General features: G+C 42.0%; 2 protein-coding genes across 12 annotated transcripts; both read right to left on the bottom strand.

Moving 5' to 3' along the window:
- Positions 1-52,768: 52,768 nt before the first annotated feature.
- Positions 52,769-76,679, bottom strand: LOC133377300 (serine/arginine-rich splicing factor 5-like). Of its 6 annotated transcripts, XM_061611119.1 has the most exons (10): positions 76,542-76,651; positions 76,147-76,202; positions 75,393-75,529; positions 70,442-70,512; positions 69,462-69,554; positions 66,546-66,618; positions 60,368-60,441; positions 59,627-59,737; positions 54,103-54,353; positions 52,769-53,878 (listed from the first exon to the last, which is right to left on the bottom strand). In XM_061611119.1, exons 3-9 carry the CDS (start codon positions 75,516-75,518, stop codon positions 54,104-54,106), a joined length of 798 nt encoding a protein of 265 aa, XP_061467103.1. In that variant the 5' UTR covers positions 75,519-75,529; positions 76,147-76,202; positions 76,542-76,651; the 3' UTR covers positions 52,769-53,878; position 54,103. The 6 variants fall into 6 exon arrangements, with proteins under 6 accessions (XP_061467103.1, XP_061467104.1, XP_061467106.1 ...); XM_061611120.1 differs by having other exon boundaries at positions 52,769-54,353; positions 76,600-76,679; XM_061611122.1 differs by having other exon boundaries at positions 52,769-54,350.
- Positions 76,680-101,453: 24,774 nt separating this feature from the next.
- Positions 101,454-223,917, bottom strand: ACTN1 (actinin alpha 1). 6 transcript variants are annotated; one of them, XM_061611127.1, is made up of 22 exons: positions 223,648-223,917; positions 156,804-156,918; positions 153,781-153,900; positions 146,622-146,708; positions 145,758-145,845; positions 143,369-143,447; positions 140,225-140,306; positions 136,312-136,397; positions 126,179-126,271; positions 124,948-125,178; positions 123,721-123,868; positions 121,574-121,724; positions 120,430-120,538; positions 117,449-117,589; positions 115,018-115,200; positions 114,223-114,357; positions 111,102-111,281; positions 109,351-109,497; positions 107,807-107,887; positions 107,200-107,265; positions 104,018-104,176; positions 101,454-103,020 (listed from the first exon to the last, which is right to left on the bottom strand). In XM_061611127.1, exons 1-22 carry the CDS (start codon positions 223,750-223,752, stop codon positions 102,862-102,864), a joined length of 2,745 nt encoding a protein of 914 aa, XP_061467111.1. In that variant the 5' UTR covers positions 223,753-223,917; the 3' UTR covers positions 101,454-102,861. The 6 variants fall into 6 exon arrangements, with proteins under 6 accessions (XP_061467111.1, XP_061467114.1, XP_061467113.1 ...); XM_061611130.1 differs by lacking the exons at positions 107,807-107,887; positions 136,312-136,397 and adding an exon at positions 133,599-133,684; XM_061611129.1 differs by lacking the exons at positions 107,200-107,265; positions 136,312-136,397 and adding an exon at positions 133,599-133,684.
- Between the last annotated feature and the right edge of the window lie 42,354 nt (positions 223,918-266,271).

The following is a 266,271-nucleotide window of genomic DNA, read 5'->3' on the forward strand; positions in this document are numbered from 1 at the left end:
GACTACAATCAGAGCCCAAGCCAAAGGGACAATGGATCCAATAACATCTCCAATATCCCTTCAGTCTGGGGCTCAAGAAAATATTATCCATAGACAGCCCGCTGACTCCCGGCCTACTGGTCAACTAATGAATAGTGTCGACAAGTTACGATCCTTATCCCATAAATGGCATATAACACTTGCTCGTAAGAAGCTTGTTATAACGAATTATTCCAAACCAACTGGATACGCCACATGACGGGAGCGTAAAATTCACTTGCTGAACTTGCTCAACAACGTCTTGCCTGGCCAGTTCTTTTTAGTAAATATATTCTCGGTGGAATATTACACCACAAAGCCACAATGGCGAGCTCGATAGTGACTTTTGATACACAGGAGAAGGCAGATATACTACTTCAAAATAAAAGGATACTGTCTCGACACGGTATCGAAGTTAAGAGATTATTTGTAAATGAAGCACCGCCACAACCCCTTTGCTTCCAATTGCCAACAAAAATCCAACAGAAGATGGCAATCCGCCCCATCCAATAAAACCAATAAATCTAATCCAGAGGCTAGATACCCAAAAAACAAAAGCAACAAATTCAAATCGGGGATTAGATACCACCTCGTATACGTGCCAGCAAGATCCTCCCAATCACAAAGCAAAAGAGCTCCCAGGAATTGGAATGAATCATGGGCTGGATATCGAGAGAGGATCCGACATGTGTATCGATGAAGAAGTAAGACTTTTAGAAGCCTATATTGACCTCTCAAGTGTTGCACAAATCGATATAGTGCAAAGATTACAGAATCTAACATCGCTTCTATTAAGTAAATCTGCAGGGAATGCACTTACTAGCTGCCCCCCAGAAGCAAGCTCCCCTCCAAGAATTCTCACACCAACAACAGCTAGAAGTTTGGATTTATCTGTTAGTAACAATATAGACAAGTCCCTTGAGAAATTTAAAGAAAGCACAGTGCAAAAGGCATACGACTACAAAGAACACACGATAAAGTACAACCAATTATGCCCATCAAATGTTGCTCCACTGCATCAAGATCGGGAATTGTTAATAACCCCTAGATCAGTTTTACCCCTAGGCAGCAGTCTCCTGCAACAACAGAACAAAAAGAGTTAGCAATCAAATCAGACACCACGGTTTAATAAACGTTGACTGAAGCACCTGACCTCTAAGTTTTTTCTACTTTCCTGGAATATTGCAGGGGTGAAAACTAAATTAGCAGATCCATCCCTATTGACATACCTCAAAAAATTTGACGTGATCTTTCTACAAGAGACATGGGCTACAGATCAATTCGACTTGGATGGTTTCACGACCCACTCCCTGGCGGCCATACACAGTGATAAAGGAGGACGCCCTAAAGGAGGCTTGAGCATACTGGTCGCTACCAACCTAAAAGCATCTTTAATTGTTTTACCTTGCTTACCAGGCTTGGCTATGGCACTTCTCCTTAAATTGAAAGCCTCACATCTGCTGCTAATCAATGTTTATCTTCCACCTGCACGACGTAAGCAGCTGGTCCAAACTACCTATCATTCCTTGGAGAAATATATAGCCAGACTATCGGCACGCTACCCAGAGGCCATGACAATAACGGCCGGTGACTTTAACGCTAGAACTGGCCCTAGCGATGAGACCTTATATGCGCATTATAGACAAATCCCCCCTATTACATCTGAGGATCTCAATGTACCATCCCGTTCTTCTAAAGATAATGGGGTCAACTTTGCAGGTCTATGCTTTGTCCAAATGATTGTAAATTAAATTTTGTTTTGGCAAATGGGACAGCCGAGGGAGACTCCCCAGGTGAATACACCTACCTCTCGAGTGTCGGGGCATCCACCATTGACTATATTATAGTACCTAGAGATCTGTTTGCCTCGGTGCTTACCTGCATTGTAGACATCCGAACTGAGAGCGACCACTTACCACTCGCATTGACATTGCTATGGGGCAGCCAAGAATCCCGTGCCCCTTTGCCCCCCACTTTAAACTTAGAACTGGCGCCAACAATGTTCCGACTACGTTGGTCTCTGAAGTTAGAGAAGAACTTAAGGGAGATAATAAACTCACCCACCTGCACTCGACTTCGTGAAAAATTATTAACAGCATCACACGGAGAATCCATGATCTCGGTCTATCAGTCCATAGTTACTGAGATTCAAACTAGTTTGACTGCTAACTCCTGTTTAAGGGAGAATAGAGCCTCCAAACTGAATAAAAGGTGGTTTGACCATGAATGCCAGGCTCAAAAAAATTTGCTGTTGTGTAAATATAGGGAATACAGGGCTGTGAACCTGCCAGAGATACCCCCCGAATATAAGAGCTTAAAACAGAATTATAAAAACCTGATTAAACGAAAAAAGATGGAGGCCCAATCTCAATACTGGCAGCATCTGATTATGGCGGCTAGGAGTAAGAACACTTCTCTTTTTTGGAAGTTAGTTGCCAGAGGGTGGCCCAACTCTCAAAATATTCTAGATTTTCACATACCGGTGAATGTGTGGGAATCCCATTTTTATAAAATCTACTCTAGCGGACAAAATAAATCAAATTACCCTGAGATCCCCCTAAGAGATCTCCCAAGCTGGCCACCAGTCACTGAGAGAGAAGTGACCTCTTTAATGGTCAGCATGAGGACAGGCAAGGCTCTGGGATCTGATAACATCATGGCCGAAATGTTTAAAGTTGATCCAAAATGGTGGGCCCCCATATTGGCAACACTTTTTACAAGTATCGATCAGACAGCCATTATTCCAGAGGACTGGGGCTTGGCCATCATTGTCCCTATATTTAAGAAAGGAAATAGAGCCAATCCAGCAAATTATAGACCTATAAGCCTATTAAGTGTAGTCAGTAAACTATATGCGAAGCACTTGCTCGAGAAACTTCAATCTTGGCTTGAACAGAATAACATTCTCGAGGATGAGCAAGCTGGCTTTAGAGCAAATCGCTCTACTACAGATCACCTTCTAGTTGTAAACCATCTTATAGATAAATATTTAAAGAACCCTGGGGGTGCTTTATTTGCGGCATTTATAGATTTCAAGTCTGCATTCGACCTCATTCCCAGGGACAAACTGTGGGCAAAACTAGAAAGTACAAACATTGATCGGAGACTCTTAGTCCTGATACGACGGCTTTACCAAAAAACTCAGATTCGTGTTAGATGCAACAGGGCAGGAAACTTAACAGGACCAATATCCTCAGAAAACGGTGTCAAACAAGGCTGCATATTAGCCCCTACGTTATTTAATTTTTATGTGAATTCCCTAATTAGGAAATTAGCCGAAATACCATCGCACCATCCTACATTGTCAAACAGACCAATAACATCACTGATGTATGCAGATGATGCCGTATTAATCTCTCTCTCCCGTGTCGGGCTCAAACGTCTTCTTGTAGCCCTGGATAATTATTGTAAGAACGAATCCCTGGTTCTCAATTATGAAAAAACCAAGGTGTTAGTTTTTACAAGAAAGCGGAGGAAATATAATTTGTGCCTTGATGGCAATGTAATAGAACAAGTATCTTCTTATAGATACTTAGGCATCACACTGCATTCTATGGGCAAGTGGCATAACCAGATGAAAAATGCACAAATTAAAGCCCAAAGATGTGTAAAAGCCCTTCTCTCTTTCTATTATAACAAGGGAGGGCAGCATATATCGTCAATCATAAAGGTATTCACAGCCAAAATCGTTTCTCAAATACTCTATGGAGCCCAGGCTGGCACGTACTCAAATTTTACTTTACTGGAAACCGTGCAAACTAAATTTCTTAGAACTATCCTGGGCGTTCCCCCATGTCTTTCAAACAACATTTTGCGCCTGGAAGCTGGACTTCCCAAAATCGAAACCCGTGTTTGGATTTTGAAACTTAAATACTGGCTAAGGTTAGTATTTCTTCCGATTGGATTGGCTCCTCTTGTTCTCACCGATTCCTTTCAATCTGATTGGAAGAAATCTATAGAGACAAAAATTACTTCCCTGGGTTTATCCCCATCTGTTCTGCTCTCAGTAGGATATTATCAAGCCAGCCTATTAATCACACAAAGAAATCTAGACATGGATGTTCAAACCCAGCGGGCTAATGCAAATTTAAATGTGGATTCATATGTTATACCCTATATGCTAGCTAACCATCTGAAGAGCTTAGAAAATCCCAGAACCAGAAAAGCTTTTACGCTGGCTAAATATAATATGCTACCTTCAGCCATATTAGAAGGTAGATATAAGAAAATTCCATTATTGGAACGTGTGTGCCTTTGTGACTCTGGAGCCTTAGAAAACGTTGGCCACGTTTTATTGGAATGTGAATTTTACAATGAGATGAGACAGCGCCTTATCTTACCCCTTATCCAGAAATTTCCCGGTTGGGACTCTGCGTTTTTAACAAAATACCTTTTAGCAGATGTGGATCCCAGGGTTACGCTTGCGGCTGCGAGATTTTGCGCTGCAGCTATAAAACAGCATGCCTGGGTGCTTGCACAAGGTTAGAATCATAGAATCATAGAATCGTAGAGTTGGAAGGGGCCTTGTAAGGCATCGAGTCCAACCCCCTGCTCACAGCAGGAAATCCACAGCTAGAGCATCTACCGCAGATAGCTGTCCAGCCTCTGCTTGAAGACATCCAGCGAAGGGGATCCCACCACCTCCCTAGGCAGTCGGTTCCATTGCCGAACCACCCTTACTGTCAAGAAGTTCCTTCTAATATCCAATCTGAATCTATGCTCCTGCAACTTAAAACCATTAGACCTAGTCCTACCCTCTGGGGCAGCAGAGAACAAATCTGTACCCTCCTCTATGTGACAGCCCTTCAGGTACTTAAAGAGTGCAATCATATCACCCCTCAGCCTTCTCTTCACCAGACTGAACATGCCAAGTTCCTTCAACCTTTCCTCATAAGACTTGTTCTCCATACCGGCTATCATCCTCGTCGCCCTCTTCTGAACCCGCTCTAACTTGTCTATATCTTTCTTAAAATGAGGCGCCCAGAACTGAACGCAGTATTCCAGATGAGGCCTGACCAATGCAGAATATAGAGGGACTATTACTTCCCTCGACCTGGAAACTATAGCTCTGTTTATGCATCCCAAAACTGTGTTTGCCTTTTTTCCCGCAGCATCACACTGCTGGGTCATGTTCAACTTGCGATCCACTACAATTCCAAGGTCCTTCTCACACGCACTACTGCTAAGCCGGGTATTTCCCATCCTGTACCCGTGCATTTTGTTTTTGTGGCCTAAATGCAGAATCCTGCATTTGTCTTTATTGAATGTCATTTTATTAATTTCAGCCCAATTTTCTAGTCTATCCAGGTCCCTTTGGATTTTATTCCTGTCTTCCATTGTGTTAGCTATCCCTCCCAGTTTTGTATCATCTGCAAACTTCATAAGGCTTCCCTCCACACCATCATCTAAGTCATTGATAAAAATGTTGAAGAGTATCGGCCCCAGGACAGAACCCTGTGGCACTCCACTCGAGACCTCCTTCCAGTCCGAAGCAGAGCCACCGACGACCACTCTTTGAGTACGGTTTTCCAACCAGTTGTGAATCCACCTGACAGTATTTCCATGTAGTCCGCATTTGACTAGTTTGCTAATCAAAAGGTCATGGGGGACTTTGTCAAACGCCTTGCTGAAATCTAGATAGATGACATCTACAGCATTTCCACCATCTACTAAGCTAGTGACCCGATCAAAAAAAGAGATGAGATTAGTTTGACAGGATTTTTTCTTGACAAACCCATGCTGGCTCCTTCTAATCACAGCATTGTCATCCAGATAGTTGCCAATGGACTCTTTTATTATCCGTTCTAATATCTTTCCCGGTATTGAAGTCAGACTGACCGGCCTGTAATTCCCCGGATCTTCTTTTTTACCCTTTTTAAAGAGCAGGACGACGTTTGCCCGTCTCCAATCCTCTGGCACCTCTCCCGTTCTCCAGGATTTCTCACAGATGATGGCAAGAGGTTCCGAGAGTACATCCGCAAGTACCTTCAATACTCTGGGATGCAGTTCATCAGGCCCTGGAGATTTGAACTCATTTAGGTTAACTAGGTATTTCCTGACTATCTCCTTATCAATCTCGAACTGCAGTCCCGACCCCTTACTGAGATTGCTACCGATGCAAGGTTGCACACTGTTCCCTTTTTGGGAGAAAACGGAGGCAAAATAGTCGTTGAGCAGTTCTGCCTTTTCCTTGTTATCTGTCAACATTTTGCCATCCTCATTGAGCAGCAGTCCCACCGTTTGCTTGGTCTTTCTCTTGCTTCGAACATATCTGAAAACCCCCTTTTTGTTGTTCCTCGCTTCCCTCGCCAGCCTCAGCTCATTCTGGGTTTTAGCTTTCCTTACGCTATTCCTGCAAGCCCGAGCCGCTCATCAGTACTCTTCCTTGGTGATGCGTCCTTCTTTCCATTCTTTATACATGCTCTTTTTTACTTTTACCTCCTCCACCAGTCTTCCGTGTAGCCACATTGGCTTTTTCCGATGTCTTCCATTTTTCTTCCTCTTTGGAATTGTTTGCGATTGCGCTTTTTGTAATACGTTCTTCATGAACTCCCACGCTTCTTGGGCTCCTTTTTTCTTTAGTCTATCTAGCCACAGGATCCTACCCATCATTTCCCTGAGCTTGCTAAAATCGGCTTTCCTGAAATCCAAGGTCCATGTTTGACTATATTCTTCTTTGGCTTTCCCAGAATCCCGAATTCCAGCATTACGTGGTCACTTTCCCCCAAGGTACCGACCACTTTAATTCCCATGACCAATTTGTCTGTGTTAGTTAAGATCAGGTCCAGGATTGCCAATCCCCTTGTTCCTTCTTCTACTTTTTGAAAGAGGAAATTATCAGCGAGGCCCATCAGGAATTTGTTGGAGGCTTTGTGCTTCGCAGAGTTTGTCTCCCAGCAGATATCCGGGTAGTTGAAGTCCCCCATCACTACTACTTCTTGCCTCCTTGAGATTTCTGAGATTTCTTTGAGAAGGGCCTCGTCTACCACTTCTTCTTGGCCAGGGGGTCTGTAGTAGACACCTACTACCATGTCGGTTTTATTTGTTTCTCCATTTATTTTTACCCAAATGGTCTCTATCGGACCACTTTGTTCACTCTCTTGGATTTCCATAGAGGTGTATTTTTCTTTGACGTATAACGCTACTCCCCCTCCTTTTCTGTTGCTTCTATTCTTTCTGTAGAGTTTATATCCTTGAATGGCTATATTCCAATCATGGGAGTCATCCCACCAAGTTTCTGGTATCCCTATGAAGTCATATTTGCCTTGATGCACTAAGACTTCAAGCTCCCCTTGCTTGTTTCCCAAGCTCCGCGCGTTGGTATATAGACAGCAGAAGTCTCTTTTGTCCCGATTGGATTCCTCTGTTAATATACCGTGAGCTTTGCCGTGCATCCCTTTCTCTCTCCCAGTGTCTCCTGTACCCTTCAAATCGCTGCATTTACAACCCGCTGTTTTTGGATCGGTCTTTAAGCTATCATCTCCATCCCCCAGAGGCTTTAGTTTAAAGCCCTCTTGATGAGTTTTGCCATACTTCTATCAAAGAGATTCTTCCCAGTCCTCGTGAGGTGCAGCCCATCTCTTGCCAACAGTCCCCCCTCCAAGAAGCTTAGACCATGGTCCCAGAATCCAAACCTCTCCCATCGACACCATCTGCGTAACCAGTCGTTGACCTGCAGTATCTTCCTTTCCCTTTGTAGTCCTCTATCCTTCACGGGAAGAATTGACGAGAAGACCACCTGTGCCCCCAAATGCTTGACCTTCCTACCCAGAGCCTCATAGTCTGAGGTGATCTGTTCCAAGGTGTTTCTGGCCGTGTCGTTCGTGCCCACATGGATGAGGAGAAAGGGGTACCTATCTTGTTTCCCAATGAGCCTCGGCAGGTTGTCAGCGACGTCCCGGATGTGCGCCCCAGAGAGACAACAGACTTCTCGATTCATTTTGTCCGGCTGGCATACCGGTGCCTCTACCCCCCTGAGCAACAAGTCTCCAACCACCAGCACCCTCCTCTTTTTGCCGCGAGCAGTGGTTGCATCAGCTTCCTTCTTCCGAGGTGTGGAGTCTTCCTTTGCAGTCAGTGTCTCTTGATGCAGGTGAGTTTGTTGAGGCTCTTCAGAGGTGCTGTCTGCCGAGAGACACTGAAAGCGATTTGTTAGTTGCATCAGTTCTGAATCCCTCCTGTTTTTCCTTGCCCTTACAGTGACAGTCCTCCACGGGGATTTGTAGCTGTTGCAGTCCTGTTCTTCCTTGTCACTTTCTTCCTGTACTTTGTGTCGCTCCCTTAATTCCTCTTGTGTTCTATCGAGGAAGTCCTCATCTTCTCTGATAAGTCGCAGGGTGTCTATGCGTTGCTGCAGCCCCCTGACCTTTTCTTCTAGGAGCGCCACCAATCTGCACTTGCTGCAAGTGTAATCGCGTCTGGTTTCCGTTAAGAAGATGAACATAGCGCACACGTTGCAGGTGACAACATCTGCTTGATCCCCCTCCATTTTATGTTTGTTGTTTCCTATTTCGGTTGTCAGTGGCAGTCTTGATGTTTCTCTTGTGAGTGCCAGGAGTTAGTTGAATGGATTTTGGTTTGGTTTTTTGGTTTTTTTTGGTTTTTTGGTTTTTTTCTTTTTAAATATTTTAACTTTCATATCAAACAATACTGTATTCCTTTTAAATTTGAGTCATTGTACTGTTTTGTATCACATTGTATTGTATGATATTGCTTTGGTGGTCTTGGACCGTTACAATAAATTCTATTCTATTCTATTCTTTCTCCCATGTTTTTGCAGTCCTAGGTAAGCAGCAACAACTCAATGTTTATCAAACGCATACATGGTGGGTGGGCTGCATTTGGTTTTGTGCATCAGAAATTGTACGAGCTCATGTTGTAGCCCTAAATGCAACTGCAATTGGTTATCTGAGTGTTGTGAAAATAAACACAGATAAGGAAACATTTAAATTGTATTAATTTTTTGTTTAGTTATTATTAAAAGCATTTGTATCCTGCTCTTCATTGAGAACAATTTCAGAGCAGATTCCAAATTACAAACATAATACATCCACTTAAAGAAACAATATAAAATTAAGAGGCAAATAAAATACAACCAATATAACAAAGAATAACCTAAGAGTAAATCAGGGCTTTAACTAGTAGCAGAAGCTCAAAAGGATTGGTACTGATAGAATCTGAGAGGAAGCTGTTGCAGACCTGGGTGCCATGACCAATAAGGCTCTGTCCAACATCACACAAAACAAAGCTCTGTAAAGGTGGTATCACCAGGAGAGCCTTCCCAGACCTCTGGTCTATAGGAAAGCAGGTTTTCTCACAGGTATGTGAAATTCAGAGATATATTTTGAAGCATCTCTCTCCTAGTTCCAAATTACTGGTTTTGAAGGTGAGGTTTTTATTGCCATTACTGTGGGAATTTTATGCCTCCTGTGAATTACAGCATGCTGGCCATTCTCCACTGGAGAGAGAGATCTATATATACATTAGGGTTGCCAGGTTCAGGGTCTGAGACTGGTCCTGTATCTTTAGGAGAAGAGAAAAGGTCTTCTGTATCTTTAAAAGTTGTGCAGGGGGAAGGGAGAATTCCACCTTGTAGTTTTTCCCATTACGATGTTGCAAGAACACCTGCACTTGGCTGACTTTCTCTTCTCCTAAAGATACAGGACCAGTCTCAGGCCCTGAGCCTGGCAACCCTAATGTGTGTTCTTTTGTCAAAAGAGTGGCCCCCACTATTGAAAAAGCCCACATACAGAACTGAGGCATGTGCCCAACAAAGCACATCTGGGGCTAATTGGGGTGCCCATGAATAGTGATTCCTACAAGTTTGTTAAGGAGTCCTTATAAGGAAAATAGAAATTGCCACTGGAAAAAAATTGTGGCTCTCTTAAGAGCAAGTAGTGTTTCACATAAAGACCTTATTTATTTTAGGTGCTGTAGTAATGGGAAAAATTGAGGTGTATCCGGGGAGAGGAGCAAATGAGGTCTTCTTACTTAAGAACTGTAGAATTTCTCCAGCTACAGCTTTCCCCATCATAGTGCTGCAGTGTTTGGAGAAGCTGCATTTACGGAAATGTATTCTTTCTGTGCAGCTCTTAAGGGCAACATAGGGCTCATCCAGACGATGACATGATCGCTTTGTGTTTTCATTATTTTTCTGTCGTCCATATGATGCCACACACTTTTGCGCATTTTCACGCGGTTAAATCCGCACCTGCAACACCGCAAATCATGCGATTTGCTTTTTTAAACCGGGAATCATCCGCTGTACCTTCAGGTGCTTGAATGCAATACCGTGGACTTTACAGCTGTGGGCGTTTGATGGGCGGTTCTTGGGTGGTTCCCCATATCCCTTCCCTCATTTTCAGCCAATCACGTATTTCCACTGTTGCACATGTGTGCGAATGTCCGGGGAAAGCCCGGGAAAAAGGAACCTATCAGAGCAATGGTGTGGTGTTGGGGCCCCCCCTGCAACTTCTACTGCGCAGATGCAAAAAAGCACATTTGCGCAGAAGCAGCAACAGCGGTTAATTTTTAGCCAGCCTGCAAACTGGGCAGCCGCTCAGGGTGAGATCTGCAATTGTGGTTGTTTGTAAACCTTTTCAAGGGAGAAAATATTTATCTTTGCCTAACCTCCACCTCCCACCCCTCACCCCCGCATCAAATGCCCTTCTAGAATGTATTGGTCTTTGCTTCCAGGCATCCAGAGTCGAGGGAGAGGGGGGGGAGAAGAGAAATAGAGGTTTTCCTCTTGGATTACAGACACTCAGGGACCCTTAGTCAATTTCGTTTTCCTGCCTGCAAGGCTACTCTCTTTGAGTCTTGTCAATTTCAACCACAGCCTGCAGGTTTTCCCAGCCCAGCTGAACTGAAAAGCATACAGTCGCTTTTGCAAAATATCCCAAAAACAAGCAAAAAACCCACAGGAATTATTGGCATATAAATGGTTTGCTAGAGTGACTCAGCCACCCGCAACCATAGAGACTGGTGGTCTACCTTCCTAGACATGACACATCGTTACTTGCTGTTCTGGAGAAATAAGTGGAATTGCAGTCATGTGTATCTCCAGAAACGTTAAAGGTAGAAAAGCATACAGTTGGTTTTGCGAAATATCGCAAATACAAACAAACAAAAATACAGGAATTATAGGCATATAAGTGGTTTGCATGTTTCTTTTATCAGAGGGAACATCGTAAAGCCTGTGCTGGTCGCTTCAGCGGAGATTGACACAGCAGCACGCAGGGCTGTTTGCCCACATTCCCTGCCCGAGCCAAGAGCAGCCACCCATGGGGGGGCTGTTTGCTTCCCTCAGGGGCAGCATTCCTGCCGCCGAGCCACATAACGGTCCGGGGCTCAACCCTGCAGTGAATAAGCCCAAGGGCTAAGGGGGAATTCACCCGGCGATTACAAGCGCTGATCCCTTGCACTGCCCACAATCCCCCTGGATGGTCAGGTGCACCTGGAGACACACATCCCGGCTGGCACTGCTCCAGAGTGATGAGCGACAAGGAACTCCATTACAGCCACTACTACCAAACCATCAGGAAATTCAAACTTTCGCGCTCGTACGTTCAAGTGCATGCGCCTTGTTGTGCTTTGTTGCAAAGGGGGAGAGGAGCATACGTCATATTTTTGCGGATCAATTGGCTGATGGGGGGAGTGTTATGGGCGGAGCTGGGAAAAAGCAAGAAGAAGTACGGGTCCTCTCGCTGCGTGTGTGGGGGCAAAAAAAGGGGGGTTTTATTGAGAAAGAGCGAACAAACAGGCAAAGTGAGGACTGTCAAATGACGAACCGGATATGGAAAACGTGGATTATCCCGCTCTGTTTGGATAAGCCCATAGTCCTCCCAGAGTCTGGCTAAAGAGCAGGTGAGTTTGTTTAAAGTGATTCACCTTTCCTGTGGTGTAACTTTCAAGGGTCACTTAAGAGAAGATGGGAGATGAAATCTTCATGAGACTGACAGGAGATTCTTGATCTGCTTGACACTGGAAAGAATCTGAGGCAGTGTCGAGAGGCAGAGCTGGGGTCCCGGGGGTCCCGGGGAGTTGGGAGAAGAGGATTCAGATGGATGGCAGAGGGAAGGGGGAGGAACTTCCCCCCTTTGGAGTGAAGACGAAACAGAGGAAATGCCAGTGATAGGGTCGCCTAGCAACGGGGAGCCTGAGAGCTCTGGAGTTTCAGAATCCTCCCTGGACATTCCCACGCCCCCCCTTCTCCGCAGCTCAGAGCAAGAGGGAGGGCTGCCCACAGCAGAAAAGCGGCGAGACAGTTTACCAGGCAGTTTACCATCAGCTCCTCCCCTATCCCCCATAGTGGAATCGGAAACTTCAGAAGAGGAGGGGGTGATGCTTCCCCCCTCACCGCACACACGCAGACAGCTGAAAAGGCAGGAGAGAAGGGGGGGAAGGCGGGCAGTACCTGAGGGGCAGTTAAGGAGGAGTGAAAGGTTGCGCGCCCGTTTGGCCCCTTCTTAAAGAACAGGCGGGAAGCAGCCCCTTGCTCTGTCAACTTTCTCCCAATGCCGCAGGACCTGTATCCCTGTATTGCTTCATGAGAAGACGCAGTCTTTGCTTGGACATTACCCTAATAAAACACGAATTACTTACAACCTCTGGTCTGGTTCCTGAGTCTCACCCTGGGCCTGTCAGCTTGACAGAGCCACCTAAATCACCCTCAACGCTCTCTTCACTTGACTGGGACAAGATGTCAAAGGGAGCAGCGGAGGGAACGAACCCCACTTCTGAGACGGAAGAAGTGAAACTCTTGAGGACTAAGGTAGCTGATTTGCAGACGGATGTTTAAGCCCTGCTAGCAGCAGTCAAGGCGCTGAAGACGGATAATCAAACCTTGAAGGCCATGATAGACCAGATGCGAACAGCCCCTCCAGCTGCTGCAGTAAAGGTCCCCATTGGACTGCCCCCAAAATACGCGGGACAAAGTGATCAGTTGGCAACTTTCGTGGCTCAATGTGAGTTATATCTGGATGTCAGGCACACGGAATTTCCAGACGATGGGGCTAAAGTAGCCTTCGTGATTAGCCTCCTGGAGGGGGAAGCTGCAAAATGGGTGACTCCGTATCTCGTGAGAAAGGATACTGTCTTAAGAAGGTACAGAGGATTTATACAGGAGATGACCGAGATGTTCCAAGACCCGCAAAGAGCTGAAACAGTAGCGCGGCAGCTAGGCGCTCTGAAGCAAGCTAAAGGGACTGTTTCCGAGTACACTAACGCTTTTAAAATTCTGTCCCAGGAAACTGGTTACAATGACGCCGCCCTGATGTTTATGTACCGGAGTGGATTAAATGCTGAAATCCTGGATGAGCTGGCCAGGACCTCCCCCCCCCCCGCTGACCTACCAGGGCTCATCCGGCTATGCCTACAGATAGATCACCGGATGGAAGGAAGGCGCCTGGAAAGGAAGCAGGAGGTCCCGAGATACTCAGCCTTGACATCCCGCAGCAAGACCCTTCCCACTGCAGGGATGGCAGGTAATGCAACTGAGGGACAGGGAGGGGCTAGGCCAAGACTGTCGGAAGAAGAAAAGGAAAGACGACGCCGGGAACGTTTATGCTTTTATTGTTCAAAGCCGGGCCATGTGGCCAGAGACTGTGGACTGAAAGGGGGGAAAGCCGAGCCATCAGGAAACTAGAACACCCAGTCCCGGTGGACTGGGGGCAGCGTTGTATAAAGGCCCTCCAACGATCCAACCCCCCTCAAAAGGGGTGTTGGTCTTGCCTATTCGGATTACAACTTCCAGAGGAGTGGTGTTTAATTCCACGGCCTTAATTGACAGTGGAGCCTCCACAAATTTTATTGATGCAAAACTAGTCAAGCGTCATGGAATTTCCCGGTGGAAACTGGACGCTCCCCTAATCATGGAGACCATCGATGGGAGACCCCTGAAGTCAGGAGGGGTGACACAAGCCACGGAGGAAGTGAAACTTCAAATCCCTGGGCATGAAGAGTTCATTTCGCTATACGTGTCAGATCTCTCGAACTTCGAGGTGATTCTGGGAATGCCCTGGCTAGCAAAGCATGAACCCAAAATAAGTTGGAAGGAGGCGGTGGTGTGGTTCACCTTACAGTATTGCCAGGAGAACTGTCAACCTGAAGGAATCAAGAACACCTTAGCGGGGGCAGTGCAAGAGATCGAGCAAGTGACCCTGCCGCCAAAGTATGAAGAATTCAAAGATGTATTTGATGAAAAAGAGGCAGAGACTCTACCCCCCCACCGCCCTTACGACTGTGCGATTGATCTCATGCCAGGAGCCAGCATCCCATCGGGGAGAATCTACTCTTTCAGAGATTGAGAGGGAGGCCCTGAAGGAATTCCTGGATAAAAACCTGAGGCGAGGATTCATACGACCCCCACAGTCCCCTGCTGGAGCGCCGCTATTGTTTGTGAAGAAGAAGGGAGGGGAACTCAGACCTTGTAACGACTATCGCGCATTGAACCAGATCACCATCCCTAACAGCTACCCGCTGCCCCTGATCTCAGAGTTGCTGGATCGACTGCGCTCCGCAAAAATCTTCACGAAGCTGGATTTGAGGGAAGCGTACAATCTGATCAGAATAAAGGAGGGAGATGAATGGAAAACGGGATTCTTGACCGCTTATGGTCAATTTGAGTACCTGGTCATGCCGTTCGGACTTTGTGGAAGGCCAGGAGTTTTTCAAAAGTTCATGAACGACGTGTTTAGAGACCTGTTGGACACGTATGTAATCTGTTACTTAGATGATATCCTGGTGTTCTCAAAGAACCAGGAAGATCATGATCAGCATGTGAAAACAGTGCTGAAGAGACTGAGAGAGAATCACTTGTATGTCAAGTTAGAGAAATGTGGATTTGACCTCCAGTCTTTGGACTTCCTTGGGTACCGAATCTCTGCGGAAGGAGTGGAGATGGACCCAGGGAAAGTAAGTTGTATATTGGACTGGGGCCTGCCTAATACCAAAAAGGATGTACAACGGTTCCTAGGGTTTGCCAACTATTACAGAAAGTTCATTCCGGGGTTTTCCAAATTAACAGCTCCTCTGACTGACTGCTTAAGGGGAAAGAAGAAGTTTCAATGGACAGAGAATGCCACCAAGGCCTTTGAGGAGTTGAAGAGAAGGTTCGCTTCCGAGCCCATTCTGCGCTTTGCTGACCCGACCCGCCCTTTCGTCGTGGAAGCAGATGCTTCTGATTTTGCCATCGGGGGGGTCCTTCTGCAATTAGACCAAGTAGGGAAGGAGCTGCACCCCTGCGCGTACTTCTCTCGGAAGTTAAAGCCTGCAGAGAAGAACTACACGGTATGCGAGAAGGAGCTGCTGGCCATCAAGGATTCTTTTGAAAACTGGAGACAATATCTAGAGGGGGCCTCTCATCAGATTGAAGTGCGTTCCAACCACAAGAATCTTGAAAGCCTCCAAACAGCCAGAAAGCTGAACCAGAGACAGATAAGATGGTCCCAGTTCTTCACTAGGTTTAACTTCCAGATTACTTACCATGCCCAAGCCAAAAACCAGAGAGCGGATGCCTTATCCAGACAGCCACAATACAAAGAAAGTGAACCCGAGGACCAGCCTCAGTACGTGATCCCGCCAGAGAAATTAATGTTGGGAGCATGCCAGCCTTCATGGGAAGAGGAACTCAAAAAGGCACAACAAGAAGATGCAGACATGCTAAAATATCAGCAGGAGACGGGACAAGGTCAAGACTCAGAAGTAACCTTTCACTGGAGAAATGGACTATTATGGTTCAAAACAGCTAGATATGTGCCAGAAGGGGAATTAAGGCTCAGAATCCTACGCCAGTGCCATGATTCCATCACAGCGGGACACTTTGGGATTTACAAGACCATTCAGAACATGGCCAAGGACTTCTGGTGGCCTAAAATGCGTCGGGATATTGAGAGTTATGTAAAGTCCTGCTCTGTCTGTCTGCGGACAAAAACACAAACAGGAAAACCAGCAGGACTGTTACAACCGTTACCTGTCCCACATGAACCCTGGAAGGACCTATCCATGGATTTTATAACTGATCTACCCAAGCCCCAAGAAATGACAGCCATCTTAGTAGTGGTAGATCTGCTTACCAAAATGGCGCATTTTCTTCCTTGTGCAGGGGCCTTAGAGGCTAAAGAAACGGCCAAGTTATTCATCAAAGAAGTCTACCGGCTGCATGGATTGCCAAACAGCGTAGTCTCAGACCGAGGAACTCAGTTCACAGCCAAATTTTGGAGAGCAATGTGGAAACAGTTGCAGACGGAATTAAAACTCTCCTCCGCCCATCACCCCCAGACAGATGGGCAGACGGAACGCTTGAACGCCGTTTTGGAAAGATATTTACGAAGTTATGTGTCCTACCAACAGACTGACTGGGTATCATATTTGCATTTTGCAGAGTTCGCCTACAACAATTCTCTGCACTCCAGCACTCAACAAACCCCGTTCTTCGCTAATTATGGATTCCATCCTAAAGTCTTTCCAAGCAGCTCAGAAGGAATGCTGGTACCGGCAGCTGAGAACTTCCTTAAAGAATTGCAAGCGGCGCAACAGACACTGAAACAGCAGTTAAACGAAGCCAAAACGGAGTACAAGCGAGTTGCTGACCTGCACAGGAAGGAGGGCCCCCCCCTTCAACCGGGAGACCAGGTATGGCTGTCCACCCGCTTCCTCCAGATGCCAGGCAAATGTAGAAAATTACAAGACAAGAGGGTGGGTCCTTTCGAAATAGAAACTCAAATTAATCCTGTGGCGTACCGACTGAAGCTACCTGACACGTTTAAAATACATCCTGTGTTTCATCGATCCCTCTTGACGAAAGCTGCCCCTCCCAGTGAGTTGCGGCCGGAGGAGCCTCCCGGAGCTCCACTCCTGATAAATGAGCAGCTTGAGTTTGAAGTTGAAGAAATCCTAGATTCCAGGATCAGACGCCACAAGCTGCAGTACTTGATTCACTGGAAAGGCTATGGAGTGGCTGACAGATCATGGGAAGATGCAGCTGATGTGCACGCTCCAGATTTGGTGAAACTTTTCCATCAACGTTTTCCCCACCGCCCCAAGCCAGACAGGGGGAGGGGGGCACAGCTTGGGAGGGGGGATGGTGTCGAGAGGCAGAGCTGGGGTCCCGGGGGTCCCGGAGAGTTGGGAGAAGAGGATTCAGATGGATGGCAGAGGGAAGGGGGAGGAACTTCCCCCCTTTGGAGTGAAGACGAAACAGAGGAAATGCCAGTGATAGGGTCGCCTAGCAACGGGGAGCCTGAGAGCTCTGGAGTTTCAGAATCCTCCCTGGACATTCCCACGCCCCCCCTTCTCCGCAGCTCAGAGCAAGAGGGAGGGCTGCCCACAGCAGAAAAGCGGCGAGACAGTTTACCAGGCAGTTTACCATCAGCTCCTCCCCTATCCCCCATAGTGGAATCGGAAACTTCAGAAGAGGAGGGGGTGATGCTTCCCCCCTCACTGTGCACACACAGACAGCTGAAAAGGCAGGAGAGAAGGGGGGGAAGGCGGGCAGTACCTGAGGGGCAGTTAAGGAGGAGCAAAAGGTTGCGCGCCCGTTTGGCCCCTTCTTAAAGAACAGGCGGGAAGCAGCCCCTTGCTCTGTCAACTTTCTCCCAATGCCGCAGGACCTGTATCCCTGTATTGCTTCATGAGAAGATGCAGTCTTTGCTTGGACATTACCCTAATAAAACACGAATTACTTACAACCTCTGGTCTGGTTCCTGAGTCTCACCCTGGGCCTGACAGGCAGCAGGTGAGGACGCAGCTGTGGTGCTGCCCACTCTATTATTCTGCTGGGAACTTCCGGTGGAGCTCTGCTTCCAGTAAGACGTTCTCGCTTCATCTCCTATAACGAGAAACTTAAAGCTACCACTAAAGGATTGTTATGAGTAGATAATGCTTAAGATATAAGAAGTAGGGAAGGGAGAGATTGCGGGGCGTATTTTGGCACAATTCCGCATTCCATCCTCTTTAACTTCAGACAGCTGCAAGCTGATATGCTTGTCCACGGACGCTCAAGCATAGGAGGATCCGCCATTAATCCGCCATTAATCTTATGGGGATCTGCCTGCCGTCTCTGCCGTCTGCCAGAGGACTTAGAAACTTGAGACCAAAACTTATGAAGGCTGCCGAAATAAATGCCTAGTCGATTACAGCAGCTAAATTAAACTCTAGTGTCGGCCCTCACTGATTTATTCTGCTTACGGGGCAAGGGCCACGAAGCCAAGATGGTAATGACCAGAAGCAATTACCAGGAGCTGGGTCTAACTGTGGAAGAAACTGCTGCGTCAAACAATGTTCAGAATAAGATCACGGAATACTTTTTCCCCATTAATGACCCACCCCCTTCGACCTCACAGAAACCCTTATCCAACTCCATGAACATATGGTTGGAAAATGAATGGACTGTAGCACATCCCCTCTCTGCTAAACTCCATATGACCTTTCCAGCTGCCAAAAGCCTCGCAGAGGAACTGCAGGATGCAGGCTTAAATTTTTCCTCAAGCGTAATAAACGATAAGCCACCCTCAGAAATCCTTACCATTGACTCTTACTGCCCTCTCATGGGACAATCAATAACCCCAGTTGAGAGTGAAAGGGAAAAGGATGGATTCCCTTCTTCAGACTCTGCCCAAGACTGGCAGCCCCTTCTGCTTGAGGAAATGAAGCTAGTCAAGGCATATATTTCAGAAACAAACAATCTACTTACTACGTTGGTGGAAGTATTAGTGCCCCCGAGCGGTGGAAGAACAGCTGCAGAAAATTCTACCAATAGATCTGAACTGCCCTATAGCGCGGCTCCAGACACGGGCAAAAACAGAGGCAGAAAGAGGAAGAAAAAATCCACTCCTGCTTTAAACACCAACCAATCAAAAAAATTGAAAAACATTAAGAACAGCAAGCCCAATAACTCTAATAAGATTAATTTTAAGCCTTTGTTCAAACAATTGGATGCTCCAATGAAGAAAGATTCATCAAATGCCCACTGCCAGGCTTTCCGGAGAAAATCTTCGCTGCCGCTGATGGAGTCTCCGCCAGATTCTCAGAGCTTTACCTCTGTCAAGGACATGGCAGAAGCTGAGTCTACTCTGAGGGACCACTTGGAGCAAAGGTCTGAGTTAATTGAAAGATACTCAACAAGGTGGAACCTGACATTGCAACCAGACAAGTTGGTCATCTGTTACAAACATAACGCCAGGGGACGGCGCCCCCTTTTTGCGAGTATTCCGTTCTTGGATAACTGTTTCCGTCAGGTGACGCGTGCCCCATGGCGAACAAACTTCATCAGATCAATGAACAACCTCTCCAACAATGTGTGGGATTGGCGCCTGATTATTACTTGTCACTCCAGTAAGGAAGCCAACCAAATTCTTAGCGCAAGGGGCGGCCTAAAAGGAAAGGGTATATTCGTACAAAGATACTATACTAACGCTGCACCTCCAATGCCGTTAGACAGATCTCATCCGCGAAGCTTGCTCGGCAGCACGGCCGTTTCCGAAGATCCCCCAAGGACCAACAACTACATGCACACTGCCCAGCAGGCCCTTGACCCTTTGAAGCCACAATACCCTTCTGCAGTCGTGCCATTATTGATGCCTGCTCTCCTACAGGAACTAGAACCAGAGGAGCTTCAACTCACGGAGCTCTACATCCAGCTCCCAGCTTCTGAGAGATCGGCGTCGGTCTCCAAGCTGCATCTTCTGATCCAACGACTCCGAGCTGTAGACTGTAGTGAGTCACTGATATCCCCACCCGCTCCTTCAAACGATGCTATAGGAGCTTTTTCCATCACCAAATTTGTGGAGGAAACGAGAACTCCTATCAGGCCAAGATCGACCTCATTAGAAGCAACGGTTCCTAGATCTATTAATCCCAGCCGCCATAAAAACGGAGCAGTTTTTCGGGATGACATGGGAGCCCTAAACAGAATCTTAGACCCTAATTGACATTCACCCTCCGCTGTCTTGCATTTCCTCTCCTGGAACATAGCTGGCTGGAATAGTAAACAAAGTGACCCAGAGTTGACCTCTTACCTTAACAACTTTGATGTAATATTTCTCCAAGAGACCTGGGCAACCTGTAAACCCTTCCTGGATGGCTTTTCCTCCAGACACCTGCCAGCTACGTTTGCAGCAGACAGGAGAGGTAGACCAGCAGGGGGTTTGGCAATTTTGATTTCCACTGAACTGGCCATCCAAGTTAGAGATCTTCAGCCCTTGAATTCAACGGCCATGGCAGTGTGCCTAGAATTTAATGCCCTGTCGGTCCTGTGTATTAATGTCTATCTGTGTATTAATGCCTCCCAATTATACGCGTTCCAATATGGACCTGATTTGGGAGGAGCTTGATAATTATTTGCTAGATTTGGAGGTGAAGTACCCCAGAGCACATCTGCTCATCATGGGGGACTTTAACGCGAGGATTGGTCCAAATAATAATGCTCTTTTTTCATCAAGGTTATGGGGGGGTGAAAATTGTGACCACCTTATCCCTAATTCTAACCGGCACTCGAAGGACACCAAAATTAATTATGGGGGAATATGCCTAGCTCGCTTGGTTGGTAATCATAATCTGACCATATTAAATAGCCTCGAACAACTAGGCGCCAGTGCGGAATACACCTATATTTCCTCCTGCGGAAGCAGTGTTATCGATTATGCAATGATCGCCCCTCAACTATTTAACTTGATCTCTGCTTTCAAAGTAGGAAATAGACAAAACAGTGACCACCTTCCACTCAACATTGAGTGCGTTTGCCCCAAGAACTCCAGGCTAGCTAATTACCATAACCCTACTCTTAGCGGCAAGCATTTTAAGGGCAGAAGGACCAGATGGTCGACACAGCTGGCCCTTAGGTCTGAAAATTTCCTTTTTTCCCCTCCGGCCATGGCCATTTGGGAAAATTTAAGGAAAGCCAATAATTCCCAGTCAGCTCTAGATGAGTACTCATCCTTAATCTCCAATTAAAACATCACCCTTTTTCCTAGACAGCTCGCTTCCAAAAAAACCTTTAACTGTAATGCGAAATGGTTCGATGGGGAATGTTTGGCCTTAAAATTACAGCTGAGGAACGTATACAAGCATTACCATCAGCAAAATCTTACCCAGTTTCCCTCTGAATATTATGACATCAAAAGGAAATACAAATCCCTGCTGACTACTAAGAAAAGGCTATCTGTACAGCAGGACTGGGAGACCTTAATTCGGGTATCGAGATCTAAAGACTCCAAAAGCTTCTGGGCCATCATCTCTAACGCTTCCCGCACCAAATTCATAGCACCCTGTAATATCCCCCCCCCCCAGATTTGGGAATGGTACTTCACTGAAATGTTCGCGGAAGTCCGACACGTGGACCAAAGTCCCTTTGTCCCCCCCGATCCCTTGGCTCTCCCGCCATGGCTTCCTGTTACACAGGAAGAAGTAAAAGCCCTGATTGTTGCTCTGAAGGCGGACAAGGCGCCCGGCCCTGACAATATCCCGTCAGAAATGTTGATAAAATTTCCAGACTGGTGGGCGCCAATTTTAGCCAATCTATTTACTAAAATCAACAATACCGGCCACGTTCCGGAATCTTGGAGCGAAGCAATAGTTGTGCCTATATTTAAGAAGTGAGATAGAGAGGACCCTTCTAATTACAGGCCAATCAGCTTATTATCGGTCATTGGCAAATTATACGCTGCATACCTGAAAGAAAAGTTTGATGCCTGGATGGAGGAATATGACATATTAGGCAAAGAGCAGGCTGGGTTTAGGAAAGGCTGCTCGGTTCTCGATCATTGCCTTGTACTGAGTCACCTAGCAGAAAAATACAGTAAGTTAAGAGGCAACGGTCTATACGTGGCCTTTGTGGATCTCAGATCTCAAAGCTGCTTTTGATTCAATCCCACGAAACAATCTATGGCTCAAACTAGCAAACACTAACATCAACAAAAGGCTACTAACCCTGATCTACAACTTATATCAGCGCACCTCTCTACGTGTACACTGCGGCCGAGAGGGAGGTTTAACTGACCCCATCCTCTCTAACAAGGGGGTGAGACAGGGGTGCATACTAGCTCCCCTGCTATTCAATCTTTATTTAAATGACCTGAGATCATTTTGTCTCTCTCAGGATTTTCATTCCCCCAAAATCGCAGATGTAAGATGCCCTCTGCTTCTGTACGCAGATGATGTGGCTCTTCTTTCCCTTTCCAAAGTGGGTCTCAAGTGAATGCTGCGAGCCTTCATGCTTTATTGTAGTGACAATCGATTGACTATCAACTACTCTAAAACCAAAATCCTGGTATTTTCTAACCGTAAAACAATCTCCCCCTGGTCAATTAATGGTCACCAAATTGAACAGGTCTCCCACTTCAGGTACTTAGGAATCATATTCCACGTTGAAATGGACTACTCATATTAGAGTGGCAATCAAGAATGCTCGTAATACAGTCAAGGGTGTACTACATTTCTTTTTCACCAAAGGGGGGCAGTATGTGCCAGCCGCTATCCAGGTTTTCAAAGCTAAAATCATCCCTCAGATTCTTTACGGGGCCCCTATATGGATACATTCATTTAACTCCTCAGTGGAAGCAGTCCTTTCCCTCTTCCTATGCAGGGTGCTCGGTGTACCGAGATGCGTCGCTTCTGCAGCTCTTAGGTTAGAGTGTGGTCTTGCATCTCTGGAATGCACGGCATGGCTGATGGCTGTAAATTTTTGGGCCGTCCGTGCCTATAATCCACAGCCAGGCTACATATCCGCCCTCTGGAACGACGATTTCACATCCAACTGGAGCAAAAAAAGTTTTGCGAAATTTTTGCAATTAGGTTTCTCTGGGGAATTCCTAGCATCTCAACCACTCACCCTGGCAAAAGCCCAAATTCGGTCTCGGCTTAGAGACTCCGATCTGCAATCTTTGTTTGATAGAGTCTCTAAAGTATGCTCTCCCCTCTTTTTGAAGCTAAAAATGGACCCCGGAAACTTTGCCCCCTATCTAGATTTCTTTACAGTACCCAAATTCAGACTAGCTTTTACCAAGGCCAGATTCAATTCCCTACACTCTGCATTGCTGAGCGGGAGGTTCTCTGGTCTTTCCGTTGAACAATGCCTCTGTCCCTGTGGTATGGGTCCCATTGAAACCCTTCAGCATTCGTTTTTAAACTGCCCCCTATACTCCCCGTTAAGGGAAAAATTCCTCTCCCCTCTTCTGGCAAGGTACCCATATAAGCCTCCAGAATCCATATTATCTTACCTGTTGGCTGGTTCTGATAGGGAAATCTCCCTGCAAGTTGCCAAGTTTATCCATGCCTTCCAACAAATACGGATATCCTTGCCCTATTGATTGTAAGTTCTTGTATTGATGCAATTTTACCTTGTTTCTGTTTTAATGTTTTATTGTCTTTTCATTTTATTTCTCCTTTTATATGCTGTTCTTTGTATATACTGTGGGTCTTTGACCGCAATAAACTTGAGTATATTATTCCACTGGTCCTCCTTTCCCTGCAGTGAGATAAAACCTTGCTCTAGCTATGAGTAGGTGGGTATGCAATAGCACTGAGGGAGGAGAAGCCACAGCTGCAGCTTCTTGTTGTGGCAGTCAGGTTGTTGTAACCTGGTAAGCTGCAGGCAGGAAGACCAAGCAATGATCTGGCAACTTGCAGCTTCACCTTTGTGTACAGCGCAGTCCATTGACAGTACAGTGGGTGGTTCAACCATTTGAGGAAGCAGGAGTGTGCATAGCTGGGTGTTAAGAGGGCTCAGCATTTTCTAAACAAGCTAATTAAAACTTGTCAGGTGTACTTTGATCCACAGAGAAGCATTAGCCAGGAAAGGCATATTTTCTTCACTGGAAAGCAGTTGCTAGGTGAGACCTTTGATATAATGCATCTTGCAGACCTACGTTAAGAAAGCTGAATCAAGTCAATTAAACAGAGGCTGAACTCCTTGTGGTATAACTGATAACCAGGACAAAATGAGGTCATGTTCAGTGAGAGCAGAGAAAATGGTGGTTTGTACAGCTCACCCCCTCCTCACCTTCCCCTTCTTGCTTTTTATTGGATGTTAAAGTCTTTTGAAGCAAGCTAATAATATTTACAAGAATGACTCACAAACCACAAAGATAGGCCAGGTTGGACCTGCTTAGTCTCTCTCTCTCTTTTTATGTGACATCTTGAAAACGAGTGACAACAAGAGTTCTCTCTCAGAGCATGAAAAGACATTGAATGAGTTCAGATTCACAGAGTTCATTTCAAATACTCCACCTGCACAATGGGCAATTGTTTGCGGTACTGTTTTTGGCTTAGACTTCCTCCTGCAGTCACTGTTTGGGTACATATTTCCTTTCCCATTTGCACAGAAATAAACTCAAATCCCCTGTGAATTCTCGTACTTTTTAAGCTAAGTTTCCATGTGAGGCAAAGACTTTCTCTTTTTGAAACTCCAGCATGTGTTTATTTGAAGAGATCAGAGGCCATCAAGCTCTTGAATGAAAGGGGACTGGATGAAACTGGTGCAAGTTCCTGATAAAGGCCTGAGCAAAATGGCGAGCAGTTCATTCATCTCTTGATTTTTCTAAGAATTGTTCTGCTCCTGATTTTTTCAGATGTTAGGAAGCATAGGGTGAAGAGGGTGAAAAGCGCTGGCAGCCATGGCTAATATTCATTGTTTCATGAGCTCACTTATCTTTCCTTTCCTCACTCTTGCAGCTCTGCCCCCCCCATCTGCTCTAACCCTTGACCAGCTTTTGTAAGTGTGGAGGAGCTGCAGGGGGGAGGAGAAGAAAGGAAAGCGTCATGGCATGAGCAGAAGGTCCATTCTGCTGGGGCAGGTGGACACAGTTGAATCTCACTCATGTAAATAGTGCTGACCTGAAATTAGGATTGCTTTCTTTTTCTAATAGAGAGTTCTATGCTTTTTATGGTTTCATGATGGGCAGAAATTGAGTTGGGGATTGCTGTTTTCATCATTGCACATCAGGTGTGTTACTTAAGTTGCAACCCAACAAACACCTACCTGGGATTAAGTCCCATTGAACCCAGAATGGTTGGTCTGGAAACTGCAGCTGGTGCAAAATGCAGTGGCAAGACTGCTCACTGGGGCAGGGTATCGCCAACATGTCACCCCGCTGCTGAAAGAATTGCACTGGCTGCCCATTTGCTGCTTGGCTAAGTTCAAGGTTCTAGTTTTGGTGTGCAAAGCCCTATACAGCTCAGGACCAGGATACCCAAAATACCATCTTATCCCTTATATACCCAGTTGACCACTGTGCTCTGCAGGTGAGGGCCTCCTGCAGATACCATCTTATCAGGAGGTCTGTTCTGCACAACATAGGAAACGGACCTTTAGTGTGGCAGCACCTACCCTGTGGAATTCCCTCCCCTTAAATATTAGACAGGCGCCATCTCTGTTATCTTTTTGGCGCCTACTGAAGACCTTCCTCTTTCAACAAGCCTTTTAAATTGAGACCTTATCCCAGTCTGCGTCTGTGTTGGGATTGCTTTTTAATAAGTTTTTAAACCCTTTTTTAAAAACGCACACAATGTTTTTAACCTTTTTTTAAAGATGTCCTGAAAGCTTTTTAAAAAAAATGTTTTTAAAGATGTTTTGTTTTAATGTATTTTAAAGTCTGTTCTTATGATGTTTTAGAGTGTTTTTAGTGCTTTTGTTTGCTGCCCTGGGCTCCTGCTGGGAGGAAGGTCGGGATATAAATATAATAATAAGTAAATAAAACCAAATGGGTCTTACTTCTGAGTAGACGTGTATTGGATTGTACTGTGACTTACATCATTGCACATGAGGTGTGTCTGTCTACATGTGTCTCACTTTCAGCTAGAGGAGGAGGACATACATTGCTTAAGGCTCCTTCTGGAAGGAAGGAAGGGATATAAATTTAATAAAATAATAATAATCAATAAAGCATCAATTGAGGACTGGTTCTTCCTGTGACATCAGGGTTTTGGTTCAAAGAAGGCTGCATTTCAGTAAAGAAATGGTTAAGATTGTTATTAATTACATATTTATCTCACCCAGATTGCTCAAGGTATTTGTGGTTCTTCCCCCTTTTTTCTAACAACTATTATCCTAGGTAGCTTAGTCTAAGGGAAAGTAACTAGCCTGAAGTCACACAGGAAGTTCAGGAAGTTTTATGTCTGAGCAAGAATTTGAACGCAGTTCTTTCTGGTCTAATCATGAGCTATCTTTGAGCTTAGAAGTGACAAATAGTTTTATGGGCCGCCTGACATGAGCAACCTGTATTGCCCCTTTATTGTCAGCAAAGAAGACAGCATTGTATATTGAAAAGCAAAAAATCCTGAAGTGTAAATCTGATGGCAGTGTTTGCACCAAAAAAATTAAAAACTATAACAACAACACCACAAAATCAGGGTAAGGTTGCCAACCTTTCTATGTGTCTTTAATAGCTACGTGAGCAGCAGACCTTTGGCAGATGAATGCAGATATAGTGATGGGGAAAAGCTTCACCAGTTTGATCTTTCTTGTCATATGCAAAAGTTCAGGGTACAGATGGCTTCGTAGACAAAATATTAGTAATCCGAAACCAGAGCTCCCTCAAGACTTGGCACTATGCCATTGCTTGCTCTGTCTGTCTCCCTGTTCCAGTTCTCTGGTTCCTATTCCAGCAGCTGCTGGTGGTAAAATGCAAGGTCCAGGAGCAAAGGTGCTCTTTCTCTTCTCAGCCCCGGGAGAATTACTACATTGGAAGTCTGTTGGGAACAATATCAGGAGGTCTGCAGTTTTTGAATGACACCATGGAAGGCTCATGGTGTGCCATTTTTCTCTGAATACCCAAGCTCTAGTTACCTTTCTTTGTACTACTTCCTGTGAGAAGTGTCAAACTGTCTAATGGAATTGGGTTCACACAGATGGCACCCAACTCGTATCTCTCTGTTTCATCTAAATCGGGAAAGGCAGTTGAGGTGCTGGATTGATGCTGGGAGGCAGTGATGGGCTGGATGAGAGCAAATAAATTGAGGCTAAATCCTGAAAAGACAGAGGTGTTGTGTGTCCAGAGTTCTCATGTCTGGAGGTGGGGAGACAGCCTGTTCTGGATGGGGTTGCACTCCCCTTGCAGGAGCAAGTCTGCAGCTTGGGGGTACTCCTGGATCCATCATTGTCACTGGAAGCTCAGCTGGCCTCAGTGGCTAGGAGTGCCTTTATCCAGCTCTGGCTGGTTTGCAAGCGTTGCTCCCTTTTAGACAGAGATGACTTGGACATAGTCCTCCATGCTCTGGTAACTTTCAGAATGGAGTATTGTGATGTGTTGTACGTGGGGCTGCCCTTGAAGATGACTCGAGAACTTCAACTGGTCCAAAATGCAGCAACCAGACTACTGGCTGGGGTTACCCTTAGATCTAATATAACCCGTTTAAAACAGCTGCGTTGATTGCCAGTTCATTTCCATGCCTAATTCAAGGTGCTCATGCTAGTGTTTAAAGCCTTAAATGACATAGGCCTCAAATATCTCAAAGAGTGCTTCTTCCCTACAGACCGTTTTGGGTGTTGAGATCAGCAGAGGGGCCCCTTTCGGTAGTTTTGCCACCCTTGGGTGGGCCGGGAGAGGGCATTCTCTGTGGTGGCCCCTAAATTGTGGAACTCCATCCCCACAGAGGTGCATCTGGCAACTTCATTGTACAGCTTTAGGCAAATGTTGAAGACACACCTCTTTACCCTGGCCTGTGACACCTGAGACATATATTTTTAGGACCCACCCTATTTTGTGATTTTACATTGCTTTTCATTGTTTTTAATGCTGTGTTTTAAAATTGTTATAACTACCCTAGGACCTTTGGGTGAAGGGTGGGAAATAAATGTTGTTGTTGATGATGATATATTAACACTGCCGGATTCAGAACAGAATATATACTTAGAAACTGCATTCCAGAAAGTGGCCCTTTAAATTAAATGTTAGAGAGCTGGTATCTCATCTAAGTTTGCCACATGTCATAAGTTTCAGAATTTCTTGAAACCTGAAATGGAGTGATCTTTTGTAAGATCTCAGTAATGGGTATTCATTATTTTTTAAAACTTTTTTTGTTTTTATACCTACGTGTGATTCTGTGTCATAAAACTCTGTACATTCTTGAAGCTCGTATTTATTATTGGCTGCATCTATAATGACATGTCCTTTTTGTATTATGGGCTCCACAGTGTGCTAATGTGACATATGATGTATGTGACAAGAACAACTGACCATGTGTAAAAACCTATTACTTTTTTGTTTAAAACATTGTGACTTTGGATAAGAAGAGCAATAGGAAAGGATGGAGGAGAAAGGATGTCAATTATTAATGTTGCAAAGCTAATAGTTTTTTAAGTCAGTAGAAGGTTAATTGTAGAGGGACTTTCACCAGTTATAAATGACATCACCAGTCAGGATGTGGCTAGCAACTCTGCTCATCCCATTATAAACTTGCATTTTATTCAAATGTGTTCACTTCTCTGTTTGGCTTCTCTTTTAGGAAGTGAAACATGAGCTTATGGTGCCATGTTTAACTTCTATGGTCAGAGTTCATTAAATAACATTTTTTGTTTTCTGTATGGAGAATGCTATTATAATCTATCCTTATAATAGATTATAATATAGGTAATATCTATTCTTGCTCTCAAAAAGTGTAACTTTCCCCCCCTGTAATCCCCTCCCCCATAGTTCCAGGATGACTCACTTAGGATGCCATTAAAATGCCTAACTCCTAGAACCAAATATGTTTCACTTGGGGCTTGTATCTGCAATCTGTTCAGTATGTGGTGATTTGGCAAAGTGGGTTGATTTTCCAAATATTGATTGTGCTTTTGGGATATGTTGCCACAGCCGTGATGAGATGTCTGCATATGGTCCAAAAATGTGCCCCCTTTCAGTCAGTGTCACTGATGTACGTCTTTGTGAAGGGTGAGTATGCGGGTAGGGAAGGGGGGGAAATAGCATAGAAAACGCATTATATAATAGAAAATGTCTTTGCAAAAATGAGTATATTAAGTAAAATTGCATACAAAGGTATGTATATTAGGAGAAATTCACACTAAAATGATGCTGAATTTTCATGAGGGCTTGTTTTTTAACAGTTGGAAAACTGGAAAAATGCGACGCTGAAATGAACAAATTTGCCCATCCCTATTTGTGGGAGAGTTAACTTGAATTGCTACTGGATGCCAACGAGATAAGAGTGGAAAAGAGGCAACTCTAGCCTGGAGTTTCCATAGTCTCCTACCTACATTATTATATTTGAACCTGTGTGGAGGGCTGTGATGTCCTTCCCTGGCACCACCTATATCGCTCTCACTCGTGGCTACCAGCAGTCAGGATCGTCGTGTTTATTTTTACCTCTCTCCGCTCTAGCACAGATCTCAAAAGATCCCCCTGCTAGGCCACACTACCCAACACTCTGTGTATCCAATATAACCTCTAGACTGTGCCTTAGTCTCTTCCTGGTTATTTTGATACCTTGTGTCTGTGTGTATAGGTAATTCCCAAGCCCCCTGAAGCCTCTTGCCTATGAAGCTCACAGCTCTGGGTTGCTCTGTGGTACTGGATGTTGATACAATATCTTTTCCTTCACCGCTGCCACCATTCGATACTATTTCTTCTTCAGCCTTGGTTACTCTGCCTCCCCCCTGGTCTGTGCCCCCCAGCTGAGGAATCAGGCTTTAAGTAAACCAAGAAAATATTTATTGATAACACTAAGAATAACAAGATTACTTATCGATTTCATTGACAAGCATATGGTTTCATATATGTTTTTCTTATGTTCCTAATTCCTACTATTTGCCTCAGAACTCCCAATCCAATATCTCAACAGCCACCTCTTACTCTCCACATCAACCTCCCTGTCCACAACCTCCCTGTCCACAACCACCCTGTCCAACCCCCAACCCGACTCAACTATCATCCTCTCATTTATACCTTCAGCCATTCAAACACACAGCCAATCATCATCCAGCATTCTACAGCCCATGTACTCCCCCTTCTCACTCACTCCACTTACCATATTTATATTACATTCACATACAGGAACATCACAAGGGCTCATATAACCAAAGCAGCACATATACAAACTGGATTGACTTTGCTACACAAACCTAATTTCTACAAGACTAGGCAGAATAATGAATTCTTTGTCTGTTAGAGTCAACACATGGTTGCTTCTGTACTTACTGGGTGATTATCACCTTGTGCTGAAGTGGCCCTCTGCTTCAACACTAGATTATTATTTTTTTAAATTACATTTAAATAATTGTAGTAGATACAAAAGGGGTGATAAGAGAATGTAAACTTTTATCTTGCACAGAATGCCTTAGGCAGAATTAGAAAGTTGCTGGCACCCAGTTCTTAAGATATTTTTACATGAAAATAAATCATATTGATGTTACTAGAACTTGTTGGAAGCAAACACTGTGTACAGATATAAATAAGCAGGTGAGGTAGCCCTACGAAGAGTTCTGGATAACTTAAAAGTTTAGATGAACAGTAGTGGGATCTGCAAATTTTTGCCTTACGCATTTTGGATATCTTGACAACACAGGAGCCATCTCACTTCTTGTTTTGATCTGGGTTGTTTTTTTTTAAGTTTTACACACAAAGTTCTTTTCTTTAATTATTCCAATAACTTTTTTTGAACATCATCTTCACTTTCCACATTTGTGTGTGTTTTCCCATTTTGAGTCACAGTTTGCATAAGTGAAACGATTAGACAGTCCCATTTTAAGAGGCTGCTCTCTTTCATTGTTAGGTTCTCATGCCTGTGCTATTGGAGCCAGATTTTGGACACAAGGGAGAAGGTTTAAATACCTCTGCACGTTATAATTGTTTCATTTCAGATGTGAAGTCCATGTGTTTCTGTACTCTTATGCAAATACGTGTATGTATCTGCAGCTGGTCTGGTTGACTTATTCAGGCCAGAAACAAAACTCCTCATATCAGGATGATAATCTATTTCAATTATTGAGCAATGGTGTTGTGCACCATTAGAGAGTGTCAACTGGGAAGTCCCCAGACCAAATCTCACTTCAGTCATAAAGACACTGGGCAGCTTTGGCCAAGCCACTATTCTCAGCAGATATGAGGACAAACTGGCACCAGTGGGGCCTTTCCACCCAATACAAATAGCAGGGTGAGGAGGGGATTTTTGTTGGGATTGTGGTGGGGGGAAGGAACTCCTCCTGCTCACTGTGGTCCTAATCATGCATGCCTCCTGGTTGGTATTCCTGTTTAAAACACACCTGCCCCTTCAATGGTTTTGCATTTTACAGTCATGATTTTACTTATTACTGATGCTTTTATTTTGATTTGGAATTATATGTTAAATATCTTTAAACATATATTTTACTGTTTTGTAAACCACCATGAAAAGGTTTTTACCTTTTAAAGGTGGTGTTAAAATATTTTTAAAAAATAACATACAGTAACTTATTTAATGTTTCATCTGGTTTCGCCTAGTCATGATTATTGAGACTATGAGTGTGTACACACCATATATTGAAAGCACATTGCTTCTCCCAAAGAATCATGGGAACTGTAGTTTACCCCTCACAGAACTACAATTCCCAGCACCCATAACAAACTACAGTTCCCAGAATTCTTTGGGGAAGTCATGTGTTTTAAATGTATGGGGGGTGTGCTGTTAAATAAGTAAATAAACAAACATACTATAACTGTGTGTTGAGGAAAACGTGAAGTGACAAGGTTTCAGTACTTGTCATTTGATCCACCATGACAACTGCAACATCCATATGTTTAAACTGCTATTGTGAGTTTTTTCTCATTGTTTTGAAAAAAGTCTTGTAACTTCTTAAGGACTAACACATTTATTGTGGCATAAGCTTTCGTAGGCTGGAATCTACCTTGCCACATGCATTAATTGGTCATCCTTCCCAGAACACTTGATGCATCTGTAAAAAGACTCCAGCCTATGAAAGATAATGCTACAGTAAATTAATTATCAATGTAGGTGCTACAGGAACATGTGTCTTGTTTACTACAGTAAACATAAAGCAGTTGCCCATCCAAAATCTCAGTTTGCCCCACAGTGAAGGCAGCCCTCAAGGGTTCAGAAGAAATATGAATGACGATTCTATTTCTTCTCTTACAGCTTCTTCACAGGCAGTACAAAGTGCATCAGTCACATGTGCTCTCAGGCTTCCTAGCAAACACCGCCATGTTTCAAGGGGATATGTGTATCTGGGCATATCATGAACATGGATTTGGTAACACAAGGCTTAGTGTTCACCACAGGGACATGCAGTTGCAGAATGCCTGCCGTGTCTTTTTTGGATTTAGATCATTCTAGGGCAGGCATAGCCAATGTGGTGTCCTCCAGACGATGTTGGGCTGCAACTCCTGCCATCCCTGACCATTGGCCCTGCTGGCTTGGGCTGATGGGATATGGAGTCCTACAACATGTGGAAGGCCCTATGTGGACTACCCCTGTGTTAGGTAACCACACACGTTCCTTTCTAGCGGCTTCTTGTTTTGGTGGGACCTATGGGACCTGGGGTTGAATCAGTAGAGGGAAAGATGAGGGGTAAGAATGCCAGGACCCACAAATAGTGTGCAGTGTCTCCAACTGAACCCCCAATGTTTCCTGAAAGGAGGAAAGAGGAAATCAAACAAGCAGAACAGAAAAAAGAACTAGGGGTGTTTTAAAAACCAGGAGGAGAAAAGAGGGGGGAAAGTTGCTTCTCTTTCTTAAGATGGGTGTCTTAAAGGAGGAGACGACAGAGTCTGATTATTGAGTGATCTGCAGATGAGTGATTTACAGTACAATCCTTTATATTTCTGCTCAAAACTAACTCAAGTCTACTTTAATGGGGCTTATTCCTAGGAAAGTGGATGTAGGATAGCAGCCTTAATTTCTTAAACCTGTCTCTAGCTTCACAGTCCTGCCTGGGCTAGGATGCTGGTGTAGGTCCCAGTCTCTTTCACATCCTTGGCTGCAGAGCTGCTGCATACGTGGGTGGGAGTCTGAAGGAATTTTTCCAGGGGTATGCGCAAAGTAAAACAATTAAAGAGTGGGGGGAAGAGGCTAGTTTCTCACAAAAAATGAATGGAATAGTGTTTGTATATTTTTTGTTGTTGTTATGTGCCTTCACATCATTATAACTTATGGCGACCCTATGAATCGGTGACCTCCAAGAGCATCTGTCGTGAACCATCCTGTTCAGATCTTGAAAGTTCAGGTCTGTGGCTTCCTTTATGGAATCACTGTATATTTTAGGTTGTGCAAATGCTTGAAACATACTTAAAAAAAAAAAAGTCAGTCACTTTACACAAAAGAAAAAAGTCTCAATGTGACTTAACAAGATAAAATATAATAAATAAAAGCAATTTAAAACCAGGAAAAACATTAAACAATGAACAAGACAAAAAAAATAAAATGTTTATCCAATATCATATTAATGACAAGTCCCAAATGAAAGATGGAAATCTGGGGATTATGGTTCATTGGTGGAGTGGGCATTGTCACCTTGTTCCCTCTGTGGATGCCCATGACCTCAGGATGGTTGCTATGGGAGGACAAAAGGATGCTGCTCTCTCTTCCTCTGATGTTATTTTTTATTTCTCAGTCTGTCTTTTGGCAAAGCTGATGCTCCTTGAGGTACTGTGGGCTCTGAAGCAGATACTCTGGTCTAGAGCTTGGAAAAGTTACTTTTTTGAACTACAACTCCCATCAGCCCCAGTCAGCGTGGCCACTGGATTGGGCTGATGGGAGTTGTTGTTCAAAAAAGTAACTTTTCCAAGTTCTGCTCTGGTCAGCAATTTTGAGCCAAAGAAACAAAGGAGTATTTGTTGCTCAACTAAAGTAATGCTCAGTCTCCTAGTTAAAGAGTTACTGGATTTTACCCGCTCTTATCCTCTTGCAGTGCAAGGGGCAAGGGGTTTAATAGGTTACCTGGCTTTTGGCAGATTACAATTAAAGGGGCATACTTGAGAAGCATAAACAACATACTTTTTCTTTTCGATCTCCTTCCAAAGTCCATATCGCTCTCTTAACTCTGGCAGGATGCTTCAGTGCTCTTTTAATTAAAATAGAAAACAAACCATAAATCATTCACAGCGAAACATATCACAGTTACTGCATTTAGCTCTGGATATACACATTACTCTGAATTACAAATGGCTGGGATGTCATTCATGAACAGCCTCTGCTGTAAAAAAAAAGCCATTCAAAGACAGCCCACAGCCATTTCCACTGAAACAAAATAAAATATTCAAGGCCAAACACAAAACATGGCCTGGGGTGGGGGGCAGGATATATGTGGAGAAGTACAGTCAAGTCCAACACTCTAAAAAATGGAGATACAACAGCTAGTTAGGAAATTAGAAAAAAAATAAGCAAAATGGTGTGTGTGTGTGAGAGAGAGAGAGGCTCCACCAGTTCAAGATCTAGTTTTTTAAAAAATTCTGAGTTTCTACTCAGATTCTGTTAGTCGATCTTCCTTCAGGGCTGACTGAAGTTGACAGCCAAACACTGTTTCCAACCCTTAAAAAAACACTGGCAGGGTGATCCTATACATGGGGATCCTATACTCATTCCTTGACACCTTTACTCCTGAATCCAAACTTCTGTTTTAAACATGTCAATTCCTTCACTTTGATTGCGATAGGGAAAGGCCTATTTAAAAAACGCTCAGAGGTCTTGGGGGCTGGATATATACAGTATGTTAAGTCCCTTTTCCTTCTCGTTACATGCTGGTTCAATGTATTGGGCAACTTCCTGTGTTCCACTGGCATGCTCCAGACTAGGGATGGGACTGGTCCCCCTGCCACCAATCTGCTCATCCCTAGAATGGTAAAGAGAAGAGTGGCAGCCACGGCAAAATCTTCCCCACCACAGCCAGACTGTGGCGGAGGAAGAACAGGAAGAGGAGGCACCACACCGTGGAGCAGTGGGCTGCAACGGGCGACTACCCGCTTAATTCTGACTCCCCCGTCATTGGAATTAAGTGGATTTTTCACCCACCCTAGCCTGCAGCCTGTCACTTGCCCCATGCTGTGTTGCCTCTTCTTCCTCTTCCTCTTCTGTGGCCTGGCCCTTCTTCCAGAGGCTTTTGCTGCTGCAGCCACTCTATCCTTTCACCTGGAGAGGGCAGGGTGGATTGGAATGGTGGGGTTGAATCCAATCCCTAAAGGTAAAGGTAAAGGTGTCCCCGCACTTGTAGTGCGAGTCGTTTCCGACTCTTAGGGTGACGTCTTGTGACGTTTACTAGGCAGACCATATATATGGGGTGGGATTGCCAGTTCCTTCCCCGGCCTTTCTTTACCCCCCAGCATATGCCGGGTACTCATTTTACCGACCATGGATGGATGGAAGGCTGAGTGGACCTCGACCGCTTTTTACCGGAGATTCGACTTCCTCCTTTCGTTGGAATCGAACTCTGGCTGTGAGCAGAGCTTCGGCTGCGTTACCACCGCTTACCACTCTGTGCCACGGAGGATCTAAAAATCCACATTCTCCTTATTGGAATTGTTTGCTGGTGTTCTTTCTTTGCGCTTGAATCAAACTTTTTCCTCATCCATACTTGTAGACTTGCCCTTTTTTTGTTTACAAACTCCTCCTCCCACCTTCTCATCCTTTTTGTGTAGCTGATTGGCTCAGATCAGAAGGGAGAAGGGTGAGGGAGCCAATGGGAACCCAACAGAAGCAATAAGCAGGGAAGGAGGTGGAGTTAGAACCACCCACATAACAAACTGGGATTCCTTCCCTCCTCAGCAGCTGATGTAATCGCTGTTCCATTCCTTTTCAGTGTATACAGTAGGGCCCCGCTCATACGGCAGGTTCCATTCCAGACTGCCGCCGTAAAGCGAAATTCACCATAAAGCAGAACGCATTGACTAACATTGTCTAAAATGGTGCCTGATGCCCGAAAAACGCCACAAAAGTGGAACAAGTGCAGTAGGAGCGGGGCCTTTCTACAATTGACAGCTGCTGTATTGGTGGAACGCTGCAAAGCGGAGCGCCGCAAAGCGGGGCCCTGCTGTACTTGTTATTGGAAACTCTGGATCAAGAGAGGGGAAAGTGTGGGAAAGCAGTGATTGAAAGAGAACATCATATGGATGAGGGCAAATTAATCAAGGCACAAGGGGCTTACATTATAGTTTATGCAGATGTATGGATGAGCCCTCAGTTGCAGTGTACTGCCATTGTTGGTATTTCCTATCCTCCAAGTGTTAGGCCTTGGATGCAATTCCTGCCTCCAGCCCCCTCCCCCGCCAATGGAAACCACACAACACACACTTGTATGCAATGTGGGGTTCTCCAACTCAGCAAAAAGATATTAACTAATTTCTGAAATACAGCGCTGAATATTTTAAATGTTGAGATTATTTTATGAAGCCTCACTGCTGATCATTATAGCAGATATTTCTAGCTAATTTACTCATCGTATCTTCCTAAACAGCAAGTAGGATGCCAACTGAACTAAACACATATTCCTTTCTTGCTACCCTCCTCCTGTCTTTCTCTCCTCCCTTGGGTCTTCTCCTATATGAAATATTAAGATTGTAGCATCCTTAGGGCACAAGAGCAGGATCTGTCCTTGTAGGGAAGAAGCATGCACATTGTTGGCACCAAAATCATCTCCATCATCATCTTCATCTACCTTTATGTTCTGTAATAAAACCTGCATCCTCTGCAGGCATCTGTTTTGGAATACTGGCCTAGGGTGTTTTTGTTTTTGGGGGGGAAGTATTATTTCTAACTCCTGAGCTTTTGACAGGTCTTTCCTTAAGCAGCATATCCCTGCCTGGCTTGTACAAATCTTTGAAAATGCTGGGCTGTGTTTTGCATCTTGGACAGCTTCTTTATAGTTCGGACTAAAACCCAGAACAGATTCCACTTCCCCACTGACATGGAGCCACCAGCCACCACTACTGTCACTCTCTGTGCAAGCTGTAACTCTGGAATCTGTAGTTGATGGTCAGCTCTGGCCCTCACCCTACCCAATGTCTCCAGTCCACCCACCCTCCACTAGAGGAAGCACTCTCAATGTCAGGCGAGGGCAGAAGTGACTCTCATAATGATTATAAGAGTTTATAATTCCTCCTCATAGAAGGAAGGGTGGGATAGAAATCTAATAAATAAATAAATATGTCCCAGAAACAAAACTGACGGTTTTCTCTTTTCTGCTGGTACTGTCTTGCATCTGTTAGACTTACCTTCAGGTAAAGTTTGAAGCACAGTGGCCATGGATATTCGTGACTTTTACCATAACAAGCGGGGAGATCTAAATAAGATCTTAAAGGAAGGGGCCTGCTTCTCAGATTGCTGTGCTGTGGGGTGAGAAGAAGCATTGTTCCACACCTCACTACTGCTTGCCTGCCTAAGGGAGCAATTCATGCAGTGCCTCGCCATCCACCCCCCCCCCCCGAGGTCCTGGTAACATTCAGGCCTCTTAGACTGAGATGGTGACTTTCCCAAAATCCCTAGTGATTTCATGTTTGAGTAAAGATCTGAACTTCAATCTCTGAGTTCAATGCTAAATACTTTAGCCACTAAGCTATGTTGGCAGTAATAATTCTTTCTACCAATCTCTAAAGGGTGCTTTTCTTTTCTCATGCATTTCAGCTAGTTCTTGAGGATCTTACTGCTTATAGTTCCAGGATCTGCTGCTTCAGCTCTCCCAACACGTCATTTGATCAGGACATCCAGTGACCTGGTTAATCTCTCGCTCTTTGCTTCTGACTTCTTGTAAATGATTTATCAACTGGCGTGGATCCCTGTTTGTTTAAGGAGGCGTGTAGTGACCTCTGGCATGCCCTGTGTACATAGATGCAAACAGCATCTTTGATTATGATCTTTGGTGAAACAAGCAAGAGGCCGCCTCATGGTAAGTACTAGAAGTGAAAGTGGACCTCTAAGGTTCTGTGGGCATTGACTGCATGGACCCACAAGCGGTGGTGGCATTATGAACAGGCTGGAAGAAGTTGCTGTATAGCAGAAGCACTGGTCTTTGGTAGGAGTGGTCCAGTGATGATTGACAACATCTTAAATGGATGCATAAAGAAAGAAATAACTGGGGATGCTGTGTGTGACAGTATTTGAAAAAAAGTGACCTGGGCATGTATGAGATATTTAACTGTCATCTGCACCAAGTCAGATTTTGGTAATGTTGAACACAAAGTGGCAGAATTTAACAACTGGCTCTAGATGAAGGTGGACAGCAAGAGACACAAATGACCCACGATTGGAATGGGGTGGGGGGGGAGAGAGAATAAACATAAATTCATCACTGGACTGAGAAGGAGATGCTTTGGGTGAGAAGATTTGAAGTGGTATTCAATGCTAGTCTTACTCAGAGTAAACCCACTGAGGTTAACAAACATGACTGATTTAGGCTTGTTGATTTTAATGGGTCTACTCTGAGTAGGACTGAGTTGAATATGACCCTTGGATATTTGTCATCACAATGTTTAGGATGAGGCAGAGAGATGGTCAGAACAATAGTGCAGGGAATCAAATTTAAAATAATGTATTCAAAGCATATGTAATAAATTAAAGAGCAATACAATGATACAAATAAAAACACTAAAATGGAGAATAAAACCACGGAAGCAGCAATAATTAAAACCACCAAACGAAACCAAGATCAGCTAAGCTGAAGTTAAAAAAAAGTTTTTAACCTGGTACCCAAATAAAATCACAGTGCCTACTGGATCTGCTTAGGAAGGGAGTTCTCAATGTGAGGCACAACCCCACATACATACAAAGGCACCTGAAACAGGGCCTCTGATTATTAGCTCGAGGGCTGGCTCATATATGGGAGTTCCTGATAACATGCTAATCATGCCCCTTGTGACCATTTGAGCCAATAAAACTATTACTGTAAGAGAGGAGCTCTGGTGTAGACAGTTCCTAGATGAAAGACAGATCTGGAAGTATCCTATAAAGTAGGACAGAGAGATAAGAGAATTTAACAAGACCAGTTGTTAGCTAGAGAGAGGACTATAGCATTGCCTCAAGGAGTATAAGATAATCAAATCCAATTATTGGTTTGATTTATTGAAAGAGGAATTAATTTAGCAATACAGCATTCAATATTGTGGTAATTTTCTCCTAGTGACTGAAAGAACATAGACTCTCCAAACTTTCAATTGGCTGTGAAAAGTCCTTTGAATGTTCATAGTAATCAACTTAATTTTTAAGAAAATTAAAAGCCATTAATTTTTTTGAATGCCATTAATTATAGTTGTGTCTCAGTGTTACTTATGTATATATTATAATAGGCAGAGCCAGATCAGCAGCTCAATTAATTCTTAGCTATGTCATTATGGGGATAAAGAGCACATAAACCCAAACAATGCTATTTCTCCAGACATAATTTATAAGCTGTGGTTCTTATTGGGTGGAACCAGACAGATGTGTCAAGTTCCCAAAGGCAGATTACTTACCCAATCATCTTCATTTCATACATTATACAGCCACGAGAGTGGCTGTATACTATAGCCAGCATGGATTTTTCTAATTCTGCAATGTTAAATTGAAAATACCCCCCATGCCATTCTGCAGCTTCCCATAAGCTCACTTCAAAACAAAATCTTACAATATTTATAGTCCTGAACTCAGAAATGCTTGCTTAACAGCCCTCCAAGTCTTCATGGTGATACACAAAACACTCAGAGAGAATCAAGAGTTCAAAATGTAAATCAAGAGAAAAAAATCCAGGCCCCTATTGGACTTTTTTCTGTCAGTGGTCTCATAATTTGTTGAAATTAATTAAAAATCAGCCATGTTCACAGAGTACCTGTAATCCTATTGCTGATCTTGCCCCATACTCTGACCTTCATCTTCTGCAGTTAAAAGTAAAAAAGCATGGCTGATTTTTAATTAATTTAAGAACTTTAACATTGGAGTCTATGATAGCACAGGCATGCTCAGTAAGAACCAACTGTCAGTGTTCTAAAAGCCAGACTCACAGCTGTTTGGTGAGCTAAACAGGGGGTGCAACCCTTGCCAGACATTTTTCCACTTTAAACAGTCATGGCTTCCAAAGAATCCGGGGAAGTGTAGTTTGTGAAGGGTACTGAGAGTTGATAGACTCCTATGCTCCTGACAGAGCTCCAGTGGCCAGACTGGTTTAACAGTCAGCTGCTCTGATTGAAGCTCTGTGAGGGGAACAGGGCATCTCCTAGCAACTCTCAGCACCCTTCACTAACTACACTTCCCAGGATTCTTTGGGAGAAGCCATGACTGTCTAAAGTGGAATAAAGGTCTGGTGTGGATGTGGCCAGTGAGAGCTTTGGTTTAAATATGGATGGGAGGCTACATGTGCCTGCTGTAGAATAAAAAGGTGGGGGAAACCCTGAAAAACAATGACACTGTTCACAATGTTTTCCTTTTGGAAAGGAAAGGGGCTTCCTCTCTGCCCAGTGCCCACCCACCCAATGCCTCCCCCTCCTCTCCCTCCTCCTCCCTTCCCCCTTCCTGTCCTCCCCTCCCTGCCCCTCCTCCAAGTCAGTTTCCCCATGCTAAGCTTGATTGCACCCCATTAAACTCAAAAAGCATGCAAATGATCAAACCTGCCCTCCCCTCCTCCTCCTCCCTCCTATCCCCTCCCTCTTGGCCCTTCTCCCCCTTCCTTCACCCCTCCCTTCCACTCCACATCCCCTTCCAATCCCTTCGCCTCCTCCCCCCCCATTGTCAGTTTTACCTATCCTAAGCATGATTGCACAGGAATAAACCCCACTGAACTCAATAAGCATAAAAATGATCAAACCTGGCCTCCCCTCCTCCTCCCTCCCATCACCTCCCTTTTGCCCCTTCTTTCACCCCTCACCCCATTCCAATCCCGTCCTTCCCCACGTTACCAAATTCTTCGAAGCTACACAGGAAGTGGATTGGACTGTGAAAGACCAACCCAAATTGTCTTTGCATTTTTACAAATTTGTAGGGTAGTACAATATCTCAGCGAGGAGGTCAGGTCTCCTGCTCCCCTGGTGTATTCACTATAGTTGCCCAATTTCCCTGCCATTTAAAGTTTGATATAAATATCTGTTGGCCATAGGTACTTTCTTAAACTTTTGCCTATTACTGAATCTACATTGTAATTTGGCATTAGTTTTTAGAAGCCTTGAGTGCTATTATGATTTTGAGGCGGCACTGTAATGGAAAAACAATAATGTCTTAGACAAGGGCCCTTAAGATCTTATCAGCAATGGGGCAGAATGCTGAGGCAGAAGTTTAAGCCAGGACTAGCAACGATAGTGCCCTCCACATATTGTTGGACTACATTTCCTATTATCCTTGGCAATCGGCCATCTGACTTGGGGCTGATGAGAATTGGAGTCCAACAACATCCAGAGGGCACCTTGGCTACCCCTAGCTTAAACTGTGAACTTGGTTTTTTTGTTTTCTACGCCCAGCTTTGCTCAATTCATCCTTGGCTATCTAAATGTCATTCTAAGAGCCAACTGACACATTTTGAAATGATAATATCAAGTAAGCTTATCAGTTTCACATGGTAAATTCTTTCTTCCCTTGATTTCAACATCAGAGAGAGATTGAGGCCTGAGAACTAAGAAGCTTACCTGGTGTGGCATACACCAGCTGTCACCACATGAGGGCATATCGAAAAGAAATATCACATTAAAATGATGAGGTAAAGCAGCCTTTCCCAACCTGTTGCCCTCCAGATGTTTTGGTCTACACTCCCATCAGCCCCTTGGCCATGCTGGTGGGGGCTAATGGGAACTGTAGTCCAAAATATATATTGTTTAATCTGTACTGCTGTGCTTTTGTTTGGAACTGTTTTACTTGTTTTTATCATTATATGATTATACTAGGGCAGCCTTTCCCAACTAGCGGGCCACCAGGTGTTGTTGGACCACAACTCCCATCAGCCTCAGCCAGCATTGCCAATGGTCAGGAAAGATGGGAATTGTGGTCCAACAACATCTGGTGGCCCACTAGTTGGGAAAGGCTGTACTAGGGTTTTTGCCGCTGTAACCTTTGTGTGCCACCCCCCTACACACCCAGGGACTCCCAAATACACACACCCTGACTCCCCCCCCCCAGGGACTCCCAGATACATACACACAGAAAGGGACTCTGAACCCTCCACCAAGGACTCAAAACACACACCCACACATATCCTGGACTCCCAAAGAGGTCACCCTTCCCCCCAACGAGTCACCAAGCTTCCTGTTCTCTTCCCCCCCATGGGTCACCAAGCGTCCTCCTTTCCTCCCCACAAATGGGCTGCCAAGCATTGTCTTCTCCCCTTTAAACCTCCTGCAAGGAGGAGGGAGGTGGCCAGCTGAAGTGAGTGACAGTGGGGTGTGGCCAGGGCAGCGCCTCAGAAACCATCCTGTTCTCCTGTCACTTCCGTCCTCCATGCCTTCTGCTTCTGAGATTGTTGGTGAGGTTGGGGGTGGCAGAAACAGCAGAACAAAATAGGTGATGAGGAGCTGCCCCAGGCTGCCCTTACTGCTCCTCTGTGGCTTGTCTGGGCCGCCTTGCTCTCCTGCCTTTCTTGCTCACTCGCCTCGTGCCTGCCATGCCTTCCCCTCACATAGAATGCTGCCATCATACTGTGTGATGGCTTATGACAATATCATACATAGAGAATTGTTGTAACCCTGGGACCTTATTTATTTCATTCATATTACTATTCTTTACTTTTGGCACAAATCACTGCTTTTATGAAAGAGCAAGATTGTCATGATACTGTTGTTGACATTGTATCTTAGCAGATTTGGTTTCCAGTCCCTAACTATTACATTAATATATGCAAATATGAATCATGGCAGCAAGAGCATACAAACCAGAGATTCATATAAACAAATAACTTTATTCCACATTGAGGAAAGGCAAGCCACTCTTGTAAAGTATAAATGAACAGCTTTCACACTTGGACAGGTAAGATGTTGTCCAAGTGTGAAAGTCTCTGGTTGGCCACAGAGAACAGCATGTTGGACTAGATGGGCCACTGGTCTCATCCACCAGGCTCTTCTCATGTTATAAAATAGTTTGCTACCTCACTCTAAGAAGCAAGCATATTTACCTGTTGTCATGGATTTTGTTGCAAAGCTTCAACAGCAGGCTTAAAGGTGAGACTAGTTCTTCTAAAAGCAAGGATAAATATAAAGCTAAATGCTTTAACAAGGCAGTTTGAAGGACTCAGGACTGGGTAGACATGCAAGATTACATCCAGGACAGATTCAAATAATTCAAGACATGGCTTGCAGGATAAGGACAAGGTGAGGCAAGAACTGTGTTATAAGAAGTCAGCCACAGCAGGAGGAGAGGGATTGCTCCTGGGAAGTTATCAAAGTTATTCCCCCAGTGAGGGGCTTATACATAGAGAACCGTCGTGGTGGTGGTGGTGGTGGGGAACCTCATAAGGAAAAAACCAAGTTCTTTGTATTTAAGCTAAGATTTAAAACAAAGAGTGGAAACTGAGGCTGTGGCTTGAAATTAACAGTTGGATATGAATCAACCTATTTACCAATGTAAGGAAGGGCTAATCCTGCCCGTTCTCTCCTGTGATCTCATACCCTCGATTTTACTTTGTAGAATGGCTGGAATGGGATAGGTGGTTGTTGTTGTTTTTGCTGTATTTTGCACGTGAATGCCTCTTTGGGTTCTGGAGAAATTTTTCTTCAAATTTATTAACTGAGCATTCAAACACCACAAGATCCAACTGTGTGTAATCTTGGCATGATGTCCATGCAGAGTTATTAAATGTGATACAATGCATCAGTGTAATACGATGTATCTAGGAAAATTGCAGGGTCTTTTGGGTAGGGTACAGGTTCTTAGATGTCTATGTTGGTGTTTGCTGTGGCAGACATACACTGGCGTACCCGACCGTAGTCAGACCCTTGCTTTGCACCTTGCCAAGAATAACGCAACGCACGTGTAGAAATATACAGTCTTTTATCAGCAGAATAACATAAAGCAGTTCCAGCATCGAATACACAAGTTACACAGTCCGTCTTTCTCCTCTTTACTTCCCCCCACACACACATCCTTTTCTTTTCCTGTCTTTATAGCCCATCACGGTCATTTAGTCATTAGGTGATTTAGGGTCTGCACCTGTATCGCCTGAGGGTTTTGATTTACTCTTTACTGTCAGTTAACCCTTTCATGGCTGGTTTTCCTTTGTGAAATGTACATGCTAACAGCCCCTCCTCATTTCACACAGAATGAATACATGCACGTCTTATATCATACATTATACATGCCTAATAGTTGTACAAGTCTGTCATGTTTGTCAGCACACAGTGGTTTTGTCAGGACATCTGCTGCCATTTTACCCGTTTCACAATATCGGATATCAGCATGGCCTTGTTGTACATAGTCTTTTAGGTGGTGGTATCTAACACTCACATGTTTCGTTTTTCTGGTGCCACCTTCTGCCAACGCCAATCGTATACAGGCTTGATTGTCCTCATATATAACAAATGGTTTCTGTACATTTAGACAGGCATCTTGAAGCAACTGTTCATACCACAATAGTTCATTGCAGGCTGTTGATAGACTTATGTATTCCGCTTCTGTACTTGATATAGCAACAACATTCTGCTTTACGCTACACCAGTCTATCAACGACCCTTGAAACATTATTGCTACTCCTGATGTCGATTTTCTACAAGTCTCATCAGACGCATGATCTGCATCGGTATAACATACTATGCCATCCCTTTTGCTGGCGGATAAAAGTAGACACTTGGTGGCGGTGCCCTTTAGATATCTCAGTATTCTTTTTATGCCTTCCCAGTCATGCTGGGTTGGGTGTTCTACCTTTCTGCTGAGGATACTGACCGCGTTACATATATCTGGTCTCGTCACTTTTGCTATGTACAGTAACCTTCCAATAATGCTTCTATACAGTTTTGGTTCTTTACATGCCTTGCTTTCATGCTCTCTCTGGAAATCCACTAGCATTGGCGTTCTCACTGGTTTACAGTCTGCCATGCCACAGTCTTGTAGGAGCTGTTTTATTTTGTTTGCTTGGTGGAGCATAAAACTGCCGTCATCTTTCCTCACTATCTCTGTGCCTAAATAGTGGGTTACTGGCCCAAGGCATGTTAAGTCAACATGTCGCTTTAATTGATCATACAATTCCTCTTGCTCTCTGTCTGTATAACAAAAGTACAGGATATCATCTACGAATACAAGACAGTATACAGTTTCAGTTTGCTGTTGTACATACAAACAAGGATCAGCAACACTCTTTTTGAATCCCATTGACTCCAATACCTTATTAAGTTTGGTGTGCCAACACCTGGCACTTTGCTTGAGACCATATATTGACTTATGCAGTTTACATACTAGTGCAGGATTCTGCACAAAACCAGGGGGTTGCTCCATAAATAAAGATTCTTCTAACTCACCATAAAGAAACGCAGTTTTAATGTCATAGTGGTATACCTGCATGTTCTGTGTTGCAGCAACTTTCAACATTAGTCTTATGGTCTCATGTCTGACTACGGGCACAAATACAGCGTCAAAATCCTCTCCATACTTTTGATTGAATCCCTTAGCCACCAACCGTGCTCTGTATCTTTCCACCTCCCCCTTTACTGTTTTCTTAATTTTATATATCCATCTGCAACCAATGGCTTTCCTATTTGGAGGTAGCTGTGCTAAAGTCCACATCGCGTTTTTGTTCATGGCGCTTATCTCTTCCTCCATGGCTATTTGCCACTTTTGGGCTTCCTTGGGGGACAGTTTGCTTACATCAGCATAAGAAGAGGGATTTACCTGAGTACACAACGCTTTTGTCACACCTATTTTAAATCTGTCAAGTGGTTTGCCAAGATTAGCCCTTTCTGACCTCCTCAGCTCTGGTTCTGGGTGAACCTTTTCGTCTGTACCCTCTTGTTCAGACACATCAGCTTCCCCTTCTTCTTCTTCCTGCTTAATGTCAAAACCTTGGTCAGAACCTTTCCCTTGTGGGATTTTATCCACTGTTTCTTGCATTTTGTCACTAGGGGTACTGAGGTTTACTTCTACAAAACGTCCTACGTTCTGCCAATCTTGCTCATGTGTTTTGACACTTCTGCTCACTACCACCCTTCTTTCAGTTGGCAACCACACCCTATAGTAAGCCTTTTTGAATCCTAACAAAATACCCTTTTTGCTCTGGGTGCTTGCTTTCCTTTTCTTTGTGCTTTTGGCACGTGTACCCAGCACTCGGACCCGAACGCTTTTATGTGCTCTAACCTTGGTTTTACTCTATGGAATCTTTCGAATGGAGTAGACAGCACAGCACTAGAAAACAACCTGTTTTGTATATAATTCGCATAAACAATGCATTCACTCCAAAAAGCCGGAGATAATGGTGAATCATTTAGCATAGCTCTCACCATGTCCTGAATATATCTGTGCCTTCTCTCTGCGGTTCCGTTTTGATGTGGGGAAAATGGTGCAGTTAACGCATGCTTTATCCCTTTTGTGGTTAGATAGGTTTCAAACGTATGCGAGGTAAACTCGCCTCCTCTATCAGTTAACACCTCGGCTATGTTCGTGTGATATTTGGCCTCAGCCCACCTTACAAAATGCCTGAACTTCTTTTCTGCCTCCCCTTTGTGTTTCAACAAGTACACAAAACAAAAATGGGAATAGTCATCCATGAGCAACATATAAAATCTGGCGCCACCTAGTGTTTTTCGGAATGGACCGGTGAGATCCATATGTACCAGCTCTAAAACTCTTTTAGTGCTGCGTTCACATTTTATGTTGATAGGTGCGGCTACTGATTTATGTTCGTGGCATATATCGCAGTCTACAAATGTAGCACAGGGTTTAATCCTTAAATCAGCACTGTATCTCGGCATTTTGCTTATGGTGCTGAAACCTGCATGCCCAAGCCTCCTATGGTATAGATGTATGCATTTATCATGGGGGGGGGTTGTTCTCTATAGTGCTTACCACAGCTTCTGAGGTTTGTTTTATAACATATAAAGCATCTTCTAATACGCTTACTGCATATACCTTATCTGCCTTTGTTATTTCACATGTGCCTTTTCTGAACAGGACTGCAAATTCCATTGCATTTAATGTGGACACAGACATGAGGTTATTCTCTAATTGGGGCACAAAGAGAACGTTCGTAACAGTTGTTTTTAGGCATTTTACAAATACAGTCCCCTTCCCTTTCACCTCCCTATGGGTTCCATCAGCAAGTACGACATGTCCACATGTAGGGGACAGTGATTGAAACAACTTCTTGTCTTTTGCTAGAAAATGGGTAGCCCAAGTCAACCACCCAGGAAGTTCCAGTTTTCTCCTCTGGTTTCTTAACGCTGGCTTTGACCACGTGAACAGAGAACGGCTCCTTTCGCTGCCGACCTCTTCCTGCCACATTAAGAGTCCCTCTCATCACCGTGTTTTTCGGACCCACAACGAAAACACCATCGCGCACCGTATAATCTTGACTCGCCTTCCCTCTGCTTTTCTGACGTTTCTCCGCTGCGCTGCTTGCTTACTGCGGAACAATTCTGCTCTTGTCTTCTATCCCATTCTTGTAAGAGCTTTCCCGTCACATAGTCCAGGGTTAATTCAGTTTCAGTCATGGCTTCCATTGCGCACACAATAGTGTCCCACGAAGCATCCAAAGAAGACAATATAATATATACCTGCTGCTGGGGCGTATGCTCCACATTTCTTTCCTGCAGTTCCGCGAAAAGCCCTTTCATTGTCTGCAGATGTGCAGGCATAGTTACCCCTTCGCTTAAACGTGTTTGATACAGCCGTCTCGCCAAATAAACTCTACTGCCAGCAGTTTTTCTCACGTAAACATTCTTTAGAGCAGACCAGACTTCTTTTGCTGTAACCAGCCCTCTTATCAACAGCAGCTGGTTATTCTCCAAACCCAAAATGATGGTCGCTCTCGCTTTTTCATCTTTGCGAAGCCATTCCAGAGAAGGGGGGTCAGTGGGGGGGGGATCACTTTCGACGGACACCCACAACTCTTCCCGGCATAATAACATCTCCATCTTTACCTTCCAACTCGTATAGTTCGTGTCATTCAGCCTTTCCAGCGGCATTGCTGAACTCAGGGATACAGCCATCACGTTCCGGCATTTACCAAACACGCTGTCCACTTGTGCTTGCCTTGGTCAGGATTCCTCTCTGCACCTCAGTTACTTGCAGTCTGGGCCCATAACCCTTGTTGGTGTTTGCTCTGGCAGACATACACTGGCATACCCGACCGTAGTCAGACCCTTGCTTTGCACCTTGCCAAGAATAACGCAACGCATGTGTAGAAATATACAGTCTTTTATCAGCAGAATAACAAAGCAGTTCCAGCATCAAATACACAAGTTACACAGTCCGTCTTTCTCCTCTTTACTTCCCCCCACACACACATCCTTTTCTTTTCCTGTCTTTATAGCCCATCACGGTCATTTAGTCATTAGGTGATTTAGGGTCTGCACCTGTATCGCCTGAGGGTTTTGATTTACTCTTTACTGTCAGTTAACCCTTTCATGGCTGGTTTTCCTTCTTTGTGAAATGTACATGCTAACAGTCTATGTTCTTCAAAATTCTCCAATGAAATGGCAAAAATCCATCAGCTATAAAGAGATTGTTGCTGCGTCTCAAGTCATCTGATGGTGGGACAATAGTTGCTCTTCTACATTTGCCTACCACTCATTTGAGAGGATAGAAACAACAGTGAAAGCTGAGTTGCAGTTGTAATGGATTGGGGCTCTGCCTTTTGCCTTTCCAACATCTGTATAACAAGAACACACCAACAATAATATAAAAAATTCCACTCTTGCTGTATGGCAAAGATTGTTTCATCCCCTAATTGGTGTTCATTGTATGTTAACTGTAAGGACTCCATGGCACAGGCATTCTGCCTGCACAACCATGCCTTGCCTTCCTGGGATTTCTTTAAAAAGCCAAAAACCTCCACTGAGCTCAGCAATTTTCAGATAAGTTTGGTGCAGCTGTAAGTGTACTGAAAATCTCAGCTTTATAGCAATTGTTCTAAATGGTGATAAGGTGAGCAAAGGAGGATTTTCAGGAACAAACTTCTCACTGTCCAATAAATATGTATTTGAAATACATGAGAAGCAGGAAAACGGCTAGGGAGCTGATAAAGTCTTCAGACAACAAAGGTGTGAAAAGGGTACTGAAGGAAAGGCGAAATAAATGAGTTATAAGTAATGGTCATGTCTCCCTTCCCCTAACCGATTACATTTGGACGGTGCAAGTGTGCTTGGGTTCTGGTCTTCCCTTGGATGCCCAGCTTGGGGCTGTAACATGTTATCAGCTTCAGCTGACTTACCAGCTCCTTCCATGCAGAGAGAGTATAGCGAGCCAAGAGAGGCTTTTCAGTGGAGTAGCCACCCACTCCAGCCGTTTTTGAAGATTTCCCCTTCCACCAGTGCCACCTGCTATGTTGTTCCAGAAGTGCCTCCAAAGAGTGGGCTACAGGGGGGAGGAGAAATCAGCAAAATTCTCCAGTGCTAGTGAAACACAGCTGAGTGCAAGTCTGAGCCTACCCCAGCATGTTCAGTGGTAAATAGTAGGACTTGTTTCTAAGTAAGTTTGTACAGGATTGCAGCCTTAGGTACTGGGCTAGAAGCCTATGCACCCTTACTTAGAATCAAGTCCCACTGAATTCAGTTGCTACTGAGCTTCTGAGTAAACATAGATAGGATCAGGCTGTATGTATACATGTACAAAGATATGGTACCCCTAAAGAGAAGCATGTGGTTAATTCTCCTGTTATCATTAATGGGACTTGACTTTGGCTCTTTCTTGCATATGCTGTTGTATAAATAGCCTCAGTATACATACTCTGCTTGGCTGCTTTGTTTGAACTCAAACTTATCTTATTGGGAAATATTGTTCTTTGTGGAACCCTACATTTGGTTTAGTACAAATATCTGGTTTGATGCTTAGACCTTACATCTGCCCTGCATTATTCCATATTTGCACAATCCACAACCAGTTAAAATCCTGTCTTTTTGTTTCATGTGGAACCTCCCAACATTTTGTGATGGGCCATTCCCCTCACTGCAGTCATATTGTGACTGGTCTTGCCCGAACAGCAGCCATTTTGTGGAAGGGCTATAGCTCAGTGGAAGAGTGCATGCAGAAGGTCCCAGGTTCGATCCCCAGCATGTCCAGATAGGTTGGGGGAATCTTCTCCGAAATATTGGATAGTCACCGCCGGTCAGTGTAGACTGTACTGAGCTAGATGGACCAATGGTCTGATGCAGTATAGAGTAGCTTCCTGTGAGATAATTGGATAAAAACATTTGAAACTTTCTCAAAATTCCAAATGTGCCCAAAAAGGTTAGGAACCCGGGCTCTTCAAAGTCAACTAACCATAATCAGACAGATGCCCTAGCATTATATCCAGACCAACTCCAGCAATGCTACACTAAAATTCTAAGTTGATTCAAAAATCTTCCCTGGACTACCAGTGTTACACACCACACTGACTGTTATGACACCTGCCCCAATTAAGATACAGACAGAGCCTTAGCTTTATTTAACTGTTAATATGATTAACATTAAGCAGATGTGTGTTTGTACGCTAAGAAGCTATTGCCTAGAGAACACCAGCACACCTTTCCCATGCCCCAACTCTGTCCTGTCTTGAGCATGCATAAGAACAATTATTCATAGACGTGTCCATAGCCAAAATAAAAATAAGAGCCTTTCCTACTCCTAAACCTCAGAGTAGGATGCTGGAAAAAAAGTCTTTTTCATTATGACTGCTCTTAGCTGAACTGGTGAACTTTACAGCCTGTGTTCTATTTTTAAAAGGGTTTCTCATGGCAATAATGTTTGTGGTCAGCTGCAACATGAGTGCCATCTAGTGAATGAAACATACCTTTCATTTTCCCATACAAAATCTCACTCAGGCCTTTTGTATTAATGTGGCTTCTCCTCCACTTACTTCCAAGAGCAGCTTTCAAGAAATATAATCCACAATGATTCTTGCATCCTTTTTTTTCCTCCTCACCAATTTTAATACATACATACATATGAGATGCTAAAGGTCCAGGTGCATGATATACCTGAAGTCTAAACCCGACTCTGATTGTTGTACCTAAATCTGAGCCAAAACTCTGGATTGTCCAGAAAAGATCAAGGGCATCCTCTAGTGGTGTAATTTGTTCAGCAGTTCTCCTTGGTGCAAAAAAATCTGGGAAGCCAGCCTTTGTGCTGTTTTTTTTTTTAAATTAAGCTGTAGTCATTAAAATCAATATGCTAGGTAAAAAAAAAGTTTGTTTTATTTAAGAGAAATACAAAGCGTACACAGATTACCAAAACAGTATTAGAATGAAAAGATTGTAGAGGTTTTGTGAAATTGTGCGTGGGCAGAGGTCACAGGTATTACGTCTAATTCAGAGAATTTATTCAAAGAGAATTAATGTTCTTTCATGTGGACAGTGTTAATGCTCAATATCCTGGTTATATTTGCATGATCAGAAGAAAGCTACTAATTTGTAATTCTGCAATATAGCAGGTTCTAGAAAAGCATTTGGGTAACTATGACCAAACAATTAGCAAAAGGGGCTGAAGTGAGACATGATAAAATTTGCCACCCTGTTAGATATATCTACCTTTTTAATGCTTCTCTGGAGAGGGAGATCTTTTGCAGATTCAGACCTTCTCTCTGCCAACATATTAGTAGTGACATCATCCCATAGATGGAAGTCCTACATCCCCGTTCATTCCTGCTTATTGGCCACACTGGCTGATACCGATGGAAGTTTCAGTCCAACAACATGGGGAGGCCCATGTTAGCCACTTTGGAAAGAATTTTATTTTTGAAAGGCAAGATATAAGTTTCTTAAACAAATAAGCCACCCCTGGTCTAGACCCTGTGATCTGTTAATTTTTAATCTGTAAATCCTAGAATTTCATCTGTTCCCCCTTTTTGACTCAGCTGTTCAGCTTCCACCCCTGCAAAGGTCAGTTCAGTTGGCTATGACATAGAACAGGCAATTTGTGCAGGCTGACTTGCAGGGATTAGGTGTGCGGAAAAATCCTCTTCATGCAGATACTAAATGTGTGGTGGGCCTAGGTCGTACTTATGGCCACATATTGAGTGGAACACATGAAAAAAAGGAGCGCAGAGTTATATGAGTGTAGGTGCTCTGTACGATTTGGACAGCTATATGTGTGCCTTTCCCGTGCCCTATTCACCACACGAAGGGGGAAGTACATGTGTGGTAAGGATTAGAATGTTCCATCTTTCTGAATTATGAGCCCACTGGGAATGAGTGATCCCTAAAGGAATCAAGACATAATGAGCAGCTACCTCATCTCCCTGTGGGATCAGCTTTGCAGTTGGTGAGAGGATTACCTCCTCCCCCAAGCTGCTCTTAGGCCCAGTGGAGAAAAGAAACAGGTTCCCACACTGTACAGATTTTTTCCCTCTTCTGTTAAATATCAGCAGCGTGCATATGAATTTCCATTAGGGAAATGACACAAATGAAAAGAGTTAACCTACACTGCAAGTGCTTGTAACAGATGCACTCATATACCTCTTGTGTTACATGTAGAAGTCAGTGCGCCTATAGATACTATTAGGATCACTGTCATGAACTGAGATACTGGTTGAAGGTGTGTTTCTGGTATTGAATTTAACAAATTGACCTTATTTTTTAAGTTAATCCTGGAGCATTGCGTGTTTTAAGCTTGGGACTAGAACTAGATTCTTATTAGTTAACATTTTTTCTTACCCCCCCCCCAATCTTTCAGAATTATTTGGTTCAAGATGACAACAAAACAAACAAAAAACCACTGGGGACCAGCAACTCTTCTATTTGTAATGCGCTGTTCAATGATCAACAAACTAGGGTTTCATTATGTATCAATTTTATTGAAAATAAAACTGTTGCTAACAAAGAAGAAAGTTTACAAACTTAGCTTTAATGAGCAACACAAGAAGGCCGCTGAAGCTGCAGTAAGCAGGGGAGAAACATTTATTGTATTTACTGTACCACATCAATACATTTAAACATTTTAGGGTTCAGTTTACAAATATTTCAAGCAGATTCCCTCATTAAGTTATGTGGAAGCCAGATAGTTTAGTGATCACAAAGTTGTTAAAGATTAACAGAGTACTATTTACTAACAAAATCAAAATCATGTTTTGTAAACCTAAGGAAAATGCCCTTTTACACTTTAGCATTAATAAATTCACATCACATTAAAGCTTTACTGGAAATTGTCTTGACAGTTTGAAAACAATCCTCCCCTATTTAATTTGACAATTTACTGCTTCTGATACCACATGTACCTGCAGTATTTAGTGTCGCACTCTGGCAGCCATATAGAAACAATGTTCTCTGCAATATTAAAATAAAAAACTTGAAATTTCAGTAAAACTGGTGTATTTTTAATTTCTAAAGGACTTCCCTGTAAAATGAGGCCCTCAAGACAGCAGGCTAAATATTCTAAGCTGCTGTATTGAAGTCTCTGTTCTGTCTGAATCATTTCTTTATATCATGAAGTGAGTTGTGAAACTTTGCACCCTATCCAGATGGAACTTGATGCAGAAGATGCACTTATTGACCAGGGTTTATTCTAAAGTAGCATTTAAAAATTTGCAGCAGAATCTGCTTAACCAGATAACATATTAAACACATTCCCCACTTTGCTACTCTTCATGTAAATACTAGTTAAGAATAAACAAAATTATTCATTCACAATCCAGATACCCTTTAGTAGTGCACAGGAGAGTAACTGTACATTGACAAGGTACATGGGGCTTCTCAAAACTGCATGGTAATAGCTGAACTGTCCATGGTGGTTTACTTGATGCTAACTAGAAGATAATCTATGTGCAAACAAGAAGCACAGCCAAAGGACTCTGAAAAGTGGCACCACAGTCCATGTCTTAAGTTCATCACATTCAACAACAAGGACAAAACTCCAATCTGCGCTGCTTTAGTCAGTAAGGCTTCACCTACAGAAGTACATAGTACATGTGGGTAATTATAATTTGACGATTTAAATTTTTTTATTATTGGTTACAATTTACCTAACTCTATTAAGAGGGCAAGTTTACATCCACTCTTCAGAGGTCTATGCTCACCTGATGAATTATCCCGCCCCACCCTATTTGCATCTTATTCAGGCTTGTAGAAAATTTTACTTAGAAATGAAATATTTATACACCTCCCAAAATACCTTAACTGCGGCTTTCAGCAGAGCTTGATCTAGACCGAGACCTCTTCTTGGCTGGGGGAGGAGACGGAGAGGAATTCTGTGGGCCAGAGTGGTGGTTTTTCTCAGAGCCCTTCCTTTCAGGTGTACGGCTTCGAGAGCCCCTCTTTTCAGGTGTGCGGCTTCGAGAACGAGACTTGCTGGTCGACTTGGAAGATCTTGCAGATCTAGACTTGCTGCGAGATCGTGAGTAACTTCGTGAACGGGACCTGCTTCTAATAAAGATTGAATAGTTATTAAACATTTTAAAGGCCAATGTGATAATCTATAATATCCACTATTCCTATTCATCAGATGTTTTGTTTGTATCGAGTCTTGCCTATTTCCATTACACAACTGTGGAGCCTTTCAAAATCCTTAATGCCATCTGTGGTGGTACTTCTCTAAAATTAGCCAAACAGAGAATTTTACCAACTGACTTCTGAAATTTAATAATTAAGATACTGATTTCAGCCTAATTATATTTATTGCTTGCTGGATGCAGAGAAGCAGACAAACATACAGATTCCTCAAACTGTACTCTACTTTCTCTCTGCTGGTCTATTCCACAACAAAAGTTACAGTTCAGATCCAGCATATTCTTTTGGTGCATGCATTCAAGGACTTCCCTGCTTCCTTCTGCTGACTTGCAGCTTTTCACTTCATATCAGGGGCTATTTTGTTCTCCTGAGCATTTGGAGGGAGTTGTAGGAATGTTTATAGAGCAATGAAATTGGAAAAGGACACTCCACAGCCCTGCTACATGTGCATTAGCTGTCTTCATAGCCATCTGAAATCTTGAACGGACAGCACTAAGGGCATTAATTAGTTTTAATCTGGATCTTCTATAATATTATGCAGGATGCTGCCATTAGCTGCTTGGCTACTTAGTCTGAACCCCTGACATCTATTACACCAGAGAAACCCAAACCCAAATCTGAAGTAAACTATTGCTGCTCCTATTGTCAATACAGCATTTTTGACTTTCTTCCCTTCAGCTACTCCTAAAATGGTTTTCACCTGACTTGCTTTATGAAGCAGCCAGCCTGGTCCCATCTACAGCAATCTGCACTTATGCACGTAATTCCTATGTACAATGCATGCTATAGCAATCTCTCAAACAACAAAGGTGTCTTCAGTCATTTTCAATGCTGTGGTATAGAAGTAGTATTATGTCTACCAGTATCTGGCAAAACAGAATTAACCTACTACTATTACTACTGTGTTCTGTAAATTGCTTTGAACAGGACTGCATAAAACCGTAAGTCCACTTGTCTTCTTGCCCCTGCTCTCACTAGCAACTGCCTATGCCTTCCCTCCACAGATCCACCTAAAAGATCCTCTTCACTTTTGCTCGTGCCTTGTACATAAGCCCAACCTGAGGGACAGAAATCACTCTTTTCCTTCATGAATAGTTTCGGAGAAGTAGAGGAATAATGATTTATCTTCCTTAGGCTGAGGCAAAAAGATGGAACCAGCAGCAGGTTCAAGTCCTTTCACTCCATTGTGTGCATGTTGCTGGTTGTCCTCCACTGTCCCTTGAGCAACGTGGGCCCCAAGACAGGGGACTCTCTGCACAACACTGCCATTCCCTTTCTTGTGTTAGCACTGCTATGGGGGCAAACTGCACAGGAAAGCAGAACCTCTAGAGGGAAGGTGCAAAGTGCAGCTGGCAGCCAGTCTGTGAATGCTGGTTTCACTTTCAGCAAATCAGCAGATTCACAACTGATAAAACTTGAAGGGAGGGTTCCTTCCAAGATTGATGGATATGCTTGATACTTAAGAGCCCTAATCTCCCCCCAAATCTATCCCAGATGTATATGCTAGAGCAGTGGTTCCCAAAATTCTTTTCCATGAACCACTTGAAAACTGTTCATTGTCTCTGCAGACCACTTAATGACTTTTCTGCATGTTGTAGCAATTGTAACGCGCTGTGCTAGACACTGTATGATTTTTAATTGTATTTTAAAAACATTAAAATGTAGTTAATATCTACTGCAGGAAATGGGAGTTTTAGACCCTTCGGAAGCCCACTGTGAACTATCTGCAAGGCATTTTGAAAGTAAAGTTGCTTGCCCCAAAGCAAATTTGACACCCCATCCACATTTATTTAGTGCAACATCTGCTGCAACTTCTTGGGAACGGTTTCCATTGATGCAGCCCGATGACGCAGACAAGGTGCTTGCAATGATGTGGCCAGCAACGTGTCCTCTCGACCCTTGCCCTTCTTGGCTTATCGAAGGGGTCTGACTGAGTGGATCCAGGGTGTGGTCAATGCATCATTGCGGGAGGGAGTGGTTCCAGGCGTCTTGAAAGGGGCGGTGATCCAACCACTCCTGAAAAAGCCCACCCTGGACCCACTGGTTTGTGTCAACTACTGCCTGGTCACAAATAGCCCCTTTTTAGGGAAGGTGATTGAGAGGGTTGTGGTGCAGCAATTGCAAGTACTCTTGGATTAAACAGATTATCTTGACCCATTCTAATCAGGGCGAGGACCTCCTGCAGGTATCATTTCATCAGGAGGTTCGTTCCGCACAACACAGGAAGCGAACCTTTAGTGTTGTGGCACCTAACCTAGTCTTTGGAATTCACTCCCCTTAAATATTCAACAGGCATAGTCTATTGTCTTTTAGGGGCCTACTGAAGACCTTCCTCTTTCATAGAATCATACAATAGTAGAGTTGGAAGGGGCCTATAAGGCCATCATGTCCAACCCCCTGTTCAATGCAGGAATCCAAATCAAAGCATTCCCGACAGATGGCTGTCCACTACCTCTCTAGGCAATTGGTTCCATTGTCATATGGCTCTAACAGTTAGGAAGTTTTTCCTGATGTTCAGTTGAAATCTGGCTTCCTGCAATTTGAGCCCATTATTCTGTGTCCTGCACTTTGGGATGATCGAGAAGAGATCCTGGCCCCCCTCTGTGTGACAACCTTTCATGTACTTGAAGAGTGCTATCATATATCCCCTCAGTCTTCTCTTCTCCAGGTTAAACACGCCCAGTTCTTTCAATCTCTCCTCATAGGGCTTTGTTTCCAGTCCCCCAATCATCCTTGTTGCCCTCCTCTGAACCCGTTCCAGTTTGTCTGCATCCTTCTTGAAGTGCGGAGACCGGAACTGGATGCAGTACTCAAGATGAGGCCTAACCAGTGCTGAATAGAGGGGAACTAATACTTTGCACAATTTGGAAGCTACACTTCTGTTAATGCAGCCTAATACAGTAGGGCCCTGCTTCTCGGCACCTTGCTTTTTGGCATTCTGCTAATACGGCACCAGCAGGGTGATCAGCTGGAGGGGGGGGGGCTGGAGCTCCCTGTGCTCCAGCTGATCGTGCCGGAGGAGGGAAAGATCAGCTGTAGAGTGCTACAGCTGATCTCCTCTTCGGGCGCCATCAGACTCCCACACTCAAGATGATCATGCCGGAGGAGGGGAAGATCTTCTTGTCCTCTGGCATGATCAGTGGGTTAGGTTCCAGACCCCCTGCACGCTACAGCTGATCCACTTTTCGGCAGGGGTCTGGAACCTAACCTGCCGTATGAGTGGCGCCCTACTGTATAGCATTTGCCTTTTTTGCAGCCACATTGCACTGTTGACTCATGTTCAGCTTGTGATCAATGACAATTCCAAGACCCTTCTCACATGTCGTATCGCTGAGCCAAGTATCCCCCCCATCTCATAACTGTGCATTTGGTTTCTTTTTCCTAAGTGTAGAATTTTGCATTTATCCCTGTTGAATTTCATTCTGTTGTTTTCAGCCCAATGCTCCAGCCTATCGAGGTCCCTTTGAATTTTGTTTCTGTCTTCCACGGTATTAGCTGTGCCCCCAAATTTTGTATCATCTTTCCCCAAGCCTTTTAAGTAGAGACTGTATCCCAGTCTGCATTTGTGTTGGAATTGTTTTGAAGATGTTTTAAAAGATTTTTTAAAAAGATGTTTAAGATGTTTTGTTCAAGATTTTTTAAGATGCTTTTAAAAAAGATTTTTTAAAGATGCTTTTTAAAAAGTTGTTTGTAGATGTTTTTAGTGTTTTATAGCTTGTGTGCTGCTGGTCCTTCTGAGAGGAAAGGTGGGACGTACATTTAATAAATAATTTTATTGCTTTTTTATTTCTTGTATTGTATTTTATTGTACTACAATTTGCATTCCACGGCATTCAAATTGTAAGACAATATAATACAAGACATAAAAAACAAAAATACAATTAAAAATCAATGAGTATTTAACACAGACACGACAGACCACCAGAATGAAGCTCATAGACCACAAACTGTGAATCCTCTGCTAGACAGAGAACACAAAAGCAAAGTGAGTGGGTAACATGCCTTCATAGGAAGCCACACAACACAGCAACAAGAGTTTTCTTGAGCAGTTGACTGCTGAGTTGTTTGCCCTTTGAATAGCTGCCTTCAAACACTGATGACAAAGTGTAATATTTCTAATTTAAAATATTTATATGCAGACTGTAAGAGTTGAAGCTTTCTCAAGGTGGCTGTCTTAAGGCTGATAACACACAATACAATAACAAAAGAAATTAAATCCTCTCCCCTTCACTGTACTCATGATTTTGGAGGGGTTATGTGAACACTATCTGGGTTGATGCAAAGAGCCCAATTTCTCATGCAGCCAAGTATGCTTATTTTGATTAGCAGCTGTCTCTCAAGACTCTGTATATGATGCAAACTCTTGGCCTTCCCCACCCTCTGTGGACATGGGAGCAAGCAGCATCAAGGAAGCTGTTGAATGGACTCATGATGCACCAACTTGATAGCTTTATTCAATCACATTCAGTTACCTTGGAGCAAGTGCCACTAAACTCTGTGGGATTTGCTTCCAAGTAGACATGTTTTAAATAGATCATGCTTTAACCACCACCTGCCATAACTAAATACACTATAGTGAAAGAGGTGGAGAAAACTGCATGGAAAATAATCTAATTGCTTTTTGGTTTATGAAAGCTGCTGAATGGGATTTACAAGGAGAAACGATGAACTGCCTATATTATGATGAAGCTATAAACTTTAGAAATCGTTCATTTATGCCAAGTGTGGCTACAGTGCCTTTTTGTCACTACTTGCAACCTCATATGCATTCTCCTCTCCCCTAAATATTCCATTGGCATGAATATATGCCAGATGTAGAGTATATAATAACAGCAGCAACTCCCCTTCACACTAAGGCCCCAGGGTGGGTTTACAACAGTTTAAAATGTATCATTAAAAACAATTAAAACCAACTTAAAATCACAACATCAGAAAAATATAAGGATTGGACTTCACAACTGGCTACTAGGAAAGTATCACTGGCTACAAAATCCAGGCAACTTGTCAAACCCAGTTTTGAATATCCTGTTTAGAAAAGTAGATGTAGACTGTCTAATACTTAGCCAGAAGTATACTTTGATTAGAAGATTTTGGGCTACAACATTTCCCCAACATCCAAAAGGTGTTGCTTCTGCCCCCAAGTGATGTTTCCTGCCTAGTCCCTCAGATGTTCTTGCATGGCAACATACCTGCGCCTTTTGCGATCTTCAATTAGTTTAATTCTGCGTCCATTCAACTCACTGCCATCCAACTTGTCCAATGCACTCTTCATGTCACTAGATGATGCAAACTCCACCACACTGTACAGCCATTAGCAAAAATGCCATTTAAGTTGGTGAAATAAATATTTTGCATTTATTATACTATCAAACATTATCAATAACTTGTTTTTCTACTTGGATTACTGAAGAACAATCATCCTGTCCTCCTCTGATGCCTATGTTAAAGTTAACAATGTTACAATACATATTGGGGTCAATTCCCAAACCCTAAATTCCAGGCTTTTAAAGAACATGCTTCTCATAGCTTCCCTAGAACTACCACACGATTACTCTTATTTCTAGTCAAATAAAGTTTGACATGGTTGCCCAGGCAACCAGTCTGGAAAAAGAGATGCACTTGAGTAGAGAGCTTCCTTTTCTTTTACTGATCCCCTCTTCAACAGCATTTACATCCTTATCATGGTATTTGGAAGCAAAAGCTTGGGTGACAACATTACCCAATAGCTGGAATTCAAAGAATGATGCAAGGAGTTCTACCAAAGGAGTTTTTGGAATTCTGATTTTGAATATCAGCCCTTTATGCTACATGGTAAATGAAATTGAGCAGATTTTCAACGGTGGCTAGGTTATATAGCAACAGGTCTTATCTAGAACTGCTCATTGGATCTTGGCTATTAAATTACATTGTATACAAAGTTCAAATCTTACCCTTCATTTGGATTGTTTCTGTGAGCATCTACAAAAGTAACTTCTCCAGCCTTTCTCATGAAGTCTTTCAAATCCTGCAGTAAAAGTCACAGTTCAGCTTAGAAAATGATGCATAGAATGCAAGAAATCGTGTTAAACAAGTCTCCTTGTTATGGCTAACAATTATAATAAAATCCCATATATTACTGCTATAATGAACAAAATTAAGCTAATCACAACGTTCAGATATGGCCATATAACACATACCATTTAAAGGATTATCACATATATTTTAACTATGGTACATACAGTGTTATTAAATGCAAGCATTTGATCATAACTGAAGTCTCAGTCCACTTGTATATTAAAGGTTTGCCTGCAAACATTCTTCCTCTTGTCTACACAAATTAAACACAAATGTCTTTATTAAGTTAATGCTAAGATTCTGTCACAAGCTGTCAAAAGGCAGAAGCACAACTTTTCTGGCTTTTGTCAGTCCATGTCACAACCTCAGTGTTATTTTAACAGAGACTTGCATTTAATGTAATTGAGACTGAGTCTATGTTGCAACACTACACAACTAAGTGATAAAGATGTCTTAAAATAAGTTGATTATGAATTATTTCTTAACCTTTACAAAGTGCCCCAAAGAATAGCTGACATTTTATAGCCACAGGCTACTTACCACAACATACCACAAGTGGTCAGATGATATAAGCAGGTACCTTAAGCAAAGAGTCGCTTGTCCAATAATTGCCTAGCAGACCAAGAGGAACTCCCTTACATGGGAGGGACAGAGGAATGGATCATAGCAATGTGCTTCAGGGAGATGTACCAGAGACCCTGAAAGCACTGGACACAGTCTCCGGAAGCGGCTCTAGAACCTGAGGTTGACCTGTGCTAGCCAATCGAGCTGTGGGCCAACCAAGATCTACATCGCCAAGATAGGTGTGTCATGGGTACCAAAGGGAAAACTCAGAACAGGCCAAGCCCTAGAAATTCAGCCACTAGGAACCCCAACCTCTTGGGTTCTTTCTCCTCCACACAAGAGAAACGAGGGCTAACCCAAAGCAAGGCTGTTAAAAGAGGTTCAAAATGAACTTGGTTAGATATATATTTGTGAAAAAAAATACAAACAAAAAGCCTAAACTGAGATACAGATTACAGGATGCCTCAATTAATTTAGTGTTTAATAAAGTTCAGTTTTACAAGCTAGCATGTGAATCAAACAGTCTGAAAACCTGAGCTTTCATCCTAACATGAAACAAGTTTAACAGCAGACATTTCATGGCAGGGTTCAATTCTACAACATACTGAGCACTCCAGCCCAAATTCTGCATGACATTCATGCATGCGCATCCTCTAATGTGTAACAAGACCTAGTGGAGGTAAGTTTCTAATCACACTTAAACAACGAGCACATGAGTTTTGCACAGTCAAGATCAGAGTACTCAGCATCTGCAGGACTGAACTCCCTCCCCAATACAAAGTTCACAACATATACACAAAATGTTCACAATACTTCAAATTGATTATATCCACAGTAAACAAATCCAAAAATTGTTTTCATCAAGCCTTATGCAATTTGCTTAGCTTTGATGTATAGATGAATGAGCCTACAAAGGTGTATATATATCTAGATTTAAGAATATAACAAATTTAACTTCCTGTCTATCATAAAATTACTTCAGTTAAATGTTAAATTCGCGCTATAAACATCAAGAAGGAAAATGTGTCTGTACAGAAGTTCACAGCTTAAAATATTTTTCTTTAGAACTTAGTCTTTTCTCTAAAACTTAAGTCAAAAGAACCTTAGAAAACTGAAGTATAGCAACACCTGTACATAGAAAGCCAAGTTGACTAGCTTTCCTGCCTTAGACATTTCGAGAACTTGCAAAGGGTAGGGGAAATCAGCAGTAACAAGTATGCACTATTAGAGGACACTGGGATTCTAGATTAAAAGTCATAATCAATGATTAGGAGATTGTGACATTTTTAAACACCAGAATGTGCTGGGATTTGGAAGACAGATATATGCACTCTCACCTTAAAGCTTGCTTAGCTGCATGCCAGGTACATGAGATGCGAGTTAGTAAGTTTTGAACATAAGGGCACAATCCAGAAAGTGTGTGAGCTTAACTTCAGCCTTGTCTGTGCTGCTACTCCTCCAGCTATACATTGTTTGCCACTCTCCTGTCTAATTTTAAAGGATGAGTGAATGGACACAGGGCAGGCACTTCCTTGAAGGCAACTGCTATTCATATCAAGCTAGCAGATTAATTTTATAGTTTTTCAAATTCCCACTAAGGTAAACTGATTGCAAAATGATTGACAATGATTAGCTTTTCACATATTGCACCCTTGGATCTGTTATGTAAGCTCAGTCAGAAGGGAAAGGATGCATTATAGAAAACTGTGTTTCCTGTTAAACCTCCTTCTATTTCAAAGCTTATGGAAATGCTGAAGCCAGGCATGTATGATGCACTAGTTAGTGAAGACAAAGCAATTGGTCATGGATGCAGTATGGCAAAAACGTTTTGCTTCTGCTTGCAACATTTGCCAGGATCTCCTCAGGTTAGTCATGAAGCATGATGTCTCTGTAAGCAGAGTAACCTCTGAGATAAACTAATGCCTGCAATAATTTAGTGTTTCTCATACAAGTGGTAATCTCACCTATTCCAAAAGCATATAGTACTTTCCCATAAACCAGCTAGTAGTTTGTATCATGGCAGCAAAACAGATTTGAACAGAAAATATTTTGATTTAAAACCCTCAAGAAAAAGGTAACTACTTTTGTGTTGTTCAAAACAGAAGCATGCCCTGTGTACTCTCCTTAATTTGCTCCAAAGCCTGATTTGTTCATTCAAGTACTGCACAGATGCTTAAAATAAAACTGCACCGAGGTTGCTCTACTCAGCAAGCTGCTGTGTGAAGTAGCTTACTCAACAGTTCTGGCTGTTTTTAAATTCAACTCCGCAGAGCCAGGCAAGGTTTTAAATGCCCCAGTGAAAACTTTCCATGCAAACAACTTTATACAAGCAGCTTTTCATGCACAGCAGCCTCCAAGTAGCTACTGCAGTGCTGCCATATGGGTGAAGTGACAGTGCCATACCATTATTATACAGTAAATCAGGCATCAGTGTAGTTGATTTAGATATAGTCCGCCAAAACACACAAACGTTATTCTCAAATGAACAAGTGAGTTTTCCCATTGGCTGCTTCTGATTATGTGTTTTCCTTAAATTTTAAAAAATGCCTGTAGAGAAGGAAACAGGAAGAGGTGCCTTCTCTAGTGTCACTCCAGAAAGTGTGCTGGGACATTTTGTGGAACACAGGTCTCAGATCAGGTGTCAGAAGAGTGACATGCAAGTATCTGCCACCCTGGGCTCCTGCTGGGAGGAAGGGCGGGATATAAATTAAATAATAGAAATGAAGTATAACCACTGGCCACTACATATGGCAGTTGCTAAAAGGGGAGGGAGAAAGGGCTAAGTTCCCTCCACCAACTTGACTGGGACCAAGCTAATGGAAGAATATCCACAGTAGCTAGATGGAACCTCCACGTTAAGAAGTAGCATACTTCTGATGGTGGGAATAAAAGGAGCTGGTGCCTCTCAGAAAGGTACAAGAAGAGCATGTGGCAGGCTGCTGTTGGAAGACAGTTGCTGGACTTGATGGTCTCTAGATCCAACCGAGCAGTTCTTAAAAAGAACAGTCACCGGACTTCTCATTCCCAGGAGACTTTTATTAATGGCCATTCCACTTAGCCATTTGTAAAATGAACACTACATATCCGGGCCCAAGTGTGGTTCTCCCTCCCTCTCTCTCTCTCTCTTTTCAGTTTTTTCTTCCTGTGTCATATCTATTAGATCATAAGTTATTTTGGCAAGGACATGCCCATTCTGTTCTTTCTACAACACTTAATTCAATGTTAAGCACTTAAATAATAATGGGCATTACTAGACATAGGCATTGCTTTCCCCGCAGCAATTTAATACTATGAGTTTTCAAAAATGCCAAGACAGATGCTGAACTATAGGAGAAGTTTGGTACAGATAACAAAAGGGAGAAAATTTAAGTGGCTGAAAAACTGGCACCCTTTCCTTTCAAAATTTTTACTGGGCTGTAGGCTGCTTTGAGCAACTTATTGGAAAGGCAGCAAATCGAATCCTGTTAAATTACACTAGCATTTCTAAATTCAATATATGTATTTTGTTCTAAAGCAGGCTCAATTGTTGAATTACATATTTTCTCACAAAGAGGAACCCAGATATATTTGCCAAGCTTCTGTTTATCATCTATCTGAACTTCTTGTTCTACAATAAGCTCATCATCCTTCTCACAATTCCATACATCAGCTAACAAAGGCTGACTTGCTTCAGGTTTCTTGTCTTCATAATAACAGGTCCAGTCTCTTTACATCCAGCTAAAATTACTCTGCAATATGCTAAATAGGCTGCTGCAATTATTCTTTTGACAGCTCTCTTGTTCCTGAACTGTGCAATAACTCCCAACCTGTTCCTGAACTGTGCAATTACTCCCAACCTGTTCCTACCCTGTTTCTTCCTCCCTTCAGGTGCCAAGGACAGCTCTGTTTGAAGAGCAGATGTTTATAGCACTGTTAAAAAGCAAGGCATTTTCCATTTTGTAATTTACATGGATTAGAAGACAAAAATGAGGTTGGCGAAAAGGACAAATCATGCACCAATGACAGTATTGTTGATTAAGATTAAGGTAATAATTGGTCCTCATTTAAAGCATATAGCAACTAGCTGAAAGGCTAGAGTTGCAGAAGTAAGATGCTACATATACAGAATCAGTTAAAAAAAGGTTTAAGTCTTCACTGTGAATGAAACCATTACACCCATAAGTTAATAGATAAAATATTCAGCAGCAGGGCTAATATGTTAGCATGTTCTGAGTCCATACTACAAGCCAAAGATCAAAAGTAAAGCTAAGTTTGCAGATTCCTCCTCTGTAAAAAGTGCTATACAAAGGTATTGTTAAAAACAAAGGCTATCATAACTTCATAATCAGCTTCAAGCTAGGTTGACAATATGCCAGCTTCTTAAACCTAATATAAATAAATCCTACATTTAACGTTACTTTACTGACTCAATGAAATCTCAATGAAATCTTTTTGTTTCCAGCCAAAATATTTAAAATGAAAGGCATATGAAACAACTGAATATTGACTTGCTAACAATCACAGAAGCTGGTATATTTGAAGGCCTGCTACCCTGCTGAAGAGTAGGAGCAAAATGAACTTCAGATAAACGATATGTTACTCATCTAACAGGGGTTATAAGATACAGCAAGCCTGCCAGACCAAGGGCCACCTAGCACATGATGGTAACTTTTTCCAATTATGTTCTTGGTAAAATATGTGTGTAATCTTCACACACAAGGGTGTACAGAGGTTTCTCCTTACCCAAGCATATCTACGCTTGCATAGAAAATATGATGCCAGAAATCGCTCTCAGGAGCCTGAAATATTGCAACTGAGGACTCATTTACCTGATATCAGCCTAACTATTTTGAACCTGCACATGAAACTGCTGTTCTAAGAGAACAAGGGTCCTGTGGGAACCTTAAAGGCAAACAAATGTATGGCATGAAATGTTCATGTGTACATTACTCATTTATCTCTTACAGTTAAGGAAAAGCACAAAACTATGTCTTTGCAAGGAAATCAAATCGTTTCAGTGCAAATACTTAAACCTGAAGATATGCATATTTTGGATGTTATTTAAAATGCATATAAGCTATGCAGTGTAAGTCACAAACCTTTTTCAAAATTAGGTAATACACAAAATTTCCACATTATGAACACACACAGTGTTAACTCTGTGACCGTTCTGTTCATTCTATTGAAGCCAGATACAAACTGCAGATCTTACCACTGAGTGAGACCTGCCTTTTAATTATGAAGATTATGTTTTAAAATGGATTTTTACAATTCTTATTAGATGAGGATTATAGTTGTCCAAGAAACACTAATCAATTCTTCAGTTTTAAAAATATAAACAGGATGCTTAAATGCTTATTTTTGGTATGCAAATCAAAGAACTTTAAGCCTTGATTTTAATAAAAATATTCTGACTTACTTTAGCTATAAACTTAAATTTTATGGTGTCTCATTCAGGGGGAAAAATTGTTTTTGAGTAGAAAGAATTATTTAAGGTCAAGTCCAACTCACCTGCCAGCTAACGCGTGAAGAAAGATTTTCAACTATAAGCCTGTGTTCAGTACGAAGAGGCGGACCATACTGGCTATAAGAGAAACACACGTTTTCCCGTTATTTATTCATTTATACCTCATGCAGAAAATTAAATGCATTGTGCTGTGACAGATTGCTGACACTGCTCAGTAAATCAGAAAAAGGTTTTAGAAATCTAACTGCTCTCATTTAAATAGGGGCAAGGCTAGCAGGCAGTTGACTGCTGTTCATATTAGGAAAGACAATTGGAAAATACACAAAAATGACACAACACATGCTGAAGGACTATGGAGCAGTTCACACAGGTGTGTTGATCAGTTGTGACCTCCATGTGTGCCACAGCCAGCACAGAGCGTTCATAGATCAAGCTACCACCTAACATGACATTTTTCAATGGAGTTCATACAGTCAGTGGACACACGTCAACTGTGGAACTATATGTATCAATCAGCCCTAGGAAGATGAGGCTGTGAAGGGAGTGCATGCTTACTGAACAGTACTGTGGCATTTCAATAAGCTGTAGTGAGCTGAAGCACTAACATAAGCTGATGGACTATCTAGCCAATTTTGTATTAATAGAAGATCTGGCTTACTGGCATCAAACCCCCAAATGATAAAGCACTAGTATGAACAACTAGAGTACTGTACATTAGTTTGGTTCAGGCTAGCTACTCAAATCCCCTCCAAATGGTGGTTCTTTCATATCATATAAAATACAACTAACACATGTGCCTTTTGGAAACCGAAGCAGAGGGATTTCATTTGCACACCTCTATGTGCCCCATATTTTCAGAATATTCAGATCTTTAGAGCATTTAAACAGAAGTTCCAGAATTCCCCAACTGGCAAACCAGGTCCCACTTTTCACTACTGTAAATAGTAATCTCTTCTTGCCTGGCACCATGTGCCTGATGTTATGAACCTAACTGCCACGCAAGATGCCCATGAACATCAGTCACATATCCTACTTTAGTAAAGTTCACTTTTAGGTCACCTTGGATCAATCTTATTGCAGCAACATCACTGCATTAAAGAAAAAAAGAATCTAAACAGCATACTTGAATATACAAGTTCCCAATGTGTTTAGTTCCTTTTTAATAAGGATGACAAGAAGGCTGCCTCTGAATGAAATGCAAAAAATGCTAACTTTTTTCAAAGCAAAATTTTATATAATTAATGCAAGTGTCTAAACAATTTCACATACAGATTTCAACAGCAGCTTGTAGTATACATGGAAATTGTTACAGTTTTGTGTGCAAGAAACACTTTAAAGAAATTACTTTAAAAAGTAATATACTATCAAATCTGTACCACTGATAAACATTCTATGACTGTAGATTTCAAACAAATATTGGTCTTACACAGCATTCTATGCAGACTTCAAATTTGTTTGGTTGAATGCTCTAATAAACTTTGGGCATAACTAACATTGAGTTCCTATATAACAATAGTTCTCATCTATAATTCCCCAAGCTTTTAAAATGTTGATCCATTAGGGAATAGTTCATTAAGCCCATTCCATTTAGTAAGGCTTGTACAGGACCAAAGTTCTACAGGCTGAAGTTTAACCTTTATGAAACCAAACTGTGACAAAATTTGGCTACTGGCATGAGATATAATGCTACTTATGCGTCCTAATTATATTAATGGGCATAAAGAATGTATCTAGTGCTAACCATAAATAACTTAAGCCACTTATAGTATTTATTTATATATTTCATTTATACTCTGCCTTTCTTTTCATGATAGAAACCCAAGGCAGCTTATATATGATTCCCAGGCAGTCTCCCATCCAGGCACTGACCAGACCTGACCCTAGTTAGCTTCAGTAGGGTGCTGACCTCATGTGCCTTAATAACTTCACTGACACAAACCTCTCCTTCTTAGTCTTAAAGATGATAACTGAAGTTACTGAATTCCAGCTAAGAGATTGCTAGCACAAGATTCCTTGCAATTATGCAAGCATGAGGTTTGTGTGTTATGTGCCTTCAAGTGGATTACGACTTATGGCGACCCTATGAATCAGTGACTTCCAGTAGCATCTGTAGTAAACCACCCTGTTCAGATCTTATAAGTTCAGGTTTGTGACTTCCTTTATGGAATCAATCCATCTCTTGTTTGGTCTTCCTCTTTTTCTACTCCCTTCCGTTTTCCCAAAGCATTATTGTCTTTTCTAGTGAATCATGTCTTCTCATTATGTGTCCAAAGTATGATAACCTCAGTTTCATCATTTTAGCTTCTAGTGGTAGTTCTGGTTTAATTTGTTCTAACACCCAATTATTTGTCTTTTTTGCGGTCCATGGTATCCACAAAACTCTCCTCCAACATCTCATTTCAAATAAGCTGATTTTTCTCTTATCCGCTTTTTTCCACTGTCCAACTTTCACATCCATATGGAATACCATGGTCTGAATGATCCTGACTTTAGTGTTCAGTGATACATCTTTGCATTTGAGGAACTTTTCTAATTCTCTCATAGCTGCCCTCAATGGGATATTAAGGCAATAGTTCAGTAACTACTGCATTCCCTGGGATCCCCTTTCTTTGGAATTGGGATGTATATTGAAAGCTTCAAATCTGTGGGCCACTATTTTCTTTTCCATATTTGTTAAAAAAAATTGTCAAAATTTGGACAGATTCCCTCTCAGTAGCTTGTAGTAACTCAATTGGTATGCCATCTATTCTTGGTGATTTGTTTCTTCCAAGTATTTTAAGAGCAGCTTTCACTGAAAAAAATAACAGGTTGTCGGCCATAAGAACACCTCAGAATGTTAAGCATCTGCCTAAAAAGGTGAAATGTGTAGAATACTGGGTGCATATAGAATGTTCAGACATATATTCTAATAATAAAGTGCTTAACAAGTGACTTTGTAGTAAGAAGAACAGACTTCTTACCTAGATCCACCCCCATAGGATTGGTAATAATTGAACCGTTGCGGATATCTGCCTCTACCCCCTCTTCGGGCTCTGGCATGTTCAATTGTAACCCTTTAACATTAAATGAAAAAAATAGACACAGCTTCTTTAGCACATCAATCTTTACATACAATGGAAATAAGCATTTTAAATGTAGTTAGTATGAGGTATTTGAAAACAGAAGCAAATACTTGCCTACTCAGAGCAGTGTAACCAAGATCTCTCATCCCTAAGAAACCTTAACCTCCTCACACATTCATCTGATGTACACAATTTAAAATGTCTGAATAGGTGAAATTAATCTTATTTCTTTTATAATTTTATGTATTAGTTTGAATGTTGAGAGGCCAGCTAGAAAGCCCAATCAGCACTCGTGCTTACCACCAACCAACTCTCCCTCCCATAATCATTGTGAGTCTCAGTAAAGTGTGTATGTAGCCTGAATAGCCCCAATAACACAACACTACACAAATTAAAATGCTCTGATCAATAGGAGGAGTCAATTTTAGGAATAAGCGGATGGTTAATGGACCTGCTGAAAGGAAAGGAGGGCCTATTTCGGGTGAGGTCTCTTCTGTGAACTGCAAGTACCCAGCTTTCTGTTCTTCACTTTCAAAGAAAATAGTTGAAAAGGTTGTAATAATGCATCATGATCTACTACCAGCCTTCTGCACTCAAAAGCAGCACACTAGATTTAAAAATCAAACTTAGTAGAGCAGTCAATTTACTTGAAGCGGATATAACACTAGCTCCCTGCAACCATGACTTCCATGTAAGGAGCTTGCTACAGAAACATATTTCTCTATGCCATGAGAATTTTGCCCTAGACTTCAAAGCAAAGAGTTATATCTGCACCACTGCTAACCAAGTTCCCTTCTTGCTGGGGAATTACCAAAGTTAGATCACAATTTGCACTCTGTAGCTGCTCTGCAATTACTTTATTTGCAATTAAAGTTTACCTTTCATTACACAGTTCTTTACCATTCAGTTCATAAACAGCATCATCTGCATCTCTGTGATCCTCGAATTCCTAAGAAGGAAAAGAATGAATGAGTTGGGCAGTTAAATCTTTAAGACTGAAATCTACTAGGGACTTTTTCCAATTCCTTTTTCCATCTTCTTTATATAGATCTATGATGAAAAGCAGTTCAGATTATCCATACAGATAATTAAACTGTGTGCTGCAGCAATATCTAATGAGAATGTGTTCTTGCATTGTAAAGCACCATCACAGCACCTTGGGTTATAGAACAAACTGGAGTTGACACCATTGTCCAGATGGCCTTAAATAAAAATAGGGACCTCTTATGTTACCAGTATAATAAGAGATAAAATATTGAGTAGTTAGGACGAGCAGATAGCACTTGGCTCCAGAAATTTCTTCACATATAGTACCAGGTTTCAGAGAGCAGATTACTGTTGGTATACAGCTCAAAAGCAAGTTCTATAAATTTATTAATTTTAATTCATAGAAAATGCTCGCATTCTTTCATTTACAGAACTAACTCAAAGCGGCCAATGTGTTCCTTTTCCCCATATTTAGAAATTCAAAGTTTTATTCAAAGTTTTATCCAAAGTACTATAATAGCAATAGATGTTTACCATCTTTTGAAACAGAGTCATTTTTGAAGGTAAAAGGTCTTTTATCCAACGTTTCGAACAACTCAATGGATATGGACATAAAAGATTCAGATTGTACATGCATTAGTCTTTTAAAGTGCTACATGACGGTTGATTAACAAGGTTTCTAAAATACAGTGATTTTACATATGTGACAAAATCTTTTAGACACTCTTTGGGTATGGGTTTCAAAGGAGAGTTTTTACAAGAGATACTAAGCATAGATGGTACTATACAACTGTAAGATTTCCAATGATATATGGAACCCTAAATGGTTTGCCTGGGAGGTGCACAAGTGCTAGAAGGACACTGTCATGTGTGGCTGTGGATACAGTAGGGCCCCACTCACACGGCAGGTTACGTTCCAGACCCCCGCCGAAAAGTGAAAAGAGCCAGAAAGTGGGACACAGCCCAAAGCCTGCTGATCACGCACTATAGCTGATTGCTGTCAGCTGAAGCGCGGTGGCTGGAGCTCCCTATGCTCCAGCTGATCATGAGCTCCAGCCGCCACGCTCCAGCTGACAGCGATCAGCTGTAGCGCGCTCCAGCTGACAGTGCTCAGCCCCTGAAGCTCCCCGCGCTACAGCTGATCGCCCCGCTGGAGCCATTTTAGCAGAATGCCGAAAAGTGGGGCCCTGCTGTATTCACAACAATATTGGGAATGTATTCTATCATTTATCAGAGAGGTTATGAATTTTAATTGAATCCTGTGATAATCTAACTAGAATATTTGAAAAGGCATCTAAATATTGATCAATAATATTGATCATTTTAACTATGTGCAGGATTTTGTGGGTAAAAATTGGAGACAATATCAGGTACCACGAACAGTCGTAGTACAATGTATATGGAGGTCTATGGATTTTTAGGTCAACTCCAAAATACTTAACCTTAATCAAAAACATGTACTTTGTCACAGGATACATATGTGAGACTCAAAATCTTATCAATTTTCCATTTTTTATTCTGAACATTATAACTAGGGACGAATCATGTAGTGGCTAAAGAGTCTAAAGTGTAAACGAGAAAACAAATGATATATTTACACTTCAAGGACGCTCAACTATTTCAACAAAACACTTCTGAAACTAATTAGCATTACATAGTTTAATTGCATCATTTTCTATACTGTTCTGAACTACTGGATCTAATCTCTTTAGAAAAAATATGTGAAACTGTCTTTATGCCTAAAACATTGCGGTTTTCAAAAACTATTTTTTTTAATGTTAATGTAAGGGAAATAGTTCCTGGCAACTGCAACTGTTTATATTTTTTGTTTAATTAATTCATTTTTAACTTGTATTATATATGGCTTTTTTACTTGTACTTCAGATGTTTATGTGTTGTGAACTGCCCAGAGAGCTTCGGCTATGGGGCAGTATAGAAATTTAATTAATAAAATAAATAAATAATAAAAAAGCAGCTGCTGCTTGACAGTATAAAGTGGTGGTACACTTGTAAGTGAAAACTGCGAAAGAGTCATAAGCTACAACTTGAGACCTAGTTACCTGAAGAAGTGTCATCACTTCCCATGTCAGTCTGTACATGCTTTAAGATTTGGGGGGGGCATCCTGGGGTTCCACTAGGAGGAGATATCTATACTGTGGCAATATGGTAAATGTCCTTGCCAGTTGCAACATCCTGTTTACAGAATGTCCTCCGCACTGAGGTATGGTTACTGCTGATTCTGTCTCATTTCAGCACCAACTTAAACCATCTCTATTTAACTATTGCACTCTTAAAACATATTTGCTTAGGCATTTGTAGAACAGTCGCTCAGCCAGTCTATATTAGAAGGATGTGGCTGCTCTGTAGTTTTAAAGCAAGTTTTAAATGAAGGGCAGGGTAGAAATATTTTAAATGAAGCAATAAAATATACAAAAGAGCAGACCACCACCACCAGAAAAGAGGCAGAGGCTGCAAAAGTTCCACCTCTAGGGTTGCCTCTCATGCCACTGTACAATGCAAGTACACTACATAGGAAATCTGGCAAACACAGATGGGGGGATGTGCTATCACAAATAAGGACTCCCAACACAAGTGGACAATGTCAAGCAGCATGCACTCAAACCATATAAAATGAGCAGTTTCTCCCCAGAAGTGGCTTAATTATATATTCCCATCTGTCTTCAGATCAAAACAGCTCCACACTACATGCTACTGCATAACATAGTGGCCTGGGACTACAAAAACAGCTGATATTTTATAGCATAAGCTTTCCATCTCACTAACTTGTGGCAAAAGTCACTCTGCAAGCTTGGGGAAAGTGTGCATTTTGTATAATGGCATGCAATTTTCTGGATGTTAATTGAGAAAAGAACTTTCAACTCAACAGGTTAAAAAAAGCATTAAGTCTCTCTTTGTGTAATGTTGTGCTTTACAGTTGTATTCATTGGAAAATATGGGCAAATGTACAGTAATGAAAATGGTGCAAGTCAAAGAAAAACATACCACTCACAAGTAAAGATTGCCTCCAAGCAAGATAACTATGTCAGGGATGTTGGCTTATGATGCATGGTAAGCAAGCAGTGTGGTGGTGCATGCAGCCCCATTGTTTCTCCCCTGGTGTGAGTGGGAGAAACAAACCATAAAATTGCAATTAAGCTTGGCTTGCTGTGACATCCAAACCAGGAATCTTGGTTTGTTATTCCCAAACAAGTCGGGATTCACAAACCAGCAAGAAGCCACGGGTTAAGGCTGGCAAGTGATCCTGGCTTGTTTGGGAGCAACAAATCAGGATCCCAGGTTTGGAAGTCACAGCAATTGCAGCTTCCCTCTTCATGTCAGGGGAGGTCTGATATGGGACCCATTAGGCTGCATATACCAGGACAGTACTCATTCACAGTACATCATTATAATCCAGTGATCCTTGCTTATTATGATGTGCAAATGTAGTCTATGTGCTCAGTCTCCATCACTTCTGAAGACACCATCTGCAGGCTTTCACTTTCTCCCTTGCAGAAAGGGGAAAGAGTTAGATCTCTGCTCAGTTTACCTGTAATCCTGCAAGTTGGCATAAGGGGCTACTTCTCTCCCCTCCTGCATGGGAGAAACAGGTGTGAGCACAGGCTGCATACTGGATTGCCTGTCTCCTCCTGGGTGGTCACATATGCTACCTCCAAAATAGAGCTTTATCATCAGCAGGGCTCTGTCTAGGAAGATATGCACTAGCTGGGTTGATTTTCCTTTCCTTTCTGCCTAGCTTAGAGAGAGGGACCAAGAATCCAAGCACCCTTTATCCCAGATGGACAAATGCAGAGGGGCAGGTTGGCTAGCTTCTTAGAAGGAAATGAAAGTCCACATGACCCCAGTGAGTTTGTTTGGATGGGCAAATACAGAACAGATGGCTGCTGCTTTTCTTTCTGTGTTCCTCTCTTCTTGCTGGTAAGGCAGGGTCAGGAAGAGGACACGAGTCCTACCAACCCTGTTGTGCTTCCAAGCTAAGCAAAACAGCTGGGGTTTTTCTCTCCCATGATCAGTTTTCATAACACGATTCAGGATCAGAGATGTACAGAAAACAGACTGTCATACGCTGGAGCATCACCTAATGGTTGTTGTTTGCTAGGATTCTTGCAAACTCAGAATCACTTAACATTAAGAAATAAACAATTTATGTTAAGAGTATGCTCTCTTGCTTTGTACATTTAACATCCAGAACATACGGATTCTAATACAAAAATATGCAAGCCACACAAACCTCACCTCTATTATGGAAGCTGTCACAGTTCTAGTTTTTTCCTCTCCTTCTCACACTTAAAACTTCTAATTTTAACCAACCATACTGAGTATTTGCCTTAAATCGAAGGGAGAGAATAAATACTGAAGCCGTTAGAGCTACACAGAAGGAAAATATATATACAGCAGTAATGGTAGCTGCCCTTCCTGGCTCTTTCAAAAATTTTCAGAGTTTGGGGGAGGAAAGAGACTGTGGTAACAGCTGCCTTTGTTCTAGGAGCAGAGAGAAATGATGGGTTGGAGGGGGAGGCTCAGGTGAGAGAATCACGTTGTACACAACCTACCGCTACAGTTAATTGCAAAACTGATTTATTTCATTCTTACCTAAAAAGCAGTCTTCCATTTTACCATATGAGCCATTTCAAAGAGGAAGTTTGCACAAATTAAGAGCCCTTTACAGAAAGATCTAAAAGGTTAAAGAGAGGATGGGAGTTTAACATTTCTGATGTTTTACCAAACCAGATTTCCAACTGTTTCTATGTTATAATGTACTGATACCTGCCTACAACCTTCCAGATTGGGAGATTTTTTTTTTATAAACATACATGTACCTACCACAAAACCAAAGCCATTTTTCAGATTGATTTCACGTATACGGCCATATCCCTTGAAAAATTTCTCCACATCTCGCTCCCGAGCATGTGGACTTAGACGTCCAACGAAGACCCGACAGCCACTCATTTTAGTTTAAGCTGCAAAAAATGAATTTTAGTAGTTCTCATTAAAAATGTATCATATCAATGCCATAATTGAGTCCCAGACATGTTAGGCAGATTAGACAACTGAGGGCAGTATTTAAAACACGTATTCCTGACAATACTATATCCTTTAGTTTGCTATATAAGGATTCACATACCAATATAGCTGTAAACAACTTAAAAGAGCCTAGATTTATCATGAATGTACCCTGCGAATTCTCAAGAGCGGTCAAGCATCAACTGCATAGAAATAAATAATTAAGCAGATCTCTTGCTTTGCACTAACTCCCATTCGTGTGGGAGTATGGAAATCTTTCAAGTTGCACTGAATTCTTGTGTAACTCAAAGGCTGGCACACTCCACCACCAAGAGGAGCTGGCTTAGTTTCAGAGAACACCTTAGTACATAACAAGTCTACTATTCACGATGGCCTAGAATCAGGCGCAGAGTGAAGCCTCCTTACCACCATACATCTCCCAAGCTTGCAGAAAACAGAAAAAAAAACCTAGATGTATATGCAAAGTAAAATATAAATTTCCAGGGAGGATTAAAGGAAATTTAATGAGAGTTTTAAAAAACCCTGCGGTTTTAGCTCCCTTTCCAACAATTACCTTTCGAACGGAACAGAATGAAGTTTGACTGTTGAGATGTGCTTGCGAGGCCTGATCTGGAGGAAAGAAAAAGCGGTTTGGGGATGGGAGACAGGAGGAAGAAAAGGGAAGAACGAGAATGTTAACGGCAAAAGCTCGAGATATATAGAGTCGAAAACGAGGAGGCGTTGGGCAAAGAGAAGCGAAGCCTTCAATCCACCACCGTATACAAGGAAAGAATACTACGCATGGCCTACCCAAGGCTGCGCTTCGGCCTCGCAGCCTGGCCTCGCTCCTTCTACCACGACGGATAAACAAAGCCTATTCTCTCTTATCGCTGATGCTACGGCCACCTCACCTTTCCACCCCCTCTTACTGTGGGTCGGCCCCTCTACCGAAAAGAAACAGACACTCACCGGCAACGTTAGAGCTTAACTAAACTCGTTTACCCCCACGCACGGCCGCGACACTCACTTTAGTCCGCCAGAGAAAATGGCGGCGCTACTTCCCTTAGGAGGAGCGGCAGCAAAGCCGGCTACGCCTGCGCAACCCTTTCTCTCCAACCGGCTTACGAACTACAACTCCCAGAAAGCAATGTACTACAGACCGCGCTTTAAACACCTTACAAGAAGCGAATAGAGGACCGACTTCGTCCCTTGGGAGTTGTAGGCGGTTGCCTTTTAGAAGAGCCGCGTGGAGAGCGGGGGTTGGTAGAAGGACAGGTTGGGCTGTGTTGTCATTTTGAGGAAGAGGGAGGGCGTTATACAGCAACCTTCTGGTTCTGTAAAATGTTATTTGCGTGAAGTTTTATAACGTCACAGATGGCGGGATACAAACAAAACATGCTTTTATTCCAGATTAATTCATCCAAAATAACTATTGGTCTCTCCTTGTGTATTTAAGATAGGGTTACCATCCTTCACTCCTATTAAGTGATTTCAAGCACTAAAATAAATTGTGCTTGTTATGTGCCTTTAAGTCGATTACAATTTATGGCGACCCTATGAATCAATCAGTGACCTGCAATAGCATCTGTCATGAACCACCCTGTTCAGATCTTGTAAATTCAGGTCTGTCGCTTCCTTTATGGAATCAATCCATCTCTTGTTTGGTCTTCCTCTTTTCCTACCCCCTTCTGTTTTTCCCAGCATTATTGTCTCTTCTAGTGAATCATGTCTTCTCATTATGTGTCCAAAGTATGATAATCTCAGTTTCATCATTTTAGCTTCTAGTGACAGTTCTGGTTTTATTTGTTCTAACACCTAATTATTTGTCCTTTTCGTGGTCCATGGTATCCGCAAAGCTCTCCTCCAACACCACATTTCAAATGAGTTGATTTTTCTCTTATCCGCTTTTTTCACTGTCCAACTTTCACATCCATACATAGAGATTGGGAATACCATGGTCTGAACGATCCTGACTTTAGTGTTCAGTGATACATCTTTGCATTTGAGGACCTTTTCTAGTTCTCTCATAGCTGCCCTCTCCAGTCCTAGCCTTCTTTTGATTTCTTGACTATTCTCTCCATTTTGGTTAATGACTGTGCCAAGGTATTGATAATCCTTGACAACTTCAATGTCCTCGTTGTCAACTTTAAATTTACATAACTCTTCTGTTGTCATTACTTGACGTTCAGCTGTAGTCCTGCTTTTGTGCTTTCCTCTTTAACTTTCAACAGCATTCGTTTCAAATCATTACTGGTTTCTGCTAGTAGTATGGTATCGTCTACATATCTTAAATTATTGATATTTCTTCCTCCAATTTTCACACCTCCTTTGTCTTGGTTCAATCCCGCTTTCCGTATGATATGTCCTGTGTATAGATTAAACAAATAGGGTGATAAAATACACCCCTCTCACACCCTTTCCGATGGGGAACCAATTGGTTTCTCCATATTCTGTTCTTACAGTAGCCTCTTGTCCAGTGTATAGGTTGCGCATCAGGACAATCAGATGCTATGGCACCCCCAATTTTTAAAAAGCCATTCCATAGTTTTTCATGATCTACACAGTCAAAGGCTTTGCTGTAATCTATAAAGCACAGGGTGATTTTCTTCTGAAATTCCTTGGTCCGTTCCATTATTCAACGTATGTTTGCAATATGATCTCTGGTGTCTCTTCCCTTTCTAACTCCAGCTTGGACATCTGGCATTTCTCGCTCCATATATGGTAAGAGCCTTTGTTGTAGAATCTTGAGCACTACTTTACTTGCATGGGATATTAAAACTATAGATTGATAATTACTGCATTCCCTAGGATCTCCTTTCTTTGAAATTGGGATGTATATTGAACGCTTCCAGTTTGTGGACCATTGTTTAGTTTTCCATATTTCTTTTTTTTTTAATAATGTTTTTATTGGTTTTGGATAGAACAGAATGGAAAACAATAATAACTTATACAACAATGAGAAAAAGTAGTGCAGTTGTCGACAATAGGAGTTATTATACCTATAATGCTGTAGGGAGGTAAGCATATATTAAATGGTTATAATAATAATAATAATAAAATTTTATTTTTGAGTCGCCTATCTGGCCGAATGAACGGCCACTCTAGGCGACGTACAATCACAAGATAAAATACAATATAAAACCATAACAACAACGTTCAATAATTAAGCTACCCACTTTTACATGTAATCAGCAGCATTAAAAACTAACCCACCCCAGTAACCCCATAGGCCTGCCTGAACAGCCAGGTCTTCAAGGATCAGCAGAAAGCCATCAAGGAGGGGGCATGGCGGAGATCTAAAGGAAGGGAGTTCCAGAGGGTGGGGGCCACAATCGAAAATGACCTCTCTCTGGTCCGCACCAGCCTAGCTGTTTTAACTGGGACCGAGAGAAGGTCTTGTGTGGCTGATCTTGTCAGGCGGCATGATTGGTGATGCTGGAGGCGCTCCTTCAGATAAACTGGGCTGAAATCGTATAGGGCTTTAAAGGTTAATACCAGCACTTTGAATTGGGCCCGGTAAACAACTGGTAACCAGTGAAGATCTATTAATACTGGAGTGATATGATCACGGCGACGGCTGTTCTTTATCAAACGTGCCGCCGCATTCTGTACCAGCTGTAGTTTCCGGACCGTTTTCAAGGGCAGCCCCACGTAGAGCGCATTACAGTAGTCTAAGCGAGAGGAGACCAGGGCATGTATCACTCGTGGGGGAAGATGGACAGGAAGGTAGGGTTGCAGCCTCCGTATCAGATGGAGATGATACCAAGCTGCCCGGCTCACTGCTGATACTTGAGCCTCCATAGACAGCTGTGAGTCAAGAATGACCCCGAGGCTGCGAACCTGGTCCTTCAGGGGCAATCTTACCCCATTAAACACCAGATTTATATCTCCCAGCCTTCTCTTGTCTCCCACAAGTAACACCTCGGTCTTATCAGGGTTCAGCTTCAGCCTATTCCGTCCCATCCATCCACTTACGGCCTCCAGGCACTTGGACACGGTATCTACAGCCAACTCTGGTGAAGATTTAAACGAGAGGTAGAGCTGAGTGTCATCCGCATATTGGTGACACTGCAGCCCAAACCTCCTGATGATAGCCCCCAGCGGCTTTACGTAGATGTTGAATAGCATGGGGGAGAGGATAGAACCCTGTGGTACTCCACAATTGAGAGGCCAAGGGTCTGAAACCTCATCCCCCAATGTTACCCGTTGGTGCCTGTCTGAGAGATAGGAACGGAGCCACCGTAAAACAGTGCCCCCTATTCCTAATCCCTCTAGGCGATCTAGAAGGATACTGTGGTCAACGGTATCAAAAGCCACTGAGAGATCCAGGAGGACGAGGAAGGTGTATTCTCCCCTATCCAACGCCCTCCTCATATCATCCACCAGGGCGACCAAGGCTGTTTCAGTTCCATGTCCAGTCCTGAAGCCTGATTGGAATGGATCTAGATAATCTGCTTCATCCAAGTGTGTCTGTAACTGTTTGGCCACCACTCGCTCGATCACCTTTCCCAAGAATGGTAAATTGGAGACTGAATATAGTCCTGAATTGTTTTCCAGATAATTATCCCAATGCGTACCGCCAAATCTCACCACGCGAGGTTGGAGGCTTGCAAGCCCCATCACTTTGACTAACAAAAACAATAAAGCTATACCATTGTTCATAGAACTTGTCTGCATCTGTTCCTTGTCTCATTGCTTTCGAACTATGTGTTAGTTTTTCCATAAGTGCTAATTTCCATATTTCCTGATACCATTTATGAATCATATGTGGGTCAAGTGTTTTCCAGGAAGCAGCTATCACCAGTCGTGCTACTATAAGAAGAAAGTTTGTCAAAGTTTTGTGTATGATTTTATTGTTGGCTTCATCAGCTATAAGTAGCAGAGCCAGAGATGGGTCTAAATGAAGGGATTGATTGGTAATCTTGTTGATTTCATTAAATACTTCCTCCCACAAGACAACAATCAGCACGCAAGACCACCACATATGATAAAATGTACCTTGCTCCCCACACCCTCTCCAACACAAGGGGGAGAGCTTGTTATTGATTCTATGTAGGGCGTGGGGAGTGACGTACCATCTGAAAATCAGCTTCAGTGCATTTTCACGGATCCTAGAAGAAACAGATTTGAAAGAGGTTCTAGTCCAAATACCATTCCAGTCAGATTCACTGATGTTTTGACTAAGGTCTTTGTCCCAAGGGGTTTTATGGTTTATAGAGAAACCTAGTGTTGTCTCTAGTAATATGCCATATATTTTTGATAACACCCCCTTGCCATTTCCCCAAGGTTGAGCAAGGAAAGATTCAAAAGGGGTTAGGGGTCTTGTCACTTGCTGGATGATAATTGGCATTGTGATGAAATGATGAATTTGGTGAATTTGAAACCAGGATGTTTTAATTTCCTTGAGCTGAGATTTTAGTTGGTCAGGTGTTTTGGGATGGCTACCTATGTAAAAGTCTCTAATGTGATAAAAATCCACCTTTTCCCAATCTTGAGAACTGCTGGAATTTATTCCTTTCATAAAACATGGGATGATTGAGAACAGGGGTCAAAGGCGAAATTGGGAGGTTAATTTTGAGTGCCAATTTTTCCAAATTGTTAAATTATTTTTCAAAAATGGGTTAGTTATAGGCAGCATCTAATTTTTTCTTCATATGAATCGCAAATGGGAGACCTCTGGATTCTTGTAAAGAGGCGCCCACAGTTTCCATGCCAGTCCAAGATTTGTTTGTAGATTGCTGCAGTAGAGGTATTGTGCTTAGATGCATTATGATAAAGTTGCAGGTTGGGTATGTCCAGACCGCCTTTCTTGGGGTACCTATAAAGAGTATTTTTATTAATCTGGGCTTTTTACCTTGGTGAATAAATGTGTTAATAATTCGTTGCCAAATTGTTAATTTGTTTTTAGGAATCAGTATGGGAATGTATTGAAATAAAAAGTTTAATTTAGGTAAAATATACATTTTTATTGCCGCAATCCGGCCCAGCCATGATTAGGAGAATTGGGACCATTCTTTTAGCATACATATTATTTCCTTAATCATGGGAGTAAAATTTAATTGCATTAATTTGGATAGGTTTTTCGGGATCACCACTCCAAGATATTTGAATGACTTGGAGCATATCTTCAGTTTGGAGATTTCTCGTAATTTTTGGGTCAATTTTGGAGGCATATTAAAGCATAAGAGTTCTGATTTTTGAAAATTAATCTCAAGACCTGCCACTTTCCTGTAGGTCTGGATTTCTTTCATTAGTGCTGGAATTGCTTCCTCTGGGTTAGACAACATCAGAGTTATGTCGTCGGCAAAAAGATTGAGCAAGTGGGTCTGACCATTTACTGTAACCCCTTTTATTAGAGGGTTGTGTCTTATTGCATTAGCAAGAGGTTCAAGTGCAAAGGCAAATAAAATAGGTGAAAGAGGGCAACCTTGTTTTGTACCTTTATTTATGTAAAAGTGTTTGGAATCCTTACCATTTACCCTAATGCAAGCAGAAGCGCCCTTATATAGCGATCTCAAAACCTGAAGGAAAATAGGACCAAAAATCATGTGTTCTAGTACAGTAAATAAGAAGCTCCGCTCCACTTTGTCGAAGGCCTTGGTGGCATCTAATGACACCAAGGCCATTTGATTTTTCCTAAGGTTAGTGTGGAAGATTGCGTTCAGTATCCTGTGGACTGGGTCAGTTAATGAGTGGAAGCGAATGAATCCAGCTTGGTCAGGGTGAATATAATTTGGGGCTAAATTGGCTAAACGATCTGTGAGAATATTAGTGAATAGTTTAGCATCTATATTTATAAGGGATATCGGTCTGTAAGACTTGACTGATTCCTCATCTTTGCCTGGTTTAGGCAGAACAATAATACGTGTGGCTTTTCAAGAATTTGGGATTTGGCCACCCCTTTGAATATCTGTAAGAGTTTCTGTAAGAGAGGGGTTAATAAATCTTTGTATTTTTTATAGAAAGCACCACTATAACCATCTAGACCTGGTGTTTTATTTCGTTTAAGTTTGTTTATAGCATTGGAGATTTCCAAAATTGATATTTCCCTGTTTAAATATTCTACATGTTCCTGGCTCAACTGATAAGTACAGTTTTCCATATTTCTTGACAAATTTTTGTCAAAATTTGGACAGACTCAGTCTCAGTAACTTGTAGCAACTCTACTGGTATGCCATCTGTTCCTGGTGATTTGTTTCTTCCAAGTATTTTAAGAGAAGCTTTCAACTCACATTCTAAAATGTCTGGTTCTTCATTATATGGTTCCTCCATGAATGAATCTGCCATCCTTGCATCTCTTTTACAGAGTTCTTCAGTGTATTGCTTCCTCTTCCTTTTATTTCGTCTCGGTCAGTCAGTGTGTTCCCTTGTTGATTATTCAACATCCCTACTCTTGTTTTAAATTTCCCTTTAATTTCTCTAATCTTTTGGAATAGGCCTAGGCTCTTGTTCTTCCCTTTTTGTTGTCCTCTTCTGTTTCTAAACAATAACTATTGTAATAGTTCTCTTTGTCCCTACATACTAGTCGCTGTATTATTGCATTTAGAGTTCTTACCATATTTCTATCTCCTTTTGTTTTTGCTTTCCTTCTTTCTTTAACCATTTAAAAAGTTTCTCAGTCATCCACGAGGTCTTTCTCTCTTTTAACTAGAGGTATTGTCTTTTTGCATTCTTCCCTGATAATGTCTCTGACTTCACTCAATAGTTCTTCTGGTTCTCTCTCAACTACGTTTAAAGCCTCAAACCTGTTTCTTATTTGCTCTTTATATTCTTCTGGGATGTTATTTAAATTGTATTTTGGCATTATGATTGCTTTGTTGTTCTTCTTTAGCTTTAGTCTGATTTTCGATAATGGCCAGTTTGTGATCTGTACCGCAGTCTGCTCCTGGTCTTGTTTTTGCAGAAAGTATGGAACTTCTCCATCTTCTGCTACCAATTATATAATCAATTTGATTCCTATATTGACCATTTGGTGATGTCCACGTGTACAGTCGTCTTTTCGGTTGCTCAAAGAATGTGTTCGCAAGAAACAAATTATTGGCTTCACAGAATTCAATAAGTGTTTCTCCTGCTTCATTTCTATCTCCTAAGCCCCATTTCCCCACAATGCCTAGTTCTTCTCTGTTCCCTACTTTTGCATTCCAGTCCCCCATGATTATCAGCACATCTTGTTTTGGTGTGTGATCAATTTCTTCCTATACTTGTACGTAAAATCTCTCCAGTTCCTCTTCTTCTGAGTTTCCCGTTGGAGCATAGACTTGAATGATGGTTATGTTAATAGGTTTCCTGTTTAATCTCATTGATATCACTTGCTTAGACCTTGCGTTGTAACTCCTAATTGCTTTTGTTACTTCACTTTTCACTATTAGAGCAAGCCCGTTTCTTCTTAATTTCTCATTTCCTGCATAAAATATTTTGTAGTTGCCTGATTGAAAATGTCCCATTCCTGTCCATTTTAATCATTCACACCAAGTATTGTAATGCTGATACGTTCCATTTCTTGCCTGACAATTTCTAACTTTCCCTGGTTCATGCTTCTCACATTCCATGTTCCTATTTTGTGCGTCATACAACTCCGGACTCTCCTTTCGCAGCTGTGCGCATCAGCCTCTGGGCTTCCTTTCGGCTTTGACCCAGCTGCGTCATTTAGTCACAGCGCTACTTGTCCGTTGTTCTTCCCCAGTAGCTCGGTGAGTGCCTTCTGACTTGGGGGTCTCATCTTCCAGCACTATCTCTTGTTGCATTTCAGATACTCTGTTCATAGGGTTTTAATGGTAAGAGGTATTCAGAGGTGGTTTACCATTGCCTTCCTCTGAGTTTGGATGCATCTTAGTCTGGTATCTGAGCTTTGACCATTCCACCTTGGGTGCCCTTCCTAAGAGCCTAGCCTCTTGGTCTAGACTCCTGGCAGCATTGCTCTCAGCTTCTCCAGCATTCTCAAACTGCCTCACCATGTTAATGTGTACATCCTAGAGGGGGACTAAAATAAATACATATTTTTAATTCTTCCCGGCTGCAGAGGTATCTTTCCCATTCTACTTTCCTGGGGACTTGCCAAAGCCTGAGCTGTGTGTCTTGCTGAAGTGGTATAAGACACTTTTATTCAAAAGGGCTTTTTGAATACCAGAGGCATGGTAGAATAATTAACATATTATTGTGTTGTTGTTATATGCCTTCAAGTCGGTTATAACTTGTGGCAACCCTATGAATCAGCGAACCCCTAACTCTTAGGATGTGGTGGTGGTGGTGGAATGTGTTAATGTGTGTGCATACAGTGCAGGATGCAGGCATGTTTTTGGGGTGCTGTACAAATGACATCTCTCTGTCCCCCACTACTCATTGATCTAAAGCACTTTTCCCTTTTCCGGTAAAGCTGAGCATTGCTGTTTTTGAAATGAAGAACAATGGTAAATGGGCAAGAGGTATTTCATGGAAAACACAAGAAATCTTTTATCTTCTTGCTTTTTTGGGGGGGAGAAAAGATTAAAGAACACCTTAGAACCAGCCACCACAATTATGGTACTGCTCAAGCATATCTCTGGAGAGATGGAAAAGCAGGGAACAAACTGTGCATCAGTATATCAATATACCAGTTTCCAGCCCCTCTCTTTGCAGATATCCTATCTTTCAAAAGACCCATGGGGGGACGGAAAAGTTGGTGGAACTGCAGGGGTAGCAGGGCATTATGTTGTTTGCAGCACCACTCAGGGGGCATGGAAACACTAACTGAGGGGAGAGAAGTAGAGAAGACCAAAGCACTCTAGTTGGTAACAGGTAAACTGGCCCACCAATGTGTACAGACAACACAGACAGCAGTTGCTGTTTTAACAAACATAGTAGTGGGAAGGTGTGTACAATTGCAAGGCATTAGGTACAAAAGTGCTCCAGGGAAAAATGACCCATGTACATTTCAATGTTATGTGTCTACATGTCCTTAACCTTAATCAACCCAGCAATAGATCAAGTGTACAATGTTTGCTTGCCAAAATCCCATGCTCAGTCACAGCCATATCTAGTTCTAAAAGGATATTGGTACCAGGGTTGGTAAAGTCTTCTGCCTGAGGCCTTGCAGAGCTGCTCCAGTCAGAATAAATAGAATTGGGCTAAATTAACTGATTAAAACATGGGTATCTCCAGGTATAACATTTCTGTTAGATCCGGTGAATGAGCAGCAGCAAGGCCTGAGTACCAGGTTAACTGAGCAGAGTAGACCTGGCTTCTAAGGAACATATTGTTGCACGCCTCCCCCAATCTCCGAACGGTGAGATTTTGGGGGTCCCTGCTCTCCTCCAGTGTTTGGTTTCCTTTTGGAAGAAGGTCAGTGGAGACTGCAGTGTCTTTATGAAATATGGTTTGTTTATTTACACACATTCCAACCTGAGCTCAAAGATGGAGGTGTTCAAGGCATCAACAGTCTAATATCCAGCTTTTCCATCTGGGTTGCAGGAGGCACCCCAAAGGCCATGGTCCAGTCTCTCTGCCTGCCTTCCAGTTCCCAGCAATTCTCTACACACACACTAAAACTACAAGCACAACTTCTGCTAGCTGCCAGGATTGGGGGGGAGGCTCTCTTGCAGAGTTTAAATGACAAAAGGGGTCTTCCTGGCCCGTTCACCATTGCTAGGCAACTGGTCAGCCCATTATCTTACCTGGCCAATCTATTTGGTTAACAAAAGACTAATTTGACCAGCAGAGTTCCTAATTCCAAGGCACAGGATTCCAAATCAGAGGCTGGAAAGGTGACCCACAGGAATCATCCATCCCAACCCCCATGCTCATAACAATATATACAGGTCTATTGCTCCTTTGTTTCTCAATGGGTAGAACTGGTGTTAAAGTCCTAACTTTTTTCCATTTTTCTTCACCACCTCGAGCACTTAATTATCTGTACTGCAGCAGTATATCAACTGCAGCAGTGCAGATAATACCAAACTGCATTGTATCAGCTGAACTCCCCCTATTGCAGTAGTTCTTAACTTTTTTTGGTTCACAGACTCCTTTGAGAATCTGATGAAAGCTATGGACCCCCTCCTCAAAAAAATACCCATAAATACATGCACACAACAGTTTGCATACAATTTATTTTAATGCACTGGAAATGGATTGTTTTGGTTCATGGACCCTGTGAAGCCCTTCCATGGACCCTCTAGGGGAACATGGACCACAGGTTAAGAACCCATGCTGTATTGGATTTCCTTTAAAAAGCCCAAAACACCAGCAACCGATAGCGACACTGCAGGATTGTCATATGCTACTCAAACTCCTCCCTCCCTGCAAAATGGGTATAAGAGCACTTGGTTCCTTTGCTTAGCTAGTATAACTCACACAGTCGTAATCATAACCCTGTTCTCTGCAATATGGGCACAATAGTAATGGACTCTATTGGCATTGTTTACAGAGTTTTTTTAAGTTTACAAACTTGGGGGAGAGGTATGAAATAAGGCCTGAGTTAGAAGAACTGCATCCTAAAGTAATGAAGAACTGTTTAAATAACTCTCAGAACCATTGTCTATTGTCTTTGTGAAATCATGGAGGATGGGTGAAGTGCTGGATGACTGGAGGAAGGCTAATGTTTTTATCTTCAAAAAGGGCAAAAAGGAGGAACCTGGGAACTACAGATCAGTCAGCCTGACATCAACCCCTGGGAAAATTCTGGAGCAGATTATAAAACAGTAATAAGAACATAAGAAGAGTCTGGTGGATCAGGTCAGTGGCCTATGTAGTCCAACATCCTGTTCTCACAGTGGCCAACCAGATGCCCATGGGAAGCCTGCAGGCAGGACCTGAGTGCAAGAGCATTCTCCCCTTCTGTGGCTGCCAGCCACTGGTTTTCAGAAGCATACTGCCTCTCTGACTATGGAGGCAGAGCACAGCCATCATGGCTAGTAGCCTTATCTTCCATGAATTTGTCTAATCTTCTCTTAAAGCCATTCAAGTTGAGCCATTACTGCCTCTTGTGGGAGTGAATTCCATAGTTTAACAATGCACTGCATGAAGTACTTTATTTTATCTGTCTTGAATCTTCCAACATTAAACTTTGTTTATTATTTATTTATTTATTAGATTTATATCCCACGCTTACTCCCAGTAGGAGCCCATTGAATGCCCACGAGTTCTAGTGTTATGAGAGGGAGAAAACCCTTTCTCTATCCACTTTCTCCATGCCATGCATAATTTTATACACTTCTATCTTGTCATCTCTGACTCACCTTTTCTCTAAACTAAAAAGCCCCAAATGCTGCAACCTTTTCTCATAGGGGAGTTGCTCCATCCCCTTGATCATTCTGGTTGCCCTCTTCTGAACCTTTTCCAACTCTATAATATCCTTTTTGAGATGAGGCGACCAGAACTGTACACAGTATTCCAAATGCGGCCGCACCATAGATTTATACAATGGCATTATGATATCGGCTGTTTTTATTTTCAATACCTTTCCTAATCATCCCTAGCATTAAATTTGCCTTTTTCACAGCTGCTGCACACTGGGTCAAGCACCTTAATCTAGCTATCCACTATTTATTTGTTTGTTTATTTATTACATTTATACCCTGCCTTTCTTTTTCATATGCTTACATATGGTTACCAGGCGGTCTCCCATCCAGGCACTGACCAGACCTGAGGGTGCTGGGCTCATGTGCCTTCAGACCACTACAACCCCAAGGTCTCGTTCCTGGTCAGTCACGACCAGTTCAGATCCCATATGAAATTTAGATTTTTTGCTCCAACATGCATAACTTTACACTTGTTTGCATTGAATTGCATTTGCCATTTTACTGTCCATACACACAGTTTGGAGAGGTCCTTTTGGAGCTGTTTGCAATCCCTTTTTGTTTTAACAACCCTGAACAATTTAGCATCATCAGCAAACTTGCCCACCTCACTGCTTACCCCTAACTCTAGGTCTAGGGTTGCTGGGTGTCTGGTTTTTGCCCGGAGACTCTGATGTTTGGGTGTCCTCTCTGGGTCCCCGTATGAGCCACCGCAATCTCTGGACTCTTAGATTTCATTTTTTTTAAAGTAAGTTTCTAGGTGGCCTGGTTCAAGAGATATACACCAACATGTCAGCTACCGCCCGCCCCCCCGCAACTTCTGTTAGAAGTCAGCTGCTCTAATCCCCATCCTTTCAGGTTTTTAGCCAATAAGTGAAGTCAGGGTTGTGATTGACAAGAGATTTGCTGACCTCCAGGCAATAGCTGGAAACACCGCAAATCCTTATACAGTTTCCTTTTCCTGTTTGTCTGAACATCAGAAGTTGAGTGAGTGTATAGCTTTCAGCAGCAGCAATATTGCACTTTCTACAATAATATACCAGGAAATCTAGAACTGAAGATCACAGCAGGATCTCGCTTGGCATACATAGTAAAATATTTCAGTTATTATGATTGTAATAATAAAGGTGTACATGCCAGGTTTTTTAAATTACTTGCAAAAATGCATATTATACATTTTATCTTTCAAATGCCGCCCTGGGCTCCTACTGGGAGAAAGGGTGGGATATGAATCAAATAAATAAATAAATAATTTTGAACAGAAATTTGAAACAGTGTACATGCTGCAGCTCATGATGCCATTACAATATGTTATACTTTTCTAATTATAAGAAGTCAAACAAGTTTACATTTTACTGGGCTATTGAAGAGGGCAGTTTATTTGTCTAATTTATAGCCTATTTTGAAAACCTTCCCAATATGAAGCTTTAATTCTATAGTAACTTTTCTGGGAGTAAAGCTGCAATGCTAATCCCACATACCCTGGAGTAAATCCCATTGAATTCGGTAGGACTTACTTTTGAGAAGACATGGTTAGGATTGTGCTGTAAATCAATGGGACATTTGAGTGAACATAGGATTGTGTTGTAAATCTTTCTCTTCCCTTCCAATCCTTTTTTTTTAAAAAAAGCAACTACGCAGGACTTATTAGAATTAGAATTTATTACCCACCCTTCACTCAAGGATCACTGTTTTTATTTTGTAGGAAACTAATGTTCTGCAATGAACCACTGGTTTTGACATTAAACTATTATATAAAATGTAAATGTACTGCCTTCAAGTCGATTCTGAGTTATGGCAACCCTATGAATAGGGTTTTCATGAGGCTAAGAGGCAGTGACTGGCCCAAGGTCACCCAGTGAGTTTCATGGCTATGTGGGATTCAAACCCTGGTCTCCCAGGTCATATTCCAACACCTTAACCACTACACCACACTGGCTCTCTGAACTATTATATAGGGTGTATGTAATTTTACATCTCCAGTGTGTGTATATATGGAATCTTTCCAACAACCCTGTGAGGTAGGGTTGGAAACCAAGGCAGCTCACAACAAGAAATAAATCCATTTAAAATCCAATAACCAAAAAATAAGTATAAAACAGTTGCAAAACAGCTTAAAGTAGCATAATTCCGAATTTTGGGTTGGGTGAGTGATGTTCCTTATCACTTGAGGTTGCAGTCCTTTGGATGCTTCTCTGTTTGAGTAAGCCCCATTAAATACATTGGGACTTGCATCTGAGTAAACGTGCATAGAATTGCACTATAAATATCTTTACAGGCTGTGTAAATAATAAACATATTTTATTTATTTATTTATTAAATTTATAAGTCGCCCACCTGGCTGGTTTACCAGCCACTCTGGGCAGCGTACAACATAAAAACATATAATTCACATTGAAACCTTAAAATTCCAACAATAACACTAAAACCTAACCCGCCCCAAAAGCCTGCCTGAAGAGCCAGGTTTTCTATTTGACCTTCATTCTTATCAGAGCTTGGAAAAGTTACTTTTTTGAACTACAACTCCCATCAGCCCCAGCCAGCGCCATGCTGGCTGGGGCTGATGGGAGTTGTAGTTCAAAAAAGTAACTTTTCCAAGCTTTGTGCTTTATATAAATACTTCTTCATAGTATGTCTCAGTATGTATCTGATTTCACACTATGTTTGTACATTATTATTTCCTCTACATTTTAAGTGTGCCCTTCTTGCTTGAGTTGATCATGGTCCCCCTCTATTTTTTTCACCCTGAGGGGCAGGGTAGGCTGACAGATGGTGAGTAGCCCATGGTGACCAAGAAACGTTGTAGCTGATTTCCATTTTAAAAAATAATTTAAATTATTTATATGCAGACAAAGTTTATGAAGTAATGCAGATCCACATAATACATTGAAAGCACATCCAGCTTGCATTTAAAATGCATGACTTCCCCCAAAGAATCCTGGGAAGTGTAGTTTCCCCCTGACAGTTATATTTCCCACCATCCTTAATAAACTACCATTCCCATGATTCTGTGGTAGGATTCATGTGCTTCAAATGTATGTTGAATGTGCTGTAAATGCACGGTGTGGTTCTCCACTAGGTATGTTGTGCATTTATTAGTGAATTGAAAAGAGCAATTTTAAAAGATAATTTTTAAACAGGGGAAGGGCTGTAGTTCAGTGGTCCAAAAATCCAATATCTGCAAAGGTCCAAAATCCAATATCTGGAAAAGACTATTGCCTGGAATCCTGGACAGCCAATGGTAGTCCATGTCATCAGTACTGAGCTAGATAGTACCAAATGGCCTGAATCAGTATAAGGCAGATTCCTTTGTTTCAAAAAGAAGAAAGAGACCCAAGGGCCACAGTGACTCTGAAATTTATTTATGTATTTTACTTAGAACATTTATGTAGTACTTTATTGTAAATCTCAAAGAGGTTTACAGAAGGAATTAACAATAAAATTATTGGCAAAAACAGTTAAAACAGGTATTTAAAAACATTCAAAATAATAAAACCAACAATGAGTTAAAAATAGATAAAAAGCATAATAGCTTCTACATGCCTGGGTAGGCTTGCCTAAACAAAACATGTTTTTAGCAGGTGTCAAAAAGAGTACTATGAAGGTGCTTACCTAATGTCAATAGGCAGGGAGTTCCAAAGTGTAGGTGCTGCAACACCAAAGGATCGATTTCTTGTAAGAGCAGAACAAGTACTATGTGGCACATGGAAAACATACCTTGAACTTGGCCTGGTAGCAGATTGACAACCAGTGCAGATTTCAGAGCAGAGGTTATGTACTGACAGGGCCTCACCCATGTCAGCGATTGTGCCGCAGCATTCTGCTGTAACTGCAGCCCCCGGGTCAGGTTGTGCTGCATGGAGATTTCTGTGACCTTGGCTGACTGGCTACCAGGTTTTTTAGTTTTGACTTTTGGTTAGGAACCCTGACTGGTTGTGGGATGTTGAGTTTTCTGCCTTAATCATAGGAATCTTTTTGTGGTTGGTATGGTATGGTATTTAGGAAATCATCACTGTCTTTTGCTTTTCTTTTTCTATCTGCATTTCATTTACCTTGGACCTCACTTCCTTACATCCATAGAAGCAACACCAGTGGTTCCATGTGGTTAGCTCAACCCCCTTAAACCCACTGATGATGCAACTTGCTATTTGCATGATGGTTTGTTTCTTGTCCAATAGTGGTAAAAGAGAATTCACATTCTGGGAAGTGTGGCTTCAATTGCTGTTGTTCCCAAGCTACTGCCTATGAATACAGACCAAACCATGTGTGTTTTCTCTCTGTCAATTATTACTCACTGGAATTAGGTTGGCTGTCAAAGTGAGTTTATAGCAGCCCACAGGTTAGGCAGGAAAGGGTAGAGAATCTTCTTAACTCTTACTCATTTCTCAAACCTCTTTCTGCAGTGAAGGGTCAAGTCTGTAAAGAAGTTTGGAGCAGCCATGTTAAAAGGCAGGCAGGGGATTAGAGGATTGGGTTGCCAATCCTGCTTTGATATGGATATCTTTGCAGAGGATCCCTAGTCAAGCCTCACCAACAGCACAATCATAACTATATCTACTCAGACGTCCTGCTGAGTTCTATAGGGCTCAGTCTCTTAGTAAGTGTGTTTAGAATTGTAGCCTTCGGGGACATCCATCTTTACTTCTCAGGGTTCCCATCTAACATCTCCACAACATTAGGCTCCCTTCTTCCACAGTGGCCTTCTGGTGACTGCCCTGGCCCGAGGGCACTTAAACCCTTCTTGCTAGAAGCAAGTAGGCTAGATTAAATTCCCTACCTAGGTTCCCTAAACAGGTGAGAAGTAATGATCCCATCATTTCACTTGGACCTGGGAATACACTCAGTTAGCTAAGATGTCTGTCTTAATTTCCATCAGAGATTCTTTTTGAGTGGTATGCTCCAAGCAACTGTGGTTGATGCTTAACATATCATGCTTAATGACTTCACTAGGGCCCAGCCTTGTGGCATTACCAGGGCCTGCCCCTGAAATCTCAACGTTTGGGATGCTTCTGACCTGGCAACTCTATCTAGGTCGTTTACGAACAAATCTGTAAGCATCTTGAAAACAATGCAATGATTACTAGAAACCAACATGGATTTGTCAAGAACAAATTCTGCCAGACTAATCTTATATAATTTTTTGATTGGGTAATCTCCCTGGTAGACTGTGGGAATGCTGTGGACATAATACATCTTGACTTAGCAAAGCTTTTGACAAAGTGCTCCATGATATTCTGATTGGCAAGCTAGCTAAATGTGGGGGTAGATGGATCATCTTTCAGTTGGATCCACAGTTGGCTACAGAATACAAAGAGTTCTTCTCAATTGTTCCTTGTCAAATTGAGGGGAGAGAACAAGTAGGGTACCACAGGGCTCAGTCCTGGACCAGTGCTTGTCAACATTTTTATTAATGACTTGCAGAAGGAGATGCAGAAAATGCTTATAAAATTTGCAGATGATACAAAATGAGGAGGGATAGCTAATACCTCGGAAGACAAACAAAATTCAAAGTGATAATTGGCCTGAAAAGAACGGAATGAAATGTAACAGGGATAACTGCAAAGTTCTGCACCTAGGAAAAAGAAACCAAACACCGTTATAAGATGGAGATACTTGGCTCAGCAATATTATCCAGTATTACCCACTTTAAGAAGGATGCAGAAAAACTGGGTTCAGATGAGGGCGACAAAGATGATCAGGGAACTGGAAACAAAGCCCTATGAGGGGAGACTGAAAGAACCAGGCATGTTTAGCCTTGAGAAAACTCAGGGGAGATATGATAGCACTCCTCAAGTACTTGAAATGTTGTTGTCACACAGAGGGCCAGAATCTCTTCTCAATCATCCCAGACTCCAGGACATGGAATAATGGGCTCAGGTTAGAGGAAGCCAGATTTCAGCTGAACATCAGGAAAAACGTTCTGGTTAGAGCAGTATGACAATGGAACCAATGTCATAGGGAGGTGGTGAGTTCTCCAACACCGGAGGCATTCAAGAGGCAGCTTTAAACTGTATTCCTGAATTGAGCAAGGAGTTAGATTCTGTGGCCTTATAGGCCCCTTCCAACTCTGCTAGTCTATGATTTTATGATAATGAACTCCTGTCTTTGTTTCTTCTTGTTTTTTTTGTTTTTGTTAGCTATTGCCCAGTCACAGCTACACTAAACTCCTGGATTTCTGGATTGTTTTCTATGGGGCAACAACATTTCACCAGAAAAGACCACCAAAAATGGCTTAAAATGAATCAGGAAACGTCAGTCATTGTTATGACTTCATTAACTGGCTAAAACACTTTAAGGTTCAAGCAGACTAGTTTCTCAGAAAACATATGGACAGAATAGTACATGTATATTTTGCCTCATTTCGGGTTCTACAAGGCCTAGAGAAAAAGGCTTGTTGTTTTTTTTAATTTAAAGGTGGGGATCTAATTATTATGGTTTATGCTGGGGGGGAGGGGGTGACAGTCTCTAGTGCAGTCTAATTCAGAATAAAGTGACTTCACTCAAATGATTAAGACAGGCATTTTACCCTTTCTAATTTGAATTAATGCTTTGAGCGTGCATTGTTATTTGAGAAGAAGTCAGGAGGCAAATGCACAAGGATCTCCATCTGCTTGATATTTTCATCTGGGTTAAATGTTGTGCAAGAGTGATTACAGGACAAAACTAGAAACAAGATGTTGTGCCTAATGATATATTAATGAACACAGTTGGCTCAAAACCGTTTACATTTTTCCACATCACTAAAAACTATGTATGCAATTGCCGGATGGAAATCAGTCAGAAGGTTTTATTTTGCTTTGTTTTAACTTTCAAAACAACTTTAGATCTCTCTGTAGTATATAAAGTTTAGATTCTCTGAGGTAGGCCCCCTCCCTCACCTTCATGGAATACTCTCCCTAGTTTTGTCACAAGGCAAAAACCACAAGACAAAGACTTTTTTGTTTCTCAAGCAATTGGGCTCTACCAATGATACAGGATATTGTTAAATCTGTTTTTTAAATGTTTTTGTCATTTTTTAAATACAAATTTCTTTACTTGTAAATTACGTTGCAACTTTTTAGTGGGCAGCGATATACAAATTTAAATCTTGGCTTTCCAAAATATAAGTGGCTGTTGCATATACCAGATGCTCCATGAAAGAAGCTTTTCGTATGCATTGGCCACAATACAGTTTTTTCAGCTCACTTGCAAACTACCACATAGGTTGAGGGTGGGCAAACATAGAGACTTTACACATAACCATCATTCCATGTGGTGTGTACCAAAACATTTGCTTGACCCGCATGGTTCCTGTTAGTTACAAACCATACTGATGCAGGAAGCGTAAGGTCAACCATGGGGAAGCAGCTTCTTCACTGCTGAAGTATCATATGAATCAGATGTGGTAAGAACTTTTTGTTGTTTCACTGCATACAAATGCCTCCTTTTCTTCCCATCAACGTATGTACAGCCAATTACTCCATTACTCAATTACTCCAAAAGCCTTGCTTTAATGGGGAACATTGTTGTGGTAACAAGGACTAAACCTGCCCTCCATCCTAGCGAACCCGTTTGACTGGTGCTGCCTCACCTTGTTGGAAAATATCTGGACATAGTGTGAAATCTCATATCATTGGCTTCCTGTTCAGACTGCCTGGACAGGGTAACTGGGACCTCTGTCCACTGAGAGGCAAGCTGGTGGGTCCAGAGGAGAAGAGCTTAGACTCTGCTCTGGGTATGCACTTTTGCCTGCTTGGACAACACCCCACAAATATACAGTCTTCCCAGTACAGTGGTGGCAAATTCAGAAGTGCAGGATCCTTTGCTATGCCTCCTCACAGCCACATCCCCATTTCCACTTTTTCTTGGCTCTCTTGCTGTCCTCCACTACAACAGACATCCCTAGGAGCCAATCAGCATGAAAGGAGAAGCTGCGCATTAGTTACTGAGAACAGCCTTCTCAGTGGCTGACTCATCTCCTTTCACTCTGATTGGCTTCAGTCAGCACAAAAAGACAAGGTCTCTTCTCAGTGGCTAACAAGCTCCCCTTTCATGCTGATTGGTTCATAGATAGGGACCTGGCTGGGACCCTGCTCCCAAAAAAGAAAGGGGTCTATGACCCCCCCACTACTACACCTGAGTCTCACCAAGTCTCGCACAATTGTGGCAGGCCTTCAGCATCTCTATGCAGATCTTCTCAGAAAGTATATAAAGTGCACAGTATATGAAATGCAACAGTCCCTCCCATGCAATACCTCCCATGCAATACCTTTGCGTAAAGGTGAGTCCCATAAGAGTGTCCACATGCTCACAGACAACAGAACCCGCTCAGCTAAAATTCTTTGGGTGTTTCCTGTGCTAATTATAGCAGCCAGGTCTGTACTGTTCAGCTACCTGGTAACCCACTGCTTCTCCCACCCTGTTCCACAGCTCCCAGAATTCCCTATCAACAACATCTCACATTCTGCTCCTCCTTCATGAATAAGCCCTGACCAGTCCAGGCTATTGCTCCTTTTATCTGCCACTCTCTGTAGCTGAGGCATATCAATTTATGTTACTGCCATCTCCTTTTCTTATCTGGGGCTGATGGGCATTGTAGTCCAAACCATCTGGAGGCATCAGGTGGAGAAAGCTGCTATAAATGAAGAAATGGGCAGGTGGTAGTTTTTCCTCAACTAAGTACCAAGTTTTGTTTTGACTGCCCACTGAGGTACATCACTGAAAAGCAGCTGAAAAACAAGAATGTTCCCCTTGTTTCTAGGTCATACTCTTCTTTATCACTCAGGTCTGCTTATAACCAGTACAGTATAAAGCATGCAAATTCTAGTGAAGCCCTCTAACAAAACAAGGCTTCTAGTACAGGAGATGCAAATAAGGCTTTCCCCCAGAAACCAGCATCTGTTTTCTTCGCTACATAGATACAGATATTTCCATTCTGATAAGCAACTGTGATGTGAGAAATAGTTAGTGTCAGTGGTATTATACAGCCATGAGAGTGGCTGTATGGTCAGCATGGATTTTTCGCATTCCACAATGTTACTTTGACAATTCCCCCCATGCCATTCTGATCCTTCCCACAAACTCATTTCAAAACAAAACCTTACAAAACTTATAGTCCTGAACTCAGAAACGCTTGTTTAACAACCCTCTAGGTTTTCATGGTGGTACACAAAACAGTCAGAGAGAATCAAGAGTTTATTTATTTATTACATTTATATACATTTATATACCGCCCCATAGCTGAAGCTCTCTGGGCGGTTTACAGCAATTAAAGTTCAAAGTATAAAAAGAGTGACCCCTGTTCTCATAATCTGTTCTGTCAGAGTTCTCATAATCTTGAAATTAATTAAAAATCAGCCATGTTCACAGAGTACCTGTAATCCTAATACTGACCTTGCCCCATACTCTGACCTTCATCGTCTGCAGTTTAAAGGTTAAAAAAAATGCCTGGCTGATTTTTAATTAATTGAAGAAATTTTGGCTGGAAGCCTATGATAACGCGGGGCATGCTCAGTAAGAACCAACTGTCAGTGTTCTAAAAGCCTCACAGCTGCTGGGCTTGGCTAATCGGGGCCACACCCACACCAGACGTTGATTTCACATGAGACAGTCATGGCTTCCCTCAGAGAATCCTGGGAAGTGTAGTTTGTGAAGGGTGCTGAGAGGAGACTCCTATTCCCCTGACAGAGCTTCAGTGGCCAGACTGGTTTAACAGTCAGCCACTCTGATTGAAGGTCTCTGAGGGGAACAAGGCGTCTCCTAGCAACTCTCAGCACCCTTCACTAACTACACTTCCCAAGATTCTTTGAGAGAAGCCATGACTGTCCAAAGTGAAATAAAGGCCTGGTGTGGATGTGGCCAGGGACAGCTTTCGTTTAAATTTGGGTGGGAGGCTACATGTGCCTGCTGTAGAATAAAAAGGTGGGGGAAATGCTAAAAAACAATGATACTGTTCACAATGTTTTCCTTTTGCTCTCTGCTATATTTTTGGCGCCTTTTGAAGACTTTTCCTCTTTTGACAAGCTTTTTAAGTTGAGACCTATCCCATTCTGCATCTGTGTTAGAATTGCTTTTAATATGTTTTCTTTAATAATGTTTTTAACACTTTTTTTTTAAAAAAGATGTTTTTAAAGCTTTTAAAAAATGTTTTAATGTTGTTTTGTTTTAATGTATTTTAAGGTCTTTTTATGATGTTTTAAAGTGTTTTTATCGTTTCTGTTTGCCGCCCTGGGCTACTGCTGGGAGCTAGGCGGAATATAAATCAAATAATAAAGGAAAGGGGCTTTCCTTCTGCCCAGTACCCACCAACCCAATCTCCTCCCCCTCCCCTCCCTGCCCCTCCCCCAGGTCAGTGTTGGACTACGACCTGGGAGACCAGGGTTCGAATCCCCACACAGGCATGAAGCTCACTCGGCGACCTTGGGCCAGTCACTGCCTCTCAGCCTCAGAGGAACGCAATGATAAAACCACCTCTGAATACCCTTTACCATGAAAACCCTATTCATAGGGTCAACGTAAGTCAGGATTGACTTGAAGGCAATCCTTTTCCATTTTCAAACATGATTGCACAGAAATAAATCCCATTGAACTCAAAAAGTATGCAAACAATAAAAAACCCTCCCTTCTCCTCCCTCCTATTCCCTCCCTCTTTCCTCTTCCCTCTTCCTTCTTTTGCCCCTCCCTCCCCATCCCCAACCCCTTCCAATCTCCTCCTTCCCCCTCCCCCCCCATGGTCAGTTTTACCTATCTTAAGCATGATTGCACGGAAGTAAATACCATTGAACTCTATAAGCCTGCAAATGATCAAACCTGCCCTCCCCTCCCCCTTCCTTTGCCCCCTCCAATACAGTCCTTCCCCCTCCCCCCTCCCCCATGGTTAGTTTTTCCTATCCTAACCATGATTGCATCGGAGTAAATCCCATTGAACTCAATAAGCATGCAAATGATCAGACCTGTTTTTCCCTCCTTCCCCTCTCTTCTACCTTCCTCCTCCCTTCTTACTCTCCTCCCCTCTTCCTTCTTCCTCCTCCCCTGCCCACTCCAGCCCTCCCCCCCGGTCAGTTTTACCTATCCTAAGCATGATTGCACGGGAGTAAATCACATTGAATTCAATAAACATGCAAATGATCAAACCTGTTCTCCCCTCCCCGTCTTGCCTGCTCCCATCCCAGTCCTCCCCTGTGTTTCCTCCCCTCATCCCCTGTGGTCAGTTTCACCTATCCTAAGCATGATTGCAGGGGAGTAAATCCCACTGAACTCAATAAGCATGCAAATGATCAATCCATTCTCAGCAAACTTGGACAGGATCCCTTTTCTTACCTCCCGGATTAAAAAGCAGGGAAATTCACTAATAGGCAAAAACCCTTGTGGTTTAAGAACATACCTATAGCCCACAGATATTTCTATCAAACTTTAAAAAGCAGGGAAATTGGGCAGCTATAGTGAATGCACTGGGGGAGCAGGAGACCTGACCTCCTCTCTGAGATATTGGACTGCCCTACAAATTTGTCAGAATGCAAGCACAATTTGGGTTGGTCTTTCACAGTCCAATCCACTTGCTGTGTAGCTTGCAAGGATTTGGTGACATGTGCCTCTGAGCATATGGTGAGTGGTGGCAACACCTGCAATCAGCCCAAATAACAGAAAGAAGACATGTGCTGTGCTGATCTTATTTTAGCAGGGAGGAAGCAACATTAAGACAGTTGATATAGTTCAGATGGTCACTTTAAATATGTCTGATTTACTTTGCAATTTTAGTGAAGTTTCCTATAGTAAATATTTTTCTTTTGTTTCTATTTCTGTGAATATGTGAAGTAGAGCAAAATTTGCACCAAAAAACCTTCAAACATAATTGTGGAATAACGGCACTGACTTCTGCAGAATAGTCTCCAGTGGACCTCAGGAGTGTCTCAATTTGCACAAGAAAAAACAGTTGGAGGAGAAATATATTCTAGCAAAATTCTAGGTGTGCTCTGTTTTTAATTGACCATGCCCACCTTGCCTTAAATGAAGTGGTTTAAACATAGCAGGCTGAAAGCATGCATCCTCTTTTTTCCCCACAGCTAAGAGTCGTTGCTGAAGTAGCAACATATTGTAATCAGTCTGATTTTACATCAAACTGCGGCTTCAGATTCAACTGTTAATGCACCCAAAATACAAATAGAACATAACCTCCAATTTGAAACACAAAAGGCTGTCTTCACCATCATATGACATTGACCAATAAAAAGGCTTTGAAATTAATAAAATAAATTTGACACAGATTTCTAGTATGAATGAGGGAAATAAAATTTTCTAGTTTAGATTCTCTGTAGAAACATTAGTAACACAGGAAAGAAGCAAAGTAAGAAGAACACCAACAAACATACACAAATATAATTCTTTATCTTTGGAGATGGCAGGTGTTGCTACCACTCACCATATGCTCAGAGGCACGTTACCAAATTCTTCCAAGCTACACAGCAAGTGGATTGGACTGTGAAAGACCAACCCAAATTGTGTTTGCATTCTGACAAATTTGTAGGGCAGTTCAATATCTCAGAGAGGAGTTCAGGTCTCCTGCTCCCCTGGTGCATGCACTATAGCTGCCCAATTTCCCTGCTTTTTAAAGTTTGATAGAAATATCTGTGGTCTATAGGTATGTTCTTAAACCGCAAGGTTTTTTGCCTATTAGTGAATAGTTATGTAGAAAAGAGAATTTCAGCAAGTGTTGCAAACTGTTAAGGGTGTAGGAGTCCTGTCCTCTTCTGTATCTGGATACCCCAATGCCGGAGCAGTTCTTTTAAGGACACAATTATCAGCTTCAGTTAAACCAGTGATGTATATGGATTACAGAGCATAGGAGATTCGTACTATTAATGATGTACGTTGTGCCTTAGGGAAAATTTATATTTGAGCTTCTAGGCTGCATACGAAATGCCAATGAACAGCTGAAATAACACTTTTTCTTCACCCGAGATAAATGTTTAACAAATAAGCAACTAAGTGGATATGTGTAGAAGCAAGTGTAGTGTATTGTCAAGGAGTTCATTTGTCATAGGTGTTTTAAAATGCACCATAAAGGCCTGCTAGAAGGAAATTATTTTAATGTTATTGATATATTTGCATTCAATATTGTAATAACCTTTCAGTTAAATAATAAACTGATGTTACCATCGTAAAATGAATAAAGTTGGAATACTCCAAAGCAGAGTTGTACTGATCAGCCCTGGCACTATTTGGATAACGCCACAGAACAATATAGGTATCCCATGTGAATTTGCAGATTATTGCTTAATAGGAATCTTGTTCTTGGATCAACAATTAAATTATAGTACTGTACCAAGAATCCCAATCATTTACATAGGCACAAATACCTTTGGGGAAATTCTGACAATGGAGAAAAACATTTGTTCCTAACCAAGATTAGAGGTTTTGTGTGCATATCTTCCAATAGATACTTTAGTGCAGTGCTGCCAGCTTTTAACACAAGGCTTGTGTGCCACTTCCTGTTCTAAGATCTTCAGGTTTCCGCTCACTGTTATTCAAAGCTTTCCCCCCCTTCCCTTTTTAAAGAATATGTTGCTATACCTACAGAGATGTTGACATGAGAGTAAAACATACACAAGAGCTGGAAAAAAATCCCAAGACCAACTAAACACACAAAATTTATTGTTTTGAAAACAGATGTTTTAAAGCCAATTTTACATTGTATACTGGGACAGGAGGTGTTGATTTTGTATCTTCTAATGCCTAGGATTGGAAATAATGGAATGGTTCATCAAATATAATGAGAAGAATTTTTAAATTAAGGCTGCAGTCCTATGCACACTTACCCAGGAGTAAGCCACATTGGCTTAATTTTGAGTAAACTTGCATACCAACATGCTGAAAGCCTGCAATCTTATACCCACTTATCTGGGAGTAAGCCCCATTAAATTCAGTGGGACTGACTTCTGCATAGACATATATAGGACCATGCTCTCAGTCCTTCTTTTAACTATTAAAATTAAGTCTTCATTACTTCTTTGCTGGAAAAAGCTGCAGTTTCCACAGATGTGCACATATCATGTTTGATCCAAATTTAAATTTTGTTATGATGAGATTATCTTCCTTTGAAGCGGTAACACCAGTCACGTAAGCATCAATACAATTCAAAGCAAGGGAGAAGCGGGGGAAAGCACTTTGGTGTCTTGCATGTAAGAAAACAGATAAAAACATTAACATCAGAATAATATACACAAAACCCCAAGCTACCAAATGTATTTTGAAGTTTCAGAAAGTCTTTCTGGTTATCGCTAAACAATTTAACTAGACAAAGGAATGAAGTCTAGATTTGGTATCACAAGAAGTTTTCTTTTTAATTTTGTCTGTGACAAGCAATATCAAAGATGCCAACTCTCAAGCGCCATATTTGGAAACCAGACAACTTTCAGCAACAACACATAGTAGGCATATTGTAATTTTAATTAAATATGAAAATGAGCTGTGTACATTATTTTTCCCTAAAAAACACAGCAATTTCAAAAAGTTTTATTGTAAAATATTTTCATGAAACGAGTGAACCAGCAACACATGCACTTGTGTGCCTCTGTCTCTGAAAATCAATGTGATAAGGAAAGACAGACAGATGGGAAACAAGTGGAGCTGGGTTTGTGGGTATATATATATGGATGGAATGCAACACTGAACTCCATTTCCTATGTCTGAACAGCAAGAAGAAAAAAACCACTCCTTATACATCTTGTGTAATACTTTTAACATTTTCTATTTATGCTTCAATCTTGGAGAAAAATACTTTTTTCTATAATAAAATATGTTTGCTTAAATGTAACTTTTCCCCCCAGAAAACAATTTTGTAAACCATCATTTTTCAGGGGCATGATAAACTGTTTCATTTCAACATCCTCCCCTCTGTCTCCCTCCCCCCACCCCCGACCTGTTATTTGAAGTGGAAGCAGAGAGGGGGAGAAAAGGCAGAGCAGAGCCTGCTTTGCAAACAGAAAGAAAAGTGCGCCTGGATAGGAGAGGATAAGGATGTGTGCTGGATAGATAGGTAACAGTTAAAGGTCACTTTCGCCATAGAGAGCTGTAGAGAAAGACATGTAGTCCAGGGCACCAGGTACAGAATCCAGCCCAGTATAAGGTGCCATTCTAGCAATGCAATATTCAGCTTGATCAGGAGGCAGTTCCCGTCGCAATTCATCCACAGTGATATAATTCTGTAAGAGAACAGAAGGATGTCCCTTTTCTGTTTTAACTGGATGAGGCAGGCACAATTTTATAAGTGGAACTTATTTGCATATTAAATAGCAGCCTTATTTGTTAAGCATTTTGCTAACTCTCATGTTTCATTACCTCCAACTGGGATGCAGCATCTTTTATAATCAGTAGTATTAGGGAATATTGCAGCAGTGTAACTTTAAACATTCAATCTTAGTGCTTGTAAAATACAGCTGTATGAAACTTGAATGAAAACCACTAAGTTCTGGTTAATACTTCAAGCTGTAAGAAAGTGCCAAAATACAGAAATACAGGTGGCCTGGTTCACACAGTATGCTAAGCCTTGATTTATTAAACTACAGTTTATTAAACCATGGTTTAGTATTATGTGTGAACCCTACTCAATGGCTTACCTATGGTTTGTTTACTGGCAACAACCACAATCTGAAGTCATGGTTTGTTTTTTGGCTTACAAAGTTTGGTTTGTTTTAACTATGGCTGCATCCACATGTAATGGTAAGCCAAACCATGGCTTAATGCTAGCTCCCCAGGCGATTGCTACTGATTTGTTCCTGGACTTTTTAGCTCAGCTCAGCACAGCAGGGCAGCTAAGCCAAAGCATGTCATCTGAACCCAGGATCATGTTTAACATCTCTCATTAACCATGATCTGTAGCCAAGATTTGTTCTTGGCTACAGATAGTGGACCTTAACCACAATCACAGATTCAGATGATACACTAAGCCAAACCTTGGCTTAGCTGCCATCCCAGCAAAGGTCAAAGGATCAGAGGAGGAAAGTGGGTGTGAGCTCCCCTCTGGCAGCAAGTACATTCACATGGTCCCAGTAAGCCATACAGGTTAAATTTTTGTTTCAGCCAACCTGAAACCAATGTTAAATTTTGTTACAATACATTCCTAAAACCCCTCTTTATTCATATATTTCAGACAACTTGAAACCAAGGTTATATATAGTAATTGTTTCACTTTGAACTCACTTTATCTCCAGCCAGGATCTTGAAAGAGGCCATAACTTGGTCAGCTGTATCAGTATCTGCTGTTTCCCGGGACATGAAATCAATGAAGGCTTGGAACGTCACTACTCCAATCCGATTGGGATCCACAATGTTCATAATTCGAGCAAACTCTGCATCACCCTGGACAATGATAGAAGAGTTAGCAACAACCTAATCTATGGTGTCAGAACAGGATAAAATATAAATTTGTTATGCATGTACATTATTGTCTAGAGCCGCCTTCTCAAGCCTGGTGCCCTCCAGATGTTTTGGACTACAACTGTCATCATCCCTAACCATTTATTGTTCTGGCTGGGCCTGATGGGCACCAGGTTGGGGAAGGCTGTTCAAGGGGAAATAGAATGTGGCACAAAATAATAAATTGAAATCATTTGACTGCATTTGAAAACTTTAAGAATTATTATTATTTATTTATACTATGCCTTTCTTTCATCATAGAACCCAAGGTGGTTGCCCATGTCCCCAGGCAGTCTCCCATCCAGGCACTGACCAGACACAGGCCTGCTTAGCTTCAGCAAGGTGGCTTCAGCCTCATGTGTCTTCAGACCAGAGCCTGGGACCAATGATTTTGATGAGGGTGACATTGTGCATGCCTGCTGTGCAAAATGTGCATGCACAAGCAGCCCCGAGTCCACAATAAACTGCTGTGGAGAAACACCCTCTTTATAGGAAGGCAAACACTAATACAAGAAAAGTACGCTTGACAGTTTCATGGCTATAAAACATGATTAAAAAACACTGATCTCACTGGAATGGTTAGTGTGTTGGATTATGACCTGGGAGATCAGGGTTCAAATTCCTGCTTGGCTATGAAGCTCACTGGGTGACCTTGGGCCAGTCACAGTCTCTCAGCCTAACCTACTTCACAAGGTTGTTATGAGGATAAAATGGAGAAAGAACCATGTACACCACTTTGAGCCCCTTGGAGGAAAGGTGGTACATACAGTAAATGTAAATAATAGTAATAATAATACTGGCTGCTTACTCATTTACCAAAATTTTGGTAAAGAGAGAAAGGTAGGATATAAATTGGACAAATAAAATAAATTTAGGAAGTTGCTAGCTCACACATAACAGTTTTCATACAACCATTATGTGTGAGCTAGCAACTTCCTGAGTTTATTTTATTTTGTCTAATTTATATCCTACCTTTCCCTCTTTACCAAAAATTTGACAAGAGCAAGCCTAAGGGCCAGTTCACATGTTGTTCAATCTTTTATTTTCCTTTTTTATAATCCATGCAACTGGGCTTCCTACATGAGCAGTAATGAGCATGTGGGCAAGCAAAATTCATGGAATTTAGTTGCAGCAGGTTCCATGAATGGGGAATCTCGAGACAGAACTTTTGAGATCATGGAGTCAGCTGAAAATAAACTCAGTGGACCCTAACCAGCTAAAATTAGTGTACTAACAGCACAATGCTATGCATGTTTACTCAGAAGACACAAGTCCCACTTTGATCAATGGGCTTACTTCCAGGTAAGTGTGCAGAGGTCTGAAGCCTAAATTGCACTAAAACCAAACAAGATAAATCAAAGCTAACTGTTATGTTGGTTTCATTCACTGGGGCTTTTCAGCCCAATCCAGTTTACTTTGATGTTGTCCACCCACCACATTCAGTGAAACACAATCTCAGGTAAGCGTGCCTATGATTACAACCTTAATCAGGACACAATTAACTGGGTTCAGTGAGATGACCAACTGGTGGGGCCGGCTTTTGTTGTGTCGCCTTAGTCATTGCTCTTGTTTCTTGTAGTGGAAACTTCTGTGTTAGAGCAACCAGATGGTTGTGGTGGAGTAGGTATAGGGAATGCACAACTACCGTAGACATTAAAAATAAGCTGCTGAAGGGCTGTAGCATTCTGCAGAAGCCACACTCTCCTGATAGAATGACAGATACATTGCTGCCATGCCAGATACATTAGCAGAACTGCCCAGATATGCAGGCAGAACAGCATGGAATTGTAGGTGGGATGTGGGCACTTTCATGATATCCTGTATGCCTTCTATCCACGGCCACAACTTTATTACCAGCTCCAGACCTGGTGCTGGAAATTTCCCTCCCATTGACTTCCACCAGCATAGCTCCAATCCCAGTGAAATGTGAGCATACTATTGCTCTTGCCAGGCTGCAGTTCTGTGTACCCTTTCCTGGGAATAAGCCGCAATGAATACTGTTGGAGTTATTTCTGAGTAAACGTGGTAAGGCTTGTGCTGTGAAAATACAAACGTTTCACAAAATTGTGAAGGCATGGTTGAGGGAATTGTGTTGCTCATCACTGCTGTCACAGAAAATGCTGAAAAGATACCCATGACTCTTGTACAGTTGCATCCCATACTTCAGAATGAAATGGTTTTTACCTGTTGATTGATATATTGCTGGTTTTGCAGTGGGCTTTTTCCCCCCTTTTATTGCAAATAAATCCAATTGTTTTTATGGATTTGTGAAAGCTACATTGAATGCCGTTTTTGGCAAAAAGGCAGCACAGAAATTTTTTGAATTAAAAAAAACTGTACAATTAAGAACATAAGAACATAAGAAGAGCCTGCTGGATCAGGCCAGTGGCCCATCTAGTCCAGCATCCTGTTCTCACAGTGGCCAACCAGGTGCCTGGGAGAAGCCCGCAAGCAGGACCCGAGTGCAAGAACACTCTTATGTACAATTGATGTACATAAGGAAGGAAGAACCCCATTTTTTGAGGAACCAAATTTGGCAGTTCAAATGTGGGGAAAATGAAATATTTTTACAGCAGAAGGGCAACTCTGAAGGGCTGTGCACAATGGGTTAGTAACAAATGCATAACTATTATGCAAAAACAAAGCAAACTGACAATGAAAAAATCTTTGATATAGTTTTGTTTCAATGTTTGCTAAATTACTACTTATTTAGAGGTCAGTTAGGAACAATATAGATTACATTTTGATTCCTCTTCCAAAATATAGTTCATATCAAGCCAACCCAATCTGCAAGTAAATATGTCATTCCCTTCCAGACACAACTGTGAGATGACTATTTTAAACGATATAGTTTGGCGGTCATGGGACTACTATAGCTTTGCCTCAATTCACTAGAAGTGTGTTTTTTTCTGTTTAAGGACCAAATACGCCATTGTGAATAGAAGTGATAGATGCCTCTACATTACCATATTGTAACCAATGGAGATAAGGCAGGTGCGGAAATCTTCGCAATCCATCATCCCTGTCTTCTTCTACACAGAGTCATACAGGGATGGAGGAATGAAAGAGAAACAGAAGAATGGAAAGCAGCCCAAGAACAGATGAATTCACAGAAGGTGTTTTCAAGAATGGATTTGCATGACGGAAAAATGGAATACGAGATGTAGTGAACAATGAAAGAAAAGATGGAAATCATTTCAGAAAATAAGAGATGGGTTTGTTCCATTGAAAATAAAGATGGAGATGAAAGTTTAAAAAAGTGAAACAGATATGAAGAAAAATAAAAAAACAGAGAAGGGAAAGCAATATAAGAAAAGTTTAGGGAATTGGGCAAATGGAATGTTTGGTAGAGAAGAGAAAAAAGAGATGTGAAAATATATAAAAAGATATTTGAAAATGCATAAAGAAAAGAATGGAATTGGGACCAAAAATACAATAGTACATAGAAATATGCACAATAAAATATAAGAACATTGACAACAGATGGATTAAAATAAAAAAGAAGAGAGGGGAGAAATATGTTATTTCCTTATAGTTGAATATCTGTCTGAGTTCTCCACTAGCATTCAGTACCTGCGCATCGTTTCCAATATCGTAACCCAAGCTGATGAGGCAGGCTTTGAACTCCTCGGGGCCAAGTGTGCCGGAGTGGTCCTGCTTGTGCCGTGCGCCAGGCAGCAGGGCATGCAGTGCCAGTGGGGTAGTGGTAGAACATGAAGAAGAAAAGTAGAAGAAAGGGCAAGGGGAGGAGGGGGAGGAGGTGTGCCGTGCAGTGGGTGAAGAGAGATTGAGGGAGGAGAATGGCATGCAGAAAAAGACAGGGGGGAAATAAAAAGTGCACAAAGTTAGATACTGCGTTGACATTTCATATTGTGCTAATGCTTTTTTTCTTTTGCAATTATTTCTCACAAAACATGGCCACAGGTGGACAAATGTTTGCATATCAACCTTTGCATAGCAAGCTTTGAAAACTGTATCAATTACAAACAATTGTGTTTGCTTCAATAACTTTAGAAGCGCTGCATTTATTTAGCTATCTGGACTGCAGTGAAGCAGGCAAAGACATTGGGCCCTTTTGAAAACTTTTGCTATTGAAGCAAGAATGAAATCTTTCTGTTTGGAATAAATTGTACCCTTAATTTAGACAGTGAGTTCACATAGTTTACAATTATTACAACTGCAGCCATTTTTAGTCAAAAAGTTTATCCCTGCAACAAAACTCTGACTGACTCTCCTGTTTGATGCTCCCTGAACTGAAAACCGAACCTCTGTCTGTAACTTAGGTGTGTGCACCCAGAGATATGATACAATATTAACTTTCCCATATCTTCTAAATTGTTAAAAAACACACATAGTGAACATAAGCTACATTAAAATGCAAGACAGACAAAGGGCTTGGAAGAGTGTGCTTTAAAGCTGCACACTATTATCACATGAGCTGACTACATTTTGCACAGCCATTCTGAGCGGCCAGTTATTTTTCCCTGGCGTGGTTGCCGAATACAATATTTTGTCTGGATTCAGTGTCGTGAGCCGAGGGGTTGTCCCATGCAAAGTTAGCTTTATAGTCTTTTTGAGACAAAAAACTAAGAACAACCCAGGGGGAAGAATGTGAAGCACAGACAGTGTGGCCTAAGCGAAAGGCTGTTGCTGAATCCAAGATACTCAGAGCGATACAAGACCTGTGAGCATATGCATGTAGATTATTTATGCTGGAGTGAGTGATCAGTGCACATTTTATGAGAATATGTTTAAGGATAACATGTTTAAGCTAGGAAGTAGCATATAATTGAATTATTTTTTAAAAAAATCAAAACCATGACTGTTAGCTACTCTCAGATAGGCTCATTAGGTTAATTCTGTCATTTTTAAAAATTTGGTTATGGTCACTAAGTCAAGGATTGGGAACCAGTGAGCTAATGTGCTTAAATGTGTTAACATTTCCTCTGGATCCCCAAACACTTTAATGTTAAAGGATTGTGCCATGATCTTTTAAAAACTGAGCTGCACTTTGAAAAGGAGAATTTGTGGCTTAGTTTCCATTCAGTTCTATAAAGAAATTCTCTGAAATTACAGGTACTAATAATCCCCACCCCACCCACATGCACCTGCCTTACCCTGTCAAAGTGGTTGAAGGAGGCACGGAATTCATTCATCTGTTCCTGGCTGATTCCTTTGGCATCCCGGGTCAGAATCTGGTTTTCTACTTCATTGATAGTCCTAGCGATTGTTGTGAGGAGCTGCTCCCAGCCCACTCTGATGTGCTGAAGGAGAAAAAGGGGTTTTAAGTTGAGGTGGCATTTGGAGACTAGTTCAAATGCAGCAAAGGTATCTTAGACTTGAAAAATATGCCACCAAAAAGGAATTGGAAGAAGATGTCACTACTTTCCAGATCAGCCTTCTCCAACCTGGTCCTGTCCAGATGTTTTAAACTATAGCTCCCATCAGCCCCAGCCAGAATAGCTGTGCTGGTTGACGATAATACAATAATTTTGTAGTCCAAAACATCTGGAGGGCACCAGGTTTGGGGAAAGCTGACTTAGGTTTTCAATTAAAACAGGGATAGGGAATTGCTGGCCTGCAGGCCTGATCCAGCCTGCCAGAGCTCCCTATTCAACCCACAGCACTCCCTCTGGCTGTGCTCCTTCCCTAGGTATATATTTTATTTATTTATTTAATTCAATTTTTATACCGCCCATAGCAAGGCTCTCTGGGCGGTGTACATCAAAATATACATTGTCAGGGATCACCTGAGAAGTGGGGAGGGCCTGAGTTTCATCCCTATAATGCTACACTGGGTGGGAGGTATCCTCTCTGCCCTATGTACCATAATGGGGATGAAAATTGCCCATTGCTCCTGAGGGCAGGGGGGGAGGAGTTTTCTTCCTGATCACAGCATGCTGGGTGGAGAGGTTTAAACTGCCTGGCACCCTATGATGGGGAAGAAAAGCACAACCAATCCTCAGCTGATGAACGGATTAGCTGAGGAGTGGTAGGCAATTTTCATCCTCACTCCAATGCTCTGGAGGTTTAAACCTTCCCATCCAGCATGCTGCAATGGGGATGAAAACTGGACCCTCCGTGCTCCTCAGATGATCTGTGTCAGTCAGCTGAGGAGTGAGGAAGCATGAGTTTCATTCCCATCTTGGCACTGCTATGGGTTTGAAAATATTTGCCTAGTGCTGCAATGGGTATGAAAATATCCTCCCTCCTGGCTGATCTGTACAGATCAGCTGAGGAGTCTGTGGTGGTGGTGGGCCAGGGGAGCTGAGCTTTCCACCAGGGTAATGCAGACTGGACCAAAAAAGCTTCTGACACTTAATTTAGACAGTGAGGATAAGAAACTTTCTAAAATAGAAGACCTCCTTTTGCCATGATACCTGCTAAAGTCTTGGTAAGAATTTAACAGATGGCATGCCCTACTCGCACTTGCATGGACTCCACAGACTTATCTGTAGTGTTGTTTTTACTCTTTTAGGGTTGTTTCCTCAACTCTGTAATCCCTAAAATACTGGGCAGGCCACATCATGTGAGGATTGTGTTCATCATGGTCCTAATATTCTATTTTGGCTGCATAGTATGGACCTTAAGCTAAGGGTAGTCAGGTGGAGTTCCCAGCTGTGTTACCGAAATTCAAATCAGTCACCCTCTCTGCTATTTGCCCAAGTTGCAGCTTTAGCAAGGCATGCCATGTGTCAGTAGTTGTACACAGTTGGATGGCTAGCCAATGCTACCAGCTTGATCACCTTTTTATGAACATCAGTTTAATCAAGAGAAGGGCTGGGTGGTTCACTGCATTCAAAGACTGAAGCTGGCCCCCTCCTCGCATGTCTGCGCTATACTCTCACAGGCTTCCCATGGCCTTTACCTCCATAGTGTAGTTGGTGTGCTTATTGTCAAAGATTAATGCCTCTTGAATCTGTTGGTGATCTCCCTCCAGCTGATCAATCTTTGGTTTGTAATTCACAATGCTCTTCTCATACTGCCGCAGGTGATTGAGCTGGTCCTCCAGAGTCCCGTGCATCTCTATGGAGATGCGGCCAATCTCCTGTAGGAACCCAAAGGAAATGGGCAGATGAGTGACAAGTTTCAACATGTAAAGCATTTGTCTATAACTGTTCCCTAAATGGACTAAAATACTTTAAACACAGGCCTGGTAATCTCAAGAGAAAAGAGTCTTGCTTGCAAGTTTTTCAGGGAAGAACCGAGTTGTAAACAGAACAGCATAATTCACCACACCTCCACTGAGTTAAATATTTAACACCAGCTGAAGACCTGCCCAACTGTGTTATGAATTTTCAGAAGAGAATTTTCTTTCCTTTTTTAGCACAGTTGCAGCACTGTCCTAATACTTGCTCAGTGCTGCTAGAGGGGGTTAGGATTAGGAGGAGGTGTCCTTTCACTGGTGAGGGCTCAACCATCAGAGAGGTCCCCATTGCACCTACCTAAAACATTGGCAGTCAGGAAGCTACTGCTGGTGGTGTTCCTGCCAGTGGTAGCCAGTTTGGGGACTATTAGGGTAGAGTGGAGGCAGAGCAGAGGCAGAGCAGGAGTGACAATGGATATACTGGATCCAAAATCAGTCCATTTCCCAGACAGAGGCCTGATTTCAGCCCCTCTGCTATGCCACTTTGGAACTGGCCCAGCAAAAATAAAACCAACCCAAACCCCAACACTCCTCTAACCTGGCATCCCTCACCTTTGCCAGCATCAGGACTGTGGCTGAGCCAGCAAACCCACTACTCTACAATTTCTGGTCTCTTGTTATGATTGCTCTGTTGTTTCCTATCTCTAAGTTAAGACCTCATTTATTGGGTACACATTGCAGATCAGTTAACAGGTTGATGACAGATTTCTAGTGATCCGAAATAAAGGGCATTACTTAAATTTAGTATTTGGGGTAAGGTTAACACAGTCTGCTTCTGTGCTGGAATTGCTTTTTAATATTTTTTAAACCTTTTTTTAAAACAATATGTTTTTTAACCTTTTTTTAAAATGTCTTCAAAACTTTTTAAAAAATGTTTTTAAAGTTGTTTTGTTTTAATGTATTTTAAAGTCTGTTTTTATGATGTTTTAAAGGGGTTTTAGTGCCTTTGTTTGCTGCCCTGTGCTCCTGCTGGGAGGAAGGACAGGATATAAATCAAATAATAAATAAATAAAACAAAGTTAATATACTTAAGATGAATATTTTGCCATGGATAATATATGTGTTACACAGTATTTCTTTATTTATTCCCCAAGTGAATTTTCAAAAGAATGGTAGGAGATTTCAGAAGTTCATTTGGGATTATTCTCTACCTCGTTTCTCACTTAAGAGAATGCAGCTGCCAATATCAGGAGGATTTGATTTTCTAGATGTGAATTTATACTACAATGCATATCTTTTAGTGCACACAAATGATTGGCAAGTTTCTTCCTATATGAATACCCCAGCATGGATAATTTTAGAGATGAATTACCTAGCACATCTCCTTGGATGGGTAGCTTTGGGGTCTATGTATAAAAAAGGAAAGGACCTATACCACCTACAATTTTAGCAACCAGAGAGACATGGTGTATATTGGTTCATCAGTTATAATTTGACCCAAAAGCTCACACCTTTTATTTGAAGATAGAGAGGCAGCCTTTTTGTGGAAGAAATGGGTTCATTGTGGGATTTATACATTAGATCAGCTGATTTCAGATGAAGAATTTTTGTCATTTCCTTTATTGCAGTTTAAATACCATTTACCGGTGATTGCTGAATAGCAGTATCTTCAATTACAACATCTGTTGGTGTCTATTTATAAACCATCTGCTTTGAGTGCTTTGACATTTCCTAAATTGTTGGAGGAAGGTACCATTGGACTCCAAACTTCTTCACATGAAGGCAATGTCTTCAGAAGGGGCTGGAGGCATAATACTGAAAATGCTTTGTTGAAGCATATGGTGTGGGCATGTGCAGTGATATATTCTTTTTGGTCTGAAGTTGTTGTCCATATCAATTTTGTACTGGCAAAATCTTGATAACTGCAGAGGTTCATGTATATTTAAACTCTATTTCTGTAGCATGGGGATAAATGGCAGGTCAACAAAATTTGATTTTGCGAGCCCTTATGGTCACTAAGAGACATATACTTCAAGCATGGAAGGATAAAAACCCACTGTCTGTTACGCAATGGTCTGAAGACCTCACTGCCCTTGCTATAATTGAACACATTTTCTATAAATTCCAGTTTAGTGTGGATACCTATTTGGACTTCTGGAGGTTTTATATCAACTTACATGTTTCATTTCAGATGGAAGTATTGATGGTTATTGTATCCTTAATGTGAGCTAACAGTGCTTTTTTTTTGTCCCTTCCCTGTTTTTTCTCTTTTTTTGTTTTTGTTTTTCTTATATTTTTATTGGCATTTTTTCCAACACAAACAAGCCCATACAAATAAGAAATAAGAAGAAAGAAAGGAGGCTCGAGAGAGGACAAGGCAGAGTACATACAACTGTAGATAGGGAGGAGATGACATAAATAAAAGTTTCAGAAGCTGGCTGAGTAACTTAAACAAAGCATATATGCAGAGTTTAGAAAGTTTATCAAGCAGAGAGAAAGAAAAGCCACGTTTGCATGTAACACCAAGCCAAACCATGGCTTGTAGTGCAAACATCCGGCTCTGGGAAGGTGATTGCAGCTGCTTTGCCCAGTCCTTTTAGCTCAGTGTGGTGCCGCAGCCTAACCAAGGTTTGGCTTAGTGGGCCATCTGAACCTAGGATCATGGTTAAGCTCTCTCTTCCTTAACCACAATCTGTAGCCAAGGTTTATTCTGGTCCTTGTAAGTCATAGTTTGGCTTTCCATGATGCGTAAACCAGGATGAAGAGAGTGGTTAGTCATCAGGACTTCTCTTTTTTTCCCTTTCAGCATAAATTATTTTCACTGAAAGCCTGAAAAAACAATGCCCAACCAGTAGATTCTTCAGCAGAAAACTGGCAGTTTTAAGTATTAGCAAGTTTTTACCTCCATCTTCGTTTGGATCCAGGGCCCAATTACATTGGCCTGAGCCCCAAACTGCTTGCGGAGTCTCTCATTATGCTGCTGGCGTGCATGTTCTTCCATCAAAGCTTGATCCCGCCTGGGAACTAGTTGTCTCACCTTCAGTAAATACAAAAAAGCTTAGAAAATTGAACTTACTGGTGTTAAGCACAAACAGCTGCAAAGCCTTCTGAAATCAGAAGCCAAGCTCTATGCACTGTAAACTGAAAATAAAAAGCTAACACTCTTCTGCACAAATAGCTATGAAACTAGATTTTTTGTTTTAGAAAACAAAGCACATTTATTACAGATGAGATGCAACATTGGAAACTTCAACAGATCATCCAAAAGGCAAGTTGGAATCCCAACATTTCTGTAAGTGCTCTGGAGAAATTATTTCTACTTGGTGAGAGCACTGATGACTGAAGTCATTAGGTCTCTCAATAAATACATTTTTACTGGCATTAATTATTTCACACAGCACAAGAATAAAACTAAATTCAGAATTGGCTTTTATAGTCTGCACTGTAGATTACTTGCCTACAGAACAAGAGACAAGTGGTGCTTGCACAAGATATTAATATTGTGCATCTATGAGAATTTACACTAAGCCTCAATCCTATGCACACTTACTTTGGAGGAAGTCCATTGAAGTCAGTAGGATTTACTCCCAAGTAAAAATGCATAGGATTCAGCTGCTAACAGCTTGCTAGAATGCCAAAAGAGACTTAAAGTCTTCTAAACTACAGGAATAATTGCCAAGCCTAGAAAGCAACTCACATGGTCCCATTTGCCATTTATTTCTTGTGGGGTGATGGTGGTGTAGGGATTGGTTCCTGCCATGTTGACGTGATAGGTCTGAACAATTTTTGACACTTCATTGTGGATTCCTAGGATGGCCTGTCGCTCCTTGTCAGCATCTGGCAAGGTAGCTTTGAACTGTTCATGGGCTGTGGTCAATCCCTGAAGAAAATGGAAAACACGAGAATAATTTAAAAAGAACAGGCACATTCCCCACAATAACCTGTTATAAAACACCAACACAGCATGGAAAACTCTTTGTGTGTAAAAGAACAGAAGAATACATTAAACTGCACTGTATGGCAAGGAAAGACCCTTGTTTCCATAAATGAGCATTTTGCATATGCACAGAAATGGACTGGAGCACTGGAAAATTAAAATGTGCAAATAAAGCTTCCCACTGCATTACTGCTGAAGGACATGCTAGAGAGATTTTGAGATGAGAGCGCTAAAACATATTCTTGGAGGCTGGTTTCTACATCAGGAATTGGGATATAGCATATTTGGGTGGCAGGCAGGGACAGGGGAATTTTTCTTTGATGGCAGATGGGTGGGCATAGGAGAAAGTATAGAAAAACTGATTTAGAGCCAAATCATATGCATAGGTACTCAGAAGTCACAATGATTTCAATAGGATTTACTCCTGCATAAGTTGTAATGAGACTGCAGGTTTAAGGCACTACCTTAACCTTTCAGAATACTTATTTTCTGAAGAGACAACTGCCTAAGCCTACAGGAAGCTATGTAAGGGATAATGAACTGTGGCCCTCCAGATGTTGTTGGACTACAACTCTCATCTACTTGACCACTGGCCATGTTGTTGGGGGCTGATGGAAGCTGGAGTCCAACAACATCTGGAGGGCCGCACTTTTATTGTCCCTGAAGCATATTATATAGCCATGAGAGTGGCTGTATACTATAGCGAGCATGGATTTTTCACATTCCACCATGTTAAATTGAAAATACGCCCCATACCATTCTGCTGTTTCCCATAAGCTCATTTCAAAACACTATCTTACAAAACGTATAGTCCTAAACTCAGAAATGCTTGCTTAACAACCCTCTAAGTTTTCATGGTGATACATTAAACACTCTAGAGTCCAAAGAATCTAGAGTCCAAAGTGTAAAACAAGAGGAAAAAAATCCAGACTCCCACTGGCCTTTTTCTGTCAGTGGTCACATAATTTGTTGAAATTAATTAATAATCACCATGTTACAGAGTACCTATAATCCTATTACTGACCTTGCCCCATACTCTCACCTTCATTTTCTGCAGCTTAAAATTTTAAAAAATGCCTGGCTGATTTTAAATTAATTTAAGAAATTTAACATTGGAGTCTATGATAGCGCAGGCATGCTCAGTAAGAACCAACTGTCAGTGTTCTAAAAGCCAGAGTAACAGTTGTTTGGCTTGACTAATCAGGGGGCCACACCCACACCAGACCTCTGAGATACTGTACTACCCAACAAATTTGCCACCATATGCTCAAAGGCACACGTAACCAAATTCTTCCAAGCTACACAGGACTGTGAAAGACCAACCCAAATTGTGTTTGCATTTTGACAACATCTGAGAGGAGGTCAGGTCTTCTGCTCCTCTGGTGCATTCACTATAGCTGCCCAATTTCCCTGCTTTTTAAAGTTTGATAGAAATATCTGTTGGCTATAGGTACATTCTTAAACTGCAAGGTTTTCTGCTTATTAGTGAATCAACTGATATTTAGGTCCTAGCCCGCAATCCTTAGTGTAGGGGCTGGCTACGGCTACTCAGAAGTGAGAAAAACACTGCATGTGTTCATGAGCTACTTTTGCTTTACATTACTGCATATATTCCAGGATCTCACCATACTGCAGAAAACATATTCTGGTGTTGAGCCCTGATATGAATTTAGCCCTGATCACTGAGTCAAAGGGTTAGGAGAGAACACAATATTTATTTTCAGAAAGTGATGTTTAATAGATAGAAGCCTGGGAAATGGGAGACTATGGGAAATTTTAATTTTTGTAACAATTTCCAGAAGCATAGCTGTGTTTTTGAAGCAAAAACAATAAACATCTTGTGGTACCTTTGAAGATTAACAAATTTATTATGGTTTGTGAAAGCTTATGCCATAATAAATTTGTTAGACTTTAAGATGCCACAAGACACTTTGTTATTTTGAATTTTTGTGTTCTTTACTCTTTTCCTTACATAACCTACTTGCTTCAGTTTGCATATCTCAGAGGGGCCCATCCAACCTTTCCCACCCACTTATGGGCAGTTGCTGTTACTTGACTGAGCCTTTGGGAGAGGATGATTTATTTCCTTTGCTGCGGTTTGGCAGAAAATGTTAGAATCAGCTGATATTGTACACCATGAATAACCAAAGACAAAGACGGCTGATTCAGCAAGAGAAAGACTCGTATGTACCTGGATCTCCTCAATGGTATGGACTATGAAGGTGTCCTGAAGATCCTCCATGGCCCCCTCCATCCAGTTATTGAAAGGGGCAGCTCTTTTGGCATATTCTAGATATAGCTGGTCAATTGTCTCCAGCAGTTTTTCTGTTCTCTAGGAAATCCCCACAAAAGAAGAATGACAACACATTAGACAAGAATGTTCACATGGCATCCAGAATCCCACCCACTCCTAATGACCCAAACACTGCATTAGCTATTTCCTCTTTTGTTAGTCCTAGCTGGCCTTTCTTCTAGTATTTTTTTTCAGAAAAGAAACTGTAATTAAGTAACACCAGAAAAGAACTTAAAATTGTTGGTATTTAAAACTGTACAATGCCCCCTTTCCCACAGTATATCTAAACTCACAGATTATCTGAAATTGCAGTTAGAAATAGTTGTATATTATATATATATTTTCAAGTATTTTTACTGCTTTTTTAAAAAGAAACTATCACAAAGCATTCCTAAAACACAAATTTAGCATAAATCAAATGATACAGCATTTTAAAAAAATAGAATAATAGAATGAACACCATCAAATTGACAAAACAGGACAATACAGCAGCATCAAACTCCTAAAGATCAAAGCAGGCTAACCAGGTCCATCATAAGCCCTGGTGAATAAAAACATCTGGAGTTAGCAATAGTAGAAGCTCATCCGATATGCAGCTGTTCACACCACTAAGGGAAAGAATTTCCAGAGTTGTAGCACCACTACTGAGAAGGCCCTGTCTTGCATCCCCACACAGTGAATGACACATGTCATAGGAATGACAAGGAGGATCCCCTCTGCCAATCTCAATACCTGGGCAGGGTGGAACTGGCAGAGGCACTCTATCAGATACCTAGGTTCAAAGTTGTTTTAGGGATTTATATGTTAACATTAACACCTTAAACTGGGCCTGGAAAAATATAGGCAGCCCGTGAAGATCCCACAAATCCATGTTGTATAACTGCACACTGAAGTATTAGTCAGCCGTCAATGAACAATGAATTAGATAACCAGTGTTTAAACTGATTCTACAAGGATCTAAAGCAGCCAGCATGATGAAGTGGTCAGACTACAACTGGGGAGGCCAGCATTCATATCTCCACTAAAACACAAATCAGGATGACCTTGGACCATTCATTATCTCTCAATATAGTCTACCTTGCAGGGTTCTTGTGACAATAAAATATGGGGAGAAGAGCTATTTGTAGGAAGGGTGAGGTATGTGCATGTAATAAATAAACCAACAGTGTGAATCATAACACAAATACTATTTTATGCCACTCTGATGAGCTTTTAATCTGGTTTCTATTTCTTTATTATAGAAATTTCTGTGCTACCTTTCAACAGGAATTCCCAGAGCAGTTTACATCAAAAGGAAGTACAACATTAATATTAAAAAATAAAATAAAAAAATAAAAAGTTAAAATACAGGTAAAACAAATCAGAAAAATCAATGATGATTAAAAAAGCTCTTAAGAGCCACATTTTTTAAAAAAAACCAGCAGGGTAAAACATAAGTCTAAAAGGCCTGGGAAAGTGAAAAGGTATTTGTCTGGCACCAAAAGCACAAGAAAGTAGGCACCAGGTGGACCATTCTGGTGTGCATTCCATAACTGGAGAGCCGGCACTGAGAAGGATCTATTTGTGTAATTTGTATCTCACCCTTCTTCCCAGGGGAGCACCTGAAGAAGGTCCTCAACAGAATATCTTAATATGAGTAGAGGTACTCTTTCAAGTAGCCTAGTCCTAAGCAATAAAGGGCTTTAAAACCAGGGCTGTGGAGTCGGAGTCAGGAGCAATTTTGGGTGGAGTCGGAGTCGGTAGAAATGTACCAACTCTGACTTCCAAATAAATTTTGATAGACAAGAAGCAATTTTGGGTGGAGTCGGAGTCAGAGTCGGACAGTGGAAAAATAGAGGAGTCAGAGTTGGAGTCGGACAGTGGAAAAATAAAGGAGTCGGAGTCAGACAGTGGAAAAATAGAGGAGTCAGAGTCAGACAGTGGAAAAATAGAGGAGTCGGAGTCAGACAGTGGAAAAATAGAGGAGTCAGAGACGGAGTCAGACAGTGGAAAAATAGAGGAGTCGGAGTCGGAGTCAGACAGTGGGAAAATAGAGGAGTCGGAGTCGGAGTCAGACAGTGGGAAAATAGAGGAGTTGGAGTCGGAGTCAGACAGTGGGAAAATAGAGGAGTCGGAGTCGGAGTCAGACAGTGGGAAAATAGAGGAGTCGGAGTCGGAGTTGGAGACAGACAGTGGAAAAACAGAGGAGTCAGAGTCGGAGTCGGACAGTGGAAAAATAGAGGAGTCGGAGTCGGAGTCAGACAGTGGAAAAATAGAGGAGACGGAGTCGGAGTCAGACAGTGGAAAAATAGAGGAGTCGGAGTCGAAGGTTCGGCGTACTGACTCCACAGCCCTGTTTAAAACCCCAAACTAGCACTTTGAATTAAGCCCACTAATGGATTGGGTGCCAGTATAACTGGAATAGTACTTATTTATTATTTATTGTATTTCTTACCTTTCCTCCAAGGAGCTCAATGTGGGGTACATGGTTCTCCCCTCCCCATTTTATCCTCACAACAACCCTGTGAGGTAGGCTAGCTAGGCTGAGAGACATGTGAATGCCCAAGGTCACCTAGTGAGTTTCATGGCCAAGTGAGGATTTGAAGCCTAGTCTCTCAGGTCCTAGTCCAACACTCTAACCCCTTTGCCACACGTTATATGATCATGATGCCCAGTCCTAGCCACCACATTCTGAACTGCAGCTTCTGAACAGTCTTCAAATACAGCCTCACTTAAGAGCGCTTTACAGTAGTCTAAGCCAGAGGTTATCAAAGGATGGATCACAGAGATTTGGCTTTATATTTAGAAATCAGTTTTAAATTGCGTTGTTTCCATCCCCAGCCTTAGACAGCATGATCGTCAGGAAATCTAGGGGAAATAACATTTGAGGCACCTCTTACCTCCAGGGCTTCTCGTCGTTTCTGGGTCAGAGCCCCAAGATTATCCCACTGGTCACAAATTTTCTGGCACCTGGCATTGACACTTGGCGAATCATAATAATCCAGCTCACTAGCAAAAAGCAGTTTAAAAAAAGCAGTTTACCAAACACATTGATAAAAGTTGGAATCTGTTTATTTAAAAAGCCCTAAAGAAACAGCATAACCTATTAATCCCATTACAAAAATCATAAGAGCCCTGCTGATCAGACTGAAGGTCCATCTAGATGGACCACTGGCCTGATCCAGCAGGCTTTCCTTATACTCTTATCTAGTCCACATCCTGCTTCCGGTAATGACCAGCCAGGGCTCAAAGGCAATAGCTCTCCCACACTTCTTTGTCATTCTCCACTCTCAGCAATTGTCCTTCAGTGACATACAGCCTGTGTACATGGATCACAGCTCTTCAGCTCAGATAAACCCATTTGGGCTTGCAGGTAAAATGAACATATTTTTGATCTCTGTGCTCTGCAGGTGAGGGCCTCCTGCAGATACCATCTTATCAGGAGGTCCATTCTGCATAACATAGGAAGTGGACTTTTAGTGTTGTGGCACCTACACTTTGGAATTCCCTCCTCTTACATATTAAATGTTAAATTTTCAGCACCCACTGAAGACCTTCGTCTTTCAGCAAGCCTTTGAAGTAGCGACTTTATCTCACCCTGCCTCTGTGCTGGAATTGCTTTTTTAAAATGCTTTTAAAGCTGTTTTTTAAAGCTGTTTTTAAGATGTTCTGTTTTAATATATTTTAAAGATGTTTTATTTTAATATGTTTTAAAGTCCTTTGTTTTTAAGATGTTTTAGAGTGTTTTTAGTGTTTTTGTTTGCCGCCCTGGGCTCCTTCTGGGAGGAAGGGCAGGATATAAATCAAATAATAAATAAATAAATAATATATAAATGTCAGAGCTAAGAGGTCCCAGTCTACATTCCTCTTTTTGTGCTCCCTGCTGGCCAAGGTTTTATTCCAAATATGGGTGCTTTCTTATAGTCTTGTGTCCAAAAATGATTACATTTGCCTTTGAGCTCAACAGGTTTACAAAACTTCTGTTGAAAAACCCAGTGATTGGTTATGTGCCCCAAAAGTAAGCCCACTATGTGGAAGCCATACTTGAGTTCTTGTGCAATAGCAGCAATCTGTTCCACTCGGTCCTGATGAGCAGCAAGATCACTTTCAAATGCCTCGTGCTTCTTTAACAGGGCCTTGATCTCTGAGAGTGTGGCAGTTTCATAATCCTGCTGCTGCAACATTGCTTCTTTACCTAAAGGGGGTGCCAAAACACAAGAAAATTAGAAAAAGGTCAAAAAGTATATAGAGTTTCAACAGAGGCCTATGCTTGTTAAAGCATGCTTCTTATTATGAAATACTGGTTCAAACTGCTCTTTGTTTAAGCAGCTGATCCAGTTCAGCTTAAATATCTTTTCCCACTTGCAGGCATCTCATTATGTTGGTGTTGTAATGTAGATGTAGGACTCTTGGTACATATGATGGGAAGCTGCCCAATAACAGCACTATTCTGCTCATGTATCTGCATCTGACTCAGTCTGGCCATGGACACTTTGTGGGTGCCCACATATCCCTGCTGTTTGGGACCTATCAGTTGGACACTGAAGCTGCATCCTAGACCAACGTCCACCTTCAGTGAACCAATGGACTGAGGATTTGACAGCTCTGTCCACTTTTGAACACATGAGCTATCCTGCACAGAAGTGCACAGATACCTATCTGAAAATCTGGTCTGGCATGGATACCTATGTTCAAATAGGATGTGCTGATACCTGCCATGCCAGGCATGTGTGTTCATCTCAAATTGTTAGATTAACATCTATAATTATGTGACCGACTGCCCCCAGCCCTCTTCCCACTTTCGTTCCCCTGCATGCCCCACCTCCTTTTCTTAATATCTTTATTTTCTAAAAACAAAACATAACACCTTTCCTGAATGTGTATACTTGATGAAAAGAGCAGTCTGACATTTTAGCAGGGCAAGTTCTACAGGCCCTACTTATTTGCAAGCGTGAGAAAAAAGAAGTGAGGTAGGCCAGAAGAATGCTGACCCAGAAGGTATAGTCAGGGCAGAACATGGTGAGCCCCAATACCTGGAGACTAATATTTAGGGCAGATTAGTAACTGGAATTTCTAATCGTGTACTGATTTCAGCTGTTTTTGCTGACATTACAGTCACCCAGTGGATAGGTAAGTGGATCTGGATGAGGGCAAGACCTTGTTCTTACCCCTTCCCTATGCTGATATGCTAAAATTATTTATTTCATCTTTAAAATATTGAGTGGGTACAAGTGAAGTTGGCTTGCTGCATGTTTCAAGCATGGCAGCAATTATGCCTATTCCTTAGCATGGCAAGACTTTTTTTCCTGTACAGTCTTACATGCCTGGAAAGGTACCGGAGCAAGAAGCTCTGGACATGGGGAAGATGGTAACTTTGGGGTTGCAAAAAGTATCTGAGAAGTACAGGTTTCTATGTTTTTGTATGGGATGTTCTTGTTTAAATTCTATCTAGAATTAAGTGCCCTTTTAGGCTACTGGTGAGGCTGTGAGCATCTCACAATTTTGCACATGTGCAGAAAATCACAGAATGTGCTAGTGGGCACAGGTCCCTGAGAATTTTCACTTTCATTCTTTTTTTAAACTCTCTCTCTCTCTCTTCTAGCCCTTATGGCTGAAAAAAGAGGCTTAAAATACCTAGTGAATCTTAGATGCCAAGAGGTTAGCTGAATAAGATGTTTAGGGGTCAGGATATCAGTATATTAGTAACCCATGAGGGAAGCATGGCAGACACAGAATAAAGCAGAGGTGGGCAGATTTATGGCTTGCCGGTTCTACTTTGTTGTCCTTTCTATTTTTCCTCCAAGCCTGATGTATAGAACCTTTGGCCCTCAAGATGTTGCTGAACTACAGCTCACATCATCCCTGGTCATTAGGCCATGCTTACTGGGGCTAATGGGAGTTGCAGTTCAGCAACATGTGGAGGACCATCAGTTCCCCACACCTGTTCCTCAGCATAATTTAGAAAATTGGAACTGATAAACAGCTGCAATTCAGAACCACACAAAGACCTACTAATTGATACTATTTTCTGTCTGCCCCTATAATAATACAGGGAAAATATGCTAATTTGCTAATATAAATAATCCTGTAATTTGGACAACCATGATGATGATGATAATGATGTTAATAATAATGTATGTATTTATTATTACCCAGCCCTGGTAATAGGACATATTTAAGAGCTGTTTTACCATCTGTCCAGGATTCATGGATGGAAGCTTTTTGCCGAAACTTCTCAGCCAGGTGATCCAACCGCTCTAATCTTCGAATTTCATTCAAAAGCCACTCCTCATAGCCCTTCTCAGCCTGTTCTAGGCCTCCCCATGCATTATTTATATCCTGTAGCGATCAAAGGAGAAGCACAACACTGTCAAGGAAGGACTGGACAAATTCAAAAGAAAGGAAACATTCTGAAACGTCCTCAGACAGTTTCCCCAAACTGGCTTGTGATTGGCCTGTACTAGTGAAAGGCAGCATCACGCCAGAAAGAGATATGAAAATATAGTTCCAAGCATGAAAATAATCTGATAGAATGGCATCAGCTTGACAGCATTATTACATTAGAGGACAACTGGTTTTCGAAAGAAAAACCATGAAAGCCATTGGACCATTCACAAGCAATTGAGAAAACAAACTCAAGGGTCTGAAGGCTCCCACTAATCTACTAAGGAGTGCTAAGGCTGTAGAGTACCTGTAGTCCTGGGCCATGGATGGGGTGCAGAGCCTGACAGACTGGTAGGCAAGCAACAGCGACAACTGAGCACCAGGAGAGTGGACTTTGGGAACTAGAGGCAAGCAAGGTCTTGGCCAGAGACCAGATGATCTGGACAGCTGCTTCAGCACTGATCTGCCACCTACCGAGGGCTGAAATACTCCAGCAAAGAGTGTTTTCTAGTATCCACCGCACTGGAGGAAATCAGTCGTTAGTTAAAGAGCCAGCAGTTTGGTTCTCAGATATGCACTCCAGCAAGGGTAGTGGATCTCCTACTGCCTCTGGGACTGGTGTGGTGGTGAAGGATGTCTGGATTTGAGGAAATTTCTGTATCTGACAATACTGGCAAGGAAACATTATCAGGAGCAGGAGACAGAGGCTCCTGTTTTGATGCAGGGGTGACTGGGTCCTGGGCAATGAGAATCTGTGACACCCATATTAGCACCCCTTATTCATCAGTGTTTTGTAGTAGTTGGATGACAAGAAAGGGGCATGCTGTCAACTTGCAAAAATCATACCATTTATAGACATTTCTAAATAGAGGGTTATGATCTGTGTGGACCACAGATTGTAGCAAGAAAGTCCATTGGACAGTAATAGGTAGGAATATGATTGGTCTCTTGAAAGTGGCAGTGAAGTATATACCAAGAACATTCACACTTTGCTAAGTAGTTATGCTCAGAAGTCATCAGCCCAACACACTCACCGAGACCATTTTCCCTTCCGAAGGCATGAAGGCTGGCCTGTTGCTAAGTCGCAGCTTAGTCTGCAATGTATTGAAGTTGATTTCCAATTGGCACTTCTCTTGGACTTTGGGAGGCTTGTGAAGGCGACGATAATCTCGGAAATCCTCCAGTTTCTGCTGCATGGCTTGCATGGTGTTCTCTGGTGCCCGATTCTCCAGCCAGGGTATGGTGCGGCGGATCCACTCCAGTAACTGGAAATACCAAGGAGGAAAAAAAATGGGAACAGGTGGGAAATTAGTAACATATCACTGCTAGCATTTAACAGGGCTAAGGGTTAGATTTTCATTAGGACTGTTTGTGCTTTTAAGTCCTGTGATAATCTTGCCTATTCATGGTTACAGTTGTATCTGCTAGAAAAGTTTAGTGGCAGGCAGAAACTCATTTTAACAGATTTGTGGGTTGCATTCAAGTAAGTCCTACTGAGAGTAGATCCATTAAAATTAATGAACCTAAGTTAGCGATGTCCATTAACTTCAATAGGTTTACTCTGAGTAGGACTGGTGTTGAATACTACCCCGTATTTTGTGTGTGGTTTCACAGTTTGATTTCTAGACTTTACATATTTAAAGAACTGGAGCCACAAAATAAGATATGCATGTAATTCACAGTTTCATTTTCAACAGGACTAAACAGTATTTCAAAATCATGCTTTGTGGTTTATTTCTCCTGAGTTTTGGTGACAGACCAATTCTGACGATAGCTTTCCAAGGGCCATATACATTTGTAGCCCCTGTAGCTTTTGAGTTAGGCTATTTTGCGATAGCAGAAAAAGAAAAGAAAAATAAAATCCAATGTTTTTAGCGACTATAGGCTACCTTTGGCAGTTTCTGTAGTCGCATTGGACTTAATTTAACATTTTTGTTTCGCCCGCTAATGTTTCCACTATCTGCAGGCCATCTCCCTACTCACATACTACAATTTCTAACTACTAGTTAATGTGTTCTTCCCTGTAGCTCCAGTATATTTTTTAAAAATTACCAGAGGAGCTTTTACTTACATGACCTAGAAGATCATACTAGAATGAATTTAACATGACTACAGACTCCCCAATTTAAAAGGAGAGACCACTGTATACTTCAAAATATATGCTGCTTTGCACAGATAGGATGCAATACTGAGAAATGCATACATTCTATGGCAGTCTTCACCAGTCTGGTGCCCTGTTAAGAAACTGAAGGTAGCAATACCTACATCACTGGCCAACTTCTCGTAGTCTTCCATTAATTGTTCATTCTCTTGATTAACCGCCAGCACCTTGCAGATACGATTGGCTGCCGTTTCGGCCTACCAAAATGCAGAAAGACAGGAAGAAAAGTATATTGTTAATGGAGATGTTTCATTTAGCTTCCTGAAACTTGCCCTTAGAAAAGGTATAGCCCACTCTGTCTCTAAGGGAATGTCACTGGTCTGAATTCCCCCCACTACCAAGATTTTGAAGTGCTACTGCTGCCATTTCTTGCTTCTCAGGATGACAGACACATTCTGAGAGTTTTGATTTGAATGTGCACTTGCCCTGCCTGAGATGTTTTTCATCATCTAAATGTATTTGCTCATATCCATTTAGGTGTATATGCGCCAATACTTATTGTGATGAATCCAGACTGAGGTTTCATTGCTTCAGACAATTAATTGGGAGTAAGCTCCATTGAATTCAATGGGAGTTATTTCTGAATAGAAGTTTATATGATTGCACTCTAAGGTCACATCAACACCATACATTTAAAGCACATGGTTTCCCCCAAGGAATCTTGGGAACTGCAGTTTACCTCTCACAGAGCTACAATTTCCAGCACCTTTAACAAACTACAGCCTTTAAATGTACTTTTAATGGTGTGGATGTGACTTCAGTTAATGTAACTTAAGTCCAATAGGAACCAAGTAATGACTAATTGTCCTATCGATTTCAAAATTGGAACTAAGTTCCAACAACTTAGTCTGGATCCAATGAATTGCAGGGTGCTGATAATATACCAAAATGGCTTCATCTATATACATCAATGTATGGTATAAGCTACAATGCATAAAGGGGGAAATTATTATTGGAAGTAAAATGTGCCCATCCAAATCTTCTCCAAGACCATCCCATAAAATTATCTATGGTCAAAATCTAATCCCATTTGCCTGATTATGCTTTCAATTTTGCTTGAAGTGATTCTTCCACCTCAGTTTTTAGATGCTACAAGGAATCACTCCACACCAAAAGCATTTTGTCCCTGAAGAAAGTGTGAAGCCATCAACCTAAGGCACTTTTCATCTCAAACGCCTTAGGGTTTTGGAAGAAATATTAACTGCCATTACTCTTCCAAGAGTTCTCATTATTAAATATATGGGATTTTAAAAAAAAGTCCAAACAGGTCTAATCTAAGCATATACGTTTAGGGATAAACACCAGAAATAGTCCTGGGTTTGACTAGTCCATAAACTCATCCAAACGTGCCAATTCAGCCTCCAAATGCCTTGGGGGGGGGACTAAGTGAAATAGGTGACTAAGAAGCAGTAGAAAGAGAAATAAAGCTGTAAGTTCAAAACTGAGTTCAGAGTCCAAAGGGAACTGGCACTATTCATCAGTCCTATGAGGCTGCAAAACTGTCCCTTGTATCTTTTACTTGAACTAGGACATCTGTGCAGTAATACATATCAACTGAATGATTTTAGAGATCTTCAGAGGAAAGTCATTTCATTTTTCTAAAAAAGCAAGCTACTGGTTATTTTCAATTTGAACTCCTTTTTCTATTTCCTTGTTGGGTTTCATTGGAACTACCAAACAACAACTCTCTAGTTCAGCCTTCTCCAGACTAGTGTCCTCCAGATGTTTTGGACTGTAACAAGGGTGGGAATCCTGCCCAAGAGCTGCATTTCCTTCTAAGGGACCACATGTTAATGCTGGGTGGGACAGGAGGCAAAAGTGGACAGAACAATGAATATAATGTATAGTATGTGTTTCTATACACACTCAACACCTCCCTCTTTGTCCTCCACCCAGGCAAGCAAGAGTCACGACCAGAGTTCAAGGACACTTTCCAGCCAAGAAAAAACCCTCAAGGAGGTTGTGTAATAAGGTCTGTGAGGGGTCCAGCCTGGGGAGAGAGGGTGTGGTTGGGCCGGGATGTGTGACCTGGGGAGAATCCCACAGGTCAGATAGAGAGGCATGGAGGCCACCAGGGCTGAGGTTCCTGGACTGTGCTGGCTGGGGCTGATGGGAGCTGTAGTCTAAAAGATCTGGAGAGTACTAGGTTGGGGAAGACTGTCCAACATATCTGAGAGACCATCTCATTCTCCATGCCCCATCACATCCCCCAAGATAGATGAGATCATCTCCTTGCCAATCCAGGACATCTAGGGTATGTCGGCAAGTTTTTCCATTAGGTTCATTGCCAGTTTTCAACACTAGGTCCTCAGAGTGAAGGTCCAAGCATCTTTTAAAAATAAGAACATAAGAAGAGCCTGCTGGATCAGGCCAGTGGCCCATCTAGTCCAGCATCCTGTTCTCACAGTGGCCAACCAGGTGCCTGGGGGAAGCCCGCAAGCAGGACCCGAGTGCAAGAACACTCTCCCCTCCTGAGGCTTCTGGCAACTGGTTTTCAGAAGCATGCTGCCTCTGACTAGGGTGGCACAGCACAGCCATCACGGCTAGTAGCCATTGATAGCCCTGTTAAGACTTCTTTACACCCCTTTACTTTGGCTGGCTTTGGGAGAGAGTTGAGCTTTTTGAGCATCTGATAAAATTATCTTGGTCAGTTTTAGTGATGAGGCAGGATAAAGATATGTATAATAAAGAAAGATTTACTAAAACAAACAAGCAAACAAAAACCTGAAGGGAGGGAGCTTCCATATCAAAACTGACATGACACAGAGCCAATCCCCTGCAATGCTGATATTCACATTCAGTACTAAGCTTTTGGCCCCAGAGAAGATAAGACATAATGGCAACATATACTTTTTTTTGTTTAGGGATGTGCGCTGTTTAAACTAATTATAGCCAGCATTTTATGCCAATGAAAGCTGAATTCTGCAGCAAGAATACATTATGAAAATTGACTGTACATTTGCTTTACTTGCTTATTATTCATATTTTATTTTATACCCATTAATCAAAGAGCTAGATAGGGCACTGAAGCATCATTCTCTGGCCACTACATATCTTACGATTCTGGGCTTACACAGAATTCTGAAAGAGAAACAACCTGCTTTTATCTAACAATGAAAGGACTATGCAGGTTTTCAAATTACACAAGCCTCTTTTAACAAACTGGATATTAAGACAGTTACATTCTCAGCTATTTACGGAGCAAGACTGTCTCCTCACACAAATACTTTTAGCCACTTCAAGTCGGCAGTGGCTTTTAACACATCTTTGAAAGATCTCTTTGGTGCTGTTTTTAAATGCATTGTATTATACATGTAAATTGCAGAGGGAAAGAGTTGTGTTATACTGCCACTATCTGTATTTGTAATAAACAGTAAGTTTGCTCTATTAAGAAACTAGCTACTTTTCTGGTCTCCTCCTAAAAACCTGCATGTACGGAGACTCACATCTTCTCTGAGTAACCTGTTCCACTGTCCAGTAGGTGTACTTTCATTAATGCATGGGTAAGTACAGATAAAACTTAGACAAGGTCATGTTCACAGACGCTTCCTGAAAGTTACTAGACTAATGCTACCTAGACAACAGGTAAATCTAGATGGTGGCAATAATGCTTCACTGCTTTGCCTCAATGCCACATTAAGTAAGAACAGCATAGATATGGTGTTTAGGTCAGCCTTTCCCAACTAGTGGGCCACCAGATGTTGTTGGACCACAACTCCCATCAGCCTCAGCCAGCATTGCCAATGGTTAGGAAAGATGGGAATTGTGGCCCAACAACAGCTGGTGGCCCACTAGTTGGGAAAGGCTGGTCTAGGTGAATGAGTGTAGGCATAATATAATATGTGTATAAAATAATGTGGACACCTGTCTTTTCACCATCATAGATTAATGCTGGGATCCTGAAATGCTAGCTACCAAACTAAAGCTTAATCAAAAGGCAAGCCAGTACATTTCCACAACGTATTAAAAACATATTATTTAAACCCATTTAGTGATAAAAGACATCCATGCAGTTTAGTGTTATGAAAGTTAGAAGCAGTTAGGGGGGAAAAGTAAACTAACCAAAGCAAGTGTATGTGTAGAAATACATAGACACGCACATACACACAAATCATATGAACGAAAAGCAGCCAGTCACATACACGTCATGGCAGGCTGGGGCCCCTGTACCTTTAAAGACTCAGTATAAGAGAATGAAAGAAGCAGAAAGTTGATCATGTGACCTCCCCTTCAGGGCTGGTAGCAGTAATGAGAAATCTGAATGAGAAATGGAGCGACATCACAATAAGTCACCTTGTCAAGAAAGAGGGCAGAGCTTGAAAAGACACTCTGTGCTCCTGGGCCTAGGCTGAAACACATGCTTACTGATCACTCTGTTTTAAACCCAGATTTGGAACCTGTATCTCTCAGCAGCTGGCTAATGGAAGGCTAGCACTGGGAACGCTTCAAAGGGAAAGGAACTGTACTCTTTCCTCAAGGTCACAAATTCACTGGCTGGAGTGATCAGCCAGCTGACTCTGCAATCAATTTTAAAAAACCCTTCATTTAATATCAGCCTGGTCTTGATGCTTTAATAACTAATTGTTAATTCTTCCTCAAATTATTTGGTTCAGCGGCAAATATTTTATAAATGAGCAATTTGGCATCTTGGGTACTGGCACTAATTGCTGGCTAGACATGGGCCCTAGTAATGTCAACAATCAAATTCAGATAATAATTAAAGAGAATTAATACTGGATTAGTATTACTTTAAAGTGCAAAGTTAAATAATTGCTTTCTGTTTGTTGGGTTCCACCTGAAATGTGGTTTCAGTCAACAAATTTACACTTGTTGGAAATCCCCTACTGAAACACTACCTTCCCTTTGTAAAGAAGTGAAATAAGTGAATCCACAAATTCAAATAGAATTTTCACTTATTAATGTATGTTAACTTCAGCTTTATCAAAAAGTGCTCTGAACAAATAAGGGTAAAGCACTAAGGACTCTGCGTTCTGCTAAATTTCAGATTATGTACCGAAGACCATCTTCCACCAACCATATCTGTCAACTATCCAAATGTTATGCAACGGATGTTCTCATTTGTATCTTATCAGTAGTTTCAAGGCATCAGCTACTTTGCCTATGGCAATAGGCGCCAACCAGGCACCAAACAAAGCTGTTGTGTTCTAGTCTTGAAAGCTACAGTTTTGGGATCCATAGTCTAGGTTCTCTACTAAACAAGCTATATACTAAAGGCAGAGTAGTTTTACACAATTTCAGGGTAAGAAAACTGCAAACATGATTTTTGAGCAAAGTTTGAATGCACCCTGCAGACTTATGTTTTTCTGCAGATTTTCTGTAAGCACTTTTTTGTGCTGAAGGCAGAATTAGTGAGTTAAATGTATTTAAAAAAAACCTATTTAGAAGGTCTGCTGTCACTGTTTTTAAACATAATGGGTGACATGCAGTGTTGTCTGCCAGTTTAAGCAACAGAAAGCTGCTCGCACAATGGGACTTCCAGTTTCTCTTCTCCCCCATCCAATTCCTCCGTGTGCCCCCCCAAATCTACTCCAATGGGTCCCCCAGCCCCCCAGAACAGATTTGGGGGTACATGGGGGGCTACAAGGGAGAGGAGAGGAATAAGAAGTCCCATAGTGTAAGTGGTCACCAGCATGCATTATGTTGGATCTCACCTGGTATGGAGAATTAGGACCAATTAATAAATTTCCAAGGTGACATGAGAGCAGACCACAGGGAAGTGAGTTTTTCAGCAGCTAACATGGCATGTGGGCAAAATTTGAATTAGGCCTCACAGTGAACATTTTCAATTTAGTTTGTAATATTTCAGCTTAGCTTGGACTTTCATCTATGTCTTGAAACCCTTATGAATTTGGCAACAAATCTGGGACAGGAAACAGGTTGTGCATGCTCATTTTCATTATAATGTGACTGCACAATGGGAAAATAGGGTCCAAGAAAGAGTTTTTTGGAATGGTTGCCTGGTGCAATAAGGGAGAGTCTCTGAATTAGTTACATTATCAGCTATCCTTATTAGAGCTGAATTGCCTAATGTGAGCTTGAGGAGCTTAAACTAAGGTCTATTTTCCCCTTGACATCTTATACTCAGGTACAGAGAAATACAGTTAGTGCCAGGCCTGAATGATGCACGTGTGTTTATATCAAAGCTTTCCCACACAATGCATCTCTAAGCAGTGATTCAGAATTGATAGAAGTCAGATATTTTGTAGTTGAGTACAAAATGTCAAGGGAGGAGAGATCAGCTGAGAGATGATTACACAGATTATAAAAAGGGGGGTAAGGAAACACCACAAATGGTACAAGGAAGGAAAGCACCAGAACTACCAGCAGAGAAGGACACAAATGGGTGGGAGCAAAGAGAAGCAACAGGGGGGGGCAGAGAAGGAGTTAAGAGGTGTATGCAGAGACTGTGATAATCAATTCTGCCATCAAGGGCTGGCTGTTTTGGAAAGATGTAACAGAACAGCCACCCCAACTTAATAGAGTTCAGCCTTAAAGTAATAACTTAACCGAGCAGGAACTCAATGAGCATGACATCTACAGAATGAGACCTTCAGAGGTCCCCTCTTGGGAGTGCTCCCAGCAAATCAGAAGTGGCTGTTGTTTTTTTAAAGAAGCCCATATAGGCATGACTAGATTCCACTGACAGTAAAGCAGCAACAAAGGAGGGATTTTGTTTTTATGGTTACGTAAAATGCTGAGTAGCAATTTTCAGACTTGACTTAGAAAAGTAGCTGCTCAGAAATTAACAAGCACTATGGGTATACTGTCAATAGTAACTGAGACCTCTTGCTTATATATAAAAAAACCCCATTGAACAACTGGTTTTAGGTTGCATGAATGAAGACCAAACTACACATGATGCTCATTCATGCATAGCTTTTCTGAAACATTGTTTTAACAAAGTCCAGCTGCACAAATGACAATCTGGAGCAAAAGATCCATATGGAGGAAAATATCAGAGAACTTCTGTAACTGAGCATCACATGGAGTTTCAGCCTCAGCCATTTAGTACTACAGTAATTATTACTCATGGCTAAAAACAGTTACAGGGCTGGTTCTTTAAAACACTCCCAAAGGCTTAACACTGCCAGTGGTGGACTAGCATTGCAAAAATGACTGAGTATAGAAAGCTCTAAGGGAACCAGCACCCAGCTGCAGCTAACTGGGCACCTTGCAATATGCAGACATCACGTCTCTCAATGTACTGAATATATTCTCTTATCTTAACTTGGACCAGCGTGGCTGCAACCTGTGAGTTTTAGGCAAGGCGATTTGTCTAGGAAAAGGCAGAGATCTACTACACTGAAAGAAATCCACTGAGTTCTCAACAAAGCTAAAGGGTATTTAACACCCAAGATGCTAAGGATGTGGCGACAATGTTATAGCTCAATATGACAGCCAACACTGGATTCCATACCTCTAATAATTTAGGATATCTCCCTCTAAATTTGGTGGGCAGAAAACAGAAGGAGGAGGAGGGGTTTGTTAGGAGTAAAGTCTCACCTTCTGCGCACCTGAGAAGGCGTGGTAGTAACATGAAACATAGGTCATAATGGCCTTCTCATCCGGCCTTAGCGTGCCTATAATATCTGTGCAAAGAAGGAGAAGAGGTTGAAAGGATAAAGTAAGAAGCAGCACACAGAATAAAATAAACAGTCATGGGTGGTAAGAGAGGGGGGAAACTTCCCATCATGCATTGCAGGACAGGCCAAACAGATTTCCATGCGGAGAGCTAGGAATTCGGATCAGAATGTGACTGGCAGGTTTGGCTTTGTGGACTCCTGTGGCACGTGTTCCCACCTCCCATTTTCAGCTTTAGTTTCTTAGCAACTATTCTAGTCCACATAACTTTGACACAACTCCACAGTCAGTAGGTTCAGCCCACTCACAAACAGGAACAAAACAAACATTGTCTGGGGGACTAAACTGTCAGTTCTGTATGCCTACTCTACTCACAGGAGTAAACTTGATAAAGGCCCTATATAAAAGTTGTAAGGCATGACAAAATATGGATGCAAGGTGAAGGATACTAGTTCTGGCAGTCCCAGTGCTTGCAGTCCCAGGAGGGCCATCCCATGTCAGTTTTCTGAACGTGGACATCATCCCCAAGTGCTGCAAGCACAGTTGCCAGAAATTCCATGTATATAACTGCAGATCAAAAATTGCTGAATGTTTCCACTCATGTGCAGTGGAAAAGAATGTAGCTTTTCTAAAAAATTGTTTTAACAAAATCCAGCTGCAGAAATGACAATCTGGAGCAATCTGGTATAGCAGATTTTAAGGCACCATACAATTGCAATAAGTGACAGAGTACCAGTTGGGTCAGTGATATTACAGGGAAGTTCTGAAAATGCATCTCTTCTCTCTCAAGCATTGTCATACTGGTTCCCATTCATTTTTGAAGACACAGATACGCATATCTGTCTATTTGGGTGAGGATGGGCAGACTTCAACATTGCATCGTCTACTTTCTGTTAGAAACCCTGTGGTCTACTAATGTGTTTTGACCATACAAAGCAAGAGCACATATTCAGAATCTCTTAAAAGTTAAGGCATAACTAATCTGTAAGTGATGCTGATTGTGCATGCTTGCTTAAGATCATGAAAATCATCAGGCTTCTGAAAACCAGTTGCCGGAAGCCTCAGGAGGGGAGAGTGTTCTTGCACTCGGGTCCTGCTTGCGGGCTTCCCCCAGGCACCTGGTTGGCCACTGTGAGAACAGGATGCTGGACTAGATGGGCCACTGGCCTGATCCAGCAGGCTCTTCTTATGTTCTTATGTTCTTATGAGGACTGCCCTGCTTGATCAGACCATCCATCCAGTTGCTGGAAACCGCAGGAGGGGAGAGTGCTCTTGCACTCAGGTCCCACTTGCAGGTTTCCCATGGGCAACTAGTTGGCCACTGTGAGAACAGGATGCTGGACTAGATGGGTCATTGGCCTGATCCAACAGGATCATCTTATGTTCTTATCTAGTTCAGTATTTTTATTATTTTTGCAAGAATCCCAGAAACCAGTAGGTGGTGCATTGGTGGATTGTGGAATAACTTCTACCCACCATTTAAACTGTATCTGAATGTAGCTTGGGAAAGGTTAACATATAGTCAAGTTTTGAGGAAAGTGCCATAACTTCCTGGATCCACTTTCAAGCTTTGCTCTACTTGCATCTTTCCTTGGAAATGCATAATTTGCTTCCCAGTGTCACATTTTCATGTATTTTAATAATTTCATCTGTCACTTTTCAAAGAAAGCACCTCATAAACCTGATGCCCAAGAGGGAAAGGGATGTAGCTTAGTGGTTAGAGCATCTGCTTTCTACGCAAAATGTGCCAGATTCAGTCACCTGGTAGGGCTGGACAAGAACTCTATCTGAAACCCTGGAGAGCTACTACCAGTCCATGTAGACAATACTGAGCTAGATGGAGCAATGGTTTGACATTGTATAGATCTTCACAGCAGCTGGCAACAGCTGGCAATATAACTATATTCACAGAGGTTGCAATTCTATGCACACTTACTTTGGAGCAGACTCCACTGAACTCAGTGTGACTTCTGATTAAACATGCACAGACTGGTCCTACACAGCCCATTTGATCTATGCCAAGTTCAGAGATATCAAAGAACAGTTGATTCATCAAACTGCAATACTCAATGGCAACTTCCTGTTTGAGACATTTCTTTCAGTAATGTTTTCAGAGGAGTTGGAAAACAGAATGCACATTTACTACTCTGTGGCATCCAGATTTTATTTCTGAAAATTATGCATGTTTGCAAAGGAAGGAGGGCCAATCACACCTGCTATGAGTGATCAGCAAAGCAATTCAGCATGGACTGGCATGCAGAATGTTACGTTGCTGGGTCACTATACATGACAACGGAATACTGTTTTTTCCTGGTTAAAAATTTCCTGAGACTCACCTCTAGAGAGATACTTTATCCTATGGATAAAAGCAGAGCTCCCAATGCCATCAAAGTGATCCACAGACTTGTACAGAAGAATGGATTTGCACTACATCACTGACTGTAGGATTGTGTTTGACCAATCTGGACCCCTAAAATGATACATGGAGTGCCATTCTGAGCCAACAAGCCAACTCTGCCAAAAATAATAATAAAGATGCCCGTAGCTAGATAGGAGAGAGAGAAAGAAAAAAGGTTTGGACATTAGCAAGAGGACCAGGTGCGCTGTGTGGAGGGAGCTTGGAATCCTGCGATACCTTCTGTGCTCCTGAGAAGGCGTGGTAGAAGCTAGAAACATAGGTCATGATGGCCTTCTCGTCAGGGCGGGCTGTTCCAACAATGTCTGTCAAAGAAAACCTGAAGTTAAAGAGCATATCAACTGATGGGACGTGAGCAAAGTGAGAGGGATAACCAAAAGTAGTGGGGGCACCAAGTGAGGGATGGGTGTGAATATTAGAACCTACACATCCTGTTTTACAGACTTTCTTGGCAGAAGACTTTAGGACAATCGCCCATGCCCTCTTCCCCTCACTACCAAAAAAAAAACAAAAAACCCCACCTTCCAAAACAGAAGGGTATCTTTTTTAGCAAGAAGATGGAAGATGATCCCAGGCTGCTGTTTCATTGAATGCAAACCACTGCTTCCCTCTCTAAACCACCTTTTGCAGCATTCTCAGCATGTTGTTGGTCTGAGTTTTTGAAGCACCTGTTACTCAGTGAGAGAAGTGGGTGATTATCAACTCTTAAGCTCAGGCCATGCAATGTTTTCTGAAATGTTTCCTTGCTGCTATGATTATGGTGATGGAGAACATTACATGCTCCGGCACAAAAAGAGAACTATACTGCCATGTACCTAGCCATTTGCTTCTTCTGTGAGCTTTTTGGGGACCTAAATGTGCCTCAGTACCTTGTCATAGATCTTTTTGGTGACAATCCCAAAGAGTAAGAAATGCTCTTAATAACAGAGCCAGCAACTTGGGGATTCTTGAGGCTACTTCCTACGGATGAAGAAAGAGGCCTCATAAACTGCATCTAAAACCATACTGTGCATGTGAAAAGTTCTGATACAGATGATTTAAAACAAATTGAACAGTAGATGGCAGTCAGATCTAGCAGAATATGTCTTCCACTTTTGCTTACAAAAGGTACCTGGATAGAGGTAATCAGACCATAGCCAGCAGAAAATGTTCTCTCACATTTTTAGAAAAAAAGAAAATGTCATGAAAGGGCCTGAGGAAAAAACAGAAAACTGTGGATTGCAGTGCCTGTGTAGATATTCAAACTGCAAAGATGACAACATGGCAAAAGGGGAACTGGTAATATTGAAAATCAGAGTAAAGCTAAAGAAGAACAAAGCAATCATAATGCCAAAATACAATTTAAATAATATCCCAGAAGAATATAAAGAACTAATAAGGAACAGATTTGAGGCATTAAACTTAGTTGATAGAGAACCAGAAGAACTATGGATTGAAGTCAGAGACATCAGGGAAGAATGCAAAAAGACAATACCACTAGTTAAAAAGAGAGAAAGACCTCAATGGATGACTGAAGAAACTCTTAAAATGGTTAAAGAGAGAAGGAAAGCAAAAGCAAAAGGAGATAGAAACATGGTCAGAACTCTAAATGCAATAATACAGCAACTAGTTATGTAGGGACAAAGAGAACTATTACAATAGTTATTGTTTAGAAACAGAAGAGGACAAAAAAGATAGAACAAGAGTCCTATTCCAAAAGATTAGAGAAATTACAGAAAATTTAAAACAAGAGTAGGGATGTTGAATAATCAACAGGGAAACACACTGACTGACCGAGATAAAATAAAAGGAAGATGGAAGCAATACACTGAAGAACTCTATAAAAGAGATGCAAGGATGACAGATTCATTCATGGAGGAACTGTATGATGAAGAACCAAAACTTTTAAAATGTGAGGTGAAAGCTGCTCTTAAAATACTTGGAAGAAACAAACCACGAGGAACAGATGGCATACCAATAGAGTTGCTACAAGTTACTGAGACTGAATCTGCCCAAATTTTGACAAAAAATTGTCAATAAATATGGAAAACTAAACATACTGGAAGCATTCAATATATATCCCAATTCCAAAGAAAGAGGATCCCAAGGAATGCAGTAATTATCAAACTATTGACTTAATATCCCATGCAAGTAAAGTAATGCTCAAGATCCTACAAGAAAGGCTCTTACCATAGATGGAGCGAGAAATGCCAGATGTCCAAGCTGGATTTAGAAAAGGAAGAGGTACCAGAGATCATATCAAAAACATATGTTGGATAATGGAACAGACAAAGGAATTTCAGACGAAAATCACCCTGTGCTTTATAAATTACAGCAAATCCTTTGATTGTGTAGATTATTAAAAACTATGGAATGCTTTAAAAGAAATGGGGGTGCCACAGCATCTGATTGTCCTGATGCGCAACCTATACTCTGGACAAGAGGCTACTGTAGGACAGAATATGGAGAAACCAACTGGTTCCCAATCGGAAAAGGTCTGAGACAGGGATGTATTTTATCACCCTATTTGTTTAATCTATATGCAGAACATATGATTCGGAAAGCAGGAAGATGAAGGAGGTGTGAAGAAATATGAATAATTTAAGATATGCAGATGATACCATACTACTAGCAGAAACCAGTAATGATTTGAAACGAATGCTGTTGAAAGTTAAAGAGGAAAGCACAAAAGCAGGATTACAGCTGAACGTCAAGTAATGACAACAGAAGAGTTATGTAAATTTAAAGTTGACAACGAGGACATTGAAGTTGTCAAGGATTATCAATACCTTGGCACAGTCATTAACCAAAATGGAGACAATAGTCAAGAAATCAGAAGAAGGCTAGGACTTGAGAGGGCAGCTATGAGAGAACTCGAAAAGGTCCTCCAATGCAAAGATGTATCACTGAACACTAAAGTCAGGATCATTCAGACCATGGTATTCCCGATCTTTATGTATGGATGTGAAAGCTGGACAGTGAAAAAAGTGGATAGGAGAACAGTCAACTCATTTGAAATGTGGAGTTGGAGGAGAGCTTTGCGGATACCATGGACCACAAAAAAGAAAAATAATTGGGTTTAAATAAATTAAACCAGAGCTATCACTAGAAGCTAAAATGATGACACTGAGGTATGGGCACATACTTTGGGCACATAATGAGAAGACACGATTCACTAGCAAAGACAATAACGCTGGGGAAAAAAGAAGTGAGTAGAAAAAGAGGAAGACCAAACAAGAGATGGATTGATTCCATAAAGGAAGCCACAGACCTGAACTTACAAGATTGAACAGGGTGGTTTATAACAGATGCTACTGGAGGTTGCTGATTCATAGGGTTGCCATAAGTCGAAATTGACTTGAAGGCACATAACAACAACAACAAACATCTGTACCCAGGAATCTAGGTACGGAGAACTGAAGGTTACAGTGGTCACGTGCTGGAGCCCTTCGTTTTGATGAATACGTGTGGTGGCTCAGGGAATAAAATGCCCAGCAAAACATAACTAATATGTGGGAGATAATGCATGATGATCTGCCTTTGGTTCCCCCTGTCATTATGTACTGTAGAGTGACTATGCCTTTTGCTGTTTGTTGAGAATTCAGCTTGTTTGTCCCTGGTGGAGTCCCCAGCCCAGCCCAAAACAGGTGTCCAGTTATAACTTAATTCTACAAAAACAAGCTCCAGAGCAATTTGGGGAAATATAGAACACACCAGGCTTATATGGGAGAAAGCATAAACAAAACCCTGCTATTACTCATCATAGGTCTGGTTGATACATTTTTGGTGATGTATAGAGCCTACTTCCATTATGGTCAGATCTCATGTCACCCTGGTAACTTTTGAACAGAATTATGTGGCAGATCATGTTAGAAGGTCCCATATCCATGCTGCTCCTCTCTAGGGGCCCTGACATAGAAACTTGCACTATCTGCACATCCCATGTTTTTCTACTATTCAAAGGTTATCAGGATAGGATCCAGCTAACCAAAAGGAATTCCAATGCTACAGCAATAACATGTAGGAGGACTTATTCTAGCCTAAATATTCGATAAGGAGGGGAAACATTTGGAAGATCAAGTATATGTTGAAAGTTTGTCAAATTTCTTTGGAAGGAAGGGGGGAAATCAATCAAAATTGGATTCTACTTTACCTTCTGCATCTAACATCTTGGGGATATCTAGGTACCTTTCAGCCACATCAAAAGCTGTATTCAGGTTAGTGAGAGGATCATCCTAGGAAAGAAACAGTTTAAGTTAGCAATAAGTAAATATATGACAGAAGAAAGAATTTAATACTAGATGAGATCACTGGAGTCCTCTTCCAGACATAACTCCAGCATTAACCTGTTGCATATACCACATACAGTAACTATCCATTTAACATCCCCTGCCCAGATTGTTTGCATTGAGTGAACTAGGTCAGGGGCAGAGCTTGGAAAAGTTACTTTTTTGAACTACAACTCCCATCAGCCCCAGCCAGCGCCATGCTGGCTGAGGCTGATGGGAGTTGTAGTTCAAAAAAGTAACTTTTCCAAGCTCTGGTCAGGGGTTCCCAAACTGTGCTCCATGGACCACAAGCAGTCCTCAGACTTCATTCAGGTGGTCTGTGGCATGTTCCTGTGAAATATTTATATTGATGGTTAATATCATCTTTAATGCTTCTTATATTGTATAAGATTATACGATTATTTTTTATATTGTATTTTATTGTATTACTGTTTGAATACTGTGTAATGCAAATAGTAATGCCATAAAATACAATATAAGAAATAAAAGAAGCAATAAAATACAATTTAAAAAACATACGGCATCCACCACAGTGCGTTATAATAACTGCAACACAGAGAAAAATCATTAAAGGGTCTTCCAAGACGATCAGCAATTTTCAAGTTGTCAATAGGGAAACAAAGCTTGAACTAGGTGGTGGAGTGCTGGCATATCCCCATTTTCCATCATCACCACCCCATGAATGTGATAAAAGGCAACTATAGGCAATATTCAACTAACTAGTTGCATTGGTGCTAAAGTTAATGCTAGCGCATCAGGGTTTCCCACTGTCCTCCCCCCTGTGCCATCCCCAAATTTGCTCTGGAGGGTTGGGGGAACCCCAGAACAGATTTAAGGGGTGCAAGGGGGAGGAGAGAGAATGTTCCATTGCACAAGGAAAATTCCTTGCGCTGAAGGAATTATCTACTTAGCGTTACGATGAATACAATCTTATGAGGGCTATGTGTATTTTGTAAAAGGCCTCTCTGTAATACCATTAAGGAGCTTGAAAAGGATGCCGCAGATCCTGTGATCTTCCCTTTCCACTAGTCTGCTTGCTTCCTGGAACAACATTGAGCATGAGAGCTGCCAGCTTAGCTGTCTATCCTTGTTTTGTGTTAGTTGCAACTGAAAAAGGTACAAACCCTTTTAACGCCTTGACTTGGGTTGGCCCAGTATGAGAACCCCTCCCCTACATACACACACAAGCAAAATCCCCACTCTATTCTCTCCTGTTTGGTAAAATGGGAGCAGGCCAACTGGAAAACCAATTGAATCATCTGACTGAGAACTATTGAAGCAAATGTGTATGCCATTGGCCTTTTGCTTAAATGGGCCCTCCCGTGGTGAACGTTAAACCAGTTAGTGAGGATGAAGCTTTGATTAACTTCCCCTACTGGTTTTCCTTTGTTCTGTCTTTTTTCTACGCAGAGGAAGATTGTTAGTTGACATGTCTAACTTTGTTTGTCTTACTAATATTTGAGGATATCAAAACAATTTTTTCATGCCTTATAGCCTGTTCCACTGAGTTAAATGAGACCTACACCGAGGTAAGTGTGCAAAGAATTGCACCAATAAGGAGAATAGTAATTGTTATGGAATCCTTCCCAAAGTACTATACAGCATATACTATTGTTATCAGGAAGTCTCACACACACACACGCACACACACGTGCACACACACACACACAGAGCCATGGTATGCTCAGGTGTAGCTATGAAAAGGGGGGAAATGGAGCTTACTATAAGGATCATTTCATTTTTGGTAGCTAACAATGTTGTCAATTTTTTTTAACAAAAAAACATTCTTGCATGCATTCTGTTTTTGCTGACATGGGAAATTAATGCTAGATTCTTTTACTGCTTCATGCCTACCTCAATTTAAAAATGCTGACTCGTATAAACATCTTTTCCTCCTAGCAGTAAGTTCTAACTTCACATCATATGATGTTGCCATGGCAATTATGACAATGTCACCAATCTTTGCCTTTCTATCAACAGCAAATCAGCAAAACTGTTGAAGCAGGGTAGGAAGAATGAGCAGATGCTGTTAACTATGTCAGAGATGGAAGGAAACTCACCTAGCAAAATGTAGTTTTTGGTTACTGTTGTTAAAATAATCAGGATTAGAGGTGCCAATCACACACACACACACTAAATGCTACTTTTCCTGACCAAAATGTCATGCTTCTTACATTACTGGAGGAAAACGTAACATCTGTCTTTCATCCAGTTTCCTTGATAGACAAGATGATCAGATTCATGGCTTACCATTGAGATACAGCAACTTAACTTGTACAAGATAGTGGGAAATAATATTTGATGCATCTTTTGATGCACACAGTTCCAAATCTCCCTAAAAGCAGAATTTACTTTTCTAGTCCTCCCTAGTCCTTATCTATCATGATTTAAGCAGGGCAAGCAAAGGAGTATTTATTTGATCTATATCCTACCTTATTGTATGGCTCACACCAGCTTACAACAGCTTTTCTGAAAGTTAATGGCCCAGTCCGCCAAGAGCTCACAATCATAGCTTAGTCTTGCAGCTAAACATGCAATTTTGTACAAGTGATAGAAGTCTCCACTAACTGTGCATTCCACTAAGGAACTACAATTGTTCCTTCCACTAAGGTTTACAAAAAGGCACCACTGGGCTAAGTACCCCTACATGCTTTCTCCTTGGATGTCAAGCCCAGCATTCACCTGGGTGGATAAGCTCAGTTAATCTAAGAAAACATGCGTTTCCAATATGGTATAGCTCAATATGCCAGTGTTCATCGGTCTGACTTTGGGAAATACCCAAGTCATGTTTGCAAAATCCAAAGACTTCCTGACTTGCTGCTAGACTAAATCTCCATCAGGGACTAACTGGCAAGAATCAGGTAAACCAATACATCTGAACTCTTTAGAGACCTCCTTTCACTGCTCCATCTTATGGACAAGCTACAGTAGTTATCTAAGTTGCCAGCACAGGTTTTCATCTTCCCAGGACATCTGAACTTCGAACATCCCAAAACATAAAAATGTACCTTTCTTAGCTTTCCATAGTCAATGAGTTCTGGGCGATGTCTGTGAATCAAGGCACAGAAACCAAGGCCGTCCTTCCAGCTGTGAGAGAGATGGGACACTATTAATTACATTCATCCAGGAATAGCAAAGCCACAACTCGATGAGAATACATCTAGAATCAGCAGTATTCCTCATGCAGACCATGGGCCACATGGAATGCAATTGTCCTAGAATTATTATATTTAGGTTTCATTTGCTTTTTGTTCAGTACTCAGTAAGTATGTGAACATGTGTGTGTTCCACCTGTTTCAGTTCAAGTTCTTCCACAATGCCAACTACAAAACTTTCAGTAAGAAAAGTTCTAAGAATAGTGGTGTCAAATGAGACTGAAGAATAACAGTTTTCTGAGAAGGACTAGTGTGGAATACCAACCCTACAATTTAGGATGGTATTTAATGCTAATCCTACTCAGGGTAGATCTATTGAAGTTAATAGACAAGGCTACATTATGTTCATTCATTTCAGTAGGTCTATTCTGAGTAGGACTTAGCTGAATGCAACCCAAAAAATGTATCTCTTTCACTGTTCGCTATTGGATTGCCCTGGTAAATGAGTTTTAATATGCATTTTCTCACTGTTTGACAGACTTGGAAAAATAATCACATGAGTTTATTTAAAATATCAGGGGCAAGGTGATATATTATATGCAGTATCTAACACAACATGCCATCTCTTGCCTTCACACAGAACTTAACGGAACTTATGAGGAGAGGAAATAACAACCACAGAACCTCTTTATGAGCTTCAAAATGTAACTGCTCTCTTTGCTCTTGCCCCTTATGAATTTTTGGCAGGTTGATATTGATCATTTGCGTTACAATGGCTCAAAAGGAGAGAGAGGGAAAGGAAGCACAAATATGAGCATCTGCTTCTCATGGAGAAGGTCCCAGGTTCAATCCCCAGAATTTTCAGTTAGGGCTGGCAATGTCATCATCTGGACAGCTGCTGTCAGTTGGTGTGGACAATATTGAACTAGATGGACCAACACTGAACTAGATGGATGCTGCCCTGGGCTCCTGCTGGGAGAAACAGCAGGACAGAAATCTAATGAATGAATGAATGATTTGGTATAAGGCACATTCTTATTTATTTATTACATTTATATACCGCCCCATAGCCGAAGCTCTCTGGTCATTTTTCAGCAATTCTAATGTTCCAGAATCTCTGTCACTGAGAAAATATATTGTTAAAACATCAATATATTTTGAAATTCAGCCTTTAAAGATTTACATATACAAAAATATGTATAGAAAAAAGGCTCTCAGAGTGATGGAAATGTTCAGTCACATATAACTGCACTGTGTGCAATCAGGAAACAGCCCAGTACAAATCAAGTTTGTACATCAAGTAGAGGGTGCTTCTTTACCCCTGCTAATGACAGGCAAAAGGGGACCCCTCCACCTGATGAAAACACAAGAACAGGATTACATTATCTCCATATCTTTATATAGCCCCAACTAGGGAATTCTAGAATTCTGCCCAATTTGATATTAAGAACTATAATTTTATTGATATTTCCTTTCATTTATTGATATTTCCTTTCATTTATTGATATTTCCTTTCAAAATATTGATAATTCCTTTCAAAATTATCAATATTTCTTTTAAAGAATCAATATTAATATTTTTTGCAAGGGAAACAACAGATAAGTAAAAGCATTTCAAATTGATACTAGCCTATTAGGTCAACAGAATGCTTTTGAACTGGCACCGGCTGACAGATCCCATCCCTAGGCCCAACACTACAGCATTTGGACACTTATATTCCCAGCTTCCTAAGGCATCATTTAGCTGAAACTACACTTAACAATTATGGTTCCTCATTTGAATGTGGTTTAAGATCCTGGTAGTAAAGTGGCATTAAGCCAGTTCTTTGTTTCAGACATTGATGATTGGTGCATCAATGAAGGAATGAGATGTGATGGAGGGGCAGGGAGGTGGTACATGGGGTGACACTCATTCCTGGCTTGCTAAACTATGGTTTAGGATGCTGGGTATGTATGTCTGAACTGGGCCTGTACATGGTTGTATCCACAAACCTGGAAGTACAAAATAAACGCAGCACAAGCATTTTAATTTACATCAGACATGAGGATAATAAAGACATTATTGTGTGCCAAATACAGTGTGGTAAGAAGCCTTCAGCCAATCTCAGTCCTTTTACCCTGAGCTGGTACGGTGGCTTTCAGAGTACAATTGCCCCCCCCAATAGACTGCAATGGTAAGTCTGCTGTAAATGTTCTTAACTTTGTTGTTAAAAACAGTTGAGCTAAGCACCAAGCAGCACCCAAACCCTCTAGAACATGCAAGATTACAAGCCACAGGCTGCTGCCATTCACCTTTACATTACCTAATATGGAAATTTTGGATGTTCACATTTTTGTATGGGGCTGTCTTCCTCTGACACCATAACAAAAGCCCTTCTTTAGCAGATGTCTCTAGGGAGCAAAAGACAAAAGTATTAGCCAACCTTTGTGACAATGTTTAGAGTTACACAGGCTTCAACTGATATATCAAAATTCAAGACAGTCTTGTCAAAATAAATAAGTGTGGTGACCTGATCCTCCCCACTCCCATCTCTCTTCTGCAATAGTGGAGTTGCATGTGTGGTCTGTATATATCCAACTAAGGTCTACTCAGTGCAGACCCAATGAAATCTATGGACATGACTTATGGGAGGGATATGTATCGACACAAAAAGAAAGGAATTTTTTTTTTAAGTTGTAGGCCTATGGCAATATAATTCTCTCAGTTGTTCTCTGGAATCCTTTGAGCACAACTCATCACTTCACATTTCTGCCTGTTGGACCAGTCAAGATGATCTTCCAGATCAGGGAAATGGTCTGTAGTGTCTTTAAATAAATAAACTTGCAGGTCTGTACTTTGGAGTCAGCAATCCTATTTGGAGTCAGCAATCCTATGTGGCAAGTCATCAGAACTCAAGGGGATTCCAGAATCTAGAAGTCCCTGATCCCAAAATTTTGTCTTTGTAAATATAGTCAGCATGTTTTGATTGTGCTAGCACCATTAAGCAAGTAGAAACATCAACTGCTGTTTCCTGGATCATGCGCTGGGAGCAACATTTTCCCTCAGTATATGACAGTCAGTGATGCTGACCTACATGTGGGTCTCACATAATTTGATTTAGGAAATATGTAACATGCAAAATATCCCACAAGTACTTTGTGAGGGATGAGGGCACATTGGGATGTACCTTCCACTGAGATATCCTGAATGGCAAAACGGAGAATGATAGTCCAGATCATTCCAAGGGTCATTTTTGCATTCCCATCAACAATTTCTGCAAAAGAGTAAAATCAATAGTTGAACGACTAAAAGTAACATCAGCAGATATTTTAAGATAATGTACTATTAATCCAGCAGAAGAACGAATCACTTGCTACTTTATTTGAGATATATCCCGCCCTTCCTTCCAGTAGGAGCACAGCGTGGCAAACAAAAGCACTAAAAACACTTTAAAACATCATAAAAACAGACTTTAAAATATATTACAACAAAACATCTATAAAAATTTTTTTTTAAAAACTTTAAAAACATCTCTTTGTAAAAAAAAGGAAAAAGGTTTAAAAACATATTAAAAAGCAATTCCAACACAGACGCTTGAAAGATTCTTAAGCTTGAAAGATTCTCTGGAACTTTGGAAGACCAAGCACAAGTGTGCCTTTTTCAGAATTAGGTAAAGCAAGTGGGACATGCAACAAAATGACAGCTCAGTTCCAGGATTCCAGCCACTTCACCCAAATCTGACTTATTTATTTATTACATCTGTATACTGCCCCATAGCCGAAACTCTCTTCCCATCAGGTTTCCACTGCCCCCATCCACCCCCCAAAAGAGTCAGTGAACATTCTGGGATTTTAAAAAAGCAAACAAACTCATAAGGGTTTTTTCCCCCCAGAGTTTTTTTGTACTGTAAATATTGGGGTTTCCCCAAGTCTGCTAATACCTCCCTCTGTTTTGTGAATATTTCTATTTATATTTTTATAATACAAACAAATAAACCAGTAAAACAAATAACCAGTAAAAAGATCACAAACAGAAGTATACAAAAGTCCAAAACTGAGTCTGTCCTTTGGTAGATTCATTTTGTTAATTGATTGAGTCCTTTCACAAAGGGCCACAAAGAGTTTTGGAGTTGATTGCGAGGTATTTATGAAAGAAATGAAGATAAACCACACCACTTCAAAGTCACTTTTTTGTCCTCTGGCAATTTTTAGACTATCAATGAGTTTTTCTGCCAGTGCCGCTTGCCAGACATTGTGACACCACCTGTGAAGAGTTAGTCCAGTTCCAGTTTTCCAGTGTTCATGTATTAATTGTCTTGCTGCTACCATAAAGTGTATTGTTAAGTCTTTATGAAGCAAATTCACATTGTCACCATCAAATATAGCCAATCAGACTAAATTAGGGAGTAGCTGTAATATGTTTACTTTTAATTCAGCAAAAACTTTGGATTCTGGGACAATCCTACCAAAGATGCAGAAAGGTATCAAGTGTGTCACATCCTCTCTAACATTTGTTACTTAGAGATTTACTTACGTTTCTTAATTTTAATTGGTGTAATACTTCCCTGAATGGTGCTGTTTTGGTTACTAGCATTAGGAGATTGCTCTCAGTGGGTCCTGCAACAAGATGTTGCAGTGTGACCTTCTTATGTTTAGAGATCCAGCCATTCCAGCCCATTCCTCCTTCCATTCTTACCCCAACAGTCAGTCAGCATTCCATGCCCACTGCTCAATCCTCACTGGGCTATTGTGGGTTCCTTCTTTCTCTCCCCACCCCACCCCAAAGATTTAGAAATATTTTCATGAACTACTGCAAGCCTTGAGGTCCCCCAGAGTCCACTTATACCTTCCTTCTGTTTATGGGTGAGGCCATTTTAGTTGCACTGGGACAGGCACAGGGAGAATTGAGGTCACTATTGGTATATGATGGCAATAAAACAAAAATATTATTTTGGGCAAGTGTAGCCTGGGCACCAACAATTCAAAGAGTGCCTGCACATTTACAAGACAACTGGTGCCAGGAATGTGATGCAAATTAAACCACAGAGGGATGATGTGTTGCACTGAAGTTACAAACAGTAACGAATACCCGCTTTGTCATCAAGATCTGCAATCATTAAGCAGGAAGAAAAACATCACAGGGTTCAACTGTATATTATCTGTTTTGTTGCAATTTGGTTTCTTTGTTCTAATGTCCATTTGCATCTTCTCCCCGGTTCATGACATATTAAGTGTTTCCTGTTCTCACAGCGTGAACTGCCGGAAAGACCTTCTATGGTTATTATTCTTCATATGAGGATTTTTATCATTTCACAATTAAAAAAAAATGCTGGATGTTAATTGATGCCATGCAGTGCCTCTGCACATAATTACACTTAACAGGTAGTTCAGCAGCTACTACTAATGAAGTCATCACTGCCTGGGAAAAGCCTTCTGAGGATACTGGGGTTGGGGAAGAGAGAGAGAAAAAGGTTGTGTCCGCTCTCTTCCTCAACCTGCCACTCAGGGATTCCAGTTAAGCTCCTGCTCTTTTCAATAAGCTTAAGACACCACCCAATAAGCTACTGTCTGTTAGAGGTGCTCCCCAATCAATCAATCAAAGTTTATTTGCAGTCAAAGACCCATTCAAATAAAATAGCTAAAATGAACTACATTTGTATATACAAAGAGAAATAAAATGGGTTAGGATACTATACATTACTTGGAGATTGATCATCGCATAAGAACGAAATAGCAATGTGGTTAAATTCTCTAGTTTTTAAATTATACACAGAAGGATAAGTATTTGATATTACAGCAAATAAAATTCATCAAAGAAAAGACAATATTCCAAAAACTTTATAGACATAATATAATTGTAATAATTTTGATCGTTTAAGCTGAGCTACATACACATATTTTGCTACTGCTCTCATGTGTTGTTCATTTTTGCCACTTAGGAGATAGGTAATAAGCTCACCAGGAGAATTGTTAGAGTACTTTGCTGTAATTGGGGAAATGAATTTATGTCGATCCTGTATATATAGCGGGCAAGCTAAAAAGACATGGGAAAGAGTTTCCGGTACTCCCTCGTTACATAAGCAGCAACGCTCCTTATTTGCTCCCCAAATTACCAGTCATAGCGGGCATAAACCATTTTAGCCGTATGATGAAACTTAGTACTCAATTTTAGCAAAAATTTTCTAGATTGCAACCCTTTCTTTTCCAATACAAATTAAAGTGATTCCAGAAGAAAAACAAAACAAACACAAAAGTATTCCCCATCCTTCAGAATGTTCAAGACACTAATTTGCTGGAGCAGATATTTTAATCTTGCCTCAGAAACAAATATCCATATATACTTGAAGCATCTCTTCTTTATTAATAGCCACAGGCTGCTTTTTACAGCATTATTAGGAAGCAAAGATTCTCAGTGAAATCCATATTCAGTGAGGAAGGCAGAGCTGTTTAAAAAACCAGAACAGATGAGGCTTTGCAGTCAGTAACAGGAGACAAAAAATGTTGTGCATAAGTGAGTATGTTTCCATCCCATTGCGTTTGTTACAACTATTCTCTGCTAACAGGATATGCAAATAAGGATAGCATTTCCATATCTTTGGTGGCCAGTTGGAAGAGCAACAAATATGGAATATTTTAGAATGAAACCTGGTGGTTGGAAAGAACAAGATCCTGAAATGCCACTACATTCCCAACCCGGTAATCTTAACCCTTGCGAGTGTAGATTAGTTTCCTTCCTCTATTCTAGATTCAAATGATAACCTGAAAACCCACTGTTAGGAACTATATTACTTCTTGGCACTTTGCATGTACTTTCAGAGACAGTTCAACCACTTGCTACCCTGGAGAAAGGGGGTTGATTCTACAAATACAGATGCCAGGACGAAATGGTGGGTAAGGAAGCACAGTTTTACAAGAGCTCACTACTGTTGTTTTATGATTCATGTCCAACAGCCATTCAACATCCTTTGCACATTTAAACTACAGTGTATGAATCCCACTCTTAAGCCTAAAGGAAGAAAAAAATGTGATGTATATACCTCTTACTCTAAGGGACAGAAGACCAAAAATATGCCTATCAAATTGCCTACTCTACGTGTTTTAAAATGAATTGCACTACTGAAACGTTTTCACATAGTACATTCTGTTTCAGCTCTCAAATTCTGAAGAGGCACATTCAAAGGTAATACAAACTCTGGCTATCCCAGCATTTTTCTTACACAGTTAGAAGGCACAAGGGCACTAAAAACCAAAGGCTTAGGTAAGGCAAAATATCTGGCAGCTTCATCCCACTGGTGTCAATGGGACAAGGATTTCTCGGAATTCATCCTATAGGGCTGGTGCGGCTGCTGCCCCAGCACTTCCACTGGTGCAATCTCCTTTCGCCCAGTCACATGGGTACGTTTGTACTGAGTCCATTCACTTGTCCAACCTCCACCATGCCCCCCTTCACTTGTATCAAAACCTATGCAGGGCCTTTTTCAGCTCAAGCCAGTACTGTTGTTTTGCCCTAGTTCTCTGCTGCTGCAAGACAGCAAGATGACTCTCAATGGTGCATGAGCACAGCCTTCACCAACTTGGGAGTTGCAGTCCAAAACATTTGGAGGGCACCAGGTTGATGAAGGCTTCATTAGCACAAGACCATGATACCTAGCCTTATTTCACCCATTGCCTTGCACACAGTAACATTCCACAGCATTAGGATGTTAAGTACCCAGTGGTTCCTTTAATAATAATAATAATAATAATAATAATAATAATAATAATAATAATAATAATAATAATAATAATAATAATTTAATTTATGTGTCGCCTATCTGGCCAATGGCCACTCTAGGCGACGTACAAATCAGTTGCAGTAAATGCAGCACAATAAAATACACATAAAATACAATATAACAAGGAAACTATAAATAGGAATGATAACAGTTCAGAGTAATAGGCAATTAGTCCTGAAAATTAAAATTAAATGGTGCATGGATTGCAGATGAAATAAAGAGCTTCATTCTAGCCTGAGGACTATAAGAAACATGAAAGGTAGCCTGAAAACATTATAAATAAGCTTATGTAAGCTAGAACATATGTTTGTTTTGGCTTTGGCTTTAAATGATTGAGATATATATGCTTTTAATGCTGCAAACCACAGGTCTCTTCTATCTAATAACAGCCAGCCAAGCTTGCATGTTTACATTGCTCCCTATGCTGAAGTGGTAAGAGGCTTTGATCAGCCAAAACTGTTATGTTACTGTAACCTAAAAGCTTAATTTTCTCCTTGCTTACATAGCTGGGTTTCAGAGTTACACCATTGAAGCAGGGCTCAAGAGTTTGAAAAGATGTTAGCTTTTTTATATGTTAGAAATGCAGTAATGGGAAAATGAAAATGCTATCTTTACTTGTCTCAATAGTATGTAACTCTACACTGCAAACTATTTAATAATCAAATGTGGACTTCTGGTGTGCAGCTCATCAGAATCCAGGAAGGATGAAAAGCTCATTGACTGATGGAAAATGGTTTGCAAACTACACAAGGGAACAGCTTCCTTTTACCCATTTTGTACAGGGACTTTGGTTATATCAGTATAATTTCATCATAGCCACTTCTAATTCTCAGTGGCTGTTTCTCATACTTGTTCTTTTTCACCACATAGAAAGCCATTTTGATGATGCCATTACAGGATCAATTCTGTATGTCTGTTTTCTCAAACCTGTGATGTTACAGTTGCTATTTGGTGGAGATTTTGGGTCCAAGATTATGTACCAGAGCTTGGAAAAGTTACTTTTTTGAACTACAACTCCCATCAGCCCAATACAGTGGCCATGCTAGCTGGGGCTGATGGGAGTTGTAGTTCAAAAAAGTAACTTTTCCAAGCTCTGTTATATACAACAACATGGTACAGCTTTGACAAAAAACCCTGCTGTTAAGGTTGATTAAAAAAACCCACCCAAACACAGAACTTCTGTACTAACCCAAGATGATTTTCTCATTAAACACTACCTGCCTGATGTGGCTTTTCCTGCCTGAGCCACATTAAATACATTCTGCCTGCCTCATTAATTTTTATTTTCTTGTTTACAACAGTGACAGCTTTTTAAAGTCTTAATTTAAGACCCTTTAAAATTCATAGTCTGGAAAAGTTTAAAAGCCTTTCCGTTGGGCAGTCATTGTACCAGAAAGCTGTCAGTCAACCCCAGATGCCCACTAAAATGCTGTGATACAATCTTGATACAAAATGAAATGCCTACAAAGAGGGGGGCGGCAGGTAGGAAACAGGAATCCGCACACTAAGCATGCATTTATTCTTACATGAACATTTTAGATTCTTTCTTTTCTATATGTTTGAGTTGGAAGAAACAAACCATATTCATGAAACACATAGGTACAGCCCACCCTCCTGCTATATTTCATGCTAAAATTAAGAAATAATGTACAAACTCTCCAAATACAGATATACCAAACCTCTATCTTAACCTTAAAGTACCCCTTATTCGTACACACACCCTATTTCTGTTCCCATGTTCTTATTCCTACCCATTGGCCATTCCACAGAGATCAGTGACCTCCCCTCCCCCAGCTTGTAATCATACATATCATTAATGCTTCCATCTGAGTTTCACTTTTGGAAAGCCACATGATATATATCTATGCCAACTTCCAGATGCAAGAATGGAGCTTTCATTCACTATGTTCTTGAATCAGTGGATTATGGCAAAATGTGAACAATGCCTCTTTTGAAATGGACAGGGGAATACTACTAAGTTCTCCCTCTCTCCTCTCCTTCTCCCTGCCTTCCTAGCCTACAACTCAAGAATAGCCAGGCATAATAATTCTCTAGGAAGTGTATGAAAGCATCAGAAGGAGCTGGACAACACACCTCTATCTGAAGCATTACAAGGATAATTTATAGGCAAACCAGACTCTCATACCCATGTTCTGCAGGTTTCTAGCTCTCATAAACCACAGAGGGAAAATTTCAATAAATACATGCGGTAAATAAATAAAATCACACAGGGATTCAAAATACAAGATTTACAGGTAGTGTACTGTATCAAATATTTAGTGCACTTTTATTCCATGCCCTTCTGTACTCTGGTAGAATCTACTTGTTGGAGAGCCAGTAGAACCCAGGCTTGCAAGTGGACTCAGTATGTAATATCATTAACTGCAGTCCCCTGCAAGATTCAGAATCTTTGCTTGCTAACCATGTGTGTTGAACTGCCAGGATTCCACAAAAAGTACCACCACAGAAGTGAACCATCACCTTGCAGTGGAAAAGTGGGCCAGTTCCTGTAATCATATTGGTAGTATTAGGACTCACTGATATGATCCCACTGGAGTTGGTTGCTGCTTACCTTCTGCTCCAATGGATACCAGCTTGACTCCTTTGCTAGCAATGAAATCCAGGGCTTTGTTCACATTTGAGATTTTGTGCACTCGCATTTTGCCTCTTTCTGGTTTAGCCAAACGTTCACCTAGTCAGACAGAAAAGAGAAAATGTGCCACTTTTTCAATGAACTTTTTCATTCCATATCAGTAAACAGCTTCTATACAAATGAAATAACAGAGTCTACCTTGGAAAACCTTCAGTTTATCTTTCATTGCAAAACCACTACAGCAATCTACAGGGATATGTTCAGATTTGAGATGTTATGCACTCCAAGACTGTACCATTTCAGAGATGGTACATCTGAATACTTCTCCAGAACAACCCCCCCATAGGAAACTGGCACATCAATGAAAGCACCAGGCTAAAATCTTCATTCTGACACAACAGCATTCCACAAGTGAGGAGTATTTCAGAAAGTGAATAGTTAAATATGCAACCAGCAGACTAGCACTCTCAAGTGGTATAATTCCAGGAGGACTGTATCACATATCTTCCCCTAATGCAGGCTTGGCTAATCTGTAGCCCTCCAGAAGTTGCTGGACTGCAATTCCCATCATTCCTGACATTGGTCATGCTGGCTGGGGCTGATGCAAGTTGGGAAGCTCGGAGGATGGCAACAAGAGAGAAGGCCTTCTCAGTGGTGGCCCCCAAATTATGGAATGATCTCCCTGATGAGGTGCTCCTGGCGCCAACACTGTTATCTTTTTGGTGCCAGGTCAAGACTTTCCTCTTCTCCCAGGCATTTTAGCATGTGTTTTAAATTGTTTTTAAAAAATTTAAATTGTGTTTTTAAATTGTTTTTTGTGTTTTAAAATTTATATATTTGTTTTTAATGTTTTTAATTGCTGTAAACTGCCCAGAGATCTTCGGCTATGGGGCAGTATATAAATGTAATAAATAAATAAACCACAGGTTAGTGACCACTGCCCTAATATGGAGATTATAATTATACTTCAAAAGTAGCAAAGTATTATTTTCCAGTAAAAAAATAAAGGTCTACGTCTCTTGTGCTGGATAGGTATAGCAACCCAGCCAAAACAAAACCAAGTGCTTCAAATGTTGCACTCAGTTGTCTTCATGCTGATAGTATGTGCATACTTTTAACTAAATGCAGAAGTGTAGCGGTTAACACAGGTATATCACAATACAGAGGGTTGCTTCCCACAGGACTTTTTGTATGAAGTGTATGTGTATATTACCAACACCACCTTTAAAAATAGCAGACAAATGTATGTCTCAAGACAAGAAGCCTTCAGTAAAAATGCTGTAGCATGGTATGAATGAAAGCTTATTTTTTGGAGCAGGGGTGGTGGTCCAATACATCAGACCCACTTGTGTTGCAAAAGATTCTTGCTTTCCTGCTGTTACTTACCCTTTCATTTTAAAACACTGTGTGCCCAGACTTTATACTTAGCATTTACTTTGAACTCCAGCCAAAACCAACGAAAACTGAAGTTGAGAGAGACAGAACAACAGCCCTATTTTCCTCTGACAAGAACCTATTGACTCTCCTTCTGTGGTCATGGCATTTTTCACCACACGATGCCACAACAAAGTGGGCACTTGTCCGACACTTTCAAAAGGGATCACTGACACTTGCGAAGGGGCTGTGTATGATTCTGTATTGCTAAATGGAACAGAAGGGGTTTCCAAGCTGAGTTTTTTTCCCTACAGGAAAAGGGGAGTCATTGAAGAGATCAAGAATGCCATGGACCCAGCAATATGATTTAACACGCCACAGCGCCAAACACGCAGCAAGGGACTTTCCATGCTGGCTGGGTTCAGTGTGCAGACTCTCAAAAAGACTGCACATTAAAAAAAAAAGTACAGAAAGAAAGATGAAGAGACAAGAATGCGACCCTCAAGAAGTGTGTGTTGGGCAGGCAAATGCCATTGACATTTAAACTGAAAGCACCCAGGCATTCTCTCTTCAGTCATTTGCCCTCCTCCTATCATGGCCTGTACATGGCTTCCTCTCGGCTTCCTTTCCTTCCCTATGCATGAGTGAGCAGTTCACTAACAGGATAAACAAGACAAAATAAATAATGCTAGGGACTCAACTCAGCTGGTTTCTGGCAAGCTTAAAGGAAAGCCACGGGTCACGGATTCCCTGTTCAGCACCTCACTTCAAAACTCGGCATCATTTTGAACCCTGAACCATGTGTATCAGCATGGGAAGGAGAATCATTCTCTGCTTCCCCAAGGATATAAACAAGGAAATGAGCAAACACACCTGGGAAGCCCTATAGGACTATAAACCAAACTTTGCACAGGAGGTTCCCTAAGGAAACCCTAAGGGGTGTTACAAGCACCTCTCATTTGTGTGTTCGTGTGTAAGCAGTGCTGACATACACATCATACTTGGCCAGTGGGTGCAACATGGAGAAATGCAACTTGTTTGAGCATGCTGCTTAACGCCAATTAATGGCACTGGATATGAGTTGATCCCCATCTTTTGTATCTTTGAGGTGATCCCCTCCTTTGATTTCAAACTATGCTGTAGGTCAGGGGTGAGGAACTTCTGGCCTGCGGACCAACTGTGACCCCCAGGCCCCCCCATTTGGCCCCCCAAGGCTGTTGTGGGGAAACCACGCCCACTCATCCTACACCTGTTATCAGAAGAAAGCCTGCATTTTAAATTGCAGGCTTCAACTCCCGCAAGGGATTTTAACACATGGCTGGGACAACCCACCAGTCAGTCATGCCACATCATTATCATGCCATGTGATTGACAGCTGAATGACCCCTGCTCACCTGTCAAATATGGCCTGCGAGACTGTTACTGATAACGACCTGGCCCGTGGAGCCAAAAAGGTTTCCCACTCCTGCTCTAGCCCCATGAGGGATGCTGGTACATATGATGGCCACATTTGCTTTTTTCTTGTGTACTTTTATGAAAGCTTGAGCTGTTGGTTTCTGTATGTCAGCAGACTGGCTAGACTGGGGAAATGCCCAAAGCATTTAACCCTCCTATAATGACTGTCTTACCTGATATAACTTCCAGCAATAACATAAGTTTAAGGCCATCCCTGAAATCTTCTTCTATGTTCTCAATCTGTGTGCCAGCCTTGCGGAGGTGAGAGTTACACCAGGCTGTAAATGTCTGAAAGGAAGAAGAAAAGGGAATAATTCATCTCTGAAGAGAAGATACAGAGCTGCTGAAAAGAAACCCATAACACTGCAAAAGCACCCATGCTGTGGTTTACTGAGTTAGTGTCAGGAAACAATTATATCTAAAGTTCTACAGGGCAGAAAAGTCCTGGAAATGAAACCACCAGCTTTGGGGGGGGGGAGCAGGGGAGGCTATTTTATGTACATGAGTGAGAATGAGTGCTTGCAAGGAAAGACTCTCAAGGCCTGGTAACCTCCAGGATGGATTATTGTAATATGCTCTATGTGGGGCTGCCCTTGAGGTTGGTCCGGAAGCTACAGATGGTGCAAAATGCAGTGGCAAGTCTGCTCACTGGGGCTGGGTATTGTCAGCATGTCACCCCGCTGCTGAAAGAATTGCACTGGCTGCCCATTTGCTACCGGGCCAAGTTCAAGGTTCTAGTTTTGGTGTACAAAGCCTTATACAGCTTGGGACCAGGATACATGAAAGACCATCTTATCCCTTATATACCCAGTCAATCACTGCGCTCTGTAGGTGAGGGCCTCTTGCAGATACCATCTTATCAGGTCCGTTCTGCACAACATAGGAAACAGACCTTTAGCGTGGCGGCACCTGCCCTGTGGAATTCCCTCCCCTTAAATATTAGACAGGTGCCATCCCTGTTATCTTTTTGGTGCCTATTGAAGACCTTCCTCTTTCAACAAGCCTTTTAAGTTGAGACCTTATCCCAGTCTGCCTCTGTGTTGGAATTACTTTTTAATATGTTCTTAAACCTTATTTTTAAAAATGTTTTTAATCTTAGATGATGTTTTGAAAGCTTTTCTAAGAAATGTTTTTAAAGATGTTTTGTTTTAATGTGTTTTAAAGTTGTTTTTATGATGTTTTAAAGTTTTTAGTGCTTTTGTTTGCCGCCCTGGGCTCCTGCTGGGAGGAAGGGCAGGATATAAATCAAATACAGTAGGGCCCCGCTTTACAGCGCTTTGGTTTACAGCGCTTTGCGGCGGTTTTCAGGCATCGCACACCATTCTATTCAATGAGTTCCGCTTTTCAGCAGTTTTTGTTTTTCAGCGGGGGTCCCGAACGTAACCTGCCATATGAGTGGGGCCCTACTGTAATAAATAGACAGACAGACAGATAAAGGCAATTTTCCCCAATGCAGCCTGAATGCACTCTACAGGTTCAAATGCAACAGGCTTCCTACAGTTTTCCAACAGGCTTCTAAAGACAGAACACACTCATTTGTCCAGGACAAAACTAGGATTCATTTAAGCTAGGATTGCCAAGTACTGATTCAAATAAAGCCTTTGACGCCTTAAAGTGGATGAATGGCAGGGAGATGGCTTTTGCCCTCATGCTGCTTCCAGGGAGGCCATACTTGATCCACTCCATGCTGTGCTGCTTTCAAGGATTCAGGAGCTCTGTTATGGATATTATTCACACTGGATTTGTAGCCATGACTGTTGCCCCACTTACCCTATTGCCCCAACTTATTAGGGAAGAACAACTGCTTGGTTTGAATAGGGCTTTCCTGTGTGGTTTTCAGAGGGGGTCAGGGTTGCGTTGCTCCATTCCCCTTTCTGATGCCAGTGTTGGATTAGTGTCCCAAACCACAGATTGCATGCACGTGAATCTATTTTTTAAAATTTATATCCTGCCCTTCCCCCCAAAGGAGCACGAAAATGGCCTCCCCCGATCTTTTCCCACCGTCAATTAAAGGAAGGAAAATTCCGGCCCTCCTCTATGCAGATGATCTAGTCCTGCTGTCCCTAAACAAGATAGGCCTTAGACACATGCTCCTCAGCCTTCAAGATTATAGCGATACCCAACTCCTACAAATAAATTACTCTAAATCTAAAATAATGGTCTGCGGAAAAAATAGCAGATCTAAAACTACCTGGCAACTAAATGGCCATATTATAGAACAGGTGCATACCTTTAAATATCTGGGTATCCATATTAGTAACACCTTGGCCTGGTCTCCCCATTTGGCGTACATTAAATTACAAGCACTTAGGGCCCTTGGACAATTGAAGAATTTTTTTTATACAAGGGGAGGACAACTGGTAAGACCAATGCTTAAACTTTATACAGCAAAAATCCTCCCGTCAATTATGTACGGATCCGAGATCTGGGGTCCCTCTTTGCGTTCAGCTCTTGAGCCTATTCAAAACTCCTTTTTTAAGCAAATTCTGGGATTGCCTAAAGGAACCCCTGCAGCACACTTGAGAGTTGAACTGAATTATCCTTCCCTAGCGGCAAGGATAGATCTGGCGTTTTTACGCTATTGGCAGAAACTTTCAATAGCCAGTCCATGTTCCCTTGTCAAGCTCAGAGCTTGGAAGATTACTTTTAAAAAGTAATAAATTACAGTTACAGTTGCATGCCCCCCAAAAGTAGTAATTAACGTTACAATTACAATTGCTCTGAAAGTAACTGATTACTTTACTTTTCCTCCAAAGTAATCGCTACAATTACATTTCAGTTACTTTAAAAAACGCCTACAAGGTGCTGGCCTTGGCTGCTGCACATCTAAGTAGCCTAAAACAACATTAAAAATAAACAAACACATACAGAGGTAGTAGAATAATTATTTTTATTCATAAAATAGCAATGGTGGTCTCTCCGCTGGTAAGGGTGGTAGGGAGGGGCTAAGGACACTGCTCAGATCTTTGCACGTCAAACCAAGTGCCTCACTCAGCCAGCCAGCATAATCTCTCTCACTTAACCACCTCCCAGACCCTGCCCTGCCACCAACTAAGGAACACTCACTCAAGCAAATATTTCCCCCTGAGATGCAAAAAAGTTAAAACACTGCAAATGCAGCACAGTAGCCAGAGAGAGTGGGGGAGGCCAAGTGCAAACACAGTATTCTCTCTCTCTCACACACGTACGTTGTCATCTTTCACCTCCACGGTTCTTTATCTCCATTCTGCTGCTGCCTCCTTCTCCTCCTTTATCCATGTTCTTGACCTCCGGATCCTTTTCCCCTCCACTCCATTCTTCACCACCACTATCTGTTTTTTAAAATAATTGTTTTCTCCATTCCACCCCATCTCACTCTCCGCCTCCTCCCTCGTTGCCTCCTACCCATCCACAGAGCATGAGGAAAGAGCGACACTACACAGAAACCCAGTCTGAGGCACATGATTTTCATCCACAAATCAGAGGAGCAGAACACTTCCCCTGCTCCCCCCAAATAGTGCCCAAAAGTAATTCTGGAAATGTTACAATTACTCCACAAAAGTAGTAAAATTACTCCTAGTTCTATTACAATCAAAATGTAAAGGAATTACCCACTCGTTACTCAAAAAAGTAATGAATTACAAGTAATTTGTTACTTGTAACTAGTTACTTCCAAGCTCTGGTCAAGCTATGTTGGGAGGACCAGCTTGAAAACGGAGGCTGGGCGGCAAATTTTTCGGTTTTAGGCCCTACTTACCACCTAACAGTTAGCTCGTTTAGGAATCTTAATCTTAAACTACTCCGAAACCAGATTCTCGATCATGTTGCACAACAAGACAGAGCGAAAATTACCACATCACCCTTTTCTATTTGGTATCCTTCCATCAAACCTAATCACGCATGGCCCCCATATTTGGATATTTTCACGCATGGCCCCCATATTTGGATATTTTGACGAGGCCTCCTCTTCGCAGAGCTTATACTGAATTAAGATTTCAGGTCATGCCTTCAGCAAACCTATATGGTAGATATCTTGGTGTTCCTTTCGCAGACCGTCTCTGTGTATCAGGTTGTAAGGTCCCTGAAGATTTGACTCATTATATGTTAGCTTGTCCACTTTTCTGTGCCCCAAGAGCAAAATTTTTACTACCTTTGCTCCCCAGGGATAAAGATCTAAGCGGACCCCAGATAGTGGTTTTCCTATTATCATCAGATCAAACACACATAATACTCTCCATCGCCAACTTTGCTCTGGCTGCGAAGAAGCTCAGAGCCAACTATGTCAAATACTCTTAATGTAATTATTGTTTTAACTGCTACTCCAAATTTTGATTCTGAGTTTTTATCTTTTTATATTTTATGTACATAATTATCTTATGCTTTTGTAATAGCCAATGGCTATATACAGTATTAATAATAAACTAAAACCCAAAGGAGCCAAGGTTGGCATGAATGCATGCAAAGATCTATGCATGCTGTGCTATGGAACAGACAGCTAGTGCTGGGTTGGAAAACTTAGAAAATAGACATTTAGAATTTGAGAGAGAGGTAATTATTTATTATTTATTTGTTTATTGTTTTATTTATATCCCACCCTTGCTCCCAGCAGGAGCCCAGGGTGGGAAACAAAAGCACTAAAACTTTAAAGCATCATAAAAACAATCTTTAAAACCCATTAAAACAAAATATCTTTAAAAATGTTTCTTAAAAAGGTCATGGTCAAAAGGATGTGAAATACCTGCTCTTTTCCACAAAAGCAGAAGTTAGAATCTTGGCAGCAGGTCACCTGAAGTGTAATTTCAGTTGGCTTACTTGCAAGAGAAGGAATTTATCTACCTATTCCCAGTTGTTCCCTTATACCAACCAGTGATGACCAACCTCTGCATTTTGAGGGCACTCTACTCTCCACATAGCTGCCTGGGGCCTGCAACTGTGTTTTGATGCACAACCTCAGAGATGGTCAGGCTCTATGATTAAGTACTCTATAATAATTACTACCATTTAGTAGTAACGATTTCAATATAACTGAGAACACGCATTTGAGGAAGTGTCTCTTACACATGTGAATTCTGGGGAAAAATCTTTTCTTTACAAGTACAGGTGTTGGCTAATTTATTATTTCTTATTATACCTGGATTTTTAAAACAGGAGTGCTTCTGCGGGGGAGGAGGCAGATGAAAGTTGCTTTTTGCATATTTATTTATTTCTAATTTTTATATCTCATACCTTCAGTACCAGTTGGCATTCTTAGAGTGGTTCACAACCAGAAATAAAAATAAAAAATTCCAATAACATCATTTTCATCATTGGCGATCACTCGTGGCCGAGCAAGATTGTCTTCCAAGATAAGGTCTTTAACAGTGGGTCCACAAGTGACTGTGGAGGCCAATTCTGGATCCACACAGCCTCCCACAGTGAGGACATTGGTTTCCAGATGGAAGATGGTCACAATGAGGATTTCTTTGACGTGCCTTCCGCTTAGCACATTTGTCCTGTTCGCCCTGTATTCGTGCTTCTTCAAAGTCCACAACACCTTTGATAATAGCTGACCTCTGTGACGTCCTTCCCCAGCACCACCTGTGAAACTCTCACTTTGTGGCTACCAGCAGACAGGAACGTCAGGTTTATTCTTACTCTTTACAGCACTAGAACCGATCTCAAAAGATCCCACTGCTAGGCAGCACCACCTGACACTCTGTAACCCTTTTAGCCAATAGACTGTGCCTAGTCTCTGCCTGGCTATTCTGATACCTTGTGTCAATAGGTATAGGTAATTTGTAAACCCCCCTGCAGCCCCTTGACTCTGAAGTATACAGCCCTGGGTTTCTCTGTGGGACTGGATACACTTTCCTCCAATCCGCTGCCACCACCATTTGATACAACTGTTCAGCCTTGGTTACTTTGCTATTCCCCCTGGTATGTGTATCCCAGCTGAAGGAATCAGGCTTATGTTTAACCAAGAAAGTATTTATTTAATATTAGAAATAACAAGATTACTGAAGGAATGTTTCACAAGCGTATGGTTTCATCTATATTCTGTTATGTACTTGACTTCTTACTAATTGCCTCAGAACTCCGGCTCACTCTCAACAACAACCTCCAAACACCACCTCACAGCCACCACCTCAATTCACCACCAAACCTCCACACAGATTCAACTGTCATTCTTCCATTTATACTCCCAGCCATTCAAATGCTCAGCCAATCATTCAGCATTCTACTGCTCATGTACTCCCCCTCCTGTTTCACTCCACTTACCATATATCTTCTATATAACCAACACTTACCATATTTACAATATAAGCAGGAATATCACAACCTTCTGTATTGGCCCGTGGGCAAGCTCAGCAGCTGTATCAGCAGAATAGCTCCTGTAGGCAAAGGGGGCTGGTATTTCTCCTCCCAGCCTTAGTTCTCGTTAGTTTAGCATTCAGCGTCTAAGCATGCAGGGAGATGGGTCAAGGACGGCCATTGTGAGATCAGAGCCACTTGGAGTCTAATCTGGGGTTCCTAACAAGCGTTCGGTGTGATGCTCTGCCAAGAGAGTCTGTGTGATGCTGGGAAGGTGCCTTGTTAACCAGATAGGGTAGGCCTTGGAGCAGTTAATGCCCCGCCAGGCAATTAGAGGCTTTGCTTATCAGCTATTGTTATGCTGTATGATCTTGGGAAAGAGCCCCATCATTGAAGGGCTATGTTGGGAAAGCTATGACTTAATTATTTGTCTAATTAGTTGCTCATTATTGTGCTGTAAACATGTACCCTATAAAGGAGTCCCTGGTTGCCCAGTGCAGTGTTCAGTCTGATCCATGGTCATGCAGAGCCTGGCAGCCTGTCCCATTGTGTATTGGGCACACCTGTGGGATGAAAGTTGCTCAATAAACACTTTGTCTCCTTTTAAGTAAACCTGCATCTCAGTTTGCCTTAATCATCTCTCTGGTACCTCGGAAACCTGAATGCCCTTTGGCCAGGGCATACACCTCCATTTGGGACATTCATAGGCCAAGACTTCCCCGTTGTCGATGTTCACGTTAAACTTTTTTAGATTCACTCTAAGAGCATCTTTAAACCTCTTTTGCTGTCCACCGAATTTGTTTTCTATCCTTAAGTTGGGAGTAAAGTAGCTGCTTTGGAAGACGGTGATTAGGCATTTGAACAACATGGCCGGTCCAGTGAAGTTGATGTTGAAGGATCATTGTTTCAACACTGGTAGTCTTTGCTTCTTCCAAAACGCTAACATTAGTCCGTCTGTCTTCCCAAGTAATTTGCAGAATTTTCTGGAGGCAGTGTTGATGGAATCTTTCAAGAAGTTGGGAGTGGCGTTTATAAATGGTCCATGTTTTACAGGCATACAGCAAGGTCAGTAGTACAATGGCTTTGTAAATAAGCATTTTGGTCTCCCTGTGAATATCCCGATCCTCGAACACTCTACGCTTCATTTGGGAGAATGCGGCACTCGCAGAGCTCAGACAATGCTGAATTTCAGCATCAATGTCAGCTTTTACAGAGAGATGTCTGCTGAGATAGGGGAAGTGATCAACGTTCTCCAACGTCACACCATTAAGCTGGATTGATGGTGCTACAGAGGGACTGGTTCGCACCTGCTGATGAAGCACTTTGTTTTTTTTAATATTAAATGAGAGCCCAAGTTTCCATATGCTTCTGCGAAGACATTTAGGATAGTTTGAAGATCTTTCTCTGAATGGGCAGAGACTACATTATCATCAGCATACTGAAGTTCTACGACAGAGGTTGACATTACCTTACTTTTTGCTTTCAGCCTACTGAGATTAAAAAGCTTTCCATTTGTTTGATATATGATTTCCACACCGGTAGGAAGTTTCCCCTCAATAAGGTGTAGAATCATAGCAATGAAGATAGCAAATAAGGTAGGAACAATGACGCATCTCTGTTTTATGCCAGATCTGACTCTGAATGGATTGCTCTGAAAGCCATTGTTGTCCAAAATTGTTGCTGTCATGTTGTAATGAAGGAGTCACAAAATTTTCACAAATTTATCAGGGCATTCAGTTTTCAGAAGGATGGTCCAGAGAGCGGTTTGATTCACGGTGTCAAAGGCCTTAGTCAGATCAATAAACGCCATGTATAAAGGTTGATTCTGCTCCCGGCATTTTTCTTAAAGCTGTTGTGCAGTGAAGATCATGTCCACTGTCCCCCTGGAAGGGCGGAAACCATTCTGAGATTCAGGGAGGACTGTGATGTTCCTCTATTAGTGTATATATGGTAAGTGCTGTTTGTATAGGAGATACATGGTAAGTGGAATGAAAGAGGAGGGGGGAGTGAATGGGCAGTAGAATGCTGGATGATTGGGTGAATGTTTAAAATGGCTGACAGTATAAATGGAAGGATGTCAGGTAAATCTGGGTGGATGTGAGGTGGAAGGGGGATGTGAGGTGGAAGGGGGATGTGAGGTGGAGTGTGGACGTTAGAGGGTTGTTTGGTGGGTTTATGAGAGGAGAGTGTGGAGTTCGGATTAATACTAAGACCAGTACCTCAGGAATAGATGTAACCATATGCTTAAGTGCCTTTATAAAGTAATCTTTGTTATCTTTGTTATTTAATAAATACTTTTGGTTTGCCAAAGGCCTGATCCTTGGCTGGGGTTTCACAGACCAGAAGGGAGGGTAAGGTAAATACCAAGGCTGAAGGGTAATAAATGGTGGCAGCGGTGAAGGGAAGAATAACACCACAAGTATTCAGAGCAAACCAGAAATATATGTATCTGCATTGATACAAAGGGAGTGGGACAGCTTGAGCACGCAGTCACAGAGGTAACCTGATTGAGAGAGACTCAGGCAGAGTCTCTGGGGATACTGGTTATAGAACGTGACTGGTGGTGCTGCCTAGCAGGGGGATCTGGTGAGGTCTATGCCAGAGCGGAGAGAGAAACCATAAAAAAGGATGGTCCGGACTGGTGGAGTCCCTGGTGGTGCCTAGTGACAGGCAGTAGCCACGAGCAGGTAGTAACCTGACAGGGAGAGCCAGGGAAGGACCGTCACAAGGACATCCTCTGAGATCAGCAGGAGGTGATTTGCGAGGATCCTTGTAAGGAATTTACCTGCGGTAGATACCTCGATAGTTCCCGTAATCTGTTTTATCACCCTTCTTAAAAAGGGTAATAATTATGGTGTCCCTAAAGTCTTCAGGGATCTCCTCCCTCATCCAGATTTTTTTGATGAGCTTCTGAAGTTGTTGTGTAAATTCAGGCCCACCTTCTTTAAAGACTTCAGCAGGAATCCCATCAGGTCCACTAGCTTTTGACCAAGGGTGCTTCCATGATGTTTTAAATTTATTTTTCTGATGAAAGAGTGTGTTTGTAATAACAAGATTATGCTCTGCACATTTAGTCAGAAGTAGAATGCCATTCAGATTGCTATTGCCAACTCCTTTCCCAATGGTTTCTGGCCATAAATCGAAATCACACCCAACTCTTGAATTGAAATCACCCAAGAGAATAATTTTATCCTCCTTAGGTATCTCTGATAAGATGGTGTTCAGCTGGTTATAAAAAAAATTCCTTGATGTCTTCAGCAGCATCTAATGTTGGTGCATAAGCACTTAGAATAGTTGCCTGCTGGTTTTTGGCGAGTTTTAACCGGAGAGTTGAGAGTCGTTCATTAATGCCAGTAGGAACTTCTGACAAGAGCTTCACAAGATTATTTTTAATAGCAAAGCCTACATGTATTCATCGTTCTTGTTCAGGCAGTCCTTTCCAGAAGAAGGTATAACCTTTTTCTTCCTTCAGTTGTCCTTCTCCTGCTCTTCGAGTTTCTTGGAGTGCTGCTATGTCAATATTAAAATATCCCAATTCCCTTGTGATGATGGCAGTCCTGCGTTCAGGACGTTCACTATCTCATTCACTACAGCTCGTGCAAAACGCGGCAGCCAGACTGATAACGTGGACCAAGCGGTCCGAACACATAACACCTGTTCTGGCTCACTTGCACTGGCTTCCAATATGCTTCCGGGCCAGATTCAAAGTGCTGGTTTTAACCTATAAAGCCTTATATGGCACGGGACCACAATACCTGCTGGAACGCCTCTCCCGATATGAACCTGCCCGTACACTACGTTCTACATCGAAGGCCCTCCTCCGAGTTCCGACTCATAGAGAAGCTCGGAGGGTGGTAACAAGAACTAGGGCCCCCGAACTGTGGAATAGTCTCCCCGATGAGGTGCGCTTGGCGCTGACGTTACTATCTTTTCGGCGCCAAGTCAAAACCTTCCTCTTTTCTAAGGCATTTTAATCTAACTTAATCTAGTTTTAATATGTGCTGTAACTGTCTTTAGTTTTCTTACTCTCTTATATTTTGTTGTATTTTATTATGGGATTTTATTGTATATATTTGTATTTCTTTGTTGTACACCGCCCAGAGAGCTATGCTAGTGGGCGGTATAAAAATAACAAATAAAATAAATAATAATAATAATAATAAATAATCTGTATTGTCCAGCAATGTCCGTATATTCCATGTTCCAAAATTCAATTGTCTTTTGCGACTGCTAAGGGGTGACCCCACTGGACGTGGTAATCCAGTCGGGGAGAGAGATGAAGCAGACTATGTTTAGGACACCTTTTCTAGCCCCCTCCCCATACGGGGTGAGCAGAGTGGATCCTGAATAGGACTGCTCAGTCGTGGATATAGCTGCCGAACTACTCAACTGCCTCGGTCCTTGAGCCAGGACGACTGAGTCTGTATCCACCGCCCATGTGCTAGTCCATGACTAGGGGCTTCTGGATTTCAAGTCCTGCCCCTGTCACCATTCGCCAGTCACTGTGGGACTTTTGGTTTGGTTTGGTTTGGTTGGAAGATGCCTGTGCATGAATTTGTTTTATGTGGGGAGATCAGCGCATGACGATCAACACGCAATCTTGACAGAAAAAGGCTTTGATCCAATGGCACGGATACCACGATGATTGGAAGTCTTTTATCTGCTGCAGCCTTCACCCGCCTTCACAGCCGTTGTAATGTTCACATTGTTATCCTCCACCTGTTCTGCCGTTAAGGACTTTCTTGGATCATTCTTTGTCTTGTTCCTCTCCCCTGACCTTACCGCCATGGGTGACCCTGCTGGGAGTACATCTGACTCCCGACGGCATCACTCACAGGGTTCATTGGAACACGCAAGCCACTCACCACTACAAGGTGACGATCCAGCAAGGATCCAATAACAATGCAATCAACAATAAAAGAACAAAGAAAAAAGCTATGCAGCAGCAGCAGCAGCAGCAGCAGCAGCAGCAGCAGCACAATATAGAAATACAACCCCAGCAAAACCTCACAAGAACTTAAAAGCTGGACTGAAAAAAAGAAGGCCTCCCTTTCACTGATATCAGTCTGCCCTTAATAGATAGTTTCAGCTGTCTGAATCAATCAATTTATTGAACCAGTAAACAGACAGATTATTAGACTTACACATCTATTAATATACAAAAATGAGACAGAAGAACAAATGACTCTATTGACAGGTAAGGAAACACAGTCACATTTGTTTGGATAAGATTTTAGCTCCTGTCTTCATTGTACTCAACAGAAATTTAGCTACAGGTTCTGTAAAGATCATTCTTTGTGTCAGAGAAAAGAGGAAAAGCATAATATGCAAATGATCTCCCAGGATACAAAATTGTTAGTGGAGGAATAAACTCTGGACATCTTCATAAAAGTTACAAAACAACAAGATGTGTTTCATTTTTTTCCTGAGCCAGAGATATAACCTATCGAAGTCGGGTGCCTCCCTATGTCCAGCTGTAATATTATTCAACAATCATGTTAACTCTTCCACATATTAAGCTCTAGGGTTGCCAGGTCTCCGGCTTTCTGCCGGAGTCTCCGGCAAAAGGGGGCCGTCTCCGGCCTCTGGCAATACTTGTTTTAAAAAGGTGGATCTCCGGTTTTCATTGGCCCCCTCAGCCATGCATGCGTGATTGAGCACGCATACGTTGGGCTGTGGCTGGCCGACTTCCACTCTTTCATTCAGGCGCCACACTGTGAGAGAGGGACCCCTCCAGCAGCAGCCCCCTGCTCGCTCCCGCCACCACCCACAGAACATATAGGTGAGGCAGCGTGAGGGTGATCTGATGGCCCATGTGTGGGTGGAGGCGAGCGGTGGCAGCGGCGGAGGCTAGGCTGGGCCGGCCTGGCTCCCTCTTAGCCCCGGCCTGCCCCGGAGCCAGTTCCCCTGGGGCTCAGGCTGTCTCTGGTTGGGGGGGGCATCGCGACGCGGCCGCTGCCGTGGGTGGAGTCGAGTGGTGGCAGTGGAGCCCAGGGCCAGGCCAGACCGGCGGAACCAGACTGAGCCAGTTCCCCTGGGGCTCAGGGCGGCTGCAGTCTCTGGTTGGGGGGGCATTCACAAGGCCGCTGCCGCGCCCAGCGTCTCAAGACGGGGCCCACGCGGCCTCCCTGGCAGCCTCAGCAGGAGCCGTGGAGGGCAGGCCGGGCCGGCTCCTCAGTCCAGCCAGTTCTCCTGCTCTGGACCGGAAAGGACGGCCGGCCGCTTCACCCCTCCTGCTGTTGGCGCCGCTGGGGGGGCCCATCGCGGCCGCTGCTGCCCAGCGGCGCCCACAGCAGGAGGGGTGAAGCCGGCGGCCGTCCTTTCCGGAGCAGGGGAACCGGCTCCGGGGCTAAAAAGGAGCCGGCCCGGCCTGCCCTCCACAGCTCCTGCTGAGGCTGACAAGGCCGCGTCGGACCCGTCTCCTAGCAACTGCTGCCGAGAGGGGGCCGACGCGGCCTGCAGGCTCAGCAGGAGGAGCCGTGGAGGGCAGGCCGGGCCGGCTCCTCCTTAGTCCAGACTCCAGCTGGTTCTCCTGCTCCGGACCAGAAAGGACGGCCGGCCGCTTCACCCCTCCTGCTGTTGGCGCCGCTGGGGGGGCCCATCGCGGCCACTGCCGCCCAGCGGCGCCCACAGGTGTAAAGCCGGCAGCCGTCCTTTCCGGAGCAGCCGGGGAACCGGCTCCGAGGCTAAAAAGGAGCCGCCGGCCCGGCCTGCCCTCCACGGCTCTGACAGGCCGCGTCGGAGTCGGACCCATCTCCTAGCAACCGCTGCCGAGACGGGGCTGATGCAGCCTGCAGGCTCAGCAGGAGGAGCCGTGGAGGGCAGGCCGGGCCGGCTCTCCTACCCTCCCCCTGTCCAGCTGCTATTCACAATCAGGATTGACTTGAAATTTGAGAATAGAGGTACAGAAGATGTCCTGCAGACTAAATGAAAGTCAGATGATGCTGGGCTAGCATGAATTTGGCCACTGTTGCCCTTAAGGGTGATGGGGGGGAGGCTGCAATGGGCAGGGCTGCCCGAAAGTCTTTGAGGCACCTTCCCTGTTAGGCCTGATGCGCTGGGGGCTGGCACATGTAAAAGTGTCATGTCTTGCCATCGTGAGCACATCTATCTCAGTAGCTCATTTCAGAACCGTGTACCTGCAAAGTCAAATTTGGCAACATCAGCCTAAAACACCAAATTAGCACACTTTGGACTATTGCGTGGGGCAGGTGAGGGAGTGGATCGATTTATTTCTGAAGATGTATAGAAAAAGGTCTTGCTTGCACTGCCCCCTTGTCCTCTTCCTGCCTCCTGCCCTAAGTTCTGCCAGGGAAGACAAGCCCTGCCTTTGAATGTTCAACAGGGCAAGAGGCCAGGCTGGGCAGGCTGAATGGCATTCTAGCAATGGTAGCTTAGTCTTCCACCAGCGAGCCATTTAGTCTTCTGAGTGCATGAAGCAAAGACAACAAAGAGCCCCCCGTAGCAACTTAGTCTAATTTTATTGCGGCTAATGTAGTGTCCTCCATGTGTTGTGGACTACAACTCCCATCAGCCCCCGCCAGCATGGCCAATAGACAGGGATGGTGGGAGCGTCGTCCACATCATCTGGAAGGCAGCACATTGGCTAACCCTAACATAAGGGTTCAAGGACTAATGATCCACCGCGGCATCTGATATGGTGGGCCTCTAGTCCACAAAAGCTTATGCCATAATAAATGAACCTTTAAGATGCTACAGGACGGTTCTTTGTTGCACTTAGCCTTGTAGCTCTGGCCATCCTGTTGTTTTATTCTGCCCTTTGGGCCGTAGGTAGGAAGGTCCTGGGTCACTCTGGCGTTGCCCAATTGTCCTGTTGAGAAAAAGCGGTTCAGCACTGCCCCTTGGCTTTGGCAAGATCCTCCAGCCCTCAGTTCTTACATGGCACCTTTCCACAGTGGCTCTGCTGAATAGGAGACCCAACTAGCCACTCATATGGCACTGAACTGCTGCTCCAGCTCAAAAACAGCAACCGCCTCCTGCCATGCCTACAGCCAGCCTCAAGAGCTGTGCTCTCTCCTCCTCCTCCTCTTCCTGCCCCAGGGGGAAATAACAGCTTCCTGAGATGCCACCAGGTTGGTGCTTAACGCCATGGGGCTCAACATTTTGTACCTTGCCAGTACTTGCAAACTGCACATGCCAAATATACAGCTCATGCAGTGGATGCTCTATATCGTCTACGCTACAGACAGGCCAGTTTCAAAGGGTGTTAACTAGCTCCAGAAGAATGCTGGAGTTCTAGGAATGATTGGCAAAGAGATGATCACTGGATTCCTTCACAGACCCACAACTCCTTATGCTGAGAGTTTTAGTCATTAACTAGCTGTGCTGCGTCAAAAGATCTGAAACTGGTATGCATTTTGTAGTGCTTGGGTGCAAGCAAATACACACACACACAGCCGGTTCTCCTGCTCCGGAAAGGACGGACAGCCACTTCACCCCTCCTGTTGAACTTTGCCTGGTTAAAAAGTTTGTGCCTGAGGTCAGAACATCTGCTCTTCCTCTGGATGAGAAATGGGTGCAGTTGCTAAAGAGCATCAGATCAAGAATTCTGGTGAAGGTTGTCAGTGCAGTGTTTGCCATCCCAGTAAGCAATGTTTTCGTGGAGAGAGCGTTTTCACTAATGGGCAACGTATGGACTGACAACAGGAACCGTATGTTACCTTCCCTTGTTAAAGCAGAGCTTTGTGTCAAATTAAACTTTGGCATGAACTGTGCTGATTTTTTAAAATATGTGAAGGAAGAGCAAAGGTTGCTTAAAGCTTCTGTTTCAAATGAGAAGTACAAATTCTAAACTCAGCCTGTTTAGTTATTTAACACCAGTTCCTACAGTGAAAGCACCTTGTTCATTCTTTCTGTTTTTCTATTATAAAGAGTAATACTGTTTATAATGTTTATAATGGTTGAAAACATCCCTTGGATGTCATCCACTTCTCTTTTGTAAGAGAGATAAATGTCTAAAACCAGCTGCAATTTCATTGCTTCAGTGGGTCTCTACTCTAGTTGGGACTAGCAATTGGATTATGATTAGCAGATTGATTGGTGATGTAACCTGCCTTTGTTCTCTTAAAGATAGTGTTTGTTAATAAAAAAATTGTTTGTAACCTGGTGCTATTGGTTTTATTTCTGTCACATTTTTACCTTTACCTTAATACTAGAGGTAATTGTATAATTGTATAATTGTATAATTGTATAATTGTGATTGCCAACTGCTTGCCTAGAATGCCCTCCCTTGTCCTTAACATGGCTGCAACTGTATCTACTCAGAAGTAAGTCCTATTTAGTTCAGATCTTGTAAGTTCAGGTCTGTGGCTTCCTTTATGGAATCAATCCATCTCTTGTTTGGCCTTCCTCTTTTTGTACTCCCTTCTGTTTTTCCCAGCATTATTGCCTTTTCTAGTGAATCATGTCTTCTCATGATGTGTCCAAAGTATGATAACCTCAGTTTCATCATTTTAGCTTCTAGTGATAGTTCTGGTTTAATTTGTTCTGACACCCAATTATTTGTCTGTTTTGCCTCGAATGTCCTCCCTTGTCCTTAACATGGCTGCAACCGTATCTACTCAGAAGTAAGTCCTATTGAGTTCTATGGGGCTTAGTTCCTTAATAAGCATGTTTACAGTTGCTGCCTTCAGGGGCATCTATCTGTGCTCCCATCTAACATCTCTGCAACACTAAACTCCTTTCTTCCAATAATGGCCAAGTCTGAGGGCACATAAACCCTTCTTGCCAGAAGCAAGTAAACTAGAAGGCATCAGAATTGCACCTCCCAAGAAATGTCCCTAATGTCCTAGTAAGAGTTCTACTCAGAAGTTGAAGGGTTACGCTGACCCTTTGGTATGTGTTGCTGTGGTTGGTATGGTATTGCATTTAGGAAAGCATCACTGTCTTTTTTCATTTTCTGTTTGCATTTCATGTACCTTTGACCCTCCTCCCTTACATCCATAGAAGCAACAACAGTGGTTCCATGTGGTCAACTAAACCCCCTAAAACCCATTGATGATGTGCCTTGTTGGTTGCATGATGGTTTGTTTTTTGCCCACTAATGGTAAAAGAGAATTCACATATTTGAAAGTGTGGCTGCAGTTGTTGTTCCCAAGCTGCTGCCTGTGAAGGTAGACCAAACCATGGGTGTTTTCTCTCTGTCAATTATTACTCACTGGAATTGGCTGTCCAAGTGAGTTTATAGCACCCCACAGAGTAGACAGAAAGGGTAGAGAATCTTCTTTCTCTTACACATTTCTCAGACCTCTTTCTGAAGTGAAGGGTCAAATCTGTAAAGTTTGGAGCAGCCACATTAAAAGATAAGGGCAGGGCATTCCATGCAGGGGGTTGCCAACCCTGCTTGGATATGGATGTCTTTGCAGAGGATCCCTAGTCAAGCATTACTAACAGCACAATCCAAACTATATCTACTCAGAAGTAAGTCCTGTTGAGTTCTATGGGGCTTAGTTCCTTAATAAGCATGTTTATAATTGCTGCCTTCAGGAGCATCCATCTGTGCTCCAATCTAACATCTCTGCAACACTAAGCTCCTTTCTTTCTATAATGGCCTGGCCTGAGGGCACGTAAACCCTTCTTGCCAGAAGCAAGTAAGCTATATTAAATGTTCCCTAAATGTGTTGAACTGTGACCTGGCAGACCAGGGTTCGAATCCCCACACAGCCATGAAGCTCACTGGGTGACCTTGGGCCAGTCACTGCCTCTCAGACTCAGAGGAAGGCAATAGTAAACCACCTCTGTCTGAATACTGCTTACCATGAAGACCCTATCTGGGAACAACTTGAAGGCAGTCCATTTCCATTTTGCATCACCCTAAGCTTGTGAGAAAGAATGACCTTGTCACTTCAGATGGACCTAGGAACACCCTATTTTAGGTAAGATTTCTATTTTAATCTCCAGAGAATTTTTTTTGAATGGCATGCTCCAAGCAACTGTGGTTGATACAATGTATCGTGCTTAATGATGTCACCAGGGCCTGCCCCGTGATGTCACCAGGGCCCGCCCCATGATGTCACCAGGGCCCACCCCATGACATCACTAGGGCCCGCCCCCATTTTCTCAGGTTTTTGGATGGCTCCGACCTGGCAACCCTATTAAGCTCTGAGATGGCTACTGACACACAGTGTTACACCCACAGAACACATATGACTTGGAATTATTGGGTGCTCCATCCACCTTCTTTCTTGTTCACAGCAGTGCAAGCCACTGGGTACAATTTACTACCCTTTGAGCAAGCACAACTGTTTCAATGGCAACGTCAGTTATTTCTAAGTAAGAGCATGGAGAGGAATCATGCCATGTAGCAGCTAGAACTAAGACAGTTATGCTGCACTGGAGAAAAGCCATCACTCTGAAGTTAATCACCAAGTAAAGGTTCCATACAGAGAATGGTTTGGAAAGCAGTAAGATGTGCATTATTGCTCCAGAGGAAGCAGGCACAAGCCTTTCTTGGCCTAAGCAGCTTTTAAAGAGGGGGAAAGTACCATGAACTGAAAGTGAAACATTTGAACTGGCAAGTTATTATTTGGCTCTTAATTAGGTGAATGAGGAATGAACTAAAATTAGAGTTTTCTGCCTGCGACTGGCATTAATTTGAGAGTGTGCCATGAGATCTGAAATAAGACCATGTAACTGAAACCTAGGATTTTCCCTTAGAAAACACTTTTGCCTCATCTGTGGATGTGGGTAAGAAAAAAGAAGGGGTGAACCATCAATCATGTGAAAAGGAAGACACACAGGCACAGAATTAATTTTTTAACAAAAGCAGAAAATGTCTAAGAAAATATGGAACAAGATATAATAATCCCATCTAAGAAATGTAGAATAATGATTCCAACATGTTTCAAGTCTCACTCTTCTTAGGGGGAGCAGCTGCAATGCTATTATCCTGTTTAAGTACAAAATAAAGAGACAACAAACCTTCTCAGACTTATAGGAGAAAGCTTTTCCAGTGTCACCTTCTTTTACAGCAGAGAGGCTGATGGTGTCATTGTGGAAAAACTACATTTACAGACAGGAATGGAGCTGAAGGTACAGGTCGAGTCCAGTCCCAAGGCAAAATCTCTGCATGTTCCAGTGTCCATCAAGTGTGTGTTATGGCTCCTAATTTTTGTAGTATGACCTGGTTCGCATTACATGGTAAGCCAAACAATAAATTAATTGTGTGCTGCATGAAGAAATGCTTCTGTCCTAGACCTAGAATAACAAACCTGTTATTCTGTTTCATTGGATGACCTAGGTTCTAGTACAATAAGAGAAAGAGGGGAATGTATCTCTGGTCACTTTCTACATTTCTACTAATAATTTTAATCAAACTCAATAATATCTCCCCTTATTCACTTTTTTCTAAACTAAAAAGCCCCAATAGTTGTAGCCTTTTCTTATACAGAAAGTGCTCCACTACCACCTCGATCATTGCCCTTTTCTGCACCTTTCCGAGCAGTACAATATCCTTTTTGAGATATGGAGACACAAAACTGTACACAGTATTTCAAGTGTGGCTGCACAATAGATTTGTATAGGGCATTACAATACAGGAAGCTTTATTTTTTATCCTTTTCCTAATAATCTCCACCTGCTGCAGACTAGGCCAATGCTTTCATTGAGCTATCAAGCATGACCCCAAGATCATTTTCCTGGTCAGTCACTGCCAGTTAATGTACACTTTTAAGTTAGGATTTTTTTGCCCCAATGTGCATCACTTTACACTTACATAAATTTAACCACATCTGCAATTTTGTTGCCCATTCACCCAGTTTGGGGAGAACCCTTTGGAGCTCTTGACAAACACCTTTGATTTTTACCATTTTAAATAATTTGGTGTCATCTACAAACTTGGCCATCCCACAGCTCATCCTTGATTCCAGATCATTTGTGAACAAATTGAATCCCTCCAATTCTAACAGAGAATCTTCGTGGGCTCCAATTCATATTTTGCTCCATTGAAAAAAGTGTTCATTTATTCTCACTCTCTGCTTCCTGTTCTTTAACCAGTTACTGATTTATTGGAGGGGGCTGTCCTTGTCTTCCATGTCTGTTAAGTCAATTAATTTTAACTGGCTTGCAGTTCCATATTTATACTTGATTAAGCTGGCAGGCATTGTGCCTATATGTAGCCACAAAAGCTTATGCTATAATATGTTACCCTTTGTTGTTTTTATATACAACTGTGTGATACATAAACAGAACCCTTTTTAATGAGTTTGCTGTAAAGGCAAGAATCATGCTAGTTGTGATATCAGGACATTTCTTTCATTTCAGCCAAATAGTTAATGGTAGCCAACTGCATTAGCATTTATAGTTTCTAAGATAAAGTGATTGATTGACACCATTTGACCATTCAATTGACTTCAATCAATAAAATCAAATATAACACAGCAAGCCAAGAATACAAGCTTACAATCTACTTGATTTTAAACACCAGTTTATCACCTCATTTATTTGGTGCTGCCACGTGTTAGAAAGGGCAGGAACTGTTGCCCTTTCCATGCGAGTATGCACCTGATCCCTCTAGAATTCCCATATCTGCAGACTCACAATGCAGCCAACTCAGCAGCAGATCTTGCCTTCTGTCCCCTCCTGGAATTTGGCAACTTCCTTTCCATTTCCCTCACTGGGCCACATGGGGCTGAAAGAGCTATTCTGTCCAAAGGAGTTGACAGCTCTGTGTGAGAGACTCTTCTGCTTAATTCTGTGAATCATGGACTCTTCTGTTGTAACTGTGCACCTTGAATAATATTGCCATGTAGATTATGAAACAGAGCAGAAATGGAAATGTTCTTAATTGAAAAGCAAAGCAGCAATTAAAAGCAGAAGATTCGGTTTGGTGCCACATTGTATATGCAGAACATGCCCAACATTGCCTCTAGCAGTGTATTTCTCTTGTTTGAAAGAACCTTGAAGTCTGGCTTCACATGGAATTACAGGTCCCCTTCTTTATTCTCAGAATCCTACTATGACATCCCTTATCACAACATCACTATCCATTATATTGTTTTCCCCCTACAATTCTAAGTCATGCCTAGCTGAACCCAGCAGCAGTAGGAAACCAGTAAGTGTTGCCATGCTTCCTATGGGAAGGAGTGTTGTGCCTGTGGAGATGGGGAAATCTTTTGAAGAAGGAAAGTCTGTTGAAAGACGCCAGACTCACTTCCTGTACTGACAGGAATAAGAAGAGGTGACGAGAGGAATACTAACACCTGTGTTTCCTGAGTTTCTTGGAAGCAGCATGCAGTTCTCCAGAAACAGTAATAATTCATGGGCTATCACACTCAGCTCAACCATGAAGCAAACTGGTTGGGGCCAGTCACCATCTGTCAAACTAACCTACCTTAAAAGATTGTTATTATGGGAATAAAATTTGGAGGAGGAAAGACATTCCATGTACACTGTCCTGAGTGCTTTGGAATGAGTTGGATCCAGATTTGCTCTTCTGCAAACGGGTGTGTGTGTGTCTCTTTTCATTCACCAAGATCCAGCAGAAGCTCCCATGGGAGAAGGGGTGGAGAATAAAGCACAATCATCACCACTGGGATTGTGCAAATTTGCAATGCAGCCCTACTATAGCCACTCTATGTGGGATTGCTGTTGGCCTAGGTCTGGAAGCTCCAGCTGGAGCAATATGCAGCCTTCAGTGTCATCTGCCCAGTTCTCTGGAATGTTCTGCCACGAGAGATTCAGCAGGCACCTTCTGTTTTAACTTTTAAGTGCCTGCTGAAAACCTTTCTGTTCTGTCAGGCTTAGGAAGGCAATAAAGATTTTTCCCCACAACAGTTAACCTTTTGTTTTTATTGTATTTTTAATATTTTTTATTCTATGGTTGCTGTTGTTTTTAAAGTGTTGTAAATTGCTTTGATGTTTTTAATGAAAGAGAGTATACAATTAACAATCTGCTCGATTTCTGCAATAATTGGATTTGCCATTGGATTAATTATTATTTCTGATATTCTCTATCTTTGCAGAGAGAATTTTGAAGTAGCAACTCTCTGTACCTGGTTTCTGATTTTCTTCTTTTTTCCAATTCTTTTTTTGAAATCATTGATAATGTGAGTGATACTTTTATTGATCTGCTTTCTATGTGAGCTCTTCAAATATGTACTCCCTTTCATTGACTGATTGTTACTGACAGACAGAAAGCAGCAGGGGGAATGATGTTGATTATAAGCAACGGGGGAGGGGGGGAGAGACACTGACTTGATTATCTGCCTTAATGTGCTCTGCAATGTACTTGAAAAGGCATGTAAACAGGCAATAATTACAGAGTTCAAATCGATACCAGTGGAGACTCATGAATAAATAGCAATTATAATATTGATAATCCTTTGCAAAGACAAAAAAAATGGAGGAGATCAGAAAAATGAAAATATATTGGAGGAAAAAGGAATTGAATCATTAACTACCACTAGTGGGGCACACTTAAAAACAAAACATAAAAAAGGAGAGGATTCCATCCCTACTCTACATATGCTTGCTGTCATTATTTGACACACAAAGAGGACTATTTAAAAGCCATACGAAAATTGGTGGAGCAAAATAACAACCACCGTGCCCTCTTGTCCCTCTGGTGAGGTTTTTTGTACAGGGGTGCCCTATGTAGTTTTCCATTTTTTTACTGTCACCTTGGAACATATCAAGAAGCTAAAAGTTATTTGGTCAACTTGGCTGAACCCCATAGCTGTAGAAAGGAGTTGCCTTCTCTATGGCAACAAGACTGATGGCAAGAGTACCTGCCATCACATTCATCTGACTTCACTGCATCCTGTTTTAGAACATAGTGTCTTTGAAGCAAGCACTTATCTCTGTTGGGCTTTAGAACAAGGGAAATGTTTTGCAATTGTACAATGGGCTCCCAGCTACATTTCATTCCATCTACAGCCAGAACTATAAACACAAAGCAAGTGTTTCCTCAAGGCCCTACAACTCACAATCAGAACCATCACAGAAGACAATTCCTAGCAGTTTCTGCCTCAGAGAATGCCATAGTCCAGGCAAGTAGAAAGCAAAACAAATGCCACTCTATTAACAGACACATCACAGTCAAGAAACAAAATATTGGCTATTTCAAGTACAAAATAAAATTACAGTGTCACAACTTTCATGAAGTGTCTATTAATGAAACAAATCAGATAAGACTGGAGATAACAAAGATGGCAAGCACCAATGATGGTACTGAAGCTCAGGCCCTTCAGTTCCAATAGCAAAATCATCCACTCAGTAGCTAAGTGGTGTCACAAATACAACAGCCTTCTTCAAGCTCTGTTGGCCAACTACCATAGGTCTTTAGCTTGGGTAAAGTCAGCACCATCCCAAAAGCATCCTGCCTCTGAACTACACATCCTTCCTCCTGCTGAAGACTTTCTCGGCTCCATTACCCCTTTATCAATTCCCATCTTCTCTTTTCTCCTACCATGACCTATGAACTGTTTCTCAGCTAAGATGGGCTCAGTGGATGATCCTGGTGAAATCCAGCATCGTGTTCTTTGATCGTTGTACCTATTCCTTGGTGCAGTAGGAAACTCACATTAATAAATGTATGACCTGCCATGCCATATTCATAATGTTTGACCTCAAAACTGAGATGTTTTGATTCTGGTTCATTTCTTTTATATAAAAGCATGATTTAATTCAATGCCTAGGATTCAAAGAATGACTTCAGGCATCCACAAAGGCTTGGGTATGCTCAGCATTTTTTTTTCTTTGAATTGCAGGATGCTATGCCACATCACAAACGTCTTTTGGACGTTCACTTAATTTCAGGTTTGCTGTGTGGCATGAACAACTGCTGTTTGAGGAATACAAGCCAAGGCTCATGGAACATGACCAAGTTGTCTAATCACCTTTGTTTGCTAAGACTTTAGAATGTTTGAAACACACACACACACGCAAAATCCCATCCTTCTAGTGCCCATGTACCACTCAGGGCATCAATTTAGCTTTTGTTGTAAGCCAACCCTGCCTCTACCCCACCTCATTGGCTATCACTAGCAGGGCTCAGCAAATGCTCAGGGCAACAAAGTCAGGACAAGTAGTACAATGACAGCAGGAGGACCTCAAGATAGGGCAGCTGTCCTTGGGTGTTCTGTCCTTTTTCCTACAATTTCTTTATAACAAACATCTCTACACCATTTTCAACGAAGAACAAAAGTATAGTAAATTCCTATAGCTTGGGGGGGGGGGTTCCATCATTATGTAGCTTTGCAAAAGCTGCAGTATTTTTTCACTAAGTAGCAGACCAACAAGCAATTGTAATAACAATGAGGAACTCACCGCTGCAGAAAAAAATATTAATGTTATAATTCACTAGAGCCCTTTAGCAGTTTTTGCAATCTAAATGTCGAAGTCGCAATTGTACAAATGCCAGATATTTAAAAAGCCAAATAGGCAGTTTGGTCTCCTTGCAGCTTTCAATGTGACATTCCAGTTTTAACTGACCTTTACATCTGCTCTTTTACTCTCTCTTTACCTCTTTAATATGTTATCAGCCACCATAGCCCCTCCTTTCACCTTTTAGCTCCAGCTTCCTGTCATTTAAGAGAGGCCACCATATTTGTGACACAGCTTTGCAGTCAAGACAGGATTTGCTAGGTGTCCTTGCAAAATGGCAAAATAACATCTGGCAAGAAGGAATACACAGTTGGACAAGCTCAAGAAAGCTTTTGTAGATTCAAGGGGAGCTAAAGACAAATAACTAAATTTTACATGAAAACCACACCTGTACGGAAGCTAGACTGGGAGAGGATTGTGTCTCAGTGGACCTATTTGCTTGTGTAAGATCCCAGGTTCATTTACTCCAGTAAAAGGATCTCAGCTAGCAGGACTGAGAAATACCTCTGCTTGAGACTTGAAATTATATATCTAATAGAGGTAGTGGTTGCATTCCCATGAAACAATAAGCCAGACTACCTGGCTTATTGTGGTCTATTGTGAATGAGTACTGTGCAGACCCACTCTGCTCGATCAATCCCTCTTCACTCCTCCACTAGTGTGAGAGGAAAAAACAAACCAGGAAGCCTTGTCTTCCTATTATGTCTGAAACAGGGATTGTGGTTTGTTGCTCCCCAACAAGTCACAATCAGCAAGTCAACAACAAACCATGCTTAAACCATTCTGGCTTGCTAGGGAGAAACAAACTATGATCCCTGTTTCAGATGTAATGGAAAACCAAGGCTTCCTGCTATGTCTGTCCTGCTCAGACCAGGGGAGGAAGTGAACAGGCAGCAAGCATAGTTTTTATTCACAATACGTTGCAAAGTCTGGTTTAACATAATGTGAGAATGCAACCAGTAGTTGTGTAGTATGAAATCCCTAGCAAGCCGCTATCTCTGCTTCTCAGTTCCCCATATGGGGATTGAAACACAAGCCTTTGGAGTTGTGTAAAGATTTCCTAAGAGTTCAAAGCACTTAACATGGTCTTAACTTTTAGAACAATAATAATTACTGCTTGACTTAATATGACATCCCCTTTTATTACTCCAAAAACAAGGGCCAGTCTAAGGTTTTACCAGTCACAATGGTTCAAGAGATAGTAAAATGAAAGACTTTTAACTACCTTGTTTTTGAGACTAAACCATACTTTGGAGTTACCTTTATCTAAGCATATGGAGAGATGTTCAAAGAATAATCCAGAAGCCAGTTCAACTGGAATGAACCTAGTACAAGCACTGGGCACAGACAAAAATGCATACTTCTGTAGTATAAGAATTAAGCATTCTTATACTCAAAAAAAGGGTTTTGCTGTGTCATCACCAAGAAATTCACATCCCCCCCTTTTAAACCTGAAATGATAATAGCTGCCCACACTATAAGGGTCAAGTTATTTTGCTGCCCTGTGGGAACTGTGTTTCCTGCTTGAGAGTTTTCTTGTTTGCATTTGTAACCCTTTTCCTCTGCTCCATGCAAATGTATGAAGATTTTTGCTCCATTCATTTCTAAGAAGTGAGGAAAAAGGATCAGCAAGCAGGAAAACCTGGCAGGGGTGACAGACATAAATGCCTGGGGAGGCTTAGGCAATTGTGATCTCTTTCTCTCTTTAACAAAGTTTCCTGAGCATCTTAGAGCCTTTGAATTTTGCCTTCCTATGCAGACTCCTGTGTTGACAATTCGTTGGGCTGGTCCCGGTTCCATGACAGTTCTATTAGTTTATCACTTGTCAAACTGTCATCTGATTCAAGATAGAATATGCTGCATATCATGGCCCTTTAAATGTTTACACCTCTGAATTCTCTTTCAGCCAAAATCTGGAACAATCAAATTTTGCCTGATCTCATCACAGATCCCAGCACAGCTGCTATTTATATAGGACCTCTGGGGCCAATTGAGCTCCTTCAACAAACTTCTTTCACTTATTCGCATATTATATGTGCCTCTATACGGGCTTCATGCAGGAAATTTTGGATGTTCCATAGAAATGCCACTAATAAATGTGGTTATGACATGTGCATCCAATGTATGTTTATTTCATTTCTATGTATCTATATCTATATATATTCACTGGATATCTCATTTAAGCTTGATCAAAGAATGAGGGATTAGCAAATGTACTGCTTCAGGTGGCACACAGGCAAAGCAGCTGAGAGATCAGAGGGCAACCCCAGAACTGGTCTAACAGCAGGCCAAACAGGGGGCCAGCATAAGAAGCAAAGTCAAAGAGTAATCCAGAGTCTAAACAGAGGGGCAACACAAGAAGCATGGCCCAGAAATAGTCTAGTGACCAGCTAGGTAATACAAGTTAGGGTGCTGATGCAAAGTTTTGGTCTCCTAGCCCAAGCCTTGCTTTTCTGAAGTTTCCAAACGATTCCTCCCTTCAGGGCTATGGTCTGAAGGCACATAAGGCCAGCTCCCTGCTGAAGGTAAGCATGGTCAGGTCTGGTCAGTGCCTGGATGGGAGACCGCCTGGGAACCATATGTAAGCCACCTTGGGTTTCAATCATGAAAAGAAAGGCAGAGTATAAATGTAATAATAATAATAATAATAAACAAACAAATAAATAAATAATTCTGACAGGCATAACCCCTTGGCTAGGTTACCAATATTATGCTACTGTATCCAGCTAAAAGAGTAATTTAACATATGGCACAGCAGGGAAAGTTTACAAATACTAGAAAGTAAGGAGTTTGAGCTGCAGTGGCTAAAATTACAGCCATAAACTTTACAAGCCTAAACAAACCAGAATAGAAATGCAGAAAGCAAACTTGCAAAATGCTAGGTGTTGAATTCCACAGTTCATCTGGCTTCTAAACACAACCAGACACCATTTAAAAAACAAAACAGAAGTGTAGTGTGATTACAGGGCAAAGGAAAAGGAAGCCAGTGTGATGTGGTGGTTAGTGTTGCACTAGTACCTGGGAGACCAGGGTTTGAATCTCCACTCAGCCATGAAACTCACTGAGTAACCTTGGGCCAGTCACAGGCTCTCAGCCTAACTCACCTCACAGGGTTTTTGTGGGGATTAAATGATGGGGGGAGAACTACATATGCCACCTTGAGCTCAGGGAAAAGATGGGATATAAATGCAATAAATAATAAGAAACAAATAATAAAATAAAAAGGAAGTGTAGCACAAGCCAGAAGTAAAGCCTGTGCTTTTGTTTCTATTAACATCTTGGTTCTCTCCCCGATTATAAAAGGCAAGGCTGAGGAAAGTCTTCTGACTAAAGGCTGCTTCACACTATATTTTTCTGCCCAGCTAACTTTTATTGTGAAACTTCATCTTCCGTAGTAGAAATTTTAAATTTTGCACTAAAAATAAATTATGCACATGATTTGCTTGACACAATAAAATATGTCGGATACCAATTTCATGTTCATCATGAACCACAGCAGCCCCTCTTGCCTTTGGGAGTGGCTGACACTTTCAGTTTTGGACAGTGGTCTCGTAATCTTTAAGAGCTTGTGGCAGATGAGTGTGGCAGGTGAACGTCAATCCAACCTAAATTTCAGACAGCTGTTAAGGTCTATGTCCCCTTCTGTGTGCTACAATAATTAAAACAAAGAAGCTGATATATAATATATAACCTGCAGCCTTCCCCAATCTGGAGCCCTCCAGGTGTTTTAGACTGCAACTCCAATCTGCTCTAGCCAACGAAGCTGGCATCAAGTTGGAGAAGGCTGTGCTACAGTATGTAAGTAGGGGAGGATGAAATAAGAAAGAAACAGAAATTTTATCTATTTATTTATTTATTATTTTATTTATATCCCGCCCTTCCTCCCAGCAGGAGCCCAGGGCGGCAAACAGAAACGCTAAAAACACTTTAAAACATCATAAAAACAGACCTTAAAATACATTAAAACAAGCCACAGCAGCACAAAGAAGCAGAGAATGAACTTAAAACTGGGCTGGGAGGGGGACCTGTGGCCCTCCAGGTGCTATTGCACATCAACTCCCATCAGCCAGCCACATGACCCAATGATCTGGGATGATGGGAGTTGGAGTACAGCAACATCTGAAGGGCACAAGTACTCCATTGCTGCCTTAAACGACACCCAGGTCTCATCTAGGTTGGGATGTGGCCATCCCAACTAAGAAACTAGCAACCAAGATAGTTGCATTATCTGTGGCCAGAGCAGGGAGGTATCATCAGAAAACAAAGAGGTCTCTAAAAGATTCCATTGGAAGGGCACGATCAATTTCGAGGTACTGTCAGAGACCAAGAATATCAGGATTCCTTTCAGTGCACTAGAATCTTCAGTGTACACGCTTCACTGAAACAGACATTTCTATTTGAAATCAGAATAAGATGATGGCTTTCCCCCCACATCTTTTATGGACTCTATTCAAAACATGGTTGTTTTGCAAATGTTTTGGTTTCAAACCTCAATTTGAGAATTCATATACCAGACTTTCGTCTTTTCAGCATTCTGCTTGCTATAGTCTGAATGCAAAGGTATTTTTTCATAGTGCAAACTCTTACCCGTACATTTTTCTAAATTCTTCTAGTTATTTGTTCAACAGCTTTACCACCTCTGCTACATCTGTCACATGAGTGCCAAAAACATAAATCAGGATCTCCATCAAGAAGATGGAGCTCTACTAAGCTAAATAGGGCAAGCTGAAGGGAAAAAATCTTATTGTTCCTCTGCTATGAAACCTGAATAAAAGAATGGCACATGTGACATCTGTCATCAATCAGAGACTGGCACAACCACAGATGAAAGGTTTTCACACTGTGCCTTAGTGGGTGTCCTGAGGTCAAGAGAACTGTTCTAGCCTTCTCAAGCATAACACTGAGTTTACAAGAACATACAGTTTGCAGTGAGTACAGTATGTTGCTACACTCATATTCTTAAGAACTGACTTGCTGGTTCAGACCAAAACTTCAGCTAATCCAGCATTCTGTCTCCAACAGCAGACAGTCTGACACACTGAGTTCATAGGCAGGGCATGATGTAATAGCCACAAAGATGTTTGCCTCCAGTTTGAAAGAAAGGAATATTGCCTTTAACCTTGGATGCCCCATTTGGCTTAATATAGTTACTGCCCATTGATAAACCCACTTTCCATTCATTAGTCTAATCTGTTTCAGAAACCAATGGCTATCACCTCATGTTGAGTATTATGAATTCTATGCATTCTGCAACGAACTTTTTGTCTGTTCTGAATACAATCCACAATCAACTTATTTGGGTGACCTAGTCCTCTTCAGATATTGGGGAACAAAAGAGGGGGGAAATGGTTTGAAGTTGGTTTAATATCCTGGTTTATCCTGAGAGTGGTAACCATAGTTTCCCAGTTCAGATGAACCGGGAAACTATGGTTCATTAGAGGCTTCCTGGTTTAACTGCAACTCATGAAAAATGAGGTGAGAAGGGATTCTATGTACGAGCAAATGGCTGGTGCATATCTCAGTTTATAAAGCTGAACTATAATAATCCATATTGGCACTTCTGCGACATGAATGGTGATGAATGATGTTAAGTGTGTCCCCCCAGTATACACCATTTTGTGACTCTAAAAAGTTTTATTTAATTGTTTAAAGAGTTTTGAGACTCTGTGCTTGCTCCTGCTGTGCTATATCAAATCAACAGTGCCAAGTGTAGGAGAAAAAAGACAAGTGTTTTCCTAAGTCAATGCCCTGCTGTTCTGAAAACCTTTTGGTTTTTTTCATAAATTTATTTTCACTTTTAATTCTTTGTACACTGCAAGTTAGCTCTCCCCAAATAGTGTAGCACACATATGCCTTAATGTTAAAAAAAAGACAAACAGAATTAGGGCAATCACTAACCCTTTTGTGAATGCTGAAGAATAACATGTGTGAAGGTGTAAAAAGATGTTAACTTTGCACTGGTTTTGGGGGGGATTGGAGGGGGCAGAATAATGTGTTCACAGAGTATCAGAATCTCTGAAAGACAGATACACACAAAGAGTCCTGGAATCCCTGATAAATTTAAGAATAGCAAAAGCATAGTCTCCTTTCAGCCAGAGTTTTAACAGTTCAGTTCAGCTCTTTCTTAGTTTGTGGAACTTGCTAACTTCAGTGTCTGCCACTGAAGTAAAATGCTTAGTGGGATTAAAGGATTACACATTAGTATAGTTAATGTATCCATGGTGAAACTGAATACATTTCAGTACTTTAGCCACCCTTTACTGAGTGGCATTTGGGAAGCTGTTTTAACTGTGGCCAGATTCCTCATGAGTATACAAGAAATCACCCCGTAAACTTAGTTTGGTCCTCAAACATGGTCTTAAATAGGGATATAATGGATTTGGTGGGCTATTAGTCTGAACAGCTGCACTTTTCAGCCAGCCTTAAAACTTTTTTTTATGCCATGCATCTGTAGAGCTAGCATGGTATAGTGGCTAGAGTTGTTGGACCAGGACTGGAAAGACCCAGGTCAATCCCCACTCATCCATGAAACTCACCTGGCGATCAGTCACCATCTCTCAGTACAACTTACCTCACAGGGTTGTTGTGAGCATAAAATGGAGGGGAGAACCAAGTACGCTGCCTTGGGGCTAAGGCGGGATGTAAGTGTAATAAATAAATAAAGATTATAATATTGTGAGGCCTTTGCATTAACATACTGACTTGGGTATAAAATAACCCCCTTATGAGTACGTTAGCATATGAATTAGAAAAGGCTCAAATACAGCTGGGTAGCAACTTAGGACTGAACTAGTTTTTACGAGGAAAATCTCCATTTGTTTATTACTCAGTGATCCGCCACATCCACATATAACAGAAGGTAGGCTCTACATAGCAAACATGTAAACAGGTAGGGGGAAGTGCAGCTCAGTGGTCAGATATATGCTTTGCACTCAGAAAGTCCCAGACAGGTTCAATTCCCAGCATCCAGTAGTGGGTGGCATGGTGGGGCAGAGGTACTTACCTGACCTGCCAGCAGGTGAATTGCTACTGCTTACCGGGAAAGAGTAGGAGGGGCAAGGTGGTAGGGGAGGGCAAGGGTGAGAGTAGTGTGGTTCAAGCACAACAGCAGAGCCAATCCAGTGCTCCTTGCCCAGCAAACAGCAGCAGCTCACCTGGACTAAACATATTGACAGGTCAGGTAAGCACCTCCATACCACCACACCATCCTCTACTGCCACCATCTCCAGTCATTGTAAAGGCCCCGCCTAAAACCCAGGCAAGGCAGCACAGGTCAATGTAGAGTCTGTAGAATATACCAAGCTAGATGGATCAATGGTTTAACTCAGGATAAGGCAGCTTCTTACATCCCTATGGGCTGCACTCTCCCCTGACCTACCTACCTGTGCTCTGTCACCTACGGCACTTTCCCTCCTAGTCCAGTCCATTCCTGGTATTGGAACAGGGATGGGGAGAAGAGAACCTGAAATGACTCCACTTGCCCCAACACAACTTTTGTCACAAAAACTAGAGCATACCTCACTTGAAAAGTGAATGGGAAAAATACATGAATTACACACACGGCTGCCCCCATCATGCCTACTTTGTGGGGTTTAACCTGCATTTGTTAATTTTTAAAATATCCCAAACATCGTATTTATTTTAAGCTATCGCTATTGTATCCCAGCCCATTGTCTGCTGAGGAAAAGCTCTATGTACTCACAAACAATACTGTTTGGATTATATGAAGGTCAATGTCCTAAGAGGGTTAGACTGGAGCCTATTTCCCCCACCCCTTGTTTAAAACAAAACAAAACAAAGGCAGTAAAACACAATTCCTTGCCATTTTCCAAAGAAAAGGTTCTCAGGGTTCAGTGACTGATAGCAGAGATATAGGAATTTCATATAAATATTCACTACAGTTAATACTTATGTATCAAACCCTCTCTTGCCTCAATTTTAAGCCATCATCAGTTATTGAAAAAGCAAAAAACTGTGTTAACCCCTCTGTTTAGAGGGTGACCTATATATTCCAGCATAGTCCTGGGCACTGGAAGGGAGCAGACCTCCATGTCTCCCCTTCTTCTGGGAGATGGAAACAAGTCTGCAAAGTTGTGCTCTTCCGTGCAGTGCAATATGGGAGTGGTGGTGAAATCTATGACACTTTTCTAAGAGGAGGACATGCAGAGACCTATACTCATCACCCTCCCCAGCACATCATGTTATGCTGCAACAGATAACTGATGAGAGACACTGTGTTTGATACAGAGAGGAAGGGAAGGCAACACTGCACCACATCTCGGCACTAATACTGGGAACAGAAGGAACAATCCTCTCTGTTTTTTTGGTAGCAAACAGGCACATGGCCCCAAGCAAAAAGGGATTAAGTATACCAACAGTATACCATTGGCACGGTTAACTAATATTTCTTTGACTGCCTATATCTGATGAAGGACCTTTATAAAGTTCACAATACGTTGTGTCTTATTTTAAACAAATCCCCTCTCAAAATTCATTAGGTGGCCATTGGCCAATCATTATTTCTCAAAGGTGTGTTCTCAAGTTAAAATGCAACCCTAAGCTTTCTGAGAGACAGTAATGTGGGTTTGATGCCCAAAATCAGTTGGGAGCTGACTGAGCACATCTGCATTGTGTGTTCTTTTGGTTTTAATTTAATTCAACACATACACAAAATGTACAAATAAAAAGATCTTGTGTGTGCATCGGTTATATTTAATTTATATGCATTCTAGGGATGGGCACCAGGAAAAAAAGGAAATTACAATCCTGAAGCTGCCTTATTTGACTGATATTGTGTCCATTCATTATGGCTGCAATCCTATGCACACTTGGGGACAATTCTCATTTAATTTAGTGGGACGTACTTCTGAGTAACCATGTACAGGATTCCACTATATGCTACTAATTAATATGAAGCAATACATGATAAGCATTGACCATTTTCTGCAGAAAAATGCAGATTCATTTATTTGTTGTATTGTGATTACACCATCCCTCCAAACAGTGATATATGGCATGACACTTTCCATTACAGAGTCTTTCCCACCCTATGCTACTCCTTGGAGGAAGGGTGCAATCTAGCTATAACAAATAAATCCCCACTTTCAGACTCTGGTCAGACGTCTACAGAACTATGGCTGCTCTGCATGAAAAATGACAACATTAAAACATCCTAAAATTATATTTACAGTTATTGTATTCTATCTTGCCTTTTTACTGCTGGCTGTGTAATTGTTTCACCAATTTTAATTTTTTTAAGCCACATACAAATGAAAAGTCAGTTTATAAAAGCCTTAAGGAAGCAAATAAAGCATATCAGTCCCTACATTGCAGTATAAGGTTGTTCAATATCTTTTGCCAGGGGAGCTTTCCTTTACTATCCCCACCACCCAAAGATCCCTCTTGTCTAATACATGTTTAAGACAGCATGAGAAGAAGGGTAGGGAGGAAAAGGGAGCATGTGGATCCTAAAATCACTGCATGTAGAGAGGTTAAGTGGGTGGGCAATAGCATTCAAATACTACCTTCGTCAGGTTGTCGCCATCTTGCAACACAGACTTTCTGGAAGTAAATACATTTATATTTGTACAAAACTGCAGAAAGCCATAAGGAGACACAACACAACCTTCCCTCCTCTGGATTGGGGGCATTTATTTGACTAAAGAAATCGAAAATGGGAGAGGGTAATCAGGCCAACACACGTAAATTCCATCTCTGAAAGAGGATCAAGACTATTTGTACTTCATGCTGATTTTTATATGCAAAGACTGGCAGAAGACTGAGAAGTACATGCTGCCAATTTGGGTGGGAGGCAGCAAATTCATGAGTGTGCTAGAGATGTATTTCAGCACACAACTATACAAATGTAGAAACAGAACACCAAATTGCATGAAAGATATTGAACTTCCTTGTTAGGTGGTCATTCTTCTTGCTCTGTGAACAGATTTAGTGAACCCAGTGGAAGGCAGGCCAACTAAAAGAGAGCTCAGGGAAAGAGCAAGGCTACTGGTTAGCTGTGATTGCCACGGAAACTAAAGAACACTGAAGGTTTGAGCACACACTGTTAGCCACAGGGATGCTGCCCAAAATGGCCTCTCTTTGGGAACTGATCCACTCTCTCACACTGCAACATTTGGAAGTGTTTACCAGGTTGATCAGAACTGTGATGCCCTCTTCGGCAGCCACGGGAAACATGGAGGCACATGTGATGGCCCATCTAGGAAATGACTACATGGATACATTATTGTGGAATGGGGATTATTTCCAACAGAAAAGCCAGCGTCTCCATGGCACATGAAACATCAGTCTTGTGAGACTGAAGTCTGTGGTGAAGAAGGGGGGAAATGGTGATATTTCTGACAACAGGTTTAAACAGATTTATTGGAGGCAAGTACTAAAAGAGTGCCTGAGATTACATGCAGTGGATTAGTGCCCAGAGGGCTCCACAAGTGTGAGGTGACTGACAGAGAAGGGAAGATCCCCTAGCCGAACTCTGTGGTGGCACAAGCAGCAGACAAGACTTTCAACCAGCTTCCAGATGATGCTCTCTCAGATATCACAAATGTTTATGTGCAATGAGAGCATATGTTTATGTCCATTCTCCAAATGGAATGGAACACCTGATCCAGCAGATGGCATGCTTATTTCAGTGCAGTGTATCCCTCGAACTATGATCCAAACCCTACTTTCAAGGAATTGGAAACCTGATGGAGGAGGAGGTGTGTGTCAACCTGAAATACCCAATCTCACAACATATAGAGATGATTCTTGGTGGGAAGGGAGGAGGGAAGGAATAAGCCACAAACAAAAAATACTACAGTGGTAATATGGAGGAGGGATGAGCGCAAGCAAAAAGCCAGAGCAGACGGACCTGTATCCAGGAGACAAAGGTAACCTTGAGCATGTAAACATTGCCAGTACCTTGACAACCAACAGCAGCTGTGTGACAGTCTGATGAACGCAACAGATGAACTTCACAGGCAGCTTCCATTCTTTCCTATTACTAGGTGCTTCTTTGCAGGTATAAGTCTTAAATTCAGGTTAGTAACCTGGACTGGCATATTCACAGCATTTCTGCATTCCACAGAAGTCACACAAAGTTGAAGCTCTTCCCGATTTGCAGCAAGGTTTCCATCTAAAGACAACTGGCAATTATTATGCCAGGGCAGCTGAAATACGCAGAAGCTCTCACAGCTAGAAGAATTACCCTTTCAGTAAATGTCTAACGTGAACAACCTTTTGTCTTTAGCTGCCACTACTATTCGAGCTCAAGACACAGGAATGGCCTTCAGAAGAGGGCACACACATTAAGGGCATGAAAGATTTATGCTTTTTGGAACAAGGTCTAACAAAGTGGGAGTAATCATGGCATTTACCCTGCAAAGTTATTGTGCCAGCATCAGTTCTACCAGCATTTTCCTGCAGCCACATAAGGGAATAATTCTCCCTTCCTTAGCAGTGCCTTGGCTGGAAGTGCTTATGCTGCTCAGGAGGGATAGGAGGCTAATACTTATAGAGAAGCATAAAAGGTTCAAGGGAGTCTAGCATCAGTACAAGGCGGACAAAGAATCCAATGGGCTATGTATGGGGAGCAGCAGCCAAGAAGCATGTGAACACGGAGCATCTAGTTTGCATAAAATGGCTTATAGGGGGTGAGGAGTGGTATTAAAGAAAGTCAAACAAGCAACAGGGCTAAGTAGACCTGGTATGCAGAAGTGTCCAGCCCAGGTACCAAGGGTGCACTGTTATTTGTTGTTGTTCTTAACAGGGAAAGGAGGGAAGAGACTAATTTCTCACACACAAAAAGAGAATAGTGTCTGTACATTTTGTCTCATATTTCAGCTTCCACAAATGCTAGAAAATTACTCTCTCTTTTTTTAATGAAAGCTGGCAATCTGGGAATTATGGTTTATCCTTGAGGGACAACTGCCTCCTCTTGCCCCCCCCCCGGAAATCTATGTCTGTGGGAGGGAATTCCACAGTTTAGGGGCTGCCACAAAGAATACTCTCCTCAGATATCCCCTCCAAACTTCTGAGGATGGTGCCGAACTTAACACCCAAAAGTTTGGGAAGGGGGTTGTCTTTCAGATATTTGGGCCCTACATCTTTTCACAGTGAAAGCCAAAAAGGCATAGGAGTCCTATCTCAAGTACCAACTCCTCATATTATCTTCTAGTAACTGAATACTCCAAAGTCAAATAATCAGCTGATTTGAGGAGCATTTAAAATCCTTCAGGTCTGCAGAAGTGGGCCTCAGGTTTCTCATTTTTATTCCCAGATACAAATGCTGGATTTCTTAGAATCCTTAAGCCCTTAAGAGTCCGCACTTGGTCATAGGAGTTCTGATATAAAATTTCTAGCTCCTACTATAAATAGCTAAGATAAAGTGGGGTAGAAAAAGGGAATGCAGAGAGCAGCAAGTACAGGTGCATGTTGATCCAATGAGCTCAAGCAGAATCCATACTTCCTTAGCAGCTTGAACTAGGTATGCATACTATTACAATTAATACTTGCTGATTTTAGAGTTGCTATCTGAATAATGCAGGAATTAGCTATCCTCACCGTCAAAATACTTTCTCTCACACCTCATCTCATTATATACAGTAGGCAGAAGCAATGCTATACTTTGCTTTAAAAGAAAAAAAGAAGCCTAGCCAACTGCTAGCTATTTGAATTGAGTCACAGTTATGCAGAATTTAAGACATATAAAGCTGAGATCAGCTGCCATGGTAACAAAGTAACATGGTAACTAATCTAGATTGTCCCAGTTTGGATGGTGAAAAGGAAAAGGTGGATACAGACATGAAATATGTAAAATTTCAACATACGACCTAATCTGTTTGCATGAAGAACTACATAACATTTATTTAAAAGGACAAGGATGCAAAGATTACAAAATAAAAGATTGACTGTCTCACGCACAATGATGTAGATGATTGTTTGTATTTCAGCATGTTAAAACTACATCTACACTGATCTCATTATATATAGGCATATATCCAACATCTTCTGGCTTGGGGCACCAAGCATCACTCAAGGTTCCCTTAAGACTGGTGTGGGGTGCAGCCAGGGGTGAGAGTATGGCTGACAAGAGTCCCAAGGGCCAGATAGAGAGGCCTGGAGGGCCACATTTGACCCCAGGACTGAGGTTCCCCATCCCCGGGCTGGAAGTGCCCAGCTGCAAGGTAATTAAAAAAACCCATTTGACTGTTTTAAAAATTGTAGGTTTGTGTTTCAGCTGCTTAAAACCAAAATTTTAAACAGGTATTATTCAAAGTTACCTTTCCCTCTCTTCAAAAATTGAGGAATCCACATTTTAGCTGGTTACTAAACTTGCTTAATGCTATCACCTGACAGGTGTCCTAACCCAAGGAAATTCCATACAGGATGGCTGTATAAAAGCAGTAGATAAGCTGTCATCATCTGAACAAATTTGGCCTCTATTTTCAGAACATTTCTAAATCCCTTATAGCTATGTCCCATTAATTGTCATCTGTTGTCTATAGGATATATTATGCATGTATGAATTGTAATTGGACAAATGTAATTTGCGTTATAATAGGTTTTTACAAATATTAATTCTATTGTTTCATCATCATCGCTGATGACAGCTATAATTTCATTAGTTATGGACTGTAACTATTTTTGTTTATAACCTGAACATAATAAAAGGAAAAAAGATTGCCAGTTTCTATGTAGTTTTTTTACATATGCATGTCAATGCTGTAGGAATCTCATCTGTGCATACACACTGGCATTAAAATGAATGATCAAAGTTGCTTAGGCCTGGTTTGCAAGATACGGAACTATTTCTTACCAGGACTGTGCAAACAAGCAGATTCCCACAGAGGAGTCTGCAGCTACTTTGCTCCTCCCTGTCTCCCCCCCCCCGCCCGTTGTATTGAGCTAAGCCATAGTTTGGCTTAGCGTTTCATCCAAACCTGGGCTCATAGTCAGGCTCTCTGCTTGATAACCACAAGCTGTAGTTAAGGTTCGTTCCTTGTATTGCTCTATTGAGAATTCTGGAAATTTTCTTACGGGCAAACGCTTGTTTTTTGCAAAACCAAAGGATCCTATTTCATAGCCAGATGGCTAATATAAACAGGAGCCTACCACTGAATGTTCACAACAGCAGCAGCTAGGAATGCTTGGCCAAGCGTGCTATTTGATTAAACTTCATTTAATACATAACCAAAATACCGTCTTCCGCCCCTGCACAGTACATTTTCTGTCAGTCACACTGACAAGTTAAAGCAATTGTGTATCATGGCACCTTCTGAGCGTAAATTACTATTAACATGAGAATGCTGCAAACTCTGTTTGTCATGCTATCATGCAGGTTGTCCTTGACAACAGTTGCTACGCAAAACAATGAGTGTTTACTATCATAATAGGTGCTGGGCACCAATTTAGATTATTAGCAAAGTGGAATATTTTCATATCCAACCTTGCTCATTTCCCAGGCCTCCTCCTCTACTGTCTCCTATTTGTCAGTGAACTGCATGCTTATTGCAATAATAATAATAACAACAATAATAATATTGATGTGTAGGCAGAAGTGAGAGGAAAAATGATGAAGGGAATCAGCAAAATGTGCACTCTACCTTGCAAGAAGCAGAACAGCCATAAGAAGCAAACATTCCAGACTATACCATGTACAACTGACCTATCAGAACAGAGATGGGGAGCTGCGGCCCTCCAGATACTGTTGGACTCCAACACCCACCAGACCTAGTCAGCATGGTCAGTGGTCAGGGATACTTGGAGTAGTAGTCCAACAACACCTGGAGGGCCGCAGGTCTCCATCCCTGAACTAGTAGAAGATACAACCACATGTAAATGTTCCCCTACACACACACACACACAGAGGGGGGGGGAGAGGGAGGAAATACATAGGTTCCCTGACCCTGCTGTAGAAGATCTAGGTTTATTTAAAGAGTTGTCAAATGTTTCTTTAGAGATAGCAGTTTCATCATATATCCTTACTGGTCACATAAACTGATTCAATTCATTGCTAAAACCTGCTGCCTCCATCTGTGCAATGTCTCTAAAATTCAATCTCACTAGGTAGAACCATATCTGTCTACATTTATTGGTTTCCCTATTATATCCATTTCATATTCCATAATATGTAATATGGATACATATTATATCTATTTCTTGCCCCTTTGTACTTTCCTTTTGTATCTATGTTCCTTCCAGCTCTCTTCATTCTCCTTATTCTAATCTTAATAAATCCCAACTTCCCTCAGTTCTTTCCTCTGTCCATTCATACTCTAGGGCAACACCTCCTTCCAGCATTCCCTTGCCCTAGATAGCCATGCTACTTCATTTCTAAGAACTGCTCAATGCTCACTATTTTCTCTCAATCTTTTGCTAACCAATTTAATTCTATCTCTCCTTTTCCCCTCTTCAGCTGGCGCCTCATCTCTGGTTTCCAGTTATGTTTCATCCTTTGCTTTCCTCGTGTGTTCTGTCTGTCTTAGACTGTAACAAAAAAAGGGGGGACATCCCAAAGTGGTTATAAGTAAGATTATGCCAATCTCTCTTTAAATGTGCTATGAGCCACCATGTGTCCTTTCAGGCTTCTGGAAAGAGACATAGCTTCTGTCCCTCACCCCTCTAAAATTCTAAGAGCAGAAGACCATTCAGAAAGTTAGACAAAGAAAAACTGCTCTTTCTGTAGTGGGTTTAGAATTCTTCAAGCAGAGCACCCAGTAAGTCAAAACACACAAGATGTTCAAAGAGAGGTTACAAGTCTGTGTTGATCATTCTCTTTATGGATTCACTGAAGATGTGGAAGGGTGTGTGGTGCTGAGCCCACTGGCCCCACCCACCTCAATGGCATGCTCACCAGCAGAATGTCATAAAGGAATATTGGTGGGCCTGTATTGTGCTGTCCCATATACTTTGAACAGTAATGTCACATACTCTGTTATTTTTGTTATATTTTGAAAACTTAAAAGATTTTTTTTAAAAAAACAGAATGTCATAAAGAAGATCCTATGTGTGTCTCAGTGTATCCTTCACCAACCTGGTGCCCTCCAGATGTTTTGGACTATAACTCCCATCAGCCCAAGCCAGCATGGCTGCGCTAGCTGGGTCTGATGGGAGTTTATTTATTATTTATTTATTGAATTTATATATCGTCTCATAGCCAAAGCTCTCTGGGTGGTTTACAACAATTAAAAACATTAAAAACAAGTATACAAATTTAAACCATACCAAATTAAAACCCATAAAAACTGATAGGCAAGTTAAAACACATGCTATTCAAATGCTGTTAAAAAATGCCTAGGAGAAGAGGAAAGTCTTGACCTGGCTCCAAAAAGATAACAGTGTTGGTGCCAGGTGCACCTCGTCAGGAAGATCATTACATAATTTGGGGGCCACCACTGAGAAGGCCCTCTCCCTTGTTGCCAGACTCCCAGCTTCCCTCCGAGGAGGCACCCAGAGGAGGACCTTGCATGTTGAGTGTAGTGTACAGGTGGGTTTGTGTCAGGAGAGGCATTCCATCAGGTATTGTGGTCCTAAGCCATGCAAGGCTTTATAGGTTAAAACCAGCACCTTGAATCAGGCTCGGAAACATACAGGCAGCCAATGCAAGCAGGCCAGAATCGGTTTTATATGTTCAAACCGTCTGGTCCCTGTTACCAATCTGGCTGCAGCATTTTGCACAAGCTGCAGCTTCTGAACAGTCTTCAAAGGCAGTAATCTAACTTGGAGGTTACCAGAGCATGGACAACTGGAGCCAGGATATCCCTGTCCAGATAGTGGCGTAACTGGGCCACCAACCAGAGCTGGAAGAAGGCACTCCATGCCACTGAGGCTACCTGAGCCTCAAGTGACAGAGATGGTTCTAGGAGAACCCCCAAGCTATGAACCTGCTCCTTCAGGGGGAGTGCAACCCCATCCAGGGCAGGTTGGACATCCACCATCCGGTCAGATGAACCACCCACTAACAGCATGTCAGTCTTGTCTGGATTGAGCCTTAGTTTATTAGCCTTCATCCAGTCCATTGTTGCAGCCAGGCACTGGTTCAGCACATTGACAGCCTCACCTGCAGAAGATGAGAAGGAGAAATAGAGCTGCGTGTCATCAGCGTACTGATGGCAATGCACTCCAAAACTCCGGATGACCACACCCAACAGTTTCATGTAGATGTTGAACAGCATGGGGGACAGAACTGACCCCTGTAGAACCCCATACTGGAGAATCCACAGGGCTGAGCAACGTTCCCCAAGCACCACCTTCTGCAGCTGACCCGCCAAGTAGGAGCAGAACCACTGCCATGCAGTCCCTCCCACTCCCAACTCAGCCAGTCTCCCCAGAAGGATACCATGGCCGATAGTATTGAAAGCCGTTGAGAACTCAAGGAGAATCAACAAGAGTCACACTCCCATTGTCTCTCTCCCGACAGAGGTCATCATACAGGGTGACCAAGGCTGTTTCTGTGCCAAAACCAGGCCTGAAACCTGACTGAAATGGATCCAGTTAATCGGTCTCAATCAGAGTTGTAGTTCAAACATCTTGGCACTACCAGGTTGTTGAAGGCTACCCTAAGGGCTGCAAGAAAAGTTATAAAAAGTCTGCATCCTTATGTATAAACTGGCTTTATTCACAGTGGCTGCATCTTTAATTTTTTGCACCTATATGAGTTTGTTAAGGTAGCCGGGAAAAACCTTTGCCTATCAAATCCGATAAACAGTTATCTAGTTAACTGGTGTACCTTTAAGCAAAATGCCTTTAGAAGCAGAAGTGCAGCTGACTTTCACCCTTGAGAATGAATGGGTTTCAATATTTGACTTCAGAAATGCATGTACTTTGTTAAAATATGCTCTTGCTCAAAGCCCTTTAAGTGTTTTGTATTTTTATCAAATACAAAAAGGATTATTGTTATTGGAAGTAATTATATTCAGTGGGATTTACTCCCTACTGTTTAGGGTTTAGGGTTGCAGTAGGGTTTACTCCCTACTGTTTAGGGTCCACACTTTTATGGGAGTAAGCAGCACTGAATACAGTGAGAAATAGATCTGAATAAATATGCATAGGTGTGTTCTATTATTCAGAAATATTTGAAGGGGAAAGGAATAAATGTTTGAAGGACTTAAAGGTAAATGTCAGTTCACACATCATATAAACCATTGTTTAAATTATACAATAGATTAATGTGAACGTATGGGTTCATTAAATGACAGTTTAATGTGAATGAATGCTGGTACACACCGCTCAAAAGACTGTGCTTCACTCCTCCCTCCCCCGCTCCTTTCATCAGCGCACCAGGGAGGAAACAAACCAAAGCACAGCTTGCCATTATATGCAAATCAGCACTTGTGGTTTGTTTCTCTCCCAATCAATCACTACGGTAAGTCTTGGCTTACTATCATGGTGTGTCAGGAGAGAAACAAAGAAGTGCTGGTTCACTTGTTACAGCAAGCCAGCCCTCTGGTTTGTTTCCTTCCTGGTGCACTAAAGGAACAGGGAGAAGCACTGTGAGGACTTTTGAGCAGCATGCACCAGCATTTTGCTCATTCCAAAGTTTCACCATAAACCGTCGTTTCAATTTAAACCAAGGTTTAAAGTGACTGACCTGGGACTAAGCCCCATTAAAGTCAATATCATTTACCTCCAAGCAGACATGTATAGGTTTCTACAGTAAAGTTGCAAGGAATTTTTTTTGGATGATGTGTATCAGAATGTCCTTTGTATGCTACCATCATCACCCACCTTGCTCACTGCAATGACGAAAATGCATGACCAAGCTACCAACAATTTTAAATAGTTCAAAATCCCTGTTTGTTGCTTTAGGCTCAAGAACCATCCTCCCACATCTACTTAGGTAAGTTTACATACAGCCTGTTTCAGGCTCTGTATAGTACACAGAGTTCTAGATAAAGTACTGTGGTATTCCCTTTAAGAGACTGTTCCTGAATGCACTCATTAAAATACCTTCCCATAATCCAATTATGCTATATTTGAAAGAAAATGAACAAGTGGCATGGGCGGCAGGTATTAGTCAGCAATGGGGGAGAGGAGGTGGGCTTTCTTTATTTTTCCATGAATGGCATGCTTAGGGCACCATACAAAACGCAGAAACTGGAGGTAATAGCCTATCATTTATCAGTGGCATTGCTTCTCAGTACTACCTTTCCTTGGCACTATCCATTCATTAATACATTGGAGAGCAGAACTGGACAGTTTGAAAGGAAAAAGTAAACTCCCCAAGGCACTGAAAACAGCAGCATATTAGACAAGTGCAGGACTCATGGTGAGCACAGCAGTCAAGATTAATGATGGCAGGAGAGTTTGACATGATAGTAGCAAGCAATATGGTGGGTAGGAAGAGGCTACATGAGTCAAACTAACCAGGAAATGAATTTGTTCTAGTCTCTTGCAGAAAACCCAAATATCTTGTGATGGTACAGGAAACCATCTGAAAAATGACCACTTATTTTCACTGTCCACATCAAATACAATTATTGGTCAGCAGCAAATATTAATTTTCTTCATTTTCCCAACCCATGGCTGGCCAAAGTTGACAGGTAAGCAGGATTGCCCGTCTGTCAATCACCTCATGTCATAGTGACATCAGGTGATGCTTCCCTTTGAAGCCCTGATGTTCGGACTTGAAAGCAAACCTGAAGGCACACTCTAATCTGCCCAGGATGAGAGTCCGCCTTCAAATGCCCCCTCTCCTACATGGAGAAGTGCAGAGGGGATTGAAGGCATGCTCTGAACAGCCCATCAGCTGAAGGGTGGATGGGAGCGAGCCTTCAAACGCCCCCCCCTGCACTTCCCCTTGAGACTGCAGAGGTCTGAACAAAGGTGGAGGGGATTGAAGGTGTGCTCCCATCAGTCCATCAGCTGATGGGCATGGTTTGGGGGAAATGGACTTGGGGGCCAAACTGGACCCCTTGGAGGGCCATGATTGGCCCAGAGGGTTCCCCACCCCTGTATTAAGGTGTGCACGGTTAGGACAGCACACTGTATTCTGTGTGTGTGTGTGTGTGTAGGGGAACATTTATACAGTGTTGTATCTTCCAGCAGTTCAGGGGTGGGGCCTTTGGCACTCCATATGTTGTTGGACTACCATTGTCATCATCTCTGACTACTGGCAGTGCAGGCTATGGTTGATGAGAGTGAATCCAATGATATCCGGAAGGCCACAGTTTAGCCATCACTAGGAAAAGGGATGGGAAGGCACACAGGTATTTACAACTCAGCTCTCTAAAGATGGACAGTTTTAACATAGTTGTACTACAGAGGAGGGACTTCGGCACTGGGATTACTTAGGATTCTATCCATTTTGTAACAAACCACTTGTCTTGCCCTTTACATTGTCCAATCTGGAACATACATGACTGAGCTTTAGAAACTCAAGAGTAAGGCTGTTACAAATGTGGTAAGATTAATATTGAAACAACCAAGTTCTCCAAGATAACTACATGAAGAATGGGGACTGCAGGCAGCGTAGGAGAGAAACAAAGTCTTTTCCACAAGGGTGTTTTTTTTAAAGAAATCCATTTTGTCTCCAACATTACAGAAAGGGCATATGATACAGTAGGAGACTCAAGCCTGTAAACACAGTGAATTAAGATCAGATCTGTTCACCTTCCATTAAGAGGGATGTTTTGTGCAGGGTTTAATTTCTGGAACAAAATGGATAATCTGAAATTTTAACTAAAAACAAAATGGAGATGGCCAAGTAACACTGGGTTCAATGAACGCAGGCAGCACTTCCATGTTCTTTGTGGCTATTGGTGCATGCTGTGCTTTTATGTCATATCCTCTTCCTATAAACAACTTTTCTGTCTTGCATTCATTCATGCTTCTTCTCCCATCTCTGGACGTAATGTCCCTGCTCTGCACAGCACCTACTGCACCGCTAGCACAAAATGCAGATTATACAGGAGTACCCAAGCACGCAAGCTGTGTTTATGCAAAATGAGCTAAATCTGCACACCTTCAGCCAGATTACGCTGAGAGCAATGTTTTTCTTTCTTTGTTTGCTTCCACCCCAAGAAAGAATGAACGGCTTTGACTCCAAAAATATGCCAAGTCCATTACAAAGTCTGCAGCAGGAGATGTTTCTTCTTTGCCTTTAATGAATCCCAGCTGGGTTTTCCTGTTGCTTCCCCAGTCGCACCATAGGTCAAAACACACACAAGAACAAGCCGATTCAACCTCACAGCACATCTAGTCTGAAAACTGACAGAGCTTTGGCAGCGCGACACACCAGTGTTTCAACACTGTCACATCTTTTGTTTTTTTTGTTCTTCTCTAGGCTCTCCTCCCCCTTCCCAGCTCCCCCCTACTTCAAGCTACAATATTGTAGGCTTTTTCAAGCAGCTTCAGTTCTACATTCTTCACAGTGCTCCCTCTCCTACACAGGAATAACTTTAGTTTTGTGTTGTTTTTACTAGCTATTGTCCAAAATGTGACACTATACAGTGAAAATGAGAGGAGGTGACTGAGTGTATAGGGCTTATTAAAGTAGCTAGACAGATGGAGGAAGGGGTAAAAGAAGAGGAATAGACTGTAGGTTTGTCACTGCTTGGTCCAACAATGGAAGAGACAGAAGGAGAAGCTCCTGGGATCTAGCCATGGATGAATCAGCAGAGACAGGAGATTGACTCACTGAGATGTATTTAGAAAAATTAAGTTGCGCTTGAGGGCTTGGGAGCATATATAATTTCTAGACAGGAAAAAAATGCTGTACTTAACATTAAAACCCCTGAACAAACCCAAACATTACTTTCCCCTCCTCTAACCATGCCACTTCACAGTAATATCCCTTTATTGTGAGCTCTCAATAGAGATGGATGCACCATGAGGTTAAGACAGGAGATCAAGAATTTAATGAGAACATTTTGTAGATGCACTGTAAAAATTGAGTAGCAATTCTAGAGTAAACACCTAGTGTGGAAGCACCCTCTTGATAGCAGTATCAAACACACCTATGTGTGGACCTCGTCTCCATCATAGGCAAGAATCCCAACAGTGCAATTCAGGATCCGTGCTGGAAGCCATCTAGTGTAAGACAGGATAACTGACAGACATCAGCACTAGAGCTCTCAGATAGATACAGAATTTGCTTAAAATATGAAATAATCATTTTGAAATCTAGAAGAGTTCTCTGGCAATCAAAGATATTAAAATACTCAAAAAGGTGCCTGCTGCAACCGAACGTCTGTGGATTTTAAAGGATCAAAAAAAGTTATCCTTGCTGTGCTATTAAGCTGAACTACTCAAGCTGGGAGCGCATACAATCCAGAGACACACTTCAGGTATTCTAAACCCTATCTTGTCTGCCAACCTCTCCCTACTGCAAAATTTCAGTTTTCCCATACAAGCCTATGACAGAGGTTTTCCGAGCCCTGTTTATAGAGCCAGTATCAGTTTTAACATTCATTCAGCACCGTAGGAATGAGCAGGTGACTGGAATATAGCCAGAAAACAGCAAAACTCATTTTGGGGGAGCGTGAGAGCAATTCCTGAAAAACATTATCAAAAGCCTCACTAGTAATGTGCCAGAGAATGGGTACATCAATTCAGACAGCAAGATAGATCCATTTAGACTGCTTAAAGCAAAACAGAGTTACCTGCTTGGCAGGGCTTCTCTCTATATTTACAGAGTTTATAGACTGTAGTGTCTATATGACTCAAACCTTAAGGCAGTGGTTCCCAGACTTTTTCCCGCAGGGACCACCTGAAAACTGCTGAGGGACCACGTCATGTGGTAACCATAATTCCACAAAATTCAAATTGTAGCACAGTTAAATACAATATAAGAAATAAAAATACAATTAAAAATCAATGTGAATATTCAATGGGATGGATGTGCCATCTCACATCTTCAATCACAAATCCACAGACATGCCAAAGAGCACCTGAATGAAGCTTGTGGACGTTGGTGGTCCACAAACCACAGTTTGGAAACCCCTGCCTTAAGGCACACTGTAGGCTAGTATATGAACTTTACAATACCCTTATTCTATCATACTTTAAACAATGTTCCATGCAATGCTAAGATGTAACTATATGAGTTGCAAAATAGTCACAATATCTGTTCATATACGATGCCAAGGGAACTGTCCAAAAGCAGGAATCCCCTGAACTGTTGCCTTTGTGTGTACCTATTTAAATATTTTTTTCCAAACTGCCACTGCCTGTTCAGATACTGAAACAGAGGACTGTTTTACTCGAGGGTTCTGATAAGGCAATTACTGAGCAAGTGGCAAAATTTCTGAACTTGGCCATCTTGACCAGACCCTGCAAGATTGTTAACGGCAATTAAACTAATTGAGTTGCTTTTGTGGTTTGTTGTAGTCTCTGTTATCATGTAGTTTTTATCTTATAATACTCAATACTATGTTCTGTATTTGTGGTCAGTTGACTGTACATAAAGATTGACTGATTGATTGACCTGTTCAGATAAGCAAATGGAATGACCATCTAAGGCTGAAGATAATTGACAACACAATACTATGCATGTCTACTTAGAAGTAAGTCCTACTGATTTCAATGAGGCTTAGTTCCAGATAAGTGTAAGCAGAGCTTGGAAAAGTTACTTTTTTGAAGCACAACTCCCATCAGCCCCAGCCACCATGGCCACTGGATTGGGCTGATGGGAGTTGTAGTTCAAAAAAGTAACTTTTCCAAGCTCTGAGTGTAAGATTGCAGCCCGAGTCAGGGATTGAACCAAATCTCAGCCTTTAGAGTGAACCACATCTCAGGCTTTAAGGATTTGGGCCTAAAATGCCCACTCACATAAACAAAAAAGGGCAAAAAAACCCCACCCTCTCACATTTGCCAGCACTATGATATCAGCCCTTGGCTTCATCCCATGCTGAGTATGATCTGCTTCATCCCACCCCTCAACATTCCAAGAACAGGAAGCAGCCAACCAAGCAACATCCTCATGATAGGCTCCATCCAAGTAGGAGGGAAGGAGGAAAAATGCCCAGTTTCCTTTTGCATTAAGCTTTTGCAGCAACTTTATCCTAACTAGCAGACCTACTCCCAAGGAAGCTGTTCAATCTTTCATTACGAGCAGCAGCCTGGGCGCTTTTCCCAACAAGCAAAGAGGATAAAGGTGACAGAAGGGAGGCGGTTGGGCATTGGGTATGAGAGAGAGAAATGGGGGTGAGAAATCTGGGGAAAGCAAAGTGGGAAAGAAAGTAAGAAAATGAACAGAAGAGCAAGAAAGAGAGGAGAGGACAGAAGAGACAGGGTAAGGTGCAATGTTTGTAAAGTTTCACTCACAGGCTCTCATTGCCAGCATAAACTAGGTTATGCCTGTAACACAACTTGAATAAGTTTTGAATGACTTCTTTCTTTCTTTCTTTCCCACCCTTCCTCCCAGTAGGAGCCCAGGGCAGCAAACAAAAGCACTAAAAACACTTTAAAACATCATAAAAACAGACTTTAAAATATATTAAAACAAAACATCTTTAAAAAAAATTTTTTTTAAAGCTTTAAAAACATCTATTTTTTAAAAAAGGTTTTAAAACATATTAAAAGCAATTCCAGCAATTCCAGTCTCAACTTAAAAGGCTTGTTGAAAGAGAAAGGTCTTCAGTAGGCACCAAAAAGATGACAGAGTTGACGCCTGTCTAATATTTAAGGGGAGGGAATTCCAAAGGGTAGGTGCCACTACACTAAAGGTCCATTTGCTATGTTGTGCAGAATGGGCCTCCTGATAAGATGGTATCTGCAGGAGGCCCTCACCTGCAGAGCACAATGATCAACTGGGTATATAAGGGATAAGACGGTCTTTCAGGTATCCTGGTCCCAAGCTGTATAGGGATTTGTACACCAAAACTAGAACCTTGAACTTGGCCTGGTAGCTAATACATAACCAGTGTAATTCTTTCAGCAGCGGGGTGACATGTTATCAATACCCCACCCCAGTGAGCAGTCTCGCCGCCGCATTTTGCACCAACTGCAAATTCCGGACCAACCTTAAGGGCAACCCTGCATAGAGCACATTACAGTAATCCAGCCTGGAAGTCACCAGTGCATGGACAATAGTGGTCAGGCTATTCCGGGCCAGAAACGGCTGCAGCTGTCTTACCAGCCAAAGCTGGTAAAAGGCACTCCTAGCCACTGAGGTCACCTGGGCCTGTATCGACAAAGATGGATTCAGGAGCACCCCCAGACGACGCACCTGCTCTTTCAGAGGGAGTATGACCCCATCCAAAGCAGACAACTGACCAATTATCTGAGCTCGGGAACCACAAACCCACAGAGCCTCCATCTTGCTAGGATTCAGACTCAGTTTATTGGCCCTTATCCAGCCCACCACCGAGTCCAGGCAGCGGTCCAGGACTTGCATGGCCTCTCCTGATTCAGATGTTATAGAGAAATAGAGCTGGGTATCGTAAGCTTACTGCTGACACTTTGCCCCAAATCTCCTGATGACCGCTGTCAAGGACTTCTATATGAAGATGTTTAACATCTATATGAACAGCATGGGGAAACAAGATGATACCCTGCAGCACCCCACAGCACAACTGCCAGGGGCCCGAAAGACAGTCACCCAATGCTATTCTCTGACAACGACCTTGGAGATAGGATCGGAACCACTGTAATATTTTACTATTCCTTTAATCAATTTAATTGAGTGTGCAAATGCTTAAAATAATCTTAAGCATGTCAAGGGATCATTAATGCACATTAAGTGATCTCGAGTGTGCACCCCAGGAGATCTTCTGCTGAACAGCAGAAGTAAATTGGCAAACTGTCTCAGAGCTACCGCCACTCACCACCATGATGTGAAAACCCTTTGAAGGCAAAGAGAAGAAATGTTTATTTGAACCAAGCCTACACCTAGCAGGGACAGGCACCTGATCTCCCCAGTCGTTTCTTAGCTCCTCTTCATTAGGTTCTCTTATTTTCTCTATCTAAAAAGCACTTCTTGGTTAGATATATTCTTGCAGTTTCTCCAGCTTTCAGCTAGCCCCCGGGAATCAGGTTGGCCCTGCTACTTCTATAGACTGACTCCCCTGTTTGGACCCAAATCAAAATGGACTCGTAAGAGAGCCTTTCTTAAGAGCTCGTGTCAAGGAGAAGTTATCTGGCAGGCACTAAAATTTGGGACTTTTGCCAGGAATGAATGAATTTAGATTTGGCTCCCTACATATGAATAACAGTAATTCTTCAGTAGGCCAACAGTAGAAGAAAAAGGAAGGACCCTTTAGAATGCAATCCCAGGCATGTCCACTCAGAAGTAAGCCTCACTGGGTTTAATGGGACTTACTTCCAGTTATGTGCGTATAGGACTGGTTTTATTTTGTTTATTTATTTTAAATGTTTGTATCTCGCTCTTCATCACACAACCATTGTGGACAGATTACGATGGTCCGTCCCCGGAGACGAATGAAATCTACTGGATTCCTGAATGCCCTGGGGGAGTTCCCAGTAGATAGAGCAGGTGACCCTGTTGAAGCTCTTGTCATGCTGTGGAACAGTGAGGCACGTCGGGCTCTTGACATGGTTGCCCCCAAGCGCCCTCTCTGGCATTGTGGAGCCCAGTCTGCACCTTGGTACACCAGTGAGCTAAGGTCAATGAAACAGGCTGGACGATGGCTAGAGCGCAAGTGGGGAAAGCTGTGCTGTGAGGCTGATCAGGCATGAGTAAAACATCATAACCATGCCTACTGTGTGGCGGTGAGGGTGGCAAAGAAGGCCCACTTCTCTGCCTCCATCGCATCCTCAAGTAGCCATCCAGTGGAGCTTTTCTGTATCTGTTGACATCAACTCCGGGAAATGGAGTCTTCGGAGGCCCACTGTGAATTGTTTGCAAGGCACTTTGAGGGTAAAGTTTCTTGCCTATGTAGCAGTCTTGATGCCCCATCCACAGCTACTGTAGAACCCAATGAGATGTCCAGTGCAACGTCTGCTGCAACTTTTTGGGAATGGTTTCAGTTGATGTGGCCTGATGATGTAGACAAGGTGCTTGCGATGATGCAGCCAGCAACATGTCCTCTCAACCCTTGCCCTTCTTGGCTTATTAAAGCTTGCCGAGGGGGTTTGACAGAGTGGATCCAGGGTGTAATCAATGCATGATTGCGGGAGGGAGTGGTTTCAGTCGCCTTGAAAGAGGGGGTGATTTGACCACTCCTGAAAAAGCCCAACCTGGACCCACTGGTCTGCGACAATTACCAACCGGTCACAAATATGATTGAGAGGGTTGTGGTGTAGCAATTGCAAGTACTCTTGGATGAAACAGATTATCTTGACCCATCCCAGTCTGGGTTCAGGCCTGGTTATAGTTGCCCTGATGGATGACCTTTATCGGGAGAAGGACAGGGGGAGTGTGACCCTGTTACTCTTACTTGATCTCTCAGCGGCTTTTGATACCATTGACCATGGTATCCTTGGGCCGACTTGATGAGATGGGTATTGGAGGCACTGTTTTACAGTGGTTCCGATCCTATCTCCAGGGTCGCTCTCAGAGAATAGCATTGGGTGACCCTAGAGAGCTGCTGCTAGTCAGTATCCACACTAAGCTAGATGGGCCAATGGTCTGACTTGGACAAGGCAGCTTCCTATGTCTTACAAGGCTGCAGTCCTTACAGTTGTAACTGGGAAGAATTGTGTGATTTAAAATTTTGATTTTACCTCATCCTGGTATTGTTGTTGTTGTTAATAATAATAATAATAATATTTGATTTATATCCCGCCTTTCCTCCTAGGGTGGCAAACAAAAGCACTAAAAACGCTTTAAAATGAAATGAACTGCCTTCAAGTTGATCCCGACTTATGGCGACCCTATGAATAGGGTTTTCATGGTAAGCGGTATTCAGAGGTGGTTTACCATTGCCTTCCTCTGAGGCTGAGAGGCAGTGACTGGCCCAAGGTCACCCAGAGAGCTTCATGGCTGTGTGAGGAATCGAACCCTGGTCTCCCAGGTCATAGTCCAACACTTTAAAACATCTTAAAAACAGACTTTAAAATACATTGAAACAAAACATCTTTAAGAGCTCTTCTCTAGCAGGGAAGCTTTTGTGAAGTGTAAGAGAGCTGAGTTTTTAAAATTATTATTTTTTCAGGTTACAAATGTGCCACAAATGACTAGCATATGCATTGGTAGGTAGGTAAACTAGTAATGTTTTTGGACTTACAGTACAATCCTAACCATGTCTACTCAGAAGTATGTCCTACTGAATATAGCGGGGCTTACTCCCAGTTAAGTGGGGTTAGGATTGCAGTCCTACTTGCTAAGGTGTGATAAATTAATCACAAGTGAAGAGTACCTCCCCCATACATACACACATACACTTCTGTGTGTTCAGAAAGGCAGAAAAACAGAGAAGATACAAAAATGTGGAAGCTGATGATTCGACCTTTCAAAACTGCATCCCACTGAAGATTTCTGTCAAGGCAGCAACTAAGATAGGTAAAGCAAGGTAGTACAATAGCCCCATCACTAAGAGTTAGAAGTCAGCAACACACGTACTTCAGTATGACAGGAAATGGACACAAAAGAGGAAAATGCTACTTTACTGCCCTATAGGGAGCTAACTAAGAAGTCTCTTTGGCTCCAAACCCAACCACAAACATGCCATTGGCCTTCACTGTTAAAATAAAATGAAAGAATCAGAAACAGGAAAATGACTTTCCTAATCATACTAAAACTTGTAATTGCAGTGTCATTTGTTTAGCAACTTTAGGTTGCTTCAGTATCCTGTCCCTCCTCTTCCTCCCCTCCGCCCCTTCCAGCCTTTATTGTTGTAGCCATTGCCAAACAACCCACTGCCCATATTACACATCTTCAACCCCAAACAAGTCTTGAGGCCTTGATCTTATCAGGTCAGAGTTCTGTTGCTTGGCCTAGAGTTCCTCAGACATGTATGATAAGTCTCAGTTCACTAGGTAAGAAATCTGTTGCAGTCACGTTACTGGGTCATGACCAGTTATCACGAGGTTCATTACAAAACCACTCCCGCAAGTCAGGAGTAGGTGGGTGTGAATAGCTTCTGCATAATTAACAGAAACCTTTAACACAGGAGTGAGCAATGTCAAGCCTCTGTCTGGCCCTTGGGACTCTTCTCAGACTACACCCCTATCCCCAGGTCACACCCCTCATCGGCCTTGCTCTGTGTCCTTTCCACAAGTGCTTTTGCCAGGCTGGAATGTGTCCTTGCATGTGATAATGCCTCTTGCTTGCCTGGATGCACAATAGACAGGTGTTGGGAGGGAGTGTAGGTGTATGTAGTAAAACTCTCACTTTTACTGTACAAAGGTAAGAGTCACACCTATTGTTTCACCACTGGCATGGCCAAGAGGGAATGCAACTCTAAAGATGAACAAGGTTCTCCACCACTATTCTAACAGAGCAGCTCACATCATCTACTTCTTACCAAAAGTTTATTTTTCTGTTTTTTTTACAGTCCACTCATGGTGAAAAACATCCACGTGGAAAGCCTCATCATACATCCATCTACTCTGCTGACCTGTGCTCAGTAAAGCTCAAAAACAACCACTCTCCACACAGCAACAATGCAAGGAGTCGCATCATGGTGAGAAATTGGTTGTGCAAATGAGCCACTGTGAGGAAGATTTCACAAGCCAACTGTTCATTGCCTTGCTGCACCTAAGCCCGTGATGTGGCTAGGGAATTAAGCTTTGTGATTACCTTCCCTGGTCAGTATCTATTCCTAGCCTGCTATTTATCTCATGCTTCTGTAATAAATTGGTAAAATCTGACTGATAGGTAAAGTGGCACCATGGACATTGCCATCTCAGAGGTAACCATCTTGTTTTCCATTACTCAAATGACTTAAGTGGTAAGGTTGCAGCAAGTGAAGGACATATGAGCAAGGGCAATTGCTGGAGCCACTCACCTGTAGATGGTTCAGCTGCCATTATTAAAATTCCTCTGACCCATGTGAGAACTGCCTCATTTCAACACAAATGGTGTTCCCTGCAGTTCCGGGATCTTGGCAGCAATTGCACCACTATGTGCAATTGTGAGTTGCATGTAATATGTGACTTGAAGCCAAATCATCGCTGACTGCCACTACTCATGGTCTGGAGGGGAAGGACTGGGTGGAAGCGAGTGAAGTCAGGGGTGGCTAATGTGTGGCCTGCAGGCTGGATGCATCCCCCAAAGCTATCCTTTCAGAATCTTTCTGGCCCTTGCAAAAATGTTTTCAATCTGCAACAGAAATAAAGATTCCACATATTAATGTAAAATCTCTCTTTTGGATTTTGAATATATTCTTGTAGATATTTATATATGCCCTATAGCTGTGAAGCCCTTACTACTACATGATGCCACCTTTATGACAAATTCCTGGACCTAGCCCCTATCTGGAGCATAGAGTAATTCCTGAGGCTACACCAAACAGCTATTCCTGTGGCAGGCCATCCTCAAAGCAGTAGTGATGTTGCTGTATGGTGGCTGGAACTTTCCATGAGCAGTTGCTAGGGGATTTATTTGTCATGACTGATGCAGATATTCTGTAGTTTCTACGGATTTAACAATGGGTATGCCGCAGTTTATGTGTCTGGAGTTTTATTTAATCTGGCTACCATGTTGGTGTGGCACTGCTCGCTGAGCACTGGATACTTACTTTCATGCTGTAGAGTAGCTGTCCCCAGCCTTATGCCCTTCAGATATTGTAGAACTACAACTCCTCTAACCATTGCCCATACTGGCTGGGGCTGATGGGAGTTGTAGCCTAAAACATCTGGAGGGCACCAGGTGGGGGAAGACTGTTCTCGTGCAAGTAAAGATGCAATGGCAGTCACGGGTGCATCTTTCTTTATACATTACATGGCTCTGCACTCCCAAAGCAGCAATTAGTACTGCTTCATCTTTATTCCAGTAGCTGCTGTTGTCTAGCAGATACTGTGTTAGACTGGGAAGAGGAATCAAGTTTCAAAACTCTAATTAGCCCTCAGAACATCAAGCAGACATGCACAAATTAGGTCTCAGCCAAGGTTCCCAATTGTAACATCATAACTGACCAATCTACCCACTTGCAGCTTTATAGAAAGATTGCACAGCTCACCACACCACCATATTTTAAAAGGGCAAAATATTAAATAAGCATGAATGAACATGTAAGCAACTTCAATCAATCCCAGAAATTACAGGCCAGTTACCTTAACATCTGTCCCAGGAAAACTGGTAGAAAATATTGTTAAAGATTAAAAAAACAAGCACATAGAGTGAACCTTGCTGAAGCAGAACCAACATGGCTTCTGCAAGGGTAAGTAAGTCCTGTCTCACTAACCTCTTAGACCTCTTTGAGAGTGTCAACAAGCATATAGATAAGAGTGATCCAGTGGACATATATACTTGGACTTTCAAAACGCTTTCAACAAGGTACCTCACCAAAGACTCCTGAGTAAGTTTAGCAGTCATGGAATAAAAAGAAAGGTTTTTACTTGTGGATAAGGAAATGGCCAGGAAACAAAAAGCAGTGAGTAGGAATAAATGAACAATTCTCCCAATGGAGAGATATAGAACGTGGACTCCCCCAAGGATTGGTATTGGGAGCCCTGCTTTTTAACTTGTTCATAAACGATCTAGTTAGGGGTGAGCAGTGAGGTGGCCAAGTTTGCTGATTATGCTAATTTGTTCAGGGTTGTTAAAACAAAAAGGGATAATGAAGAGCTCCAAAAGGACCTGTTCACACTGAGTGAATGGGTGATAAAATTGTAAATGCAATTCAATGTAAACAAGTGTAAAGCTATGCATATTGGAGCAAAAAATCTTAATTCCGCATGTATGCTCATGGGGACTGAACTGGAAGTGACTGGCTAGGAACAAGTCCTTGGGGTGTTAGGCTGCAATCCAATACATGTCTTCTCAGAAGTAAGCTCCATTGGGTTCAATGGGACTTACTCCCAGGTATATGTTATTGTATTGCAGGCTTAGTGGATAGCTCGATGATGTTGATCCAGTTTGTGCGGCAGTTGTGAAAAGACAAATTCCATGTTGGGAATCATTAGGAAATGTATTGAAAACAAAACCGCCAATATCATAATGCCATTGTATAAATCTATGGTGCGACCACATTTGGAATATTGTGTACAGTTCTGGTTGCCTCACCTTAAAAATTATATTGCAGACTAGAAAAGGGCAACCAAAATTATCAAGGGATGGATGACTCCTCTATGAGAAAAAGTTTGCAGCATTTGGGGCTTTTTAGTTTAGAGAAAAGGCGAGTAAGAGGTGACATTATAAAAGTATATAAAATTATGCATGACATGGAGAAAGTGGACAGAGAAAAGTTTTCTATCTCTCTTATAACGCTAGAACTCATGGACATCCAATGAAGCTGAATGTTGGAAGATTCAGGACAGACAAAAGAAAGTACCTCACGCAGCGCATAGTTAAACTGTGGAATTTGCTCCTGCGGCAGTGATGGCCACCAACATTTATGGCTTTAAAAGAGGATAAGACAAATTCATGGAGGATAAGGCTATCAATGGCTAGTAGCCATGATGGCTATGCTCTGCCTCCATGGTCAGCAGCAGTATGCTTCCAAATACCAGTTGCTAGAAACCACAGAGAGGGGGGAGAGTGCTCTTGCGCTCAGGTGCTGCCTGTGAGCTTCCCATGGGCAGCTGGTTGGCCACTGTGAGAACAGGATGCTGGACTAGATGGGCCATTGGCCTGATCCAGCAGGCTCTTTTTTATATTTAATCAAGTCAGTTCATTATATCATACATGCATGAAAGGTAAATCAGTGTACAGTGTTTGTTGTTATTGCTGTTTTGATGTTGCAAGGGAAGACGCTCAGCAGGTTTGCAGGGTTCACTGCCCACGTGCCATTCAGTACCAAGCTTGTATTGTCCTATGATGATGAACGAGGGGTAGTATAACAGAGGCAAGCTGGCTTATTATGGCAGGCAGTATCTGATTGGACAGCAGCTGACTGTTATCATTTAAAATTTAGGGGGGGATTTTGGACATGAAAATTATTTGTGTGGAATCTGGGAGGAAAATGATAATTTGTAGGGGAAAACTGAATGGGAAATGAATCTGCAGAGAGAGAAATGTATCAGGCAGCACACATGGACAAAGGAGTAGTAACTGGGTTTAGTTGTTGTTTCAGAAAATCCCTGCTATGTCAGACCAAGCTTCATCTTGTCTAGCTTTCTCTTTTCCAACAGCAGCGAATCAAGCGCTTCTGGGAAGCTCACAATTAGGGTGTTTGAAGAGCAGTTAGCCATGGTAACCAACAATATATTGCTCTGGCTTTGGAAGTATTCAACAAGCCTGAAAAAATGTATTCTACCAAGTCCAGGTCCAAATGGCCTTGTAGCCTTCTATAAAAGAGTATCAGTTTTGGTGGTGTATAACAGAGGTGGACAGAAGAAAGACTGACCGATCTACTGGTAGATCTCTGGGTGATTTGCAGTAGATTAGCAAGAATTTCTGACTTTCAACTGTTTAACAACTGCAACAACAAAATTAGTTCTTCCACTTAAAATTAGGCTGCTAAAATGAAGACAACTAGCCAGCACCAGAGTTTTGTGTGAAAGGGCTGTGAGATCAGTTCTGGTATCAAAAACAAATCCCAAGGCTCAGAAGTACCTTGTTCTTAAAAACTGTTTTGCACCTAGTGCTGATTGGTTGATCTGGGGGTTGTTGTAAAAAGCAAAGTAGATCTAACAAGTCTGAGGTTTGCCCATCTCCAGCGTATAGAGATCATGTTTATCAGCTTTGAAAAGATAACTCAAAAAATTGAGGGAGGAGTCCTATATCTTCTGAATCACCATTTAGAATTATGTATGCTGCTTACAAATGTTAATTGTTGATTATTTATTAAATACCTTAAATACATAAATAATCAGCCTGACACCAAAAGGTGCTGTTATTGGAAGAAATGTTCTTGTTGGTTGTAATTGCAAAAAATACTCTACTAGTGGTAAGAAAAGGGAGAGAAAATTAACTGCTGTTGCACAGGATGGGCTTTATTAGGCTTGTATTTACTATGTAGCATCTGGAAGGTGGCTGAGGCATTTTACTTATTCACTAGCATCTTAATGAAAGTTTATGGTTTCTGTAGTGGCTTGTTTATCCGCACGTCAGCTTGTCTCAAAGGAAGAGGTGGGGGAGGAAATTGAGAATGGCTTGTGCTGAACGTGGAAGGATGCTTTGAAAAGGAACACATGAAAGCTTCTTGAGGGGGAAAATATGACTACATCGGGAAAACCAGCAGAGAGAGGTTGTTTTATAAAGCCCTAGCTATGAGCCCATTTATTATAAGGGGGGAGGGGTCAGCAGTTCAACAAAAAAATGGGTCCTTGGACAACCCTAAGCAGCACTTTGGATTCTGGATGAAATGTCCAGAGTTTCCAGAAACAAACGTTTGATACTTACTGGGCAGATTAAAGTTTTACTTAAAATGGAAATTAAATGTTCATGGTATTTGGTTCTAGAGTCATAATTACTCATAATTCATCCAAATAATAAAAAATATAGTACATGACATGTGGGGTTATATTTATAATGCCTCAAGGCTTGCTAAAGTGATATCCCCCCCCAATAACTGGCTTTTATACACAAAGGTAGGTTTAATTTGCTGTGTTTGACAGAGGGACCTAGATTCAGTTTTAATTATAAAGGTGTTGTAGATGTTACCTGTTCAAATTTAATTTTAAACCAGATTATCTTTTAACAGTGACTCTTACTATAATTAACATTTTTAAAAGTGAAAAGAAAATCTGATTAAAAATCTTATTTGCAAATATTTATTTTGAGCCAACCTGCTTATGTTATATTGTAAAATCCAAAGTGGTGCATACTTTATGGAGTGTTGCCCTCACAACAGCCCTCTGTACAATTTTCACTCTAGAGATGGAGAAATAAGGCTAAGATAGTGCAACTTGCCAAAGGACACAGAGTGGGTTGGTCCAATGTAACCAAATTAGGATTTAATGTTCCAACCTCTATTTGCACACTCTGCTTAATTAGTTACTACTTAGTTTTCAGCAACCTATATTTACATCCAAACCAACAAACTGTGGCTTGCACTTCCCCTTCAAACCAGATTTAAATTGTAGCTTGCGATCCTGGTTTGCAAAGCAAACACAACCCATGCTGTGCCAGTCCAGATGTAAAGGATGTATGGTTTTCTGCAAGTCATGAAAAGGGACAAGGGAGTGTGTTTGAGCACAAGGCTCATTCCAGTACTGTTAGTCCATGGTTTCACATTCTATATGAACTGAACTAGTGAGTCCATGGCAGAGACAGACTCCAACAGATCTCATATGAATACTACTAGCACAGCTTACCTATCTGAATCTTCTGCCTTCATCATGTATTCCATATAACCAAGCAGTTATAATAACAGGAAGTTTGTGAAGGAAACGTTCATACCTTCTACTCTAAGTAAACTAATTTTCCAGTATGGAAAAAAGCAGCTCTAGTTTTTCCCTCTGTGTGTGGGGGGGGGAGGGGGAGAGAGTTGTTCTTTCCTCTCTCTCCCCGCCCCCAGTGGTAAAACCACCCCAATAAATGCCATGCCAATCCTGTAATCAAGGTGCTGTAATCAAGACCTCAAAGAGGACATCTATAGAGCCAGATGACACAGAACTCTGGTTGGGCTTATATAGTGTGTCACTCTCCTGAAAGAGACCAGTGCTAAGAGTCCACAGTTTTGATACTGAAAGCTTCTGTCCCAGGATGTTTACCATTTGAGAAAGTGAAATGATTCTGGGGTAACAGAGAGGAACTAAACTACGAGACAAACCACAGCTTCTTTCTCAAACAAGGCACTTTAGGTGGGTGTAGTCAGGAGAAAGTGTGGTCCCAGCAGCTTGATAGGGTGAGTGGGACTTGAACCATCCCTACATTTTGTAGGTGCAAGCTGCCACTGGTGTGCAGCAGTGGGACTTCAGTCCTCATTGATCCAACAGCCCCTTCACCTATCCTTTCTGCTTGCCTGCAGTAGCAAGTGCTTCAGCACTGACTGAAGCTTCTGGACCCACCCAGAAAAGAACATTCTACCCAAGGTATAAATGTTTTTAATGTACCATCTTCTATGACCCATTGACTTACATTCACATAACAGCTATTACAATCCAGAATAGTGCATGTGGCAGATCAAGGTTTACAGCCAGCCTTTGTTTGAGTTACAGCACAGCAGTCTCTCTCCTTCTCCCCCCGCATGCCTGATGGAAAGCAGTTTATGAAACCTGGATGAGTTTCAAAATTGGCTTTCAATTGCACCCAATTTCTTGTGTGAATTAGTAACATACTCCACTGTCTGCGACACACCCCACGAAACATAAAACTTGAGAAAACAGTTCCCCAGGGCACATATCTGGGATGTATGAATTAGTAATACAAGAGACACTCACCCGTGTATGCAAACTCAGGAAAACCTCCCAGGTCTGTAAAATGTAATACAAGATGTTACCTTTACTCTAGAACAATTTGCCTCTTTTGTTGGGATCCTCATGGGAATTCACAACACATTGCAAATAGTATTTAAGGTGACATGTAGGGCACTTTGCATTAAAAACATCCTGTGTTATGTGTAACTTCTACAGAGCTGTTTGTGAGACTTGGAAGCACAACCCTTGTACTAATTATTTGTCTAGCTATTCTTTTTCTCTCTCTCCTTCTCATGCACACACACCTCATATTCCTTCACAAATTATGTTTCACATTGCTTAGGTTGCCCATGTGCTCTCTGTGGTCCTTGTTTAAAGCCATGATTGGATTATTATTCTTTTTAACTGGTTTGCTTTTAAAGCTGTGCTAGCTGAGCAAAACTGCTCTTCTTGCTGACCTATAAATTAATGTCATGAACTTGAGGGCAATGCATTCCTGTGTAATTTGGCATACAGAGGACTTGTGAGAACACTGAACTGGCCACTTTTAACTGGTGGGTTGCCCTCCTTTTGAGGACAAATTTGCGATAACCAACTAAAGGATAAAAGAACAGCTATTGCTGAAGGAATCCACACAAGAATGTATTCTTGATTCTAATGAGAAAACAGATTTAGTCAGTGCACAGAACAGTTTGGGGGGGGGAAGGAGGGATGAGTATATTATTTTCTGAATTATTTGGTTCATTATTTACATTTGCATGGATTGCACAGCATATTTTCATGCCAACCCATAAAGGGAACTGCTATGAAAGTAGCTCAAGTATTTCCCAAATAGGGGACATCTTATTGTCCATTGAGATGCCATGTTTGGGAACACCGGGCAATGTGGGAGTGTTTTTAAGGGCTTTCCAGCATCTCCAATGTCTTTGGTTATGAAACCAGAAAAGTCTTGTTAGTTACAAAATTACTGGTTATCTGCTTGAGATTTTCAAGGAGATCTACAGTAAATGTGCAGTTGTACCAACAACTTCAAAAGAAGAAAATCCCAACTTGCCTGCAACATACTGCAATTGTATTAGCAAATTTCAACCCCAAGTTGCATTGTGTACCAATAAGAAACAGCAGTCACCTTCTTAAAGCTGTGCAAGGGTTACTTCAGAAGGATATTGCTTACTTGGGACTGATATGTTAAGAGGTGGATTGGAAGTTGAAGCAGTTCAATTGGGAGAAACCTCCAAAATATTTTGGTATTAAAAGAAAAAAGCATGTTAATCGTGTAATACAAACTCCATGTGGAAAGCAGAAAAGTCTGTAAAGAAACGTATTTAATGTTTATGTGTTTATTATGTCAATATGTTAATGTATTTATATTACTGTATTTTATTCTTGTAAATCACATTGGGACTTTTTGTTGTGGGAAGTGATTATTATATTCAATACAGCTAACGTTCTGAAAGTCAGAAGTTCTTCATTCTTTCTTTTAAACGATCAATGCTATGATGATCTTTTGAACTTTTTTTTTTTAAAGAAAACCTGTCTACAAGGCACACATGCACTTACACAAATACCACACATGGGCCAAAATGATGCTTTCCCAAGCACTGGAAGTCAAGTGATATTTTGAGACTTTATAGTTTCTTTTTCTCAAGATACTGAGAAGGGTCATGCAGTCCTTTTCAGCTGATGTGTGTGAGTAAGACGCGAGATACCCCAAGATTTGCTTTTGAGTGAAGGCGAACACAGGAAGGTGTCAGACTAACAGCATGTCTAGTTCAGTACTGTCTACACTGGCTGGCAGTGACTTTCCAGGTTTTCAGATAAGGGACAATCTCAGCCCTTCCTGGGGGTGACCAACCTGAGATCTTGTGCCAGCAAAGCAGATACGCTACCACTGAGCTACAACCCTTCTGACGTACCTAATGTTCATCACACTCACAATTCTTCTCTACCTGGATCTCAAGGCTCTTTTTTTAAAAAGTACTCAATCAGCTTTTCTCTGCACAAATCAGGAGTAAGCAGCAGAGACTCACTCAATGGAAACACAAACCCGTATCCATGCTGAAATATCACAAAGGGGAGTCACATAAAAATTCAGGGTACATCTAATGGGCGCTATCGCACGCACTGGTGACTTTAATCCATTTTGCTTCCTGTGATTATGGAGCCAGTCTCCATATTAGGAACCACACTTCTAGTCCATGAGAAATATACTTGCTTTGCCTCACTTTCTGGATGAAAATATTGAACCAAGAGCCACTGCACAGCCAAGCTCCAAGTGTATTATTTTGAGGGGTTTTTCTCTTACTTAATGCTCATTGTGCATAGCGATCAACAGATTGCTAAACTCAATTGCAAAAGCTTTGGTCCTGCAAGGAGTTGTGCATGCAAGTATGTGCAATGCAAGTCACCCCAGTGAAGTACAAAGCCATGAGACTATTCAGGGTACATGGGCAAGGGTCCACATCTCTTACTCCTTATTAATGGCTGTCGGCTCAGCTGAGCAGGTTGTTCAGCAAGAAGCCTAGCTATTGTTAGATATGCCTGTGTATGTCCACAATGGAGTGCCACTCAAATCTAAGACCTAAACATACTTAAAGACAGATGATTTTAAAAAATGAGACACAAAGCCACCAGTGAAAAATAACAGTCACTACTGAAGGACTCATTCCTCCTATATGAACCTGCATACTCTTTTTGTATCTGCAGTCAGAGACCATGCTTGAGGAACTGCTACTTTAGAGAGGAAGAAGGGGGCAGCAGAAGACGGGGCTTTTTGTGGTGGTGACACCCCAGGTGACTGCATCTGCATGTCACAGTAAACCATAAATCATGGCTTCCTGTGAACAAGCTATGTGCTAGTGCATCCCGCTGAATCACTCCTGTTCTGATCCACCCTCCTTGGATTTGGGAGCAATAAACCACAAGCCTTGACTTATGGTGATGTGTGAACCAACCAGTGCTTTTGGTTTGTTTCTCCCCAATCAAACTCCCGTGGTAAGGCAAGGATAGTGCAGTGTTCTTTCTTTCCCACCTGCCCAGCTAGCTCAGGCTATCCCCACCACCCCACGTATGTCTCTTCCCAGCTTCTACACTTTTATCTTCCCACTCATTGGCTCCCTGAAGTCACTGGAGCACCATCAGTTAAGGACCAAATCAAAATATGGTCGGGGCTCAGTGGACATTTGATTGCTGATAGCCTGTCATTCCCAATAACATAGGCAAAATTATTCCCTTCCCCCCCACACTACCAGTATCTCCTGCAGTTTGAGAAATATCGGTTTACAGAAGGGGCGGCTAACTTGTGCTCCACCAGATGTTGTTGGACTGCAGTTCCCATCTTCCCTGACCATTGGCCATACTGGCTGGGGCTGATGGGAGCTGGAGTCCAGCAACATCTGGAGGGCACCAGGTTTCTCCCCTCCTGGTTTACAGAGAAATGTCGCATTGTGTTCCACATCTATTGCTCCAAGTGCTGGCTTGGTCCAGAAGACAGCATTAAGAAGGATCCCCCATGAGTCTTTGATTCGAATCCCAGCTTATGCATATATTCACTAGGTAGCTCCCACAAGCCCCTCACTTTATATAAAAAGGAAGAGTGACTCACCTCATAGGGCTGCTATGAGGAAGAACAGATTAAGGAAATGCTGTTGTAAACCCTGAAGTGGAAAGATGGGACACAATGGCTTTCTATCAGTAGTTTTGCAAAACTCAAAAAGTCTTTGGGATACAAAATAATTCCGTTTGGGTTGATTTAAAATAAGAACTAATTCATCTGATATCTCCCCACCAATAACAATAACAAATAAGATGCATGCAGGGTGCATCTGTAATACTGTTGCTTTAGTTGCTGATTGGCTTCTTGACAAAGTTCAGGGTGTTAATGATTTTTAACCTATAAAACCTAACAATGTGATTCTATGCATGCTTGCTGAAAATGAAGTCCCAGAGTTCAACTTACTCCCTACTTAGGCTGCAATCCAGTACACACTTACCTGGGAGTAAGTCCCATTGAACCTAATGGAGCTTACTTCTGAGTAAACATGTATTGGATTGCAGCCTAAGTGTATTTAGGATTGCAGCTCTACAAAACTTTAACTCATTATACCTTATGGACCTCTGTTGCTGAACTACAACTCTCATTATCTTAACCATAGGATATGCTGGCTGGGGCTGATGGAAGGGAGTTCAACAATATCTGGAGGGACACATATTCCTGATGCCTGTCTTATAGAATACCTTTCACAATATGAGCTGGACTCCCCATTAAGAATGACAGATTAAGTCCTGCTTAGAGTTTCTTCATGGTAAAAAGGTATAACAACAGGTACTCAGAGTAGGGCCTTTTCAGTGGGGACCCCAACACTTTGGAGTTCACTAGTAAAGAGACCCATCTTTGAAATCTTTTAAAGGAATATTCATCCAGTTGTAATACTAAGATGGGCATGTCAGAAACTTCTCTTTTACCCGGTTTCAATATGATGATATTTATCTTGAAATTATGAGTTTTTATATTTGATTTTGTGAAAGGTTTTTAAAAAATGTTTACTGTCTTTGTATACTGGCTTCATGTAAATTCTGCTTGGCAAGTGGACATTAATTGTACAAGAAAAGATAAAATAAATTGTGTATGAGAAATTAGAGACAAATCCCTGTGTTCTACCTACAGAATTTCTCACTTCACTGCACAAAGATTACTAGTCAAAACATTGTGTTGTCCTAAAAAAACAAGAAGTGAGAATGAAGGATCATCTACCCATAATTCTTTTGAGGTAATTTAAATCTCTCAGTGGCAATCTCTGTTAGATCCCATGGGCCAGCAATTCAACATTCTCCCCACATGAACTGAGAATTAAATAACCATTTGTCTCCTCTTTGCTGTCATGCCAAGGTCACTCACCACAAACCCCATTCTCCAATAAGTACCCTTGTTTACAGAGTTTATTTATCTTGCCTTTCTTTTCCCTATGAAGCCTTGTCAAGCCAGGATGCACACTACTGTTGAGAGTTCTTTAATTACCTTAGTCTCCATTGAAGACACATCATTTTAAAGGATCTATACATCCTTTTGAAAACTAGGCAAAGGGAAGGACAACACAGTATTCTCTAATTAGTAGATTTGTCCAACTGATACATTCCCATCTCCATTCAGAGCTTTATGGGAGGAGGGAGGAATCTTCTTTTTAAAAATATGGTGGTAAGGAATATGCCTTTCACCCACCGGCCAACCTCCCTAGTTGCCGTCAAAGTCCTTTGATTTGGCAAAACTGATACAAAACTCAGTCTGACTTGCCCAAACCATTCCCTCTACTGACCTCTATGTGTCACACTGCTCAGAGGCAACTTTGCCAAATGTTTCCCTCCTAATAGTGCTTTGCCGTCTGACAAATGACTAAAGGGAAATGTTTAAGGGCTTAGGATTCCAGAGTGAGCTAATACAGGATGCCTTTGGTTATGGGGGGGTAGGGGGGAATGAAGAAGCTAGAATGCCTCCTAACCTCCCTCCCCCGCCTCCTTAAATTTAAAAATGGGATGAATGTTACCATTTTTGGACATGACTTTTGCACAAGCCCAGCCCTAAACCGCACCATTAAAAAAAATGAAGCGAGACACCATCCCGCTGGTGAAGAGATGTTGGTGGGTTGGCGGAGGGAGAGAGAGCGTGGCTCTCCGGCGCAGTATTAGCAACCATCCAAACACTCCGCTTTATAGCCCCAACTTACAAGATAACATAGACGGGGCCACTCCGTTTTGCTTGGAGTACGAGAAAAAATTGGAGGCCGGCAGAATGCGACTGGCTAAAGAGAGTCGGATCCACACACACACCCTCCAGTTACTTTACTTTCTAAAAGGCAGTTTTCAACTCCTGGTTCTCTGCCTGCATCCGCCCCTAAAAAATCCCTATTTAAAACAACTTTCCTTGGCGGGTAAGTGTGCTTCGGCAGTTGTCGCCGTTTACTGTGACACTTTGTTGCAGGGATCACGCGCTACCTGCGCACCTCCCTCCCCTCCGGGCAAGAAGAGCCCCGCTTCAAACTCCCACGGCGGCGGCAGGAGGAGCAGGAACAGGGCGGGCAAACGGCAGCCACTTCCCTCCTAGAACAGCCCCTCCGGGAATGTGGCTTTTGTCGGTTGCATTGCGAAACGCTGAAGGGGCCGGCACAGCCAGCCTGTCTCCCGACCGCTGGCCGGGAAAACATCTGTTGCTTTAGGAGGAGGAGGAGGAAGGGGAAGGGAAAGGAAAGGAAGGCAACTTCGGCGCTGATGGAGAAACACGAACGGCTCCATTGCTTTACCTTTCACCACACTTTCGCGATAGATCGCAGCATTTCGGCAGCATCTTTCCCTCACCCCAACCCGCCTCCCCACCGCACGTCACCTCCGCTCCTTCCTCTAGCAACCTCACGCCTGCATTTGACAATTTTTTTAAGCTTTAAAAAAAAGAAACAGACAGGCAAAGCTGTTCCTAAGGATATTTATCATCACCTAGCCAATGGCACCACTTTAGCCAATGCTGTCTCTCTCTCTCTCTCTAAACACGGGAGTTCTTGGTTATTATATGACGAGCTCTCTCCAATCATTGTGCACAGCGAACGAGGAGCCACTGTCCACACATGACACTATTTCCGTGCCAGATTGGTGATGGTGGAGGAGACGGCGGCGGAGAGGAAGGTGATGAGAGAAGATCGATCTCCCTTGGAGACAAATCCTTAGCCTGGTTGGGCTGAATGTTGCCCCCGCCGCCGCCGCCCCCCGGCACAGATGGAGAGCAAAAAAACGGCACTGAAACGTATTAAATAAGGTCTCGAGAAGGCGGCGCAGGCATAGGAAACCTGCACAGCGACCTGCACCCTGGGCAGCAGCTCCAGTCGTTGCTCTGGACCCACACAGAGCGGGAGCTCGCTCGGTGTGCAAATGCAAACCGCGAGTGAAAAGTCAACACGTAAAGAAGCATGTGCGAGTCTTCTCGGTGGTGTCCGACGAGAGACCGATCCCACCGCCCCCCTCCCCGGTGTGCAATGCCTCCTCCTCTCATGATGAGGCTTCTGCAGCCAACACCTTCCCCATCCCGCGGCCGGAGGGAGGCGAGATCCGGTTTACCTTTCTCTGCTGCTTTTCCCAAGCTGGATCCAAAAGCAGATCCCTGTCCCAGTCTTCCTCTGGCTGCATATAGTCGTTGGTTTGCTGAGAGTCATAATGATCCATCCCTGCGAGGTGCGGTCCTTTGGTTATGCTTTTGGATGCTTCTCCGCCTCTTCAGCGCTGCTGCTCTTGGAAGCGCCCTGCCGAAGGCGCAGGTACAGTACAGCAAAGAGGCGCGGGAGATCTCGCGCAGAGAAGGGAGCTCCCTCTGCCAGATCGCAACCTAATCTTTGCACACACCAAAAGAGCGAGGGAGGGAGGGCGAAAGCGGCTCTGCCTCCGAACTGACCTTATTGGCTAAGCGGAGTTGCCCAAAGTTCATTTTCGAGGGCTACCCTCACCTCCATTGAATCTCTCCAGTGTCAATCGCAACTTCCAGCAACTCTCATAGGTTGGTTTAAGAGCGCCCCCCTCCAGTTTCCTTTCCCCTTTACACATGTGACGTCTAAATTTCATCTGCTTGGTGAGAGCGGCGTGGTGACGTCTCTTTTTAGTTAGGAGAGGTTTTACAGTACTAGTACCAGAAGCTGATGAGAGGACAAATGTGCAGTTTTCGGCTAGTGGCGTCCGTGGTTGTGTGCTGGAAGCAATGCAAGGAATGTTAGGAAAACCAGTAGGATTCAACTCTTCCTTTCTGGTATGCTACGTGTAGAGGCTCGTGCATTCAAGTTAGCCACAGTTCCGAAAAGTTCCAAGTCTGAGAAACTATCACAGTACAGTACATTTGAAAACAACGCTGAAACGGAGTAGGGTTTGTTGCCACATTTTAAGTGCTTTTTGCTTCTGCCATCATGTTGAGCTCATTTGATGGATGGGAGAGTTGGGTTTGGTTCCCTACAAATACTTCACGTGGATAGTTCTAAAAATAACATTTAAAATCTGTTCTGATTGGGAGGCAGGGAGCTACCACATCCAGTAAATTGCCAGATTTGAGCTGAAGCTAGTAACAGTACTTCCTTTTAAAAATGAATTTGGTCAGTGCTTTCCTCTTAACGTTCCAAGCTCTGCAAGACAGTCTCTGCAACCTTTTCAGAACTTTTTAAAGGATATCAAAATATTAAAAGGGGTCGTGACTCCTATGTGATTTATTTCATAATTGTTTTCAGTCAAAATGGCATAGCACTTTGATTCTTGTTGAATCAGTCTAAAGTGTCCAGGCCAGGTGTGGGGAACCTGCGTCTGGGCAGATATTGTTGGACTCCAGATCCCACCAGACCATAACTCCAGATGGTGGGAGTTGTCCAGAAACACCTGGAGGGCTAAAGGCTCTGTATCCCTGCCCTATGTTCTAGCCCCCCAGAAGCCAGTTTAGATGGTGATCACAAGCAAGGCATGAAGACTGCTAAAACTCTCTTAAGAACATAAGAAGAGCCTGCTGGATCAGGCCAGTGGCCCATCTAGTCCAGCATCCTGTTCTCACAGTGGCCAACCAGGTGCCTGGGGGAAGCCCGCAAGCAGGACCCGAGTGCAAGAACACTCTCCCCTCCTGAGGCTTCCGGCAACTGGTTTTCAGAAGCATGCTGCCTCTGACTAGGGTGGCAGAGCACAGCCATCACGGGTAGTAGCTATTGATAGCCCGGTCCTCCATGAATTTGTCTAATCTTCTTTTAAAGCCGTCCAAGCTGGTGGCCATTACTGCATCTTGTGGGAGCAAATTCCATAGTTTAACTATGCGCTGAGTAAAGAAGTACTTCCTTTTGTCTGTCCTGAATCTTCCAACATTCAGCTTCTTTGAATGTCCACGAGTTCTAGTATTATGAGAGAGGGAGAAGAACTTTTCTCTATCCACTTTCTCAATGCCATGCATAATTTTATACACTTCTATCATGTCTCCTCTGACCCGCCTTTTCTCTAAACTAAAAAGCCCCAAATGCTGCAACCTTTCCTCGTAAGGGAGTCGCTCCATCCCCTTGATCATTCTGGTTGCCCTCTTCTGAACCTTTTCCAACTCTAGAATATCCTTTTTGAGATGAGGCGACCAGAACTGTACACAGTATTCCAAATGCGGCCGCACCATAGATTTATACAACGGCATGATGATATCGGCTGTTTTATTTTCAATACCTTTCCTAATTATCGCTAGCATGGAATTTGCCTTTTTCACAGCTGCTGCACACTGGGTTGACATTTTCATCGTGCTGTCCCCTACAACCCCGAGGTCTCTCTCCTGGTCGGTCACCGCCAGTTCAGACCCCATGAGTGTATATGTGAAATTAAGATTTTTTGCTCCAATATGCATAATTTTACACTTGTTTATATTGAATTGCATTTGCCATTTTTCCGCACATTCACTCAGTTTGGAGAGGTCTTTTTGGAGCTCTTTGCAATCCCTTTTTGTTTTAACAACCCTGAACAATTTAGTGTCGTCAGCAAACTTGGCCACTTCACTGCTCACTCCTAATTCTAGGTCATTAATGAACAAGTTGAAAAGTACAGGTCCCAATACCGATCCTTGAGGGACTCCACTTTCTACAGCCCTCCATTGGGAGAACTGTCCGTTTAGTCCTACTCTCTGCTTTCTGCTTCTTAACCAATTCCTTATCCGCAAGAGGACCTCTCCTCTTATTCCATGACTGCTAAGCTTCCTCAGAAGTCTTTGGTGAGGTACCTTGTCAAACGCTTTTTGAAAGTCTAAGTACACTATGTCCACTGGATCACCTCTATCTATATGCTTGTTGACACTCTCAAAGAATTCTAATAGGTTACTGAGACAGGAGTTTCCCTTGCAGAAGCCATGCTGGCTCTGCTTCAGCAAGGCTTGTTCTTCTATGTGCTTAGTTAATCTAGCTTTAATCATACTTTCTACCAGTTTTCCAGGGACAGAAGTTGAGCTAACTGGCCTGTAATTTCCGGGATCCCCTCTGGATCCCTTTTTGAAGATTGGTGTTACATTTGCCACTTTCCAGTCGTCAGGCACGGAGGAGGACCTGAGGGACAAGTTACATATTTTAGTTAGCAAATCAGCAATTTCACATTTGAGTTCTTTGAGAACTATCGGGTGGATGCCATCCAGGCCCGGTGATTTGTCAGTTTTTATATTGTCCATTAAGCTTAGAACTTCCTCTCTCGTTACCACTATTTGTCTCAGTTCCTCAGAATCCCTTCCTGCAAATGTTAGTTCAGGTTCAGGGATCTGCCCTATATCTTCCACTGTGAAGACAGATGCAAAGAATTCATTTAGCTTCTCTGCAATCTCCTTATCGTTCTTTAGTACACCTTTGACTCCCTTATCATCCAAGGGTCCAATCGCCTCCCTAGATGGTCTCCTGCTTTGAATGTATTTATAGAATTTTTTGTTGTTGGTTTTTATGTTCTTAGCAATGTGCTCCTCAAATTCTTTTTTAACATCCCTTATTGTCTTCTTGCATTTCTTTTGCCAGAGTTTGTGTTCTTTTTTATTTTCTTCATTCGGACAAGACTTCCATTTTCTGAAGGAAGACTTTTTGCCTCTAAGAGCTTCCTTGACTTTGCTCGTTAACCATGCTGGCATCTTCTTGTTCCATGTTTCCAGCATCTGGATCTGAGATATCAGTTGTACCTGAACCTGGAGGTTCTTTCTAGTTATCGTGGCTAGAAGCAATAGAAAGACCTATCTGGCATGATTTTGTCTAATCTTTTTTAGTCTCCAGGCCATCATTACATCTTGTGACAGTGAATTCCGTAAGCACTTTAGTCTGTTGTTCTGAATCTCCTGCTAACCAACTTCACTGAGTGACCCTGAGTTAGTCCTAGTGTATGATGAGGTGGAGTGTCTTTTTCCGCCAATGGCTCCATGTCACTTTGAACGTTCAGACAAAAACCCAGAGCAGATTCCACTGCCCCATTGACATGGAGCCACCAGCCACTCCATCCATGCCTTGTCATCTTTTGATTTTGCACAATGCTTATTGGTTTCTTTCTATTAGAAAAGCAGCGACTAACAGACTCACTACAGAAAATTGCATTTTCCTTTTCATACACTAATTTTATTCTGGACAGAGATAAATGGGGAAGGGAAATGAGTGGGAGTTGAAGTACAGGTATTACTTTGCTTCTGCTTAACTTGAAAAATTGTAAAACTTTAAAAAATATAGATTGTATCTAACTAAGTTTTACTCGGAGTAGATGCATTGAAATCAATGGACCTAAGTTAGGCCCATTAATTTCAACTGGTCTACTCTGTGTATGGGTAACAATGGATACAACCCATTAAATAATCAAAATATTCTTATCCGGAAAAGTTATTACAGAGTATCATGTTTTGTTCATACTTCATAGCTGATTTGCACAACTGTCCCTGTGAAGTTTAAGTCAGTTAATTGCACTAAGAATTACTCATTTTGACCAGTTCCATTGAACCTGATGCACTTAGACATTATTTATTTATTACATTTATATTCTGCCCTTCCTTGAAGGAGCTCAGAGGTCATACATTGTTCTTCACCCTCCCTCTACCCACACAACCCTATGAAGTAGGCTAGATTCAGTGAACTTCACGTCTATTTGAACCTGGGTCTCCCCAATCCTAGTCCAGCATTCTCACACCAGCTATGCAGTGAGTTCCCTTTACTTCCCAAACTAAAGTGCAGGTTTACTGTTGCATGATTAGATTAAACTTATGAAAATGGTAATATTTAAGATCAAATCCAAAGCCCCTTATTCAGAAAAATAATAACTGAAAATGATGTAAAGGCTGCAATTCTGTGCACACTTCGGAGTGCCCCAATTAATTCAGTGGGTTAGTGCAGACTTTTCATGTATGTGAAGCATGCTGTGTTTGGGAGGGGGAATTGTGAATGAAATTAATTGACACTCTGTGACATAGTGTTGTATTATTTATTTCTAGTGATTTATTCCGGGACCTTCTAAATTATTGTATACCAGAAATGACTACCCTTTAATAACAGTTTTAATTGTTTTATATAGTATTTACAGTAGGGCCCTGCTTTACAGTGCTTCGCTTTACAGCGATTCGCTAATGCGGCGGCTTTCAATTAGGGAAAGTCCCCGCATTAAGGAGCTTGTTCCTTTTTTACGGCGGTTTTTTTCCATTGTGCGCCATTTTGATGTCATTTTCACACGACGCATCCCATTATCATCAATGGGTTTCGCTTTACGGCGATTTCCGCTTTACAGCGGGGGTCTGGAACGGAACCCGCCGTATGAGCGGGGCCCTACTGTATATGTTGTTGTTAGCAGCTTTGGGGAATAGACATGATAAGGTTTGTGCTGTAACACTGCTATCCCAGGCATGTCTACTCAGAATTAAGCCCTACTGACTTTATTGGGATTGCCCCCAGTAACTATGTATAGCTTTGCGATCACAGTGTCTCACTGAATGATGTGGGATTACTTTTGTGGTGTTTGTTTAATGGCTAAAAATATATCATATTTTTATATTAATTTTGTTATGTGCTTTCAAGCTGATCACGACTTATAGCGACCCTATGAATTGGCAGCCTCCAATAGCATCTGTCGTGAACCATCCTGTTCAGATCTTGTAAGTTCAGGTCTGTGGCTTCCTTTATGGAATCAATCCATTTCATGTTTGGCCTTCCTCTTTTTCTACTCCCTTCTGTTTTCCCCAGCATTATTGTCTTTTCTAGTGAATCATGTCTTCTCATGATGTGTCCAAAGTATGATAACCTCAGTGTCATCATTTTAGCTTCTAGGGATAGTTCTGGTTTAATTTGTTCTAACACCCAATTATTTGTCTTTTTTGCAGTCCATGGTATGCACAAAGCTCTCTTCCAAAACCATATTTCAAATGAGTTGATTTTTCTCTTATCCTCTTTTTTCACAGTCCAACTTTCACATCCATACATTGAGATTGGGAATACCATGGTCTGAATGATCCTCACTTTAGTGTTCAGTGATACGTCTTTGCATTTGAGGACCTTTTCTAGATCTCTCATAGCTGCCCTCCTCAGTCTTAGCCTTCTTCTGATTTCTTCACTATTGTCTCTGTTTTGGTTAATGACTGTGCCGAGGTATTGATAAGCCTTGACAAGTTCAATGTCCTCGTTGTCGACTTTAAAGCTACACAAATCTTCTGTTGTCATTACTTTAGTCTTCTTGACATTCAGCTGTAGTCCTGCTTTTGTGCTTTCCTCTTTTAACTTTCATCAGCATTCGTTTCAAATCATTACTGGTTTCTGCTAAGAGTATGGTATCATCTGCATATCTTAAATTATTGATATTTCTCCCTCCAATTTTCACACCTTCATCTTGGTCCAGTCCCGCTTTCCATATGATATGTTCTGTGTATAGATTAAACAAATAGGGTGATACAGTACACCCCTGTCTCACACCCTTTCTGATTGGGAACCAATCAGTTTCTCCATATTCTGTCCTTACAGTAGCCTCTTGTCCAGAGTATATGTTGCGCATCAGAACAATCTGATGCTGTGGCACCCCTATTTCTTTCTTGACTTCATTCCATAGTTGTTCTGGTTCTCTGTCAACTAAGTTTAAAGACTCAAATCTGATCCTTATTTGATCTTTATATTCTTCTGGGATGCTATTTAAATTGTATTTTGGCATTACGATTGCTTTGTTCTTCTTCTTTAGCTTTACTCTGATTTTTGATATGACCAGTTCATGATCTGTACCGCAGTCTGCTCCTGGTCTTGTTTTCGCAGAAAGTATGGAAGTTCTCCATCTTCTACTACCAATTATATAATCAATTTGATTCCTATATTGACCATTTGGTGATGTCCACGTGTACAGTCTTTTCGGTTGCTCAAAAAATGTGTTTGCAAGAAACAAATTATTGGCTTCACAGAATTCAGTAAGTCTTTCTCCTGCTTCATTTCTATCTCCTAAGCTCCATCTCCCCACAATTCCTAGTTCTTCTCTGTTCCCTACTTTTGCATTCCAGTCCCCCATGATTATCAGCACAACTTGTTTTGGTGTGTGATCAGTTTCTTCCTGTACTTCTGCATAAAATCTCTCCAGTTCCTCTTCTTCTGCATTTGCCATTGGAGCATAGACTTGGATGATGGTTATGTTAATAGGTTTCCCATTAAATCTCATTGATATAACTCACTCAGACCTTGCGTTATAGCTCTTAATTGTTTTTGCTACATCACTTCTCACTATTAAAGCAACCCCATTTCTTTTTAATTTCTCATTTCCTGCATAAAATATTTTGTAGTTGCCTGATTGAAAATGTTCCATTCCTGTCCATTTTAATTCACTCACGCCAAGTATGGTCATGTTGATACATTCCATTTCTTTCCTGACAATTTCTAACTTTCCCTGGGTCATGCTTCTCACATTCCATGTTCCTATTGTGTGCGTCATACAACTCCAGACTCTCCTTTCACATCTGTGCGCATCAGCCTCTGGGCTTCCTTTCGGCTTTGACCCAGCTGTGTCATTAGTCACAGCGCTATTTGTACTTGTCCTTTGTTCTTCCCCAGTAGCTCGATGGGTGCCTTCTGTCCTGGGGGTCTCATCTTCCAGCACTATCTCATGTTGCATTTTGGATACTCTTTTTATAGGGTTTTCATGGTAAGAGGTATTCAGAGGTGGTTTACCATTGCCTTCCTCTGAGTTTGGGTGCATCTTAGTCTGGTGTCTCAGCTTTGACCATTCTGCCATGGGTGCCCCTGCTAAGAGTCTAGCCTCTTGGTCTAGACTCCTGACGGCATTGCTCTCAACTTCTTCAACACTCTCAAACCCCCTCACCACGTTAAGGTGTGCATCCTAGAGGGGGTATATTAATATTAACCTGAATTTATTTCATTTAAATTTGCTTCCAGAAAGTGTGCTTAGGAGCAGAAGTTTAGTTTAATTGTACTATTCACAATGGAAAATTAAGTAAAACAGAATTATAATGGCTTGTGGATGCAGGTTCTCTAACTACATGGAATTAGGTCAGAGCAATTACTTGAATTTTATATGAAACTTTTTATGGGGACCTTAATAACTATGTGAGTAGGACCATTTGAATATAATAAAGAGTCAAAGTAGATGAGATGGTGGTTTATTCATAACTGGATTAAAAAACCCATTAAAAAAAGCTTAAGGGCAACTTGGGGGAGGGGGCTGAATCATATCAGAGTACTAGAACTTGGGAGAAGGGGTTAACCATTTCCCACCTGTCATGCCTACGGAGAGACCTCTGATTGTTGCATGGCTGGAACAGCCTACTGTGCCAAACATTAAGTTATATCCATTATGCCACCCATTTCTGGCTCCAGCCATCAGTGGCTTATGGCCCCCAGAGGTTTTCCCCACAAGGGAATGTGGCCCTGAAGCTGAAAAAGGCTCCCTACCACTGTTCTATGCAAACTCCCATCAGCCCCAGCTCACATAGCCGAAGGTCAGGAACGATAGGCAGTATTGTCTATGAGGGGAGAGAGACTCGGCTGCCATCAGGGGAGGCTGCTTCCACCTGCCTTGCCCCACCCTCCAGCCTTCAAAAGGGAGCTGCCTCAAGAGAAGGACTATGAGGGGAGAGAGACTCTGTTGCCATCAGGGGAGGCTGCTTCCACCTGCCTTGCCCCACCCTCCAGCCTTCAAAAGGGAGTTGCCTCAAGAGAAGGACTATGAGGGGAGAGAGACTTGGCTGCCATCAAGGGAGGCTGTTTCCACCTGCCTTGCCCCACCCTCCAGCCTTCAAAAGGGAGCTGCCTCAAGAGAAGGACTATGAGGGGAGAGAGACTCTGTTGCCATCAGGGGAGGCTGCTTCCACCTGCCTTGCCCCACCCTCCAGCCTTCAAAAGGGAGCTTCTTTAGGAGGACTTTCTGATCTTTGGGTTGGGCTGTGTGGGTTGGGGGATAGCTTCTACTTTGTTGTTTAGTTTTATTGCTTCTTTTTTGATGTTTATACACTTTTATGTCTGATGTTTATATGCCTTTATTTTGTACGTCGCTCAGAGTGGCTGGGTTTCCAGCCAGATGAGCGACTAATAAATCAAATAAAAAAATAAATAAATAAAAAAAAATTTCCCACATCTAAAGTGTCTCCCCCTCACCGCCAAGGTGTAATTTAGCCAACAGGGAAAACATACAGATATATTTTAACCTGCAGACAAATAGCTTTGGGGAGCAATTTAGATGGGGAAAATGAGAAAATGTTAAACTCTCCTCTGCAGTGCTATAGATTCAATCTAATCCCCTAGCAGCTGTTAATATTTTTTTTAAATGTTGGCATTCTGATCATGAATCTCTTGCTGTCTCATCTAGTTTTGCCCTAATAGCATTTACGTAGCAGTTTACCATAGTGATCAAAGCACTTCATGCACATTCTCATTAGTCACTTAAAAACAGTGCTGGCCCTACCATTAGCCTGTCGGGCATGCTTTAACTTAGATTCCTGGATTGAGCAGGGGGTTGGACTTAGTGGCCTTATAGGCCCCTTCCAAATCTACTACTCTGTAATACTATTATTCTAAGCCAGGAGTACTGGCAAGGTACTGAAGGACAGAGCTATGTGTTCCATGCAGCCTGCCCATGCACCATCGAAGCTAGCTTGCTGCTGTCTGGTGCAGTAGAGGACTATCCTGTTGCCAAGTAAAATTCAGCTACCTGTACAGTTGACATTTCTACATGGAATTGGAGCAGGGGGAGAGTTCCACATTGTCCTTTGCTTCAGGCAACAAAATGCCTTGGGCCAGCCCTGTCACACTGGGTTTATGACAGAGCTGTGATTTGAACCAATGGACTTCTAGGTCATGCCCTTATCCATATACTAAGAATCAAAATAGATGTAACATCATGAGCCCTTGCAAGATTGGTTGTTTTTAAAATAAAAAGCATCCATGATGGGCATAGACTAGATTTACATGTGATGTAACTAAATTAATGACACTTATTTCCATATACAGTCAGATCGTATGCTGGAAAGTAAGGACCATTCAGTTTGGTCGTGCACTAAGATTACAGTCTTAGTATATTTATGATCATAGGGTAAGGTGTCAGAGAAATTCTGAAAGCAGTTATTGTATGCATCTGCTACCAAAAATGATACAAACACCATTATAAAGTTATTGGATGATATCTTTTTTATGTAACCACCTAAGGGACAGGATAAATTTCCTGAATGCCACATGGTGCCTTGTTCTTTATGTTGAATGGTAGCCTCAGCTTTGCAGTCTCTGCTTCACATTTCACTACCATACATTGTTTAATTGGTGAAACATGTTACAGTAACTCTGCATCAGCAGCTGCTAGATAACACATGTAACCAAGAAAGACAGGCAGCAGGTAGATGGCCACTGACAACTGACAAAAAAGGCATATAGCTGAAGCCAATCCAACCAGAATAGGCTCCACTCCTCAATTTGTTTTTACAAACCTGATATTATCTCACCTGACAAAGTCTATGTTAGTTTCCACTAGTATGTTATGGGGCTCTGCTCTTCATAAGGTTCCTGCTGTCATAATGGAATAGGAAAGCTGTAGAAGCATCCTGAGGTCAGGTAAACAGGTGCCCACTTTAGGGTTTTGTGCAGTTCTGCCTCATAATTACCTTCCTTTGCAGTACAATGTAGAGGAAAGCATGTTGGACTGAACTGGAGAGAATTAGATCCCATTTGTGCTTAGCTACTAAACTTATGGGATGATCTTGGACTAGCGCTCAGGCTAAGTTCTCATCAAATGCACCTATTCCTCTATGCCTAACCTAGGAGGAAAATAGTCCTGCTAGTGTGTAGCACAAGTCAACTGTACACAGTGCTGACTGGCAGATAGCTGTGACATCACAAACCATCCCAGAGGTTTAACATTAATTTTCTCTTTAAAAGGGGCAGATAACAAGAACACTTAATTGATTAAACATATATAAACATTTTAAAAGGTGACCAGCTCACCAGAAGCATGTTGAAGGGGCAAGTGCCAACTTAATCAACACTGAAATCCCTCATAAACATGTCAATAAGTCTGCAGAACCTGGTGATCATTGCTACTTGCAGAGCCCAGTGCACAGGGCTTTGGGGGCATCGCTGATCACCTGCAAACCCTGTTTGGCCCAAGTTCTGTCTTTACCTGCAGGTGGGCATGGTTTAGCTAAAATCACCTTGTGGGCCAAATGGGGAGACTTGGGGGGAGTGGGCTAGTAAGGCCTGTGGGCCAGAGGCTTCCCACTGCTGCTATGGAGGCTGGGAAACCAGACTTACCATGAAGAAAAAAGGGAAACATGGCCATTGCTGTTTCATCATACCTTGTATACAGCCTGATCCTAACAAATTTCATAGGTGTGCTGTGTGGATGAATCCATATATGCTGTCCTAAGATACTTGCAGGAATGGTAAGGTTCAAATTGGATAGGCAGATCTTGAAGATACATCACTCTATGACTCAAGTTCATTTTGTAGAAAAAGAGGACATGATGTATATAAAGTAATTTTTATGTTGGATGTAATACAAAACATTCTGCCTTGCCTTAGCACCATTTATTTTCCAAGTAGTTCAGCATTGTTTGAAGTTCGTAGTAATTGGTACAAGTGATCATTTGTCCTGGGTTAAGTAGGGCAGAATTTAACATTTTATGTTTAGGGGGAAAAACCCAGTTTAAATTCCATATATATAAAGTTTTTTTTCGCTTTGGAAGCGCTCGTTAGAGAGAGGAACATACATTTCAAATCCCGAAAGGCTGTGCCTACTGTAAAAAAAAGAGTATGTGTTTTTAATCTTTGAGCAGCATGAGATGAAAAACGTGGTCTTTGTTCGGTAGAAATAGCCTTGGCTTTTGTCATCCTCAGTTGTTAGAGAAGGGTATTAGAGATCAAGCAACCTCAGGCTGAGGCTGTTTATCTTGATAAACTCCAAATTACTACATATATGCATTAAATGTTCCAGGGCATGAAATTCTGTATCTGCAGTCTGCTTCCTAAAGTTTTCGCTCTGCAGCTGGCAGATGATTCCAATTGCACACGACAAAGTCAGCAATAAAGGATTTTCTCACGAGGGGGGAAAATGAGGGTAAGATATGGCTGCTGCATATAGAAAGTTGTAGCTGGTAAAGTAATGGGAGAATGCTTTCTCTTGATTTCCCTAGAGATAGTCTGGGCTCTCCCCTGCTATTAGACTTGTTTGCTGTTTGGAGTTGTAGTGAGTACTTTCTGTATTTATGGCAGTAATATAAGAAATCAAGTAAACAAAATAACGTCTCTCAATTTGACAATTTATATCAGATTGCTAGTGCTTATTTTGAAAATAAATTATATATTCAAACCACTTGACTATAAAAGTTAAGCAGCAAATATTACTGATGCACTTCATCTTTTCAAGCTTGAAGAAAACTGATAAAATTGTTATTATATGAGTGAACTGCTCCTTTATATTCTCAGTGAAGTGTTGAGTTTGGAGAGGAGTAATAATAAAAACATGAGCCAATTCCAAAGGTGTTAAGTTACCCTCAGCATTCAGCAAAAGTCTTAAGTAAAAGAATTAGAAAATAAAATGCTTTGGGGAAAGTGTGTGTTTTTTTTATTTGAGGAAACGAGCAATTTTCTCTTGTGTTTGTATGAGAGCCAGCAGAGACTAACAAAATAGTGCTGGACCTCACAAAACCGAATTCAGATCCCCACCTCTGTTATGAACTCATTCACTTTTAATATTCAATAATAAAAATAAGTGTACAAAGCTTTTAATAGACATTATTTTAGAATTCCTTACGGTTTATTCTTATAATTCCATATCGCATATGGACATTCAATAAGCTCAGGAGACAGTTGCTTGCCTATGGTCACCAGTGAGTTCAAAGCATAAGATTTGAACAGGACATTTCCCAGTTCACACCTCAACATTTTACAATACACCAGCTCTGGCTCTCTTTCAACCTTAGTTTCCCATCTGTAAAAAATATTAGCAATTCAACAGACATGTAGTTAGTGAAGATAAGCAAGGTAACAATTGCAAGCACTTTGCAAGTTGATAGTGACACAGACAAAAGTACCCTTTATTTGTGAACTGGGCATGCTGTTGGCCCTTCTCAATGTCCACATGTTGGTTTGGACTGTCTGCAAAGGAAATGCCTAAATGTGAGCAGCTGCTCATGCTTAGACTTTACCTATGCAAACACCAATGCATGGACACCTGGGAACAGGGCAGCAGGGTGCTCAGCGCAAAGGGCAGAGCCATCAATGCAACCCCACGCCCAGTAATTAGGGAAAGGTTGTAGCTCAGTGGAGAGCATCTGCTTTCCATGCAGAAGATCCCAGGTTCAATCCTTGGCACCTCCAAGCAGGGCTGTGAAAGACCCGTCTTAAGATCCTGGAGAGCCGCTACCAAGTGGTGTAGACAATACTGAACTATTTGGACCAATGGTCTGATTCAGTATAAGGCAGCTTCCTATGTTTTAGGTTTAATTTAAACCAGAGCTCATTAGGACTTGGCCCTGGAACCTAACTTCAAAACCGGAGCTCAGCTTTGCATAATGTGAAGATCAAAGGCATACATAGAGCGTAGATGGAGCTTGGAAGTGGGTCCGGATCTGACCTTACTCCTGGAGGCTCAGATGGCTGCTACGGCTGGTGCACCAGGTTCTTCCCTCTCTGGATAAAACAGAGCTAATCACTGTCACATATTTATTTATTTGTTTGTTTGTTTGAATGTTTTTAGTTACTGTAAACCGCCCAGAGAGCTTCGGCTATGGGGCGGTATATAAATACAATAAATAAATAAATATTAGATGTTTCTATACCATACCTTTCCTTCAGTGTGGAGCACAGGGTGGCTTTGCATCAGAGATAACTTGTGCCCCTGACTGTCACAAGCCTGCAGAGCCCTAGATGTGTAGTGGCTCCACCGCAGATCTCTCTTGCCCAGGAAGGTAGGACTGCTTTGCCCAGTGACCGTAGTCCACTCCCACGCATCTTATGGGGAAGTTAGATAAGATTGGAAGATATGAAAGTGCCTTCTAGTGAGTCAGACCATTGGTCCATCTAGCTCAGTACTGTCTACACTGACTAGCAGCAGCTGTCCATGGGTTCAGACAGGGGACATTCCCAGTCCTAAATGAAGATGCCAGGGGATTGAACCCAAAACCTTCTGCATGATAAGCAGATGGTCTATCACTGAACTACGGTTCCTCCTCAAAGCAGATGCTCTACAACTGAGCTACGGCCTTTCCCTTTAATCTGTGAAGGACTTTCAGGCAGGTTTGAGCTCTAGTAGACCTCTCAGTTAAAGAGATTAAACAATGTCAACAGCAGACCTCGGAGGAGAGCTGCAGAGGATAGTATATGTCCTCAAACCTTTTCTGAAGCAGGGAAGAGATTTGGGGTGATGCTCACAGAGTGAATCTCCTGAGGTGAAACAAGGCTAGCAGCATGAGCGACTTTGCATACAAATCTCCAGCAATTAAAAATATTTCATGTAAAGTTGTAAGATTTCTTTTATTCACACCACATCTCTTATTTTACATGACTTGTTTCTATTCCAGAAAATTGTAGTCCCATGGATGCCACTTGTTTCCACCTTTCTCATTTCTGTGAAGCACAATGAATACCCCTTATGCTCTGTCTTCAGAGAGGCCCTTATTTTTTTAAAGTTTGATCAGGTGACCTTCATTCCATTTAAGGAAGACTTTACATCTATGATGCAGTCTTTGAAGAACATTTCTGCTGAATCAAGAATGGCATTCACAGAGCTAGGATGAATCACCCTCTTGGGACTTTAGCGTAAACATGATCCTTGAGAAACACTCTGAAGAGATAACTCCTTTATTTTTTAATGAAAATGGCATTTAATTTAATTTAAATATTTTAGCCCACCCTACATTGGTACCTATGCCAAGGCAGGCTACAACATAATTTTAAAAAATCAGTAAAACAAAAGAAAACAAATTCTTAAAACACTGGCAAACAAGACAATTAAAAAGCAGCTAAACAGGAGAATGCTAAAGTAGTGACTTGATAAAAACCTAAGAAGTCTGAGTAAACATGTGCATCTTTGCTGGATGCCAAAATGACAACAGTGTTGGCATCTGACATAACACGGGCATTAGCACAGAGGAGGGTCTATCCTGTGTCACCACTAAACAAACCTCCCCCTAACAAACCTCCAGGGAAGTATACCTGGCACCGTTGTTTGTTTTCAGGCACCAGGCTAAAACATCTCTGTTCACGCTGGCCTTTCATTAATTGGGAGAGTAGCTTTTTGGTCCTTTTAGTGCTCACTTTTAGTAGGATGGGGTAGATAGGATTTGGCTTCTCTCATTATGTGGTGTAACGGTAAAGAGTGTTGGACCTGGGAGACCAGGGTTCAAATCCCCACTCCGCCATGAATCTCACTGAATGACCTTGGGCCATTCAGTCTTTCAGCCTAACCTACCTCACAGTTGTGAAGATAAAATGCAGAGGGAGAACCATTGAGCTCCTTGAAGGAAAGGTGGGATATAAATCTTTTACTATATAATATTTTTCTGTGTCACACGACCCATAAATGCTTCTGGGCAGGTGCAGTAGTGTGACGCTGCAAGGTGAGGCAGCAGTGCTGATGGCGGCGCATGAGGCAACTGGCAGCAACATGTGAGGCACCTGGAGGGGAGGGGGGCTGGCAACCTGTGGGGAGAGGGGGGAGCGCTGGCAACCTGTGTGCAGGGGGAGGGAAGGGGAGCACTGGCAACGTGGGGAGAGAGGGAGGAGTGCTGGCAACACTAGGCGGGGTTGGTGAGCGAAGTGAGCAGGGGCAGAGCCTCTAGTAATAATAAATAAATACTCTTGGATGAGTGTGCTTCAGTATTGTGCTTTATGACTATTTCATACAGAGCTTAAATGTCTTTTATGCTGTCAGTCATTTTGGGACCCTTCTGTATATGAAAAGCAACAAATAAATATAATAACGGGAATGCAAAGGTTTTGCTTGGGTGGAATGTTTCCTTGAACTCTGATAATGCCTCCTGTTTGCCTAGATGGAAGAACAAGAGATGTGAAACAGTATGTATAGAAACTACCCTACTGTACAAAGATAAAATTTACTTTAATTGTTCTGCCAGCTTTTGTCTCTGGCAGGCCTGGTCAGTTTGGGCCCCGACTGAGGGCTCCAGTGACCCTGAGGGGGCCTTCCTTAGGGTGGGAGAGTGGAGCTTGTGATCCATAGGAGCGTCAGGTTGCAGGACCCAGCAACCTGACAGTGCCCTGATCACAAGGCAGAAGCTCCCAGGCACTCCCCCAATACAGGTGGTGTCGTGCTTAAATAAGCCCACCTGTCCCACATACTTGTTATGTCAGTGTCACTGCACACGCCTCAAGTGCTGCATGTACGTGCCTGCCATCACCCAAGATGGCATGGCATCCCTAAGGGGTTGATGCATCCGCCACCATCTTGGGTGACGGCAGGCATGCATGCACTGTGTGCAGGCTGTGTGCTCTGATACAGGAAGTAGGTGGGGTGGACAAGCATATTTAATCCCCATGTCGCCTTTATCGGGAAGGGGGTTTAGGGTATACGGTGCTGTGGGCCCAGGACAGGCTGGTGCCAGCCCTGGCCCCACTCACACTGGTATATGGCTCGTGGAAGTTTGCCCAGAAGGGGAGACAGCCCTTGGGCTGAAAAAGGTTCCCCGTCTGTTTTACAGGTGTGCACCACTGCCTTGAACTGGGCTGGCAAGCCAACAGGCAGCTAATGCAATTGTTTTCAGGCTCAGTATAACAGGATTTCTGCCTGCTCCCCCCACACACCAAAAAAACCCTTAGCAGCCACATTCTGCACCAACTGATGTTTCAAAGCCGTCTTCAAGGGCAGCCCCACGTATAATGCATTACAATAATCCAAATAATTTTATTAACACTACAGCAACACTATCAGAAGCAAACATTCCAGTCACTCCTTAGCCTGGCTGACAGGTTCTTGAAAGCGAGAGCACTGGGACTTGCCCTCCATTTTTGCCAGAGCTTCATTTTGCCCCCTTCACTTTCGATGCCGTTCAGACTTCCCGACACATCCGACTGACTCACGCGTCCAGCGAAGTACAATGCGCGCACGGACCTGCTCTCGACGCAGAAAGCGAAATCAGAGATTAGGCGGACGGGGGGGGGGGGGGCTGGTGGGAGTAGGTAGGTTTGTCCGCGCCCTCAAGTGCACCTCCCCATTGCAACCCAGGGAACTGTAGTGTGCGCAGCAGGAGGGCGGAGGGGGATAACGATGCTGGTGGAAGGAATCCACAGACCAGACGAGACAGCGTCCAACTGGCCATCAAGCGAGCCTCTTGTCGGCACTTCCACTGGGAGCCTTTCTGCCTCTTTTCCAGCTTCGTGACGTCACTTTCCCACGTCGGCGTCCCAAGTATGCAAGCATGCCCGTATAAGGCAGGCAGGCTTTCCCACCTTTCCTCTCTCCGCTTTGCTATTGAGCTGCAGGGGGGCTGGGCGGGAATCTCTGCAGGGAACAGCCAGCCTTACCTTAGAAGGCAACGAACGTCTGGCCCCCTTTGGAAAACCCCAGGCTACCCTGCGGCAGGCCACACGTTTCCTCAGCGCGCAAGTGGAGTCCTGAGCCGGAGAGGGAGTCGCCGTTCCTGGAATGTTGCGACGCCTGCAGCCCTGACCTGCTCAGGAAGGAGGAGGCAGCCAGGCGCGCCTCTCGGCCTCCTTTTTGAGTTCACGACTTCTCTTCCCCGCCGGCGGCTGCCCTAGGTGTAGGGCTTAATTTAAGCCGTTTCTTTGCCAGCAGGGAATGTATGAATACAACAGGAGAGCGCGCGCCTGGGGGGGGGAGCGTGTAAAATAATGTTTCTTCCACTCCCCGCTGCGTAACCACAGCCAGACACCACCACCCGGGGTGGGAAGGCTTGAGAGGCGCCACTTTCTTTAAAATAGGGATGGGCAACGTGGTGCCGGTCAGGTACTGCCGGACTACAACTCCCATCATCCCTGAGCATTGGCCATGCTGGCTGGGGCTGATGGGAGCTTGAGTCCAAGGATATCTGGAGGTCCACAGGATCCCCATTACGTGATTCTTGGAAGTAATCCGGCGAATTGTGTTTAATAGGATTGACACCAATGTAACTTACTGATTATATTTATATCCTGCCCTTCCTCCCAGTAGGAGCCCACACTTGCTCACTGGATAGCAGCGAAGATCCCATTCTAATGGGAGACTAGAAGAGTCTTCATTTACTTGGCTTTCTGGAGGTGGGATGAAATGAGGCGAAAAAGTGCTCTGCAATTCAGTTCCCAGTGGCAGGGAGATTCTCATACACACAACCCCAGGCTGAATTCCTTTTGCAGCAAGACTGTAAGGATAGATGATCTACCCAGTGAAACTGTGGTTGTCTGCTCTGTAAAAATGAGGAGAGGGGAGGTAGGGTTTGTTTCACAACAGCCTCTGAGTTTGGACAGGTGGGCATTTCTGGTCCAATGTGTTGTCTTTTCTCGGAGTTAGAATTTTGGTATCCAAAGTGAGGACATGGTAACAACCATTTAGTAAATAGGACAATTACATAGCACAAAGGTGGCCAGCATGGTGCTTTTCAGATGTCATTGGACTCTAGTTTATATTAGCCTCAGCTAGCATGGCCAATGGTAAGGGATGGTGGGAGTTGTAGTCCAGGAGCATCTGAGGGCACTACATGGGCTAACCCAGTAAGAACATAACTACAACATGAGAATATATCTGTAATTATTTCAAGAAAGAACATTGCATGAAAAGACTGTGTAAAAAGTCGGTTCTGTACCTTAATATCCCTGGCCCAGTACCCATCTTCTGATGTTGGGGTATTGCGTGCCTCCATATTATTAAAGATCAGGTTAAATGTTATTTAACAAACTATGTTTTATTTCATGGACAAGTCTGTCTGATTGCTGAAATTGTGCATGGACATCTATTTATTAAATTATTGACTATATAAGGGTCTTTCAATACTGAAAGTCCTTTACAAAGAGAGTACTGCTTTCATTGGCTAACGTTTTACTCATGCTAGCTAATGACAGCATACTCATGCTAGCTAATGACAGCATTGGCCAAAAACACAATTCCAAAATGCAGCAAATGTCCCAGCTCATGTTTGGGAAAAATATTTTGCTAACCTTTTCTTGGATCGAACTGTTTCAAATGTAGATCTCTACCCACTAAAAGAGAACATACAGGACTGGACCCCAGTCAACAAACAGGAAATCATTTACCTAATCTCCAGACTGAAATCGAATAAAGCTCCTGGACCGGACAATATCCCTCCAGAAGTCTTTAAAGCTAATGCTACCTGGTGGGCCCCTGTTCTTGCCTCGCTCTTCACGTACATCGATTCGTCCTTAATAATACCAAATAACTGAGGAATGGCCACAATTGTTCCTATCTATAAAAAAGCCCCCGCCAATGATCCGGCGAATTATAGACCGATCAGCCTAATAAACGTAATCAGTAAAATATATGCAGCCCATCTTCATATAAAATTAACTGATTGGATTGACCAGAATAATATACTAGCAATCAAACAAGCGGGTTTTCGCCCCAAAAGATCGATTTTTGATCATTTATTAGTTCTTCACCATCTAATCGACAAATATGCGGGCAGGAAAAGAGGATCCTTTTATACGGCCTTTATAGACCTAAAAGCTGCGTTTGACTCAATATCTCGCCCTCGTCTCTGGTCGAAGCTTAACAATTTGGGTTTGGATAGGCATCTTATAGCCTTAATACAAGGACTATATAACAACACATCACTCCAAATAAGATGCAACATTAAAGGCCATCTCTCTAATTCCGTGCCAACGACAAGAGGAGTTAAACAAGGTTGCATATTAGCTCCTATATTATTTAATATTTATATTAATGATATAGTGCATAATCTAGCTTCAGCCTCCTCCCATCCACCCATTCTGGCCAAGAAAGCAAGAGACATTTTATTATATGCAGACGATATAGCCTTGCTTTCTAGAACCCCGATTGATCTGAAACGCCTCCTTGCCAAACTTGCAACTTATTTATTTTTATTTTTATTGCTCCAAAGAACTATTGACAATAAACTACCAGAAAACCAAAATAATAGCCTTCACTCGTAACAAAGCTAAACATTACTGGCAGATACACGGACACAAAATTGAGCAAGTTAATTCGCTAAAATACTTGGGTTATGTGTTTCACAGGTAGTCATCAGCTTCATAACAAACTGATGATTTTAAATGCTCGGAGAACAATGAAAACACTTCTATCATTCTACTCCAAAGGGGGGCAAGCTTTTCTGCCTGCAATTAAAATTTTTAATGCTAAAATATTGCCACAGCTGACTTTTGGCTCCCAAATAAATAAGAACCTAAAATTCACTGAGCTTGAAGCAACCCAAACCATCTTCTTAAGATCTGTCATGGCAATTCCCACATGTGTATCTAATAATATTCTGAGATTGGAAGCTGGAGTTCACTCAATAGAAGTTAAGATATGGCAATTAAGAATTAATATATGGTTAAATCTCATTTATAATCCCATTGGTCTTGCTCCGGACATCCTAAATGACAACTTTTGTTCCACTTGGGCTGGATTAGTAATAGATAAAATCTCTGAGATAGGTTTCTCCCCCCAAGTTATTGCTCTGATGGGATTTGAAGCAGCTTCAGTAAATATCCGTCAACGCTTGAAAGACATAGATTACCAGCAGCAAGTTTCAGCAACGAAAAATCAAAGGCATAACTCCAAATTTTTTATTCCAATGACATATTTATCAAATCTAGGATTGTCTAAATATCGTAAAGCCTTTTCACAGATCAGACTGGACATTCTACCTTCTGCCGTTATGGATGGCAGACTAACCAAGACACCTTATAAAGATTGCATATGTCTTTGTGGTGAAGAAGAAGTCGAGAACAATGCACATGTATTGTTTCGCTGCCCATTTTACAAGACTCCAAGGCAACAGCTAATCATTCCTCTTTTGACTCCTTTTTCGTATGAATCAGAACAATTTTGGTTAGAACGTCTGTTAGGCGATACATCTTCGAAAACAACCAACATAGTAGCAAAATTTAGCGTGATTGCCCAAAAGATAAGGTGTAATATTTTAAAAAGCTCTCCTAATTGAAATGCAAAATTTTAACTGGACTATTTACTACCTTACCAGCTCAGGAGAAGAATGGAATTTTGAAATCAAAATATGGATACAAAATACAACGAACTTAACAAAGGCATAAAATTAGAAAAAAATTATAGTTATTTTAAATTAAGTCCTATTTTATTAATTGTATTAAAATGTTACATATTAGCTATTCTACATATATTGGATGACTTGTTTTACTATGTTTTATGCTGACCCTGTGGTCGAATAAATGATGATTGATTGATTGATTTCAAGAAAGAACACTGCATGAAAAGACTGTGTAAAAAGTCGGTTCTGTACCTTAATATCCCTGGCCCAGTACCCATCTTCTGATGTTGTGGTATTGCGTGCCTCCATATTATTAAAGATCAGGTTAAATGTTATTTAACAAACTATGTTTTATTTCATGGACAAGTCTGTCTGATTGCTGAAATTGTGCATGGACGTCTATTTATTAAATTATTGACTATATAAGGGTCTTTCAATACTGAAAGTCCTTTACAAAGAGAATACTGCTTTCATTGGCTAACGTTTTACTCATGCTAGCTAACGACAGCATACCTTCTGTTCCTACAGAATGTACAAGGATGAGGGGTTAATCTTGCACGATCTGGTGAGTTTACAGTAAACTTCTAGAAATACCAAAACATGCGCTAGAAGTAGGGTCCTCTATCTGAAGGTGTCCATTATCTAAAGGACTGTCTGATCCCAGTCAGTGCAAAGATAAAGAAGCTTGAGAAGGGAGACCAGGATGTCTCGAGGTTGCCCATCAATGGCTAGTACCAAGACATTAGACCTGAGCACAGTCTTCCCCACTATGGTGAGATTTAATGCATTTCTGTCTAAACTGTATTAATTATTTCTAAACATAGATCTATACATACAGGTTATTATATGCACATTTTATACAAACATGTATCCTCTTTTCTGGCAGTGCATTTCCTCTTTTTTGGCCATGCGTAAGTGGCCACCCTAACTCGAAAGAAAGAGCACACAGCTTCTGAAGAACAGATATACATAAACACACTGCAGCATTTTGTTGCAGGTGCTGCTGAAGTGTTCGTGTTCAGGATTCCAGCCAGCCATGCTCTTTCCCAGATCTTCCATTCCATTTCCTCTCCCCCAGTTTTCAAAATCATTCAGTATTCCACACCCACTAAACATGCTCAGTCTTTATTGAGCTGTTTTTTTGTGGGGATTGCCCTAGTTCCCCCCAAAAAAGTGTTTTTTACTTCAGTCAGTCTTGGGGTTTATCCAAGCCTGTCTGTTGTGCATGGATAGTTCTGTTTTGGCTTCATAAGAATCCACACTTGGAGAGTGAGCTCACTATTAGTATACATCATGGGTTACCAACCCATTGATTTGAGTGCCATCAGCCCACAAAGACCTTTAGAGGTGTTCCCAGCAGGTAGTCGAGAATCTGAGCTTTCTTCCTTTTTTAAAAAAACAAATCTCTAGTCCTTCTAGAAAGAAAGTTACGGAGCAAAACATGCAAATACCCTTCTAAGCAATTTATTTGAAATAAGCCAGCCTGGCTGATTGTGCCTGTCACTTTTATTAGCCAATGAGTGAAGTCACAGCAGTGATTGATAAGTGAGTTGTCTGGACACCAGGCAATAGGAATCCCTGGGGTCCTAAAGAGCTGCTGGTTTGCCCTCCTTATTGATCACTTTTCCTGTGTCTGTCTTTTTTCCCCTAGTCCTTGGAATCTCCATAGTTTGCCCTTCATTTTTCCCTTGCAACTAGGATGCATCTGTCCTATCCTGGGTTCACCTGAGACCAAGTAGTACCCAGATGTCATTTTCTGCACTTACTACTACATAATAAGCATGGGTTAAAGAATCCCCCTCCCCCCAAAAGGCATATGTAGAAACTTTGCAAGAAGCTTAGGCATGTCTCCTGCTTTGCAGGGTCCAAAGACCAGGGACACTTTAAGAATTCACTGTATAATTCACTTACAGTACAATGGTATACATGTCTAATTAGAAGTAAGGCTGCAGTCTAATGCACACTCAGCTGGGAGTAAGTCCTATTGAACCCAATGGAGCTTACTTCTGCATAGACATGCATTGGATAGCAGCCTCGGTCTCTTTGTGTTTAATGAGGCTTGCTTCCAGGAAAGTGGGTACTGGATAGCAGCCTCGGCTTTGGTTTAGGGTTGATATTGGGGGAAAACAGGGTTCTTGTGCCTTTAACAGCTGTATGGCAGTCAGAAATGCAACAGGTTGAGCATTTTCTAGTACAGAAATACAATAATGGGAAAGGTTCACCCTGATTACTCTCTAATTTTGTGTTATGCTATTCCCCCATGGCAACCATTTTGTGACTTGTGCCCCAAGCACTCTCAAAATTTGAAATACGCCCTCTGGATCAAAAAGATTGGCAACCCCTGATATGCATGATATATACATCTATTTAAAGGTGAAAAGGGAGGCAGAAATAGTGGGAGTACATAATGACATGGATGGGGATGGAGGAATGCACCATCCAATAGATGCCCATGACAATAGCACAGCTCCCATCCCCACAGCAAATGATGTGCAATAATGCCACTTTACCGGAGAGAAATAATTTCCCAGCAACTGTGTCTAGCTTTTTTTAAATGCTTGGAAATTGTGATTTCTCCACAATAAGAGCTACTGGAGATCTGGACAGCTGAGTCACAGTTCTGAAGTTCCTTCCAGGAAAGCTACTCAGTCTGGATTGGCCCTACAATGCAGCTATTCTTTGACCATGTCAGCTGACCATTAACTGTCACCAGTCCCTTTCAAGAAATTGTCCTGAACAGCACAGGGCCTAGAGACGGAACCTTTTTCCTTTATTCCATCCACTAGCAGTTGTACTTGCTTCTTGTCTCCTGTGCCCCTTAGAGAAGATTAGATGTAGAGTTTGCCTTGGTTTTCTGGCACAAGTACTATTGTTTAAATAATGCAAGAGTTCTTACGATGCTTTGTATCTGAAAAATAAAAAGTAATTTGAATTAACTATATTTATTAGTCACTTTTTCCAAACTGAAAACTCAAAGCAACTTGCAACATTAAAAACAGATATAAAAACAAGAATAAAAACATTGTAAAATACTCAGACTACATAAAAACAAAATCCAACTTCTTCTCACCTGACTAAAAGCAAACTGAAAATTAAACTCCAAAGGTCTGGGTGAATAAAAATGTTTTTACATGGCACCTAAAGACACAGTGATGGCACCAAGCATGCCTGCCTGGGAAGAGCATTCCACAGATGGGGAGCCACCACTGAGAAGGCTCATTCTTGTGTTGCCGGCCTCCACACTTCCCTTGGCGGGGGCACATGGAGAAGGGCCTTAGGTGACAAATGCATTTAAAATAGTAACAACTGAAAAAGTTTTAGAAATAATGATACTCATACAGTTTGAGGACAATTCCCTGATACATTTGCTAGATATACTATGTACACTTACTGACAAACTGAAAAGGAAATAACTGGAGTGAATTTTCAACATTCCCGCATATAACAATGCAAAAAGAGCAGTGATGTGGGCTGGAATTTTTTCCATAGCTTTATTTTTCCGCAGAAAAGTTCCTTTCCATAAGTTCATTAGAAACAATGAATGGATACCAACTGCAAATACAGTATCAGGTGGGCTTCACAGTTTTAGTTTTGTTTACTAATTACAAGTAAAATAAGCATGTTAAATTAGATCGCTCTCCAGGGCATCAGGGAATTTGGATGGTTTAACCAAATTAGTCTAATTTGCATAGGGGAATTTTCCAGAAAACCCACATCACTGGAAAAGAGCATTTAGTTTCCCACCCTGAGAATAAATAATCTAGAGTTCATGTGTTAATAAATTTAATTTGCTATGAGAGCCACTCAGGCAGAGCTTGGAAAAGTTACTTTTTTGAACTACAACTCCCATCAGCCCCAGCCAGCATGTGCTGGCTGGGGCTGATGGGAGTTGTAGTTCAAAAAAGTAACTTTTCCGAGCTCTGCGCTGGCCAGTGGGTAGAGTGTTGGAGTTGGACCCATCTGCCCAAGGAAATCGTTGTGCAGCCTTCAGCAAATCTCTCTGACCTGGTTTGCACACCACCGACACGATAAGACAAACTGTGGCAAACCAAGACCTTGTGAATGTATAGTCAAAGCTCCCCACTGCTTTGCCCCTCCTGTCTTTTGCCTGCTGTGCTGAGCTTAGCTGAGGTTTGTTCTTGCCTACAGTTTGTAGTTAGTGAGGAGACAGCTTAATCACGAGTCCTGATTCAGACAACTTGCTAAGCCAAATAGCGGGGGGGATTTATCTCCACATAAATACATATAGGACTCGGATACATTCGTGCTACATTTTGGAAAATAACAATTTTCCTTCCATAACATTTTTGGTTAGTTACCTGAATGAAAAATACTTTTTCTCAATTAAAAGTACAAGGATACTTACAGCGCAAACCTATATGTCTCTGCTTAAAAGTACAATTGAGTTCAATGGGATTTGTTCTGTCCAAGATAACTGTGTATAGGATTGCAGCCTACAACTTGTCTACACATCTTCATTTTCTACAGAGAGTGTTTATTCTCTGTCCTTAGGGTGGTTTAACCATCTCTGCTGTATTTCTGTGTTTGAGGACAAGGAAAGAGATTCTGCTGAGTTTGATCCACAGCCACTTCATAACCCCAGACCAGAGCAAAGGATGTTCAGCAGGCAATTATATGATTATAAAGGAGAGACAAGAGTCTGACTCGGGAGGATTCACAAAAATTAACCTTCCTAAAAGTGAAAGTATACTTATGTGATCAGTTCTTCAGGAACAAAACTGATTTATTTCCATTTAGTACCACTATAACTGTGAGACTGCCCCATGAATAATGAACATAGAAACTGTTACAGATTATGATTCCATTTGTACAAACAATGCTCTTTGGGGAGCTTTCAGAGATAGTAGTAACCAACATGCTGTAATGTACACCCCAACAAAAGCTTATAATAGATCAGATTTACCATTAAATATTATTCTTTTGGTTTTCTTCCCTCGCCCCCCCCCATTGGTTACTTTTGTTTATTCATAGAAGTGTTCCCATGATTATCTCAACTGATGAAAAGCCGAAAGTCAACAAAAGTTAAAAGGGAATCTACTTGTAGTCAGAGCAACAGCTTGGTATGATAATTTCTGATTCATAAGGAAATAACAGATATACATTATTTCCATATTACTGAGAAATAGATTTTTCATAAAGGAAGTCATGAATGAAAGGTGTAACACAGGGGAACAATCATATATGGGGACTTTTGGAGGTCCTACAAGGTCCTTTGCCAACCTGGTGCCCTCTGGATGTTTTGGAGTACAACTCCCATCAGCCCCAGCCACTACATATATCTCAGCTGTGCTTGCTGGAGGCAATGGCAGTTGTAGGCCAAAACATCTGGAGGGCACCAGGTTTGGGGAAGGTTGTTCAATCTATTTCATCTGATATCATATTCACAGAACCATTTCTCAGACTGAAAAATCGTAAGACATTTTGGATGCCTCCCCCCTATGAAATTGCCTTGTTGCGAGGGTCTTGCAGTGGCAGATGGCTGATTTCCAGTGCAATCCTAAACATCTCTACCTAGAAGTAAGTTCCATTGAATTCAGTGGGGCTTACTCCCAGGTAACTGGGGTTAGGATTGCATTTTAGTTACCTGGACATAACTACTAAGCTTTGAGCAAAGGAGGGAATTTCAAAATGAGCAGCCAAACCTGGAAGAAGACTCATTTTATTTATTTAGAAAGATTTATATACTACTTGATGAGAAAACTAGGTAAATAGTGATAATGAAATTATTGATAAAATACAGCTAAAATACACAAAGCTGTTAAAAATACATGTTTTTATATATAAGATCATTATCAATAAAACATAAAATCAGTAAAACCTTTAAAAGCAACATATGCAAGTTATATGTTAGGGTGGGCTTGCTGGGGGGAAAAAATTCAGCAGGCATCTGAAACAATATAGCAAGGACACCTGCCTAATATCAATCGGCAGAGAGTTCCAAAGCCTAGGCAACACTAAAAGGTCAGCTCTTTACAAATTAACATCAATAGTCCAGAACTTTATTGGTTTTGCATTTTAAAATTTACATGGATTTATTTTTGATACTGATTTCTATTACAGTTATAAACTGCTTCAAGCATATTTTTAGCAAGTGCTATGTAACTATTTAACACCACTACAATATAAAACTTAATGTGAAATTAAGTTTGCTGTAACAGTAGGACTCCTACTACACAGCACCATGATGACCATAATGAAATCTCTGTTTAGCATGCCTTTTGGAGTTTAAATATTAAGATATAAATTTAGACAGCCAGATTTAATTCCTAAAAAATGAGCGTGGAAAAAGGTTAGAAACCTTTATTAACCAGTATTGGTATAATTAAGCTCAAATGCAAAACACAAATAAAACAAAACCACAAGAAAAAATAGTTTTTATAAAACAAGTTCCCCAACATTCCTCTCCAGATATCTTATGCCCATCTCTCTGGTTTTCCTTCAGATAAGAATAAAATGCTTTCTGATGATCACATGGAATCTTCTGGTTTATCACCAATCTTATAGATAAGGTGCTCATGCAAAGTAATTCCTGTGTCAACATCACAGCCTTCTAGAAGAGAGAAGCAGTACAGCTGCCTACCTTATATGGATCAAGTTCTTTGCACAACTACATTAAGCCAGTGAAGGTCTTTGGGACAAACATTAAAGGCAGATATATGTAACATTCCAGTGTTCCTTTTTAAATTTATTTATTTTTACATACATATACATGTAACAAAAGCAACAGCTACAAATGGACAAGATAGTACTGATGTCTCAGAGCAAGTTGAACAAATAAGTATCTCTGAGTTACAAGTGTCTTGATACATTATGTTTCTCTTTTGCAGGTAGGTTTATTTGATTATATCCAACATATTCTTAACATTATGGATCAAAGAAAAGACAGGGGATAGGAGCACTTAACCTTTCCCTGTGGGCCATTTCCCTGCTCCATGTTCCCTCCTCAACCAGCTTCCCCCAATCCCTGTGGAATTCCAGAAAGCCACCTAGCAGTAATTTGGAGCAGGGGAATAGCAGGCAGCAAAAAGTTGAAGCATTCACTCCTCTCTGATCCCCTAGCTTTGTAAAAAGGGACTTTGGAGTAATAATACTGACATTTCTACATGTAATGTCTCAGGGGCAGTCCCATGGAAAGGTTTTTTTCTGAGGGCTGGGTATCTCAGAGGATAATACTTTTTCCCATAGGAATTGCCCACCCACAGTAGTTGACACTAACCCACTTACTTCAGAGTAAGCCCCACTGAATTCAATGGAATTTATTTCTGAATAGGCATGGTTAGGATTGCACTGTAATTACTTTATTGGGGTTAAGATCGTCTAGTGAAGTCCAGCTCTGTTCTTTGGCAGATGTCTGGTGATGACTGCCAGGAACAAGGCCTTTTTAGCTATGGCCCCTTCCATTTGGAACTCTCTTCTTTCAGATGTTTATGGGGCTTCTTTCTTAATGGTTTTTAGGAAGTGCTAAAAAAAAACCCCTTTGCTGGGCTTGTGATGAAAGATAGGATGGAATTCTTGCTCCATCTTATGACTTTTAAAAATTTGTGTTTTGCAGAGGCCTTGCTTTTCTAAAATTACCGGCAAGAAGAGTTAAAACAGAAGCGCTGTTTTCCCACACTGGACAGGCTGGTGCTATAAATGTGTTTTACGGCAATTAATTTTGCCAGAAATCATATGGGGTTGCGGGGGGGGGGGAGAGGTAAAACTTTGGACTGGAACAATTTACAAGATCGTCTGGATTCTCTGTAAAAAGTGACTGAACAAAGGATGGTAATTCTAGAGAAAAGGGAAAGTGTGGAAGTAACATGTAACTCCTCCAGTAAAGCCACAGAGCAAAAGTGCTCACCAAGCCAAGGAGGAAAAAGCAGCAAACGCTGGCCAGAGTATAATTTCATTTCCTCCCATAACTATGTGCCATCCTTTTATGAACTTTTTTCCTTTTCCAGTGTTGTTTTTATTTAGGTCTTTGTAGTAAAGAGCTCCTTTTCTTATAGCAAAGGATGCATGTATTCTTCCTCTCTCTCTCTCTTTTTAAAGGAGCAAACAGCTGTGCACCTTTAGCAAGTGCATGGCAGGATATCTTCCTGTTGCCTTTGAACTGGGGCTTGGGAGACTGCTGTGCAGAGGCTCAATTCTCTGATTTTTCTGAATAACCCCCCCTAGGAACAAGGGTCTTTTTGTCTGGCTTTTCTTTCAGTGATGTGCTTTTATTTCTCATTGTTTATGTTTCCTAAGGGTACTTTCAGTTATCATTTCCCCAAATGTTTTACAAGTAATATCTGCCCACCTATATTTTAATCAGTCAGCTAGTAAAATGTTGCCCATCTAATCATTATAAGCTGGCACCTGAAAACCAGGTGGCAACATTCCTTCCAGAGCTGCAAGCAGGGGACTAACAGCATGAGCCTAACCATGGCTACTCAGAAGTAAGCCTTATTGAATTCAATGGGATTTACTCCCAGGTAATTGGGATTAGGATTGCAGTTTAAGCCATCATAGACTCCTCTGTCTCCAACTCCAGGAATCCCTTCCTTACCAGGAATTCAAAGTTCTCCAACTTGGTTTGCTTGTTGCCAGCAAATTTTGGTTGTTGGGTAACATTAGCCCATAGCTATGGAAAGCATTCTGAGCATCTCCTGTAGTGGTAACTTTGGTGAACAGCAGTGTGCTGTGGTGAAGAGCTGGGATGAGATCAGAACATTTATTAAGCTACAGGAGATAAACTGCTGTTAGGGAGGGAGAAAGAAACTACAGAAGTGGAGTAAGATATGCCCGGAAATGGAAGGACTTTGACTGGTGGTTGGACTGGGTACTGCCAGTGCAGAGGGTTAAGTCTGTGCCTTTTTCTTTGCCTTTTAGAACAGGATCCCTCTATCAGAGTACTGACTGTGACTTCAAGAAAAGCCGCCCTGGGCTCCTGCTGGGAGGAAGGGTGGGATATAAATCAAATAAAAGGGTTAGTAGCAATACATTATTCATCATTGGTCAATAGTCCTGTGTGTTGAATGAGCTATTAAGCTGGTTCCTATGTTCTGAGGCCAATGTACTGTAAAAAAATGAACAAGAGATTCTTGAAGTCATCATATGCTGCTTTGCATTGCAGAGCGCTGTTAAAATCAATGCTGCAGCATACACCTGGCATTGCCTCTGCAGGTTCCAGGGACCGAGTCTGTGACCCTCATTCTGTTCAGGGCAGCCAGCCCCCTTTGCCCCCTCGTAACACTAGGTCTGGAGAGGTAGGAAGGGGTGGCTCTCTCCTCACCTATTCACTGCCAAATCCTCTTCTGTGCTCGCTCTACAGCAGAGGTAGCCAATGGGATCCTCTTCAGGTATTACTGAACTTTCAACTCCCATCAGCCCCAGCTAGCATGGCCAAGGGTCAGGGGTGATAGAAGTTGTAGTCCAACAGCAGTTGAGGGTACCACATTGGTTACCCCCGCTGTACAGGTCAAGGAGGCAGAGTTGTGATTTGGAGATCTGGAAGTATCCAAGGCCAAGGGTTTGCCTTCCCTATGCATCACAAGGAAGTCCCTTAATTCTTTGACCCCTGGGAGAGGACAGCTGTATGAAGGCCAGGCAGGGCATGTATAGAGGGACCAGTGAGGAAACGGGCATCTCCCCCACTTTATTTTTTGTTAGCCCCACATTACACACTATTGCCTGCCAGGACATGTTTGTTGGATTCTCTTTTCTCCAGCTAAACACACATCTTTACTCTGCAACTCAGACAAGGGAAACGGTCCCACCTTCATCCAGAGGAACACATGAAATCCTAATGTGCCTCCATCTACACCAGGGATGGAGAACTTGTGGCCCTTCAGCTGTTATTGGACTCCAACTGCCATCAGCCCCAGCCACCATGGCCAATGGTCAAGGATGATGGGAGTTGTAGCCCAGCTACATCTGCAGGGCCCTGGTTCTCCTGACTTATACCAAGGTGCCTCATGGCATCCCATTGACTCCCTCTCTTCCATGGAGAGCATTTCCAGCTGTGTGCACCCTGTAACGGCGCATTTCATGGCATTCAGAGAAATGATAGGACACTGCCTTATACTGAGTCAGACCATTAGACAGTCTAGCTTAGTATTGCCTACTCTGACTGGAAGCAATTTCCCAGGGGTTCAGGCAGAGGCCTGTCACAGTCCTATCTGGAGATGTCAGGGATTGAACCTGGGACATTCTGCATGCAAAGCAAATGCTCTACCATTGTGCTACAGCCCTTTCCTAGGGCTCATCCACAGTTGCTATGATTTTCACTTCCCACTATTGCCCTGTAATAGTTTTCTTTGTCTCTATGTACTAGTCGCTGTATTGTTGCATTTAGGGTTCTGACCATGTTTCTATCTCCTTTTCCTTTTCCTTTCCTTCTCTCTTTAACCATTTTAAGAGTTTCTTCAGTCATCCATTGAGGTCTTTTTCTCTTTTTAGCTAGAGGTATTGTCTTTTTGCATTCTTCCCTGATAATGTCCCTGACTTCAGTCCATAGTTCTTCTGGTTCTCTGTCAACTAAGTTTAAAGCCTCAAATCTGTTCCTTATTTGATCTTTATATTCTTCTGGGATGTTATTTAAATTGTATTTTGGCATTATGATTGCTTTGTTGTTGTTCTTTAGCTTTACTCTGATTTTCGATATGATCAGTTCATGATTTGTACCGGAGTCTACTCCTGGTCCTGTTTTTGCAGAAAGTATGGAACTTCTCCATCAAGGACAACAAAAAGGGTAGAACAAGAGCCCTATTCCGAAAGATTAGAGAAATGAAAGGGAAATTTAAACCAAGAGTAGAGATGTTGAATACTCAACAGGGGAACACACTGATTGACCGAGATGAAATAAAAGGAAGATGGAAGCAATACACTGAAGAACTCTATAAAAGAGATGCAAGGATGACAGATTCATTCATGGAGGAACCATATGATGAAGAACCAGAAATTTTAGAATGTGAGGTGAAAGCTGCTCTTAAAATTCTTGGAAGAAACAAATCACGAGGAACAAATGGCATACAACAGAGTTTCTACAAGCTACTGAGACTGAATCTGTCCAAATTTTGACAAAAATTTGTCAAGAAATATGGAAAACTAAACAATGGCCCACAGACTGGAAGCATTCAATATATATCCCAATTCCAAAGAAAGGGGATCCCAGAGAATGCAGTAATTATTGAACTATTGCCTTAATATTCCATGAAAGTAAAGTAATGCTCAAGATTCTACAACAAACGGTCTTACCATATATGGAACGAGAAATGCCAGACATCCAAGCTGGATTTAGAAAGGGATGAGGCACCAGAGATCATATTGCAAACATACGTTGTATAATGGAACGGAGCAAGGAATTTCAGAAGAAAATCCAGCAAAGCCTTTGACTGTGTAGATCATGAAAAACTATGGAATACTTTAAAAGAAATGGGGGTAGCACAGCATCTGATTTTCCTGATGCACACCCTATACTCTGGACAAGAGGCTACTATAAGGACAGAATATGGAGAAAACGATTGGTTCCAGTCGAAAAAGGTGTGAGACAGGGTTGTATTTTATCACCCTATTTGTTTAATCTGTATGCAGAACATATACAGAATGTGAGATTGGACCAAGATGAAGGAGATGTGAAAATTGGAGGGAGAAACATCAATAATTTAAGATATGCAGACGATACCATACTCTTAGCAGAAACCGGTAACGATTTGAAACGAATGCTGATGAAAGTTAAAGAGGAAAGCACAAAAGCAGGACTACAGCTGAACTTCAAAAAGACTAAAGTAATGACAACAAAAGATTTATGTAACTTTACAGTTGACAATGAGGACATTGAACTTGTCAAGGATTATCAATACCTCAGCACAGTCATTAACCAAAATGGAGACCATAGTCAAGAAATGAGAAGAAGGCTAGGACTGGGTAGGGCAGCTGTGAGAGAACTAGAAAAGGTCCTCAAATGCAATGATGTATCACTGAACACCAAAGTCAGGATCATTCAGACCATGGTATTCCCAATCTCTATGTATGGATGTGAAAGTTGGACAGTGAAAAAGGCGGATAAGAGAAAAATCAAATCATTTGAAATGTGGTGCTGGAGGAGAGCTTTGCGCATACCATGGACTGAGAAAAAGACAAATAATTGGGTGTTAGAACAAATTAAACCAGAACTGTCATTAGAAACTAAAATGATGAAACTGAGGTTATCATACTTTGGACACATCATGAGAAGATATGATTCACTAGAAAAGACAATAATGTTGGGAAAAACAGAAGGGAGTAGAAAAAGAGGAAGGCCAAACAAGAGATGGATTGATTCCATAAAGGAAGCCACAGACCTGAACTTACAAGATCTGAACAGGGTGGTTTACAACAGATGCTCTTGGAGGTCACTGATTCATAGGGTCGCCATAAGTCGTAATCGACTTGAAGGCACATAACAACAACAAAACTATTGCCCTGACAATGAGAAAATTTAGATCCCCAGAGTTCAGGAGAGCTGAAGGACCACTTCACACAGATATGTCAATATTTGTCAGTGTGTATCATCAAATTGTCCTGCTGAATGTATTCATATACAGTAGGTGCCCACTGTGTGGCACTCCTGTTTGCAGCGTTCCACCAATACAGCGGTTGTCAATTGCAGAAAGGCCCCATTCCTACGGCGCTTGTTCCACTTTTACGGCATTTTTCGGGTGTTGGGCGCCATTTTAGACAATGTTAGTCAATGTGTTCCGCTTTACAGCGGATTTCGCTTTACAGCCACGGTCCAGAACGGAACCTACTGTATGAGCGTGGCCCTACTGTAATACCTACATTTACACACAGTACACTATACTAACACATTTGCAACCTTACTATTTGCAAATGTGTTTGTCATGTTAATGTGGCACACTTTTATCTATACATGTAAATAATATAATGGCCACAGTCCACTGCAGTGTTAAGCATGCTCATGCAGTGATTTCAATGCGCTAGGCCATGGGTTCCCAAACTGGTCCGAAAGCTTCAGGTGGGTCCGTGACATATCTGTATTAAATGTTCATTTTGATTATTCATTGTATTTTTATTGCTTCTTTTATCTCTTATATTTTATTTTATTGTATTGCCATTTGAATTTTATGGAATGTAAACTGTAATACAAAAAAAATGGAATCTAAAAAATAAAAGAAGCAATAAAAAACAGAGCAACTAGCGCAGTCCATTGCAATGGCTGCAACAGGCAGAAAGATCATTAAGTGGCCCCCCAAAACCATCAGCAATTTTCAAGTGGTCCATGGGGGAAAAGGTTTGGGAATCACTGGGCTAGGCACATCTGTTGAGTATAGCTCTAAACTCCTGCCTCACCCCCCTCAAGGGCTGACAGAGAGTAGCTTCTCACTAACAGGACAGGCTATAGCAGGGGTAGAGAACCTTTTTGGCCCAGCAGCACATCTCCCCCCATCCCCATGGGTCAACTCTGTCAGGTGGGCAGGGCCACCAACCTGTCAGTCATCTGATGGCATGATGGTGGGGCGAAGCTGCAACCAGCAGGACTGAACTGTCTGCTCACCAGCTGATGAATGGAGACTTCAGTCCTGCTCTTTGCAGGTGTATGAGCAGGATTTCATCCCTTCATCAAGCTCAGGGAAATAGGGAGCAGAATTATGTGACAAAGACCCTCAGCTCTCTTCAAGATATACAGTTTCAGTAGTTCCTAAAAGAAACCTTGACAATTAGCTTTTCTGTATGACAGATACATATCTCTCATCAAATATGGTTTATTGTCCTATACATTTTAAGCCCTGACCAGGTATATGCACATCATTGCCTACTAGTGCTTTTATGGTTGTGCTTGTGAGACTCTTTGCTATCATGCAGTTCTGCTGCATGGAACCTGAGCTGTTCACCTAAACATAACCAAAGAGAAAACACTAGCATGACATGCCCAAAATTCTCCAGTTTATCTCTAGATTACAGGGCAACATTTCACTTACACGTTTTTAAGTGTCCATAGCAAAGTAATTTGAGCTGTCTACTGAGTAATTTGATCTTGACTACTGAGTGCATATAGATAAATTAAGTGTAAGGAAGGAGTTGGATGCAAGTTCCCATGGGGCCTTTTCTATTCCCAGTTTGGGTTTCTGGGTTAGTCTGGGAGTCAATCCTGTCGTATCTGAACAGGCAACTCTCAGGGGAAAAGGGACAAAGAAAAAAGGGCCAGAACAGTGTGAGATACATTTCCTCCTTTGATTCGCACTCTGCTCTGCAAAAGAAGCATTCTTTGTACATCCCACTCACATCTATCTTCAAAAGGGTGATAAAGAATTGGACATTACCTCAAAACAGAAGCTTGTTATGTGAACATTGTGGTATCTTCCCTGTTGCATTTGTCCTTTATGTGTGCTTGCTATAGACTGGGAGAACCCACACGCTGTTCCCTGAACTATACTATAGAACCTCTGACCTTCCATTCCAATAAAAAGAGGCAGCAAAGCTCCAATTTAAGGCATTATAAGTGGTACCTGCAGCAAAATGTTGCACCATGGAGTGCTCCAGTTCAGTCTTCCAGCCAGTCATACCATCTTTCAGGATACCTTATTCCAACCCCTCCATTTTCTATTCCCCAATCCCAATGCATTTTGCATTCTGTAGGTACTAAGCATGCTTAGCCCTCATTGGAGTGTTTTTTTTGGGAGGGGAGGGGTGATCCCTTAGTTTTTTTTCCTAAAGAATTTTATTCTTCTGCAAAAGTTTTTCCACCACTTTCCCAAGATGCTTCCTCTTGTTTCCCAATCATCCCATTTTGACTCTCTATTATTATTTAACACTCTCTCCAAGTTGACTACGACTTATGGCGACCCTATGAATCAGCGACCTCCAAGAGCATGAGTCATATTTAACACTTAGAAACATCTAAAATTTTCTAAGCCCTGTGTATCTCTTAACATCTTCTTCACCCCCTTTCCCAAAATGCCAATCTCAGGGCTAGCAGTTCTTTCTCCCCTCCCCATTTTACAGGCCTCACTGCCTCTCGCAGACCCTCCTGCAGCCAAACTGCAAAAAGTGGGAAGAAGAAACCTGGGAAGGGCCCAGCATAGGGCTTGCAATGCCCCTTGTCCTGTGGTTCCCAAGGGCCTCCGCACAAGGGATGTTGACAAGGGGATGGGACAACCCACCTGTCAATCACGTAGCTCACAAGGATGCCACAATGTCAAATTTGGCCCATGAGGCCGACCCCGATAGGGATTTGGCCTTTGGAGCCAAAAAAGGTTGCCCATCCCTCAGTTCAAAGATAAGACAGTTCCTGCTTGCAGGCGCACAGTCTAATCGACATGATGCAAAAAAGAACAGGGAGAGAAGCAGAAAGCAAGCCGCACTTTCTCTGGCCAATGGATGAGGCCAGGCTGGTCTCCCCCTTGCCATGATGTTCTTCCTGGGAGGCAGGAGGAGCAGCCTTCCAGGGGTCTTAAGCCAGCTGCCCCCTGGTAGAGGCCAAAAAGCACCTCCCTTTTGCTCTGCAGTTCCAGGTAACTGGCAGTTGGAGTACAGCATTGTTTTACGCAGGGAGGATGAAGCTGCTCCTTCTCTGGGCCAGGTTTGTCTACCCCTTGCCATGATGACATGTGTTTGCCATTAAAAGTTCCAGTGAGGAGCACACCTGCTTAGGGTTTCAGCCAGCAAGCCATGCCCTTCTCTAGGACACTCCATTCCTTTTCCCCTCCCCCTGGTTTCACCTGCCCCAACAGTATGGGCAGGGGAGAAATTTGATTCATTTTGAAAGATGAACTTACTTCCCAAAACAATATAGAAACCAAAGCACAGCCATTCTTTGAAATTCACACTTCCCCACATTTTGCAGTACAGTTCTCTAACTGAGTAATGTGTACAAGGTTGCATATACTAAAGCGTGCATAAGCTGTGCATTTAGTGTGGTGGGCCCAAGCCTGTGGAACTCCCTCCCAACTGAGGTGAGGCAGGCACCCTCCTTGCTGAACTCGAGGTGCATGACTAAGACATTCTTCTTCCAGCAGGCATTTTAAGGTATGGTTGGTTTTATGATAAAATTTCATGGTTTTGTTGCTTCATTTTTGTGTTATACCACTTAGAAATGTGAATTAAGCAGTATATAAATGTCATAAATAAACAAATAAATATCCATATATTAGGGAACATAACAAATGCATTATATTAGGGAAAATTTCTTTGCACAAATGTGTACTTCAGGCAAAATGTATATTATCATTTGTATAGTAGGAGAAATCTGCACAAAAATGCTGATAAATTTTCATTAGGAGTATTTTTTTGAAAAAATATATCACAAAGTGGTATGGAAATGTGGAGAATTGAATTTAAGAATGGGAAAATGGAGAGAAACTGAAACTGACAATCACCCATCCCTACCCAACAGCCAGCCAGCTTTTTGTGGCCACTGAGCATGCTCAGTGTTCATTGGGCTGTTTTGAGTTCTCTGTTAGGTTTTCCCCCTTGTTTTAATCATTCTAATAACCTTGGGTTTTCCCCAAGCCTGGCAATACCTCCCCCCTTTGTGTGCAGATGGTAACATTTTGGCTATGTAAGGATCCACATGATCGCCATTAGTTTATATGACATGATACATCTGCTAGATTTCTCTGGCATTTAGAAGTACCAGACTTAGCTATGACATTCATTGCCATAAATCAGATCACAGCTATGGTGCTTTCAGCTCGAAGCAATGTGCAACATGATGGTACATACATGTGTGAGTATCATGCCATAAATCCTTGAACGGCTCAAGCGAGAAAAGCAAAGCAACAATGTTCCCAAGGTATTTCCCCCCACCCCACAATTTAAATGTGGAAGAATATTTCTGATTCCACATTTTCTCTTTGCAAACACCCAGGCAACATGCTAATGTAAGATATAGCATATTAGGACCACTGTCATACTCCGCAGCTTCTGAACAATAATAGCATTCCCTGAAATTTCAGGCAATGGGAAAAAATCATTTTAGCTCTTTTTGCCGAAGCTCTAAAATGCAATCTAATCATGAGGGTCCAGATTCAAATCTCAGCTGAAACAATTTACAAAACATATCATGAGTAACTCTAGTCCACACACAGAGGACTTGGTTAATTAGGAAGGTCATCTGTAACATCTTCCTCAGCAGACAACAAAGACTAATCCCAACTGGTTTCAGGAAAGTAATGTTATTTTTAATTAAACCGCAACAAACAAGGGACCACAATATTTGTTTTAGAATGAAGCCTATTTAAAGTAATACATAATTACTATGGAAACAGGGAACTGTGCTAGAGAGGCAGGAAGGCAGGTTGGCTAAGGAGTATTTGAGGAATCCTCAGTTTGTTGATAACTTGAACATCTAATTTTGCCATATTCTAGAAGGTCAACAAGCTACTCTAAAAATGCTATGGGGCAATTTGGCCAACCTTTAAGACTGCACATAAATGTGCAATTTTAGGAAGAAAAAAGAAAAATGCATTGATTTCTCAGATTCATATACAAACTCTGATGGTAGAAAATGGGAAAGGGAAAAAAAGACCCTATAGAGAGGTCAGCACGACCCCTTACACTCCAAATCACAATGGGCAAAAGTTGCCCATGCATATTTCTTTTCCCTCATATAGCCGGGGTGGGGGCAGCACACTGTGCTTGCCCTTACCTAGCGGAGTAGGGAAGTGATGATGGGAGGAGGGAAAACTGGCCTTCATGGGCTTGGGCCCTGTGGTGGAGTCACAGCCTGCCGCAAAGTTTCCTTTCAGTGATAGAAACAGCAGAGCTAGAGCTGGGGCAGGGCGGCAGGGCCATACCGTGGTATCAGCAGGACTGCTGGATTGGTAAGCAGCAGCGACACCAGCATCAGGAAGATGCATCTGCCCCACTAACATATGCTGCTACTGGGATCTGATAGGTCTGTACTTTCATCCAGAAGCTTCTTCTTATGCAATGTCTAATGTGACTGGCTGTGGCTTTCAAGGGTCTCGGGGAGGGAGGTTTTTCCCTTTCCTAACTGAGATTATTTAACCAGAAATGCTTGACACTGGATCTGCCTTGATCTTTCTGCATGCCAAGCTTTTGTCTACTCCTTCCAAAGCTCCTACACTTCTGAAAGGAGCTCTTAATCATTTCAAGAACTAGCTGTGTCTTGCCAGCAATACCACTCCATTTCACTCCACTGTAGAAACTCGGAGCTAGATTTTCTTTAAAAGCCAGGAATCGTTGCTGGCATCTGGCCAGCATAGTCTGCAACAAAATCATAAATGTAAGCATCATTTAGGGCAGTGTTTCCCAAATATCTGATATAACGGAGGAACACTTTTTTCCTGAATTAAAACTAGAGGCACATTTCCACTTTATGTACCTCAAAGGTTTTACTTCAGAGAGGGTGTAAGAGTAAGAAATACCCACCTTCAGGAATAGTGTATCCACCTCCAATGTTTTTCCATTCATCACTGTTCTGGATCCACGAGAAGGTGCATTCCAGACATTAGGATTCCTACACAGCAATGCATCCCATCATGCTTCAGGTGTGTTGTGCTTTCCTTATTGGCAGCAATCAAATCCCTCCCCTTCCGTCCACCAGTCTTGAGGGGAAATGGTGGTGGCGGGTTTATATGAACTACCCCATAGGGACCTCTGCATCCCCTAGAGTGCAGAGAAAATATCAGAGGCTTGTTTGCACATTTTGGTAGAATACATTAACTCCCACGTGATTGCTTTTAGAGGATCAGAAAAGTAGGCAAGACTTTTCAAAGGATTCTTTCTATGCATCTTGATTTCCTCTCTGTTACCATCCCACATTTGTTAGGCTAGGTGTTGAGCTATGTTGCTAATTCTGCAAAACACTCTTAACACTTACAGGAAACTTGCCAGGCAACATTGTCTGGTCTATTCAAATAGATGAACTGAGGCAACAATTGCAATGATTGTTCATATATCTCCAGAGGCAGAGCATTGAAACTGAATGTTGTAGCTCTTTAGCCCAGCATCCAATATTAGACTACATTTGCATATTTTCATATATTAATATACGCACTCAGTTGAGCTAGTAGCCTGCACAGGCACAAATTCATGCTGGGGAAAAAAAACTAGGATTGTTGCTTCATTCCTGCCTTGTTGGATTCTTCCCTTAGTTCTATGAAGTGATATGTTCTAAAAATGATAGGAAACTTCCTCTAGATATTATTTTTAGAAAACCGGATTGCATTCCTAGTGAGACGGCTTCTCTGACACCCCCTGTTTTTCATTTCAGTTTGGATGCAGACAACCAGAGAATGTGCCAGCCCGATAAAAGTGACAGAGAACTTCACTCTCGAGCCAAGACGCTCCTTCCTCCCCTAGCAGACAATGGAAGCAGATATGCTGGCTTTCTTCGTGTAGTGAACACTTTTATGGACTTGCTTAATGAACGGCACATTTTTCTTCTATTTAGTCATGTTTTTAATACAGAAGTTGTCGACCTTCCATCCAGTCTGCACAGAAGCAGGCTCTGTATACAGACACTCCTCAGAAGCCCATTATGTCAAGAAGACAACTGAGCAGCTACCTGGTTTAGAAACCTAAGTGGAGACCTTCCATTGTTGTTTTTAAAAAACACATGCATTTTATACCACCCTACTGGCTTTTTAAAAGAAAATGTGCAATGCAACAGCCAGCCATTAAACTAATGCACAACAAATGAAGCTCATACAACAAATGCTTGAAATGGCAGGGATGATGAAAGATGTTACTTTCAATTTGAAATGTTTCCGATGGCGATTAACCAGGAGAGGGCTATTAATTTTGCATTTGGTAAGGCCAGGGGTGGACCTAATGTGGCCTCCAGGCCTGTAGTCGGCTCTTGGGCCTCTTCCTAGGCCACACCCATCCTCAAGCCAGACCCCCTCTTCCCAGGCCACACCCCATCCCAGCCCTGCTCTGTGGCCTTCTTGAATGCTTTTGCCTGGCTGGAATGTGTTCTTGAATGGTGATAATGCTTCTCGCTTGCCTGGGTGGAAGATATAGAGATCGGGGGTGGCGGCTATGAAGATACAGGCATGTCATAGAAACTCTCTGGTTTGTGTGTGGCTGTAATGGGCCTAACATACAAAGCTAAAGGTCACATCAAGTGCCCCGTCCCCATTTTGCCTCTGCCTGCACCAGGGATGTGGCAGAATTCTGCCCAATTTGGATTTGGAACCAAATTTGGCATTAATTTGCTTATTCTCTATTGTTGCAGATCTTTTTCTATGTAGCAATTTTCTGCTGCTATTTTCAAAAACAGCTTTTTTAAAAAAACCACTGCCTCTAAAATATTAATAGTAATTACAATTTTATAACGATTTCCTTTCAAAATATCAATATTAATATTATCAGTATTAATCATCCCTGAGTTAGGCTGTATAATCATTTTGTCAGACACTGATGAATTCAGCATCCCTGCCAAAAGTCACAAAAGCTCTGAACCAAACAGGGCTGGCCTAACTGCACAAGTACTCCAAGGAGCCACTCGAGGTATCCTTTGGTCTGGGATGGGCTCGGAATCCCTCTCACTGCTGTAACGGATGCTAACTTACAACTGCTGGATCACGTCCCTCTACTAAGGCAAAGGCAAGGAAAAACTGATGCCACCATTATACTTAAATCACTGGATTGCATATACAAAGCTAGAACTAAAATTAGAAGAGTTGTTGCCAATTTGTACTTGTGACTGTAGCTCTTGGAAGAAGAGGCAGATGGATTGTCAGCCTTTATACCTCATCTTGTATTTAAAAGTGCTACACAATGTATATTTTCTATATTGTTTTAAAGGTAAGGTAGTGAGGGGCAGGGAAGGATGTTGAGAAGGTGGAGTCTGCATTGCCTCATTAGCACCATACAAAGATCTCCCAGCTGAAGCTGAGTTTTTCTCTTCATAAGTTTGCCTTTAGAGAGGTCTCTGCAGTCAGTCACCGAGGAAGATGGCCAACAGAATACTGCTCTAATAATGTTCCCTTTAGCAGTGTGTCCAGACACACCAGAAGCTAACAAGGCATGTGATTTACCAGTATGAGTTGCTCAATACTTTTGACAGGCTTCAGTAGGCATTCCTGACAAGATGGAAGTACTTCTTGCTGATGGTTTTCCTGCCCAGGTAGATGGGATTGTATTCACCTAAGGATCATGTTTGCAATCTGTGAGCGCTTATTGAATTAACTCTGTCACTGGCTTCTGTGGCACAGGACCTCTCAACAGCTCTCAACAGCAGTTGTCCTTCCTGTGTCTGGTTGTGATCATCCATGCTCTGGTAGCCTGCAGAGTAGACTTCTGCAGTGCATTGCACATGGAGCTACCTCTGAAGACTTTAGTCTAAAATACTCCATGCAGGCTGTCATCCAGGACAGGCCACTAGCAATCTATCTCACGGGTTCTCAACAGCACTGCTGGCTGCCAGTCCATTTCTGAGCACAACTCAAAGTGCTGGTGCTTACCTTAATGCCCTATGCTGCTTCAGACTCAAAAACCTGAAGGATTGTTTGCTCTCACCTGAGCTGGCCCATTGACCGAACATCATGTGAAGCACTTTTTTGCGTACTCCTGCCTTCAGATGTTAGACTTGTGGCAACTACAGAAAGGGCCTTCTA

This window comes from Rhineura floridana, chromosome 2 (assembly GCF_030035675.1).
Source record: "Rhineura floridana isolate rRhiFlo1 chromosome 2, rRhiFlo1.hap2, whole genome shotgun sequence".
Taxonomy (NCBI): Eukaryota; Metazoa; Chordata; class Lepidosauria; order Squamata; family Rhineuridae; genus Rhineura; species Rhineura floridana.

What these genes read in the sequence shown, in the direction of transcription:
- LOC133377300 (XM_061611120.1), bottom strand. Translation starts at nt 75,518, where the DNA reads ATGAGTGGCTGTCGGGTCTTCGTTGGACGTCTAAGTCCACATGCTCGG. An exon ending in CTTCACGCGTTAGCTGGCAG is followed by an intron (nt 60,442 to 66,545) that starts GTGAGTTGGACT and finishes CTTTTACTGCAG; the next exon opens with GATTTGAAAGACTTCATGAG. An exon ending in GAAGATCGCAAAAGGCGCAG is followed by an intron (nt 54,354 to 59,626) that starts GTATGTTGCCAT and finishes AATCTTTATTAG; the next exon opens with AAGCAGGTCCCGTTCACGAA.
- ACTN1 (XM_061611127.1), bottom strand. Translation starts at nt 223,752, where the DNA reads ATGGATCATTATGACTCTCAGCAAACCAACGACTATATGCAGCCAGAG. An exon ending in GGTATCCATTGGAGCAGAAG is followed by an intron (nt 146,709 to 153,780) that starts GTAAGCAGCAAC and finishes ACTCTTTTGCAG; the next exon opens with AAATTGTTGATGGGAATGCA. An exon ending in ACGAGAAGTTGGCCAGTGAT is followed by an intron (nt 125,179 to 126,178) that starts GTAGGTATTGCT and finishes TGGTATTTCCAG; the next exon opens with TTACTGGAGTGGATCCGCCG.